This window comes from Artibeus jamaicensis, unplaced genomic scaffold, assembly GCF_021234435.1.
Source record: "Artibeus jamaicensis isolate MK-2021 breed Jamaican fruit bat unplaced genomic scaffold, CSHL_Jam_final scaffold_1964, whole genome shotgun sequence".
Taxonomy (NCBI): domain Eukaryota; kingdom Metazoa; phylum Chordata; class Mammalia; order Chiroptera; family Phyllostomidae; genus Artibeus; species Artibeus jamaicensis.
In genome coordinates, this window is record NW_026522030.1 from 454,992 (window position 1) to 677,233 (window position 222,242).

The window sequence follows — 222,242 nt, forward strand, 5'->3', positions numbered from 1 at the left end:
CGGGACAGTAAAGACAGCGTTGCATGGTCTGCCGTCCCCTCCGCCTCCCCTGTTTGACCCCACAGTTGGGGTCATTTTAGGTGACCCCTACTCCCACCTGTTCTGCAAATGTTCCTTGCCAGCTGCCTTTGCCTCCTTTTCCAATTTAATGAAGAAAAATAATAAGATTCTTAATTTATAAAACAGCTACAGCAACATCCTCCAGCCTGGTGTGTCCAACCTTTGGCATCTCTGGGCCACACTGGAAGAAGGGTTGTCTTGGGCCACACATTAAATACATTGCGACATGTAATCACAAAAATAAATCTCAGGTTTTAAGTAAATACACAGTTTTGTGCTGGGTTGCATTCGCAGCCATCCTGAGCCGCATGTGGCCTGCAGGCTGTGGGTTGGACACCCCTGCCAACCTTTTGCTGGCCAAGTGATTGAAAGTGACCTCTGATGGGGAAAATACGAACATGGCTGCAGGTTGGCATTGATGTGATACTTCAAGCTATGTGTTGCTTTCAAGGCTCCTTCTGCAATGGAAGCTGGGACTTCCATGGTGTGCCATGTGTGTGCCAGGTGCTTCACGTGAGTCACCTTTAGCGCTCAGAGCCTTCGGGAGAGATTCTGTTGTATGTCACGCCCATTTCACAGATGAAGGCATGAAAGCTTGGGAGAGGTTAGGAAGCCCCAGTCTTACATGGGAGGCCAGCAAAGATGGCCTGGTCCCAGTGGCCACACTCTTGTCCTTGGAAGGCATCCGTGCCTTTCAGACTTGGATGCACACTACAAGCTCCTGGAGACCTTTACTGATGTCTGGACCCCACCCCCAGAGATTGTGATTTAATATGTCTGCCACGAGGCTGGGGCATGGAGTGTTTTGAAAGCTCTCCAGGTTATTCTAAGGCGAAACCAAGGTATAGGGCCACCATGAAGCAGGTTCAGGAGGCGAAGTGGCAAAGATTTAAACCCAGGTGTATCTCACCCCACAGCACATACTTTTAATATCTACCACTGCTTATAAATTGCCTGGAGATCTCATGAACCTGAAGATTCCGGTTTGGCAGGTCCAGAGCAGGGCCTGCTGCTCGTTGGTGCTGCTGCTGCTGCTGGTCTGTGGCCCACACACCAGGTAACAAGGGCATAGACTACACATCCTGAGTGCAGGGTCTGTCTGTGTCTGACTCCTGCTTCACTGTCCAGCCCAGGGCGCTCCCTGAGTTAGTTCACCTCTGTAGAATCAGAATCAGAGTGACACGTCCTGAACTGGTAGAGTCTTCAAATTCAATTCTAGGATGTTTTAACTTTTGCCCAAGTTGGACAGCACTTCTCGCCTCCACCCCCCACCCCCCACCTTGCTTTGAATTCCTTGAACAAAGAAGCTAACTTTTGGCTTTCCTGTATTCTTGATAGACTTAATACCACATCATAGCCTTCTAGGACTGAAGATAAAATTCCTAAAATCTCTCACAACAAATGCATCTGGCGATTGCAAGTAGATGAAAGGTCACAGAACAATTTGGAAGCAGCTGGTGTGAAGGATCCCTGAGCGGGGCTCCAGATAATAGAAATATCTTCCTGCTTGAGAAGAATGAGGCTGATTCCTCACATTCCCGAAGGGGCGTTATCGGCCCCCTTCCTCGGCCGAGCCCGTTCCTGTCGTCCCTATCTGAGTTCATGGTGTCTCCATCCTTCCAGCGTCCACACGAGGTGCACCTTGGGCTCCTTCCGCTCACTGCCCGCGGCGTTCCAGTCCAGCACCAGGTCCTGGCGCGTTCCCTCTGCAACCTCTCACACTGGGACTTCCTCTGTTATCTCACTGTCACTGTCCCGGCCCGTTTCTGTCCTCTTGCCCGGATTCTGCTGCTACTTCCGATCCAGTCCCCTACCTCCCTCTCAGCCCTCAGTTTGTCCTCCGCTTGCTGCCGGTGCCTCTGCTGCTCAAACACCTTCCCTGGCTCCCGAGTGGCTATTCACGAAAGTCCAGGCCTTGCTGGCACTTGGACGCTCCGTGATCTGGCCTTTGCTGAGCCCACAATTCCCCAGCATTATCTTCCTTCTCCTTATCAGGTACCCTGTAGTCTCCCGAATGTCATTTCTCAAGAGTGTTTTTCGAATTCCAGATCTTCACTAATGCTGCCATCCACTTGCCGGGAAACATCCTTTTCCTATCTCTGCCTCTCCAAAGTCTGCTCATCTCTCAAAGCAAACACTAGGGCTGTCTCCCCGAGGAAGCACCCCCTTCCTACGGCCAGAAGCGGTCTTTCCTGCCCCTTTGGTCCCCTGACGGAACACGGCACGAGGGCTGAGCTCCAGGGCTCTGGAGTTGGGCCGTCTGGGTCTGAGTGAGGGCTCCGTCATTGAAGAGCTGTGTGAGCCTAGGCGAGTTACTTAACCTTTCTGTGCTGTATTTTCCTCATCTGTAGAGTGGGGAACAATAATACGCACCTCCCGGGATGGCTTCAAGGATTGAATGACTAGTACATGTGAAATGCTTAGTGCAGTGTTGATAAATGCTAGCAACTATTGTAGTTCCCTTGTTTGAGTAACTAGTCCGTGGCACTAGGTCTCCATCCTGAAAGATCTAGGCTTCTGCATTATTGATATGTCTGTGTTTTAATGCCCAGCACATGTCAGATGTCCAGGAAATGATCGACTGTACATCGGGCCTGTCTTTCCAAAGAACATCCAAACCCTCTCCTTGCCACAGACACAACATACTAATTCTGTAGAAATAGGAGGGCTCCTTCAAGGTTACACTGCCATCTTCGTAGGTCTCAAATCCTACCCGAAATTCTTTGGGCGTAATAAGAGATGTATTCTTATGCCCTGAAATGGATCGCTTGGGTTTTAAAAAGTACCAGTTGCTTCTGCAGCATAGGAAGTCTCAGTCTGGGGCTGTGACGTCTTCATGTATTGCATGTAATTTGTTTGAATGAGATATTGACATTCGCAAATTTACTTACTTTGAAAAGAATACATTAGAACAGGCTCAAGGGGATAGGGAAGAAGCCCCCTGCTTCGTATCTGAGAAGCGACCCACCCGGGAAACAGACAGAAGTCGTCTGCTTCCAACGGCCACGCCCATGGCCTTCGACGTCACTGAACCTCCGCCTCAGACGCACACTGGGATCACCTGACAGCTTTCGAATGCTGATGTCTGGTCCCGCCCCGGGCATTCTGGTTTGACTGGTCTGTGGTATGGCCTGGACATACAGCTCTTGTAATAAATAATATGACTACTCAAGTCGTCTTTCTACAGTGGGAGAAAAAGGGATATCGTTGCAGCTGGAACCCTGGAAATCCATTGGTTAACTCATTAATTCATTGGGCAGCCTTCTAGGTGCTAGTTAGTGTGTTAGGCACAGGTGACAAACAAGACAGGCAGGATCCTGTTCTTGTGGGGCTTCTGTGCCAGTGGTGGGGGCAATAACTAGGTAAATAACAAGGCAATAACTAGAAACTTCAGACTGTGATAGTCCCGTGAAGGAACCCAGCAGGGTTAGCATGACAGGGAGGAGCTGGGGGAGCGGGAGGCTGTGTTTAGGAAAAGAGCTGTGGACAGTCTCAGAGAAGCAGGGTTTGAGATTCCTCCTGACGGGTGGGGAGGAGTCGGCCACTGAAAGGAGACGTGACCCAGTCTGAGGGAACAGCAGGAGCAAGACCCTGAGGCAGGGTGGAGCTTGGACTTCAGCAGGTTTGGCTGGAGTGTGGTTTTGTGGGTAGAAGCCCTGTGTGGTTGCAGCCGGCTTACCCTTGTCTTTACTCTGATGGGGACAGGTGACTCCACAGTGCGGGGACAAAGAAGGTCTACACTGCCCATCCCCCACAGGTCCCTCCACACTCCACCCAAACTGAACTCTCCTCTGTGCCATCTCAGACGTCTGGCCTTTCCTTGTGCCGCGTGCTCTGCCCGAAAGGTCTCCCCGTGTCTTCCTGGTGGGCCCTTCTCTTGAGCTGCAGCTCATCATCCCTCGCCACCTGCAAGGTCAATGGCATCTTCCTCTGTGTTCACCAACTTCTTGTGCACTCCGACCTTTGGAATCATCGTGAGCACCATTTCTTTTTTTCTGTGGAATCTACCCCTTCGTGGAAGGGCAGCGGGGAGACAGTCAGTGCTTTGGTGATGATCTGTGGAGTGAATGCTGCTGAGCCATTGGTTTCTCCAAAACGGAGCAGCCTACTTAAGCATTAAAGGTGTATCCCTCTGTGCAGAGTAAACACGAGGGTGTTTTCCCTTCACAGAGAGGCTCGGGTTTGCCGGGTAGTGTTAGCACTGCTGGGGGGAAAGGGGAAACCTCAGGGCCTTTTTGTTTGTTTCCGTTTTTTCAAAAAGAGTCCCTTCATCTCCATCAGGGGCTCAGTGAAAATACCGTCTGTGAACTGAACGGAGGGTGCACAGAAGGTCAGATTTGGCTATGGTAATAAGAAATATAATTGCATGCTGGCATTCCTTTAATTTGAGGGTTGAATGCAAATTAAGCAGACATGCCTTTTCTGGAAGCCTCGTTTTAATCAGTTCTGCTCCTCTGTCGGAGAGTTGAAGCTGAAAAGAAAATGAGAGGAATGTTCCTTTCACTTGCCATCTGACACTAAGGTGTCATGTGACGGGACTGCGGTTCCACGTACAGGCTTCATTTATTTATTTATTTACTTACTTATTTACTGGGATTGTTGAACGTGCAGCACCTTTGGGTTGCTGGGGCTGTTTCCAAGCATCTGAGGTTCCCAGTGGCGAACTCAAACCAGAGAACTTTCCAGACAATTCTTGAGCAGCTTTTCTTCCATCTCAGTGTGATGGGCAGCAGGTGCCCCTGGAGGAGGAAGCAGGGGTCCTGTTTGTGGCCTTGGCAAAACACTTTCCCTACTGGGCCACTTGTCTGGGTACAAAACAAAGTGTTGGGCCAAGGTGGTTTCCAGACTCTTTTCCACGCCAAGAATTGTATGAAACATAGTTTCTCTGCTAGCCAACCTACTGGGAGAGTTTGGATGACCTTCTTGAGCTAAATCTGATCACCTGGGCAGTGCATTTTGGAAATCTCATTAAACTGAGAAGAGCATTTCGGGCTCCTGTGTTTTTAAAAAATCACCCACACTGACATTGAAAGACATGCTATGGAAGAGGTTCAGGGATTTGGTCATCCATTTCCCTCATTAGACCTTGTTTCATGGCACTGTCTTGTTATTTGAGCCTCAGTTTGTTCAGAGGATTATTATAAGGCTTTGATCTTAGAAGTCAAAGGAGAGAAACACTTTGGAGATCACCACTAACTGAACTGCCTTCTGATGGGGCCACGTCCAGTCTGGAGGCCTCAGCCCTTGTAGGTTCGGGCAGGCTGAGGCCACAGGCCGGTGCTGGGTGGGGGGTGGCGTGCAGGGTTCATTGGTGGGGTCAGACAGCAGCACTGGGAACACCGGACGGGGCTGAGTCAGAAGCCGAAAGAGCAGGAGTGAGCTAAACTGAGTCAGAGAGTGTGGCTGGGAGACAATCATCTTAACAGAGACCCCTGCAACGGCTGTGAACAGGCAGCGTGCAAAAGAGAATATCAGAATGGCCAACAAGTGTATGAAAAGGTGTCAACCTCACTAGCAGTCAGAACAGTGCAAACTCAAGCCACAACAAGGTGCCATTTTATTAGTTTGGCAAAAATGTAAAAGGTTGATCATACCAAGTTGTGACCCAGATGTAGGGACATGGGGACTCCCTGACCCTACTGGCAGGAGTGTAAATGGATACATTACGTTTGGAGGCCAATCTTCTGCATCTGTCAAATACGAGGTGTGTGTACCATTCCACACCGGTCAAAATTTACACCACAGAAGTGCTCATTCAAGTACTTTAAGATGTGTGCAAGGACTTTCAGTGCCCACGGCTTGTAAAAATGGACACAGGGGGAGTGTGGGTCGGCCCTGGCAGGGCGGCTGAGTGAACTGCAGCGGCCCGGCAATGCGGGCCTGGGCCGCCCGAGAGACGGTCGTGCTTCCTCCTGACGTGGACTTTTCTGTGAGGTGTGGCTCCCTGCTGCCAGACCGCGTGGGGATTATTCTCCACGGTCTACTGCTCTTTCTTGACTTGAGCGTCTCAAAGACGGGAACTGTGTGTTTTATCTCCAGCAGAAGCGGAATTAAAACTGAGACCCGATTACCTCCCAAACTCAGGGCCACTGTTTCACTCCAGGCTGAGCGGCCGGTTCGGAGTCGGTGAACTGGGCAGCCGGAAATGGAGGTAGGAAGACGGACAGGAGAGAAATGGAGAGAGAAGTGACTTGCCCAAGGCCACACAGCTCTCCACTTGCTCGGCAAAGAGGATCCAAGTGGCTGCTCTGCCTGGTGACTAATGAGGTGCTTTAGTTTCCTCCTCTGAAAAATGAGGGTAACAACAGTGTGGTTTTGTTGACTTGGTAACAAGGTGCCCATATAGCACCTGCCACCACATAGATGTGCAATAAATGTGACCCCCTCAAGATGACAGGTGCACCCAGCAGTGGGGTTGACTGACGAGCTGGACAGGCAGCGGAGCCCAGGTTGTTCGAGAAATGGGAGGGGGGTTGAGGGACACAATGCCCCAGTGTGGTGTTCCCTGAGTTAGCTCTGGGCTGACTGGCTGGCAAGGCAATGAGGCTACTGTGAAGGCCATGTTCCCCTACGAAAGCACCCAGCCAGCTCCCGCACCTGGAGACAGCCTGGACCGGTTTCTCTCATCTTTGCAGAGGACTCCAGCCTGCAGGTGGACTGGGGACGCAGAGCTCTCTTGTGCGGGATCTGACCTCTCGCTTTTCGGCAAACCTGGCACCAGGAATCTAGCAGGGGATTGGACTAACTCACAAGGAAGGCATCAGAATTGGGAAGACCTCAGGGACCAATCAATTCCTTTTACTTTACACAGAGGGTAATCGAGGCCCTCAGTGGGGTGGGCTCAGTGAGTAGCTAAACTAGGATTGAGCCTTGATTTCTGACTTCCTGTCCTGGGCTACGTATGGGGCTGCAACCGGATATTAAAAAGCCATGCAGAGCTGGACGTGTGGGCAATAGACAGAAGGGACCTGTCGGCAGGGGAAAAAGTGTGAGCAGAGATATGAAAGTGGGTGTCGGGGGGCCACTGTGGAAAAAGTAATAACCACCGTTGACATTTATTCGGTGCCTACCCTTTGCCAGCGTTGTGCCAAACGTTTGATCTATATTGGCCTATTTATTCCTTAAAACGATACCACAAAACAGGTGTTCTGGTTGTTTCTGTTTTGCTTTCTTTCAGAAGAAACTGGAGCTCAGAAGGGCTATGACATTGTCCCAGGTCACACAGCCCGAAAATGGCAGACCTGGGATTTAAACCCAGTGTCATCTGACTCCGAAACTGTGAGTCCTTTAAAAAATTTTAGTTAAATCTATTGAGGTAACACCGGTTAGTAACATTGTATTGTTTTCAGGTGTACCTCACTATAATATCGTGTACACTAATGTGTGCTCATCTCCCAGAGTGTGGCTTCCTTCCTTCACCCAGCATGTCCCCTTTCCGGCTGGTGACCGCTGTGCTGTGTCTGTTTCCATGAGTTTGTTTTGTTAGTTTGTTACCTTTTTGTTTCTATTCCACATGGGAGTGAAATCGCATGGTTTGTGTCCTTCTTCCGTCTTGCTTATTTCACTTAGCGTGACACTTTGAAGATCCATCCATGCTGCAGCGCGGGCAAGCGGTTCACCTTTTTCATGGCTGAGTAGTAGTCCATGTGTACACACTGCATCCTCTTTATCTCTCCATCTGTGGATGGACACACAGGTTGCGTCCATGTCTCAGCGGTTGTGAATAATGCTTCGGTGAACACAGGGGTGCATATACCTTTACCAATTAGTGTTTTCATATCCTTCAGGTAAATACCCAGAAGAGGAATCACTGGATCATATGTTGGTTCTAGTTTTACTTTTTAAAAAGACCTTCCATACTGTTTTCCGTAATGGCTGCACCGTAACTGTTAACCAGCCTTAACACCCCACATATAGATACGCATATGCAAATGCTAGGCACTTAGTAGGCTTGAAAAATGTGGAGTGACAATTTCCACGATTCAGTCAAATGACTGCCCCATGCCCAGCACTTCCACATGCGTGATCTACACACAGGGTGTTAACTACCACTACATTACTACTATTGTGGTTACCCCCTTTGGTCAACGCACCAGTTCTGCTAGGCAAGCATATAGTGCCCAAGTTTTAGTTGGGGAGCCGAGGGCCAGAGTACTTAGGTGGCCTGCTCACAGGAGCGCAGCCAGCTGGGGACAGAGAGAGGCATCCGACACAGAGAGATAAGCATAAAGGATGGCCTGGCCAAGTCTCCGGAGGTGGGGAGGGATGGGGCAGGACCAGGCACAGGGCAGCAGCCCCTTCCTGGCTTCCTGACAGCGCTATTGTTTGAAGCCCGTTCTTGGACATCCAGGAAATAGGCGACATCACTCCCAACAAAGGAGAGGAAGCTGCCTGAATGTTTCAGCTCCACCTCACGCGCTTGTCCTGGGGCTGGAGATGGGAGCCCAGCCAAGGCCGCCTGACCCCTCTGCTCAGCCCAGCCCCCCAGCCCCCACCCTCACGGCTGGCCCGCTCCCTCTCCTCGCTGCTGGTCCAAACCCAGAAAACCCTTTGGGCCCTGACCAGCAGACCTGTCTGCCCTAGAGGCCACCCCCAGAGCTCCATCGGGACCCCTCTTGGTGAGGGCCTGGAGCCCCTCAAGCCTTGTTTGGTGGGGCTCACCTTCCACCATGGCCCGTGGCAGGATGGGAGGCTGGACCTTTAATCCCGGCTCCGGCTCCAGCTCTGCCACACAGGACCGCAGTGCCCCCACCTGTGTGGAGGTGAGGCTGACCAGGGAGGGCTGTTCTGGGGCAACGGGGAGGGCTCTCGCACCTCTGGTGCTCTGGAATTCTGAGTCTCAGTGCCCTTCCCGCCTGGACGAGGGGGAAAAAGTGTCATGGGCAGCACTCCGGGCCCCAGAAGGAGGAGGAGGGGGAGTTCCGGGGAGCAGAGCTGTCACTGAGGGTGGGACAGGGCAGCTGGGCAAAGCAGAAATGGAGGATGGTCCTTCTCCTGGGCTATGGAATCAGATAGGCCTGGGTCCAATACCAGCTCTACCATTTACTGGCTGTGTGACCACAAACAAGTCACGCTACCTCTCTGAGCCTTTGTGTCCTCACCCATGAAATGCACATAGTAAGACTGACTTTGCAGAGAGGTTGTGGAACTAAAAGGGGTCGGGGCATAAACGGGGCACAAGGCACGTGCCAGGCACGTGGCGCCTTTCCCCTCACGTCAGTGGCTTTTCTGGCAGGAACTGGACTAAGATGGAGAAATAGACACTGTAACATCCTAATGAAGAAACTCAAGGCTCCAGTGGAACCTGGAACGTAGATACTGTTCGTTTCCTGACTCTCGGGAGCGTGTGTGGCCATGGCCCATTGGCCGGTGGGGGAGGCCTGTGCCTGGCAGTCAGCAAGACCTGTGGGTCACTGTGGCCCGGGGTTGCAGTGTCCCTGAGATTGTCCTACACAGGACAGAAAACACAGCCGGTAGGAGCCGGACAGCCCCTGAGGACTGTCTGGTTCATCTTCGAATCCAGAACGCAGCTAGGCAAGGCCCAGCGATAGCAGAAAACTCCCTCCGCCGAGGTCACAGAGCCAGTCAGGACTGGAGCGGGGCCTCCTGCCTCCCAGTCCCAGGGCCTTAGGATCTGAGGGGTGGCCCTTTGACTCCCCAGCTCCAGCCCAGACTCCTGTCCAGAAGTGGACGGGAGGCAGGCTCAGCTGCGCGCGTGGAGAACGGACCGTCCTGAGCCCCGTGCCTCCCAGAGAGCCTTCCTCCTGGGGCTCCCCAGCACCCGGAGCTGAGCCACCCAGTTGGGGTTGGTGACTGGCCCTTCTTTCCAGCTCTCTGACCTCGAGCTCCTCCTCTGTCAAGCTGAACCTTGAAACCCTATGAAGGCAAAGGGTTGTTTCAGACTTTTATTTCTGTAAAAGCATTAGCAGATTCCCTAATACGTGCGTGCCACATGACTGCATCTCACAGATGAAGACACAGAGGTGCAGAGAAAGAAAGAATCTACTCGAGGCCGCATAAGGTGCCAGAGGCTTATTCGAGGCCACAACTCCAGTCTCTACTTCCAGTCCAGGGGAACCCTCCCCCAAATACCGCACTATCCCAGCCAGGCAACTCTCCCATCCTGCGGGCGATGGAGAGGAAGACAGGGGAAGAGAGAGGGTTGGAGATGAGGAGCTCCGTCCCCACAAGCCAAACGTCCCATTGTAGGGAACAAATCTCCTGGAAGCCCAGCGGGTGGCCGGTCTGCCAGCTGATTGCAGGAGATGGCAAGGAGGCCCGCGGTTGCCATGGCGACTTCCTGAATCACAGCGCCTCTTCCCACTGAGGCTTTGGGAAGTCGAGACCTACCTGGGCAACCCCTGCGTCTGGCTGGGCCTCTGCGAGGAAGCGAGGGAACGAGGGCATGGGAACGCGGCGTGCCTGCCCCCATGGAATTCACACACGTGTGGGCGAGCCGTGGCAGCAGCAGGCGCGTGGCCGAAGCGCACGCTCAGGCACAGGGTACAGAGATCCATGCGTGACCCGCACAAACCCTGACCGTGACCTGAGCCTCTGGGGATGAGAACAAGCTAAGGAAAGAGGAATCAGGGAGGGTGTCCTTGGCTGAGGGTGTGGCAGGGGGCACTAGAGAGCAGGCCGGGGAGCCACTGGGCAGGAAGAGGCATGAAGATGGCAGGGCCAGGTCATGCGGCTCTTTGCCTGCCGGTCTAAGGACCTGGACCTTCACTGGGAGGCACTGCGGAGCCAGAGAGGACTTTCAGGCAGGGAGGTAGCGTGGTTGGGCCTGAGACCCCAGGGAGGATGAGTCAAAGCGGACAGAATAATGGCAAGGAGACTAGTGGGGGAGCTGGTTTTTCTGATCTGACTCTATTTTTAAATGAGCATTTATACATCTGAACACATAACCATTTACTTGTCTATAATGTTTGCTGTTTATCGTCTATCTTTTCCACTTGGATGTCGGTTCACAGGAGCAGGGGAGCCTGTCTGCTTCATTCACTGATGTATATACATCGAGCACCAAGAAGCGGGTCTGACACATAGGTGCTCAATAAATACTTGCCACGTGAATGAATGAACGAGTGAGTGAGTGAGCGAGGCCTGGGCCAGAGCTGTGGCAGAGCGGATGGAGGCAAGCGAAGGACAGAGAGACGTGCACAGTAAAACGGTTGCTCGGAGGAGGGCCGAGGTGGTCAGTTAGTGGAGGTGTGTGCCCGAGGCCCTCCTGGATTGGCGGGCGTGGCCCTGGCAGGTGCTGTTCTGGCTCTGGGTTGAGGCTGTGGGGTGATTCCAGGTGGGATGCAGGCTTCCGGGGCCACAAAGCACTGGAGGACCCGGTGGGGAAACTGAGGTAGGCCCCTCATGCTGTGTGTTGGGCCTGAGCGCACTGGGAGGGACCCCGAGGGTCACTGTCACCGGGTGTCCGGGGTCTTCCCCTGAGTCCCCTGGGGTTGGAGTCTTCAGCGTCTTCCAGACCCTGCTGTCCGACGGGAATGTGACACCGGCCACAGGCGAGAGCCGCACAAGTCATTTCAAATGGTCCTGTAACATAGTGCAGAAGTACAAAGAGACATGTGAATTTGGTTGAACAGTGTATTTTTATTGAACCCAATATGTCCATATTATTTTCATTTTAATGGGTTATTAATATATAGAGTAATGAATGAGATGTTGGACATTCCTTTTTTTGGCACAAAGTCTTTGAAAACTGGTACGTATTCCACACTAACAGGACACCTCAACTTGGACTGGCCACATGTCAAATACTCAATAGCCACATGTGGCCACTGGCTACCCGTTAGACATATCAGAAAGGGGTCCTGGGAGCACCAAGTCTGAGGAGGTGACTTGGGGACACCAGCCGGTCAGGGAGAGGGTGGGGAGACGGGGGTGATAGGGTCAATACCCTGACTTTTCCTGCTTACGTCTTTCGGCCCAACGCTTCTCACTTGATCGCTCACTCAGCAGAGTTTTAAGGAGCAATCGCTATGTGCAGGCCCGGTGCGAGGTGCTGGGGGGAGGACAGTGAATTGGGCACAGAGCAGTGATTCTTCTTATGATGCTGTTCCCGTCACCGAGATGAGGAAGCGAGACCCAGAGAAGTTGAGTGCCTTTCTGAGCTCTGCCCCCTGCTCCCTGGTGCGTGATCACCAAGATGCAAGAGAAGGCCCCAGGAAGGAGGAGGTTGGGGTGCAGGTGGGATCTACAGAGGGACTTCGCCAAGGAAATGCATGCCTCTAGGCTCCACTCCTCCCCCTCAACTCTTACCCCTAAACTGCCTCGCTTTCACGCCCAGGGCCTGGAGCCAGTATTTGCTGATGAACCCACATTCAGGCCATCTCCCTCCTGATCACACTCAGCCCAGCAACTAACTCCACAGGAGGGACAGTGACTGGTGACTTTTGCGGACCTGGTGATAGCTGCAGAGGCTGGACTGGAGCTGGCCTGGGTGTCCCCCAGACCGAGAGCACTGTTCTTAGTGCTCAAAGATGTGGGTCCAAGTCCTGGTGCCCTTTTTACCTGTTGGTGACCGTGAGGAAGAGACTGTTCCCCAGGCCTTGGGCCCATTTCCACCTGAGCAGGGAACCCTGCTCCACCCCCACATGAGGCCGCATGGTGGCCCCCACATCACAGTGTCCATCCACAAGAAGGGTCGCACAGGGCTGGGAAAGGGACCATTTTTCCTTCTTTCTCCTTACCAGAGGATTTTCATTACTGAGAGTGAACCAGAAAGAGAGAGAGAGAAACACCAATGTGAAAGAGAAACATGGATTGGTTGCCTTCTTGAAAGCTTCCTGACCAGGAATCAAACCTGCAACTTTTGGTCTACAGGATGACACTCCAACCAGCTGAGCCACACCAGCCAGGGCAAAAGAGAGCATTTTCCAAGAAACACAGACTCGTGTGAGTTTTGCTTAGAAACCCTGCCTCAGTGGCCTCCAGCAGCAGGGGGCCTGGGGGGCCAGTTCCTTAGGAATAAATGCTCCAAAACGTGTGCCTGGGGCCTGGGCTCTGGGGATAAATTTGGCCTCTTCTTTTCAATTCTCCTGCATCCTATCATTTACTAAGCCCCTGGTACCAAGTGGACACCAAGTGAATTAAATAGCTCTCCTCTACAGATGAGGAAACTGAGGCACAGAATAGTTTGGCAAGTTGCCCGAGGTCACCAGTCAGGAAGTAGCAGGGCTGGGCTTTGAGTCTCGGCCGGCCTCCTCCTCATCCAAAGTCATTGCCTCTGGCCTCCACCCAGCACACCGAGGTGCCAAAGCCTCTCCCCAGGAGTCCCTCCCAGCAGCTGCCTCACAGATAGCCAGGGTTCCTTGAGGGCTGGGGTCAGCCATGCAGCAGGACACTCGTGTGGGGCCGAGCGTGGCCGGATTCACAGGTTGAAGACTGTTCCTCCAGCTTCCGGCTTCGTGCCTTCCCCCACAGCCCCTTCCCCGGCCGCCTCCCTTCCTGGCCCGGTGCTGGGGTGACCGGCGGGTGGAGTGGCATCCGGGCTGGGGCTCGAGCTGTGAAGAGGGTGTCTGGGAAGAGACTGATGGGCTGTCACTTGGCTGCCAGCACATCCTCAAATTCTTTGTCTCTGCAGCCCAGGGACCGTGCAGGGCGGCGGGGGGTGGGATGTTGCAGGAGAGGGGGTGTGAAGTGGGCCAAGGGGGACACCTCCACGCCTGCTGCCTCTGCCCTCGGCTGGTCCTTAGGCTTGGTCTGCGGGGGGGGGGTGTGCATGTGCACACGTACCTGTTTGTGTTTGTGTTTGAGGAAGTCACCCCTGTCCCCTCTTTGGGGGCCAGGCAGGAGTTCAAACCCTGGCTCTGCTCCACGCTTGCTGGGGGACCTCAGGCAAGTCTCTTTCCCACTTCCTGTCCTGGGCCTCTGTTTCCCCATCCAGCTTTGACTTGCTGTCCTGGTCAGAACATTTGGCCCTGACATTCCTGGGGCTTGGGGTTCTCCCAGCAGAGGGCGCAGCAGGGGCCGAGTCCCCTGACCCCACGTGGCCTGCCAGGACGGCAAGAGCTCCTCTGCCCAGCTGGGTGTCCTGGCTAAACGTGCAGGAAAGTGGGGCGGCCAGGGAGGTGGGGTGGGGAGAACAGATTCTGTCATCTGTCCTGAAAGAAACAGCCCCTCAGCAGCATTTGGGCCACCCACATACATAGTCCTGCCAGGTCGCCTGACCCTAAAGGACCCCCTTCCTCGCCCACACACACAGAGTCACATCGCCCTGCTCACACGGCCACACTCAGTCCTGTCACCCAGCTGCAGCTGGGCAACCACGCCCAGCTCCACGGTCTCACAGGGCAGGGGCTGGAGAACCGCACGCCCCGCCACAGCCCACCCACAAACAGAAGGACTTAGACACACATACCAGAGCCACAGGGCCCACGGTCAGAACCCTGCAGGCACAAGCCCCTTCACTGGGCACATGCTGACTTGCAGAATCCTAGGTGCCCCGGGGATTCATGCCAGGGAGCATGAAGCGCGCCCATGCGTGGGTGCCCCTTTGTCCGGGAGCCCACCCCTGGGCCCAGCTCTCTGGAGAACTGCGGCGAAGCCTCACAGAAGCAGTGTCCAGGGGCCTGCTCGGGTTGGCGCCTGGAGCACTGAGGGGCCTCCTACGGGCCCCTTGGTCCCCTCGTTAATGAAAGGCACTAGATGTCCGCCTCCCCAGAACTCCCCACACGCCCTACCCCCGCCAGCATCCAAAGCACTAGGTAGGTATGTGGTCTTTCGGCTAGTTCTGCAGGACCAGGGCACTGAGAGACTCACGGAGGGGCAGGCACGCTGGGGAGCAGGAGGCAGGATTGCCCAAACACAGACAGATGTCAGACGTAGGATTTGAACCTGGTGTGGCGAGCCCCAGATCCAGCGCCCTCCCTGTCCCCACTTCCCATCTGCCCGGTTGGGGCCCTCGCCCGGTGCCCCTCCACCGCAGCACCCAAGGGCTCAGCACAAAGCCACTTGGCGGCGCTCAAGGGAGCGCGCGCCGGATCGTGCGCGGGACCCGCGCCTTCGGCCAAGATGTTCCCTCTCCGCGTGATTGACAGGCTCGAGTGCCGAGAAACAAAATTGTTTATGCGCTAATGAATAAGGCCCTGATTGCAAGATCCTGTTTGGAAAATTATAGTGCGGCGGTGGCGGCGGCGGCCGTGGCGGCCCAATTACAGCCCGCGCTGCATATTCATTTCATCTCTCCTTTGCATGGAGATGAACGGCGGCCCCGCGCCCTGCAAAGGCAACGCCAAATTTAGTCCCAGGTTCCGCACTCCTCCGCGCCATTGTACGCCCCGGGCCACCTGCCTCCTGCCGGCCTGATTGCCGGCCGCTGGCGCTGGCCGGAGGGCAAGGGCAAGGGCAAGGGCGCAGGGAGGGAGGCCCAGAAAGTTCGCGAGACCCCTTTCTCCTCGCACCTTCCCTCTCCGTCCTCTCTCTGCCTTCCTCCGACTCCCCCTCTCTCTTCCCGTCTCTAGGTCCTCGCCCGTGTCTTCTCCCGCTTCTCTCTCGTTTCTCCCCGTGTCTGACGCAGCCTCTCTACGTCTGTCTTAGGTCTGGAGCCGGAAACGCAGCGCCTCCTTCCAGCTCCTTCTCCCCTCCCCGGGTTCCTGGGTCCTTGGGTACAACAGGAGCAGTGATAGGGGCCTGTCTGTTCTGTGGAGGCCATGGAGATATGAGGTGGAGTCCACCTCCGCCTTGGCTTTGAGGACAGCAGGGCTTGGCCAGCCCCCAGGCCCGGCTGCCTGGGAGAAAGACGCCTCCCTGTCGCTGGTCTCCTGCCTCCCACACGCATCCCCGGAGCCAGGCCTGCAGCGCAGGCGCACACCCCGCTGCCCTCCCAGACCCATGCTAAGGGGCAACAGGACAGCGCCCTCCCTGGAGCGCCCCTGTTTCCAGGAGTGTCCTTCCATTATACAAAAACAGTGGGCAGGGCACACACATCCTGCTCCAGGGGCCTGACCCTGGAGGCTGGGGACTGGGGCCCAGTCACCCTGGTGCCTTGGTGCCAAGTTTAAGGCAGGCCACAGTAACACCTCCTCTGTGATATGGGGTCATGTTCACTCCATCCATGTCATAGGGTGTTTGTAGGCAGCCGCAGCTGTGAGGCAGGGAGGGGGGGCCTGGTGGCCCCCAGCCCACAGGGGCCCACAGGCCGGCCCGGGTCAGTCAGCTGTGCCTCCAAGCCTGGGGCCCGAGCCAGCAATGAGTGTGTCTGCCCCTTCTTACTGGGGTCATTGCCCTAGTCGACAGGTGCCTGTGGCCGGGTGTAGTCAGCATGTCCCCTGGTGACTGTGATGGTGGTGGGGGCCTTTCAGAGGGTAAGGACCTTGCACAGGGTGAAGGTGAGCTCCTCCCTGGGGCCCCTGGCATGACCAGACACTTCTTCCTGGGGTGGAATTGAGGAGCTCAGATGTGGACAAAAACCGACAACCACATATACCAACTGATCTAGACAAACACCTCTATCAGAGACACACAGAGTAACACACACAGCCACAACCAAAGACACAGTGCGCGCGCGCACACACACACACACACACACACACACACACACACTTGCCCCCAGAGACCAGCACCACTCAAAACACAAAGACAGACTGGTCCCCAGGCCGTGTATGGGGCAGCACTGCTCTCTGGTGGCCATTCTAATATTCTCTCTGTCAGGCCTGGGCTGGCTTCCTAGAGTCACAGCTAAGCCATGATGGGGACGCCCAGACCCAGGGAAGAAAAGGCACTGAAGTGTCCCTGAATATAAGGGCTTCTGGAGTTCCAGTTCCCTGGCCTCATTCCCATGTTATGCCAGGAGCATCATTTACTCACAGGAAGACTGCCCAGGGAGGGTGAGAAGGAGGGATCTCCCCATCCCAGGAGGTGTACAAGCTGAGCTGGAGCTACCTGCAAACTGGTGGTCTTTAGTGGCAGAGTGGACAACCTTGGAAGCCATCACTAGCTGAGGATGGTATGTCCAGCCTTATCCTGCCACCACCCAGTCTGAACATCCCCCTCCCCTCGCCATTCAGTTTATTCATTAACTGTCAAACTTGAGGACCTCCCAGCTCCCGGTGGTGGGAGATGGAGTTGCAGAGGGTGGCAAGGCCATATCTTGGGGACTTTATTTTGGGGGCAATAAGGATCTGGGGGCAGGCTCAGGCGGGGCAGTGACATGGTCAGCGGGGTGTGTAAGAACTAGCCAATGAGAAGAGACTGGGGACAGGAGGGCCAGCCAGGAGACACAGCAGTGGCTGGGCTGGGGCAGGACAGGAGTGGGTGGTGAGAAGGCAGATTCCAGAGCTGTTAGGGAGGTCCCCTGACCTGGCTTTGGTGAGGGACCAGCGTAGCGGGAGGGAGCGGGAAGAGGGGAGCGGGCTGGTGAAGTTACCTTGGGGGTGTCGGTGCTGGACGAGGGGTTAGCGGAGAGATGATGACAATGAGTTGGATGTGCTGAGCCCGAGAGCCAGGGGGACGCCATGGACAGGTATCCAAAAGGCAGGTGAAGTCAGGTCTGGTGGCCTCCATGTGGGAGTTGGAAGTTATTGACTGACAGCTAGTTCAGAGCAATAGGTGAGGTTACACAGGCAGGGCCCTTAGAACTTTTCCTGAGCACTGAAAAGTTGAGGGTGCTCACCCTACCTTTCTTAGTTTAAAAAAAAAAAAGCAGGTGCTAAATTGTAGCATGAATTCTTTCCATGTATTATAAAATGGCATTACCACCAAATGGATGGGTTCACAGAAACACACCTTTCCCTCCCTGTCTTCCTGTCGTGGTGCTCCGAGGCAGCTGCCTGCCTGGGAGGTGATCCAGCTCCAAATCCAGGCCGGAGCAGGGAGATCAGAGGCTCAGGAAACAACCGTCAGGGTCGGAGGGGAGCAAGAAGCTCAGAATCTGAAAGGTAACACTCAGGGAGTGTCCTTTGTTGGGGCCAAGGAGAGAGAATTTCAAGGGAAAGAGTGTGATCAGTCACATGGAAACCAGAGAGGCTGGGGACTGGGGACTGAGGATGGCCCCAGATCAGTAGCATGGAGCAGGTTGTCCCTCCAGGTAGGTGTTCTTGCCTAATGGGGCCAGCCTCGGATAGGGAAACCTGGGTTCACTTTGACTGAGAAACTGGAGGGGTTGGTATCCCAGGGCAGAGGTTGAGGGGAGCTGGCCCAGGGAAGGAGAAAAGCCCACCAACCAGTACATTTACTGCGGCAGAGCGGCTGGGCGGCTGGTGGCAGTGCTTTCTCTGACCACAAGAGGGCAGCATAAGAACAGGTCATGTCTTAGCTGAGCGTTCTCCCTTCTAAGGACTGCATTTCCAGATCCTGCTGCGTGATCTCGGATCCCCGGAGTCTCAGTTTCTTTTCCTGCAAAGTATGGCAACTGGACGTTAAAATCTCTTAGGACATGTTGGGGATCCCCTTTATTTCGTAGGGAGAAACACGGACTTGCAAATGTACACACAAGCGGAGGCACCCGCAGACAGAGCTTCACAACTGAGCTCACAGACACGCGCAGACAGGCAGGGGACCTGCCTTCTCCAAGCACACCTCACCCTTCCAGGCCTCCCGGGTGGCCGGAACAGACCCTGGCCTGGGGCAGGTGAGACATTTGCCCCACCCCTTAGCAGGTGGGGAGGAAACTTCACCTTTTTCTTGGAAGGGAAGATGGCCATGGGGGGTGTTTTGGGTTCCGTCTTGGGTAATGCAGCTAAATGTCTTTAGGTCCACGGACCGGTGGAGATTCTGCAGGAGGCTGAGGTGCAAGGCATGACCTGCACCTGCAGCCACCAGGCCCCAGGCACTTCCGGTATCTGGGGGCTGAGGCTGAGCTGAGGGGCCTACAGACCTGCAGACAGGGCCATTGCAGCATGAAGGTCAAGGCCTGATGTTTTGGTGGCTTTTGGCCTAGAGAGGGAGATGAGAAGGGCTAGGCCACGCCCTGTAAGGGTTGTGGGGTCCCAGCCACCCATACGGGAAATGGACAGACCCAGGCCCGGTGCAGTGGGATGTGAACTATTGAGGGGTGCCGGAGCTTGCCATGGGGCTGGCGTCTTCTAGGGACACCTGGGCAGCTGTGGCCTGCAGGGAAGCTATCCAGCCCTGCCCTGCAGACAGTCCTTGAGCAGAGCTGGGACTGGCTGTGGCGCTGGCCTGCAAAGGTGCAAGGGCTCCTGGCAGATCCTGGCTGCAGAGGGTGCTGGGAGGGAAGGAACCCAGGCAAAAGGCCAGAAGCTGCCCCAGTTCTTAGAAGGAAGCCACAGCGGCTGTTGCTGGGGTGCCTGGACTGTACCTTCCTGGGTGCCCGTTTTGGGCCTGGTGCTTTGCAGCCACTGCTCACTTGATCCTCATCAAACTCACAGCTGGTGGCACTGGCACGTCCTTCTTGCAATTAAAAAAATTAAGATATACCCTATTTTGCTGTGTATGATGTGTGCACATTTTGTGTGTATTATACATGGGATTATTATACCCATGGGATGGAATCATTATGCCCGTGTATAATACACATCCTTGTTTTCCCCTCAAAAATTTGAGCCATAAAGTGCATATTGCATTATACATGGCAAAATATGGTAATTCGCCCACCATAAAATTCACCATTTTAAAGTGTACTAGTCAGTATTTGTTCTTATATTCACAGGAGGGGCTATGGGGTCTGGTGGGCCCCTCTGCCCAGACACTGAACCCCCCTCTGCAGCCCCAGAAACTGGGAACTCAGGGGACACAGGCCAGGACACAAGCCAGAGGCACTGGGATTGTGCGGAGGGACGGCCGGAGGGTGGGGGCCCACCCCAGAGGGAGGCTGAGAACTGGCTGCTGCCGGGTCACTACCTGAGCTGAGACGTGGATCGCGCTCAGGCTGTTAACCCTGGGAGGCACGGGCCTTTGTACCGCAGTGTGTTGGGGTGGGGGTGGCGGAAGCTGCCTCTTCCCCTGGGTAGTGCTGAGCTCACTCCTGTCTCCCTGGACACCTGTCCCCCATCAGGACTCTCTGCTGTGGACGGCACCCCTGAGATTTAAAGATGGAGAGAGCCCTGACTTCAAGTCTCCTCCACTGCTACTTACTGAACACCTGCTATTTGCCAACCACTCTGCCAGCATTGCCTCCTAAAGCCCTCTCAGCAACCGCACCAGGAACTCGAGGCTCAGAGAGATTGTTAAGCTGCTCCCTGGCTGGAGGTCACACAGGAAGTGTGTACTGAGATGAAACTCAAATTCAGGTCTGTTTGTCCAGTGATCCAAGGATTTTTTCCATTGCCCCATTTACCCGTGGTTTTAAATGTCTCTGTTTCAGAATGTCTCGGTTTGTCTCAGTATTTTTAGGAATTTCCCCCTCCCCCACCTCAAAGGCAGGGAGCATGGAGGGGCAGAGGTTGCTGTCAGAGGGGTCTCCTCTGCTTCCCAAATTGCCTCCGGATTCTTCCACGGAAGCCTGGCAGCATCTCCGGGCACACCTCCCTCCCTCCCTGCAATCTCCTGGCCTTTTAAGAAGCTGGAGGAACAATCACTAATCAGCTTCCAAGAGAGACGGGGTGTGTGTGTGTGTGTGTGTGTGTGTGTGTGTGAATGGAGGAGCCAACCACTCGCCTCAATTGCTGGCAGCTGGTCCCCTTCCCCAGAGGCAGCCCCAGCACTGGCTCCCAGCTCCCCTTCTCAATTACAGTTTCCCCTCCTTCTGCCTGACTTCCTCAGTTCCCTCCAGCTTTCTTTCTGGACCCAGATGAAGCCACCAAGATTGAAGGACACCTCCCCCTGCCGGAAACACCCCTTCCTTCTCTTACCTTCCTGTGGTGAGGCCCCTGAAACACTGATGTATTTTCATCTCTGAGCCTTGGCATACCCTACTCCTTCTGCCGGGACAGCCCTCCTCTAGCTGATGAACTACTATTCATCTTCCAAGGTCCAGCTGACATGTCCGTCACCTCCTCTGTGAAGCCCTCCTAGACTTCTCCTGCTTCTCCAAGGCAAACGCCCTCCCCTGGGCTCCCAGAGCAGTGCCCACACTGTAATATTCATGACAAAGTCCTTTTGTCCAGTGCCCAGGGCAGGGCCCGGCCACAAGGACAGTCAGTATGGCAGCACGATGTGGTGGGGAGAGCGCTGGAAGGGGGGGCCCCAGGGCTCCCCTCATGGCTCTGACTTGTAGTTGGGCAGGTAACTGGCTTGAACTGGTTCTCTGAGTTGCCTTTATCTGGCTGCCTCCCACCCCTCTTCCAGGTCTCAGCTTCTCTGGGGCTTCTTTGAGGAGCTGCCTCTGACCCTCCCCTCCATCCACCCTCCTAGGGCACTCTCTGTGCCACCCTCTGTCCCACTAGAAATGACTCATTCAAGTGTCCCTGGGCTCCTGCAGGGCAGGGGACCCGACTGTGCAGTCCCCTCTGCGTCCCCATTGTGTGGGGAGTGATGAATGAATGGGGGAATGAATGAATGAATGAATGAATGAATGAATGACTAGAACTCCGAGTTCCTCATCCGGGACTGCGCCTGCTTCCTGCAGGGGCTCTTTCCCGGGGCTGTTCCAGCGGGCTGTCCACAGGCAGGGCCCCCGGGGGCTTCCTCAAGGGGCAGCCTGCGTGCTAATGGGAGGGGCCATGGAGGGCCTGGATGCTTTGTACTGCTAGACCCCCCCACACCCCGAAACTCCAGGCTGAGTCCCAGGTTACAGCTGCAAGGAGGAGGGCCTGCAGGGGGGTGGGGACGGTGGGGGGAGGGTGCTGTGGCCCATGTTGGGCCAGGACAAGGCTGGCCTGGGGCCCATCACACTGCTAGAGCCCTCGGGGCAGCCCCCCGCTAGCACAGCGAACCTGACCTGAGGTGGGTAGTCAGCAAAGGTTACTGAATGAAAGAGCGGCAGGGACCCGGACACCTGAGCCCTGGTGACAGCCGAACGCTGGGATGGGAGGGACGGATGTTTCTCTCCTTCTCTCTCCAGGATCAGTAAACATACCCTCGGGTGAGGATTAAAAATATATATGAATGTGCCAACCACTCACATTTGTGGGGCACCGCATAGCTCGTTTGCATGTCCTCCCTGCCCAAGACCTGTCCAAGGCGAACATGGTTGTCCCCACTCAGCAGATGGGGGACGTAGGCCAGCCCAGGGAGTCGGGCAGCGGAAGTGTCTTCTGATCCCCTCGCTTTGAATTTGAGACCCAGCCGAAGGTGGAGCCGTCCCATTGCCCACCCTGGGCTTGTGGGCGGGGCGTCGGGGAGACTCCCAGCCCCAGCCTTTGTGGGGCGCTCCCACTTTATCGCTGGAGGCTGGGTCCTTGAGAAGCGTCCCCTCCCACGGGACACCTGTAAGTGCAGACAGTGCAGCAAAGATACTCTGCTTCCTGCGAAGACTGAGGACGGCAGGGGGTCCTCTGGACGGTGGGCTTTGCTGGGAGATGACAGGCAAGAAGAATCTTCTCTGCCACGTCCGGACTCTGCATCTGTCCCTCCTTTATTCCCTTTCTCTTTTCCCACTTCTGACTCAGGGACTTGGACTAAATGACCTTTAAAATCCTATGTCCCTCGCTGATACTCTGTCATCATCCTTTGGGGGCCAAGTGACTCTGCTTATTGAGTACATGCCAGGCATGTGCTGGCACTGTCCCTCCCTCACCCTAGAAGCTGCCGGAAGCCATTAAGCTCCCTGAGGCGGACCTGCTGCGGTTGCAGTTTGGCCCCCAGGCCCGGCGTGGCCCTGGCCCTTGTCCAAGAGGCACTGTGGCTGCGTGGGGCAGTCCCCTCCCTCCCTGGGCTGTGCTCCCCCCACTCGGAAGTCATGCTTGCTCTGGTCAGGGCCCCAGGAGCACAGCCGTCACACGCCACCGTGAACGCAGCTTTGAAGCTGTGTGTGCTCCGAGGAGGTCCTTCCACCGTCCATGGTGGCCACGGAGGCAGGCGTTGGAAAGGAGCTCCTGTCAGCCAGTGACCTTGAGTGGCTACTCTGTGCGGAGCCCCGCCCCAGACACACACGGCGTGAGTGTGACTTCTTCGTCCAGCCGCTAAGATTTTAGGGTGTTTGTCATGGCGACACAACACAGCCCGTCTGGCCGATGCAGCCTTTGAGTTCAACAGACGGGGCCTCGGCACCACCTATCTGGAAAATGGCAAGAGGTTCTTCAACCTTTTTCAAAATCCGTTTGGTAAATTCCAGCAGAAGCCATGGGTCTTGGCGGACGACTGGTTACGAAGGGGAGGGGAAATGAAGGAGCCAGGTCCCCAAAGCAGAAGGAAAACACATCCCTAATTCACCCCAAGCCAATCTGGAAAAGCGTTTCTTTTTCGATTGGGCCGCTGGGAACATTGGACATCTAGCTCCCTCCCCATCCCACTCCATCCCTCTCCTCCTGTCCCTCCACTTCCCTCCCCTTCCCTTCCTTCCCCTTCTTTCTCCTCCTCCACTCTCTTCGTTGCTTTCCAAAGTTGCATTATGATCAAAATCTCAGTAGAGTTGTGGTTTTGTCCTAGTACAATTCCACTGATACAGCTCGACAGCCCCCACTTCTTGACTGGGGTGAGGCATCGCTCTCGATTACATACAGAGGATTGCTTTAGAAAATGCTTTTTGACACTGACAGTTCTCCAGGAGAGAAGCTCGCTGCCCGAAGAGTGCGGTGGCTTTTCATTTCTCCTGCTCTTTTAGGAAAAGTCATTTGAAGCCCGGCGCTGAATCCAGCCTCCATGGAGCACTTGGGGTGCAGGGTGGTATCATGTTGTCAGTTCTGTTACTTCCAGCTCGTGCCTCACAAGCAGATACCTCGTCATCTCCTCTCCCCCTGGGGGCTGGCGTGAGAATCCAGCAAGGTAGGAAATCCACCCCTAGGCTTAAAGTTCATGGCACGAGCCTGCCTGGAGCCTGGACCCCAGGACCCAGCATTTCCCAACATGCTCTTCACCGATTCGTAAACCGTCATACTTTCCGCTCTTTCAAGCTCTTGCAGAGCCCCCTGGCCTGCCTCCTCGCTGGGCTGACGGCAAAGGCCAGGGCCTCCCAGTGAGTTAGGACCCACCGGTGGGTGATAGAATGGCGGGACAGACGGGACGTGGACTCAGCGCTGGACAGACTGCGTTGAGCTTCAGTTCTGTCACTTACTCCCTGTGTGCCTGTGGGTAAGAGGCTTTTTTTCTCAGCCTCAGTTGCCTCATCTGTAAAATGGGAACTATAATAATCATCAATATCACTTATGTGCCTTACATATTTCAACTCACTTAGCTGTTTACAATGGCACTCTGAGATAGGAACTATTATTCTCACTCCACTTCTCAGATGAGGAAAGCAGAGGACAGAGAAAGTATAAAACTTGCCTGGGGTCATGAAGAACACAGATTCTGATCCAAGAAATCTGCCTACTCTATCTATACCAGGGGTCAGCAAACCATGGCTAACTGTATTCCATTGCTTGGATGCACCACAGTCTATTTATCCATCTGTCAGTTGCTGAAATTTTGGGGTTGTTGCCGTTTGGGGGCTGTGATGCACATTTGAGTCCATGTTTTTGTGTGGACATGTGTCTGCATTTGCCTTGGGGCCATACCTGGGAGTAACTGCATGCTAACTCTGGGCTTAACCAAACTGTTTTCAAACCAGTTGCCCCATTTTACATTTCAGCGAGCAGCGTACAAGGTTCCCATTTCTCCACATTCTTACCAACCTTTTTATTGCAGCCATCCAGGTGGGTGTGAAGTGGTATTTCATTGGAGGTTTGGCTCATGTGTCCCCGAAGGCTAATAATGTTGAGCGTCTTTCCTGCCTGGTTTTGTAAATAAAGTTTTATTGAACACAGTGGTGCTGGCTTGCTCATTTGTGGCTGTTTTCTCCAGGCAGAGCAGAGAGGAGAAGGTGGCTGCTACTTCCTAGAGAATCATGAAGTCAAGAGGGATGTAGGGGAGAGCAACTCCCTGTCATTTTCCTCTGAAACATAAGAGAAAGGAGCAGGTAACCTAATGAAAATAAGGCGGCAGTTAAGAGTTTGGGAGTAGGAGCTAGACACAGCTGCGTTAAAACCCTCCTGGCCGCTAGCTCTGTGATTTCAGGCAAAGGACGCCACTCTCCAAGCCTCAGCCTCCTCTCCACAAAAGTGTAATAATGGCTGATACGATATTTATCAAAGGATGGCGCGTGCTGTCTCTTTGTGCTCTAAATGCTTTCTATGTGGCAGCTTGTTTAATCCTCAAAACATTTTGGCCTTTTATAGTTAAGAAAAAAGTCACAGAAGGGCCTAGTAATCCATCTAAGGATGCTTAGCCAGGAAGTGGGAGGGCTGAGACTTGAACTTCAGAGCCCATGCTCAGCCTCCATGTCAAGCTGTCATGCGAGGCAGATATCGCTTCCCTCCCTGGAGGGCTGCGGGGAGGACTGTGGGGCTGCAACACACACAACGGGGCTTTATATAGTGGCGTGCTCAATGAACAACGCTGTTACTGTCACTCAGAAACAATTACCTATTGGAGAAAGAGTTAACCCAGAACCGCACATGAAGCCTAGTGCTCGTTCACGAAGATTGATGAGTCCCCTTCCGGAAACCCTGGTGCTCCCAGGTGCTCTATCACCCTTGTCTAGGAAGAGGAGATTTTGGATCCGAGCCTTGAGGATGAACAGCTCACTGAGCAGACAGGGGTCAGTGGGGTGTGGGGGAGGACGCACCAGGCAGAGCAAGCAACGCTGGCGAAAGCTTGGGGGTGCAGAAATGTGTGTTTGCAAATAGAGCCAGGCGAGAGCTTTTCGGTTTTACTCAGATGCTTGTTGCTATGGGAACTCCTGGGAGCCGCATCCTTCTTCAACCGCTTCAAAAAAACCGGACCTCAGGCGCCACCTGGTGGCAACCTCTGGTACTAATTGGGCAGAAAAAACCAGCTGGAGTTGAAAGGGGCCCACACTCCTCTCCTCTGAACTGTCTCTTTCCTTGGGTATGGACTTGCTGTAAAAGTGTTAGGGCAGCAATCAAGGACCATTTTTAATTAAAAAAATCATATTTTCCCAGTTATATAAACAAGGCATACTTGTTGTAGAAATTTTGGAAAATATAGAAGAAAATAAAGAGGAAAAAAGTCCCCCTTAATTCCATCACTCAGACTGACTATTTTATATTGGCACATTTGAATCCAGTGTTAACTGAGGGTTAGTGTGCATATATGTTATGTATGAATACATATGCATGGACATGGACTCAGTTATATTACAAGACATGTTACATATTTTCGTGGACAAAGTCCCAGTGTGGGGGTTAGTGTGGGTGTTGGGGGGGCAGGTGTTAGTGTCAGGCCACCCTGAGTTTGAATCCCATCTTGGCCGTTACTCGCTGAGTGACCTGGGCAAGTGACTTCTCCAAGCAGCCATTTCTGTCACCCTCTGTAAAACGTGCTTACTGAGGGGACTCAGCCCAGGGCTGCTGGGCGGATACGGACACAATGTATGCAAAATGCTTTGTACAGGTCCCGGGACAGAGCATTTTCTCACTGATAATAAGTTACCATAGAAAGCTTCATCCGCCTTCCTGATTCGTAGCAGAAATCTCTAGAAATGGGATGAGTTTCTGGGTTCAAGGATAGGTAGAGCCTCAAAGTTGATACAGTTTGCCAAAATTGAGAGGATGATTTCACTAGGATCTCATGTCCTCTGCACCACAGCTGTCCTCATTTGTTTCTGTGTTCTTCCAGGCCCCGTTCATGCAGAACGGTTTTTAAACATTGTAATTATAATGCTCGCACTGGTTTGCTTAGTGTTACATTGTCAGCATTTCCTGGGTGGCTAAAGCTGTGGTTGGTATTGGCCATAAGTTGCTTAACTATTTCCTTATTGTTGAATATTTGAACAGTTTGATCTTTCTTTCTTTCTTCCTCCCTTCCTTCCTTTCTTTCTTTCTTTCTTTCTTTCTTTCTTTCTTTCTTTCTTTCTTTCTTTCTTTCTTTCTTTCTTTCTTTCTTTCTTTCTTTCGTCATTGCATGCCTACTCTCTGCCAGGCACTGAATGAGGCATTGGGATATGGGGTCACCAAGAAGAGTCCACTCCTTACTCCTGGCACTTGGACTCTGTCTGGCAAGACAGACCGTTATAAGTGAATGAACACAAGACCCTAACTATCAGCAGTGGGGAGTGCTGTGAAGGAAAAGGAGAGACCTTCTGGTGAGACCTACTTTCGAAACACTGGTGTTTTGGAGGCAGTCCTGGCCCCTGATTCTGACCTGCTGTGGCTCCTCAGCAGCTGTCACGGGAGCTTCTCCTTGGGGAGTCCCACATAGGGTTGCATTTTCCACTAACACGTTTCAGAGTTTCCTGAGAAGTCAGAGCACACCATGGCACTCAAATGGGCCCTGTTTCCTGTATATTCTTCCTCTATGGCTTGTGTCTCAACCAGTTCAGCCTGCTCCCTGCCTCCGTGGAGAGGCTGACAATTATCTCCCTAACTCTACCTGCACTGAGCCTTTTCCCCCACCCCCTTCCATATAGAAGCCCCACCAGCTCTGAGGGCCTTGGAACCAATCAGCAGAGGTGCCTGCTTCTGGCAGACAAAGCCTTGATGGGCAAGGCTTGGTGGGCAGAGCGCAAGTTGGATGTTCGCCCCATGAGGCCTTGTGGTTTACCTGCTTGACTATATATGGCAGCCCGGCCCATGGCCCCTGGAATAACCACCTCACCTACCTTCTGGCTACCCGATTCTTACCCCATCTTGAAGAGTCAGTTTATATTCTATCTCTTACGTGAAGTCTTATCTATCTTTCTGGTTCACAGTCAATCTTTATCCCTTGAATCCCTAAATAATTTTTAACTCTCTGCTTTCTTTGGCATTTAATTGTACACTGCCTTATGATTCCTCTTGTCTTGCTCTCTTGTACCATTATTTCATCTGAAAAGGTCTCATTTAGGTGGAGAGACCAGAGGTATCTCTATAGATGTGTTATTTATCAGGCAGGGGAAAGGACATATGCAAAGGCCCTGAGGCATAAATGTTTTAGATGTAAGCCAAAATGAAGCAGAAGATTTGACAAATGAAGTGGAAAACAACCTACTAAGTTCTGCATTCACACTACTTTGTGAAAGCATCCTTGTTCTAAGCCCTGGAAGTGGGGATATGGAGATTAACCAAACCAGACATACTCATTCCCAGAAAAACGGAGGAGGATGTGATGGTTCTGTGGAGACAGGCCATGGTGAGGGGGTTATGACGCATGTCAGTCAAAGGGTAGAGAGAGTAACTATTTCAGCCTGCGAGCACTGAAGGGAGCCCGTCCAAGGACACATCTGAGTGGGGTCCGACACGGGAGTTTCCTAGACAGAGACAGAAAGGGAGAGAAAGTCCAGACCTAGTGTTAAAAGGAAGGGGGCAGGGAGAGAAGAGTGATGTCAGGGGAAAGCAATCAGGAAGCGCCTCTCAGGAAAATTAATGTGCTTGGACTTCATCTGTAGATAGTGGGAAACTGGGGAGGCTTCTAAGCCGGAGAGCGGCAGGTGTGGCTCCAGTGTGGAGAGTCAACAGGGCTGTGGTGGAGTCTGGAGTTGGGGAGACCCATGAGGGTTGGGGGCAGTTGCCCAGGATAAAGGCCTGAATTGGGACAATGATTAGAAGAATGGATAAGAGAGGAAAGAGAGGAGAGACTTTTCCATGTAAAACCTGTAAGACTTGGGAAAGGATTGATTTCAGAAGGCGAGGGAGAGGGTGAGTCAGGACTTTGAGACTTTCAGTCTTAAAAGAGGGGAAGACTGAATGCAGGTGGGTAAGACCAGAGATGCTAGCAGGAGAGACAGGATTGGGGAGCCGGCCGGCGGAGAGCGATTGGGGGGCTGTGAGCGCTTCCCGCTGGTACCATGGACAGCTCCGAGGATCTGCTGAGGCTTTGGAACAGACCGTGCAGAGCAATGGTTTTTGACTGCGGCTGCCTTAAAATCAGCGGAGGATCTAATTTAACATGCAGACTTCCTGCCCCACCAGAGTTCTTCATCTCTGGAGCCCCTGGGGTTCCAAAGCCTGCGTTCTTAATAAGCACCCCAGGAAACCCAGGTGCAGGTGGCCAGTTGACTAAAACACTGAAATAAATCCCTTGGCTCCAGGGCGGTAGGCAAGAGCTCCCTCTGCTGCTAGAAAGGTTTGGGCTGCTGGAGTTGGGGACCCGAGCACTTAAGGCAGTTTATTCACACAGTGAAACCCTGGGCCAAAACAAAGAGAGAGGAGACCTGGGGGATGCGTGAGGGAGACGGGCCACCCGACTTGGTGCCTTTAGTGTTCCTTTCACCCTGCAGTGCAGAGTGTGGCCCCGTTCACCTGTGTGTAGTTACAGTCACTGCTTTCAGTCTGTAATTCCTCCTCAAGCTCATTCCCTAAATACCCACAAGTGGGTCCTTCTAGTGCAAGGAAGAGCCCTCCCCTTGGATCAGCTTAAAAACATATGACAACCCCCCAAAATTGAAAGCAGGGACCTGAAAAGGTATTTGTGGGCTTGGATTCACAGACACTTTCTTCACAATAGCCAACAGGTGGAAGCAACCCAAATGTCCTCTGATGGATGGAAGGAGACAATATGGTGGATAGACCCAATGGACATTATCGAACCTTAAAAGGAAAAGAGGTTCTGAGACATGCTACCACATGGGTCATGCAGAGACATTATGCTGGGTGAACTAAGCTAGTCACAGAAGGACAGATACTGTCTGATTCCACTTATGCGAGGTACTTGGAGGGGTCAAACTCACAGAGAGAGAAAGCAGAGCTGGGGGAGGGATAATAGGAGTTAGTGTTTAATGGGTGCAGGGGTGTCCAACCCACGGCCCACGGGATGCATGCGACTCAGGATGGCTATGAATGTGACCCGACACAAAATCGTAAATTTACTTTATGATTAACATTATGAGATGTTTTGCCCTGGCTGGTGTAGCTCAGTGGATTGAGCGTCGGCCTGTGAACCAGAGGATTGTGGTTCGATTCCTAGTCAGAGCACATGCCTGGGTTGCAGCCAGTTCCCAGCAGGGGACGCAGGAGAGGCAACCTTACATTGATGTTTCTCTCCCTCTCTCCTTCCCTTCCCCTCTAAAGATAAATAAACAAAATCTTTTTTAAAATTATAAGATGTTTTTGTGGTTATGTGTCACAATGTATTTAATGTGTGGCCCAAGACAATGCTTCTTCTTCCAGTGTGGCCCAGCGATGCCAAAGGGTTGGGTGCCCCTGGAGAGTGTCAATTTGAGAAGATGAAGTTCTGGAAAGGTTTGCTGGGTGATGGTAGTTGCACAGCATCGTGAATGCACTCAATGCCATTGAACTGTGCACCTAAAAATCGTTCAAATGGTAACTTTCATGGTGTTTATTACACCAACCAAACTGACATCATAAGAAAAGTTGCGGGTCACGACATCAACCTGGGAGGGAATCTGCAGGGATTCTCCAAGGCTTCCCCATTGCAGAGGGCGGTCTCTGAGAACCGGAGTAGGTTCTCCCCTTCAGGAGCAACAGGTGTCCCTGCAAACGCTACTCCCTGAGGGCCTGGACCACCATCAGACGGAGTTGCTTCCAGATGGTGGAGTTCCTTGGGATGGGCGAGGTTGTGCCTCCTCCTTCAGACTGGCAGCTATCCCAGCGAGTGGGTATGCAGGTGGGGAAGCGGACCTCTTGTCGAGTTCAGACTTGCAGAATCTCCAGCTTCTGCAAGTTCTACTCCTGGGCAGGAGGGCTCGCTGGCCAAGGGGGTATTTTGCCCTCTTCCAAGATGGCCACCGCCGCCTCTGTGACAGGCCTGATCACGTGAGAACGGCCGCCTATGAGGTCGCTGGGGATTGGACGTTGATTGTCCCTACCGGGGCCCCGTCCTAAGGCTACGAGGGCCGTGTCAACCAGAGTCTGAGCGATCATGGCAACGGGCTCCGGCGGGGAGCGCGTGGCAGCGGTGGCAGCGGTGGCAGTTTGGTCACGGACTGGGACAGAGGGCCGGCGGCGGCGGCGGTGGCAGTGGCCCTGGCACCGGCCCTGAGCGCCATGCAGCCGGGCGGCTCCGAGAGGGAGTTGGCGGTGGGGTGGGAGGCAGAGGCGGTGGCCGTGGCCGAACCTCAGGCGGTGGCGGCGGAGCAGGTCCGCGTGGACGCGGGGGCGTCCGGGGAGCCAGAGCGCAAGGCGAGGGAGGAGCCGGCCAAGGACCCGGTCCCGACGCAGCCCCGCGCGACCGAGGAGGGGGACGCCCGCGTTCTCCCGCGGCCGCCGCCCGCGCCGCCCGTGTCCAGGCCGAAGCCGGCGCCCGCACCGGGTTTCTGGCCGCAGGGGAAGCCCAGGAGCAAGGGCCAAAGTTGCAAGCGGAGCTCGAGCCGCCGGTCGGGCGAGTACCACTGTCTGCGGCCTGTCACCGTGGACAGCTCCAAGGCCAGGACGTCCCTGGACGCCCTGAAGATCAGCATTCGTCAGCTCCAGTGGAAGGAGGTGAGAGGCCCGGCCCCGCCGCGGGGCGCAGGGGGGTGGATAGGACGATCTCATCCTTGAGGAAATTCAGGGCCTAAGCTGCTCATCCCTCAAGGCCTAACCCCTCCAGTCACTTCCTCCGCCAGGCTTTCAGCCCCTCCAGACCGAGTAGCCACTCCTTCCTCTGGCAGTCCTACTGCGCAGCGGTCTCTGGTGCTCAGCACCTGCCTCTCCACACTGGAGACATTTGTTTATATGTCTGTCTGGTCCAGTAGCTCCAGTGAGTCCCGGAGGCCTAGGACCCTCTCTCTTCCACTTCCTCATTTCAGTTATATTTGTTGAGCACTTACTGTGCTACTCTTGGGCAGTGTAACAGTTTGTATGTTGGAGGCAGACAGACCTCGGATCTCACTGCTACTTAGCCATTGTCACCTTGAGCAAGTTGCTTCACCTCTTAAGCTTGTTTCCTCCTCTGTAAATTGAGGCCAGTGATACCTGTCTCGCAGTGTGGAAGTATCGGAAGACTCACTGCTTACTGTGGCACGGTGCAAGTGTGCAATAAATACTGCCCTCCCCTCTCTCTCCCTGCAACACCATTACAGTCACCACCACCACCACCACCACCATCACCAACAGCGTAGGCACTGTATTTCTATTCCAGGATTTGGCACATAGCAAAGTGTCAGTAAGTGGTGGATGACACGGTGAATGAAGGGATGGGTTATTTGTGCCTGAGCCTGTTATAGACCTGATGGGGACTGGGATGAAGCCCCAGTGACATCCAGGCGTGTCTGTTGCAGTTGGTTTAGTGGATTAAGCCTTTTGACTTTATTTGCAGCATCTAAGTCTGTTTAACTTGGTTCAGGTGTGTGTGAGAATTGCGACTTAGGGTAGTTGAGTCTGGAGATTCAGACCCAGATGGTTTGCTGATGGGTCGGGATGTGCCACAGGCAACAGGAGGACTCAGGTACTTAGTGTGGGCCTCAGTGTGGTAGATGTCCAGGGACAGTTTTGTGAAGCTGGGACTTGCAGAGATGGCCACAGAAACGATTGATGAGGTCAGAGGGTGGATGACCCAGCAGGAAGGAGTCATGTGATTTGGAGGAATGGCGAGATTCAGACAGGGCAGGCTTCTACCAGGTGGGTAGGGGTTAGCCATTGGGGAAGTTTGACTCCAGATGTCAGGGTCCTCAGCCTTGGGGTTTGGGATTCAGGGCAGGAATTTCAAGCCTAGGACACCTGGAGGAGGTGAGGGAGGACTCTGGATTCTGGACAGGGTCCCAGGTCCAGGCCAGAGATGGGACGACCAGAACAAGATAAAATCAGAGAACTCGTCAGCGCCATAGTTCTAATGAAGAGACAACCAGGTACTGAAACCAGGCCACCACAGAGTCAGGCGAGGCTACTTGGCCTATGCAGGACCTGTGCTTAGCTTAGCTCCGTGGGAGAGAGAGACACGAAGCTGGCTAAGATTGTGAGAGGTGGTGCCAGATGCACTCAGAAATCAGCAGGCATGCTGGCCCAGGTCTGTCCACTCCCTCTGTACGGTTCATGGTGGATGCTGGGCCCCGAGGACCAAAGATGTTTAAGATGTAAGGTACCCTTTCCCTGCAGGACCTTCTAGTTCAGAAAGGGATAAAACACAAGTGAACAAACCGCGGCAGTGATTACAGGCCTTGGCTGCTGCTTCCTGAATGCCCCTCCCCCAGTTAGGTGTATGTCTGACTCTGTCACTTAAGATCTCTGACCAAGTGCCACTTCCTCAGACAGGCCTCCCTGTTGGTCCCTCTGTTGGCCTGTGCTCGTCTTTATTTTTTCCCCATGCCACTAAACTGCCTGATACTGTGTTATGTATTGTATTGTCTGGTTCCCTCATTAGAATGTAAGCTCCATGAGGGCAGGGGCTTTGTTTTGTTTACGTCTCTACCTTCAGGTGCTTAGCACATAGAAGGTGCTGAATAAATTGTTGTCAAATGAATGAATACATCATGTGATGAGTGTTTCTCTCTCTTTATGTAGAGCTGCGTGTGTTGTGGGAGGTGGAGGAGGGCCAGCTTGGGAGGGCTTCCTGGAGGAGAGAGACCTGAGCTGAGTTCTGAGTGCCAAAAAGAAGTAGGCATTATTTAAGGGCTGTTGACTTACGGTCCCTGGCAGAGGGAGTAATCTGGGCAAAGCAGAGGTGCATTCAGGGTTCGCTATGGCTGTACCATTGAGCAGGTGGTAGAGTGATGAGAGATGAGGCTGGAGAAATGGCAGGGGCCAGATCCGGTGCCGTGCTGTGGGATTTGCTCCGTTTGGGGAAGGCTGTTTGAGCCACTGCAGAATTGTAAGTTTCTTCCATTTATTGGCTGTGCTGTCTCGGCAAGTATGTGAAACTTTTGGGGCCTTGGTTTGCCTACCAGTGAAATGGGGTGGGTTGAGCAGTTTCAGTGGTTCCCAGCCTCTCTACTGCTGCAGCCTCATAATGGTGACGTTATTCTACATGAGACCCTTGCACTGGTGATCCCAGGGGGGTGGGCACTTTCCAGGGCACTATCTGTCACCACCCACCCCGACCCGAGCTCTGCCTTTTTCTCTGGCTCAGAAAGCATATTGGTGTAAGTAGAGATGCTCATTCTAGCGTATTTTACACTATAACTCACAGTGGGAAGACTTTACTACTAGATGTGTGATTATTAATGCCGCTCTCTCCTATCAGTCAGTGGGGTCCTATGGGTGGGGGTGGCGTCCACTTATGTCCCTGGCACACTGAACGAGTTCAGTAAATGCTCACCCAAGAATTGGATGAAATACTTGCAACAGAGCTCACATCTCATCCCAACACCCTAGAATGGCATTTGAGAAGTGCCAGACTAGGCAAATTTTAAAGTTCCCTCCAGCGTTAAACTAAGATCATGGAATTCTTAGTACCTGTGACAAAGTTAACTTCGTGACAAGTAAACTGGCTCCTAGCATAGCACAAACCACAGCCCCTTGGCTCCGTTCGGTGCAGGGGTGGTGCTGGACAAGTTCGTCTCCCGTGCGCAGCACCGGCATTCTGGGAGCAGGAACATCCGCCGGGCGCTGCGGTGCAAGGGACTCAGCCAGTGCCCCTTGCCTGTCACACTGTGCTCCTGTTGCAGGACTTGCAAGTGCCCAGCTGGCTAGCTTTGGCAGGGGTAGGTGGGTGGCCCAGGCAAGAAATAAGGGCATGAGTGTCAACCAGGGTGAAAGTCTGTGCCTGCTTTTCTGAGTGCACAGCGAGGGGCTGCATGACACTGTCCGCTTAGCGGGGCGGCACGCGGCCAGCACAGGGAGTCGGACATTTGCTTGACGACAGGGCAGTCTCCCTCCCTCCTTTCCTTTTCTTTATTCCCATACATTTGACAACAGCAGCTGTAATGAACCCTTCCACAGCTCTTACCCTGCGTCGGACACTCACTCTTCTGAGTGTTTTACATGCACGCCACCTCCCAGTACCGTAACCAGTGCCCGATTGTCTCCATTTTACAGAGGAGGACATCAAAGGGCACAGAGGTTAACTTAGCCAAGGTCGCCCAGCTGGCAAGTGGCAGAGCCAGCATCTGACACAGGTATTTCATTTGAAACCAGGTGTCAGTTCTGTCTCTTCCACTGCTCCCTGCGGGGTGTCTGCCTGCAGACCTGGCTCGGGGGTGGCAGGTGTCAAGGGACAGACATGCCCACAGACTGACAGTCTGGTCTGGGAGCTGGGTGGGAAGAGGGCACTGCATACGGAGTAGGAACAGAGGCAGGGAGTGTGGATTAGGTTTTATATGCAGGATGGGGTGAGGGCAGCTTAGGGACCCTGAGCGGGAGTGGACAGAGGGGGAGAAGGAGCCAGATCACAGAGGACAGTCAAGGCCATGCTAAGAAGCTTTCTCATCTGTCTGGATAGGACCACAGGTTCTCGCCACATGAGGCCCCAGCTCTCCTTCCCACTCTTGGTCAGTCCCAGGCGACCCACGCCAACCACCAACTCCCTGTTCAGTCGCACCCACTCTGTGCAGGTCTAATCCAACTGTGTCCACACTCTTAAAATTTGTTTCAAAGGGAAAAAGTCAAACATTAGCTTGGTAAACTTGCAATCAGAAGAGTTTATTCTAGAATAGGCAACCCATGTGCACAGGGCCACCGCTGCAGTTACAGCATGAAAGAGAGGGCTGGTTGCCGGCTCAGTAAATATTTGCAGGATTGTATTGTCTGCTTCCAATCACATGAGCCTCTCTCCTCCTCTCCCGTCTATTCTTCTGCAGTTTGACACTCTCATTAGAGAAGAGCTTAGGGAAAAGATGCCTTGGGGAGCAGAGGCCACTGTTGCTGCGAGCTGCCCTCCCTGGAGATGCACAGTGGCGCCATGGACACCAGCCGCCGCGGATGAGGCATTTGAGAGAGGGACCTTTGTTGGCGATAGTTTGCGTAAGCCCCTGGCCCGAGGTCTCTTACTGTGCGAGCTCTTTGTTTCAGAGACTGCAGATGATGAGAACAGGGGTCGTGGTTCTCTGTTGCAGCTGGACGGGCATCTCTCCTGCGTCACACCACGGGGCGCCTGGCCTTAACAGCGGCCTTGACTGCCATTTGTGCGACCAGTTGTTTGCCAGGGTGTGTTCGAACCATCGTCTAGTCTTTATAAATGCCTCATACGTCCTTCACAGGCCTTTCTGACGGTGCCTTCTCCTCACCCACCCGCTTCTGCGCCATCCCAGTGAAGCCTTCTCTTCCTCGATGGAGCTAGACTAGTAGGGCAGCTCGACTGCGGTGACGTCACCCTGGGCGTCGGGTTGCGGCTCCAGGAATTCGTTTACTCCCTCTGCCCCGCTCTCACGGAGGCCTGGCTTTTGAAGTTGCTCTTTGTGCTGGTCCGGACACTATTTCTCCTGGTGTCAGAACTGTGGCTTACTGGAATTTTAAAAAGCAACAGTGGAAAACATTCTAGACACCTTAGATTATTTACAAATGTCTTTGTTCAGTTTCTCAAAACCGTATGTGCACGTAGAAAGACAGTTCCCAAGAATAGGAAATAAAATCCCCAAGTCCCTGCTCCCCCGTCCCAGTCCCCTCCCTTCTTCCTCTCATTCTCCTTGGAGGCAGCAGCAGGCTTACAGTTTGGAGCGTTACTTTCCAGATGGTTTTTCCGACCCCTGTACGCATCAGGATGACTGAACTGGGCTATAGTAACAAACAGCCACAAAATGTCAGAGGTTTACAACAAAAGTTTATTGCTTGCTCACATTTAGGGGTCCATTGTGGGCTGGTGGGGGGTGGAATTCTCGTTTAGATGTTTGCTTTTTCTTTTTTGATAGTGAGCTCGAGTGCCTTGGAACTGTAATCTCAGACTGTTCTTTGAGGCTTGTGTTTACAGCGGGGTTTTCCTCTGGCGCAGATGCCTCGGAGGGCCCCACCGATCCGGTGTAGAATGCCTCCCACAACGCCTTTGGTCTTGGGCTTGCTAGGTCCTAGGCACAGTTGAAATCTGACTGCAGACTTGCATCAGTAGAGGGTCATGATTAGGCACCTGGGGGGTACACTCTCCCTTCTGTTTTTCCCTTCCTGAGCTAATGCCAAGACAAAGGAGGTTTTTGTTGTTGTTTGTTTGTTTTTGAGTTCACTCACTGAGAATATGGCCATAACTGACTTGATACGGGAGTTTCTAATCTGATGACCACATGCAGAAGCTGGACCATCGCCTATGTCCAGGGGAAAGATAATTACACTTGCTTTCAAAAAGATGCTCTGGCTGCTGAACAGAGAAACGGTGGGAGAGGGGTTCCAGGGTGGAGGCAGGGGCACCTTAGGGTGCTACTGGGGACCTCGGGAGAGATGGTGTCGTGTGGGATGGGATGGTGCCGGCTGGGGAAGGTCTCCGATTGAGATCGTCTCTTTCCCTAGACGCTGAGAGGCTCAGTAGCAGGGAGCTCGTCTTGCTCATCTTTGAGTCTTCCAGGGCCTGGCACAGAGAAGGCATTTAGCAAACATTCATTAAATTGAACCACGTGACCAGGAACGGCTCTAGTGCTGTTTTTCTGGACTGCCTTCAAAGTGACTATTTTCTCTAAAGGGAAGTGACCTAAGGGATTCCAGGCAGCAGACGCACCGTGTCTCCGGTGTCGTGGGGTTCCAGCCGGGAATGGAGAGGCAGCCGGCGGTAAGCCTTAGGTTCTGGCCGGTTTACTTACCGCAGTAACGTAGCTTTCTTTAGTCCGTGCACTTGTTTCTTTCGTCAGGACTTCGGGCTCTGTTTGAAACTCCCTACATAGGGCCTTATCATCATCCTGGATTTTGATGACATTTTCTCAGAAACGGCCAAACTTTATGACTCTCCAGGCAGGCGGCAGTGGTGTTCCGCTAGGGGTGTGTTGTGACGGTGGAAGCGCCTTCCTCCCGAAGCTTTTCCCCTTGGGAACGGTGCTGTGTCTAGGGAACAAGGGAGAGGCCGTCGGCCTCTCCTGGGTGACGATGAATAAGCTTCAGCTGGTCACCAAGGATGTTGTTTGAAGAGTTTTTGCAATACTATTCCGTTAGAATGTGCAGTAGTTCTGGAGAGTACGGTGACTAAAGCCTGTATGATTTTAAGTTCTGAGGCCTTGAAAGGTCTTCATCATTCATTTAACCAACATGCGTTGAATGTCCACTGCTCCTGAAGCCCTCTGCAAGGCACTAGTGATAAAGACACAATTAGACGCCATCCCTGACCTTGAACTAGGGCCACCACTGGCCCATACTGCCCTTTTGTGTGAATGAAAAAAAGGTGCCCCTACTCCTTAAAGAGAAAATATTAAATGAATTGATATATTATTTACACCTCAAACAGTTGCTACAGAAAATGGATTATTAGCGATAAATGAATATTAGTTACTACCTAATATCTGCATGGCATAATGAATTTCTTATCGGTGTAGAACTTGGAATTCAGAACTGCTCTGGCATAATAAATACCAGGTGGTTGGGCCCCACGTTGAAACTTCACATTTAACTAGTGCACTGATGTACCAATGAGAGTTTTTTTGAAGAGTGGAGAGCACTCGCCAATCACACACCAGATCTTACCTAGAAACACGGCCCACTGTGGAGGCACCGGAGACCGGAGAATGTCCCCGTCGACGAAGGGGAACAACGTGTCGTCGTTGAAACGAGGCACGGAGTGCCCCACGCCAGAAGCTTCTCGTTGTAAATAGAAAATGCCCCGGTCCATCCGGTGTTTGTTTACCAAGCCTGAGTATTTCTGAATTCCCAGCTTCAGTCAATAACTGCTTTATGAGAATATGATAATATGATTATGATCATGTGTAAAATCATATATTATTAATATTGGTTATGAGTAATCCATTTGTTGGTAGAGTGAAAAGTGTAATTATAAAATATGAAATGTGTTCAAAACATGAAAGACGCCTGTCTGTGGACATCACGACATCTCGAGTGTGACCTAAACAGCCTTGCGTGGCGGCCGGCAGGCCCTGCCCCTGGTGGTTCCAAGGCCAGCTGCAAAGAGCTCTGCCGGTGCTTGTACCAAGTGCAGTGGGGACCGCGGGTGGCCCGCAGGGTCGACCTGGATGCTTGGCCAAGGTTCGTGTGTGTGGGAATTGAGTAAGGAAATGGTCTTTTGGACACGTTTTTGGCTGTTAAGGGGCCTCTGACCCTTCCTTCCAGGCCCCGCTGCTCTCTGGGTGGGGGGGGCCGAGCTCCGGACTGGGGAGGTGTTTCCAGAGGGGCTGAGTTCACCTCTGCCGTCGCCCACACCGCCTTCTGGCTTCACGTCTCTGCTGTCATCGCGTGAGTCAGCCTCATTGTCGTGGCTTCATTTTCTTCCGTTCCCACCAGATTGAAATTCAGCTCGCGTGAGGGCCACATCTGTCTCGTTTATTATTATTATTGAATCCTCACGCTCCAGAGCACAGTGCCTGGCATAACTATATAATAAGCTTTTGATGGATATGGGCTGACGTGATTCTTTATTCACCCCCAAACACTTCCTGAGCCCTCATTTTATCCTGTGGACTCCCCTTCTCTCTGGGCAAACACAAAAGTGGCCTAAGAGTGAGTCAGGGGTTGCTGTCTGATTGTCACGCTCCACCGAGAGAACAGCAGTGTTAAAGGGAGGGGGGGACAGCTGACTCCCTCAGGGCTCAGCGAGGGCCTCCAACAGCATCTGTCCGTCTGCCTGCCTGCATGGAAGAGAGGGCTGAGCAAGGCTCTGGGGGTGAGCGGAGGTGGGACAAGTGTCCAGGCAGGGCGCCCCATGCACAGCAACCTGGGGGCAAGCTATAGTGTGGGGAACAGGGGCACCGCAAGCAGTTACTCCAGCTGGAATATGGATGGATGGATGGAGGGAGGAAATTTGAGGAGCAGAGAGTGATGAGTGATTGGACCGGAGGGGTAGGCCGGAGCCAGGCCTAAAAGGTCTGGGAGCCATTCAGAGGTTTTGAATAGCTGTGTGTTTGTGTGTGAGACACACTCACATTTGTGTGTTGGAAAGACCCCTCTGGCTGTGGTGTGGAAGGCATATTTAGGGGTTGGGTGGTGAACTGGGAGGCGGGAAAACCTTCCTAGGGGCAAGGACAGTGGCCTCCTGGTTAGTTTCCAGTATCTGGCAAACAAGCCACCACCAGCAGGTAGCTGGTGAGCAGAGCATCAATGCTCTGATGCAGGTAGTGTTTACATACCCTTAGCTCTGCCCCACAGATGAGTACCTGTCTGAAGGACTCCAACCCAGGTCTTTGCGGGTGCAGAGTCACGTGCAGTCTCCTCGCCCCTGCGGCAGGTCATGGTCAGGGGCGTTGCTCCTAGTGTCTCTCTTCCCCAGGGATCCACATCTTACTTTCCGACGAGGGAGGGGCCTCAGGCTTCCAGCCATGGAGGGTCATCTAATGTGTCCCTCCAGGCCATGGTGCCCCCTTTCCTGAGCCTCCTTCCAGGCAGAGAGAGATGGGGGCCCAGGGGACACCTGAAAGCCGTCCTCACAGTGGGGAGAGATTTGTGAGCCACTGGTGCTCTCATTGCCTGGGCTTCATGCTGGTATTTAATAAAGGCCTCGTGGGTGACGGGCCGTTAAGTAATCAGTGACATACTTCAACCTCGTTGAGGAGCAAGACTCAGAGTTAAATCAGATTTAGATGCTTTGGAAACAAAAGAATAAAGATGCCGTTCACAGGGCCTGGCCCCTTTCCAAGGGGGCAGGGGAGGGAGCAAACCTCCCCCGAGGGTCCCAACTGAGGAGGGCCCAGGTTAGGAGCGTTTAGGTGGGTTTTCTGACCTCCTGCTCGAAGGGTGGGGCTGTGCATTCTGTAGGTGAGGAAGCTGCACGCCCAGGACCCTGGCCGGAGGGGTGGAACTGGCATCTCGGCCCAGGTCCACCCTTGCAGTTCCTGCTCCTGCCCCGCGCTCCGCCGCCTGCCCTGTGCGCCCTGCTCTCCCCACGACACCCGCAGTGATGCGTTGTTGTGCCCAGGGAGGTCAGCACCTGTGCCAGCAAAGACTGAATGCTCCCTGAAGGCGGGAGGGAGCTCACCTGCCTGCCCTGGGCCTGCCGCTGGCCTCACCCGCAGGGAAGTGGGGGCCGGCACGTCCTGTCCTTCCCTTTCCTCTGCTTCTCTGCAGAGGAGACACTTGCGTGGCCCTCCTTGATGGTAGTAGCGAGCAAGTTGACGTGTGATTCCTTCTCGGTGTCACATTTAAGGAGACTTCGGAAGGTAGCCTCATCTGCAAGAGCCAGAGGGCTGAGGTGCCTCTGCTGGGCGACGTGCTTACGTTCAGCCCTGGCTCACATCCCAGCTAAGCGCTGAAGGGCCTGAGGACCTCCCCTGCTGCCCAGTCAGCCTCACCCCTGCCGGGCTTCCCCTCCCCTCCCCTCCCCTCCCCACCCCCAGTCATACTTCAGCTGAGTTAGCGGGGTACCTCCACCCTCTGCTCACACCCATCTCTTGGCCTGGAGTGGCTTTTGTTTCCCTGACTCCCCCCCCCACCCGCCGCTGAACTTGGGGCCCCACTTCACTGTCCAGTCAGTTACAGCTCCACTGTGCACCCTCGCCCTCCCTGCAGGAGCAGCTGCTGCTCCCTCTCTGTCCGTGGGGCACCCAGCACACCCCTGGGCAGACACCGCTTTCCATGGGGGGTAACGATGTGTTTGTGGGCATCGAACCCTGAGCAGTCTGGGGTTTCAGGCGTGTGTTTCCCTGTGTCTGGTCTAGAGCAGGTGCTCAGGGCGGGCTTGTGACCTGGAAGAATGGAGAATGTGAACCAGCGCTAGCTTCACCTGCAGCGGGGGGCTCTCACCTACCCTCACCTGGGAGAGTGACCTCCCCGGACACCCCATCCCCTGCCTCACCTGCCTCCTGTCCTGACACACTTGATGACCAATAGCGAACAAATGAAAACTTGCCCTGCCCCCTTTGCTTTGAACTGGGTCTGACCCGGCCTACAGAGGTGGGGCTCAGGCACCTGTGGGCAGTGTCCCCGCTGCGCGGGGAGGGCTCTCCTAGTCACTGCCGACTCCCAGCCCTGCCCCGGTGCCTGACTCGTGTGGGTCCCCCTGACCGTGTGGAACCCCAAGGCTTTCGCGCTTCTTGGGCCGTTGTTTCAGTCCACTGGGTGTGCTCCTTAGACTAGGCCGAGGCATCGCGACAAAGTGGCCTCGCGTGTAAGGGCTCCGCACAATGGCAGTCGATTTCTTGCCCTGGTGAGCTGCCTGGGGGGGGTTACTCAGGTTGGTGGCGGTTCGCCCGGGGACTCGGCTCTTTCCCTCTGTGACCCTGCCATCCCTTGGGGTCTTTGCATCGACAGCCAGGCGGCGGCAGAGGAAGGAGCGAGGAAGAGCACGTGCAGGAGGCTTCTCTGTGAGTCTTGCTCATGGCGCGTGTCACGTCTGCCCATGTTCCACTGTGTGGGACGCAGACACGTGGTTACACCTGCCTGTTGTCAGAGGAAACCAGGGCTAGACAGGGGTGGTGAGAACAGGTTTTATTCAGGAGCTACTGTAGCAGGACGGAGGAGACCTGGGCAGGGCATGGGCTCCACTCCCAACACCGCAGGCCGGGTGGGGGTTGAGAGCCCAGGAGGGGCGGGCAGCCAGTGGGCGGAAAACCCCTGGGAGGAAACATCAGGGCGACGGGGGGCCTGGGTAAGCCAACCCGGCGGGATTCCTGCTGGAGGCAGACCAGGGAGACGCGCGAAGGGCGGGGGTGGAGAGTTTGATTACCTGTCGAGAGGGACCAGGTACGGAGGGTGGGCGATTCTCGCTGAAATGGGGTAATGTGGAGACCGACACAGAAGCCAAAAGGTAGAGGCCGAGTTGGGGAGAGGGCTCAGAGGAGCCAGACTGATGCTGGGACGAGGAGACAGTCTTCGTCACCACACTAGCGCTGTGTCCAGGAGGAAGAGGAGGAGGGTTTCTGCGAACAGCCCGCAGTCCGCCACCGTGAAGTGTAGGAAAAGGATTTGGAGTTTGTCAACACCAGGTTCGAACCCAGGCTCTGCTCCTTGCTAGCTGTGTGGGTTTCCGTTAAATCGAGTACCTTGTCTGAACTTTGAGCCTCAGTCCCCTCAGTTGAATGATGGGGGACAGCGACCCCTCCGCAGAGGACGACTGAGAGACAAGTCGGGAGAGCCCCAGCGCCCCCGACACACAGGCATCCAGCACTTGGGGGCTGTTATCTCCCCAGCCAGTGTTGTCTTTACGATCACCACGCATCTCGATTTTACCTGACTAAAAATTTGATAACATGCACATGACAAAACACGTACACAACAAAAGCGCAAACACGGGCGAGTGCCTCTCGCTTGTCCCGCCTCCACTTCTGCTCCTCGAAGGCAACGGCGATGAGCGGCTTCTCAGCGCATCCCCAGAGACAGGTCTACACAGGCACGCTAGTGGGCGTGCGCACCCCCTTTTATTTGCCCGGTGCTTTCCCGGTATATGCTCTGCTCTGCCCCTTCGATTTCGTTTAGCGGTTGTTCCATATCAGTGTGTGGTGATTTGCTGCACCCTTTCTCATGGCCGCCGCACAGGCCGTAGCGAGAGCGTGACAGCACTCACTTCCCTGGTGTCCTGCTGGGGACACGCCTTCAGCTGTCTACAGGGCGTTGCCCCTCTGCAAAGCTGAGTGACCATGGCCTTGCACACACGTGTCTTTGTGCGCCTGTGTGAGGATATCCGTAGGACCAAAAACCTAGGGTTTGTGACATGCATTTGATTCTCTTCAAAATTAGGGTTTGGAATGTAGAACGCTTTGCTCTGCTAACTGTCGTGGAGAGAGAGGATTGGGATTCAGAGACCTGGCTTGTCAGAAGGGGAAGGATGACGTACCTCATTTCTTTACTTTTGAAGCCTTTACTAACACCCTTGTTGCCTCTTCCCGTGATGCCTTCATTCCAGATTCTGCGGCAGGACTGTTTGGCCAGTTTAGAAGCCAATGCAAATCAGCTTTTAGCTTCAGAGTTTATTTTCCCACACAAACAAATTGTCAACCAACTTTACGAATTCCATATCCAACAAAGAAGTTGGATTGGAACAGGACAGAAACAAAGTCCACTTTTCTGTTTGTTTTTGAGTGGCAGGGGGCCACGTGCTAAGTGTTTTTTGTTCATGATCTCATTTGATCCTTGCAAACCTTTGAGGTGAAAAATACCGTCCCCTGTTTTCCGGACAAAGAAAGGGACAGGTTCCCAGGGGACGGGTGACTTGCTCAAGGTCATGCAGAAGCAAGGTTTGAACTCAAACTTGATGCCTCTCCCACTCCTGTTCTTAATTAGGGGATTCAGTAGAACTTCCCCACACGTCGAATAAGTTTTGCCTCTTGCACAAACATCTGGTAATCAGCAGTGCCTCTTAAAGATTTGGGGGCCTTTCTGAGTTTAATAGAGGAGGCTCTGTCATGGCCGAAGGTGAGGTACTGCGCATGCTGAGACCTGACATCGTCAGTCTAGCTGATGTGACAAGTGCAGCCTGTACCCTGGGACGGCCTCTGCCCCTCCGTTCTGAGGCACGGTTGCCTCTGCAAGACCCTGAACTTGGGCTTAGACACTTGTGTCCTTTCCTGCTGTCCTCCCCAAACTCCTTATCAAACTTCTCTTCTGGTTTTCTTAGCAAAGGTCAGGCATTTAAAGCGCTTTCTAGATTGTATGGCATTATTGTTACGAATGACTCACCTCCCCAGACACTCTGCTCCCGGTTCTTCAGCCTCAGAGCCGGCATCGCCTCGACGTGCTGTCTGCTCTCTTTTCTGGAACTGGGGTTCAGTTCTTCTGGCTCTCCACAGATCTGTTGCCTCTGAACAAAAATTAGCACATTAAAGCTCCCTCCCTTTCCCACATTTTCAAACGTCGTGTCAAGAGAACCACATTATAATTGGATGCACTGCACCCCGGGAAGGGCCCGTTTTCCCAGGACACAGCTCAACGTCAGAGCTTCGTGCCCGGGGATCTTTTTTAAATTAATTTCATGTATCTTACGAGCTGTTGGCGCCCTGTGAGCATCGTGCTCGCACTGGGCTGTGAATTCACTCTTGTTTTATTATTTACTAACAGACATCTGTTAAGGGCCTGGTGGCATCAGGTCCGCACCTCCGTTACCTCACACACTTCTCAGAAATAACCTGCAGGGGGGAAGTTAGCCCCCTTTGCAGTTGGGGAAAGCGAGGCTCAGAGAGTCCACGAACTCGTCCACGTTTCCTCCAGTGAGTGGTGGGCCTGGGGCTTGAACCTGTTTGCATTCTAAATCTGTAACCTCTCCCAGATGAAAGCCACAGCTTGTCGTTTCTTATTACCCTGCTGCTTCAGTTACTCCACTCAGCTCCTTAATTAGTGGTGACTCCAAATCAGCAGCACGTTACTGAGCCTTCAGGTGTGGGAGTGGGTTTTGACAGCAGTCACATGATCCTTACTGAGAAGGCATTGCCTAACCCCGAAGGAGAGAAGGTAGACGTCCGTAGGCAACCTGGAAGGAAGGACGGGGCGTTTTTGTTTGGCTGGCTGCCTGGTTGACCTCTAGAGGATTTGAATTTTCTTCCCCATTCCTTTTCTTCTTGGAAGGCTGCATTACTTCAAGGAGTTCTGTCTGTTTCTTAAAAGTGTCCAGGAGATGGCAGTGAAGAGCAGGCTCCCAGTGCGCTGGATGTCAGGTTTTCTGAAGCCTCAACTCAGCGTATCCCAAACGTCCCTGATCACAAGAAACGCCTGGGGCATTTATTTTTTTAAAGATTTTATTTATTTATTTTTTAGAGAGCTGGGAAAGGGAGGGAGAAAGAGAGGGAGAGGAACATCAGTGTGTGGTCGCCTCTTGCACACCCCCTACTGGGGGCCTGGCCCGCAACCCAGGCATGAACCCTGACTGGGAATCAAACCCATGAAACTTTGGTTCACAGGCCCAGGCTCAAACCACTGAGGTATACCAGCCAGGGGACCTGGGGCATTTATTAAAAGTGGGACCCAGGGACTAGTTATTTCTTTATCTATCTAGCTATGTATTTATTTTTAACAAGCCCCTATAGGCAATTCTTATGATTGGATGAGCTTGGGAATATTGAGTACCATTGTGGGGAATCGGATGCTCTTTGTGGAGCATCCTCGTTCGATTCGAAGCTCAGCTGACCACTGTTACTGCAGAGGAGGGAACATGAATTCGCAGTCAGCAAGTTCAACCTCCCAACCCGACCACTGACAAACTGTTATCTCAGGCACATAACCGCGTGTTCTCATCACCACACCTCTGCTGCCGTCCGCTCCGCCCGGACACAGGCAGGGTCTTCCTTTCTCTCTCCGCCTCCTCTCGCCCCTCTGTGTTCTTGTTCTCCAGCTCTCGGGGGAGCATTCCCCAGGTCACCCTAAGTAGGGTCACTCACCGTTATTTTGGGGATGATTTTTGGAGCGTCTCTCATTCCCAGCTGGACTCTAAGCACCATGAAAGGAGGAACCATGATTCTCGTGTTTATTTTTTATCACTGTAATGTTCGGTGTTTCTCATTTTATTACTATGCCCCTCATTTCATCATTTCATGCCCAGCACCTAGCACAGTGCGGCAGGAAGGGACTCTGGACTTTGTTCCCTGCATCTGCGAAAATGAGCGGACAACGTCTATCCATGGGGATGTTGGGAGATCAAATGAAATAGCACGGACCAACTGACGCACAGCAGGCATCTGGTAAGAGCTAGTTTGGCCTTCCTTTGGAGAACCGCTTACGATTATTGTGCTGGACAGAACGGATTATAACTGAGGCTCTGACCCTGTTTGCTTGACACATCATTCTGCAAAGTTCCTAAGATTTTTAAAGTTTAGAGTTTAGTTCCCCCCCTCCCAAAGACTGTCTTCCATCTGCCTTTTAACTTTGTTCTGGTGACTCATTTTGAGGACGCCAATATTTTTGCCTCATTTCCTGTGGCTAGCATTTCTTTTTCTTTTTTGATTCAGTTTGGTGCTGGGAATGGACATGATGTGGTTGTAGATGGAACTTAATATTTTAGAAAGATCACGCGTGGTGAGTGGGCTGTAGAGGGAGCTCAATGGCATCTCTTTCCGGGGATTCTTTTGAAGAGATTAAGAACATTGACTTGTGATGATTTCTTTGAATCCTTTGACTGTCAAATCCAGGCTGACGTTAGGTGAACCAAATTCAGAATTTTATCTTGTTTTCCTACCCAGTTAGGAGCACCTTTTGGATGTAGGACTGCCATTCAGATTTAAAGTAAAGGACGAAGACTAAACAGGCCTTCCCTCCTGCACCCCGGCACATGGAGCTGCCCCGGGGCAGGTGACCGGCTGTCCTGCTCCCCCTGGGCCTGAGGTGGTGTCTGGGGCACCAGACTTTCCATTAAATCCAGGCCAGTCCTGGGAACGCTGGGGTGAACAGGGCGGCCCTTCCACTCGGGGTGCAGAGCAGCTCGGTGAAGGACCTGGAGGGCAGCAGGAGCACGTGTTTGGTTTGTTCCGCTTTTTGAGGAACACGGGAACCAGGAAGTTAAAACCACTTTTAAAAACTGACTGTGACAGCTTTTGCAGATTAATTTGATGTGGAAAAACCACTAAACAAAATGTGTCTTAAGCAAATGTAGCGGCTTTGGCACCACTTAGAAGCTCGGCGCCGGTCACGTGGAGATGCATGGCGCTGGACTGCGGGGCCCTCTCTTCTCTGCGCCCGAGTGGCTGCGACCGGCCGGTTTGCGTGACCTGTGTCCAGCACTTACTCATTTTCACTGACATGCTGCAAATACTTCGTCTCTGAAGTATTTTCTTCTAGTTAAGCATCAGTAATAGAATTGATATCATCATTGATGACTCTTGAAAATAGGCCAGTTTTGAAAGAAGGGTCTTAACTCACATAAATTGCCTATTATCACTTTAAGCCTCACAAGATAAAATTTAAAAGTTATTTTAACATGTATTTATGCCTGCATTATTCCCCAGAACTATGTAAAGTGGCTTTAAAAATATATACATTGTGCCTGGCCAGTGTGGCTCAGTTGGTTGGAGCATTATCCCATAACCGAAGGGTTGCAGGTTCGATCCTCAGTCTGGGTGCCTATGATGAGGCAACCAATCAGTGTTTCTTTCTTACATCAATGTCTGTCTGTCTGTCTGTCTCTCCCCCTTTCTCTCAAAGCCATGACAATGTCCTTGGGTAAGGATAAAAAACTAAGATTAAAATATGTGCATTGCTATACGTTTTTTAAAGTTCAGGTTAAAACAGCAGGGCACGGGAACTAAAAAAATAGCATGTAAGATGAAACCAGGGAGGAGTGGTATCTAGACAAACACGATGTAGGGATCTCGCAGCGTTCGCCACGGGACGCAGACGTGGTTCTGAGCGTTCGGTGGCTGTCGGGGAAAGCGGACATGTGCCGAGTAGGAAACCTTGGGGCTGTAAGGGGAGAGTCGGCACTGGGAGAGGTGCAGCTTTTTCTAGCACCGGGATCTGGGAGCGCTGTGCCCAGGGAACCTCCGCAGAGGAGCCCCCGGTGATCGGTGCCCCTCCAACACCCTCCGGTTAACACAGTATCACAGTTTCGTAGGAGCTGGTACCCCTCAGTGCGCTCTGACAGGTGAACAAGCAAGTGCCAGTGAGACCAGGTACTAACTTTCAATGCCACGGTCCTTCCCTTGGGCTATGGCTCAGTCTCCTGACAAGCTTTTTAGCATTCAGATTTCTAAGTCCAAGCCCACCTCCACCAAATTGGTATCTTTGAACTTTTGAAAAGCTCCTGAATAACCTCAAAGAGAACTACCTATTTAGAGTTAAAAAAAAAAAAAGATGTTCAGAGGAAACCCAAATATCCAATAAACATCAGAAAAAAATAATCCAGTCTCACTGATATAATCATGAATATGCAAATTAAAACAATGATGAGATACCATTTCATGTGGATTAGACTGGCAAAAATATTTCGCAGTAGCTAGCAGAGTTGGAAATGTGTATGTTCTATGACTTGAACCATTCCTCTTCCAGAGCAGTCCTTGTCCATGGGCACAGAGATGCAAAGAGGATGTCCACTGTAGCATTCTTTGTGATGAGGAGCTATTGGAAAGCGCCCTATTTCATCAATGGTGGGATGCGTAAATCAATTTATGATGTTCTCTGAGTTGGGTCTCCTCAAAAGATGTGCCCGAGTCCTAACTCACAGTGTCCATGAGTATGAGCTTCTTTGGAAATACAGTCTTTGCAGATGTGATGAAGTTAAGGGTCTTGAGATGAGATGATCTGGGATTAGGGGTGAGGCCTAAATTTAATGATGCAATGAGTGTCATTATAAGAAGCAGAAAAGGAGACGCAGAGGCGCCCAGAAGTGAGGGCTGCATGAAGCCAGAGGCAGGGACTGGAGTGATGCAGCTGCAAGCAGGGAACTCCAAGGACGGCCACAGCCACTGGAAGTGAAGGGGCCTGGGAAGGATTCTCCCTCCCTGCTGTCAGCAGGAGCCCACCGGGCCGTTGCCTTGATTCCAGATTTCTGGCCCCGGGACTGTGAAAGAATCAGTTTCTGCTGTTTGAAGCCAGCGAGTTTGGGGTTTCTGTTATGGCGGCCCTGGCAGTCTGATAAAACGCCCAGACCACAGGGATTCCTGGCAGAGGGTATAGTTATGGGGCTCTCCTCAACCAGAAGGATGGAATCAAGCTAACAACCTTCCACAGTGCAGCCGAAGCGGGTTTGTCCCGATCTGAGGAGGAAAGAGCCCTTGGAGACGACATAGTCCAGCTGCCCCCGTTTTCAAGATGAGGATGCCCAGACAGAAGTGACTTTGCCCCAGGCCCTATTGCTAAGAGGGGGCAAGTCTGGATTTGAACCCAGACCTGCAAAGGCTCTGTGCTTTCTGCTACAGCTGTGGCCACTGGCACTCGAATGTATCTGGTCTTCCCAGGTCGGTGCAGCAGCACGGGCTGGAGGAAGGAGCCCAGAGGCTGGAGTTGGGAGACTTGGTTAAGGCCCCTGCCCTGCACGTGCTCCCAGCATGGCAGGGAAGGGTTATAGCTCCTCCGACCCTTGCATTCCTCTTCCTTGCCGTGAGGCTGACCCTCGCTCCCAGAGCTCCAGGGTCTCTGGACTGTAGGGCTCCATTGAGGAAACACATGTGGAAAGGTGTTTATTAAACTGTAACCACTATACAAATAATAAGTGGTACCATTATCATGTAATCTAGCCTCAGAGCAGGAAAGTGAAAACTCAGAAAGTGTGGTAAGCAGAACCCTAAAATGACCCTAATGACCTTCACATGTGTATAATCCTCTCCTCTGAGTGTGGGCGGGACCTGTGGATATGATGAACTGTCACTCGATATGGCGAAAGGGAGACTTCCCTGGGGGGGCCTGACCTAATCAGGCGACCCTTTAAAGGCAGAGTTTCTCTGTCTGGTTGCAGAAAAGGAAGTCACAGAGATGTGCTCCAGCTAGTTGGGGAAGAAAGCAAATGCCCACATTATGGACTGCCTGCGGTGGGGGTGGGGTGGTCACTATGGGCATCACTGTGGGCAAAGAACTGTGGGCAGTCTCCAGTTGCTGAGTGTGGTCCCCGGCTGACAGCTGGAAGGCAAATGAGGACCTCAGCCCTACAGCTGAAAGGGGATGAATTCCCCCAAACACTGACCTTAGACGATGACCTTGAGCCAGAGGAGAACTGCAGCACCTTGATTTCAGCCATGTGACATCCTGAGCTGAGAACCCAGCTGAGCCATGGTGGACCCTCACCTAGGGGACGTGAGCTAATAAGTGGTCATTGCCTGAGCCTCTAGGTTTCTGCTAATTTTGGGTGCAGCAGTAGGAAACGAATACAGAGAGATTAGGTTTTTCCCTGGGTCACAGAGCCATGAAATGCGCATGTCTGATGTCCCTCCGAGAAACTCCGAGCTTTGTTGGGGCTGGAGCTACATCTTATTGATCTCTGGAGTCAGACTGGCTGGATTTCTGCCCTGGATCTGCCCCTTACAAGGGTGAAAATGGAGGTAAGTTAGTTTACTTCTCTGCCTCGGTTTCCTCATCTGGAAAATGGGTATGAGATTAGTGCTTACCCCTAAGGTTGTTAGCAGTTTTAAGTGACTTTATTACGTCCGTGAAGTGCTTAGAACCATGCCTGGCGCATAATAAATACTCAGCAAAGGTGGTGGTGGAGGTTTTGTTGCATCTCAGCACTTAGTTCAGCAACTAGCACATCATAGACACTCAGTGTTTCTTGAGCGGGTGAACTAATTAATTAGGACTAGAATCTTGGTCTCCTGATTTATTTATTCATTTTTTATTTATTGATTTTAGAGTTGGGGGGGAAGAGGGAGAGAGAGAAACATTGATTTGTTGTTCCACGTATTTATGCGTTCATTGATTGATTCTTGTGTGTGCCCTGACTGGGGATTGAACCTGCAGCCTTAGTGTATCAGGACAATGCTCTAACCAACTGAGCTACCAAGCCAGGGCCTTGGTCTGCTGATTTTTAATCCTATAATATTTGTACTTATTACTTGCAATAGGATACTGATTTTTCCAAAGCTAATTTTGCTGGTCCAGTGTCTTTGGGATACACCAGGAAAGCACCAGATTTACAACGCAATGAAAATGCACAGGTGTTTAAACTGGTACCAGAGTCTTAAAAACCCATGGGCTGTGGAAGCTGACTGCAGACCATGAGTGGGCTGGCTTTGCCTTAATAGACCACGTTAGCTGATCAGGGTGACATACACTTAATGCAATTGCCTAATTATGTGGTCATCAGGGAAATGCCAAGCTGTCATTGCCAACTGAGCCGGGCCATCAATCAGTTTGTTCTGAGGTCATTAAGTAAATTAAAAGGTATTGCTTAAATACTTAGTAGAGGAATAACAACCCCCATCACAAGCAGCCAGGGAGAGCAGTGGAGCTGGGGGGAGCGGTGGGGAGGAAGTGGTGGAGCTGGGGGAGCAGTGGTTTTTGCCACAGTTATCGGCCATGTTAAGCTATGAAAAATGAGAATTGGAACTTGACAATATAGTTCAGCATGGGAAACAAAAGGAGAGTCTAAAATTTGATAAATATGTCCATGTTCCCACACCCGCTGCATATTTGCTTGTTACTGCTTTTAAATTAGTTTATTTAAAAATTCTGACTAGAAGGAGGGTGGCTGTAGCTGTGAACCAGCCCTTCGCTCCTGGACTGGCCCATACTGACAGGTGTACCTTTCCTTTACAAGAGCTGCCTCACTCACCTGGAGAGTTCTTAAACCCTGGGCTAGAGAAATGGATGACCAGAGCCTGCACATGTCTGCTGTATGCCTGAGCAGTTTCACACTAAGATTTGTTTTGAGGCTGATAGATTCTGGTTCTATTCAGTTCCCTCTCTGTTGCAAGACCCCAGCCCTGGCTGGTGTGGCTCAGTGGATTGAGTGCTGACCTGTGAACCAGAGGGCTGCTGGTTCAATTCCCAGTCAGGGCACATGCCTGGGTTGCAGGCCAGGTCCCCAGTAGAGGGCGCATGAGAGGCAACCACACACTGATATTTCTCTCCCTCTCTTCCTCCCTCTGTCTAAAAATAATTAAATAAATAAAATCTTAAAGAAAGACCCCCACAGTTCTCTTATATTCCCTTCACATCAAACCATATTTTATTCATTCCTCCCATATCTATTACTTACCAACAACAGCCCTGCCCATGTCAGGCACTGGGCAGGGCACCTGGAGTACAGAGAGAATTAAGATGTTGTGCCTGCCCTGGAGAGACTTCTAACCATGCCCCCATGCCCTTGCACAGGGAGCTCCTTCAGCCGAGACTACCTTCCTGGCTTCTGGGTCTGGCAAATTCCAGCTCACCAGGTTTCTACCAAATCACATCTTTCCCCCCAGAAGAGTAACTCACATCCTGCTTAGTGCCCCCATTGCCCTTTGACCATCATCTATGGAATATTTGCTACTTCGCATTATGATTTATTTCCAACTTCACATCCTAAAGACAGGGACTGTGCCTTATTCTTCTCTGAGTCCCCAGTGCCTGACCTTGAGTTGATGCATAATAATGTTTATCTGAATGAAAGACTAAGTTAATAAAAGAATATAACTATTATATAAGGTGTGTAGGAGAGCAGAGGTGGGGATGGAGCCAGAGAATAAAGGTGCTATTCTAGTATCTCTGTTCCCAGCAGGGGGAAAGGTGTGTTCATAAACGTCCCATCATGTAAGCCTTAAGATTTTAGGTCTGAAAGGCCAAGGAGAGGCTCGGGGTTTCTCTGAGTGGCACCTCAAATGTATAAGGTTTATTTCAAGTGAGAGTGGGTATGACCTTGATCCGTGTGAAACTCGTCACCTGGCGGTAGGCTAATTTCTATTTTTTCCTTGATTACTTTGTCATTTCTTGTTCTTTTGGGGGGGGGCGTTGAGGAGTTGTAGTGGTTCTTTATTTGCAGGTTCAAAGTTACAGACAACAACATTCTGCCCCCTGTGGACACCTTTAGATGCAACATTGGCATTGGAGAGTTTGGTTATTGGTTCTTGGTGCCCAGGATCGCCAGGAAGGAGTCCCCTTCCCTCCCTGACCCCGGCTCTTTGGTTCTCTCTTGCAGTAACCACTCAAAAAACGCACCCACCCTTTTTGCAGTCCCCTCCCCCCCTGCGACCTGTGACTCTGCACTTCTTGCTTACGCTTCTCTTCACTCCCGTTCCGTATTTCTAATCCCGTAGTTCCAATTCGATGTCCTGTTGTCCCCCTGAGCTCAGTACTTGTAAAAGATAACTGTCTCTCCCAGATGTACTCCCATTTCTATTCACTCTGTTGTCGTAGTGGCTCTACTGGGCACCAAAACCAGGAGGAGAGGGTTAGGCCTGGCAGAGGAGCCAGGCAGGTGCAGGTGCGCTGAGTCAGAGTACTGCCGCGGATGTGGTTCAGCACTCTGGAGAGCTCCCAGCGGAGCCCTGTCCCCGCCCTTCCCCTTCCCCTTCCCCTGCCCCACAGGCGTCAGCACCTCCTTATCTCTGGTACTCTGTGGTGGTTCAAGGAACCTCATTCATTTCTCCTAGGCTTTGTTCTCTGGGGACTGAGGCTATAATGGGGCTGAGTTCTGTCCCTTGCTCTACCGCCTCCTGGATACAACACCCAGACTAAGTTATCCAATTGCTCTGAGCCTGTTTCTTCATCTGTAAAATGGGACGGCACATACCAGTCTGCGGGCAGTGCTGTTGGGAGGGCTGATTGAGTTAGCACATGTTAAGTATGGAGCGCATAATATAAACTGATGAATAGTGGCCACACTTTTTATTATTATAGGGTCACTGGTATGACTGTATTCTTAATAGTACACAATGGTATGATATAAGGCAGTGGTATGTCTCTGGAGGATTACAGGCTGGTTTTAGGGGTCAGGAGGCACAAAGGAATTTAGGGGGGGCAGAGTCCATCCTTCTCTGGGTAACCACTTCTTTGTCCCTGGGGTACATTATTAAGACAGCCCTGGGTGCTTTTGGGTGAGTGCAAATCATAATCAGTTGTTGGAAAAGAAGAGCAGACCTTCAGATTTATGCAGAAAGGGAAATTTCCTGTGTGTGGCCAAATGGGAAACAGGCCTGAAGACGCCCACTAATGCCCACGGCAGCTCGGGTGTCCGTGGCCGCAGACAGAGGAGGCCTGGGTCTTCGGGCTCTTGCTGGCTCATTGCTTGGTCTTTGCACACACTTCTGCTCCCTGCGGGGAACTCCTTTTCCCCGTTAGTTTGGGCAGCTTCTCTCGTCCTCATTGAGAGTCAGCTCAAATGTCACCTACCTCTCTGAGCCTTGTTTGCCTCTTCTGTGAAATGGGGACATGCTGACTAGTCATAAGGTTGTGTGGCAATTAAGGTGACAGTGTGGGAGGAGGGATTAGCTCCTGGCGGTGTGCAGATGCTTAGTCAGGTGGTGACGACAGGCAGAGCAGCAATCTGCTTACATGTCCAACTCAGCCGCTGCACACTTGGCTCCTCAGTGGATGTCAGGACTGTTCCATTCTTCCTCTGCAGCCTTGTCTCTCTGACCACGAGCCCTCTGCTCCCACATGTGGAGCCTCTGGGCATTCCCTGAGCACCGCCTGGTGCAAAGGAATGACCGGCTTGTGTGCTGAATGAACGGAGTGATGTTCTGGCCGAGCCAGGGTGCTTTCCACCGGCTTTCATCGGGAGTCACCGTTGTGGGAAGTACTGACATGACCTGGGTGTCTGGTCAGCAGGGCGGAGCCGCCCAAAGAGGTGTCAGGAGTGACTTCAGGAAGAGTTGTTTAGTATCCTGGGGGGGGGGGGGGGTGGGGAACTGCTGCCAAAATAGAAGCCTGATTTGCTTGGTTCCCATTTCAGTTAATAAACACATTTAAAGTTTTGATGTGGAAGAGACTGGGTAATTGGAGGCCTTGCGGTGAATTGATATACTTTGCCCACAGTGAGGGAGTGGAGAGCAAGGAGCTTACTGTTGATCAGTTTGCAGAGTGTAGTGGAGTTAATTTACAACTGATATTCAAGCGCGTTTCCATAAGCTGAATTATGGTGGAGGAAGAGCCGTTGAACGTGGTTATTTCCTTGTTTGCGTCACCGTTATGACTTGGAAAGTGGAAGAAGGACACAGTGCTAAGTCGGCATCGAATCTTTTCATAGCTATTTGCTAAATAAACTGGAATTTTAATTAAAATTGCAAGCCAAGAGGTAAATCACTTCAGAAGTTTGTGAAGTTTTTCTTTTTCTCTTGCCTAATACAATTACTACTAAGATAGTTTCTTTACGGGTGGGAGATTGGGCACCAGAGTAAATAACTGGAGAAAATCGCCGAGGGGCACCGACATTTCGAAAGGGGCGAGCTTACCTTCCTCAGCTTCCAACCTGGGCTTTTTCCCTCCCCTGTAGTTAAATTGTTTGGGGACAATTTTGGTCTCATTAAAAGTATTGAGATCAGAAGCAGAAGCAAGGCAGGCAACAGGCCTTGCCACAGCTCTTCCAGCTGAATTCATATGAGTCAATTATAACGAGTGGATTTAATAAAAGAAATGCAGCCCACTTTGGTGATTAGCTCCATGAAGAACGATGGCAAGCTTGCCCAGAGTATCATATTTGCAATAATGAAGAAGTAGTGAACAGGAAAGGGAAACTTCATAGATCACAAGAATTGGTACTTTTCAGCAAAAGGCTGTTAATTACGTATCCTCCTGCTGTATTTATTGGCTCTATTAGAGGCTGAGTAATTATTGTCTTCTTGGGAAACCCACTGGAGCCAGACGGCGCCTTTATTAACTTGGAAGGCTTCTCAGTGCTTCTTATCCCCATGGGGTCCTTTCAGTTGCCAACGACCAGGAACCTGGAGGAGGTGGGACAGGAATGGCAGCCCGGGGGCATAGGAGAAGGGGCTTCTTTAAAGGGCACAGGGCCAGAGGAGCAGTTCTTACGCACTGAGCTGGTGGTCGCTTTTACTCTGTATTTTCGCCACTCCTATTCCCCGTGTGTTCTTTCTTGCCTGGCCTCGTCACCACCCCACCCCACCCCGTCCCCTTTCTCCCAGCCTCACCCTGCTTGGGCACTTCTCTTGGCTTTCTTCCTGCTGTCGAAAGGAGTTCAAGCCCTTCGTGATCCTCCCTGCGGCTCTCTCCAGCCTGGGCCCCAGGCACACGGGACTTGCCTTGCTCTCCTGGACTCCCCGCCTGGCAGGCTGTCTCCCCTCTGCCTGATTTCCCTTTCTCTTCCTCCCTGCCTGGCACATACCTCCTTCACATCAGCTCAAATGGCCCCCCTCCTCCTTGGTGAAAAGTCCCTCACTTCCAGCAGAATTTTGCTCCTTCTGGGCTCTCACATGTCACTGTGTCACACAGAATCACTCTCTGTTAATCTGCCTCTGCCCCTAGGCTAGCTCCGGAATCCCTGGGGCTGAGACTCATCGCTGTTCAGAGGTGCATTGTTTGAGGGCCAGCCTGCTTTCTTTCCCATGGGGATACCTGGGGTCTCTGCCTCTCTGCCTGTCTCACCAGGGGACTCAATTAGGTGAGGAACAATCCAGGAGGCAGTTGGACTAATTTAGCCCCTGCAGTGTGCCAGGCCGTTCGTGAATGTTCTTTCTTTTGCATAGTCGGAAAGCCTTCCCGCACCCACTGTGAGGGAGGCTTTGCTAGTCCTCTTTCTCAGTGATGAGACCAGGGGCCATAATAGTTAGCAGGGCTGAGATTCGAGTCCAGGTTCTTGAGCTGAAGGAGCTTTCATGCGAGTACAGGATTTGCCTGGAGGTTAGGTGCCTGCCCAGGAGACCTGCAAATACCCTGAGGGGACCTCGAGAATGTTTTTCCCTGTGGCTGGTCCTGGAACACACTTCCCAAGCTCCTTTGGGTAATATCTTACCAGCCAATAGGCAAGGGGTGAAGGGCGATGGGAAAGAACAGAAGTGAAGGGCGATGGGAAAGAACAGCAGGTTTTGAACATGCCCTGCACGCCGGGTACTCTGTGGGCAGGTCAGAGGTATCATTCACCCATCTTCCAACCCAGTCATGGTGCCTTTTCTCATCAGCCCACTTTCCACGGGCATGAGGGAGCTGGGCTCTCCGCTGGGTGGTGGGCTCTTCTCATTTGCCTGGGAGCACGGTGAGGCCATCAGCAGAGATGTGAGCAGCAGAGAAGGGGAGGGGCGTGACGGGGCTCGGCTTCCTTTGATTTGCTCCCCTTTGGCTGGTAGAGCCTTGTGGCGTCTGGTCACACCCTGCAGGGCTGGATGGATTTCCTCCAGTATTTTCTTTGTCTGAAGAAAAGTGTTACATTGGTAGTCCATCCTTGAAGGGCAGTTGCTCAGCCCTTTCCCAGTCTCGACTGGCCCTCTCCGGCCTTTCCTGTGCCACATTTTTCTTTGAAGTGCTCACCACAACTCATTTTTTTCACAGACTTATTTGCTCATATTTTTGGTAGCAGATTAACCCCTCTTTCCACCTGTCTGTCTTGGTCCAGTCCAGTCCAAGGAGCAGTTCTGCAGACAGACAAACAGACCAGCGTGACTTCACGTTCTTGTTTGCCACAGAGGAGCAATGGGATTGTATTTTTTTTCCTATATGCAAAACAGAAGCATATATGTAAGATACCTAGCACATAATTAGCTCTCAATAAAGAGTAATTATTGTATTCATTTTGAAGCCATATCAGTCTTAAATTCCTTTGTTCTCAGACTACTTTCTTTCTTTCTGACCCTATTGTAGAACTGGAATGGCGTATTCAGCTTCTATTGCTGTGTGACAAATTTCCCCCAAACTTAGCAGCTTAACACAACACACATTTGTTAGCTCCGTGGGTCAGGGGTCTGAGCGTGGCTTGCTCAGAATCTCTCTCGAGGCTGCAGTGCAGGCCAGGGCCTCGGTCTCTGAAGACTGGAGCTGAAGGGTCCAGTTCCAATCTCACTCATGTGGTTGTGGGCAGGGGGCTTTGATTGCTTACTTCTCCCCAGGCTCCCTCAAAATATGTGATGATGATGTGAAGATGATGAGAGGGAAGGGAGGGGCTTCAGTCTTTTTATAAAGATATGCTAATATCAGAAGCATCTTAATACCTGAATGTCACTTCTGCTGTAGCAATTAGTCACATAAACCACGCCTGTGACAGTGTGGGTGGTCTCCACAGGGTGTGAGCTCCAGGAGGCAGGGATCTCTGGAGGCTGCCAATTCAGGCGGGGAGGCGGGGGAGAGGACAGCGTTCTGTCCGGTTGGGAGGGAGTCACGTAAACAGAGGCCCCCTGCAAGTCGGTGGCTGGACCGCAGAAATCTGCAGAGTACAGAGCGGGCCTTGGAGAGGAATGTCGTAACTCTGCCCCGGGGACATCACTGAAAGCTCCCCGAGTGCAGGGACACCATGATGTTCCTATTTAAGAGCTGTCCTAAAGATGCTGCATATTTTGGTGGCATCTTTTAAAATTGAAGTTACTTGTTGAGGTGATTTTCTTGGACATTAAAAATAACAGCCTACCCTGTATTGCAGCAATTGGCTGTTTACAAAATGCTTTCCCACGCATTGTCTCAGCCCACATAACAGCCCTAGGAGGTAGGTGGGTTTTCCTCCTTTGCAGATGAGCTGCTGAGGCTTAGAGGGGCAGGGTCCTCAGTCAAGGGCTCCTGTGGGGTGTGGTGGGGTGGGGCTTGAGCCAGCGCCTCACCAGGCCAAGCCTGGTGCTCTGGTGGCTACACCTTTCTTGTGTCCCCCCTGAGCACTTCCGGCGCCTCATTTTAAAGCAGCAGTTTGGGTCATTTCCCTCAGCGGATGTATCACACATATGCTCGCCATATCAAAGCTTATTTGCCACTTTAATGCCCAATCACTTGGAAGATCTTCTTTTCATAAAGAAGCTCTAAGACGAAAATCACTTACCGAGTACAGAAATGCGAATTGTGCTTTCATCAGCATGCACTGTGAAATTGCACTTCCCAAAAGCGCTCGGGGGGCGGGGGTTTGAACTTGTTCTTTGGGCCGTTAGAAGAGGGACCTAAACGTCAGCTCCTTAAGCACAAAGTCACTCAAAGGGCATGTAATGATTTCAGTTCTTGCGTGAGCCTGGCTGTTTTGCAAGTGTGTTTAGTCCTTCTGGGCAGGAGGGAAAGGGGTTTTGGGTCCCCTCAGGTGTGGACGCCTAGGGAGGAACTTCCTTTGTGGCCAGTTACCACAGTTCACGTGTGACTGATAAATACCACTGTGGACATCACACAGGATCAGCTAGTCGTATGTGGTGGCTGGGCGCGTGGGCCTGGTAATCAGGCAGACTGGATTTGATTCTGACTCTGCCCTAGCTAGCTCCTTGACCTTGGGAACCTTATTAATCTCTCAAAGCTTTGGTTTCTTCCTCTGTAAATAGGATTAGTCCAATAGTAGCACCTTCCTCCTGAGGTTGTTGTAGGATTAAACAAGATGAGTTGTTTAACACATAGACCCAGTAATAAGCATTACAGAAATGTCGACAGTAATGGCAATGGTGATGATGATGATGTATTTGAGCAGCTGCTACTCATAACTACACATGTTCATTCATGAAGCACGTAGAAGATGCTGCTGACATGGTGTCTCTTAACAGCTTGAGGGTTCAGGGAGTCTCTGAGTCTCCCTGAGTAAATGGCATGGTGCTGACCTTGAAAAAGATGGGGAGAGGGGAGTCTGGGAAGCCTTGGTCAATTGGCCATTGCCCTGAGAAAATCTATGCAGCACTGCAGGCTGCAAGGGGCTTGGAGTACAGCCTCAAAGGGCCCCTTAACATTGGGGTGCAAGCAGACAGTTTTGGCTGTTATTTTATTGTGGTAAAATACACATACCGTAAAGTTTACCACCCTAACCATCTTTAAGTATATAACTCAGTGGCATTAAACGCAGTCACATAGTTATGCAGGCGTCACCACCATCCGCCTCCAGAACTGTTTTCATCTTCCCACACCGAAACTCTGTGCCCGGCAACCAAATACCCCCCATTTCCCCTCCCCCCACTCCTGGCAGCCACCATCTACTTCCTGTCCCTAGGAATCCGGCTCCTTTAGCTACCTCACGTGAGTAGAGCCATATGACATTTGTCCCTGTGTGTCTGTTTTATTTCACTTGGCACAGTGTCCTCAGGGGTCACCCTCACTGCAGCAGGTGTCAGGACTTCCTTCCTCCCTGACGCTGGGTGGCCGTCGAGTGGGTGTGGGATGTGTGCACCGTGGCTCGTTCATCCACCGATGGACATCGGTGGGCATTTGGACTGTTTCCGCCTTTCGGCCACTGTGAATAATGCTGGGAGCGTTTGTGGACCCCCATTTATTCGAGTCTCTGTAAGTCTTTTGGGCGTGTACCTGGAGGAGGAAGTGCTGGATCTTGTGGAAATTTTGTTTCCCGGAGGCTTTTACATTGGGAAATGCACGAGGGTTTTACATTTTCCACATCTTCATCAACACTTATTTTAATTTTTTTAAATAATAACTATGCTAATGGCTATGAAATGGTATCTCACTGTGGTTTTGACTCACTTTTTCCTAATGATTAGTGCAGCTGAGCATCTCGTCATGTGCTTATCAGCCATCTGTATATCTTTTCTGGAGAAACGTCTATTCAGGTCCTTTGCCTGTTCTTAATGGGGTTCCTTTTTGTTGTTTCTGTTGAGTCGTAGGAGTTTTAAAATATATTCCAAATATTGTTTTTTGTCAGACATATAATTTTCAGATTTTTTTCCATTCCATGGGTTGCCTTCTGTTGACAGTGTTCTTTGATGCAAAAAGTTTTAATTTTGCTGAAGTTCCATTTATTTATTAGTTTCTTTCTCTGTGCTTTGGTGTGATACCCAAGAAATCATTGCCAAATCCAATGTCATGAAGCTTATCCCCTATATTTCCCCTGTATTTTCTTCCAAGAGTTCTATAGTTTTAGCTCTTACGATTAGGCCTTTGGCCTATTTTAAATTAAGTTTTGTATATGGTGTGAGGTAAGGGTCCAATGTCGTTCTCTTTTGCACGTGAATATCTGGTTTTCCCAACACCCGTCGTTGGAAAGACCGTCCTTCCCCACTGCACAGTCTCGTTCTCCTTGTTGAAAACCATTTGACCATAAACACAAGGGTTTATTTCTGGGTTCTCTAACCGACTCTACTGGTCTGTATGTCTGTCTTTGTGCCATTACCGTGACGTGTTGTAAACTTCATTTTTATCGTTTTTATTTAGAGTTATAATGGGTTCACGGCAAAACTGAGCAGAAGGAACAGGAATTTCCTGTTGGCAGGAAAATGAGGTGCGGTTAAGAAGTCCTGGGACTGATGGAAAATTATGTTTCTCTGTTCTCAGTGTCTAGTACAGTGTCTGGCACATAGTAATTATTAAGTGAATGAAAGAATGAATGAATTTTTTAAAAAGCAGTTTCTCAAAACGAAATGAGCTAGAGGCCCCTCTGAATGAAGGGTTGATTTGGAATTCACAAAGGTGGCAAGCATTGAAGGGTGACCATAAGGATGAAGGAGTCACCAGTTCTCCCCTGACACGGAGCAGGTGTTGGTCCCACATTTCAAGCAGCAGAGCCACCTGGATCGCAGAAAACTTTGCTGGGTCATATACGCTTTCGAGAGCCGGCTCCCTGGGTAAGCGTATGCCCCTTCCCCCAGCAGCCCGTGCATAGGAAGAACATAACGTGTGCCGTATCTCTGTGTGTTTCTGACTACTGAATCAGTAACTTCGGTCCATTGGATGCAAAGAAAATGGGTGCAGTGCTGTAAGTTCTAGATGGAACTTGTTCGTGTGGATCGAGTGCGTCATAACATGTGCTTTGGCACAGCTTCGAGATAACGGGAACGATTTAGAGTGCTTGAGTCTGTGTGCCTTCGTTCTGACTGGGGGTAGTTGGAGAGCTCCGAGTGGCCACCATTTTGTTAGTACTGCTGGGTTCTCCCACTGGAATCGAGCCCTCGAAACCTGGATTAGATAAAAATTCTGATCGACCGTAGTCTCAGAGTGGGAGGGCCAGATGATTTTATTTACTGTGTTGGCATTTCTCTTCACTGGGACTTTAAACAGGCAGGTTCTAAATATGAACTAACATGTTCCCCAGCATTTGGAAACTTTGATAATTCTGTAAATGCAGAACTAGATCAGATTTGATTAATTTGATAACCTAGGCTGTAGTGGAAAGGGCGGGCCCTTTGGTCTCAGTGAGGGAGACCCTTTGCTTGTGCAAAAAGTGGGTGTGCTCTAAGGCTGGCTCCTAGGAGCCAAGGACGGGGAGGACAGCGGGCTCAGGAGGGTCTGCGTCTAGGACCCAGGAGCCCTGGGAACTGAGGTCACTCGGGCTGTGTCTCCGGGGCCCCAGGGTCTCACCTCTACTTCTGCCCCTGCACCTGCTCCTTTCTTCTCTCTCAGCAGGTCCTCTGCCTTCATGTCTGTGTGACGCAGCCAAGCACAGCTGCCCGGCTCTGGCTTTTTATCACCTCCAGTCCACGGCCAGCCAGGGCCGCCTGGCATCTGGTTTCCAAATTCCTGGGGGAATCTGGTGATCTCATCTTGAGTCGGATGACTGCTCCTGGTTTGTTCACTTATTTATTCAAAATGTTTTACTGAGCACTGGCTCATGTTTCTCAGTTGATTGGCGTACCCTCCCATGACCGAGGGGTTGCAGGTTTGATCCCCGGTCAGGGCACACACCTAGGTTGTGGGCTCCATCCCTGGTCCAGGCGCGGGTGTGTGTGACCCCTGCCTGCACACATGCAATGCTTGGTCTGGGCCTGTATGGGAGGCAGCGATCAATGTGTCCCTCCCGCATCGATGTTTCCCTCTCCCTTCCCCCTCTCTAAAAGCAATGAAAAATTGTCCTTGGGTGAGGACTTAGAAAAAGTCTTTACTGAGTGCCAGAAAGTGTTTTAGGCACAGGAAAATGTATCCGGCATCCTGCCCTCCTGGACTCTGTGTATGTGTGATGTCTGTGTGTGTGTGTGTGTGTGAGAGAGAGAGAGAGAGAGAGGAAACTCATTCTTTGGGGACTGGGTTAAGAGTTACAATTTTCACAGAAAGAGAAGTATGGCTTAGGATCCAGAGAGATCTGGATTCAAATTCTGATTTTTCTCCTTACCAGCTCTGTGTGACCTTGGACGTATCGGATTACCCTTCCCAGCCCCAGTCTTCTCATCAATAAAATGGGAGTAATCCTTTCTGGGTAGTCATGTGTATTAAAATGGAAGGGTAAAGTCGTCAGTGTAGTGTCTGCCACACAGACTCAGAACCGCATCCCTCCCTGGTCGTGACCCTGAGCAAACTGCTTAACCCGATTCTTCTCCTGTGAAATAGGAAGGAGGGTCAGCTGCCTCACCCGCCCACTGCGAGGACCGAGGCGTGTGAGGTGTGCCAGGGCGCTGGGCACGTGTGCACAGCACACGTCAGTGTGGCTGCCGCTCCTCTTGCTCGTTATTAGTCACGTTTTTTCTCTTTCTTCTAGTTCCCTTTTGGCCGACGCTTGCCATGTGACATCTACTGGCACGGTGTTTCATTTCACGACAGTGACATATACTCCGGTCAAGTGAACAAGTTCCCAGGTATCCGCTGCTGCCGTTGGCGTGTACAGGTGTTTGCAGGGCTGAGTCTGGGGCGCACCTGTGTTCAGGAACAGGATGTGCTCTGAGATCAGACGCGGGCCTTTTAAATGGGACTGGCTGCCACACTGCCGCGGTGCCGCCACCGTGGCAGGGGTCTCAACTCAGAGGGGTCCCACCGAGGGTTTAGAGATCGGAGGCTCAAAAATGTAAAGAGACAGGCTCTTCCAGTCTAGTGCCCCTGCTGCAGGTGCGTGACTTCCACCTTGCTGGTAGAGATGCAGCACGGGGGTGTCGGGGATGCTTTTGCATTCTCCAAATGAAAAAACAGAAAAGGCCATGTTACTTAAATAATTCACTGAATAAAGTTCTAGGACTGTGTCACAGAAGCAGGGTCACAGTTTTCATTTTGTTCAAGCATCACACGTGGAGGTGCCACTTTAAACCACGTGCACCTGCCCGCCGGGGAGCCAGTCCCGGTGGCAGGGAACCTCCGCTGCTGCCCGGGCCGTTGCCCAGTCAGACTGACCGGCCGGAGGACTGCGGCCTGGAAGGGGGCACGGCTGACCCTCGACGATACCCGCTCACCCCGCTCCCAGCCTCCCCCTCCGCCTCTTCATTTTGTTTTAACCTCTGCCGCCCTCTTCTGCGGTGGTTGCTGCTCCTTCTTTTTAATGGCTAAGGGAAGAGGGGCGGTTCCGGTGAGCGGAAGTGCCGGGGGAAGGTGACCTTGGGTAAGCGGGGTCTGAGCACAGCCAGAGGGTCTTCCGCTAGTTTTCAGAAACTTTAACATGCTGTTCAAAGCATGTTATAATACAGTGATTTTTCCAAAGGTCATCGCCCCGAACCCCATCCCTCATTTAACAAAACCACGATGCAGATGTTTCCACGTGGCCTCCCAAATCTCAACCACGATTATGTATCATTTTTTCGTAGTTTCGCTCCCAGTGTACTTGCCTGATAGGAGGTGTTTTCTCTCAGCATTAAATTGTGTATGCTTGTTCTAAAAAGGGGAATCAATCAATTTTTTTTCTTCGGCAGTCCATGCTGCATCTGTAAGAGAACACCCCTCAGAACACCTGAGATCCATACACTGGCTGGTTGTGCCCCACCTGCCCGGGAGTTTTCTGCTGAGCGAGCAAGTTGCCCCCAGCCACACGTGGCTCAGACTGACTTAGAAGAACACAGGGCAGGAGACAGGGCTTGCCCACCGGCCAGCCTCGGGCCTTTCTGTCCAGTGGAGTCTTCACAAGGGTTCCGAGGACTAGTGTCTGTCCCCTCAGGTGTGAGCTCGGGGGCAAGGAGACAGGGCCCAGGTTGGTGCACGTCCGGCAGCCCGAAGGAGCCAATATCTGGTGGAGCCACTCCACAGCATAGCTTCCAGGGTCCCCCCCAGGGTCATGCTCAGTGAGTGACAAGCATCACTGCACTCAGGGAAAGCCCGGAGCTCTGGCTTCCTACCAGGTGTTTGTGCAGTTTGCCGATCAGGGGTCATTTTAACCATATGCTCTGTTTTCTAGTAGCACAGCTAACTTTCCTCTTTATTGGTTTCCCGGGAAACAGAGCTAGAAAATTAACCTGGGGTCGAGCCGGTCCTTAGAGAAGGAGAGGGTTTTGTTACGGGACGAGAGCGGTGTTCGCAGCCAGGGTTCATGTGCACAGCTTCATGGGATAGCTGTTATTTTCTCTCTCTTGCTCAGAAAAGGGGACTTTTTGATGCCACTAACGGACTCACTGGGACGTCAGGAGAACATAATTTGAAAGAGACCAGTGCTTTGAATGAGCACAGAGTCCCCAAGATGTGAATCATCCAGCGAGGCTTCACTTACATTTTCCCCTCGGCCCGAGCCGCATCTAACAGCCGAGAGAAGGGAGAGAGTCTGGCTGTGACTGTGCATTCAGAGCACAAATTAGAAGCCGGGAAAACGCCCCCGCAGGACAGGTTTCGTGAGAGGTGACAGAGGGACACTCACCTGAGAGCAGTGAGTCTGCGCCATCCCACGGTCCACGTGCCGGCCATTAGGACATATAATTTCCACTTGACTGGCAGCCGCTAATGAGCTCTAACGACACAGCAGGCCCTGGAACCTGCGGGCAGAGGAGCGGTGTGGCCGCGGCCTCTGCTGCGGGAGAGACGGCCGTCCTCAGCAGCGGGCGAGCGCAGGACAGCCTGTCCTCCGGCTCCAGTCTGGGCCCGGGCTTGTCTTCTCTCACGTGTCCCGTTATTTAAAACACGCGTTTCGTACGCACGGGATGGGACTTGCACTGAGTCCCGGTGTCCAGGCCAGGCCGGTGTAGACATCTCCTACGCCGAGCGAACGGAAGCTTTCGGATGTGCCCGTGGAAGTGACTTACTGAGTTTGTGCAGCACGTTAGCATTGAGCCGCTTTTCAATGGGCAGTTTCCTTCCAATGTTACTATATCTTAGCCAATGAATTAAGACTTTCTATAAAAATAATCTGATTGAGATGTGTCTCAGAGTCCAGAACTGTCCATTCTTAGCTTACAAACAACAGCCTTTTGGTGAATTTCAGGGTCTGAGATGTTGACAGCATGTGGTGGGTGGTGCCTGAGAGCCCACCCTGGGGAGGGGACTTTCTGTAAAGGGTGGGCGTGTCCAGGGAGGGACCCACGGGGCAGCCATCTGGCAGGCACCGGTTTGTGCCGAGGACACACAGACAAAGAGAAAAGCATGTAGGGAGGGAAGTGTAATACAAAATTTGTGCTGCGCCAGAGGAAGCTTGGGATGCCGTGGGAGTTTGGACCGAGGGCATGTGACCCCGCCCAGGTTTGCTTGGGGGACAGGCAGGGTGACAGATGCTTGGGAAGATCAACATCCAAAGGCCTGGAGCCTTCAGGGTTGGATGGGACTAAACCTAAATCCAAAACAAGGGGGCAGAGCTGGTGCCAAGACTAGACCGAGCACACAGCCCCCTCAGCTGAGGGCAAGTGGCCCATGGTGGTTAGAAAGGGTCAAGTGTAATAGGCAGGGACAAAAGGTCATGGGAAGCTGCTATGGAGTTTTTAAGCCAGAGAGCGACATGGGACAGCTTGGGTCTTGGAAAGGTCAGCCAGAGGGGGTGCACTGGAGGTGGGTAGAGAGCTAAGAGGCAGCCTCAGCGTCAAAGCAAAGGTGAACTTACTGGTGGTGATGGGATTGGAGAGAAGAGGCTGGATCAAAATGTATTGTTTGCTGCCTGAGGACTATAATGTGTTTTTGTTATAAACGATATTTGTGTTGAATAATGCTCCCAAAGCAGCTCAGATTTTATTTTGTTCTTGGGTATTTTTTTTGAGCCCGAGGATCAAGCTGTTACCTTCTTGGGTGGCTCCACACGGGATGAGACCCTGGAGGCCCGAGGCTTTGGTGGAGCAGAAACAAGCCAGGCCCAGAGGGAGGGGCAGGACGCTCCGGTGTGAGAAGCTCCAGCCTGAAGAGGGGGGTTTTCCCAGTCGATAGGGGACCTGCCCAGACAGGGGCATCTGGGGACAGGCCTTGATGAGGACCCCAAGCAGGCAGCCAGGCTCCAAAGAACCTGTTAGTGGGCGCCAAAGTCACAGGTGGGAGGAGCCCCGCTCTGGCAGGGTAGGTGTGGGGGAAGCAGGGAAGGAGCATTGGAGAGAACAAGGCAGAGGTGTTGCTAAGGCCGCCACTCAGGTACCAGGGACAAAAGACAGGTTGTTTCCAAAATTTGGGGACAAAGCAATGGAGCCTCAGAAAAACAGTTTAAATCCTCCATATTTAATTGGACTACAAAGTTGGGGTCAAAGATTGCTTTGCTCCCAGTCTTGAGAGGAGCTGGTGTTAGACTTAGAGCTTCCATCTCAGGTCAGATGGGTCCCAGAGCCCAGGGCAGGGGTCACAGGTGGGGTCAGGTGCTGCAGCTGCTTGGAGAAGAGAAGCAGAGTCTGGAGCCAGCATAGCCTGGCCATGACCTTCCTGTTCACATACTTACTTTGGGAACATGGGCTCTGGCTTAGCTAGAAGGCCAGGTGCTCTTGTCAGCATCTTACTGAGAGCAGGTGGCTCTCCCCACACCTGTCTCTGAGCCCCTGCCAGAGGTGGGGATGCCAGTAGCTTCCTTGTGGGGTCCGGTGAAGGGCGGGAGACATTCTCCTGGGCAGCAGTGGGTGGCAGCATGGCCAAGATGTGGTGGAGCAACAAGTCTTTGGTGGGCAGCGGGTTGGGGGAGGTCTACACAGGTGCCTTCTGCAGACAAGTGTTCAGGTGGCGTCAGAGCTGAGCTGCCTACAGCCGGCAGGCTGGAAGTGTCTGGGAAAAGCAGCCACCACCGGCTTCTAGGGCTGCTTCCGAAGTTGGCTGTTTTCAGTAGAGAGCAGCCTGGAGACAGACACAAAGGTAACCTTGGAAACGGATCTGTGAGCTCGTGTGGGGCCCACTGGTCCACACCTCGAAAGGATACATTGGGGATCAGTAATGAGTATTCAGTTAATTCGCTGGACCTTGATTTTCACGAAGCTTTTCTGGAACATTCACTGTGCTCCTGTTCTCACGGCACTTCTCTCTTGGGGCTGCGTGCGTCCCTCTGATCCGCTGCAGGGTCTTGGAAGCTTCCCCTGTCACAGCCCCGTTAAAGTACAGGAAATACCACAGCGCTCTGGTCGGGAGGCGGCATCTATTTGATGTGAGGTGTTTAAAACTATATGGCAAGTTTTTCATTTAAAACTAGAATTAAAATCCTCGCCAGACACAAGTAAAAAGTTTCCAAGAAAATTGAAAGTGTGTTTCTCATTCAGCTCCAGTGTTTATAACTCCAAATTTCTAATTTCATGGGGGAATAAAAAGGAATAGCTACAATTTTCCTAACCCATTCTGATTTCTGGGAAGCTCAGAATGGTGTCTTCAGTGAGTTTATTTATTTATTTATTTTTAGTTATATTGAAGAGTCCACATGAGAGCATAGCTTATTAGTACTTTTTAAGCTCCTTTACTTCTTACTTAATCTTTCTCTATATCCTTCTAAATAAGATCTAAGAACCAGGGCATTGACAATCTTGAAGCTCCAATCTTTAGATTTATTGCCCTTTTAAGTGTGCCGAGGGCAGCAAGAAGTAGGTTATTAAAACCTTCATCCTCACATGTTTGCCCTTTGCTTCCCGAGCAGGGGCGTTTAGAGAAACTTCGTCCACCCTCATTGTGCCCATCTGGGAGGTGTGATAATCCAGACCTACCGGGCTGACACGAAACTTTGTTCTTTCTGTTAAAAATACCTTCGCTAAGTAAACTTCCAGCGTTGGTGATGGGACTCTGTGGCTCTGTCAGGGTGAAAGCCTCGCTCAGTCCCGGTTTTTATTGGTGATATTTGCTTTAAAAAGAAACATGCTATAATGTAAAACAAATCACTTAAAATTTGCCAAGGTAAACACTCAGTTTCTTCTCTTGTCAGAGTTATTAAAGATATGACCAAAAAAAAAAGTCCCCCATTCTTTTCAAATGTTTTCCAAGTGAGGCATTTCAGTTCCCTCTGGATAAATTAATGAGATTTGATCCAAGTTGGCGCCGATACTTCCTACCGAAGGGCTCGTACGGATTCTGTTCCTGCGCCCGAGACTATCAACTGTGTCGTGATATCTTTTCCCTCCTGTCCTCACTTCAAAGAGACAGATTTTATGTGGAAAGGCATATATTTTTTCATTTTATACCTTTAATGCTCATAAAAGGTTAAAACAAAGCAACTTAATTAAGCTTCACATAATGTAAGCAGAGTCCACTAGATAATATTCTCTAGGGTGTAAGACAGAAGGAACCCCAGAAATATGTATGGTGGCCCCAAGTTTTAAAAAAAAGATATGAAATTTTAAGTATGAGATATAATGCTTCTCTTTATTCGTTGTCTAGGGGGCTGACAAAGAACGGAATAGTAAGCTAGGTGGAAACTTATTCCTTCAAATTGATGTCTCATTTTTATAGGAAAAAAATCACCTATTGCCTCCAGTTTTTTGTTGATTTGGTAGGTCTTTCTAAACCATGGGTCACCGCTGTGGGGAGCACCCCGTACCTTTTTTGAATCCTGCCTGAATAAGCGACTGTGTCGTTAGGTGCTTGTAGAAGTCCCAAGTAATGGCGTTTTACAGCGGGCGGCGTGTGTTGCGAAAGCCTCACGGCTCTCTCCTCCCCAGGCATGACGGAGATGGTGCGGAAAATCACCCTGAGCAGAGCTGTGAGAATCATGCAGAGCCTCTTCCCCGAGGAGTACAACTTCTACCCTCGCTCCTGGATTCTGCCCGACGAGTTCCAGCTCTTTGCCGCTCAGGTACACGCCACTCCATCACCGTGGCCCGGGAATTATACTGCAGTTTCAACCATGTCCTGGGCGCTGGGGCAAGGGGTCCCTGGGAAGCTGAGGCTGGTCCAGGGAGTGTTGGATGGGGCACAGTAGGTTTGGCAGCCATCACGGCAGATTGGGGAATTGAACAGGTAAGGCAACAGGTCGGTGAACTGAAGAAGTGGGTGTTGACACCAGGAGACAGTTCGGACGCTGACATTGGAGCTGTATCCCGGGGTCAGCGTTTGGGGACCCAGAGAGACAGAACTGGGACAAGTGGCTGAGCCCACAAGGGGACTGGGACTAAACAGGTGAATCTGAAGGTGTGGTCTCCCCAGCATCCAGTGGTGTAAAAGGGGGAGCTTGGGCTCTGTCTCAGGGCCAGGGGCTCAGTCTAACAGACCATGGACGGGGGACCCTTCCAAGTGTCCTGCTTTAAATTTGGTCCAGAGTCAATTTTCAAGCCACCCATTCCATGTCACAGCAATATATCTGAGCATGAAATACTTTGGAAATTTCACCATAATTGTGAAACAGAACCAGCGGGGAAGCTGAATTCAGAATTGTCATTGTGGTTAATGGTTGTAACTGGGATTGTTTCAAAGCCTCTGTCAGCGGGCTGCACGGCCCATCCCACGCCTCTGAGGGTGGTGACAGCAAGTACCCACCTAACCGCGATGTGGGTGACCCCACTGACCGGTCCTGCTGCCTGCATTGTGCTGCAAGAGTAACATTATTTCTTCTAGTCCTCACAGTAAAGTTGGTCGTATTGATATTATTATCCCCATTTATGGATGAGGAAACTGAGGTTTTGAAAAATTAAGTGACTTGCTTGAGGAGTGGGATTTAGACCTAGAGCTGATTTCAAGGCCTGTGTTTTTATCATCTGTTTCATTGCCTGCAGGTTGTTTTGGTTTTTAATAGCAAATCATGAAACTTGTAATAAAATTATAACTTGTAAGGCACCAAAAGAGCTTCAAGTGGTCATTTTTTAAAGGAAGCTCTCGATGGGATGAAGTCACGTGGGTCTCCCAAAGTTCATTAGAGCATTAACTTAAAATGAATGCACTTTATTATATGCAAATTATCTTTCAATTAGGTTAATTTTAAAAAATAAAGTGAACTGTTAGCTGCTCCCCATACTGACCCCTCAGTTTCCCACTTGTGTGGTTCTGCTCCCACCTTCCCTTCCCATTTCTACAAGTCTTTCTCTGACAATTTTGCAAGGCTGAATTTCAGTGGCATTCCAGCCGCGCCTTTGAAATCAGGTAAATGAGAAGGGTGTTTCCCTCCTTTCCCAAAAGTTCCTCTGGGCCTCTTTGCAGCCGTTCTGGGCCGCTGCTGGTCTGCATTCTCACCACAGGTTAGTTTGGCTTATTCGGGCAGTTCATGTGCACGGAATCCTCTAGTATGTATTTTTCCGAGTCTTCTTTTTTCTTTCAGAATTACGTTTTTTGAGATTCACCCATGTTCGTTGGGCGTGTCGGTAGTGGGTATGTTTTTGGTGAGGAGTGTCCTGTTGTGTGACTGTACCACAGTTTGTGTATCCACTCCCCAGTCGGGGGGGCACTAGGGTCGTCTCCGGTTTGGGGATTTCATCAGTAAAGCTGCCTGGACCAACTGTGTACGTAGGAACTGGGGCGGCAGGAAGAGTGTTGGGAGTGAGGCAGGTGTGTGTCTGGCTCCGTAAGAAGTGGCCGGGCCGTTCTCCGGAGCGGTCGAACACTTCACGCTGCCGAGGCTGCACACGGGAGCTCTGCCCGTCCCACACCGTGGCCAGTCCCTGGTTCTGTTGGTCTGTTGAATTTTAGACTTTCTGGGGGATGTGTACTCACAGCTCTTCATGGTTTTAATTTAAAACCTCCCCGATGTCTAGATGTCGAGCATCTTTCCCTGTGCTTGTTGTCTGTCCGAATATATATTTTTAAAGATTGTATTTATTTATCTTTAGAGGGGAAGGGAAGGAGAGAGGGAGAGAAATATCAATGTATGGTTGCCTCTCGTGCGTCCCCTGCTGGGACCTGGCCTGCAACCCAGGCATGTGCCCTGACTGGGAGCCGAACCCGATCCTCTGGTTCATAGCCCTGCGCTCAATCTCCTGAGCTACACCAGCCAGGGCCAAATATTTCTTATTAAACGTCTATTCAAAATGTTTGCTCATTTTTGTTAGTATTTTACTGTTAAGTTGTGAGTTCTTTGTATGCTCTGTGTACAAGACTTTTGTGTGTGTCGTGACGTATTTGTATATGTATTGTGATATTTCCCCCCACTTTTCAGTCTTAACCTTGATTTTCCATTCTTAACTGTCTTTGGAAGAGCAAGTTATTAATTTTGATGGTTTAATTTATCACCTCTTAATAGTTTGTGCTTTTGTGTGATATCCAAGACATCTTTGCCTAATTAAAGGTTATAAAGATTCGATGCTTTGTGGTTTTTTCCTAGAAGTTTTACATTGAGCTCTAAGATCCATTTCAAGTTGGTTTTTGTGTATTTTACAAGATTGGGGTTGAAATTTGCTATTTTTTATGTGGATATTCTGGTGTCAGCACCTTTTGTTGAAATGGTCATCATTCTTCCATTGAATTACCTCAGCATCTTTGTGGAAAACCAGTGGGTCATACATGTTTTGGCCTGTTTACAGACTCTGTTTCATTCCACTCTTCTGTGTGTTTACTCTTCCACTGGTAAAACCTCGGGCTTTACAGCTGGTCTTGAAATCAGTGATGCCAGTCTTTTTCTGCTTAGTTTATCCTCAGAACTGTCTGGCCACTGCAGGCCTTTTGTATTCCCAGGTCGATTTTCCAATCAGTCTGTTCCACCTCCACAAAGACGCCTGCTGGGATTCTGGCGTCGAGTTGGGTCTGCGGGTCGATCCAGAGACAGTGGGCATGCTAGTGGTGCTGAGTTACCGCTCCGATTTTCTCTCTGTTTATGTCTTCCTTATTTATCTCAGCAGTGTTTTTTAGTTTTCCCCTGCGTGTTTTCCTTTCTTATGCTACTGTAAATGATATTTTTGAATTTCATTTTTCTATCATTTGTTGCTAGTTCTAGACATCCAACTGACTAATTTTGAGCTTGTACCATAGGGTCTTGCTGGATTCCCTTATTAGTTCTGGAAGTTCTTTTTTGGTAGAGTTGTTAGGACTTTCTACATGTATGATTAATTCCCCTGTGAATCAATATGTCATTTCTTCCTTTGTAATCTATGCGCCTTTCATTTCTTTTCCTCGTTAAACTGCGCTGGGCCAGGACCCGTACACAGTGTGGGAGGGCAGTGACTAGAGTGGACGCCCTGGCCTCGTTCCCAGGCTCAGGAGAAAGCGGGCAGCCTTTCACTGTGGCACGTGATGTGAACCAGAGGTTGTGTGTAGGTGCCCTTCATTCTGTGGGTGAAGGTGCGTCTTCTATAGTTTGCAGAAAGTTTTTCACCATGAATGGGTGCTCAGTTCTGTCAGATGTCTTTCTGCATCTATTAAGATGTTATGAGTTTTTTCCTTTGTTTTGATAATATGATGAAGCAAGCACACTGATTAATTTTTTAAATGTTTAAGCTTGCATTCCTGACATAAACCCTGCTTGGTTCTAATGTATTAGTCTTTTATATGCTGCTAAACTCTACTTGCTGGTATTTTGTTAGGAATCGTGTCTTTGATCATGCGAGAGGTTGACATTTCATGGGTTGTTTGGTTTGGTATCAGGCAAACCTTATTAAAGGAGTTGGCCAATGCTGCTTCTACTTTTTGAAGATTTTATATAATATTGCTATTATTTATTTCTTAAATGTTTGATGGAATTTACTATTGAAGGTATCTGGGCATGGAGCTTCCTTTCTGAGAATACGCTAAATTTGATTTTTAAAAATATAGTTAATTTGTCTTTCAAGGAACTAGTCCATTTCATATAAATTGCCAAATCTGAAGTAATATTTTTTAAAACAGCATTTCCTTATTTTTTAACATCTGTAAGATATGTATCATTGCTGATATTGATAATTTGTGTTTACTTTTTTCATAATCAGTCTAGTAGAGGTTATTAATTTTTTGCTTTTTTTAAAGAACCAATTTATGATTTTTTTATTTTTCTCTTGTTTGTTCACTTCCTATATCATTGATTTCTAATTTTTATTATTTCTACTTCTTTTGGGTTTACTCTTCTTTCCCTTCTAAAATAAAAGGCTGTTCTAAAAAGGAACCTAAGTTCACTGATTTTAAACATGAAAGCAATACACTTCCCTCTAAGCACTCCTTGCTCTCTCTCATTGTAAGTGTGTAGAAATGCAATTGATTCTTATGTATTAATCTTATATCCTGCAACCTTGCTCACCTCTGCTAATAGTTCCAATAGCCTATTTTGTAGGTTCCATAGGATTTTCTATATAGACCATCATGTTCTCCGAGAATAGGATGGTTTTGTGTCTCACTTCCCAGCCAGCCCTTTATTTCTCTTCCTTGCTTTATTATACTGGCTAGAGCCATTGTGAAATGACCTCTGAGCAAAAGACAGGCTGAGGGTTGTGTCAGGACATTAAGACAGGAATCTCATGCAGATAGGGACATTTAGAAGGTGGAATCCAAGGCCAAGAGCATCCCCAGACCAGAGAGGAGGTACTTTCAGGAATCTGGTCGGGATGCTGTGGCCAAGATGGGAAGCCCCAGGGAGGGGGCAGGTTTAGTGGAAAAGGTGGAAACCTGAGCCAGTGCTCGTTGCTCTACTGTTAGGTTCCTGATTTTAGCTCTTCAGAGAGATTCTTTATCACCAGTAAAAGGGGCAAGGGGTTAGCAACCGCTCTGTCTCTTCCTGTTGTAGCATTCGAAGCTCTCAAGTGGCAAAGCCCATTTGACTGATGCTGAAGGTAGTTGAAACTGGATTGTTCCCTAATGTAAAGGATTTCTTTGTCTCTAAAATGACAGTAATTTAGAATCTGCTGATCCAGGGGCTGGGACAGGCAGAATGGGACCGTGAACACCCTGTCACCACCACTTAGTCCTCAGGGGATCCTGGGTAAGTCCCTTCTTCTCTCAGCCCCATTTCTCCATCTGTTAAATGGGGGGCTGCTTATAACCTCAGCGTGATTACGGGCATCCACTGAGTATTTGATGATGAAATGCTTCATTAGCTGCAACTTTGACTTTTTTTTAAAGTGGCTTTCTTATTTTTAATATCCCCTTTGTTTTAATGCAAAACAACACTTTCACATTAAGAATTCAAACATAGCAATGTGTAATGTAAAAAGTGAAAGAGCCCTGGCTGGTGTAGCTCAGTGGATTGAACGTGGGCTGTGAACCAGAGGGTTGCCAGTTCAATTCCCAGTCAGGGCACATGCCTGGGTTGCAGGCCGAATCCCCAGCGGGGGCCACATAAGAGGCAACTACACATGGATGTTTCTCTCCCTCTCTTTCTCCCTCCTTTCCCCTCTCTCTAAAAGTAAATAAATAAAAAATTTAAAAATATTGTTTAAAAATATGAAAGAAATGTCCCCATGCCTCAGAAATTACTGGACACTTCAGGGTTTATTCTTCCAGTTTTTTTGTGTATGTACACAAAGATGCACTGGAACACACACAGCTTTTTCTTTAAAAAAATGGGATTTTACTCAATAGTTTTTTACCCACTTTTCCCCACTACATATATTTTAGACATCATTCCACGTTAGCACGGTATAGTAGCAGTCCATCATATGAACCATGACTTTTAAAATCGCCTTACTGATGGGCATTTAAATAGGTAGTTCTCGTATTTCTTGGCTCCATGGAGAATGCTGCTGGGCGTACCCTGACTTAAGTATCTTCCTACGCTGTGCCAGCGTTCCCTTCCGAGAGACCCCTCCAGGTGGAATTCCTGTATTTACACTGCGAGGGGCAGGCCACACCCAGGGCTTCACGGAAACGCTGCACTTAAGTGGGTGGGAGAGCGGCCTCGCCGGGGCCAGGGCCGGGGCCAGGGCCGGGGGCACCGCGGTCTCAGCGCAGCCTGTGGGCCTTGCTGCCTGATTCCCGGTAACAGCAGCAGGAGGTCTGAGTAGCTGCAAAACACTCTAGAACCTGACATTCTGTGCGTATTTTATTTCTCCCGTTAATGAGGATTAAATTTACTTCGTTAAGAAAGGGGGAGGTGCACGCGCCCCCCTGCTATAAACCATTTGCAAAACCGGTACCCAGATCCGAACAGCAGGTGGCGCTAGGAGGAAGCCAGTGGGGTTCTCAGTGGAAATTTCTGTGACAACAGAGGAGGGTGCAGGCTTCCTTCCCAGTTTTAGCAGATGGCCAATAAAAAAAATTCCTTGGAGTTTATTTTGCATATGGTCTCCCATCTGGGTATTTGAGAAAAGTACAGTTTTGTTATCAAAACAGTATTTATTATGGTGAAGGAGTTTATATTTCATAGCAGAAGAACTTTTTAGTGAATAAAGCCAAAAAGCTGTTCAATAAGGTTTTGCAGCTTCTTGGAAGGAACCAGCAAACACGGGGTTCTTCCATTTTCCTCTCCAGTTACCCTTCTAACTTAGCTTTTATTGATTCAGCTCCTCAAGGCTGAATGCAATGCATTATGTGCAAAATCCCCAGAGAACAATGTTCTCCGCTGCCTGTAGGAACTAGGAAAATGTGGACTTATAAGTAGGTCAGAGTCGAAGCAGAAAGAAAACCTGCAAAACGACCCGTATGTTCCTCGTCCCAATCCCACGCTTATCCAACAGGCTTCTGGTGGGTTGACTGTCTGCATCATTTTCCTTCATCTAGACCATGTGCTGGTTTGGCTGACCTTGGGTTACCCCATGGTTGAAGTTCACCCAAAGGGTGCAGTTTAGGCTCCTGCACAGGCCTTGGCGAGCCCTTGCCGGCCTCTGCAGCCTCAGCACCCATCACGTGGCTGCAGCCTTTTCGTCTGGGACCCTTCCACATCAACTCTTTGGTCCTCAGCGCACCTCCGCCGCCGGTCTCCTTCAGCCTGCATGCTCCTCACCCGCATCCTGCGTGGCCCTCTCAACCTCCCAGGCTGCCTTCTGCCACCCGACCGGTTTTGCTGATTCTTCAGACCCCTGCTTATCCTTTACTTTCTCTGTAAAACGTATCCTGCCCCTCTCATATACATACTGGGGGGCACTTTGTTTTTCTCCCTTCACGGTACCCAAGTCTGTCACACTGTTTAGTGACTCATGTTTAGTTCTCTTTTTCTCCTGCTCTAAGATCTGCGAGGGCAGCGAGGGCAGCGAGGGCCCCTGACCAGCCATATTCATCATTGTATCCCCAGTGCTCATCCCAGTGCCTGGTGCACAGAGGGAGGTCCAGTGTATTTGCCAAATTGAATTGCAAATGAATATGCAGGTGCTGTGGTTGAAAATTTTGTCTCTTGTAAGTTTAACCATCAGAAGTTACTTGCTTCTTCAAGGCCACAGGTATTAGCCTGACCCAACCTGTCACTTTAAAAGGGCATGGGCCACACTGGGGCCTTGAGGAACTTAGCCAGAGTAATGCCATCTGATGAGGTGGGGGTTGAGCTGCTGGCCTTTCCCGAGATCCCAGACTCCACCCCACACAGAGCCCTTACATGCGCCGCAGCAGACTTGGGAGCTGTGGTGGAGACCAGATGCCTTCTGTGCCGCAGCACGGCTCCCCTGGAGGCCAGTGCCGTGGCCCAGGGTTCTGGTGCCTAACCAGTGGGAGACTGAAGACAGAGTGAGGGGACTCCAGCTGTCAGAAGGCAGCTGATTCAGAGCCGCTGGCAGAGACGCTGCAGGAGCCACGGTCTCACCTCCCCATCTGCTTCGAGTTCTATCGCCTTTGTTGCCAAAAATAGTACTTCACCTCCTGCTTAGATATATCATATTGTTCTTGTGTCCCACGCTTAATAGCTCAATTTGTTTACTGGAAAAATGGTATCATCCAAAAGTCAAGAAGCTGCTGCTCTCTAGAAAAGTGTACTTAGGTCTGTTCACTAGGAAGGCCTTTTAAATAGCCCGAGTGGCAACTGGCATCTGTGCAGGGCTTCGCAGTTCGCCTTGTGCTTCTTATGGGCGTGGCCTCTGCTCCCCTCCCTCCGTTGTCATTACCTCCAATGTACAGGTGAGAAGATGGGGTCCAGGGTCAAAGGTACTTGCTCGTGGTTCCAGGTTACCCATGACTGCACCGCAGCTAGTGCCCTCAGATCTTGGACTGGGTTTTGTTCAAACATTTCCTGAGACCTACGAAGTGCCAGGTGCTGAGGGTGCGAGACAAGTTCGAGGTATCCTTGCCCGGTGCAGCATTTAACATGAGTGGAACACTGGACCAGGGTCAGGAGACCTGCTGCAGCCCTGGCTCCGCCCCTTCCCCCAGCCCTCTTGAGATATAATTGAGATATAACGTGATATGTTTTTAAGGTTTACATCATGATGATTGGATACACATACATATATAGCAAAGGGATTGCCACAGGGAGGTCAGTGAGCATCCATCATTTTACATGATTCCAATTGTTTTTTTGTGCAGAGACCATTTAAGATCCCTTTTCTCAGCAACTTTCGAGTGTGTAAAGCAGCACCGTGAACTGTAGTTGCGCTGCACGTGAGACCCCCCAGAGGGTTCGCTGTGGTGGGAAGTCTGTACCCTTTGTCCGACGTCTCCCCTCATCCCTCAACCCCTGGCAACCACCATTCTGCTGTTTCTGTGAGTTTGGCTTCTTTTTTGATTCCACACATACATGGTGTCAGACTGCATTGGTCATTTTCTGGTACGTTTCACTTTGTACAGTGCCCTCGAGATCTATTCACGGGGTTGCAAGTGGCAGGATTTCCTTTTTGTGGCTGAGTAATATTCCGGTGGGTGCGAAACGTTTTCTTCTTCTGTTCCTCTATCGATGGACATGCAGATTGTTTCCACATGTTGGTTGTTGTGGAAAAACGCTGCAGTGAACGTGGGCTGCAGGTATTTCGTGGAGAGAGTGGTTTCATTTCCTTTGTGTAGAAAACCAAAGGTGGACTTGCTGGGTCAGATGGCAGCTCTATGCTCTTTACACAGTGACTGCGCCGATTTGCATCCACGCCCTTAGGCGGGACATGACATCTCACTGTGGTTTTGATCCATATTTCCCCGATGACCGGTGATAGTGAGCATCTTTTTACATGCACATTAGCCATTCGTATGTTTTCTCTGTTCAGATTCTCTGCTCCTTTAAAAATTACATTGTTATTGTTATCTGTTAGTGAGTTGGATGAGTTCCTTACACCATTTAATAGTAATCCCTTATCAGGTATATGGTTTGCAAATATCTTCTCTCATTTTGTGGGTTGCCTCTTCATTTTGTTGATTTTTTAATTTTTTTTTTTTTTTTTGCTGTGTGGAAGCTCTCCAGTTTGATGTGTTCCCGCCTGTTGATTTTTGCTTTGTTCCTCATGCTTTTGGTGCATGTTCTGCTGCCACTGCTTAGCAGGACGTGGTGCCCTGGCCAAGCTGTCCACCACCCCGACCCCCGCGCCCCAGGCTTCGGAGCTGCCTCTGCAGGATGAGGAGGTCGCACAGCACCACCAGGGCTCCTTCCTTTGGTGATGCCGTGAGTCTGGCTTTCCTGGACTCTGTAATACTCCCGGCTGGAGTCAAAATTCTGCACAAATTTCTGCCGCGGAGGTTTCAGTTGGAGCACAAAGGGCCCTATGTAGTCAATTATCTTCTTGCAAATCCTGGGTCAGTGCAGCCCTGGGCTCGGGGAAGCACTGGTAATGGAGGCGGTGCTACAGGTGCTTCTGGAAGCGCCCAGGAGAGGGGACGAGTGGGGCCTGGCCATCGCCCCACCTCCGTCTCACCCCTCCCGGGAGCTCCACAGAAGCTGTGTCTGCCCATTCTGTTCTGAGTAGCCCTGGCGGGTAGTGGCTGAGGCTCGCACATCCTACCCGAGACATCCTTCCCGTTGGTTCCCTCGAAAGCCCATCCAGAAAGATTCATTTCTGCCCAGGTTCTCACACCTTTGTTTCTCCTGCCGGGGACTCTCTTCCTGCACTTGTCCACCTGAAAAACTCTTCCTGAGCCTCCCTGTGCCAGAGTTGATGCCTCCAAATCTGGGAAGGCCTTTTCTAATACCCCCTCTCCCACTACCCACCCACTGTCCTGCCGCCCAGACCCACAGACAGTCCCTCTGGGCCCCCTTCTGTGCACTCCCTTAGTTACAGGACCCCCAGACACGGCATTTTGTGGCAGTGCTCTGGTCGACAGATAGTGAGGCGGGGGTTGGGGGGGTCATTGAAACCTAGGTTAAAATCCTTTCTTCACTGTTTTCTGTGTGTGCACTTAATTATTTCAAGCCTCACTTGCCTCACCTGTAGCACCACAGGGGTGCTATGAGAAGCATACTGCATCCCCTCAGTGAATGGACATGTATTTACCTTCTGTCCACCCTCACCTGGGGAGCTGGGAGATTCACATCCATCTTCCCAGTGCCCCACACAAGGGGGACACCCAGGCACATGTGTGCAATGGAGAAATACGGAAAGAGGGTTTGGGGTCTTTGATGGAAATTTAATCTGGAGCTAAGAATGCTCACACAAAGCATTCTGGGCGTTTCTGGCTTATTGGAAATGGACTTGTTTTAATTTTTAATAAAAATCTAATCTTGAGACAATCTCATTATTTGGTGATAGATCATTTAGGAGAGGAAAAGAGCTGAGACTTGTCTTCGACTGACTGGTCTCCCAGCTCAGCTTCAGCTTTTTCCCCATAGATTTCCGCCCACCCTCTGCCCCCCAAGGCAGCCTACTGCAGCAATACTTTTAAGAGTAGAAACTCTATTGTTTAATTTTCTGCACTTCAATTTGGCCCCAGTACACCTAGCGTTTTAAATCTCGCTGCTTTGCAGCACTGCCTTTGTGCGTGGACCTCTGAGATAAACGCGGTCCCCAGGGAGCCGCTGCTCCAGCGGCCCCGCCCCCTGCCCCCAGGGGCCAGCTTTCAGAAAGAAGACGGAAAGAGGTAAACATTTTTCTGGGGAACTTTCAAAGGTCAAGAAAGCCCTGCTTTCCAAAGTGAGGAAAAGGTCATCTCTCACCCTTCAATTTTTGTCCTTTCATTTCATTTTGCAAAAGTCCTTTGTGATGTCGCCTTCGTCACTTGAGTAGAGGCGCCTAATTTTCTGCGAGAAAATGGTGGGCCCAACCTCGAGCTCAGTGCCTATTTCAAAGGGAAATTATGAAAATTGCTCTGCCCGCACCTCCTCTCCTCCTCTCCAAAGAAATGAAGAAATCTCTCCCACTCCGAGTCTTGTTCGGCTTCTTTTCTGTGTAATTGCTCCGTGGAGGAGTCCTAATGCAAGGTGACAACGGGAAGGCGCAGTTTGGTCTCAGAAAGATGCTGTAACCCGATTCTCCGGCCTCCTTAAGGAAATGATTCTCTTGTCCTCGCCTGTCACCTAACCACGCGCCCCTCCCCCTCCCCCTGAAATTAACCCCGCGCTCTCTAGAAGACTTAGAGCGGAGGACAGATATCGTGACAGTGCTTTTCTGTTCTTTCAGAGCCGGTGGCTGTCTCCCATTTTCTCCTGACTTTGTATTTCAGACTTACTGAAAAGTTGTAAGAGTGACTTTACAATTTCTGCACGCCCTGCGCTCAGGTAAAGCGCTCTGAGCTTTTCTGCGCTCACCCCTTAATGTTTTCCCACGTTTACTCTCCTCTTTCTTTCTTTCTCCTTTTTGAGAGTAAGTTGCGTGCCCGATGCCTCTTCTGCCCTTAAACACTCTGTGTGTATTTTCTAAATAATAGTGTCTCTTATAGCCATAGTGTGACTGTCAAAATCATGAACTTAACATTGGTCGATACTGTTTTCTAACTTAATAGCGTTCAGAGCTTATTCAGTTCTTGACGGTGGTCCCAGTGATGCCTAATGGGAAAGCCCTGGCCGTGTCCTGCGCTGGTCGCTGTGTCTCTTCGGTCCCCTTTAATCCAGAAGAGCTTCTTTGTCTTCGTGTTTCACGCCATTGGTATTTCTGATGAGCACAGGCCATTTGGCAGACTGCCCCTCAGTGTAGGTTTCGGCAGGAAGAGCCTGGGAGCTGGGTTGTGTTTTTTGCAGGGGCATCATTTCTGGGGACACATGATGTTAATGTGTCTTATTACTGGTGATGGTAACTTTAATCATTTGGCGGTGTCTGCCAGATTTCCCCCGAAAAGTGACTGTTTCCCCCTTCGAGTCTTGAGGGAAGATACTTCAGGATGACATAACATCCTGTTACCCCTCAGACGTTCACCCTCCAGCTCTAACCTCGGTGAATGACTCTCGCCTGAATCCGTTACTATGATGGCTGCTAAATGATGAGCAATTCCACCGTTCCTTCTGCATTTGTGAGCTGAGTTTCTACTGCAAGGAAGAACTTGGCTTTTTCATTGTTTTTCTACAGCTGCACATTAGTGTGGACTTGTGGATTCCTGTTGTATTCAGTGGGTTATAATCCCTTACTATCATTACTTGTTTGAAGCCCAGATGACCCCAGACCTGGCCAGTGGAGCCTGGCATCCGCCCAGCGGTCCCCGCAGCTCTTTGAGCGCCCTGTGCTGCCGCAGCGAGGTGCCCTGGCTTTCCCGGTGCCCCCCGAACCTGCCTCGGTGTCAGCCAGCTTTACAGGAGGCCCTGGTGTCGTTCTGGTGGCTGTTAAGTGCGCTCACCGCTGTGGGGGTGTGTTCCAGTGCACTCCCCCTTTCACAAAAACATTTTGTGACGTTCTCTTTACCACCCTGGAATGAAATCGTGTCAAACTTCATAAATGGTTCTTTAAAAAAAATTAATGTTTTTTAAAGGAGAAAAATAAGGAACAATTCTTTTTTATTTATTTATTTTTAGACAGAGGGGCAGGGAGGGAGAAAGAGAGGGAGAGAAACATCAATGTGTGGTTGCCTCTCATGTGTCCCCTACTGGGGACCTGGCCTGCAACCCAGGCATGTGCCCTGACTGGGAATCGAACCAGTGACCCTTTGCTTCACAGGCCCATGCTCAATCCACCGAGCTACACCAGCCAGGGTCTAAATTTTAAAATATTCCCGAGTTGAGACCTTTCCCATCCTTCCTTCCCCGCCCCTGCTGGATGTGGTCGGCCCCAGGGCACTCATGTGTTCCCTGTGGACTCTGTGCCCACCCTTCAGAAACATCGAAATCGTATCTAGGTCTCCCGAGCTTTCTAGTTCTAGCCTCTGGCCTTGTCCTTGGCACTGAGATTACTAGGATGGACAAGCCTCATAGGTCCTGTCCCCATAGAGCTTTTGGTGCCGTGGGAAGGGAGAGACTCCACAAGAGAACCCACAGGCTGAGTCTCAGCATCCCGGCTTCCTTTTCCGAGGCGGCGTCATGGCAAGAGCTCGGGTTCCGGGCCGGCCACACCTGTGCCGACACTGCCCACTCCACACATGCGGCCTCGGCTGTTTCTGTCTCTCTCTGAGCCCTGTTTCCTCCTCTGTAACACTCAACAGTGACGCCGCCCCATCGGCTGTCAGCAGACGCTCACCAGGCAGAGCACTGGGTGAGAGCGCCGAGCCCACCCAGCGCCGCACCCGCTGCCCTCTTGCCCCTTCCCCGCCCCAGTGCGACGCCTCTAGACATTTAGAAAGGGCTTGGAGCTCCGGGCAGAAAGATTTTTCGGAGTAAAAGCACGCAGACTTATCTCTGCTGCTCTTGGATTTGCCCTTTGTTAGATAGCCAGGGATACTTTCAAAATTATCCAGGTGAACCCCCACCAAGGAGACTGTGCCTCTTTAAATTCAAGGTGAAGGCCAAAGAGTAAATGGTCCCTCAGCTTGATTGTTGTGTATTTAGTGTTATAATTCATATTGACTAATGTCACCATTGACTAATGCCATCGTATCTCCAAGTCTTATACGTTGCAATTACTTTCGGTCCCCATTACTCATCTACATGTAGGTGAGCTCCGACGGTGTCCTCCAGGTGCATTGTAATTTACAGGTGTTCTCGGTCAGGCAAGTCTGGGAACGCTGGGCCAGGGGCTTCATCACAAGCCACGTCATGCGGATGCAGAGAGGGATGCCGAGGTCACAGACACCCTTCTGGGCTGTGTACACATCTCTCCGTGGCTGTCAGTGTGTGGGCTCGGATCCTGAAATGCTGTCCTGTTGTGGCGATGGCACAGCTGTCCTGTCTTCGTGGGTCACAACAGGCCAGGTATCCCCCAGCCAGGGCGGACTCTCCGCCATCATCGTGTCAGGGGTCTCTCAGCCGAGACCCTGGGGGACCCGGATGTGCCCCTGGGGTGTGGGAAGACTCTCTCCTGCCATCCAAGGCCGCGCCGAAGACCTCTGGCATGCCGAGACGAGAGTGTCTGTGAACGACACGATCTAGTGGCCGTGGCTGCTCTGTGTTTGTTTCCTGCCTGCCCCCCTCGGGTCGTCAATAAACCTGCTTCGCGCTTGGTGGCATCGGGGTCGTGAAGAACTAATTAGGGAAAGAGCGGGGGCCTGTGCTCGGTTTGGAGCATCGGAGGGGATCCAGCTCCCCTCCTGTCCCAGGCCCACTGTGGTGGGGACAGTGCTAGTGAGATATCCCCAAGGGCAGTGGATTTGGGGGAACAGTCAGCAGAGTCTTCCCGCACGGAGAGGTGAGCTCCACTCCCCCGCTGATTTATCAAGGCAGCAGGGACGTTTTCTTACGGGTGACCGCCGAAGTTCAGTGATCGGCCAGGGGACGGGAAGGGAGTGCCGGGCTGACATTTCCGGTGAGCCCGTGGAGAGCTTCGCTGAAGGTCCTGTCCAGGGGCACCTGCTCCCGCTGAAGTAGAGGCACCTGCTTCCCTTATTTAAGGAACGGTGGCCTGCGGAGCTGGCCTTCCGTGGTGTGGCAAGAGCTCCTTCGTGAGGCCCGGCCCCGCGTGGCATCCAGCCAGCACGCTCATTGAGAACACACGAGCGTCATGGTGATCAAAGGCCTGCCGCAGTCATTCCCGACATGTCAACACCTGCGTGCTTCTCCTTGACATTTCCACCGGCGGCTGCCATCCGGCGCTTGCGGAGACCCTGTCCTCACTCTCCTGGTGCAAATGATTGGTCTCACGGCTGTCTGCTTCCGAGGCAGGCACTTGGCTGCCCGGCCTGGTTCTCAGAGTGGACTGGTTTCCTGGCTTGCGGTTTTCCATGTGGTATGAGGAAAACCTGTAGTTACAAAGTAGAAAAAAGAAAATGCCATTACTTACCTTGTAGGATTAGCTCTCCGGCACATAGTGACGCGCCAGGCCCCATACCTGGCACTCACCATTCCTGCCCAAGGCGGAAGGGCATCGGGAGGGAGGGCGCCTGGTGGGAGGGCTGCACACCAGGACACTCACGCATTCACTCACGGATGTTCACGTGTTTGTTTTTAAAGCGCAGTGTGTGAAGTATGGCAAGAATGCAAGAGACATACGAGGACCGTGGTGCTGGAAGGGGGAAGAGCTAGGGCTTTGAGTACAGTGGAGTTGTGTGCATTTGGAGGTGAGCTAAAGATTATTTTGCCAGTTCATTAGCAGGAAAGCCTCAGTATTAGAAAAACGATTTTAGCTGGAAGGGGAGCTTACTCAGCAATCGAGCGTTGTACTCGGATGGGACTGGCTGTGATGCCTTCTGGGACCTCAGTAGGAGACTGGGGGAGGAGAGGAAGGGCAGTGCGGCCTGTGAGGCTGGGGAGACCAACCAGGCCGTGGGCTGGACTCCACTGGGTGGCCCCAGGGGGTTCGGGAAATGTGAGGCTGCCATCCCAGGGGACCAGGAAACAGTGGGGCAGCGGGAGCCAGGCCCAGTAATCAAGGGGAGCACTGGGCAGGCCGCCAGACACCAGCCAAGTTGGTTTGGGAGGAGCCTCCGCAGGGAATCAGGAAACCGAGGCAGAATGATAAAGTAAAATGAAATAATAACAAAAAGAGCGATGTGTTACGTCCGAATGAAAGATAGTATTTCTCCCACAGCAGCCACAGGACCGGGCACTGTTCTTCCTCGATGGGGAGGATACTGAGCACAGGTTAGGTCGTCGGCCACGGCCCTGTGGCCAGGAGGTGGCTGAGCTGAGACTGGAACCCAGGCCTGCACTCTGCTGCCTGCCACAGACATGCAAATATGTGGGCCCAGTGGAGGTGAAGGGGAGCAGCAGCCCGGGGGCCCCCATGCTCAGGGACCCCCCACAGCCCTCGGGAAGTAGCTCCAGGCCCAGCCAGCCTGGTCAGAACCCACACGTGAGGGGAACTCGGGAGAGCGCGCGCGGTGGCTGACCGGCCTGGCTGGTGCTCCAGCTGTCCTTGGGTCCTCACTCCCGTCACGTGGCGTCCATCGGGTGTGGAGGGGCAACCTGGGAGGGCTCGTGTCAGGTTCCTTCCTGTTAAACACGATTTATTGTCCCAGGGATGTTTGTTCTAGAGCGGCTTTTTAATTGTTCACCAACGACGGGCAGATTATGGGGATATGAAGTTGCTGTTTACTGAAACTGGGGCCACTGAAGTGCCTCCGCAGTATCTGAATTCGGGGCAGAACATGTGCAGAGGCTCCGCTTTGCAGTTTGGGTGTCGTGATTGGAAGGGCTGGCTTCCCCGAGGGCCCCCCCTCAAGGCTGTGTCACCTGCCAGGGGAATCTGGGAGCATCTTCAGAGGAAGGGCACCGTGGGCCCAGGCCCGCCACTCCAGTTCCCCCTTCTGGCCCAGCGACTGCCTTCCTCTTCCTTTACTCTCTGGCCCTCAGTGGACATTTGGACAGGAAGGAAGGTGATAGCTTTGACAAGCAGTGTGATTCATTGTATCACCAAACAGATGTGATGCTGTTAATCAGAACGAGGAGAGGGTGCACATTCCCAAAGTTCTTCTGAAAGACTTCGATGCACCAGTCGACTGTGGTGGAAAGAACTTTGGGTTGGAAATCTGGAAATTTTATGCTTTAGTTCTGGCTCTGCCACTAGCTGTGTGGCCTTGGGCAAGTCTCTGGTTTCTTTGTAAGTGCATGTGTATGCATGTATGAGCGAGAGAGAGAGAGGGAGGGAGGGAGGGAGGGAGGGAGGGAGGGAGGGAGGGGAAGAGAGAGCATTCCTTCCTGGCCCCGTGGGCTGGGGGTGCAGAACTGGCAGCTGGCACTGGCCTGTGTGCAGCCTCTTCTCACCTCTCAGCTGCCGGCCCAGCTCAGGCAGGAGCAGCCCTGGTCGGCGTGGCTAAAGCTCTGCGTTCCCTCAGCGGTCTCCCTCCTTTCTCTGCCTGCTACACAGAAGTTCCTACACCTCAACTGCTTTGAGTTTTCCCGAAGGATGGAGCTGTCATGGAAAGATCATGGACTTTTGACTCTCTCATCTTGGTTTCCAACAATAACTGTCCTGCTCGTTGGCTCAGTCCCTGGACCCGGGGACTCTATCTCTCTGAGCCTCCCTGTCCTTGCAGGGCTGGTGTGCAGATGCGGCAGACCGAGGCCGGACGGCACACAGCACTGAAGACGTGTGTGCACACCTGCTTGTTTTCCCTTCCTCTTTGTTACCATGGAAACACTTCTGTTTCTCTAGAAGAAGATGGTTTTTCTGGCAGTCTGTCAACTATATGTATGTGAACTGACATTCTGGGTTCATAAATGCTGTGGTGATCAAGCTTTTTGTTGAGTACTCCCTCTGCTCCATGCTGGGAGTGGTGAGTAAGACAAGCCATGGTCTTCTCCCTAACTGAGCACATCATCAGATGGGAGAGCACTGCCACAATAAGTAATAGTAATAGCCCCTGCACTTCACATCCTTTACCTTTTATAACCCTCACAGCAAACCCAGAGCAGAGGCATTATTACTGCTCCCATGTTGCAGGTGAGCGCACTGAGGCCCAGAGAGGTAATGAAGTTGCTGAGGGTTACGTAGCTACTAAGTTGCAACAGTGCTGGGCTTCCTAGCTCTGGAGGCAGTCTAGCTTCAGTGTCCGTGCTCTTAGCTTCCATAATAGACTAAAATACATGGCTGTACTGCAGTAGAGCTCTCAACTTAAAGTCACGTCCATAGTTCTCTTATAGCGCTATAGAGGTGTGTGTAGAAGGATTAGATCCACCACTGTGGGAGCACAGAAGGCTGAGTGGCTGTCCGCCTGCGGGGCTGCAGGGCAGGAGAGAATTCTCAGAGGGAACCTCTGAGCTGACGTGTGGGAGTTCTGCAGGCAAAGAAGTGGGCAGAGGCCGGTGGAGGTGGAGGGGAAGCCCAAATGAAGGCGCAGAGGCATGAAAGAGGGCTGGCGGGGAAGAGACAGGAGAGGGGGCTGGGGAGAGAGAGCTGGCTGCCAGGAAGGAGGCCTTCTGAGCCGTGCCAAGGAGCGGCACAGGAGCGGTCCTTGGGAATGATTAACGTTAGTACCTTTAAACTGTTCATGTAAACCCAGGGCACGCGTCAGTGATGAAACAAGCGGGGCTTTTGTTTTGTTTTGCCACTTAGGGTTTTCTAACTGGGATTCTTGCAAGCCAACCAGTGCTGAGCATATTGACCGCACAGTGGCGGGTCTTGCAGCTTTCCCGGGGCGTGGCCGCTGGCACACAAATCCTGACTCTGCCTCCCGGCTAGTTACTTAATATCCTCTGGCCCACATTTTCTTACCTGTAAAATAGGGCTGTTGAGGGTTGAATGAGATAGTATGCCTGAGGTTCTTCAAACAGCACCTGACTGGTACTGAGCGCCTGATCGGGCGTGTGTGCTGATGTCGTGATTGTCGCTGTAGCCATCCCGCCCGTAGGTCTCCACAGTGAGATTTCCAGTGCGCTCCCCTCTTGCCCCACTCTGCTCTCCAGCCATCGGGACCGCTTGCAGTTCATCAAACCCACGCCACTCTCTTGCCTTCATAAAACCCACTGCTGCAGCATCTTACCTGCTCAGTTCTTCCTCTCGGCCTCACCTGTCTCCCTCGCATTCTGGCCCTGGGTCACCTACCTGCAGATGGCCTCCGTTTCAACTGACTCAGAAACTCTCTGGAATGTTGGGAGTGGGGCTTTGTCCTGGGTGTGAGGCTCGACCCACTGAGGCTGGAAGGGGAAGGGGCTGGTCCCCCCACCCTGTCCAGCATGTGCTTTGCGACATCTGTTTGTCCACCCAGAGGCTTGTTTTTGCTTAAGGTCTGCTGCCTGGGCCTGTGACACGAAGGGTCTTGGTTGCTAAGGTTGGATACAAATTCGCCTGAGTGATGGAGGCCAGCTCTAACTGGCTTTGACATTACGGGTATTGCAGACACGGTGTTTCCTCGGAAATTGTCCTCTTATCTGCCCCTCGCTGCTAATAATACTTTGTGGCTTGGCATTCCAGTTGCTGAATCCCTCTCAAAATATTTTAGCTCGCTTCTCCCAGGTGCCCAGCCGACTTCCTCAAGTGCATCATAAATCTCTCACCGGAGCTGCTGGTGTAGATCATCCCGATGCGCTGACCCCAGTGGCCCAGGACGGACTCCCCACCGGTGGCTGTCACTTGTGTGTTTGTGACACGGCCTTCAACTGTGGTGGAGTCAAGATAAATCAGCATTCAGAACCGGTTTAAGGGCGGAAGCCAGGGACTTTTGTGTGACCCCTTTATTTTGTAGGTGAGAGCAACACAGCCCAGGGGGCTAGGTGACTTTCCCAAGGTCACACAGTCAGAAATTCCCAGAGTAAATTGGGACTAGGCAGATTTGCCGTCTTTCACTTCACCAAAAGCTACTTTTTTTTTTTTTTTAGTTAAAACTTCAACTTTAAAAAAATGGTGGGAAAGTACACACAATATAAAACTTACCATCTTAACCATTTAAAAAAGATTTTATTTATTTTTAGAGAGAGGGGGAAGGGAGGGAGAAAGAGGGAAAGAAACATCAATGTGTGGTTGCCTCTCACAGGCCCCCAACTGAGGACCTGGCCCAGACATGTGCCTTGACTGGGAATTGAATTGGCAACCTTTTGGCTCACAGGCCGCCGCTCAATCCACTGAGCCGCCCCAGCCAGGGCCCACCTTAGCTGTTTTTAAGAGTCTGATTTGGTGGCACTAGGCACAGTCCCACTGTTGTTTAGCCACCTCCGCCATGGGTCATCTCCAGAGCCCTTTCAGCTCCCCACACTGAAACGCTGCCCGTCGGACTCGAACTCCCTCCTCGGTCTCTGGCGATCACCATCCTACTTGCCGTCTCTGTGAACCTGACTCCTCCAGGTGCCTCGTGGAAGTGGGACCGTGCAGCCAGCGTTTGTCCTTTTCGTCCGGCTTAGCTCACGTGGCAGGACGTCCTGCGGGTTCATCCACACTGTAGCGGGGGTCAGAATTCCCTTCCTGTTTATGGCTGAGTGATGCCCCTGCCCTTGGCTGCCGGGAGTGGTGCTGCCGTGAACAGGGATGCACAGGTGTCTGCTCGCCCATAGCGACTCCTGATGACAAACCTGCGGGTTCAGAGGCACTCAGTGCTGCCCGCCATTGCTGCTAATTTTTTTTCCTCATGGAAATTTCGGAAAATACAAAAAACACAATAAAGAATAGAAAAATCACTGATATTTATGGTATATATTTCCAGGATTTCATATTCAAGTTACCCCAAATTTGAAGAGTTTATACAAACTGAGGGAGAATTTAAACAGGTAGGGCACTCTGTGTAGCAGGGTGAGTACTTGCAATTATTTAAGACAGAGTGTATGAAAACCGAATGTGGCCTTGGCCAACAACCCTGGCACTTTAGAGATGAGTTCATCCAAAGCATGATCTAACCTTAACACTACCACAGCTTTGGAGCAGTGCCTAACACCATCTTATCTTAATAGAGTGTCCTGCTGCTAAGAAGAGTCGGGATGGTGAAGGTTGCCAGGGCCGGTCTGTCCCAGGTCTATTTCTTAAATATCCACTAGGCGGCAGTGGAAGACATAAATTTTTTAGTAGGCTTGCTGCCTGCCAAGTAATCAGCCCACCGCATCCTCTGTGTATCTCTCTCAGCCATCAGTGCATACAGTTACAAGATAATGGATTTCACGACCAATAGCGGGTTTGGGTGAAAATGGAGATGCCATCAGCTTCAGCCTAAGTGCAGGTCTTCCTCCTGTTCAGGCCAACATCGCTGCATGAAACTTCATTCAGTATGGTGGTCCCAGGTTGTATTTTTAAACTCACGTTAGTACAGGGGTGCTCAAACCCAGCGAGCGTTAGAATCACACCATCATGCTCTTTCCACACTACGCATGCCCAGGTCTCTTCCCAGGTCTGTGAAATCAGAATTTGGGGGGTTGGGGCAGAATTATAGACACTATATTTAGATTCTGGTCCATGACTTCTTGCTAAAAACCAATGTATTCGTTTTTAACTTTAATAACTGAGGGAAAAGGGTCACCCTTGAGCAAAACCTCAAAGGACAATTAACATGAAATTCTGGAAAATCTTTCTCTCTCTTTGTAAAATAGAAGCTGCTGAACGGTCTGGTGGCGGTGGGAGCCATGTCTGGCACAGTGCGCTGGCTGCCCCTCAGATGGCACCTGGGGCCCAGGCAGAAGACCTGGGGCTGGGGTGGTCCTGGCAAAGGCTGGGGGGGGGGGGGGGTTGGCGGCTACAGTTGCAAGAAGGCCGTGCTCAGGGCCCAGCTCTTTGGTGTGAGGACGGCTCAGAGACCAGTGCTGTCTGCTAAGTTAGGAGAATCTTTCCTGTAGCACTCAGGAAAAAGAGACCTTTAATTTTATTGTATCAGAGGTGAAAATGGCACAGAGAATGTGTGGTGAGGTCAGTTCTCATCCTGACCGACCCCCTAGCAGGTTGGGGGACCCAGGGCAACAAGTAACATGACCTCTCAGAGCCTCAGCGTCTGCATTTGAATGAGAGAGGGCTGGGCGCTGTGAGGATCATTCCAGTTCTAGGAATCCGGGGATTCCGATAGTGTTCATAATGCCGATTTGTGTGGTGCTACTCTGGCAAAGAAATAGTCAGTAATGCAATGAATGGCAGAGACTAGTGACCATGTAGTTTCATTTATTTAAGGCCTATACACTGGATTCAAAGGAGAAAATATCATTCTGATAATATATTAAACTGTTAGTATCTTCAGCATTGCAGAAGCTTTCCAGAGGGACAAATTGCCCATCAGTGCGAACGTGACATTTCTCACTTCCTGATCTATAACTGCCATTTCTGCAGCACATTTATATTTACTGTAAAGGGCCAAATGTACGAATGCTCTGGGTGAATATTAAACAACTACGCGTGAACGCCAAGGTCACGGTTACAAGTCAGGCTCCGTGGAAGGCCCGGAGAGGCTCCCATTGATCTCTGGTGAGGTTCCATTCTCGAATCCTGCTGACAAGGGGAAACAACTGATGTGGGCCATTATTAAGGCTTTAAGTGTTTCTCCATTGTTAAAGATCTTTTACAAGCCTGGAGTAACTGATAGTGCCCAAGGAATTGGCAAAAGCTTCACTTAGAAATATAGGCTGGTCAGAGAGATAAGTAAAACCCAAGTGCAGATGTCCTTCTGGGTCGGGCTGCACGGCAAAGGTGGAGCGAGAGTCAGCCCAGCTCGGCGGCAGGCTGCCTCCACCGAGTTCCTGGGTTCGAATGGAAGGACGGCCTGTTCTGGGCTCTTTCACGCTGCACAGAGAGTGATTCTCAAACCCGCTTTAAAACTTCCTCCAGCTCCCTCCCCCTGCGAAAACCTTCCCCCCAGCATTCAGGCCGTTCCCCATAGCTGCATGAAGGATATGACAGGGGCCCCGGGGAACTGGGTGAGTATGAATTATGCAGGCCCACAGCTCCAGACTGACTGTCTGGACCGGTCAAGCGTCCTGGATAATTGTGTGAGTGTCCTGCTGACCTGGAGCTGGGAGGAGAGCAAATATTATGGATGACAGAATCTGGTTTGAAGAAGATCTCAATCGAAGGCTTGGCCAGGTCCCCTGGATGGACCTAATGAGAGAGACAAATGATCAAACTCGCATTTCCCGTGCATGAGGTCTGTGTCGTGCTCCGCCCTCCGCACGGTTCAGTTTGTTTCTTCTTTACAATGGCCCCCGAGGGCTGGTTTCACCTTCCCCTTTGTAGGGTGAGCCTGAGCCAGGGCAGTGCTGAGTGAGCATCCCGCAGGAAGGTGCTCGCACGTTCGAGTCTGGGGTTCTCAGCTCCAACCCCAGTGCCGCCCCTCTGTTAGCTAGCAAGTTACTGCACCTTTGAAGGACAGCCCCTGCTGGGCGTGGTGGCTGCCCAGGTCAGGTCCCAGGGGCCTAGTCCTTTGCATGTATTGCCTCATTCATCCTCAGAACAGAACAGTCTTCCTCCTATTTTACAGATGAGGAAGGCACAGATAACTTAACTTGCCCAAGATCACACAGCGCGTAGCAGGGCCAGGATTCAAGGCCAGGCAGCCTGATACCACAGCCACACTCTTAACTGATGCACCGTCTCCTATTTTCTGTATCATAAAAGGAGAGCCACCGTATTTTCTTACGTGACATAATGTATGCGAAGTGCCTGCTATAGGACCTGGCACATAGTGGGCACTCATAAACAGTACTAGATCATCATCATCATCAGTTATGTGACTTGGTCATGGTCACAGCTAATAGCTGGCAAAGACCTGGGATTGGAGTCCAGTCCCGGGACCATAGACCTGCTGTGCTCTTGACCTCCCCGCTGCAGGACAAGATCGGGGGCAGCCCGAGGCCACTGTTTCAGTACCTAGTGCAGTGTCATCTCCCTGGTGGGTGCCCAGTGACTGTCACACAGGCAGGGCTCATCTTGTCACCCACTCATCAAGCCTTTGCCGACGTCCTGCTGTATCTTGGAGGTCCAGAGAGGAAAAAGACATCCCGCTAACCCTGCTCTTCTCCCCCCAGGTTCGGATGGTGAAAGACGGAAACCCCTCCTGGAAGCCCACTTTCATTGTGAAACCTGATGGTGGTTGCCAGGGTGACGGAATCTACCTCATCAAAGACCCCAGTGACATCCGCCTGGCCGGGACCCTGCAGCGCAGGCCGGCGGTGGTCCAGGAGTACATCTGCAAGCCTCTCCTCATCGACAAGCTCAAGTTCGACATTCGCCTGTATGTCTTACTGAAGTCCTTAGACCCCTTGGAGATCTACATAGCCAAAGACGGACTCTCGAGATTTTGCACGGAGCCGTATCAGGAGCCCACGCCCAAGAACCTGCACCACATCTTCATGCACTTAACCAACTACTCACTGAACATCCACAGCGGGAACTTCGTCCACTCGGACAGCACGAGCACGGGAAGCAAGAGGACCTTCTCCAGCATTCTGTGCCGGCTGTCTTCCAGAGGCGTGGACATCAAGAAGGTCTGGTCTGACATCATCTCCCTGGTGATCAAGACCGTCATCGCCCTGACTCCGGAGCTCAAAGTCTTCTACCAGTCGGACATCCCCGCAGGGAGGCCCGGGCCCACGTGCTTCCAGGTGAGCCGCCGGTCCCCAGCAGGAGCTCCCCACCTTGGCCTTGTGTGGGGGGAGGGGTGGGGAGGGGAGCTGCTGGTGTTAAACCAGGGTACAACTTGCTGCTTTCTGTTTGCCAGCTGTGTGATTTGGGGTAAGTTACTTCTCGTTTCTCATCTGTAAAATGAGACCAATAGGACCTCCCTTAAAGGATTCTTGGGAGAATTAAAGGAGACCACACATGTAATGCACAGTGCCATTCACTCATTCATTCATTCATTCATTCTGGCAGTTTTTACCATCAGCTGAGTAGGGGACCGGGCACTGTCTGCAGTCCCCGCGATACAGTGATCAGGTCTCTGCCAGCTGATGCCCACAGTCTACCATTGTGGGAGGCAAGCGATTTAAAAAGTAATGAGTATAAAGTGTCACAGTGCTAGAATGGCCCATCTAATTGTGGGACCATCTAACATTTTCTGGGTGGGAGTGAGGGTGGTCTGGGAAGGCTTCCTAGAAGAAGTGGCAGTTACCCTGGAACCTGAAGTAAGACTTAGATGTGGCAGGCAAGACGTCAGGGCTGGGGGAGACCAGGTGTTCCGGGGTGAGAGGGAAGCGGAAGCGTTTCTGGGTCTGAAAAGGTGCAGCGTGGCTGGAGGGTGGAGTCAGAGATGTGGAGGCAGATGAGGTGGGAGAGGTAGTGGGGGCGGAGTTGTGGAGAGCCGAGGGCAGTGGGGGCCACTGGGGGACGCTCACAGGGCACTGGTGCACTTGGATTTGCATGTTACCAACAGCGAACTGGCTGCAGGGTGGGCAGTGGTCTGGGGCAAAGTTGAGGTAGGGAGGCGACTAGTGAGCTGGTTGCTTTCTTACAAACGAGAAGATGCTGGCTTGGATTACCAAGGGCTTGGTGGAGGTGGAGACAGTAGATTTGAGAGGGATCAGGAGGTAGAATGGCTAGACGTGGTGATCGGATGGGCCCGGGGGGCAGCGGGGAGATGGTGGCAGTCGGGGAGGGTGGTGGGCGGCTTAGGCACTTGGATGGATGTATAGATGCTACTGGAAGGGGACCAGGCTGCGTGGTTGGGGGGCAAGGTGAGGAGTTGGACTTGAACATGCCTTTGAAGTGCCTGTGTGACATCCAGGTGGAAAGTTTGAGTAGACAATTGGACCTTTGAGCCTGGAGTTCAGGAGCGAAAAGTCTGGGCTGGAGAGAAAGGTGGAGACCTCATCAGTGCACAGATGGTGACTGAGCCATGAGAGACTGCAGAGTCAGATGAGGTCTGAGAAGACCCCCCAGGGGGTGCCACCAGTTAAGTCAGGGACAAAGGAGGGAGAACCCAACGAAGGAGACCAAGAAGATGTGGCTGGAGACACAGAAGGGGTACCAGGAGAGGGCACACCCTGAGCACCAGTGGGGGAGGGGTTGCGTGTGGAGAAGCAGCAGGCAGGGGTCAGCCTCAGCCAGTGCTGCCCGGCATGACCGAGACCGCGGGAACCGTGCCTTGTACTTACTGCTGACCTCGGCGAGGTCAGTGAGCGGCAGGATGGGGTCAGAGTGCTGGGGACCCAGTGTGGGAGGGACAGAAAGGGAATGACAGTAGAGCATCCTTTCAGGTCGTTCAGCTGCGGGGTTGGGGCGGGGAATGGGCAGGGCAGGCACCCAGCAGGCACCCACTTTCCTGCCACAGATACGCCAGAATGGGAAGGAGATGACAAGACGGGTACCCCTGGGACCCTCTCCATCTCATCTTTAAAATGATCTTGTAGCCGTTGTATCTAAAAAAGAATACATGAACACGTAGGTGAGCTGTGAGGCGGAACCGTGAAATAACCATCCCAAGCCCACCTCCCACCCTGAGGTCCCACTGCCATGCTGCTCCCCACCCTATTCTCTGCCCACCATGAAGCATGTTGCCCTCAATTTTATGTTTATCAATTCTTTGCTTTAAAAATACTTACAGTGTCCATGAATGTATTCCCTAAACAAGGTACTGCTTTGTTTCACTTGTTTTTGAGCTTTATAAAGACTCTGTTAGGAAGTATGCGGACTTCTACAGCTTTCTGTCCCCACATGTGCGTGTGGGTGGTTGGTACTGTTTCATTTGCATGCTGTTTATCCCATTGTGAACACGCACAGTTCATTTATCCATTTTCATGTCAGTGAACATGTGGGTTGTTCCTGGTCCTCTGAGACCGTGATAGGAAAGTAGCAGTTGGCGCAGGAGGGAGGGGAGAGGCAGCGGGCAGCCCCCACTCCAGGGCGGTCACCCCGGGGCGGGGCACCAGGCAGGTGGGCAGGAGCCCTTTGGGGGAGGATTCAGGCAGTGATCGGTTTCTGGGAGGGGTGATTGCCTTCCAGAGATGTGTCCTTGGGCACTCGGACCCCAGGCTTTGGTTCCCAGGCAGGATGTCCCGCTCAGCCATTAGGCACGTGGCTTAAGGTGTTAGAAGGTGTGAGTGGGCAGGACCGGGAGGCAGAACCAGAAAAAAACAGGTCCTGGCTCAAGCCACTGTAGGTTAGGGCAAAGGAGACATTTGCAATGTGGAGGCATCCAGGGGTCATCCTGGGGACTGTGCGGTTCCATCTGTTTGACAGAGACAGTTATTCCAGGCGTATCATGTGGGCCTGGCGTGCATGGCCAAGCCGCAGAGCCCTGGCAGAGTGAGCGTGCAGGGTGGGGGCCGGGTGGGTGCCTTGCAATGGACCGGTGGCCTGGGACAGCCGTCGGGGTGGAGCTGGGAGGGCTGGAGGGCAGACAGGCAGGGAGCCACTGGTTTGGACAGATCACGTCTAGCAGATGGAGCCGCAGCCCTGGGACCATTTTCCATTGCTTGACCGCGTTAAATGCTTCCAGGCCTGGGGTCAGGGGAGGAGCACAGCACTGGAAGTGAACTCCAGGGGGCACTCTTCCTCTTCCTCTTCCAGGCTGTGTGACCTCGGGCCTCAGTTGCTCTGAATCACCGGCACTCACTTCCCTACCTGCCTCCTTAGGATCATTGTGAAGTAATACAGGAAAAAGACTTTGACAAGCTAGAAAGTGTTAGGTGTTTGAAATGTGTTTTACCACACATTTCAGACCCACAGTGATTGAGAAAATACTACTCTTTTCTCCTCTTTTGCTTTCTTCATTCATATCACTTGTTAAAAACACCTGTTAGTTTGGGTCTTAAACCCCTGAACTAACTTGGAACTCAAAGATTTTAGGTTCTGCCGTTGACTTGCTGTGCGATGTTGTATAAGTCACTTGCCTTCTCTGTGCCTCAGTTTCCTCAACTACCTCGCAGGGCTTTTGTCCAGTTTTCATGGGATACAGATTGTGCAGGACTTTGCAAACTGCAACAATGTTCTGTGCAAATGCAGTATGATAAGTTCCTTCTTACTGCGAAGCCGCTTCTGCTTGTAGCTCGGGCCAGGCCCGGATCACACATTCCGGAACATAACCCTGTCCAACAACGGTGCATTTAACTTGAACATGTGACTGTGACCCTCTCCAACCAGAGCCACAATAACTACTTGGGGAAGGGCGATGGTCCGTAGCAGCTGCTGGCACAGCTCGGGCTGTGGGCAGGTTTCCTGTAATCCCCGGCCTGGGAATGTGGCTGCCCTGCCGTCCCGGCCTTTCCCCCGCCATCGCCCAGGCAGCCCCAGCAACACGTCCTCACGTCCGTCTTCTGGAGGGCAGCAGTGTGACCTTGGCTTTAACAGTAAGGTCCATCTGGGTGCAGGTGATTCATGTGGCAGAAAGGCACATGCAGAGGAAAGGCTTCCAGCCCAACTTTCAAGAACATTGTATCTCAATTCTATTGCTTGGTCTCTGTCTTCCTCTAGCTCCATGTCTGATTCTCTCCTTGGCCGTGACCTCTCCCCCAGATGTCGGGAGGAGACACCTTCTGTAGATCCTAAGGTGCTTCTCTTTCTTCATTGTTCTTGGAGCTTCCCCCGCCCCCTTCAGCCCCAGACACCCCACAGGAAGGAGTCAGCCTAGTAGTCATTCGTGCCAGGGCCTGGGTTTCCCAGCTCTTCCTTCCAGCACCACCAGCGGGCAAGCTTGGCACGTGAGCCTCTCTTTACCTCAGTTTCCTTATCTGCAAATAGTGGCAATATCTGTGTCTACCTCCCGGAACGGTTGTAAGATGGAATGAGAGAAAGCCCTGTGGAACATTTGGCACAGTACAAAGCACAAAGTACTCACTTAATCAATGGCAGTTTTTATTATTATATCATTTGTTATTTGTAACAACAGTTCTCACACTTGCCTGCCTTGGAGTTAAAGGAAACTGTGAAACTGTCACATTCTATAATCACAACGGAACACCAGCGTTGTTAGGGACAAGTCTGAGGACCGAGCCCGCAGCCTCGCGTGGATTGCCTCCCAGCCTGGCTCCAGCCTCACTTCCCTGTACCCTCCCCGGACCCCGCGGGCCCACCAAGCTGAGCCAGTTCCTGTCTCTTGGACATAATTTGTGCCTTCTTAGGTCTGGCTGCTTGTCCTCTTCTGTCTTGGCCTGCCATGCTCTCTTATTTTCTTACATTAAAAACAAATCCAATGTCTTCCAACACAGTGCTGCTCAAATGCCTTCTCTGCTGAACCCTCCTCAACTCCATCTGATATTTGGGCTTTTTTCTTCCTTTGGATTCCAACACAGTCGCTGGGCACCCACTGAGGCGAGCCCTGAGCCTAGTGGTGGGATGTGCGGTCCTGGATAGGACGCAGTCCCTGCCCCTAAGAGGCACAGAGTTGAGTGGGGAAGACCGACGTGGGAATTACCATTCCTGTAACAAGTGCTGCCAGAGGGCACGTGTGGGTGAACACACGCTGGGAGAACACAGACCGGGGAGTCACTGACTTCGCCTCACCTGGTCAGGGAAGGCTTCTCAGAGGAGGAGGTGCTTCAGTGGGAGCCTACAGCCCGAAGAACTCGCCAGGCAGAAAAAGGTGAGGGCACCCTCCTCCCCCGGTTTCCCTCCTACCTCACTGGCTGCTGCTTCCCAGCCCTTTCTTCTGGATCCGTCCCTGTCGGAGAGTCCCCGCCCTCAGTCCTTGGGAAGTTTCCCTCTTATCGAGAATCACTCCCCAAATGATCTCCTCCAGATCGTGACTCTTAAATATTGGTTATGTCCCACTGACTCCTAAACTCATATCTCCAGCCTTGACCTTTCCTTAAGCTCCAGACTGGCAGAACCAACTGCCCACTTAATCCTCCTACCGGGATTTCTAGCCGGCATCTCCCACTTGGCATGTCCAGAATTAAACCCTCGATTTTACTCCTGAACCTCCTCTTCCATTGTCTCTCCTGTTTCAGTAAATGAATAGCATTCAGTTAGTCACTCAGACCAAAAATCTGAGTCATCCGTAGTTATTATTTTTTCCTCCTTTCTATATCCAATCCACAAGCAGCTCTTGCAGACTTTAAAATGTATTCTGAATGTAACCACTGCAAACCAACTCCACTACCATCCCCTTGCACTTGTACCAGAGCAGTAGCCTCCTAACTGAGGTCCCTATTTCCACTCCTGCTGGCTCTCGCCTGTTTTTCTCACTGTAGCCAAAATGATCCTTTGAAAACATGTCAGGTCAAATTACTTCCTGGCACAGCCTCTCCAATGGCCTTCTTGTGCTTAAAACCCTGGCTCCGGACCACAGGCTGCAAGGCGCTGCGTGGTCTGTCCGTTGTCCTTCCCTCTGACCTCACCTCCTGCCCCGCTCCCTCTTGCTCACTCCTTGCTGTTCTTCTAAAGTGGCCTTTGTTCTTATTGCTCACTTAGCCTGAAGTGCGTTTAGTCAGCTCTGCAAATGACTTCTTAGCTCACTTCATTCAGCCCCTGTTTATGTGTTGCCTCTTGAGACTTTTGCTTCTGGTCGTGACGGAGTAACAGAGACGGGACCTGTACACCCCCCAAAAAATACATTAAAAAAAAAGAATGACTGGACTTAACCTCCTGCATACAAGCAGAGTACCAGACAAAATACATACAATAAAAGTTTTTAGACTTTGAACAGCAGACAGCTCAGCGCTGTGACCCCTGAGGAAGAGGGAACTATAACTGAAGGTGAGCCCTGCAGAGGCCGGGCCTTCTGTTCGGGGCGGTTTCTGAAGCGTGGGCACAGGGCGAGGGGGCCCGGACGCAGCCCTGTGACCTCAGTGAGTCCAGGAGCTGGAGGACGAAGTTTGGCAAGGCCAAGGTAGCTGGAATTCTATGGGCAGAATTCTAAAAATGAGAGAGCTGAGCTATAGAACTAGGTACAAAAATGTTAAAGAACATACGAGCTTAATGAAGAGAAAAGTGGAAGCTATTAAAAAGAACCCAGTGGAACGTCTAGCGAAGAAGATACAATATCTGAAATGAACATTTCACTGGATGGGATTAACAGCAGATTAGACCCTGAAGAAAAAAATGAGCAGTGACCTTGAAGACACAGCAATAGAATCTATCCAAAATGAAACAGGAAAACGACAGGAAAAATGAATGAGCAGACCCTCGGTGACCTATATACAGTGGCAGGGTGTCTAACACGTGTAATTGGGGTTCCCCGAGCAGGAAGGACAAGGAAAACACAGAAAAATGCTTCAAGAAATGGCCAAAATTTCCAAATTTGACCAAAAATAAGATAGAAACCCACAATTCAAGAAGCTTAAGAAACTCTCAAGCAGGGTAGACACACAGGCACGCACTAGCTCCCATCAAGGCTTCCCATTATCAAACTGTGGGAAGCCAGTGATGATAAGAAAATCTTAAAGGCAGCCAGAGAGAGAGAAAAAGACATTGTTTTCAGAGGAACTAAGAAGAACCAAAAAGTTCTCATCGGAAACTGTGCCAGCCAGAAGGCAGTGGGGTGACAAACGTCACCTCCTCAGAGGACTTCCCAAACCACCCTGTCCAAACCGCCGAACCCCGCTTTCACCACTGGGCCACACTCTCGGTTCTTACTTTGCTTTAGTTACTGACTCGCACGTGGCGTCTCTCCTCCACTGGAACGTAAGCTCCAAGAGGACGGATGTTCAAACACCCTTTGCCTCGTTCACTGCTTTATCCCCAGTGCCTAGACCAGTACCTAGATTCAGTAGGTGCTCATGAAATATTTGACAAGCAAAATTGTCTTTCAGGGAGAATAGGATAAAAGCAGAGAGCACTATAGCATTCTAGAACTACAAACCACTCGGCACAATTGGAGCCCAAGATGTGCAGTAGGGAGTGGGAGGAAGTGAAGCCGAGTGTGAGACAGATGGCAGGTCCCAGAGGCGTCTGCAGGACGTGCTGTGGAGCTGGGGCTTCATCCCGCAGGCAGGGGTTTCAGCCAGAGGAGTGTTGACACTCTTACTTGTATTGGGTCGGCCAAAAAGTCCCCATGGTTTTCTCTATAAAATAAAAGACACGTTTTCCACTTTCATTAATAACTTTATTGATTTGGATATTTTGAGTATGTCAGCTATCTCCCATGTAGTATAATGTTGATTGTCCTCAATTAATGTTTTAATTTGATCGCCATCAACTTCAACTGGTCTATGAGACTGTGGAGCATCGTCCAGCCAGAAATCTCCAGCAGGAAACTTCGCAGACCACTGTTGGCACATCGGAGCAACCACAGCACCTTCTCCACACACTGCACAATTTTTTTGTGTGTTTCAGTTGCATCTTAACCATTCTTGAAATAATAAAGCATACCATGCCGAAGATCTTGCATATTTTCTTCCATCTTCATTATTAAAATGGCTACACAAAAATTCACAATACAATCTAACAAAATAGTTCTGAGTGAAGTTAAAGACAACCGAGTGCTACCAGAGCCATCATATGGAAGAACCCAAGTGCACTTTATGGCCAACCCAATATTTTATAAAAATACTGACTACAGCAGCCCCCATGCCAGAGGAATTAGAGGGTGAATTTGCGAGCAGGGACGCAGCTGGGGAAGCTATTACAAGCAGCCCAGGTGCACGGTGGTGCAGACCTCATCCAGACCAGGAGCAGTGGGGACGGGCCAGCTCTAGAAAGTTCTTTGGAGGTAGAATGTACAAGAGTGGTTATGCAGGTAGAGATGTAAAGGGTAAGGAGAAAGTTCTGGCTTGTGTGATTGGGTGGATAAAAAATACTGTAGGCAAAGTAGACTTTAGAGAGAGGGCATGCTGATCATCTATTGCCATGTAATAAATTGCCCCCAAACTTAGTGGATTAAACCAACAAATGATTCTCTCATGGTCTCCGACTGCCTCTGGCTGCAGGCCTCTCACAGGCTGCGATGAACTTGCGGCCAGGACTGCAGTCCTCTCAAGGCTGTGCTGGGGCCAGAGCCCCTCCAAGGCCACTCACCGGCCATTGGCAGCCTCCAGGCTCCCCGGCTGTTGGCTGTTGTCTCGCCTGGGCCTCTCTGTTGGGCAGCTTGCTTCCTCAGTGAGGAAGCAAGAGAGGTAAGAGAATGCACACCAAGGCGGAAGTCACAAGCCTTTCATAACCTGCTATTGGAAGTGGCCTCCCCTCATGTCTGCCCTAGACCATTAGAGAGAAGGCACCAGGTTCAGCCCACACTCAGGGAGTTGGGGTTACACGAGGGCACGAATGCTAGGAGGTGGGGGTCAGTGAGACCGTTTCAGAGGCTGCCAACTGTGGATGGGGAGCCTGGGCGTGTTGGATTGGAGGGGTCCAGAGCCTCCCTGCTGGGAATGCCCTGATGCGGGCAGACGTGTAGTTCTGGAGCTCAGGAGAGAGTCCTCTTGTTGGAAGGGAGCCTGGAGCCTTTGCACGAGTTCTTTCCCCGACTTGCTTTGGGGACCGTCTGGACGTCTGAGACCGAGGACAGAGACCTGTGAATCCCCGGGGCCCCTCTGGTAGGAGGTGAACTACGGGTAATTGCAGATTGAATTACTTGGAGGAGGGCAGAGTGTCCCGTGACTGAAAACCTCTCCGCCTCTCTCTCTCCGTTTAACAAGTGCTGCTCTGCCACCCAACCAGAGAGAGGTTCCCCCTTTCTGAGCTGGTTTCTCATCTGCATGAAGTGGGTGGTGGGCTAATTAGCAGTTTTTTAAAATGGAGATTTTTTTTTCCCCTAGAAACCCCAGTATGCAAAATAGGTAAAAGTTGATCTGAACTGGACTCTCCAGTGTTTCCCCAGAAAAGGCCCTGATTTTGAAAAATACTGGACCAAGTAAAATCCCAATTTTCTGCCAACTCCATCATTCCAGGGTTTTGTGACAAGGCCCACTCTAAATTCCCCCAGTGCCGTGGTTCTGTTTATGGAGATCCATTGGTGCATCATATTTCATTAATTTTTAAAAAGAAAACAATTCATGTTTCTTTGAATTTGTGAAAAAATATGTGTAGTAAAGCTGACCTTCACTAAACACTCACTATGTGTCAGGCGCTGTGCAAAATACATCCTCTCCCAGCATCTGTATTTGGTCCTGTCCCCGGCTCCGTGAAGGCAGGGGCACCGTCCAGTCCACCACTGTATTTCCAGGAGCTAGAATAGTTCCAGGACATAGGAGGCATTTCAATACCTATTTTACAAATGAATGAACAAAGGAAAAGTCTGTTCTCATTCCCATTTTACAGATGAGGACACTGGAGCTCACAGCTGCCAAGTAACGTGCCCGTAGGTATCCAAGTTAAAGGCAGAACTGAGATTTGAAATTAGCTGCTCTGGGCTCCAAGCCACAGGCATCATTCTTTGTTGGTGAGACTGGCAGGAAACTGGAAAGGGGAGGCCGCAGTGGTGAGTGCCTCCCATGCGATGAACGCAGTCCCGGGAACTTTTTGCTTCCCTGATCAATTGCCCTGCAAGGTAGCCATCATCACCTCCTTTAGCAGACTCGGTACATGCAGCTCAGAGAGGCTGAGCACGTGCCTAGAGCTGTTTAGCTGGAACAAGAGACTGATCTGGGATTGCAGCCCAGGTCTTTTGACTCCTCAGCACTCTGTACAAGACCCAGTGTTTTCAACCACATGCACCAAAGTCTGGGCCCTGGAAAATATTCTGCCACCGGTGGGTGCAGGTCAGTTCGGCTGGTGAGGCTTTGCCGCCCCCGTGTCCTGCCTGTTTACTGTAGCTTCATGTTCACGGGACCACTGTGCCTTGAACTGCAGAGCCCGGCAGGCCGAGGAAGTGCAAGTGTAAACTTCCAAGATGTAGCAAACAGCAAGCGTCGGTGGCTAGGGATGGTGAACGTTGGCACCACAGCCCCGCCGTTCTCTGTAGCCTCATCGACATCCCATGTCTCAGGCCAGGTCTGAAGTTAGACTGATGATGTCACCAGAGTCTCTTAACGGCCCCATCACTCACATCCACTTGTCATATATTATTAAGCAGATCTGTAGTACATGTAACATTTTCTACTGAATGTCCATTCCTTTCTTTTCGTGACCAGGGAAAGAAAAATAGAGTGAGGATGGCTTTTTCCAGTGTCTCATCCTTCTTGCCCTTCTTTGAAGAATAACCTTTTCTGGAATTATACCCCCAAATGGCCATTTAGGCTCTGATTTCATTAATAAGGAGAGAGCCACAGTTTAATGATGATCATTTAACTAATGCATATTCTATAAAGACAAGGAAATGGATCCCCCTCATCTTTTCTTCTCAGCTCTGCAGCGGGGACACAGTTACATCTTCTTCTCGTCTCTCCTGTGTTCTCTGCACTATTTTTTGAAATTTTGGGATTGCATCAGTTATGTTAGGAGTGTTCCGCCTTATCACCTCCTATGGAGATAATGAAAGTTCTCTTAAGAATCCGACATCCTCGTAGTCTGAGTCTGAATCTAATTAAGACCCACAGTCTCAAGGATGAGGAGGAATTATCTGGGTGAAGGGTTGTGTCTGGCAGGGGGAACACAGGTGCGGTGGCTTAGGGCTTGTGAGCAACTGAAAGAGGCCGGGGAGGAGAAAGCCTAGCCAAGGCAGCGTGTGGGATCGAGAGCAGACGTCCAGCAAATGCTGAGCTTTCGGACTTAGCTCTGGGTGTGAGCCGGCTTCGTGGGGACGTGGTCTGTGCAGTAACCCAGCGCCCTGCGTGAAGAAGGGCCCCCTGCCTGGTTTGATGCTCTGTTCTCACTGTCATGACATGAATGAAACTTTCTGAACAAGGGGCTTTGCATTTGCATCTCGCACGGGGTCCCACAAACTATGTAACCTGCCCTGCTTGGGAGTGAAATCCAGTCCTGTTGCTTATTAGCGAGGTGGTCGCAGGAAAATCCATTGGCCTTTCTGAGACTTAGTTTCCGCTTTATAGAGAGTATAATCCCTGCTTCAAATGCACTGTCATGAGGATTAAATGAGATGACAGATAACTGGCGCACTGTGTGGGTATTGGTGCCCAGTAGGTACTTAGTATACTATTCCCTTCTTCTTAGCTAAGAGGCCATATCAGAGTCACCCGGGGGATTTGTTACTCAAAATACATTCGCCTGCGCCCCACTCTGAAAGGTTTCAACTCAGAGGTGAGGGCCGGGAGGGGCAGTGGTTGGACAGGTCCCAAAGCGATCAGTGCTGGTGTGCACCCAGGCTCATGAAGGCGAGCCTGGGGTTTTCACAGATCTAGCCAGGAGGCAGCCTCCTAACAGCGGAGAGCAAAAGGGGGAGGCGTTGATGGACCACTACTCCTTAACATAATAAAAAACCTGTTTAAGAAGAAAGGAGTTGTCACCTATAGCACTTCAAAGACAGTGACGGGGCCACTGAAGTGCATGGCGGGAACTCCTCCCGGTATCGAGGCTCCTGTGAAGTGCCCTGCTTGCTGTTCACTTGGCCTGACAAGTACACCCAGAGGGAGAGGGGCTGTGGACGAGAGAGGCCGGAGTAGGGACCGCGTCTGAATGTATGTCCACTTTACTGACCCTAACGCCACCCCCAATTCCTGCAAAGAAATCGTAGCTAGAGGGAGTAACTCTGAATTATGTTTGTCCTGCACAGATTTTAGGCTTTGACATCCTTCTAATGAAAAACCTGAAGCCTATCCTACTTGAAGTTAATGCGAATCCCAGCATGAGAATCGAACATGAGCAAGAAGTAAGTTTTTTAAGTCTCGCATTGAATGTATTTCCAGACAACTGGATGTTTCCATTCTCATGGTACTCACTTGGCTGAACAAAATTTAGCATTCCCAGATTTGCACAGCAAAGTTCTGTTTGAGTCTGAATAATTCCAGTTGTGTTGCACTCTGAATGCACTCTATTAATATGAGACCCATCTGACCTGTGGTAGTTTCCCAGCATGCCGTTCTTCCAGTTTCTAAGATCTGCAAATGCAGAAGCAGCTGAGCCCCTTCCATCAGCTTTGACATGAACTAATTAGCCTCAGGAGATGAACTAATTGAAATTCTATGAATATGATTTAGCCATGTCGACATGCTTGAATCACTAAGATAAATAGTATATTTAACAGTGATTCTATTTCCCCCCCTGAAAATAATGCGTCAAGAAGACTGGAAGGAAATACACCAAATACTAACAATGGGTTTTAGGGGGATTCTGTGGATTCTTTTAATTCCCTTAACCCCTCTCTATATTTCAAGTTGTCTACAATGAGCATGTACAATTTTAATAATCAGAAAAACAGAGTACTTCATGTATTCTGTTAATTTGCAAAAGGACGCTGACCTGTGTAAGGTAGTATGTACAGGGAGGCTTTAAAATCTTCTCACCCAGATGAACGTGAGCAAACGCTACCGGTAGCACCACTGCCTCCCGACAGTCACTTGGCACTGAACCCCTGAGTCTCCCCACGGTAACACGGAATTCTCATCCATTCAAGCTTTCTCCAGGGGTGTTTGAAAACGTCCCCAGCTTTGTCGACGAGGAAGTGAAGGTGGCCGTGATCAGAGACACCCTCCGCCTCATGGACCCCCTGAAGAAGAAAAGAGAGAGCCAGTGAGTATTTTCGGGTCGTCTATTTCTGTCAACTCTGCTTCCCAGACCCTACGCCGGTGAGTTCAGCTCTTGGAGCACATTAACAGCACGAGGGAGAGAGTTACGTATAAAACAGTCTAACGCAACATATTTTCATTTGTGAATATCAGCCTCCAAATACAGTGTGATTCAGCCGGGAAATGGAGGCTTACCTCTGAACCTCTGGCTTGCTGCTGTCTGCATCAGGGAAGTCCCTCTCAAAATCCACACTCCCCTAGTGACAGGGTGTCCTCCTGCCCCCCAACTGTTCTTGAGGTGCTTCTCTTTGAAACCCTCAAGCAGAGGGACAGAGCGAAGCAAACCAGAAGAGGGCCACAGGTAAGACGGACGTGGTGAGCGAGGATTGCTCCCTTTTTACTTTCTTCGTGCTGTTTACCCACCTGCAGTTTTGTTCCAGCACTGGCGGGGCCGCTCTCCCACCCTGCGGGGGCTGCTAGAATATTTACAGCAGTTACAGTTCCTCTCTGCTTCTCCCACCCAGTGGACATCATATTGGAATGTGTGTGGGGGATAGGCCCCCCTCCCTCAGTGAAATCACCCCTGAAATGAGTGACATTGCACTTGGGTATTTTGTTTTGTTTTTACTGAATTCCTGGTTCCCACAAAGTAAAGGATGAGTAAATATCACTGTGCTGGTTTTAGGCAGAAAAAAAAAATCAAAGACAGGCATTTTGAATAGTACTCCCCATAGCCCTGAAAAATCGGACGGGCCCAAATGTTCCCAGACAGGTAAAGCCCTTGTCAGCCATGGTTCAAGGCAGAGAGGAACACTGGCTTCCTGGAGCCAGTGGTGTTTGCAGGTTCTTTCACCGCGGCCCCTCACCCACTGGGCCGAAGCCCAGATATTGTTAGAACCACCCTCCAGGCCTGCCTGTCCCCTGGGTGGCAGTGTGGAGCCACCTGGAGAGCTTTCAAAGACACCGCTGCAAGGGCCCTCGCTTCTAGAGATGTGGGTTTTAATTAGCGTGGGCAGGAAACCTGGCCGCAGAAAATCATGAGGTTCCCTAGGTGACTGTCCTATGCAGCCAAGGCTGAGTGCCACTGTCCTGCAGGGCATGTCACTGTGATGGAGTATTTGTTGTTCTCGGGGTCAGGCAGGATGGTGCTCGCTCGGCTGAGCTCTCCTCCAGTGTGCTCTTCACCCTGTCAAGCACATGCCGTCCTCGTTGGCAGGACCCAGCTGAGAGCAGTCGCCCCTGGTTTGCAGGGGCCCAGCTGGCCAGACGTGGCTCCTTCCCGTGCATTAGAGCTGCCGAGTCCTCAGAGAGGCTCGAACAGCCAGCAGCCAGACGAGCGAGGTCTGTTTGTCGCGGTTCGCAGCTGTGTTCTGTTAGCCGTCTTTAAGGAAAAGCAGCGGATCAACACAGCTCAGTCGGATTCATTGCAGTACAGTGTTCTGTGTGGATCTAATGGTTATTGCGCTCACTAGGAGAGATGAGGTCCTGGGAGACGGCGTCACTGGGGGGAGGTTTCGATGGCCATCCATGCCTGTGTGCATGGTTGCTCGACTTTTTAAAGGTGACCTCGACACACCTGCACTGTGATTCCTGCAGTGAGAATGAGTTCAAGGGCCACCGTGTAGCCTGAGTCCTCTCAACCTCTGCCCCCAAAGGCATTTTCCCATGAAATGGCATTGGAAGAAGATCAGCTTCCCAGCTCTTGTCCTAAGTTGCTTTTCTTTACCTGCCGTGGCAGTCCGTGCACGCAACTCACTGGGCGGTGGATCTAACTTTTCATCACAGTGGGGCCCGTCATCAGGAAGGAGGGGAAGGGCGTGTGCCACTTGAGGCATAAGTCACAGCGCCTCCTCCTTAATTTAAAAAGCGTCGACTTTCCCTTCACCTGATAACCTGGCAGAGTTCGAGCTTCAGGAACCTGACTCCAGTTCTATAGTACGAAACCCTTTCATCTCACCCTTCTCTTACCTACCATATGAAGGGTGCATGTTAACAGCTAAATGTCACTACCGCTGTTTCCCATGAATTTCACCTTTAAAAAAAACAAACCGGCAATGACTGTCTATGAAAGCACTTTGTAATCCGTGAAGTGCCTTGATATGTAAGGCAGAATTATTATCATTTTGATAACTTTACCATGTAGAGACAAAGGTTGAAATTATCCTCAGCTCTTTGGTGTAGACGTGTTTTAGGGTAACATGGAAAGTCACTGTTCTCATGCCCGCAGAAAACACCTGAGTCATATGTGTCCTCTTCTGTGACCACGCCCCTCCCGCTGCAGAGAGTGATGTCATGTAGACTTCTGGGCTGCAAGGTACCTTTGGAACTCGAGTTTTTGTGTTTGCATGGGACTCGACCTACGGCTTCAAGTGGTAGGCTAGCTTTCCCCTCCGACTCTTTAGCAGAAGAGGGTCTGAGGACCCCCATTAGCTCTGAGTACTTTTTGTCAGCAAGACCATTGCAGGGGTCTCTGTTTTTACGCACGGACTGAAGAGAAAAGGCAGATAGACATGCTGGACTCCTCACAGCTCTCAGCTCCCCTGAGAAGATGCAAAGGGGGGTGCATCAGAAGGGCCCCATTCACATGTGTCCGTGCGTCATGCACCCCCACACCCTGAGGGGCCTGTAGGCCTGGGTCATCTCTGTAGTGGGACCGAAATCAGCCCTCCTGCCTTCTCTGGGGCAAGAACTTGAGACTCTGCTGATACCCATCTGGGCATAATTGAAAGAGCCTTTTCTTGAGTGGGAGAGACCAAGATCCTAACCCTGACCTTGGAGACATTGCAGAGCTATTTTGAGCCTCAGTGTCCTTTTCTACAAAGTGGGGGTAGTGACATTTAAATGAAGCAGCGAGCAAAACTTTCAATATACAATGGGCACTTAATAGTGTTTTGTTTACTACTCAACAATAAAATTCTCTACTAAAACATAAAAAACAAGCACAAAATAATGCTTACTTTCCATTATCTTTCCTGGTATTCTTCAAGTAGAATTTTGAGTTGAAAACCAATGACATCCTCAAACTGAAGCTGCTAGATCACTGTGGGCTAGAGCTGACATTGAAGCTGGTTGCCAATGGAAACTTGGTTTCCAAGTAGCAAGATGTCACGAACCCAGGCATATTTATTTGTTGGCCCCAGAAAGAATAGAATAGCTGTCATATGAAAACTATTTGGAGCTGTGGGAGCATTTTGTAATAGCTGGTGACTCTATTCTCTTTCATACCAGAGCTCTTCAGAGGCAGTACAGGAACATGGGAATGGTGGGGAGGGGTCTGGAGCCTTCATGCATGCACCCACGTATATGGAGGGGAAACTTACATAATGTGGAATCGGCCATTTCAAAGTATTCAGTTCAGCAGCACCCAGCACCTTCACAGTGCTGTGCAAGCATCATCCCATCTAGTTCCAAATGGTGTCACCCCAAAAGAAAACTCTGTACCCACTGGGCAGTCCCTTCCCCCTACCCCAGCCTACTCTCTGTCTCTGGGTTTACCCGTTCTGGACACTTCATATAAACAGAATCATACAATAGTCAGTCTTTCGTGATTGGCTTTTTTTCACTTAGCATGATGGTTTTGGGGTTCACCATGCTGGCGTGTGTCAGTACTGTATTCATTTTCACAGCCACGTAATATCCCATTGTATTGGAATATTATTCCAGTATACCACACTTTCTCATCCATTTGTCGCTGATGGACATCTGGGTGGAAGCCATCTTTTTTTAGCCACAGTGGAGCTATGATGATCAACTTTATATTTTGGCATCTGCAGGAGACTTCATTTGGAGGGAAGAAGCTTTTCTGGTACAGGACGTTCTTTAAAGGCCTCGGTTTAATCCAGCCCCCTCATTTTGATGATGCAGGCACAGACTATCTGAACTGGAGGGGAGTGTGGCAGCCCTCGTGCCTAGCAGCTCTCGGGCTCAGAGAGCGCTCACCAAGCCTCCCTGGCCGAGGAGCAGCAGTGTCCTGGCCTGGCCCTGGCAGTGGCACCACTCAGGCCTGGGGTGAGGTCCCCAGTCTCTGATCATTGCTCCATGAGCTTGGCCAAGTGGCTTTGTCCTCTGCTCTCATCTAGAAAATAGACATCAAGGTATCTCATTGGGTAGACTGTCACGGTCATCCTATGAAAGGACCCACGACAGAGAGCTTCGTGACATCTGAGAGCATTGGACAAGCGCTAGTTCTCAGGGTCACCAGGTGGTCAGTTGGGCTTTATGGCTTTGTTGTTGGGGCCACTGAGTTGCCAGCTTGTGAGGCAGCCTTAGCTGAGTTGTGCCTACATAACGATTCTGAATCACACACGACGGAACTCAGAAGAGGGCCAGTAACTTGCCCCAAATCACGAAGCTGGTTAGAGGCTGAGCAGGCATTGGACCGGGGTCTCCTGGCTCCCACCCCAGTGTTCTCTCCACTTGGCCACGGGGCCCCACTGACTTTCAGCCTCTACTTCAAGTCAAAGCTAAGCTTGTAAAGGAAGGGGAAAAAGATCAGGAAAATCAACAGGAAAATCTCCCCTTTTAACAAAAGATATTTGGGCAGCTTCAATCTTTCCTTTTAAAAAAGTCATCTCAGAAGCAGAAGTGAATAAATTCCCTTCCCTGATTACTTTAAAAACAATGATTTTTCCATCAGTTCACTAATTTGGGGGAGGTCAGTTTGCCCCCCAGAGGAGCCACGTGACTCACATTTTGCTCCTTTTCCGGAACGTAGATATTTCTGGAAACCAGATTCCTTTCTCAGGAATCATAATCGGTTAGGACCCCAGAGAAATAAAAATGAAGCCAGAGACCGGCTTGGAGAACTCGGAGGGAATTTTCTTGCTACCACGAATCCACGCAGTGCCTGGGGGCTGGGCCGTAACAGACTGCCTGCCTCTTGTTCCAAGTGTATTTTTGGAACAGGCCTTCTATAAGGCACAGAAGCCCCCTTTCTCCCTGTAACATTTCACCCCCCTCTCCCAGTTTCATTTACCTCCTGTTGCCATAACAACCAGGTTCATGATACAGGCAGGACTCAGCCTGCCAGAGCAGCTTTTGCCTGAAATTCAGAGAGGTTTGTCCTCTGAAGCCTTTGTTGGGAGCTCGGGCTACGCAGCTCACCTCAACTCCAGCGATAGCCCCTCTGCCAGGTTTAGCACCAACGTATGAGGTGCACCCCCAGACTGGGTCGGTTCCACGTAGACCCTGGGGGAGGTGAAACATTCTGAGAACAGAGATCACAGCGTCTCTCCATGGCTGAGTTGCACATCTGGGGGCTTGTTTTTTCACCAGGGGCATCCTTCCACCCACTGTCTTGTCTTAAATCCAGCTCATCCCGGGAGTGTAACTCTGCCCGGCCCTGGAGAGGAAGATTGAAAACACATCCATCAGAGGTCCAGCCAGCCCAGACCCCCGCCCCTTAAAGGGGCGGCACGTCCTGCTGAAACCCCCTCAGCACCAGGGAGGAGAGCCTCCTAAACTATCCAAACTAAGCAACTATGACCTTCATAAACGCAGAACGTCACCTTTCTTATCAGGGAGCGTACTTCTGGAACCAGACGCTCTTTCAGGAGAATCGTCAGAAGAAGCTTCCGAGTGTCCCGTCCACGCGTGCACAGCGGGCATTTTGTTGAAATGCTTGGGTTTTGTTGAGTCCTAAGGATTCCTTCGTGGCAGGACCCCTAAGCACCTTTGAACATGTACAAGAGTTCACAGAGAGATGAGTATTTGCACATTCATTTGCATGTCAGCGATATACCATGTGTAGATCAGAGAAGCAGATTTATGCATTTAGGGAGTTTATTGAGCATTTACTGTGTGCCAGGGAGAAGAGTTAGCTCACAGGCCAGGTGGGGAGGCAAGACCCACATGTTCAGATCTGCGAGGTGACTGCGTGAAGTGCCCTGAACTTGAAGACAAGAGTTAAAAATAAACCAACGAAGTGGAGGCAGCCTTTGAGCTGGGTTTAAAGGAGGGGTCGCACTGGAACACGAAAATGGGTGGAAGGCCTTCCCTGGCGGAGGGAACGAGGCACGGAGCTGTGCCAGGGGACACCTGGCAGTTCAGGCCAGCTGGAGGGAAGGTGTACGGAGTGGATGAGTAGAGAGGAGAGAGGGGGTTCTCCAGGGGAGAGAGTCGGGGGCGCAGAGGCCTCGAGTGTCTGACCGAGGAAGCTGTGCTTGTTTTCAGTCAGGAGTTCGTGAAGGCTTTGGGGGTGTCTGTGGGTCCAAACACTATACACAATTTTGTGTGTGTCTGTGCTTCTCTGGGGACCAGAAATGTCATCATAATTTCAAAAAGCTAAGAACCCAATGATCCTGTCCCCGTCGGAGTCTGTAGTGAACTGAAGCAGTTTGCCCGAGGTGGCGGAGTCTGGCTTCAGGATATGCCGTGCCCTCCTCCGAACCTTGAGAGTTCTCCCATTTGGGATGGCAGTCAGCAAAGTGGAAAAATGTGCATGCATTTTTAAGAAAGGACAGACAGGAAGTGACTAACGATAAGTGCACTGTACTATATACAAGACATAAAACCTGACAACTCTCTTTCATTTGAAGATGTTTAAGAATTAAGTCAGAAGTAACCAGTAAAAGCCTCTTTTGCATGAAGTTTGCCGAGCGGGAACCATTTCCGAGGCTTTACGGGAAAGGCGGAACGTCCTGAGTTGATGTGAGCTGGCATTTTGGAGACCATTAGACAGAAGCCCGGGCATCCCTGTCGCCAGAGCAGGGAGCAGACAGGGAGGCAGCTGAGCATGTGGCAGGCCTGTCACCATTATGGGGGAATGGCAGTCAGAGTCCTGCGGCAGGCCCTTTCCCAGTCACTCCAGGTGGGAAGGGGTAGCAAATGCATTTGGACATTTCCTTCCGCGTTGCTCCAATGAGCCTTAAATGTCAAATCAGGAGTTGTTGGCTTTCGGAAGGAGGCGGTGTGGCCTGGGCTCGGAGACTGCGGTTTTGGTGCCGATTCTACTTAGATTAGTCACTGCACTTTGCTGAGCTTGGCTTCCTCAGTAGTAAAGAAACGTGGGGGTGAGGTTGCTCGTCTGTGTCCTTCCTAAGGAACTGTTTCCTCAGTGCCTCCTGCTTCCGGGGCACAGCGCAGTCACCCCTGTGCTTACTCCCATCTTAGCCTCGTGATGGCCACCTGCTGGTTTTGTAGGTGAGGACACAGACTTGGAGGCTGGGAGACACACCCAGGACCACACCACTTACAAGCAGCAGATGAGATTTGAAGCAGGGTCTGTCTCGCTCTTGCCTCGAGGGAGAATGGGTGTGAAGGTACTCGGCCCACCAGAGAGAAGTGCGCTCTCCAGATGTTTTCATTACCTGGTTGGGTTCCCGCCTTCACTGTAAACTGTGGGGCAAGCACTCGTCTCTTTATCTGCAAGCGCTGAGCACGAGTGGGTGCCTGTGGGTGATCGATGAGGTCTTGTGAGGAAGCTCCATGGCCATTTCATTTTCAATAACCTTCAAAGCCAGAATGAATAAAATATAAGCCACTGTGCAGAGAACACCAACTTAAGGCAGGAGCCACACATGAGGTGAAAGAGAAGAGGAGCAGACGGAAAATCATTCCCGTGCCGTGTGCCTCCCAGGCTGGGAACCTTCTGGAAGTTCAAAAGAGGGCAGGCTGAGTCAAGAAGCAGGTCAGACCGTGTGATATCACCAATGTCAGACCTTTTTTTAGAGCTACGAGAAAATGGCAGTTTCATGGGACTCAGCCTACTAGCTGGCTTGGAGTGGTCAAGGCGGGCCTCTTAGAGGAGGTGGGGCTTGTACTTGCTTGGCCTTGGTTTGGGGAGAACGTGTAAGGAAGTTTGGGGGAGGGAGGATGGAGGCGGGAAACGAGGCCACAGACTTAGCAAGGTCGGAAGTTCACGGTGGGCCAGGAGCGCCGAGCACGCCTCCAGTCAGGCGCTTTGGGGCAGGAAGGACGAGTGTTTCTTCTCTGCTACACACTTCTTGCATTTTTTTCTCATGGAAAAGTCATGTGCTTATTGTAGGGAAAATTAGAAAACACCGAAAAGTGTAGCGCATGAAATAGAATCCTCCGACAAATCCCACCGTCACGATTGACCGTTAATAATGTTCTAGTTCGTAAAAATGGTTCCGTCTTCCTCTCTCTGTACTGTTTTATAGTGGAGGCCATGGTGTGTGATTTTTGTATGCTGTTTTTGTTTTTCTCTATTTTTTTTGTGACAGTAACTTCCCCTTTTTGTCAACAACTCTGTGGACATCCTTTCCATCGGTGGCAGAATCTGCATCTGTTGGTGAATGTTTAGTTTCGTTCCAGCATCTTGTGCTCAGAGCCCTGTGTGCAATGCAGATGTTGTCTTCGGGTGGAGGGGGCCCCTGAGGAAGCGGAACTGGAGACCCCTCATGTCTTGAATACAGGGGAGAGCAGAGTGGGTGAGAGCCCGCCGAGCCAGATGCCGCCGGCGAGTCCTGGCGCCACCGGCGAGTCCTGGCACCGCCACTGCAGCCGTAAATGGTACCATTCGTCCCTTCTCCAAACTTTGGTTTCTTCTTCTATAAAGGGGAGTTTGCAATTGAATGTTTTGAACCTGGAAAGCATTGAGGCATCTTAAATTAGAGGAAGGGAAATGTGGAGCTTATTCCTAAAGAGTCCTTGTCGTGGGAAATGTCCCATCTGAATGTATTCAAATAAATGAAAAACTGTATGTAACCCGGCAGGGTTTTTTTTGTTTAGTTTTGTTTTTTAAGGAGAAAGTGTGAAGGAAGAGCTGGTGAAGTACGTGGGAAGGGAACTCCAACAGTGACGGTTAATCTTTGGCTGTGGGGACGGGTTCGATTTCCCTCTAATTATCTGCAAGATTAAAAGAAAGGAAAGATCAAAATTAAAGCTAGTCTTAGTAATTGTTTGAAAGCTCCTGGTTATCACACCAAAGGGCGGGCAGTATTCTCCAGCTGCTTTCTTTCCTTTTCTTGTCACACAATTTCCTTTTTCTTTTCTTGTTCGCTTTAAGGAGCAGTAAGAGTCCTGGCATCTCGCCTCCCCAGGCTAAGTGAGGGGGTGGGAAGAGGGCGGAACCTGCACAGTTAGGAGTGGGAGGGCCTGCCCCAGCTTCTCCTCCCCCTGGGCGCTCGGAACAAGTGAGAATCGGCAGCAGTCCTTGCCTAGCTGTGCAGCGGGCTTCTCCACGTGCCCACTTCCTGTCGAGGCAGATGCCCTCCTCTGCTTACAGGGGATGGCTTTCTTGGTCCAGACTGCCCCTGCCTCTGTAGCACCAGGGGTCAGCCTGGAGAAGCTGCTGACACGCGTGTGCATGTGGGAGTGCACGCTGGAATGAGTATGCAATCCAACCGGGTGCTGGGGTTGGGGTCAGGACACAGCGGGAGCACCTGCCGCAAGGGGAGCAGGATGGAGGCAGCGAGAGGCGTGTAGGCAGAGAAGACAAGTGCCCAGGAGGGCTGCAAGGCAGGACAGAACATGGGACTCGCAAAGCACAGAAAGAACGCTAGCTCTGTGGCTCACAAAAGCTCCAAGCTGGGACCAGTCGAACTGTCCACCAACAGAGAGATGCACAGGGCATGGACAGTCACCCACTGGAATACCACGCGGCTAGGGCCACACACCACTACAGCGCCGTGTGCTGACGTTAGTGCCAGGCAAATGGGGCCAGTCATGGGAGTGCCATGTCCTCTTCTAACCATGTTGTCTGACAAGGTCCGGGCATGGAGGATTCGAGTTCAAGGAATTCGTCTCCCCAGAGGAGAACGTGGCTTCCAAAATGGGTTAACAATTGGCTGTTTTATTTTAATGATTTTACTCTTGCTACTGAATATAGATATTGAACTGTACTTGCTTATTCCTGTGAAAGTCACCCAAGAGGAGGGAACAGTTCAGGGGAAAACATTAGTATTCCCCACGGAACTGCCTGAAAGGATGGAAAAATCTCCACAGATTCCCCTCTCCCTTATACAGGGGAGTACGACAGCCAGGGTAATATAATTGCTAACCATAAGGGAAAACATATCAAGTTGTATAAATTACGCTGGTTTGAGCAACTTAAAGCGATCAGGACCGCCATGGTGTACCAGAAATAAGAAAAACAAGTTAGATCTCTTAAATCAACAGTTAAGGCCCGTTAATAAAGAACCAGGTTGTTGTTGCAAACACAGGTTGTGCTGCCAACAGTTGAGGGAAGAACAGATCAGAAAGACTTTCCCACGACTGTTCCTTACCCACAGATACAAAGGGTCTTCGAAGAAAACGAGTAAAAACTATGTAGACCCCGACCCACAGCCCAGGGGTACGGTCCGGATGGTTGAGATGCATCTTCAGGGCAGAGGCACCTGTGGCTGGATTTCCTTTCGATAATCAAAAGGTGGCGGGATTGTCAGACACTTATATTTTAGGTTCATTGATTCGCATAATTCCAATGAAGTTGTACAAAATAATTTCTTGACTAGAGAACAGTTCCCTCTAATGAAATAGTCCCTGAATGTTTAGAAGTTGTTGAAGTAACAGCCCCTCCTTTACCTTGAATAAGAATATATGTATCAAACAGGCATAGAAATTTTTAAAAAGCTGGCTAGTTATTACAAACTAAGTACATAGAAACAGTTACTAGGGAGTCAGTTCATAGTACACAGAGAAACATTTTAGACAGAAATGTTAGCTATCTAGCATTTTAGATAGCTAAGTTAGACATCACAAAGGCCTTATAATAAATTTCCTAACCTCTGCTCCGTCTAGCATACCTTTTGCCCCATGCCAAATTCTAAGACCTTTAATAAACAATAAGACATTCAAACTCTGTACATAGAGCTATTTCAGATTGTCTGATTAATGGCTCTCCTGGTCAAAACAACTTTTAACATAACTGAAACTATGGAAATTCTTGTATTTTTCCTGGTTACCTTTGTATTGATTTTTTTTTTTTTGCTTAACTGATTATGCTATGCTGCAAATGTTAATCACTACCTAAAATGAAAATATAAAAACCTGCCTGTACTTGTAATGAACAGAACAGAGCTTCACTGTCCTTCGAGGCGTGATGTCGTCTGTTACCCATCGCCGACTCCTTACCCACCTTCCGCATCTCTGGACCCTGCTGCGGCTGGACCACGGCATGGGAGAATATCTGCAGCATGGTTCTGATGAAATAAAATCCAACACGGGCAAAACTAAACTTTATTTTATAGAGACTGAACCCTAATGGCATAAACATGAAGGAAGGCAAAGCCTAATGAGCCATCCGAGTTTAAGAGGCTGACTTCTGGGAGGGGTGGGGGAGGAGGTGCATCCCGAGAGGCCACGGAGGCAGTGAGGTCCCGGCTGTGCTCAGTTTCTTAACCCAGGTGACAGCCGCATGAATATTCGAATTATTCTTTACATGTACATGTCTGTTTTCTACACTGTTCTGTATGTTCGATGTGTCCCGGTTTTATAGGTAAAAGAAAGCCCTCCAGCGTGGCAGGGTGATAGCGAGTAAGTAGGGAATTGTGTCAGATGCCTCGGGATCTAAAGGGTCAGGCCAAGCATTTGGCTTTTCATCTTCAAAGCAGTGGACAAGTTTTAAACAGCAGGGCAGCCTGGTGAGAGTTGTGTTGTAAAAAGATCACTTTGGCTGCAGCATGAACCCAAACTGGATGAGGCAAGGGTGGGTGTGGGTGCAGCAAGGAGCTTTGAGAGGTGGTTGCTGTGTGGATTAGTGGCAGGGATTAAGAGGTATTTAGGAGGATAAGTGGACAGGACTTGAAGATGAATTGGTCGTGAGAGATGAGGGTGGAGGCGGGTTGGGAAAGAGGCCGGCTCAGCAGCCGGGTGCTGTTGGCGCCAGGGAGCCCTGGGGAAAGCAGCAGCTCTGGGCGGGGCCTGGGGGAGGGCATGGTGCCAAGTCATGAGATTTCCAGGTGTGCTGTCTGCTAGGTACTTGGTTGGGTACGTGGGCCAGGGATACATGAGGGGTGGGGTCCATTATGGGAATAAACGTTCCCTTAAGCAGATGGAGGCATCCACATGGGCAGACCAGACACTGTATCATCACATGACTTAGGGGAAACTGTGGTGAGTGAGTGGGGTGAGCTGAGACAGGAGGTCTGGGTTGAGAGCCTGACCCTGCCCCTCTTTCTGGCACATTCTTCGGCTGTCCCCGGCGTTTACGCTGCAGCAGCATGCTCCCGGGGCTCGCCCTGCTCGCTGGCTCAGTTGCTGGGCACAGGACCATTTTGTCCTCAAGGTACCTTTTGCTTATCATCATGTTGTCTTAATTTACTCTTAGGCTTTGGGAGTTGTGCAGGTGCCTTGGTGTCCTTCACAGGCACCTGGCCCTGTGCCCTCGTAGGAGGAGTGACGGGGGAACTAAGCTCTTGGAGTGGGCAGGGAGGGTTCCCCTCCCACACCTGCTTCAGGGGCTTCCCCAGTCAGCCTCCTCTTCTGCTCATTATCATCACTGCCATCATCACCTCCACACCTGTGCAGGGCTCTTGTAGTTCAATGTCATTTCAAAGCCAGTGACCTGGAATAATACTCATTCAACCATGCAGAATAGGCAGGTGTGAGTCATTAGTCCCATTTTACAGGCAAGGACACGTGACATCCCACAGGCTTGGGTTTTAGGAGACGGGACTGCCAGTGATGAGAATGTCTACCTGGGTGTGCAGATCTGCCAGCTGAAGCCTCAGCAGGGTTGTACTCGGTTGACCAAAAAATTCGTTTGTTCTTTCTGAACGATGGCTCTAGTAGCACTTAGTTGTTTTTAACTTTTTAAAAAAATATTTTACCTATTTTAGAGAGAGGGGAAGGGAAAGAGAAAGAGAGGGATAGAAACATCATTCTGTGGTTGCCTCTCATGTGCCCCACACTGGAGACCTGGCCTGCAACCCAGGCATGTGCCCTAGACTGGGAATCGAACCAGCAACCCTCTGATTCACAGGCCTGTGCTCAATCCACTGAGCTACACCAGCCAGGGCAGTTGTTTTTAACTTTGGAAGAATTTCATTAGATTGTATTGTGACAGCTGTCATATCAGCATGTATTTAAAAAAAACTTATCGAAATCGGTGAATTTTGGGTAGCTATTTTAATATTGGAGATGGAAGAAAATGTGCAACATTTTTGGCATATTATGTTTTATTATTTCAAGAAAGGTAAAAACACAACTGAAATGCAAAGAAAAAAAAGATTTGTGCAGTGTATGGAGAAGGTGCTGTGGCTGATCAAATGTATCAAAGGTCAGGTTTGCAAAGTTTTGTGCTGGAGATTTCTTTCTGGACAGTGCTCCATGGTCTGGTAGACCGGTTAAAGTTGATAGCAATCAAATTGAGACATTAATTGAGAAGACACAGGAGATAGCTGACACACTCAGAATATCCAAATCAATAAAGTAATTGGTGAAAGTGAAAACTGTGTCTTTTATTTTACAGGAAAAAAAAAAAAAAAAAAACCTTTTGGCCGGCCCAGTATTTCTGCACACCATGACCTCTTTGAGGTGTTTTGGGGGGTAGTGACTGGAATCTGCCCTCAGAGGTCTGATTAGGAAGTGGGACCGGGCGTTCTGCTAGGAGGAGATGGTGAAGGAGAATCAGAGACCCCAAGGGATTTTCACCCTTTTTAGTTTGAAAGGTTGTGTGGGAGAGGGGCTCAGACTCTGTGCAGGCTCCAGTGGGCAGAACAAGGAAACGTGGATGAAATTTGCAGAGAGATTTAAGCTCAAGGAAAGAGGGGGGAAAAATCCACCTTACTTTGCCTGAAATACTCAGGGTTGTGTTGAAGAATTAGTGAGGTCCATGTAGCTGGAGGTTTCCAAGCCAAACCCACATGGCCACATGTAGGGAAGGAACAGACGTGGGGTCAGTTCCTGGTCCTGAGATCTTGGGCCAGTCAGCTAACCACTCCGAGTCCTGGTTTGCTCACCTGCACGATGGGATAATGGTACAGGTGGGCTGCAAGGATCCAATGGGGGCCAAAGCAGACCTCTGGGTACACTCTGGGGTCCTGCTAGGCCCCTGACATCTGTCATCTGGTTTAGTTGTCACCGGGTTGTATCAGGGCTGCCCCTACCATCTGTGGCACCTGCCAGGCCTCCTTTTCTCCCTACCCCGACTCTACCCACCACTGTGCAGGCCAAGGATAGTCCCCAGTTCCACCACCGCAGCCCAGTGTGCTCCATTCCTTGGGGCGGAGGTTGGGGGACACACCGGAAGCACCATTCACCTTTGGTAGGATGGACTCACCACCTGTTGAGGAAGGTACTTATTTACAGGGTCCCAGGGGCCCAGAGTGGGTGTCCAGAGGGCATGGGGTACTGGCCTCAGGTGGGCATGTCTCCTTGGCTTTTGGGACTCCTTGCCCCATGGGGAGGGGGCTTCTAGGCTTGGCTGAAACAGGACCCTGTTGAGTGCAGAGCCCAGGGCAGGGAAGGCCTGGTTGCCAAGTCTATGTGTGGTTTTTTCTGCAAGATTCTTCAGTGGTGCTCCTAGGTATCTTGGGTATGCTGGGCCCTGAGCCATGCTGGGGCCTCAGTGGCAGGCTGAGAGGAAGGGACAAGGCCAGGAAATGGGGAGAGAGCAGGGGGAGAGGGAAGGGGAGGGTGGAACCCAGCCAGCAGCCTGAACTATAATCTGGGTCGGGGATCTTATGTCCCCGGCAGTGGAGGGGCTCCAGGGGCAGGGCGCTGCCCTCCCGAGTCCCGGGCAGAGGAGTCTGCTGATTCTGGGCTATCCAGGCAGTCTGGGGGGACCTGAGAGCACAAGAGGGTCCCCTGAGGTGGGGCTGGGGCTGGAGTCCGGGACAGAGTGGCCAGGACCAGGCCTCAGCCGTCTAGCATGGACTGTCAGGTGGAACTGCAGCCTGTGAGCACTGCCAGCATCAGACTCTGGGTCTGAGTCAGCAAGCCCACCCCAGTCCGCCTCCGACTGGGCCTGCGGCACCTGCTAACGTACCCTGCTGAGGCTGGCATGGGCCCTGGGCTGGATGGAGGAAGAGCCCTTGGATATAGGATCTTAGAACCTGCAGCTGAGGAGATGAAGATGGGAGAGGCTCTGCAGGCTGTAGATGGGCGGCTCCCCAACTTTAGTGGGGAGTCAGAATCACAGGAGGCGGAGAAAGGGGTTGCTAAACCCAGGCTGCTGTGTACCACCCCCAGAGCTCTGATCGGTTTGCATTTCTAACAGGGTCCCAGGTGACAGGGATGCTGCTGGTCCAGGCACAACACAACCCGAGAACCACTTGTCCCAGCCCTTGTGTCTGTCCCCCACCACGTGAGGACTCAGCCTCTCAGGCCCTGTGGGGTTTGGCACTGAGCTCTCACTGGGGTTGTCAGGACTCGTCCTTGTGCAAAAGACATGGCTGACGCCCCTGCTGAAGGAGGCCACGAGAGACAGTTTGGCAATAGCACAGAGAACAGGACGACCCCGTTTTGCGGGAAACTACTCATAGGCGCTGCCTATGTTGCATATGATCACTGGACCGAAAAAGCCAACCAGGGCCACTTCATAACTTCATGTTTTTATTAATCTGTCTTTTCCCTGCCTTTCTATGCGGGCTTCTTAAGACCAGTGAAATATTAAATGATTGTAAAATCTAACCTTGCAGGCACAACCAAACCCTTATAAAACAATTCTTCTAATGAGGGAAAATGTTGCAGATATTTTCGTCTCCGCGTCCTCTGTCAGCTGGCTTGCAGGCAATGTCCTTGATGCATCCTTAATTTCGACTCAGCCTTTCTCTACAGCAGAGCAAGTGGTGGGGAAAATTTTTTTTCTCTAGGCAACAGCAACATTTCTGTCTCATTTGTTTGGTTTTCTGCTGTAATGTGACAGCTCGTGCGGCTGCTGGTTCGAGCCGAGGTCCTTGCAAGAATGTAGTGTTCACTATTGATAAACACATCATCAGGTTGCAGATTTTAGCCATTTAATTGCTGAAAATGGGAATGCTTCCTTGTTGCGTGAATATTTTAAAATGGAACTGTAGGCAAGTTGTATCTTACTCCCCAGTGGCACTGTGGTTCTGCAGCGCTCCGATTCAGCATCGTCTGATTACCCGATGCTGTGAGCAGCATGTTTCTTCAGAGACTTTGGTGGCAGAGTGGCTTTGTTCCAAACCATGTTCAGAAGTCCAAGTCCAAGACATTTTACAGGGAACAGGTCATCTTAGCACCATTTCATTTGTCCTCACATCCATGAACGTCTGGCTGGAAATAGAACTTGAACCAATACATTCTGTAAGCGAGGATGTAGCATTGTGTAACGGAAAAGACAAAAGTTTCTAGGATCTGGTCGTGGCCAGGTGGCTCAGTCAGTTGGAGTGTCGTCCCCTACACTGAAAGGTTGTGGGTTCGATCCCCATTCGGGGTACGTCCCAGAGGCAACAGATGGATGTTTGCCTTACAGGGATGTTTCTCTCACATCTCTCTCTGCCCCCCCCACCCCTTCCTTCCTCTCCCTGTAAATATGTTTTTGATTAAACATATCCTTGGGTGAAGATTTTTTTAAAAGGTTCTAGAACCCAGCATGTTTGAATATTTGACTTTTCCTCTTGCTCATGGTGATAGGTGGGGCAGATACTTAACTTTCCCAAGTCTCTGTTTCTTCATCTGTAAAATGTGAATCACAGTAATAACCACATAGGATTATTGTGATGATTAAGTGAGCTAAAGCACTGAAATACCTAGTGTAATGACTAGACATGATAAGTATTTAATAAGTAGTAGTTATTTTATAATTACCCTTCCTGTGATTTTACAAAGTGCCTCTCACAGTGCCAAGCACAGAGAAGTTCAATAAATGGTAATTATTATTATTATCATCAATAGCATGATTCTTACAGGTGAACACACATTAGAGATACAGTTTTCCACCAGGCAGACATGTTTTATTTTTAAAGATATTTGATCCAACAGGAATTTATAGGACTAGATGAACAGCTTTAGAAACTTTCTTTTGCAAGATTGAAGTAAATGAATGAAGCTCATATAAAGAGTGAAAATAATTCCTCATGTCAAATAGTTGCTAAAATTTGTGCCTCAAATTAAAAGTGGGCTCTGTAGAGTTTGAAGAACCTCCCCTTGCTGCACCACAGGTGCAGGGACCTCAGGGAATCACAGCCTTCCCACGAAAAGGGACCACAGATGGCCTGGGCGGGGCATCAGGGCCCGGGATGAGTGTCAGCCCTGCAGCTGCCTCTGAGCTTGACCTTGGACAAACTCCCACACTTCTCCGGGCTATGGTGGGAAAATGTGATTCCCTAAGTGCATGTGATTCATTCCCTTGAAAAAGAGAGACATTTAAAAAATTTTTAAAAACTTCTTTGTTCTTTGAAAGCCCTTAGCCTCTGCAGATTTTGCCAGTTGCTTTTACACCACCAGGTAGTTGGTGACAGATCTTTGCGGGTGGTTTAATTGGAAGTTGTGCTCATCAGCTGGAGTGTGTGCGTCGCGCTGAATGTGTTTGACGGTCGCTCACCATCCAGCCTCTTGCTTCCAGCCAGAACAATTTGCCTCTCTGTTGCATGCAGAACATTCCTGTCCCGGTCACAGACGCTAATTAGATTGAGGAAGAGAAACAGGATTGTGCTTCTAAAAATAGTTCTGTTCCAACAGGCCATTTTTTTGATGCTGTTATAATCTAGGTGCTTCATACAGGTGACATTATGAGGCTTTGCATTTATTCTCTGCCCAGGTTAGTCTCCAGCATCTTTGAAATTGGTGAACCAGTGCTTGTAATCGAGGAGTGGGACGGCGCCCATCTCTGGGCCCAGCTGTTGCACAGGCCGTCCGACCTTTCCCCTGGTCTGAACCCCAGCACTTGCTTGACCAGCTCTCTGTGGGAAATCTTTGCTCTGGTCTCCATTGGCTAGAGGCGGCCCTCAGAAGACGTGCTGGAGAGAGAAATGGGGGTGGGGTGAGGGTGGGGGTTTCCAGCTGCGTCCTCGTCCTCTCGGGCCTTCTCCGCCATCATCTGCAACATCGCACTCGTCAAATGTCACTGCTTTCTTGCTTGGTTTGAACCACAGCCCTAGGAGGTTTTCTTATCTGCATGTCACCTTTGCAGCATCTGCCTGCTGGCCGGGGCAGAGTCGGGGTTGGGCACAGGCGTGGGTCTGGTCTCCTCCGGTGCCCCGGTCTCTTCCTTGGGAGGAGCCCTGGTGACAAACTTCTCAAAGCCCAGAGGAGGCTCCTGTGTGTCAGTGCAGCTTCCGTGTCACCAACGTTTGGTGGGAGCCAGCAGAACGGCTCTTTCCTTGGCAAGTGGTGTCGCCGATATCTGGCTGGTATCTCAGCCACAGTTTCCACATCTGTGATGTGGGGGTGATGGCAGCTATCTCACAAGGCTCTCGAGGGGATTAAGTGAGGTAATGGACCTAAGGGTCTGGAATAGGGCTGGCCATGTAATAGTTGTCCTAGACAACTGTATGTGGAAGCGTGTAGCTCAGGGCCTGGTTGTAAAAACAGGCACCCAGCAAACAGCAGTTCCCTCTATTCCTTTTCACTTTACAATCTTCTTCCTTCCCTAAAAGCACCATGCCCACTTGCCTAGGCTTTAGTAGCTATGGGGCCGAGTGGCTGGAGGAGCCATTCTGCCGGGGAGGAGTGCGGCTCAGAGCTCCGCTGGTACCCCAAGATCACAGAGTGCGGGTCACTTCTCTTAGTCTCGCCCATCGTTCCTTAATAGGGGCCTCTGCTCCGGCATTTCAGTATTGGAACTCGACATTTCCAGGGGGCGAAGGCAGAAACGGCCACCCGGCGGCTGGGTCAGAGAACATTTTCTGTTACGCTCCGGATGGCGGAAACAGGGAGCCCCTCAAAGCGCCGTGTCCCGCGGCCCCACTGCCCGTTCCCACTGCTGCTAAGTGGCTCTGAGTCAGGCGCGTCCGGCAAACAGCGGCATGCAGAGTGCGCCTGCACCCGCGTGGCATCTTCATCACAAGTACAGATGTGTATTTTCTGCAGCTTGAGGTGTCTCTCTTCACACCCCAAAACTCCTTCCATTTTAACTGTTTGGGGTTGAAATGTTTCTAAATGCATTACACACCTGCTTCCTGAAATTGAAAAATGGAATTTGACCTTTTTTTCCCCTTTTTTCTTGGTGCCTTGGGGTTAAGAGGTGTGTTGGTAAACTGACTTTCAAAAACAAAACAAACAGCCTGGCTGGTGTGGCTCAGGGGGTTGAGCGCAGCCCTGTGAACTGAAAGGTCACTGGTTCGATTCCCAGTCAGGGCACATGCCTGGGTTGTGGTCCAGGTACCCAGCTGGGGGTGTATGAGAGGCAGCTGATGGATGTTTCTCTCACTCCTTCTTCTTCCCTCCCCTTTCGCTCTAGAAATGAATAAATAAAATATTAAAACAAACAAAACCCCAACCCCTGATTTGTAGAGTTTGCCTATATCCCTGGTATAAATATTTCTACAACAACCAATTTCAAGCTATGAGGAATTTTAACATCCAGTTGGAAAGATTCAATGGACAGCTGGAGCCCCTCCTGCGGGGGGCAGCAGAGTAGGGAGCACCCAGCCTGGCCCTCAGGCCTGAGCAGCCCTGGCATTAGTCCTCACTCCTTCCCACCCCCCGGAGAGCTGGGCTGCCTGGGTGGGGATGGTCACCCACGTGCCCTTATATATAAACTGAGGTGAGGTGATTACTCCAGGCGTGATGGTGAGGATTCAGTAAGGTGGCAGAGGTCAGGGGTCCCAAGCTCAAGTGCTGTAGGGGCCGAACAGGTGACCCCATGAAGGCAGCAAGCTGGGCGGGCCTTTTGGCAAACACCTGAGGCAGTGATTCCCGAGCTTGGCCAGGCAACTTCCCACGAACCTGGGCCCCACCTCAGATCAATTAAAGCAGGATTTCTGGGGAAGCTGATAAGTGGGAATGTTTGGTAGATTCCAGAAATTCCACAGGGAGAACAATTCCTATGATGGAACTTGTTCTTGGTGTTCATTCTGGAATACTTTCTTCAAAGGACTTTGACCTTGGCTTTCAAAGCACTTTTCTCTGATACTGTCCTAAATGGAAACACAAAGGTTGGGGGCGAGTTTGGGAAATCGTAAGTGGTTTCGCGTGGATGGAAGGTGGTGGATGTGGGGGGCAGCAGCGGTGAGGCGGGGGGTTTGGCAATGCTCAGATTGTAAGGGGGCTTAAATGCCAAGCCAAGGAGCCTTGGATCCGCCTGCAAGCAGAGGGAAGCACCCTGCCAACAGTTTAGGGGAGGAGAGCAGTGGCATGATCTCTGGTTGATCACATCCCGCAGGGCAGTCCTCCACCCCACCCTCGTGGTCCGTCTCTTCCATTTGCATAATTCACCTCCAGTCGTTGCTTTCACTGTTTTCACGACCTAAACTGGCAGGGATGGTCTGGTGCCAGGCAGCATGAGACCAGTGGGCCCTCAGAAGACCTCCTTTGTTCGTATTATTAACCTGAGTATTTCCCAGAGATTTTTTTTATCAGAAGAGGTCATCTGGGGTTTGTTTTCAGCTGTATTTTCCAGACGGAGCTGGCTGGCGACTGTCCTTGCCCGACTCCCCTCAGCGTGTGCGCTTGGAAGCAGGTGTCACTTGGAGTGTAGGGAGCTCCGGTTTCTAATGAGTTGCGTGTTGAACCGCAGGCCTCCAGACTGTGCTGCTAAAATTACTAGTTTATTCGATGAAGAAACCCTGATGGTAATTTTTTTCACCCTGAAAACAAGCACATCCGGTTTTTTGCTGCTGCCACATTTTTCAGAGGTGGTGGTTATTTCTGCTGTGTGTTACCATTATGATGTGTGGTGCCAGGGGCAGTGCTGGGTGCTGCGCAGATATCACTGTCTTGTTGAATTCTCACAGGATCTTTGCAAACCCTGGCTTTTAAAGAGGAAGAAATCTGGTCACTGCCCCAGGCCACACGGCAGTAGGGGTCAAGCCCAGGTCCAGGCTGGGCCCGTGGCCATGTTCTTTGCTACAATCTTTTCTCTGTAATGTGCTCATTTTATCCACTTGCCTCCAGTTAACTGACCATATTTTGTAACACAGAAATTTGTATTTTAGTTCAATAGCATCTGGAAAAGAATGAAAACAATTTTTAAATATAGCTTAAAAAACAGAGCTAGGATATAGATGAAATACCACCAATCCTTCCCCTGGACAATTGTCATCCCACCTGAGTTCACTTAAAGGAGCAAATTCAATATTTCCGATTTACTATAGCAGTAAAGTCCCAAATTCTAAAATTACAGCAGGGGTGAGAATTCTGGTCTTTGGTGATTATCGATGGTGTAACCAGCCTTCCTAGGCTGGACGTATCGCTTTGATAATTTGGTCATATTCGTTCCCCCTTTGGGGATAATGACAGTGGCATAGAACCACTTTTGATTGGGGATTTTTTAAAACATCACATTACCTTTTTTTTTTTTTAACTCTCTCACTGTTAGCTGTTTACCTTTTCATGAGGCTAGATTTTTAGTCTCTGATCAGACATGGAGAACAAGATGGGCCAGCTGTGGAATTGGTCACCCGTTTACTGCACAGACTCTTTCTGAGTGATTCCTGCGCGCCGGACGCTTCCCCAGGCGAGGGGACAGGCCCATGGAGCCTGCTCTCCTGGAGCTTGCGTTCCAAAGGAGGGGCAGACATGAATCCAGTGCGCCAGGGGAGAAAAGGTGGAGGAAAAGGGCTGTGGTGCCAGGGGGCAGCGATGGGGACAGTGAGGCCGGATCCCTCCTCTGAGACGCTCTCTGTATATTCAAGGGGGACAGGTGCTTCAACAAATCAATACAAACTCTGGCTTCCGGGCATTTGTAGGTTCAACACTTGCTATTTTCATTACTCTTTTTTTAAAATATTTTAATTTATTTTTTAGAGAGAGGGGACAGGAAGGAGAAAGAGTGGGAAAGAAACATCAATGTGTGGTTGCCTCTCATGTGTCCCCCACTGGGGACCTGGCCTGCAACCCAGGCATGTGCCCTGACTGGGAATCACACCGGCAACCCTTTGCTTCACAGGCCGGCGCTCAATCCACTGAGCTACACCAGCCAGGGCCATTACTTTTGAACAGTATGAAGATCTGTAAAATTTGTCATTTTGCTGAGGTGTACATTTTCTTCCATTGTAAAGGAAGAGACTTTTGCCTCCTGGTAAAATAATTTGCGCATAACAAATAGGTGAGTTAAGTGTTTGGGTGGGGCGTGGTGAGTCTTACCTGTGCCCATGGAATCAAACCACCTAGGACTTATTTCACTTATTAATTCAGCGAAGCCTCAACTGCGCGTCTGTTGTGATTTGTATTCCTCAGAGGAAAGCTGGGCTACTCAGCCCCACTGTTTGAGAAGGGAGAAGAAAGCACACAAATAATTCGAGTACCGTTGGCCCTGGACCGTCATGAGGGACCCTCATGAGAGGCCTTCGTGAATCCTTAAGTCGATCACCAGCTACTGTGCAGAAACGAACGAATCGTTCATTGATGAGCTAGACTCATTCAGCAGTTAAGTGACTTACTAATTCATCCCCGCCTAGTGAAAGGGGTGGATCAAGGTTATGCAAGGTGTTTTATATACGTCACCTCATTTCAACCTGGTGACAGTCTTGGGGTCAGGATTTTCATTTTCATTCGCCCTGCCGTATGCCATGACCTTCAGGCCAATGGTGTACTGTGCACCGCCCTAAGTTCTGTAATGCAGATATGAAAGGGAACAAGAACACGGAACAGCTCGTGTGCTCTCGGGGTACTTAGATGCACGTTCTTGAATGAGGGGACGGTAGACGGAGTCTTGCAGAATGAGAGAGGCCCATCAGGCAAACAAGAGAAGATACCAGAGGAACCGCACGTGCAAAGTTTGAGAGCATACACTCTACTCTGGCAAAAGAGAGGCCAGAAACTTGGGGCTTGGGGTCCCAAGGATGGACCGGAGCAGTGAGAACTGGCAGGCTGGTCGGCAGTAGGGAAATGGGTGCTCTGAACCGAGGCATCAGGCGGTGGGGCTGAGGAGAAGGGACCTCCTAGAGAGACCAGCCTTGGCTCGCTGCAGCGGGCCGGGCTTCAGAGGGTCTGCGGCATGAAGAAACTGGAGAGCTCACTCACTATGAGTCCGATTTAGGTCAGGAATGCAGCAGGGAGAAAAGATTTCAGGGGAAGAACGAGGTCCAGTTTGGGACAGGTCGGCTTTAAGTCCCCTGGGGGACTTCTGGGAGGAAGACGTCTAAAGGCTGTCATAAAGGTGAGACGAGGGACATGGTAATGGGCTGTGAAGCCAGACCACGCAGGTGCACACCCAGCTCTGCCACCCACCTGCGGAGTGACCAGGAAGGACAAGAAGATACTTATCCTCACTCAGCCTCGGTTTCCTCTGTGTTTAAAGCGAGGGCATTAGCACCTATACTAGAGACCGAGTTATATGAGAGACACACATATGAGAAATTAGCAGGGCACCTGGCATGTTGTCAGTGTTCAATAAATGTTTCCCATTGCCATCACTCTGTCATTGTCATTACTGGTTTTGCGATGGTCAGTACATCAGAGGTAGTTGAGGCCGTGATGTGACCCGCGAGGGAGAGTCTAGACGGAGCACAAGAAAAGGGCAGAGAGACACTGTATTTCAACCTCCCATTCTCTCAGAAGCCAGTGCAAGAGGCATGGGCCCATATTCAGGGCTCACTTAAGTGATGGATGTGGCTTGACTTGAAAGTTTCTTAAAATTAACCATAATTTTAGAAGGTAGGGAGTAAGCCAGTGTGTTTAGCAAGCATGCCGTCCCGCTTACACAAGCGCCCTGCCGAACACACCAGTAAGACGATGGCAGACTCAGCACAGCTACGATGTGTTAATGGGGAAGAGGATGCAAACGGCCGAATCTTCAGTGCATTGATTTTCCACATTGTGAAATTAATTGGCTCCCAAATATAGCCCGTTCCTGCCGCAGTCGGAGGGCCGAGGAGCTTCCGGTTTTCTGTTACCTTGCGCCCAGGTGGCTGGGCTCAGTGGTGAATAAAGACCTTTTTGTTTAATTAGAGTTGAATTATGTTCTAAGAAGTTAGTGTAATTAAAATTGTGTTTCCAGTTTCGGTGAAATCGGAAAAGAAAAAAGAGAGAGATCAGCAAATGTTTTATGGAGCCTTTTCTGAACTGTGCACTGACTCGGGGCGTCCAAAGAGTCTCCAGGTGATACATGGTGACAGCCCAAGGCGCTGTCAGAGCTCGGAGGAGAGCCGACTCCCTCGGCCTGTGGGTCAGGAAACGCTCTCCAGAGAAGGGGACGTTTGAGGTGGGCCCGAGGGAGGCCAGGGAGAAAAAGAGCAGCTGCCAATCGAACAGGAGGCCAGCCAGGAGAACGCCGCAGCGGTCCGGGCACATGTGAGGGGATCCGAACCAGCCCTGGTCCTGAGGACAGGCAGGCGAAGCATCTCGCATCACCTGTGGTGGGTGACGGGGGCGTGGGTGCATGAAGGGGAGGGATAGTCAAGAAAGAGAGGGAGGTCATAGGTCATATGGTGAGAACACCACAGCAGGGGGTGGGCGGTAGAGATGGAGAAATCGAAAGGGTGGGCAAGGGACTAGGCTGTAGGTTCCCATGAGCATATAATTTCATGTAATTTAGAAACAGGATTTATGACTGGCAGTCAGACACACACTCAAATAATCTTCCATGGCCATCCAAGCCCTGTGATGGAAAACTGTCATTTGAGAGACTGGATGAACTTGGATCTGTGCCGCTGTTGGAATATGTGGGAGTGAGCTGGTTTGCAGTCTCGTTCATGAAGGAAGATGAGCCTCTTGAGTTGCCCTCCAAAGATCTCTGGATTCTGCCGTTCTCCCCACCGTCACTGACACCGCCTTTGTCCAGGCCACCAGCATCCCCAGGTTGGGTGGCTCTAAGAGTCTCAGAGCTTCTTTGCTCCACAACTGCCCTTTTTTCCATCCATTTTATTTCCCTCCCATCAGCCAGACTGATCTTTTCAAAACTCAAATTGAACTGGTTAAGTTCCTGCTTGAAACACTTAATGGCTTTTTGCTTCCTCATAGGCTAAACGTAAAACCACGTCAAATGCCTAACAAGGCCCTGCACGATCTAGTCTAGACCAGCCGTTCTCAAAGTGAGGTCCTCGGACCCCCAGGCTCTCCAACATCCCAGGATACCGGAGAGTCAAAACTGTTGTCATCATAGTAATACTAAGATGTTATTTGCCTCTTCCCACTGATGGCGTAGTTGTGAGTACAGTTGCTGGCTCCAAACTGTGCTAGTAGTCACTCCTGTTCTTCACTGCCAGTTTAAAACAAACAAAACACCAGATTCGCTTAAGAAAGAGCTTGAAGAAACAATGCAAATTATTAACTCCATTAAGCCTCAGCCCTTGAGTGCACTTCTTCTGAATACTCCGCCTGACAAAATGGCAAGCACAAGCCGAAGCCTCCCTGCTGGCGTGAAGTTAATCACGCCCACTGAGGCGTGAAGCCCGCCCCAGGGACCCCCTGTTTGGCTGTTCAGGTCACAGGCCTCGATAGCAGCTCCTTTTACTTGTTCAGATGCGGGCATTTGGCGGACATTGTCTCCAAAGTGAGAAAAAGTGAGCTCCTTCCCAAGGAAAATAGCCAGTGATAAAACGAGAACTTTTAAGCAAAAATTTAAATTTGAAGAGAACTTATATCTATCACTGAAAGCTCTAACAGCTTTGCAATAAATATTTTTTTCTGAGCTCAGTGGTAATATTGATGAGTGTAATTTTCAGGTACTGTATAATGAATTGCACGACATTTGGAAGATTTGCATAGAGCAGGTTTTCCACAGGTCCCGTACACGATGCTTAATACTCTGCTTCTGCGTAGGTTAAAGATCTGCTCAAAGCAAAAGGTAGACCAACGTTTTTTTCCTAAGAGAGTGCAGAAAGTTTATTAATTCAGCTTCAGCATCCACACTGGGACTGACCTTTCAGAAAGCACCATTTGACAAGATTTGTTACACGTCAGGTTTTCCTCATACACTTCAACTCCAGACACATCACGGCAGACTGAATGTAGAAATGGCAGGAGACTCCAGCCATCTTTTATTAAGGCGGGGGTTAAAGCAATTTGCAAAAATATAAAACAGCACTACTCTTTTCACCATTTAATTTGTTGTCTTGGAAAAATACCCTCACAAAAGTGTTACTTACATTAACAAACAATGAATTAATTATTGGTATTTTAAGTGAATTTTTTTTAACAGCTGTCCACTTTAGTTTCTATTATAGTAAATCGGTAGATTCTAAAAAACATAAGGGACTCCCAGTACCAGAAAGTTTAACCACTGATCCAGACCCTTGATCTGTCTTCTGCCCCCCAGTAATCCCAAACTCCCCCCAAACTGCCTTCTTTCCATCTCTCCATCAGTCTGTGGATGAAAGGGGGTCACATGAGAAACCGGACAAGCCTAGGGGGACCTGCACAGTGGCCTTTCAAACCCAAAGGTCAAAGTAACCACCTAGGATGGTCCAAACAGAACAATTCCTAACCAGAGTGAGTCAGCAGTCACAACTTCTTCACCTTGCGTGAGCCTGTCTTACTGTCTTGTTGCATCTGAGGTAACACACCTTTGGAACGTCAGAACAATCTTCTTTTCCAGACCCCTCAGGGCACATCTCCCACCAGAGCAGGAGACCACCGGGCCCCTCATTCTTGTCTTGTTCCCTGCATACCGTCTCCATGTGCTGTACATGTTCTGTTAACTGTCCCATACCCACCCCTGTAAAATGGGTACGTGCCTCTCCATTTTGCTTTTTTAATCCAATTCCAGAGATTTCCCCACTTTGCTGTCTCCCGCTCCCTTATTCTACCACCCATGGATTTCCTGTCACCCTCCTTCTGTCTCCTCCTTTTATTCTAATATATAAAATAAGCTACAAAACTGCCATTCTCTGGATCATTTTCTCTACCCATTGAGGTTTTGCTTCCAAGCAATTGTCAACTTGGCTTAAATAAACTCACAAAAATTCTCTACAGGCTTGGACATTTTGTAACATTGGCAAGGCCCTCTAGCCTGTCCCCCTCCTGCCTCAGGGCCTTTGCACATGCAGTTTCTCCTTCCTGAAGTGCACATGCTTCCCACTCTCCACCATCTCTTACTAACCTCTGCTCACTCTTACCAGCACAGCTCAGGAAAGCCTTCTCTTCCCCTGTGTCCCTCGTGTCCATTCTTGTTCCCTCCCTTCCATGGGCTCCATCTCGAAATATAACTGTTCTTTCACTCCACCTTCAGACTTGAACTCCTGTTCTGTCCCTCCTTTGTCATTTCCCCTTTTTGCCTCTTTTACAAGCACCACCTCCTCTGCTATCTGTTGTATTGTATTAATCACCACCTGTCTGATGCAAGAGACAAGAAATTAACCGACATTTTCAATGCTAAGGGCGCCGGCTGATGAGTCTTTTCCTTGAGAGTTCATCCATTTTTTAGAGGGTCCTCGTGTACCACTTTACAGGCCGAGGTGTAATTTACCCTGTGGGGTTTTCTTCAGCTCAGGGAGAAAAGCATCTGCATTTTGTCATTCATGAAGCCGATTTTCCTCTCTCTCGTAGTCAGAAGTCCCTGCAGTGGATGCTTATTTTTTGTATCTGCCAAACTGCCCATTTTAATGGAACATCATCTTTTCTGTGAGCTCCATCCCCTTGAAGTATAAACTCAGTCTTCACTTATCCTCAGGATCAGTGGGAATTAGCCTTATTATTCAATTTTCCTTTGCAAAAAAAGTCGGTCATCTCATATCTATCAGTCTTCCATACTGCTATGAAAGGTTTGATGAGACTTTCTTTTTGAACTGTTGGAGAAAGCCTTTGTAATAGCTCAGGCGATCTGTGCTGCAGGTGGCAGGTCTGGGGGCGGAGCTTCCCCTGCCTGCTAATGATCCCAGACAGGCCTCTTGTCCCTGTTTGTGAATTGAAGGGTGTTCCCTAAAGCTCATCCTGCCCCAAGATTCTGTGATCCAAATGCATCCCGAGAGCCTGGTATGTGCCCAGGCTGTGCTCGCTACCGAGCTGGGCTGCAGCTGCAGGAGAATCAAGCTTGTGTTTCTGGAGAAGGGGACAGTGTCCTTGGAAACCAAATATTATGTCTGTGAAACATCAGTTGCAGTAGAGACTGATATGCACTTTGCAATATATACATATATGCACATGTGTGTCTCTGTGTTTATTTAGGTACCCATATGTGTGTGTGTGTGTTTATAGAGGATGCTCACCTTGCACCAGGGTCCTTGCTAGGCCCTGGGGCAGGGTGGAGGCAGATGAGGACAGCATATGAAGGTCAGCTCTCAAGAACTCGTAGGCTTGTAATGGAGACAATAGAACATACAGCCCGCTGGACCCCAAAGCTCAACAGGCAGGACGCGTACTGTAAGAAATGTAGAATGAGAGGCCCTCAGAGTGTGCTGACATCATTGAGAAAAGTCGTAAAGGAGGACGGCGCCAGAGGAGGCGGGGTTGGCGCCCAAATTTCTTTGCTGAGAGTGCAAGGGGGCCCATGCCACCCTCAGGAACACGAGGCAAGTGAGGTGTCTGGTTTGGTGGGAGGGTCCTCTGCAGTGTCTTGTGACATATTTCCAACAGTTACCCATTTGTTTCTAGATCCTGTCTCTGGAACGGGGGATTGAGTATTCCAGGCTGGAAAGACAGGGGCGAGGCGGTGGGGGAGGATGAAACTCAAGAACACATGACTCCCCCTCACAAAACTTGTCTAGTAATAGAGCAGCCGATTTTAACCTTTCACTTACTCAGCTTCCTCCAGTCTTCTATCTGGGAGAGGTTTGCATGCCCGCAAGGTGCGCTGAGGAAGCAGGGTGGCCCGTGGCCATTAGCATGAGCTCTCTGCCCTCCGTGCATTAGATCATTACCGAGAGCTCTCAGCGCTTGACGAATGCGACAGCTGCCACTCAGTCAATTTCCTGGCAAATGGCCGAGCCAGGTGGAGTGGGCAGATAGCTGGCCTCACGGAACAGGGAAGGCTAATAACTAATCATTAGGTTTCTGAACCTTGCCATGTTACCAATTAATGGGAGAATAAAGTGAAACGAGTAATTAGATAGGTTCCAGCCCACTGGCTGAGCTGCCCTGCCCGAGTGCTGTGCAAGGACTTTGCCTTTAAACATTTTTACTCAAAACTGCCCTTGGAGGTGCGGGCGGTGTCTCAGCTCCACCTTAGAGATGCGGAGGTCAGAGCCCAGGGAGGTGCAGTGACCTCCAGCACCACCGACTGTGCGGGGCAGAACCGGCGTCCAAACCCAGGTCTGCCGACCCTGGAGCCCACTCTGTGTGAGGCCGCCCTGTGGGCTGGGGAGTTGGTGTTCATTCCGAACTCACCCACAAGGGACCTGAGGCGGAAGAGCCAGAGGCAGAGCCCTGTTTCTGCACGACAGACATGTCCCCTCCGTCCTCTGGTGCTTCCGGGCTTTGTCCTCCCTGAGGTAGATGCCCTGGGGCCCTGGTGGCGGAGCCCTCGGCGTCTTGGTTCCCCTGCAGCCCACGAGGCCCCCGCGACAGCAGCAACCTGGGAATCGGCAACACCGGTGTTCCGGCCCTTGGCCCAGGATTCTGCCAATACCAGCTGACTGACTGGCTGGCTTTGGTCGAGTCATTTCCTCCCTCGTAGTGGGTGACCTCCGAGTCAGAGCCTTCTCAGTGCTGATTGATATGAGATTGACTTAATTCATCACCAGCCATAAACTTCATTATTGAGTGGCATGTCTTAAGACGTGGAACATGGTTTAAGTAATCGTGTAAATAGGAATATCTGTATTTCCCCCAGGTTATCACTCCTGGCTACGCTGGCTGGGAGGCCCTCAAACTCTCTGAGTAAAAGAATTCCTGGAGGCCAGGTGCCTCGAGGAGCTGAGCACCTTTCTCTCTCCACCTGACCCCAGTCACCACTGTTGGGTGTTTGGCCCCACAACACATAGGCCTCGCTCTACAAATGCTCCAAGGAGTAGAGTGGCCTGGGGAGGTCCCACAGCTTCAGAGGGGTGGAGTGCGGGTCCTCGGAGCCTGGCTCCTGCTTCCTGTCCAGGAGCTTCCTGTCCAGCAGCCCCTCTGCTTCCTTCTGCTCGTCTGCCGTGTTTTGCCCCGAAGGCCTTGCCTATGTTCCCAGTACTCAGCACACCGCTCAGCACAGCATGAGCACTAATTCCTGCTGAAGGGACAAATGAAGGAGATCATATCCGCATGCATGGCTCTGCTTTGTAGCACCGGTGTCTGTTTTGATGTTCTGTCTGCCCCTCCCCACCACATTCTCATATACGAGGTCTGTCCAGAAAAAGTCCAGCCATTATTAATATAATGAGAACAGTTTGCACACCATGAAGGTAACCTGGCCTCTAAGGAGAGTGGACTGAAATGCACACACATGAACAATGATGACTTCACTGTACTACTCAATGGGGGGCGGTAGACACCCTTGAGTGATCATGTGTACTGTGTGGCCATCACATGCAAAGTGACTGAACCAGTAGACCAACGAGCACCAGATTTTGCATTGAGCTTGAACATCCTCTGTGGAAACTATTTAGATGATTCAGGAGTCTGCGGCTATGGGCAACTGGTGATTGACAGCTTGCCTTCATCACGACAATGCACCCCCTCATGCATCACGTCTCATGCAGAGTTTTGGCGAAACATCAAATCACCCAGGTGACTCAATGTCCCTTACAGCCCAGATTCGGCACCCTGAGACTTCTGGCTTTTCCCAAAACAAACATCACCTTTGAAAGGGTAAAGATTTCAGACTGTCAATGAGAGTCAGAAAAATACAACGAGGCAGCTGATGGCGATCGGGAGAACTATGTGAGGTCCCGAGGTGCCTACCTTGAAGGGAACTGAGGCGCCATTGTCCTATGTGCAGTGTCTCCTGTATCCTGTATCTTCTTCAGTAAAGTGTCTCTATTTTTCACATCACATGGCTGGATACTTTCTGGACCGGCCTCGTGCACCCCTTGGCCCCTGGCTCTCCTGAAATAAAATGCGTGCGTTTTATGGAGCTGCTCTGTAGTTCTGGAGTCTGGGGGGCTTGCTTCATGTTTGTAGGCTGTGATTTGGTAGCTGAAATCCTCTGAAAGTGTATGTCCCTCTTAAAATCACAGAGGTTGTCTCGAGCAGGCTAAAGATTCTTTTATGTCCAAATGAAACAAAATAAGTCATTTTATCCCAGTGTGGAAAACATATACTGTGTATGTACATAAAACTGAATAAAAGTCTTCAAGATGCTCTATCATAACTATAAAGAAATAGCATCGAATTTTCTAGAAGTCAGCCTTTGCCAGGGAGGGGCTGACTGAGAGGTGGTTCTGAAACAGAATTCTCGATGTTTCTTTTTTTTTTTTGTTTGTTTCTTTGTTTCTTTCTGTTTTTAATTTTTTTATTGATTATGCTGTTACAGTTGTTCTATTCCCCCCTTCATTCCCCTCCACCCTACCCCCCCATCCCCACCATTACCCCCCCTTTAGTTTATGACCATGTGTCTCAAGTCCTTTAGATTCTATATTTCCCATGCTATTCTTGCCCCCCATCTATTTTCTATCTACTGTCTATGCTACTTATTTTCTGTACCTTCTCTCCCCTTCTCCTCCTCCCACTCCCCTGTTGCTAACCCTCCTTGAGATCTTCATTTCTATGTTTCCACTCCTGATCTAGCTGTCCTTTTAGTTTGCTTTTGTTTTAGGTATGGTTGTTAGTAACTGTGAGTTTGTTGTCCTTTCACTGTTCATGTTTTTTTTAACTTCTTTTTCTTAGATATATCCCTTTAACATTTCATATAATAAGGGCTTGGTGATGATGAACTCCTTGAATTTGATCTTATCTGAGAAGCACCTTATCTGTCCTTCCATTCTAAATGAAAGTTTTGCTGGATAGAGCAATCTTGGTTGTAGGTCTTTGGATTTCATGACTTGGAATACCTTGATGTTTCTAAATCACAGACGCCATGCGTCTCACCGCCCTCTCTGCCCCGTCTTTCCTGGCTCTCGACTGTCTGCGTAATACTTCAAGACAGAGGTTCCTGGAGCACCCCCATTGAAAACCCTTGGCTGGTGTATTCAGCAATACCAACGTCTCTGGGCTGGCAGCCAGAAACATGTATTTGAACAAGCTCTTTGGGTGATTTCTGAAGTACACCGAGGTTTGAGGGTTATTGGCCTCTCCAGTATAATCCAACCCCAATACCACGGGACATGCAAGACCCTCCAGGACCAGGGGTTGCCCCCTTGCCAGCTTAATCTTCCACCTTCCCTCGCCTCCAATAATCCTGGCAGTAACACCAAATAAATTATAACTACTGGCCCAGCCGACTCCTGGGCTGCCGCCAGTGTCTGGTTCAGGAGGGAATCTCCCAGAAGTCTCTTCCCTGACTTCTCTTAGCCTCAAAAGATACCCACCTTCTGTGCTCTTGTAATACTTACTTTTTTATTTTAAAATCATTAGACATCTTTTCATCCACAGACTGTGAACTTTCTGGGAGCAAGGAAGGGGCCTCCTATGTCTCCGGGTCCTCTTACCAGGCGGTGCCCAGCGCTTAGTAGGGAATCCATCCGTGATTTGTTTGGAGATTTACTGATCTAAAAAGCTGGATCAGAGTTCAAGGAGAGGCAGTTTATAGAGGATCATGGTGCTGACATTTGTTGAACAAAAATAGTAACCGTGAAGTTCAAATTCCAGGGGGAAGTATAAAGCCTGGAGACGGTAGTGATGATGCAGAAATCTCTCTCTGTCTCCGGCACGTGCTCCGTGTCAGACACTGCGCAGTCTCGTTTCCGTGAGCACGGTTTCATTTAATGTTTTTACAGCAGTGCTGTGGGGAGGGGGAGCCATTATTTTCTCCACTTGATGGATGAGGAGGCTGAGGCTTACAGACATGCAGTGGTGTGCTGAAATACAGCTAGGTCCGTAGGACCCAAAGCCGAGTCTGTCTGATGCCAAAGCCGCGGCTGCAGCCTTGAGGAAGAATGACTGAAGGGGAGCACAGCAGGGACACGGGAGAGAAGGGACAGTCTTTGCTGGCAGAGATCGGCCCTGCCCCCGGGCAGCTCTGAGACACGCCACTAGCTGCTCCCGTTCCCCCAGCGCAGGTTTCCGGGCTGTGCCACAGAGTGATAAGTGTGCCACCTCTAAGGGCTGTGGCAGGACCTCCTATATGTGACATCCTCAGTCCAGTGCCTGGCACCCAGCCAACACACAGTAGTGTTGGCCATTGTCCCCACTGTAGGGCAGTAGGGTCGTTCTGAGAATGAAAGGAATTAATGAATGTGAATACATCCTTAGTGGAAACTGTGGCGCGGAGCAAGGGGAAGGGGTTATTTTCAGATTCTGAACGAAGTGTGGGCCAGCAGGGCCCAGAGCCCCAGGCGGAGAGCACGTGGACAGCAGGGAGAGTTTTGCAGCGTCTGGAGCTCCGGGCGCCAAAAGTCTCATGTTAGGAATGTGAGTGTGGACAGCGATGGCCTACCCAGGGCTGGTCCTGGCCACGGCCCCCAGACTTGCCCCTCTGAAGCAGGGACTTTCACATCTGAAAAATTGTGCCTACTCCCTGGCAGGCACAAGTGAAGGGGAACTTCAAAGTGTGTGTCAGGAGCTGCTTGTGCCTCTAAAGATTAAAAACAAACCCTCAAAAGACGAAATAACCTCAGAGCCTTCATGTGGGTAACCTGGAGTCTTTTTGAGAGGAATACAGGACCTGGAAGAGATTGATATGACGGGATTTTCAGAGCTCCCGTGGTCCAAGAAAAGTGGGAAGAAAAGACGAATGCTTTATCTTCTAAAGAGCGGTCCCAGGCCTTTCATCCTGAGATGAAAGGCCCCGGATGCCAGTCTGTCCCCAAAAAGGGGGGATGCTCCTCAACACAGGGTGAAGTTGGAGGGGGGGGGCACCGCAGTCCGTTCATTCATCCCACAAACCCGCCTGGAGCAGGTATTGCCAGGCTCTGGACCAGGCTCTGTGCGCAGAGACACGAAAAGGCCACTGAGGCGCATGTGGTCCAGCGGCCGCGGCGTGGGAGCCCAGGGGAGGACGAGAGCAGCGGGCACTCAAGAAGGAAGCAGCTCGCTCTACTGCAGGGTTTCTGGAGGGCTTCCCTGAGGAGGAACCCCTGAATTTGAAGAATGAGTAGCTGTCTAAGAGAAGGCGAGAGAGGGCATCTCAGGCTCTCTCTCGCCTGAGATGGCCTGAGCAAAGGAAGGGCATGAGCAAAGGCCCAGAGTCATGAGCAGGCCTGGCGTGTCCAACACAGAGTGAGGAGGGTTGTCAGGGGAGGCGGTGGACGGTGAGGGGCTGGCAAGGCTGACGGAGCCAGGCAGCGGGGGGCCTCACCCACCCAGCCGACGAGCACTGAGGTGGATTCACTTTGTCTGGGTTTTGTCTGTTTTTTTTCTAAGCTTCAGCCTTAGCGGGGGAAAAACCCACACACCCTGTGTTTGCCCTGGTGTTTCATCCCCTGTTCAGAAATGTCACGGCAGGGGACTGGGGCTGTGGTTCCACTGGCGACGTCAGAGAGAGCTGTGCAAAGAGCCTTCGGAAGAGAGAGGAGCAGAGCACCCCGGCTGCGCCCGTTCTGCTTGCTGAGAGAAGACAAATGTCCTGTAATAAGATGATAGCATTGGATTAAAACGAGTTGAAAAGAAACGAAATCGATACTGTGCCATTTGTGTTGTTATGTAGAGCCCTGGACATGCTCGCAGACATCGTGGTTGGCCTCCAGCCCCTCGTGACCAATGAGAGTCGCGGGGAGAGAGAATACCGCTCACAAGCTGGATGAATCTCCGGAACGAATTTTCGATAATAAAAGTAGTTGGGCTTGACGAATTTGCTCAGGTGGGAAAAAAATGCTTGTTATCCCCACAGGTATTTCCGCAGGAGATTGCCTGGGCCTGTTTCTCCCCCTTCGTTCTGGAAGAGCCCAGGTTCGTGCTGACCCCTCTGCCCTCCACCAGGGCTCTCTGCCAAGCTGTCCCCCCACCTGTCGTCTTCTGTTTCATTTCTAAACTTCTCATCTTCATCTGCAGAGCCCTCGCCTGCCCTTCCCCCATGTCCTGCTCCGCTGAGTCTTTTCCATTTTCCTCTGAAAGGGTTCTTCTCGACATCTTCTCACTGCGAATTTGCACTACAGTTAAAGCTGACAGAGCAGCACAGAGACCTGGGGGGATGAGGGGGAGGAAGCAGTGTTGGGGCCCTTGCCCCCTCTCTCTGCCCTGCATTGTAAAGCAGCATCACAGTGGAGCTGGGAGGGGAGGGAACATTCTAGAGTTCCATATAATGGCGTCACTATGCGCTGAGCACCTACTGTGTGCCAGCCCTTGTGTTGAGTGCTGGGAGCCTGAGTGAGTTGGGGATGTCTAGGGAAACTTTGTGGAAAGCAAATGACTAGTGGGAAAGCAAATACCCTGGAGGGAGGAATTCTCTCACTTGAGGCAGGAAGGGAGGCAGCGGGACACTGGAAAGGGGCCTTGGCCGGGGCCAGACGGGTCTGGGTTGGTGCCCGAGTAGCTTTTGTGAGGAGGAAAGGCCGCTCACTCTCCCTGCACCCCAGTTTCTGTGCCTGTACAAGGAGCTGTCTGACATCTAGAGCCGTTGGGAGCATTGAAAGGCAACTACTCTCTTAAAACACCTAGGGCGATGCCTGGCCCGAAGGGTGTCTCATAAATGTTGGTGACACAGGTTTCCAAAAGGTTGACCTTTGCTGGTTTTGAACAAATGATAGTAAATAAAAACAAAAAATAATGATAATGCTGAAAACACAATTTGGGGGAAAAGTTTAAAGGAAAAACACAACTTCCAACCTTCTACCAACAAAGCGAATGCTTCTCTGTACCCCGTCTATGTGCAGATGCACCTTTAATAGTCTGTTGTAATTTGCAAGCAATTTGAACTCCACTGGTTTGCAAGGGATGGGATGGCGAAAACTTGCCCTGAGTGGCTCTCCGGTCCTCATGGTCAAGCTCAGGGAATGTCCCAGGGGGCAGCTGTACTACGGTTTACCCCACCCCTGGACATTCACGTGGTATTCAGGTTCGTTCCTTCACTCACACCCAGCTGTGGAGTTACGGAGTCAAAGGGAGCGCTTGCCTTTGACGGTCATGCTGCCACGTGCTGCCTTGTTTGTCCCGAGGACTGTCGCTGCCACGCCGGCTGCCAGCCCCGCCTGCGTGTGCCCATCCCGTGCAAAAGCACAAGGTGCCGCCTGTATGAAAATAGGTGCAGATTTAGGGCGTGTGAGGTGGTTTTTAAATATGCGTGCCTCTGGTTGTTAACGTGCTCGAACATGTTGCCGCAAAACCGTTTGTGTTTACTGTTTATATTTGCTTTTATGGGACTTGGAAATTCTCTGGCTATCCTCCTGGTCCACTTAGCCATTGGGATTTGGAGGTTTGGTGCACACCCACACACCCACACACCGTACAAGTATTGACTCTGTACCCTGAACTCCGAAATCCTTATTTGGATATGACCATCCGGAGCTGGCTGCAGTCCCCACTGACAAGCAGAGGGTAGTCAGGAGCCTGTTTGGCACTGATTTCAGGGCCTGGTTCCTTCCTAGCTGTTCCAAGAGAGGACCTTCCCCCGTCACCATCATAAGTGATGGCAGAGGCTGCCAGAGGGTTTCACTTCTAGGCTCGGCGAGTCTCAAGCCTGTGGTTAGTAAGCAAGGTCCTTCTGCTGACTCCAGGGAACCAGAATGTCGCCATGGGCACTCTGCCTCCTCTGGCCCAAGGTCAGTGTGCCCCCAAGGACGCTGCCAGTCCGACAGCTCTTCACGCACTGGAGGGTTTCCGGGCCCAGAAACAACTCAGGACTCGAGTGAGAAATGCCACATTAAACATTCAACAGTGACACTTGAGGAGGTGACTCGGTTCCAGAGCCACAGAAGATAAACATCAATGCACCGGAAGGTTCAGAAATCAGGGACAGCATATTCCATCTTCTAAAAAAGAGTACCTGTAAGATGCAAACAGAGCGGGGTCAAGTTCTCATGGTGTACTCAGGAATCTCGTGAGAAAGGCTGGCCTATTGCCTGAGGGTTGGTGGTACGTTCTTCAGCATAGATACACGTCTGTTCCACTGCCTCTGCTCAGCTGCTTCCGCCCAATGGGGTGGGTTTCAGAAACGTCCTCTGGAAGGAGTGGCGAAGGGGAAGAACAGCAGCACAGTGGTGGATGTTGGTCGAGAGAGGGCTGTTTGCCAGGCAGCGTGCTCAGCTCCTTAAAGGTGTGGTCTCATCACCCTGGGAACGCAGATGGGAACACGTCTGTGACTGCCATGTTCCCCAGGCTCCTCTGTGGGCTCGGAGATGGCTCTCCAGGGCAGACCATCAGCCCCTGATACATGGCTCAGCTCTTCTTTCTGCTAACTGAAGAGGCAGCCGTGAGCATCTAAAGTTTCGGATTATAGGACCCTCTGCCCCTCTCGGCTGTCTGCTGTGCTTCCTCCCTCTATCCTTAACAGTCCCACGCTCCCTCTTTGTCTAACCATCCCCAGTTGGAGTGCCTCCTAATTGCTGTGACTACAGCTGAAAGTCTCGAGGTGCTAAAAGAGTGCACAGAAGTAAATCAGCAGGTGCCAGAATTCCTCCTAAGGGGGGCTCAGCCTTGGGGAAGGATTACCGAGGTTTAATTTACACAACAGCTGTGCTTCTAAATGGGCGTGTAAATCAGTCCGGGGGTAATTGAAAGGCACTAGGGGGGAAAAATGTTACTTGGAGGAATCCTACAGTGAGCTCCTTTGTAAAACAAATCTCACGGATCCTTTGAGGTCCAGCTCTGTTGTCACCTCCTCCGTGAAGTTCTCTGTGATCACCACCTCTGCCCTAACCAGATTAATTCCTCCTTCATCTCAGTGCCCTGAAGATATCAGTTGGTGCCTCTGCCTAGCACCGAGATCCAACCTGCCTTGTGCTATAAATAGATCTTGGCGCAAAAAACGGGTGTGAAATGAATGTTTGCCGAGTGAAGAAAGAAGGAACCAGCAATTTAGACTCAACTCCCTGAAGGAAAGATGTCTGTCTGATTTAACTCTTTTTTGCACACCGCCAGCAAGAATCTTCCTCTCCCATCTCCCTCTTCCACACTGGTCAGCAGATACTTTTCATGAGTAACCAGCAGCAAACAAATTAGCCTCTCTTCACTTATCCTTTGTGTAAGCTCCCTCTCTTAACAACAGAGATGACTAATTTTAAGATGATTGGAAATTTGTTGGCAGGAGTCAGAGTAATGAAAAAGACAGAGGATGCCTTCCAGGCTCTTCACACATTGACTGTCCTGTCCCTCCTTACCTTTCCCAGGCAAAGCAGTCCAGGCAGAGGGGTCCTTGGCCCTCTGTGGCAGGTAGGGGTGCTCCTCCGCCTTTGAGAACGCCTATTCTCCTGCGATGGGGCCGCTGACATCATATCTTTCAGGAGACTGAAATGACCATGGCCACATAGGGCGCCATGAACTTCAGGGCTACACTCTTAGCTACTGGCCTTTGGGTCAGAGCAGACACACAACAGTTTTGAGAGGGAAATCTTGACCTTGGCCTTCGATCATCCCTTGGCCTACGCCTGTGGAGATGCGGCAGCCCTCTATTCAGGAACAGGTCTTGTTGGATCCATCAATTTAAGAAAAGTATTTCAACACTACCTTTGGTTTGATTGACTACCAGCGAAAATAGCTTGGGTCTAAATCTGCAAGATAGACTATCTGCTTCCCAGTGATTTGCTGCCTGGTGACCGTCCATAACAGTTTACTGGGAGGACGGGGGACCTGTGCGGGTTAGATGGCTGGGTCGAGCCAGACCACCAGAGCGCTCCGCTCTGTGTACCGTGTTCCCACTGCTTCTCCTGAGTCGGCTTCGGTGCCCGCTCTGTGGTGGGAGGTGCCACAGGAAACGGATTTTAAATTTACACTGTATGTGTGAAGAACTTAAAACGGTGCATGGCGCATGTTTGAATTGTATGCAAGTGTGAGCTGTTACCATCGACAGCACAGTTGGTGTCATCGTTGGGACGCTGCTGAGGCTGTCACGCCCTGCCTCGCTTTCTGTCCACCGCAGGGGAAATTCCTCTCCGGCATCAGCTCAAGGAGAAGCCGAGCTTCTCCTCCAGCAACCAGTGTGTCTTCTGTGTTGTAACAGCTTGTTGTCAAAGTGCGTCATTTAGTTTTTGTTTCCCTCTTCCCTTTGATTATCAGGAAGCTCAGAGCCAAATGTGTGACCCCTCCCCACCCCCGCCATCAACAACGCTGACCATTAAAGCGTGTTTCCCTGTGTTTAGTTCACCTTTAACCTTGTTTTTATCCCGCCCATGCCTTCCCTTGACCCTGTTTACATGTGGATCTGTTTTAAAACATCGTGTGTCTGCACATCCTTTTTTAAAAAAGAACATTTGTGTATTTTGGAAATCAATTTTTAAAGTATTTCAAAGGAAAAAGCAGCCTAAGTGTTCATCTCTAATGATTGGATGCCCAACATGTGGTACGTTCTTATGGAATATTACTCAGCCTTAAAAAGTAAGGTTTTGACAAGCGCTGCAACGTGGGTAAACCTTGAGGGCATGATGCTACATGAACTGAGTCGGTCCCAAAAGGACAAGCAGTGGGGCTCCACTCACGGGCGCTACTTGGGAGGAGTCAAGTTCAAAGAAACCGAGAAGAGTTACGGCGCGGGCGGCGGGGACGGCTGTGGAGGAACCACGTGCTGTGTTCAATGCCACTGACCTGTACACATGAAAGTGGTTAAGATAGTAAGTGTTATATGTATGTTAACACAGTAAATAAAAACACATTATTTTAAAATATTTCAAAAGGACAAAACTCTAAAGTTATGTTGCCATCTTTAAAGTAGCCTAAAATTGATTTTATTAAAAAGCACAGAAACGGAGACTTTAAATTTATAATTCATTGAGTCCCCATTTTCTCCATCATTTAGTCTAACTCCTAATCTCTGTACAACGTCCTTGTTAAGTTGACACTTACTTATTCATTGGCAAATACCATTCATGGAGAACAGCACATAATTTATACTGCAGTGTATACTGCTCAGCGCATCAGGTCCTGCCCTGTGAATCACCAAGTGAACACGCCAGGGTGACAAAGTCCCAGACTGAGCAAGGAACATCGCCAGCCTGAGCCCTCCCCGCAGACCCCTCCCACCGCCCCCACTGCTGCCGCCCCACAGGCAACCACGCTCCTGGTTTCTGACACCGAATGCTCTTTTTGCCTGGTTTTGAACTTTACGCATAAACACAGTTGGACATAATTTCTTTTTATCTGGCGATGCTGTGTCATCGTGCATGTAGAGGGGATTTATTAGTTTTTATTTTTGTGTGGGTTGTATTTTGACAATGTACCCCAACTTATTTTTTCTGTGTTCTATACTAGTTGAGTTGCTTCCACTGCTCAGCTATTATGTCCTTTCGGGGAACAAAATGGGTAATAGAAGAAGCTAAACTAAATGTGTGAATGAATGCATGAATGAATGCATTTTTTAACTTGTCACAGGTAACACTTCTTTGTTCCCTCTGGCTTGGCCGCAGGGCCTCCAGGGCCAAGTCCCTCCCCCTTCTGAAGTCTTTGGAGAGCCCCCGAATTGTCCTCCATGCCATCTGTGCCAGACCCAGCTCGAGTGGCAGTGTTCATTCATTCATTCATTCATTCAGCACGTAAGGATTAAACGTATACTGTGGGCATGTGTTGTTTTGAAATCTGGGGACACATCAGGCAGGAAGACAGACAGCAGCATGCTCTAATGTTGTGGAACTCCCCTGCCCGCACTGTAAGGTTTCCTGTCACTCTGTGACCCCTGGTCAGCACTCTTCCCTGCATTGGCCCCTCTCTGCTAAGCCTCACTGAGCCTGGCCCGCACATTCAGCCCTCAACCAAGGAAGTGAGGAGCGCCCTGCCCCGCCCCACACCTCAGCTCCCCAGTGCCAATGGCTGCTCCGGAGCTCAGACGGCTGTTGCTCCCCACACTCCGCGCAGTCTGTAAGGTGCCTTGAGCTCTCCTCAAGTGCCCCTTTGTGCAGGGGTCACAGGCCTGCACGGCCCATGGTCTGATGATGAAAACACTTCCTCAAGAAGCTTTCTTAGCATCATGGTTGTTCAAGGCAGGGGTGTAAATTTGCTATCTCGCTGTCACGGCCCGAAGCGGAAGCGTGTGCCTGTCTTTCTAATGGCCCCATATTACTCCATTGTATAGGCAGAACATAATTCTGGTGGGTTTTTTAAAGTGCAATTTATTTCCTGGAGTGCAATGAGAAATTTAAGACTTAGAGATTATACTCATTCCTGTCCCTGACTCACGCTCACATCGGCAGGTGCTGTGATTGCCTTTTCTCCTTTCTCTCTTTATTGTGATAAAATACACAGAACCTGAAATTTACCATTTTAGTGATTTTTAAAGTATACAATTCAATGTCATTAAGTATATTCACAGTGTTTTGCAATCATCAATTCTAGCAGATTTTAAAGGTAAGGGTATTTATTAAAGTTAAAATTGACTTCTGGCACACAACAGAAAGGATTAGACTAAATATGTGGTTTAATCCTGTCACTGGAGAGAGTGCTTTTTAATTTGTTGGAATGCTTTTGGTTATAGGTGGCTGAAAACCCAACTTAGTCTGGAATAACTCAGTGCAGGGACATGGATGGTCTCCCATGAAAAGATGCCAAAAGCTGGCGCAGCTCCAGATGGGGGTTCGTATGGTGGCTCTGAGACACCACTGAGCATTCCAGGTCCCTTCCGACCTTTGTTCTCCTAACGGCGTCATCCGAAGGACCCTGCTGCGCGTGGGCCAGTCTTTGACTTGCTCCTTTTACTTGTTGGGACAGTAAGGACGCACTTTCGTGCCCGCAGATCCGGCTGTAGACGTATTGTTTCTACCGCCTGAGTGTTGTTCCATTTGGGGGCCTTCTCACATTTTTTATAGCCCCCGGGATGGGGACTTGTCCTTCCCACTTTTCCACATTTCAAACAGTGCTACCCGGAACCCCGCCCCCGCTGCATGGTGTGTGCCTTTGTCTACACTTGCCAATATTTATGCAGGGTAGATTCCTAGAAATAAAACTGCAGGGTCCAAGAATAGGTGATTTAAATTTTTGATAGCTCCTGCCAGATTTTATGAGGGTATTTTGGGGCCAGCTGCTGCTGGTATAAGATAAGCAATTTCCAGACTTTCCAACTTTATAAACCAATAAAATTTAAAAACAAGCAGTAGAGATAACAAAGGAAGTGGCCAACATTTCATTGTTCCATGTAAGGGCATTGGAAAAAAACAAAACAACACCCAAGCACCAATCATTAGCCTGAACCTTGTGAAACTGACATTTCAGAAAATGTCAGAATAGTCTGGGTTTGTCTGAGTAAAGTAATAAAAATCCTAACTGGAGACCGAGTCTCCCCTGGTCTAACCGAATACTGCCAGCGCTATTTCATGGAAGAACGGGCCCACGCGCCGACCGTTCACACTTGCACACTTTCGTTTGCCTTCCTCGTTTCACCTGTCATGGCGGAGACACTTAATTTCATGTCCGGGAGTCACTTGTGTGGACTCGTCGACCTGCGCCCCTCCCACCACCGCCACCAGCCAAACATCTGCTCTGCAACCGGGAGGGAGGTTCTGGCCTCGTGCAGAGCAACATGGTAGGGGGTGGGAATGTGTTCCTGCCCTGGTTCTGCACACTGGGTGTAAGCCCCTGTGGAGATGGGGGGAGAGGACCTGTGACACTTGGCACAGGCAGGACCCTGGGAGCCACAAGAAGCACAGGCTCTCCCTGACCACCCAGTCCTGTCCCCATCTCGCTGTGGAATCTGGAGAGAGCAGAAGCTTCAGGGGTGTGAAGAGTGAGCCCCCTTGCTGTGGCCTGGGGCTCCCCTGCCCAACTAGCCCAGGAGCAAGGCCACTCCCAGCAGCCTGTGCGCAGTGGAAATGGACCCTTGGGAGCCTGCACAGGAGACGAAGAACAGGAGGGTGCTGCGTGATGCTGAGGGTTATGGCACTGGCGTGGGTGCTCCCGAGGTCTTTGTGGGGAACTCCTGGGAACACCCGAGCAATCTGCGAGGGAAAGTGAGAGCAGGGCGGGCCCCTGGCTCTGTCACTGCACAGGCTGAGGGCTACCGAGGCGATCAGCACTTGGGCTTACCTCTTTTCTGAAGCTCCAGCCTGTAGACTAAGTTTCTTGAAGCGGTGGACTGGGTCTTTTTCAACTTTGATCCCGTGTCCCCACCCTGAAGTCAGGCCTTGCAAGTCGTAGGTGCTCAGGAAATTTCCTCTCGATGGTGTAGCCCTATCCCAGGGGTCGGCAAACTTGTCCCATAAAGGACCTGGTAGAAAATATTCTAGGCTCTCCTGGCCATACTGTCTCTGTGGCAGCTACTCAATTCTGCCCTTGCTGTGTGAAATCAAATAGACATGGCTGTGTCCCAATAAAACTTTATTTACAAAAACAGGTGGCCAAGTAGGTTTTGGCCCACGGGCCGTAGAGTGTGAACTCCTGCCCTGTATTACAGGGGAGAGAACGTGAGCAGACTGCCTTAAGATCAAATACCACCTTTATCACTTGTAAGCAGGATGAACTCTTCCACCTTCTTGGGCCTTAGTTTCCCCAGTTGGAAGGTGAGGATAATCATCACTGCCTTCGGGACCGTTGTGACAGTTCAGTGAGGGTGAGTGTGGACCACTCGGCAGAGCACGGGTGGTAGGTGGTGGTGGGGCTTAAGAACCGACAGCCCACAGCCCAGCTTCCCTTTCCCCGAGCCGGTCCAGGGGCAACGCAAGAGCGAGAGGCAGGACTTTTAAGGGCTGACAGAGTGAGATGCTTGGGACGTCGATGTTATTTTAACACGAGCCCCGGGCAGGGATGTAACATCTCTGGTCCTCCTTACACATGGCTTTCACGTGTCAGTTCAGTAGCGTCCAGGTTTCATCACGTCCATCACAAGCAGCTAAAGGCCTCCAAAAATGCAGTCCCAGGCAGATGTTGAGCCTGACTGGGGATTAGAAATATCTTTTTTCAATTAGGCATAAATTAACTTAATCACCAGGTATAAAAGATAAGCAACATAAACAGCATTCCCTGAAACGTCCGTTAAAGTTAATATTCTATTTAAAATTTAGCTTGTATGTTCTAGAGCCCCTACAAAGAGGCAGCGTGTGCTGTAAATTCTTATGCTGGCCAAGCAGCTGAGACGGGTGGGCTGAGGACAGTGACGCACTGTGCAGTTAACTTTGTCTCCTGCACTTTTTTTCGCCAAAAAGACGGGTGGATCTGTACGTCCTAGAGAAACAATTAGCCTCATCTTTGACAACTTTGGGTTCATCAGACTGATCCAAAGAAGAGAAACTCCGAGTCGAGATGATGAAGAGCAAGGTGCTTCGAGTCTGTTGTTCGGACCATGTTGTGGGAAGCACTCTTAGGGCAAAACAAACAGGAAGAGGTGTTGACGCTGAGTCACCGGGACACCACTGTCTCTGTCTGGGGGGTGCAGCGGGTGGCGGAGAATGGGGACAGCGGTCAGGGCTCACTGCCTTCCTTATCAAACTTTACCTTGAGCGAAATTCAGCGGGGTCGGAGTGGTACTGTGGAAGGAGCATTGAAGTGGGACAGACCTGACCTTCGACCCTGATTCTTTTTTGCTGACCCTGACCTTGGGCAAGTCTCATAACTTTTCCAAGCCTCACATTGCTAATCTGTAAAATGCAGAAAATAATGTCCATCTCGTAGAATCGGTGGAAGGGTGGGAGACGATCTCAGTGCCCGGAGCTCAGCCCATTCCAGGCGCTCACCGAATGCTCCCGTTGTTTATTTGTGAAGAAGTCGCTGTCGAACGTCTGCTGCATGCCAGGTTCTAGGCTGAGTGTGGAGGAGGCAGGACGCCCTGAGATCCAGCCCCTTCTCTCAAGATGCTCACAGACCCGACTGAGGGCGAGCCTCGGAACCAGAGAACCACAACTTGGGGGTGACAAGTCCAGCAGGGGAAGCATGAGCAAGGTGCGGGGTGACAGAAGGGAGTGGCATCCTTTAGAGGAAGTGACATGTGCTAGGTTTTAATGCCACAGAGCGGCTCGCATGGCGTATGGGCAGAGAAGGACATTTGCAGCGGAAGAGTGCCTTGTGCAGAAGCAGAGAGACCTGTACTGGCATTTCGTATTCAGAGGACTGTGAACAGCGAGGTACGTTAGAGGGCAAGGAGAGACGGGGAGGTAGGATCGTAATGTGAGTGCAGCGCTGGGGACCCGGGTTTGAAGTGTTCCGGGTGATTCCTCTGCTTGGCCTTGGAGACCCATGGCTCCACTTGTGCCAGCCACCCCCCCAGGTGCTCAAGACGTTCATACCAGAAGGTGGATCACCTGAAAGGAAGTCCCACTGTTGACTTTAATAGAGTTTCAGGGCTGAGAGGAAGCAGGTAAGAGAATTGAAGAGGCACTGGCTGCAGAGACCCCCGTGGCTGAACCCCAGGCCCTGGTCTGTCTCCCCGCCATGGCCTGTGTGAGCTCCCCAGCTTGACGCTGCATTCAGCATGGAGCCCCCAGCCCAGGGCCCGCTGCCTAGTAGAAGCTTGTAAATGTTTGTTGAGTAAATGCTCACAGGGCCCACCAAGCCCCTCTACCCTGCCTCCCTCATGGTGCAGCTTCGAGGGACAGAGACATTAACCGGTGACCCCCGTGGCGAAGTCTCAGGGTTCAGTCAGGTCTGCAGCAGGCGTCTGATCAGCACCACTGTTGCTGGAAACAGCTGCGCACTGATTAGAACCAGGACGGGTGTGGGAGGACCAGCTTCCCCACCCGTGAAACATCTCTCTGTGATTACTACTGGCTGTCTCCTTCCACAAAACCCAGACTCTGCCCTTTAGGAAAGCGAAGAAATGCAAACCACATAGTTATATTTGGTGATTTGTCTTGTTAGCATTGCAAAGTTGACTTATTAGTCAAAACAATAATTATATTTGAGACTACCAAAGAGATCCAGGTTTCTTCTATGTGATCTAAAAAAAAAGTTAATTTACAGGGGGGGAAAAGGGAACAGTTCCTCACAAAGCAAGCATTATCTCAAAAAAAATATTTTTCCAAACATTTTCGGCTGTCTCGGCAGCTCGAAATACCACTTTCTCCCCAAACCCACAACCCTTTGTTTTAACAATAACTGCGTGGTGTGGGCGCCGCCGCTGCACAGGCCGGAACCCGCATGTGGTTTGAAGGTACACGAGTGCATCCCTGTTTCCCAGCCGTCAGACTCAGCCGATAAGGAAGCTGTGAGGGAATTGGCAGGTTTCTGACATGCACAAAATATGGGGACAAAATATAGGGACATTAGTTGTAGCCACAGCGTGTTAAAGGGATGAGGAGGAGGGTCTGAGGTCGAGCCAGCACCAGGTTTGGCAGAAGTGTGGGCAAAGCAGAAATGCATGGGTGCTGAGCGAGGCTCCGGACCGGCCCCCCCCCCCAACTGGCAGACATCAGCTTCAGGACGGGAATTTTGAAATCTTGACAAATTGCCAGTGTTGGCTGTACCCCTACTCTCGCCTCCCTCGATGTTCTTCCACGCACCTGAGGCTCCACCCCATCATTGAGTTGCAGACCTGCTCCTTTCCGCCCACGCCCCTAGTGTTTCTGCACGCACTGCAAGTTTGTGTGTGGAAGTCCTAACCATCAGTAACAAAGGATGATCTTATTTGGAAGAAGGGTCTTTACAGAGGTAATCAAGTTACAGTGAGGGTGTCAGGGTGGGCCCTATTCCAGCATGACCGCAATCCTCGTAAGGAGAGGAAATTTGGGCACAGGGAGAGGATGGCCATGTACAGGCCAAGGAGAGGGGCCTGGGACACCAGCTCCTGAGGACAGGCACCGTGTCCGCATGTGCATTCCTCTGAATAGATGCTCCAAGTAGTTGAAGAAATCTGACGGTGTGGACAAACAAATGAAGAGATAAGTAGAGAGCACTGCCGTTGAAATGAGAAATGCCTTTATTAGCACTTCAATATTTTATGAATTCCCAGAGCAGCACTGTCATCATGGGAGACGGATCTCTCTGCATAGTTCATGAAGCACCAGCCTGCGGCAGGGCCTTTCTCAAGCAAGTGCTAATTATTCTGCTCAGTGAGCTAGGCCGCCAGCTTCTAACCTGGGCCATGGAAGCCTGAATGAGCGCCGTTAGGAGGGCCGCGTTGACACCTGAGAGAAACAAGGGGCCTGATGAAACGTCAGACCCGGGAGGGCCACAGGGTCATGTTTCAGTCTGCTCATCATACAGATGGGGAAACTGAGGTTGTTCGAGGGGGCGGGATTTCCCTGGGTTGCATCCTGTTCAGGGTGAAATGGGGACTGGACGGAGTCACACAGGGCTCGGGCCCCTGCTCATTTTTCTACCCACCAGAAGCACGTTTCTTCTCCCTTCTCTTAAGCCATCCACATGCCCTCTGTTTGGGCACTAGATACTCATGTCTAACCTGCATAGAGAACCCTCTTCTTCATTCTCCTCCCCCTCCTTCTTCCTTCTTGAGGAGGTAGGTATCATCGTCTCTATTCTGTTGATGAGAATACCGATCGATGTCATGGGATTAACAACCAGCAGGAGGACTTTATCTCTGCCTGTCCTGCTGCTCCCTAACTTCCCGCCATTGCACACGGTGCACTCTCCCCGCCCGCCAGTCAGTTAGTAGTTGTCTCCATTACCAGACCGGCTGTCAGAGAGCACAAGACACCACCGTCATATCACTTTTACTGCAGTCGACTGTTACAGTTGTTTTGTTTTAGCATTAGTTGTTGCCAGCCACTCACTGTGCCGAATTTCGGAATCAGCCCTTGTCGTAGGGATGTGCACAGAGGGGGAACTCGGCACCCACAGGCCCGGTGCCGTCTGTGGGTCATGCAGCACACTTCCCGCAGAGCAGAGGGGGCTGCTGTACTCCTCTGTGGGTTCCATGGCTCAGCTCAGCGCTACCACCTGGAAGGTCCTCCTTAAGTAGCTGTAAAATAGCAAATGAATTTTTCTTTCCTTTTGGAGCCATGGAGGTTTCAGAAGAAATAGTCTCCTCTTCTGATCATTGCTGTATGGACGGCCTGTGGACCTCCCTCCGCATTCCCTTCTGGATGCATCCGTTGCACCAGATTCCTTGCAGGGCCCAGCCCACAGGCTTGCTGGCAAGTTGAAAATCAGCCCTCCCCGTGTTTAGGTGTGCTGTTATTTGCTGGTCTCCACGCTCAGACTCAGGGATCACACTCGGCGTGCCTTCTAGGAGCCCCCAGCCTCGTGGGGCAGCTTGAACAAATAACTCAGATCTGATGAAGACCAAAGTCAGTGTTAAAGGAGGCACTGGCAATGAGCTATGGGAGGAAAGGTGATTAATTCTGCCTGAGGGAACCAGGGGAAGGTTCACGGAGAAGACAGATATAAAAAAATCTTATTACAGAAACTCAAAAATAGAGTTCACTGTTTCCAATTCTGGCTGTTGAGGGTGCTGACTCAGATTCATAGCTTTGAGAAATGGATCTAAAGAATAATTTGAGGCACAAATCTTGATGACTACTTTCTATGATTAGGGAAGTGTCTGTGGGTCACTTGAAAATACTGCTTAGTTTCACTACTTTTAGTTTTACACACTCCTATGTGAAATATTTTTAACCCCCTGCTTGTGTTAAAAGTAATAGAAAAATATGTTACGCTATTCTATTGCAATGTCACGTAGTTAACTTTAGGGCAAACAAAAGGGTATAGACTTAAAAAAAGCTTTGAATTGGTGACTATGAATTTATTCCTTGGCAATTTATAAGGTCACAGACTGAAGCCAGATTATATACCAAGAGCCTTAAAAATGTTAATAACTTTTGACTCAGAAATTTCACAGAAGAGACTTTACACCAAAGATATAATAAAAAATTATGAGAAAGATTTATTGTGTAAAAATGTTCACCCATGTAGTAAAAAATCAGAAATAGTCTAACTATTCATTCGTTTGAAAGAGTCATTCAGTCATTAAAGATATTTATAAATAATTATGGTGATATGACAAAAGCCTTATAATAAAATGCTAAATATAAAAGCAGGCTCCAAAATTATATGTATAGTATGATTTCAACTACATCAAAAAATTATAGAAGAGGACTGGAAGGGAATTTATCCAACTATTAAAAGTGATCATTTCTGGATGGTGAGATTATGTAAGAGGGTTTTGTTCTCTTACCTACACAGTTCTTTATTTTTCATATCTTCTACAAAAAAAGTATGATATTTCAGTATGAACACCAGAGATATTAGAGAGAACCCCACAACTTGGACTTGGTAGGAATATACAGCACAGACCAGCACAGTCAGAGGTTTGAGGGCCTGGGCTGCAAGGGTCAGAGAGTCGGGAGAACTTCTCAGAGTGAAAGAGCATGACCAACCAAACTTGGCTTTGTCTCGGTCGCTCGCTGAGGGCGCTTGATGTCGGGAGGGGTGTGGAAGGCCAAGCACTGGTGCCCACTGGTAAGCCAGGCCTGGCAGCCTCATGGTGTCACAAGCTTGCCTAATTCAAGCTGGACCAAGACAGCATGCAGGAGGGTGGAGAACGGCACCTGCTTCCTTGGCGGAAGAAGGAGACAGGGAACCCAGTCAAGTGGGCAGGGACCTTGGTCCTTCTAGTGGGCGACTCCCGGAGGGGTGCCAGCCAGGCACTGAGGCAGAAGCTCTGCTGGGTGGCGTTGACCACTTCTGTGAGAATGGGCTTGGGAGCCACCAGAGTCAGATCCATCCCAGGGGTGAGGATCCCCAGCTTAGGCAAAAAGAACAGCTGTGGGGCTATTGGACTCTACCTGCTGGGCCAAGCCTGGCACAAGGCGTGGACAGGGCTGAGCCAGCTGGCAGAGGTCCGGGGGCCGACTCCGTGGGACTCCAGTGCGAAGGGCAGGCCGGGGTGCTCTAGGGGAGCAGTGCGTTCAAGGCGAAGTCCTGTGTAAAAGCCAGGCAAGCCGTAGATGTCCCTTTGATGACCATTATTAAACGTGGGAGCATTTTTAGGTGTTAGTGTTTTCTCCAGTGCTGTTTCCAGAGAGCTCTGTCATGAAAGTGGGAATTCAAGTAATTCATGTTTTATTTTCAGACTGAGTGTGTGGAGCGAGGCCGGCCTGTTTACCTAACCTGTATTGCTGCTGGTGTCCCTGAGCTGTGCTGGAACGGCCTGCAAAGTCCTGGCTGTAAAATGACAGGATGAATAGTATTCCGTTCAAAGCACAGAAGCAAATACACCTCAGCGTTTTCTCTAAATGCTTTCCATTTACCTAGTCCTTTTAATTCCATCGTTGTGTTTGTGCTCTCTGGTGGGTTTGTGGTGTGTGGACACGGCCAGCCGATGGAGGTTGCTCCATGCCAGCCACTGTTCACACCTGTGTGTGTGTGTGTGTGTGTGTGTGCAAAGTGAGTACCCTGACACATTTTATAAAAGTAACACGTAATTTTGTATTTTATGTATTATAGGTATGTATGTATATTAACAATCGCTTAGTCTTTATAACAACCTTGCAGAGGAGATATCTCCATTTTAAGGGAGAGAAAACAGAGGATCAGAAGTGCTAAGTGATTTTCCCAAAGCCACACAGCATCTAAGTGGCACAGCTGGGACCTGAACCCAATTTGCATGTTTCTTCCCCTCCCGAAGGGGTTTCCTGCTCCTCGGTGCTGGGGTCTGCACAGTGATCTTTGCGGGCCCTCCAGACCCCTCCCTGAAGCTCAGGCACCTACAGATTTCCTTCCACATACCCTTCTGTGCAACCATGAGCACGTCTGTTCCCACGTGTGAGAAGTGCGAGTCACTCCTGTTGGGAATAATGAGAAAATGGGGACCCAAGAGCTGGGGAGGGACGAGGAAGAGGAGAGAGGCAGCACAGAACCAGTTGGCCACTAACACAGGGAGTGAGATCAGGCAGATGAGGGTGTGGCTGCCACTGTAGAACTGACCTTGCACGGGTATCAAGAGGAGAGGAGTTACCTGGGGGGTGTGGGCCAACGGGGCAGCTCCTTGGCCTGGAGTTAGGAAATGGGGCCCAAGCCCTGCCCCCAGAGCTAGTGACAGGCATGCTGGGAAATTCCTCGGTGTCTGAGCGTCCACCGCAGGCGGTAGCGTCCCAGCATTTCACATTCACAGCTCCCTGTGACTCCAGTGGCGCCCAGAGGTGGCATTCAACGACTGGTGATTCCGTTAGAGGGAACTGAATTTTTAGTCAGTGGAACACACACTCACTCAGCCACTCACACACTCACCCACACACACAATAAACACACACAGAAACACAGACACACACAGAAGCGAGGCTCATTGGGAGGCCTTTCTGCAGCCAAGCAGAATATATTCCAGACATTTCATCCAGACGGAGAAGACCCTGAAAATGCCTGGGGAGGAGAGAAGGGCAACTTACTGCTCCTAAACTGAAGACATATGATGTAAGGATAAGACATATTATTCAGTCCCATATATTTATTGCTTCATTTCCACGAACACAAGACTTTGGGTAAAGGGCTTTCAGCAGTTTGCTCCTGCTCTGGGTACCCCCAGCCTCAAAAATCTTTGATTGTAAAGGAATCTGACCTCCGGGTTTTCGAACCGAACAGGTCTCTGTCCTGTGTCTGAGTCGCAGCCTCCTCACGGGGCGCTGTCCTCCTGGGCGTCTGCCTGGTTCAGCACCCGCCACGGGCCCCGCGCCTGGCACGTGGGAGGTGCCATGCGTTTATCTGCTGGGTGCCAACTTAGACACACCTGGCACCTACGGCTCCGTCAGACCATTGGAGAAAACGTGGAATGCAGGTGGTCCCACGCCCTCCCATGGGTGTGTCATGTCCTCAGTCTCTCACAGCTCGGCTGGTTGGGCTAGAGAGGCCCCGGGCCAGCCTGCAGACGCTCGGTGGAGGTCACTTGTGTTTGTCTGATGCAAAACAGCTCGCAGGAGCTAGTTCAGTATGCTTTCTGGTTTCAGCTTTCTGGGCATCTGTATGGAGGGAAAACTCAGATTACCCCCAGTTTCCGACAGAAAGTCTGCAGCGAAGCTTCACCTCTCGAGGCTCTCCATAGTCAGGTGCCGGCCTGAGAGTCCGCAGACCGGGAGCGCTCCGCCTCTCCTCTCCCGGGAGCCACGTCTTCCCCTAGGGCCTGTGGGTGCCGGCTGGGGGTGGGGCAGCGGAGGTAGAGGTGCGGTGAGGACTGTTCCCAGTGCTCCCACAGTGAGGGGGAAGCAGCCCAGCAGAGGGGAGAAAGACCGAGTTTGACAAAAGAACAACTTGACATGAGTCCCCGTTTGGCCATTTACCTGCTGTGTGACTTTGGACAAATTACTTACACTCTCTGAGCCTCAGAGTTCCTCCTCTGTCAAACGCAGATAGTAGTAATACCCAACCCCCAGGATCGCCGTGCGAGTTAGGAGTCATTTTTGTAAAAGTGTGGTCACGACTGTGTTAAATCTCACGCAGCGCACACACTGCTACACACTCGGAGGGGGCAGGGCAGCAGACGGCAGAGCCTTCTGGAAGGAAAACCCTGGCTTGTTAGCAGTGGCGAAGTGTGGGTGGTGAAACAGAGGCCGGGTTATTTTTTTCTTTTTTCTGCTTGTCGGTATCTTTAAACACTTTTTCCATGAACATCCATTGACTTTATAATTAGAAAAATAGAAAATAAACTAAGAAGCATAAAATAGGAAAAAAAAGAAGTAATATACTTTAAGCACCAAGCATACGTTGGCACTTGGTAAATGGTAGCTATTTTTACTAATTAGTCATTATGCATAATAATAATAATTAGAAGTAATGATTTCCTCTGGGACCAGAGGTTGTGAATTAGTCTGTTGGTGGTGGGGGATGACTCACGGCTCCCTTCCCAGTGAAAGGCAGTTCTGGGGTCACCTCTACTTGGGGGCCCCCTCGCTCCCTCCCTGGTCCTTGGCTGACACCCCGAGCTCCAGGCCCCACGTTGCTCCCACTGCTGCCTCCCTCCATCAGTGCAGCCCACGCGCGGAGCCCCTGTGCCCACAGCAAAGGGGGATGCGCTTCTGGCAGGTGGAGCTGTCTCCATGGAGGGGCTCGGCAAAGGAGACCGGCAATGGCAGACGTTGCCATCCCTCAGTTGGTGGCAGTCCATTATCTGGGGGCCAGTGGCAGTGAGAGAGAAGGTGGAGAGTCACATCTCTCTCTTCTGTGCGGTGCTGGTAGGAGGACGATTATGGAAGTTAGAAACGGTTCCTTCTGTCTGCAGTTATTGCGGTGGTAATGGTGTGGTCAGAACTGAGCCAAAGTGAGAGTTTCAGACTAAAAAGTCCAATAGGTTCAACCAGAGAGAATTAAAACTGTGCATTAAAAGAGGAGAAAGCGAAATCCCTAACTGGCTGTGAGCCTGTGAGCAGGTGGGTCAACCTCTCTGAACCCGTGTCCTCAGATGGAAGGCGAGGGACCCGCACAGTCGGTCCCCGAGGCCCCGGAAGTTTTCTATTCCATGACATGCTGATTATAAATACAGTCAGTTCTGAGAAGAAAGAGGACTTAGAGGTCTTCTCTGCTCAGCGGGCAAGCTGCCAAAATGTGATGGCTAAGACAGGGAATGACAGGAGTTCTCGCTGGGGCCGGCACATCAGTGTGGCCCCCAGAGGTGATGGATGGCGGCAGGACTTCAGCTGGTGGCTTCTAGAACAGTGCAAACAGCAGATCTGACACAAGTGCCTGCGATCCCTCCATTGCCCCCAAGTGTCGATGCTGAGCTGCTGGGTGTGCAGAGGCCGCCAGGAACGGCGGCAAATGCTGCCCGTTCTGTATGTCGTCTCCGGCCCTCGGGGTCCCTGTGGGAGCCGAGTGGCCACTGTTTCATGGGTGAAGCTGTGGAGACTCGGAGGCTGGCTCATGTTTTCCCTGAACGTTAACTGTGCAGCCACAGTGCGCTTCGTCCATGGCACCGAGCCTGGACGGGGGCGAGGTCACCCTGCCCCGTGGAGCTGGGAACTGAGAAACAGCCGCGGACAAGGACACGAGCAGTGACAGTCCAGTGGGAAGGGCTTTGAAGAGGTAAAACAGGGTGTCGGGGAGGGCAGAGGTGGGGCCGTCCACACGCAGAAGGGTGAGACGGGGTGGCACATGACGTTCTGGGCAAAGGCCCAGGGCCGGTGAGTCACGGAAGGACTTGGTGCACAGCGCGTTCTGGCCAGAGTTCCCGTGGGGGTGGGCGTGGCGTGGGGCTGGAGAGGACGCGGAGCCAGAGCATGGAAGGACTCGACTGGGCCAGAGAGTCCATCCTGCAGGCAGAGTGGGGCCAGCCACTCGTGCACTCACGCACTCAGCCCACGTTCCTGAGGCCCACATTCCTGAGCACCCACTGTACGCAGGTTCTGAGGAGTCCGTGGTTCAAAACCCCCTGCCTTTGTGAAACTGACGTTCTTTATTGGAGCTGAAGGGGGAGAGGGTGGGAGATAGGCAACAAAATATAAATGAGCAAAGTCTACGCTCTGATGAATGGTGGTAAGTGCCGCAGAGAGCTGGGGAGCAAGGAAGGGGTGCTGGAGGGCCGGCGGAGTGTGGGTTACCGTTGTCTGTAAGCAGAGTGGTCGGGGGCAGGGAGCTGTCTGCCTGAGAAGGAGAATCTTCATAAGGGCTTGAAGGAAGTGAGAGAGAAAGCCAGGAACAGGGTCAGGGCCACCAGGGACAGTCAGATCTGCAGTTGGGCTGTGACATGAAGGATGTGTTGAAAGGGGGGATTGGAAGCAAGGAGGCTGTGGCATTTCGGGGGACCCACCGATGAGGTGAGTGGTGAGGGCGTCCTGGACTATGAGGAACGGTGATCAGGGTCGGGGGGAGTGGGGGAGCTGAGGTGCCATAGAGGGACAAGACTTGGCTCCTGGTTGTGGTGAAGAGCGCCAATTACCCCCTCAGCCCTGGTCTCTGGTCCAGGCACTGGGTGGGCGGTGCGTCTGTGCTCTGGGTCAGGGCACAGAGTTGGTGGCTCAGGTTTGGGGCTCAGAAGATGATGAGCTTCAAAGTAACCCACCCATGTACATACACGTGCACAGCAGCACGATGCACAGCGGCCAGAGGGTGGAGCAACCCAGGTGCTCTCTGAGGGACGATAAACAAAACGCGGCGTGCGCATGGAGCGGCAGGTCCCCTGCCTTTGAGAGGAAGGATACGTGTTACCACACGGATGAGCCTTGAGGCCATTCTGTTGAGTGAGATGAGTGAGTCACAGAAGGACAAATGCCGTGTGCTTCCACCCACGTGAAGTACCTGGGGCAGTCAAGTTCGCGGAGACAGAAAGCAGAAGGCGGCCTGGGGGGGAGGGAGGTGTGGTGAGTAAGCGATGAGCCGATACAGATGTTCAGTTTCGGTAGAAGATGAGAAAGTTCTAGACAGGGATGGCGGCTACGGTTGCGCAACAATGCAAAGGGCCCTGAGCCATACCCTTAAAAATAGTTAAAATGGTAAAATTATGTTATATATGTTCTATGAGGATGTTTTTAAAAAATTTTACAGCCATTGGCCCACAGTCACTCCACCAGCAGGTCCGCCCAGCTCTGGCGGCCCTCTCGCCCCAGCCTCTTGCTCTGAGCTCTCGCTCTGCCAGGACCTGGTCCCCGTCTTCTGCACAGGCTGCGGTGTTACATGGTGACTCTGTCTCTATTTTTCCTTACCTACCCGGGGAGACAGCTTCATAGGACTGTTGCGTGAATTAGGTGCGTCCGTACATGCCCCACGCATGGCACAGAGGAAGCCCTCCTTACCTCTCACTACATATCACCACCATCCTCATGGCAGAACAGGACAGCCCGTCTTTGGTAAAGCGTTGCAGGCCTGGACTAGGATTCACACTCCAGCACCACTGAGCTGTGCAGCCTTGGGCAAACCTCTTCGCCCGCCTGGGCCTCCATCTCTCCCTACAAAGAGTGGCTGATAAACCCCACCGAGCAGGGATGAGGGCGGGGCTAAATGGGGCCTTTGGTCACGGTCCCCAGCGGTGCCTGGGTGTCACAGCCTCTGACGAATAGCCACTGCTATAGTGGGGACCCAAGATCACAGTTGTGCAAGCAGAAATTGACACAGTGACATGACAAGGAGATTTGGGCAGAAACAGCACCTCCGCCTGCAAGCGGAAGTGTTCTCAGAATCCTGAAATGCCACCTTTGCGTTGGCTTCAGTACCACCTCCATGTCTGACAAGGAGACCTACTTAGCCACGTTTGGGCAACAGTTCCTGAGCCCCTGCTCTGGGCCTGGCCCCGTGCTGCTCTGGGAGAGTTGGAAATGAGTCTGATGGGGGCCCTGCCTGCAAAGAGCTGACGCTGGTCCAAGGAAGAGCTAAGGACGTTCTCGCAGCAACTGTACTGGAGTTGGGAAGTGGGCTCTTCACCCACGTGCTGGGAAACGCTGGACAAGCCATGTCTAGTCTCCGGAGCTCAGTCCTCCTCTACACACAGAACGGGGTCCTGGACTTGCTGGTCTCTGTGACTTGAAGCTACTTCCTTCCTAAACACATCAATGCCTTTGGTGCTCCCCCTGGGAACAGTCTGTGAGGCTTGGGGTCCTTGGGGAAAGTTGGGCCGGAGTCACTGCCTTCTGTGCTGTACAAACCTGGCCTCAGTGGCTTGGAGGTCACCAGGATGCGCTTGCCCCTGAGGCATGCTGGGACGCCAGCAGCAGACTGGTGAAGAAGGAGACAGTGCTGGGATCCAGAGACCTGGAGTAGGGAGTGGAGGCCAAGGCTGTGAGCATTAGGAGTGGAGATCCCACAATGGGAAAGCTTGGGCATATTGGGAACTGGGCGTGGTTCACCCCGTGCCCTGCTGTCCCACCCCAGAGCCATGCAGGCCTGACTCTGAGGAGCGCACCAGCCAGCTGCCCTGGCCAGAGAGGAGGCTGTGAAGGCAGGCGTATCCTGGGCTTGATCTGCTCAGATCGCATCCCTCCCCTGGGGACAAAGGAGAAGTGTATTTGCTCCCAAAGAGTCTCTGCCTGGGAGATCTTGAGTTTTTTTACTTTGGCCCACGTTCCCCCTTCACCTGCCCCTGCCCAGCACTTTCCCAATTATTGACCTGCCTTCTGGTCCTCTCTCCATCTCATGCCAAGGCACGGTCCACTCACTGCACATGGGTTGTTACACAGGTGCTTCCTTATCGGAGTCAGAATTGAATCAAATCCAGCCAAGTTCAGGTCCCGGGGATCATTAGTATGTGCACAGGCAAAGCCGACTGCAGTCGATTAGCGCGGGGAGAGAAATTGCAATATCGCTCGACCACTACGGCCATCCATATGCATGAAGCCCGGGGATCTGACTGCCTTGCAGAATTAAGCATTACCTTTAGAGGGACCAATTTCAGAGCGCACGCTACTCCCTACCCCCACGCTGCCCCCGCCACCCGCCTCCCTGCCAGCCAGAGCAGACACCGCTTCAGGTCTGCAGGCACGAAAGAAGCCGTCCGCACTGCCCACACGCAGTCTATGTTCTGGGAGAATTTGATGGGCTTCTGCCAGTCCAGAAATTGGTCACATTTAGAAATACTCAGCTTCAGTGAACATGTCATGGCTGTATATAGGAAAAACATACTATTATCTCTAGAGCTTGCCTGAAACAACAGGCTTGTTCCTGAAACAGATGTTTTGTGAAACCCACTGTGACAGGCTCATCAGAGCTGGAGACAGGCCAGCACTTAGTCACCAGCCTCACAAGGACACAGCCGTCTCCGCCAGCTTCCCGTTCTGCCCCGCCCCCGGGCTCACAGGAGATACGCCCTGTGGCTCCTCTTCCTGGCTCTTGGGTTCTGAAGTTAAACATTTTACAAGCCCGATGATATAGGACAGAAGTAGTCAGCCAGGGGTGCCCTGGGGAGAGGTTTCTAAGACAATGTCTCAGAACATCTTCGTTGGGCTCAGCTAACACGTGTGGAGGGCAGTGCTGTGCAGCGGGTGTCGTTCTAGTGGCTTGCAGTGCCGTTATCTCAGGGAGGACACGGGGGCCTCAAATGTTGGCTCCCAGGGCTGATGTAAGAAGTCACCGCAAATTTGGTGGCTCAAAACCACAGAAATGCGTTCCCTCCTAATGCCGGAAGCTGGGAGTCGGAAATCAAGGTGCTGAACCCCTCCTAAGGGATTCTCCTGGGAGAGGGTCCGTCCTGGCCCCTTCCAGCGTTTGGTGACTCCCGGTGCTTCTTGGTCTGTGGCTGCACCCACTCAGTCCCCGCCTCAGTAGTCCCACTGCCTCTTCTGTGTGTGTGTGTCCATCACATCCCTCTGCCCTTCCATTCTAAGGGTCCCTGGCACTGGATTTGGGGCCCACGCTAAATCAGGGTCATCTCCTCTCTGAGATCCTTAGCTCGATGACATCTGCAGAGACCTGTCTCCAAATAAGGTTGCGTTGACAGATGTCGGGGGTCGGGGAGCTCTTCTGCCTGCTGCAGGCCCCTAGCTATCATCTGGTGGTTTTCCCTGAGATCATATAGTGAGAAAGGGTCACAGGGGCTAGGAAACTGCAGGCCGGCTGGCTCTGAGCCGAGACCCTCAATCAGCTCCTGGCTCCTCAGAGGCAGCGAGGCGGACCCTGTGGTCGGCGCTGAGACACGAACTCGGTGCCACAAGCCCCTCTCTTAGGAAACACGATGAGTCGGGAAGGAGCTTGGCTTGTCCTTGTGAGTGAGGGCTCTTGAGTCCAGCCCATCCAGAAGACCTCAGGCAAATGATGTCACTGCTCTTGTGCCTCCCGGGGAGAATGTCTCCCACAGAAAGTGGGGATCCTGGTTAGAATGACGACAGCCTCGAAGGGCTGTGGTGAGGATCAAATGAGGGAGCGCGCTGGGCGTGTGGGCGGGACACTGGCCAGAGCCCACGCGCCGTGGCCCCACAGCCTCTGCGGCAAACCACCAGGCTTGCTGTTTCCGCCGCTCAGGCTCCCCGCAGTATTGGAATCAGAGGCTCTGAATGGAGAGGGGACGGTGGAGGACTTCTGTACAGGTCCCCGGAAAGCAGGGTGAGGACGCGAGAAAAGCCAAAGCTCACTGCAGCATTTTGCTCTTGGCTCACTGGGACGGTGAAGTTGCTGGTAACTGCATGGAAACGGCCTGCAGTGGTTTGGGGGCGCGGGGGGAGGTTGGGGAGCAAGTTGAGTGCAACTTGGATGCCAGTGGGACATCTGGGTGGATTCGACTGGCAGGGGTTGGACTTTGAAGGTGACTTTTAAAAGCCAAACAGAGCTTAAGAGGGAAAGAACGGAACCCCTTTGGAAAAAAGTGCCACGAAGTGGAGCTTTTTAAGAAGCAGAGAGCAAACTGCAGGAGAAAATGGCAGTGCCAGTACTCACTAGTTCCTCCTAGTCACAGCACAAAGTCTTCTCCCCTGGGAAACAGGTGCACTGCCTTTTCTTCCCGAGCTGCTACTCAGGTTTTGTGAGCCCACTGAGGGGAAGCTGCCCCACAGACCAGGCGCTGGGCTGCAGCAGGAGCCGGGGCACGTGCCCACAGTCCCCCAGTGCCAACGGGACCCAGTGGCACGAGTGGTGCTATCCTCTGTTTTCAGAGGAATTAACATCCGCCCATTCGCCAGGTCTGAACGGGCCTTTCTGGTGGCCACTCAGTCCAGTTATAATCACTTTTAAAAGGCTTTTAAAAGGACTATATGGTAAAATGGGAATTTCTCCATTCCCCGGATAGGGGTGCACTTCTGCCAGCAGTTTTTGTAAAAACAGATGAGGTTACTTCTCTCATGAACCTTGTGGTTCATCACCCCCCATCACCTCCCAAAGGTTTCCAGGTTTTGTAGGACAGTCAACATTGCCCTGACAACCAAAGAAGAGGCCAGCTCTGACTTCAGCTTGCTCTTTGTCAGCGGGAGAACTGAATGATAGACTCTCCCTTGTTTTCTCTCTTGGGGAGGGGTTCTTGCCACCAGGCCTGTTGACCCGGAAACCTTTTGTCCCCACCAGGTGAGTTGGTCCAGTAGGGCTGTTACTGCACGTGTCCGAAGGGGTGTTTGGAAAGGCTGCCGTGAAGGAAGGAGGGGTCAGGACTGGGCAGTTCTGCCCACGGTGTCACAGTCGGCATGTTGCTCCAGAAGGCTGTCCCTTGAGCAGAGGGTGCTGAGTGTGGGCCACAGTCCCTGGACCCCAATCTGTGTGTCTCCAAATCTTGGGGACGTTTAGGCTGTCTTGTACTGAGCACCAGTGATATGTCTGGCATTCTTCAAATTCCTCACATTTCTTTACACTTGGCACTCCATTTAGAGCTCACTAAAACCCTGGGCACCTGGTGGTGGTGTCGCCACTTTCCAAAGGAGGAAACTGATGCTCAGAGAGGTTGAGTCCCTTCCTCAAGGTCACACAGCTGGTGAGTGGCAGTGTTGAAGCTAAAACCTAGGCATTTGATGCATAACTCCTACAATGCTGCCACCCTGCCTTAACCTTGTACTTGATTTAGGCAATCTCTTAAGAGTATCTAGCGCCATTGGGGAGACATCATCTAAAAAGTGTACCATGATAACTAAACGTTTAATACTTCCATGAGAAACAGCCCCGCGAACTGTCTGGATGTCTGCTCAGGGAATAGCGCAATGACAAGTGAAATTAAATACTGTAATGGATTTTGACAACAACTCTATGTTCGGGGAATTCAAACTGCACAAAGAAAAAAGTTAGACTTTCTCTCCGGACCTGATTGCTAATATGCATGCCTAATTTACTAGCTGCATTTTTTAAAACCTAATTTCATTAGGACCAAAGTTCTCGAAGGAAAAGAACATTGAGGATTGGAGGGCGCAGTTAAGTCTTCCCGGGGGAGACTGGGCTGGAGCTGACCCGTCATCCCTGGTTTTTGAGGGGCTATTCAGTACCTATGTGTCGAATGAGTGATAACAGCTACTGTTTCTTCAGCACTGCAGCCAGGATGCTAGCCGCTGGTCTTATGTCGTCCCAGTGTCGCTCGACCCTCAGTGAGGTGGGGCCCAGTGTTCAGTTCCATTTTCCAGAAGAGAGACCGGCCGAGCGACAGCAGGACTTCCCCAGGGCCGTACAGTTAGTGCGGAGTGGACCCGGGTGGCTCTCACTCTTATTATTACTGTAAGTTATCATCGGACTATTAACTAAGCAATGTCTTTATAGAACCTTCAGCTGGAACGACACCCAGAAGTAACCCTGCCTGTTTCCTTGCCTTTGGACAAAATTATACCAAATTCTTTATGTCATTTGTCTTAAAGAATACTTTTCTTACACAGTACTTTCTCAGCACTTTTTGTTTATTTGCATCACCTAGTAGATGTGGAGTACTATGAGGGGAGCAAAACGAGATTTTATTTTTGGCAAACTAGCAGTCTATGGGAGAGAGAAGCCACAGGCTTCGATGGCCCTAGTATAAGTTTAGAAAATGACAAATTCCACAAGAGAGTGCACAGGAAGTGCTGTGGGGAATCTAGAAGAGGAGATTGCTGGGTGGGAGGGGTCGGGGCCTGGCTGTGGGCGCAGGGGTGAGCGGGACGGGTGCCAAGCCCAGGGCCTGCTTAAGCTCCAAGGCAGGAGAGGATCTAGGAGTCGTTTCTGTGTGTAAATGACACGGCCCACGGAGGCTATGCAGGGCCAGGAGCAGGTCAAGGACCAAAGCTTAGGAGACCTCTACCACTAAGGGCCCTTAGAGGAAGAGAAGCGGAGGATGGAAAAACACTAGGAGAATGCATGGACACAAAATGAGAGTTTTAGGAAAAGTGGCCAGCTGCACTGGATGCTGTGAAGAAGCTGAGCTAGAGAAAGATCAAGGTCAATGGCAATTAGAAAGTCCAGTTAGAAAAGGAAGTCTCAAAGCAGAGTTTGAGAGAGTGGTGTGTTTGAAGCAGCAGAAGTGGAAGCCAGGGTGCTCATACCGAGGTCAGAAGGTTATGGGACACACAGAATGATGTCCTGAGGTCATGCTTCCAGGGTGACGACTGAGACTGTGATCTCCTACTGGGGGGCCGGCAGGGAGCCCTGTTGGTGTCCCCTAACCTTGCTGGAAGCCTAGAAAGAACAAGGTCACAAAAGTCAGTCAAACCCAGATGACCACCTGACACCATTTAGGGGATGTGTGACCCTGTGTACTTTATTTAACCTGGCTTTAGCTTTGCTTGATAAAGAGCAACAACTACCAGCTACCACCTACAGAGTGCTTGCCGCCTGCTAGGTATGGTTCTAAGTCATCTACTTAGATCTCACAAGTGCTTTTCTGACCAGTGCTGTGACGTAGGGAGAATGATTATCCCCAGGACACAGATAATGACACTAAGACACTGATAGGTGAAGACTCTTTTCCAATATCCCCAGCCTATTAAGATTCCAACCCCAGCATTCTGGCTCTGGAATACCCTCTTCAGGTCTCAGTGTGGCCGAACTGGAGTAACTAATGTGCTGAAGAGTTTCTGGCCCAGAAGAGGGGCTCAGTAACAGCAATTCTCCTTTCTTTCCCCTTGACCATATGCAAATGCATCAGGGTAGCATTGCCCAAGGACGGTCTGTGGGATCACAGGCCTCATGTGCCACAGTGAAAGTCTCACACAGAATGGCCCACAAAATCGGCCTAGGAAGCAGAGTGTAAATTCCAGGGGAGATGGCCTTGCATTCAGCACCCACAGCGCAGGATTGACCAGCCTGCCTTATGGGCACCCCTGCGTGGGGAGCACCCTCAGGGCAAAACAGTGACAAGTGAAATTCACAAAGCGAGCATTTCATCTGAAATCCGAGGGAGCAGGCTGTTCCAGGAGGGACACGCCTACTGGCTCCCTGGATAAGTGTCCGCTGGGCGCACAGTGTACAAAGGAGAATTAGGATGCCTGTAGGAAATGAACCGGGCTCGGAAGAAATTGAATGCCAGGAAGAATTACAGTCTTGACGAGAAATAACTTCCACTCATAGTTTTCTCCCTTACTGTCTGTGCTCACACAGCTCTTGACTTCGGTGCAGAACTGTGTTTAAACACGGAAATGCTTTGTTTTTGCAGATCAGCACTGAGTGTGTAATTAAAAAGATCCCTTCATTAGCAGAACTAGACAATGAAAGCTTAAGTTGGCCTTCCCTGCTAATTTGGGAGGTTATAAAACAGAGGCTGATACAACCACTGATTACAATTGTCACATAGACAGTGTGACAGGATCTGCCCAGTGATTAGGAGAGAAAAAGAGGAAGATTCCTTCTGGCCACCAGAAGCGGAGGGGTTAAAAACGTGACCTCTGCAGACAGACACTGGCTTCGGTCTCAGCCTTATCCCTTAGGCAGCTGGCTTAACCTCTCAGAGATTCAGCATCCTCACATGTAAATGTTAACCAACAATGTGTCTAAGGAGTTAGATTATCGTGAGCACTCGTGGGAACAATCACTGTATTTACTGCCAGATATTGGGAGCACCGACTGCGTGCCAGGCGTGTGTTGGGGAGACCAGCACAGTCATAACGAATGAGAGCACCCCCTGCCCTCTCAGGCGTCCAACCTGGTGGAAGAAGCAGGCATCAGACAGTTGCACTAATCACCTTCCCAGTTGTGATCATGACTATGAAGGAAACAGTGCAAAGCCTGGAATGTTATATACAAAGGGGTGGTCGACTCTATCTCCTAGAGCTCTGGAAAGCTTTTTGGGAAAGGTGACACGGAATCTAAGGTTTGAGGGATGCGTGTTTTTCAAGTGGATCATTTGGGAAAGATCATTTGGAACAGGAGAGGGCAGAGCTCAATGGGGGAGACAAGGCAGGAAAAGCAGGGGCCGGACAGAGTGGGACCGAGGGCCCGAGCTCTCCCCTCAAGAGCCTGCCACGGGCAGCCAGCGCAGGCAAGGCTGAGACTTTGAAAAATCGTTCTCTGGGTTTCAGTGAGAAGCTAGACAAGCCCGATCAACCACAGAAAGACAGCGGTCTTCAACTCACAGCGCTAAAGAGGGACTCTGCCTCCCTTTTGGGTGAAAAGAATCTACTCGTCACTTCTGCCCTGCCCACCAGAGTGACGGGTAGAATCTGAAGTGTCTCATTTAGCATCAGAATCGTGGCCGCTCCGGCATTTGCACTCAATGGTGGTATTGTTTTGTTCCTTTCTTCTCTTTCTTTTTTAAGGGCTCTGGACAGGGAGTCAGGAGAACTGGGCTCGTCTTTGCCACCCACCTCAAGCAAGTAACCTCGCCTCTCCTCCCCCATAAAGCAAAACGAGATCATTGCTGGGGCCCCTCCTAGGTCTGCAGTTTACCTCGTTCCGTACGTGGAAAGATGCGACAATTTTGTGGCATCGTTCTGTGACAGCAGTAATCCTCCACAGAGAACCAGGGTATCAGAAAAGGGGCAGGTCTGCGGTGAGGCCAGAGAAGATGAGACTCTCGGGGCGTTGGTTAGGTGGGGACAAGAGGCAGGCATGGTCCGAGCCCAGGCAGCCTGCAGTGACATTTCGGGGACTGCCTGGGAGGAGCACGGGCACCATCTGGTGTCTAGTTATGAGGGCCAGGGTGGCACGGAATGTCAGAAAGTGGTTAAAGAAACCCCGCAAGGTCCTGAGTTCCCAGAGCTGTGTGCCAGCCTCTCCCCTTGAGGTTGGTGACTAAGATAGCCTCCCAAGACAGTGGCACATGGAAGGTGAAGAAGTTGGTGATTCTAATCACAGTGTCTAACAGGTATTGAGGCTCTGTGCTAAGCACCCTGCATCCATTTTCTCTGTAATCACATCACTTCTAAAGGTTAAGTACCGTTATTATTCCCATTCTATACAAGAGGAAACAGAAACTTTGAGGTTATCAGACTTGTCCGAGGTCACCGGGCTTGGAGTGCAGGTCTGGGATTCCAGTGGAGCCCCAGGCGACCCCGGGGCCCCTGCTCAAGCACCAGGTGGCACCCCGTGGGGAGGGGCTGCTGACGTTGCCTCTCCCTGCCCGTGATGGTGAGGTGGAGAGCAAGAGGGTGGAGGCGAAGACACTCGCTCTGTGTGGAGGGGCCAGCAGACGGAGCCCTGTTAGAGAAGTGTACTGGGAGGTCGTTGTTAGAGAAGTGTAGTGGGAGGCCATTGTAAAGTGAGCTGTCAGTTCCTTCATCCAGAAAATTGGAGAGGCTGGGCCCGGTGACCCCGAAAGGCCCTTCCAGCTCTGCAGCGGTGCAGGCTCCGGTCCGTGGGAACGGGCCTTAGAGCAGGTCCTCGTGTCTGTCCTGTTGTTAGTTTGTAGCTCGGTCTGGCGGGAAGATGCTCCTGCAGAACCCCAGGCGGGCAGCTCTGGAAACTCATCCTGAACAAGGAACGAGATGTAGTCCGCTGCCTGCTGCTGCGGGGCCTTGGTTAATTCATGCGCGCCGCGGGTACCGTGCATCGGTAACATGCCAGAGCCCGTGGCTGCCAAATGGGGGTTGATTGGCTTGGCGATCACAATGGAACAACCTCACTCAGGTAGGTGCTGGTCCCTCCCAGGTCATCACCCTGAGTTTGGTTAAAGCTCTCCCAGCAGGTTCCCCCAGATGATTTCTAGAAAGGCTGTGTTTTTGATTCTAGAGCAACCATCTATGCTAGGGTTAGATAGACTAGGTGCCCTGCTGGCCACTCTCCCTCATGAGCCCCACACAACCTCTCGGTCAGAGTCGTCTCTCCATTGTAAGGGAGGGGAAGGGAGTTCAGAGAAATCGCGTGACCACAATGACTTGTAGTGGGACCGAGTGGAAAGTGCCTGGGCTTTGGACTCAGACAGATCCAGGTTTGAATCCTCATGCTCCTCTTGGCCACTTAATAGCGGAGTGATCTTTGGGAAGCAGTTTAACCTCTCTGAAGCTATGTTTTCTCATCACTAAAAGTGGGGCTGCTTATAGTACCTGACTGACAAAATCATTGCCAGGGCCAGAGGAGATGTGACACGTGACCCGCCTGACCCTCAGGTGCCCGGAGCCCCTTAGCCGCCGTGCATGGAAGCAGTGCCCTGCAGTGGCTAGAACCGAGGTCCCTGCTGGCCTGGCTCTCTGTCCCAGATTCACAGCCTATTAGTCTGTGTCTCTGTGCCTTGGTTTCCTCATCGGTAAAATGGGAGTGATAAGAACTCCAACTTTGTAGGATTTTATCAAGATTCAATTTTTTTACATTGCAGTTTCCAGCACATAGTAAGTCCTCCCAACGCCATCACCACTGTGTGTGGCGCTGCCGGCGTTACACCCTGCTACGGAAGCAGGTGACCGAGGGAGGTGGAAGTGGCCAGGTGGGCGTTGGAAGGCTGGCGGCAGGAAGGGAAGCTGGTGGGAACAGAGCCCCTGTGGGTCTGGGTCCTGCACGGACTTGAACGTCAGACAAAGGTCCCTCATCCAGTCCTTTTCCTCATCAGTTTGGAAACACATGCCTCACCCGTTTCGTTGTCTTGTCGCCTTCTCTTCAAATAGCAGAGCATCACCGTCAGGCAAAGGGAGCATCTGTGCCAGCAGACATTTGTCAAGTGACGGAGCTGGGCCGAGTGGTGGTTATGCTCATTTTTAGTGACTTCATCCTCCAACTCTTTAAATTAGCAGCTGGGCTAATTGGAGGGGCTTCTGCGGCCCACGTCTGGCCGTTTCTTCAGGAATGCCAATGCGCACTTGAAATCCCCAAGTGGCTGCGGGGACAGGTCTCAGCCGAACTGTGGGGAAGGAAACCTGCTCACCCTCCTTGGCCAGAACAGCACCGCTGCCCACTAGGCTCTCCTGCCGAACCATAGGATCCCCAGGAACCGGAGCCTGGGCTTTCTGTCCCCCATGGCCAAGCAGTTACCAAAGTCATCTCTCAGTGAGACTTGGGCCTGCATCAGTACCACTGCAGGGCTTCCCGGAACAGCGTGCCCGGCCCACTCACAGGCTCCCGGGCCATAGGTCCGGGTGGAGCCAAGGAAGTGCATCTCTAACAAGTTCCCAGGCCATGTTCATGTTGCTGGTCCAGGGACTGCACTTTCCGACCTCGTCCATCCCCCACCTGGATCAGGGTACATCCACACCGCTGACAGATGCCTTCATCTTCACGCACTTCTGATCCTGCCACTCCTCTCCCTGAAACTCATCACACTCTTCTCGCCTCCTGCACTACCAAACCCAAGCCCATTTGTCTGCCATTGCAGAGCCTGTCGGACCCAGACGCACGTGGGCATTCAGATCATATTCCCACCCATTTCCTCCCAAGGTCTGCCGCCAAGGCCAGGCAACCCTGCTCCTTCCAAGTGCTCCGGGCCCCACCTCTAGACACTCGCCTGGCCACTTCCACCTGCCTCAGAGACTATTTATGAATGGGGCTTGTCTTTCCCCCTTGAGCAAGTGCTTCTGGGGCGGGGACTGGGTAGGGGACTCACCCGTGTGTCCCAGGTCCTCGGGATGGCTAAGTGCTTGGAAAGTGGCTCATGAATAAATAAATAAATTATTGAAGGGATGCTTAACTAAGAATGAAAACTATTTCTCTGAGAGAATTTGAGCACCTTCTCTGAATCTGCAACCTGACCTTGCTTTGTCTGCCTTCCTCTGGTGTTCATTTCTGGGAGTATAGACAGCTTATACAGAAGTATAAATTCTGATTCCACCCTTGGTTTGTGTTATCGGGCATGTAATCAGGTTCTCTGGGCCTCAGCTTTCTACTCTGTAAAATGGAACCAGTTTCTACCTACCTCCCAGAATTGCTATGAGGGACAATTGAGGTGATACAGGCAAGTTGTTTGGCCTGATGCTTGAAATGTACGTAGTAGGTTCCCAGTAAACACTGGTGATTTTTGACAGTAGGCTTGCCAGGCAAAATAAAGATAGGTGTTTTTCTCACAAAAGGTTTGATAAAAAATAATTCTACTTTATTTGAAAAACGATGATAAATAGAACATTTGAGATTCTTTCCCCTGTTTTAATGAATTCATGGATACACCAAATTCAATTTTTAAAATTACCCCAGAGGACTAGTAAACTTGATTTATATTTTCTTTACTAGTCACTCTTATTTTTATAAGCCTGACATTTTCATTAAAATGCTATTAAGTAAAAACAGGATTTTGTAGTATTTGTGATAACCTGGATCTCAGTGCGATAGTTGAAATTATCTCCAGCAAAAGTACTATTTCTTGTTGTTTTACTTCCTCTTGTACATCAGCTATATCTTTACTGCCTTCTTCCAGTTGAGTAAACCCATTTCCCCCTGAATGTGTGGTTTTGAGTCCATGACAATGACAGCATATGGTTTGTAAGGCCCTTTGCATCTTGAGGTTATTAACTGGGGTCAGGAAGGGAGGGAAATAGGAGTCGTCCTATTGGACACACAGCAACCCTGGAAAGCAACGTGAAAGGCCATCATGTAGAAGAGAAAGCGGGCTCATTCTCTGTGGCTCTGGGGCAGGGTGGGGTGCAGGCTGCAGACGCTGGAGGGAGACCGCCTCTGACTGCCACCGGGAAAACCTGAGCGGGTCCCCATCACCAGGGCAGCCCAGGCTGAGGCCACCACCTGGGAGATGCTGCTGATTGAATGACCCATGGGCACTGATGTCCCCGTCTACGTAGGATTAAGGTGTCTCCTCTAAAATGACATCGTTATGGAAATGTTCTGGAACTGGAGAGGGTCCCACAACATCGCGGAGGTCATACTGCCGCTGAGTTGTACACTTTATAATAGTCAAAAATGGCGAATATCTGTAATGTGTGTTGGACATACTAAAAGAAAATAGAGGTGTCACTGGACAGAATGACCTCCAGCACTGCTCCCAGTGGTGCCACGGTGCCTCTGAGGGATCGGCCATCCCTCTGTTCGGGGCAAGCAGGCCTCACAGACACTCACTCTCGAACTGAGGGGGGTGGCTGATTAAGGGATGGCTCAGGCGTAATACGGAATATTACATGTCCATGAGAAATTACGCTCCTGGGAACATATCTAGTGCTGTGGGAAATACTTGTAATGTGTCAGAAGAAGGATTTTAACTGCATGTCGTGTGACCCTAACTTTACAGATAAATCAGAACGTTAATACTGTTCATCCCTGACGTGTGGGATTACAAACGGTTTTGATTCCTTTCTGCATTTCTCAAGTTGACTGCCGAAGGCATGAATCACTATTAGAATCTATAAAAACAATTTCAAGAAAACAGTAAATAGCAGTGCTGAGGGTTTTGTCGCGCCCAACGTGAAACATGATTTACTGTTGAGTAATGGTGGTAAAAGGGAGCGAGCACAGGTTAGAAGAATGGGTTTATAATTTGGGGTCAGCCAGGCATCGAGGTGCTTCACCTGCTGCGCCTCAGTTTCTCCATCTGAAACAGCAATATAGTAATAACAGTCTACTTCCCAGGGCCACGTGAAGAGCAGACGAGATAATACGGGCAAGATGGTTGTGTTGATGGAAGACACAACCCGAGTGCTTTTCCTGGCTGCCGAGTGTGTTCACACTGTACATTTCCAAATCTCCCGTGTAACAAAAACTTAACGAGCGCTTACAAAGTCGGTGATTGCCACTTACCCAGTGACTTAAAAGCTAATTTCCAGTAACAGTGCTGCTTTCTTTCACTCAGCTTTTCCCCTTATAACCTCAACAGGAGAACATTTCATTTCATCCGAGGAGGAGCCAGGGGGGCTGCAGGGAGCCTGTGCCCCACCCTGGGAACCCCGGCTCCTCCAGAGGAGTTGAGCTGCACCCCTTTGTGGGGGGAGCATTTGCTGCCCCAGAGCTTTGTGCACTGCCCTGGTCTGCCCCTCTGTCCTTTCTCTGAGACCAGGGCTAAGACCCACTTAGAAGGAACTATGAACAGAACTTACAGGACTTTGTAGTCACAGGCAGGGTTCTCTTCCTCAGAGGCTGGCTCCTTGGACTGGGCTTAAGAGAAGACCACTTCGGAGGGCTGTCAAGCACTCAAACATCCTTCCCATTTAAAAGAGCTTATGGGATACAAATGGTCATAACCTTGATTTTTTATTTGAGGCTTACCTTGCTATTAAAAGCAAACTCCCCCGACTCAACAAATTTGATGAAACGTTTCCCAAGGGCGCGTGGAATACGTGCCAGGTCCTACAGAAGTAGAGTTGAATGAGATGTGGTCCTTGCCTTCAAGGAGCTCACAAAATAGAGGTATTGGCGTGTAAACAAATTCAGCGCACCTAGACGAGGGAACAGAGAAGCAAGTCCAAGGGACAGGAGTGGGGCACGGGAGAGAGTCATCAGCGTGGTGAGCAGACATCCGAGCCGCTTCTGAAAGTGGTCCAGAAGTGTGTCCGGCATCCAGGGTCAGGGGAAGGCCTTAAACACCGAGAAATGCAGGTACCAAGAGACCAGGATGGTGCAACTTGGAGCTGATGGAGTCCTTGAAAGTGGGAGCACCAGGGACAAGGCCATTTGATAGAGAAAAGAGTAGAAAATATCCTTGACATTGCGCTCAGTACCATGAGATGTGCTTCTAGTTCTCCTGCATCAGTTAATCATTTAGGCAGTATTTACTGTCCATGTTCAATGGGCTCAGGATTCTGTCTCAGGAATGAGCATGGGTGCACACAGGTGGGAAAGGGTTGCACCTGGCCCCAGGTCAGCTCTGGGCAGGACAAGAGGCAGGGAAGTGAGATGAGGGCCAAGAGCAGAGAGAAACGCACTGAGTGGAGAAGGGAGCTGGTGTCCAGTGAGCACCAAGTGTCTGCTTCCAGGCCAGGCCGAGGGGCAGAAGGGAGGGCTCAGAGCCTTGACAGGTATAGGGTGTCTAGGGCAGTGATAGGAAATGAGAAAGGGTGGGGAAGACATCGGGAATGGCCTTGAATGCCACAATGAGGAGTGTGACTTCATTGTGTGGGCTCTCAAGGGTCACAAAAAGCTGCAGCAAGTGGGCGACCCAAGCAGGTTTGCTTTAAAGGGGCGCTGTGGCTGCCATGTGCAGGATGGAGCTGTGGTTGGCAAAGGCTGGAGGCAGGAGGCTCTGTTGCCACAGTTCAGGTGAGAGTCCAGGTAGGAGTGAGAGGAGCTGGTTTCAGGGGACACTAAGGAGCTGGGCTGGCTGCAGAGGTGGATGGGGAGGAGGTAGCATTTATTCTAATGCCTCCTGCTTGGGTAACTGGCAGATGTCACATTCAAGGAGACGGGGAATGAGGGTTCGGAGTGAAGGGCAGTGGTCACTCCAGGTGGAGGTTGGTGCCTGTAGGTAGTTGGATATGTGGATATGGAGGTGAGAAGAACATTCTAGGACAGAGGCGGATATGTGAGCGTTATTAGCTGTGAATTTTCTTGAATACCAGAATTTCAGAATAAAACACCCAGACTAAGGAATCACAACACTAGAATCATTTTTTGTTATTGTTGTTTGAGTTCCAAATAAGAAAATAGTTCAGCCAGAAATGTGACTGCGCCTGTTCCCAGAATTGGGTAGCTGGTGCATCCTTGCAAATTGTTTGTTGAACTGTGCTGATGGCTTCTTGCCAGCCCTCAAGGAGATATTTATATTTCTTAATAATTCAATTACTATCCATAAGTAGGAGTTTAAAATCAAACCCAGGCTGCGCCATGAGAGAGTGTTCTCTTGAATTATGAGTACAGTAAAGGAATTGTCCACACTGGGAAGCCCGGATTGCAGAATGGGGGAAGCATACGTTTCCTGTCCTCGCTTTGTCCTGAGTTTCAGTCCTGCCTTTTGCCATGAGTGTGGGCAGGTCCCTTCTCTGAGGTCAGTTTTCTGGTCTGTACGATAAAAACAGTGACAATACCCACCTCCCGAGGTTGCTGTAAATCTCAAGGAAAGGAGAATATGCAAGAGAAACTGCTCCCTGTCTGGGGCAGGGCTCACCCCAGTTGTCGGTCCGATCATTAATGCCTTGTGTGCTTCAGGTCTCAGCAGCTGGAGAAGCCGGAAGCTGGAAAGGAAGATCCTTCTGACAGTGATCTGGCCATCGCCTCAGACGCCAACCCCAATCCCGAAGCCCACCTGCCCTCCATCTGCCTCAAGCAGGTGTTCCCCAAGTACGCAAAGCAGTTCAACTACCTGCGCCTGGTGGACAGGATGGCCAATTTGTTCATCCGGTTCCTAGGAATCAAGGGGACAATGAAGTTGGGACCAACAGGCTTCCGTACCTTCATAAGGTCAGTGAGCCCAGCCCCTCCAGCTTGGGCTTTGGGCTTGGGTAGGGTCCAGCCCCACCTCTGGCTGGTTCAGTCTGTCTGACTGCTCCTGGCAGGGGTCTATCTGTCAGCGTCCCCTTTGGGGTGGGATCGGCCCAGTGTCTTATTTGTTGAATGAAGTAATGAATGTTTCAAGTGTGGCAGCAATCACAACCTTATGCTATGGTTAAAAACAATTCTGTGCTACCTTGAACTAGGTCCTTAAACCTCCTATAAAAAATAAGCCCGTGGGCTCAGACAGACCTGGGCTTCGTAAACCCAGCGAGTGTCCTCCCAGCGGCACGTGGCTGAGTGTGGAGCGTTCATGAAGCTGCCGCAGAGAAACAAGGCACATATTCCAAAGTGTCGACTTCAGGAGGAAAAAGTTAAATAATTCAGTGGATAAATAATTTAATACGTTTGTTCTACTATAAGAAATAACAAGCTTGTATTATAGAGTATAATACAAATTTTGCATGATTTTAAAGATAAAACATGAGATTTTTTTTCTTTGCTGAAGCCTACAAAATAAGCCATTGCCACTTGATCTCCTGAGATTATTTGCTCTTTGTCTCTGCCTTTGGGGCTCTTGGGGCGATCCGGCAGTGCTTATCAGCATTAGCTGCGTAACCCGTAGGCAAGTTAAGGACACCTCAGAACCTCAGTGGTCCTGTAAAATGGGGGGAAGCTGCCTGCACCCCAGGGTAGTGTGGTGTACACCTCAGAGAAACTGTCTGCCAACACTCAGTGTCATCGTTGTTTTTCTCATCGTTGGTTTTAATATTTCTACCATGCACCCAAAAGTCACGCTCTTCGTGGTTTGTTCACTAAAGCAAATAATTAGGAGTCTGGAATCAGAAAGCAGTTTTGTCACACTTTTCTCTAAGAGTGTTTTATAAACTCTACAGCCCTCAGATATTTCTGAGGTAGGATGGTAAACAAGAGTATGAGCGGAATTTTTGCCTTTGCAGTAACCCTGAAGTAGTACTTGCTTAGTGATTTTGAGGAGGACTTTATGTTCATTCCAGGGGCAACAGGAAAGCCCAGGGGAAGAGCACAGGATTTGGGGTCTGGCTGCAAAGCCAAGTGCATCACTGTGTGGCCTTGGGCAAGTCCCTTGTCTTCCCTGAGTCTCAGGCTTCCCTCATCTATGAAGTAGGCATAATGCCCCCTACCTTGCAGGGTTACGATGAGGTTGGGCTGTAACATATCACAGACCACAGGGCCCAGGGCCTGGTTCAGGGGAGCTGTTTGTTAAATGGGAGTTTGATGGTTATTATTCCCATCGGGCCAAGGAGATGTTCAAGAAAGACAACAGATATGTGTTATTTCCCCAAGAATACCACCTAACATGATGCCCTCTGACTCATTTAGGAATTGCATTTGTGTAGTAATAGATAACTACCTATAACTGGTTGAGATAGTGCAATTAGTTTTTGTCATACAACAGGAAGTTTGGCAATGGGGCTTCTAGGGCTGGCTAATGACTCCATAAAGTGATCAGCACCCCACTTTCTTTCTTTCTGCTCATCCCTCCTAAGCATGAGCTTCCAGCTTCAGAGTTGCCTTCTGGTCACAAGGTGGCTGCTCAAAATCCAGCCATTACAGTCAAGTTCCAGGCAGAAAGAGGAAGAAGGGAGGAAGAGCAAAAGCCCTCTGCTAAATTAATTAGACCCTTTTAAAAGCTTTCCAGAAGGTGTGTTCAATGACTTCCACTTCCGTCTGTCTCCTTGGCCTCCACCATCTGCATGGAAAGCTGGAAAGTAGAACTTGCTAACTGTGTATACCACTGTCCCAATATAATGAAGAGGGGGAGGAGAAAAATAAATAGATATTCTCTGTCCCTTTGTGACTACTGTGGCTTGGGACATAGGGGAACAGCTCTGTGACAGGGGCCACAAGTCATGAGGGCCCCTGTGGCACTGTGGAAGTGTGCAGAGTCCCAGGGGAATGGTGAGGGTGAGCTGTCTTCCCTCAGCATCACAGGTCCAGGGGCTGAGAGCTTCTGGAGCAAAAACAGGAGCTTCCTGGGCCCTTCCCACCGCCTGCACTGCTGCACAGAAGAGTCCATTCAAGGCACATGAGAGTGAGGGATGGCTTGGCTGCATGGGGACCACAGTCTGGGTGCTGCAGGGGACCTTGATCCTGGGACACCTGCTCGGTCTCAATCTTGTGTGGGAGAGGACCATGTCTGGTATGACCCAACAACTTCTCCTGAGTACCCAGTAGCCACTGAGCAATTAGAGGTCAATAATGGCACCCCACCTACCCTCAGGGGACTCTCAGCCTAACAGACAGCTCGTGGGGAACAAAAAATTAAATGCAGTCCTTTGGCAGAGTCATGGGGTAGCAGACAGAATAGGGGACCCTTTGTCTGCCGGGAGGAATCAAGGCAGCCCCCCGACGGAGGAGGCAGGGTTTGGACTGTTGTAAACGACGTTCACCTGGCATTGAAGGGGGGGGCCACCCATCGGGCGGCGGGAGAGCCCGGGGATGGCTTTCTGCAGCGTCCCACCTGTCCAGAAGCTAGAAAAGGTCTGTCATCCAGGCTAACTGGACGGTGGAAACTGAAATGCTTCCTTTTTATTTCTGATAAAATGCTACTAAAATGTGAGAGAGGGAAAGAGCTTAGAAAAACTAGTAAACCTGAAGAATCGCAGTCCCGGGAAGCCGACAGGGGTGCGGGGCGGGGTCTGCGTGGGCGGGGTCTGCGTGGCGGCGGTGCGCATGTGCTGGGGAAGGAGAGACCCCCCCGCGGTGCTAGTAGCCCCAGCGCTTTTGATTTTTCAAAAGAAACTGGAACTACCGACTTTTCTGTAAAACTTCAATACGTGTATATCAATGTTGGCCATTCAGGAGAAATTTTTAAACCCTTGGTGGGTTCAATCAAAGCGTGGCTGCCCACGGAGACCGCCAGTGTGAGAGAAGCCAAGGCGCAATGGAGAGGGCCGCTGTGTCCACACGCCGCCCTGAAAAGAACACTGAATCGGGAGCGTCCTAGGAGAAGATTCCTAAAATGCGCTCAGACTGGGCCTGGGCTGTGTCAAAAATACCGCTAACAAATCTGCCTCTACCGTGATCGACCTTAAGCTTTTCCATCCCTTTGTTCTCTATAATTAAGGGCATGTGCGCGAAACGCTGATTTTGTGATGTTAGAGACTATTAGCTCCTGCCGCCGTCATTCCCGATCTGTGTTAGCAGGAGTGACAGTGACCGTGAGAAGGGAGCACAATGGGGACCAGGCAGCAGAGCCTACGGACTCAGACGGCGAGCCCCTCCCCCGACGCCACCAGCAACTGTCCTGAGTAATTAAGATGCAGGAAGAAATGGAGAAAACGCCGCACAACCGTTAGCGGGTTTTTCCTTTTTAAAATGTATCAAGAGATCCCAAGAGCAACTTAACTGTAAAAGAAGGTACTCTGCTTTTAGATTTACCTGAGTCTGCTCAGCCTTGCCAGCTAAATTTAATAGCAGGTGTTTTCTCTTGCTAACAGCTCTTCTCTCTCCTTCGTGCTTTGTTTAAATTTTGCTTCATTATGAATTAATAATATTTATGCCATATGTTGAGTTGAACCAAGTGCCCTCCTCTGCAGCGCTGCGCAGGAGACAGACGCTGACTGTTCAGAGCCTCCTTTCAGGGCTGCCACTCACAAGGCAGAGGTCGAACTTGGCTTTCATCTCCACCACCCACTCTCTCTCCCAGTTCCTCCAAGAGAACTGGAAGGGACAAAACAGTAAACATTCCGGTTGAGTTTTTTTTCCAGTGGCCATCTCTCATAGCACGCGCTGCACAGATCAGCAATTTCAGGAGTGAATTATGCTAACACCAGCCTGGCCATATTCTGTTTTCCTCTTCCACCAAAAAATGAGAAATAATGAACTGTCGCTCTATCTAGACTGAACTCTGTCTAACCAGCTTTTTGCGTCATTTCTTCGGGAGGCACATAATAGTAGCACAAATTACCATGAATTAAGTGCCCCTTTTCCCTATCTCTTTATTATTATTATTTCACAGTAATTGCTGGGGTGTGGAGACTTCTCCGTCTCTGAGAAACAGAAATGATCTGATTCTTTAGTGCAACAGCTTTCTTGGAGGGAAGCGCATTTTGGTTCTTTTCCTGCCCCTGGATTACTAATGCGGAGGGGCGTCCTGTGGAATGCGCTAAGAACGTGGTCTCCAAGTGCATCCTACTCAGGATTTGACATCCGTGTACACGTGCTGCATTTTCCATCTCGAAGCCTGAAAACCAGGCCACTCCCCACAGCGAGCTGATTTCTGGGAAGCGGAGGCAGCCACTCCACACCCCGCACACTCTGGCTCCGTGTGGGGCGTTGCCTCTCGGAGACCCCTGCTCACCACCCCTTTTGTGGCCTCTGAGCCTGGTCTCCTTTTAAACTAAAGAACAGTTTCCTCTTTCTCCTTTTTACTCCCTTCTGCCTCCTTTTCTCATAAGGAGATGTCAATATGTTTTCTAATTGGTAGTTGTGGGGGGGGGTATTCTCTTAAGAGGCAACGTGGTGTGTAAGAATGTTCTGGAATGGAAGCTAAGGGGCCTTGCCTCTCCTCTGTCATTAACTCCTCTGTGACTGTGGAAATCCCCCTCTTCTGCGATGACCTCTTTTTGGCACCATTGTGAGTACTGGGAGATCAGTGACCTTTAAAATAATGTATACATTATAACCTGGAGTTTTCTTTTTCCCCTCCTTAGATATTTAAGTGGTAGTTTTTTTTGTATGTTTTTAAACAAATATTGGTCATCTGTTAGCTTTCACCTTATAGACACCTCTCCAGGAAAAATAGGCTCCTTGTCTGCACAGAGAAAGATGGACACACAAAAATTCTATAAATAGGATTTCATGGAGTGGAAAAAGTTGGTGTCTACATTTCCCATGAGATGCCAGTAGTTGTTGAAAGGAAATGGGGATGATAGTTTCAAATCTTTCTATACTTAGGGTCCTAGTGAACTTGAATGATTTGCGACTCTCTCCCCATCACACGTGACCAAATTCCTTTGATTACAAAAACAAAACAAAGCAAAAACTGGTTCTGCATCATGGAGGAAGGCTGGGAGCTGCTATTTGTCCTTTCCCCACAGGTACCAGCACTAAGCTCGTCCTTAAAATAGTTTCATACAGTGAGTAGCCTGATTCTTGTTGTAGGAATAAGGGAACTTAGATGCAGAGCGCTTCAGTGACCTGCTCAAAGTCACACAGCAAACTCAAGGTCCCAACTCAGGTGCATTGGACTTGAATTTCACAGTGCATTTCTTCTGTGTACATTTCTAGCCCGTTTTTTTTTTCCTTAGGAATGTTTCTGGCTTCTCATGTTACCATATTGCTTGGGCTTCTCTTCTACTGAAGAATTTATCCTTTAGTCATTTGAAGAACTGCATTCCAGGACACAAGGGGAAACTGTTTTCAGTGGTTAAGAGCTACCAAGACTTCACGTTTTTACCCCCAGGCTCTCAGATCACTTCCACTTCTGAGAGCGGTACCCAAGGCCCAGGATACTGCCTTGGTGTAGTGGACACAAAATAAATTCTGCATTTAGTGGATGGGTGGATGACAGTTCATTCCCTTTCGGAGTCTATCAGCATTGCCTGATGACCACAGGGACACATCTGGGAGAACCTGGATCCCAGTGACCCATCCTCTTCCCACAGGGCTCTCTGGAGGCTCCAGCTTTCCTGGGCCCCTCCTGAGACTTTGTGTCTTGAATCCCGGGTTCCTCCAGGGGCCCTGGGCCTGGCCACTTCCTGACTTCTCCTCAAAACTCCCAAGTCCACTCTCCTCCGGGGGAGAAGAGAATGTGAGTCCCAACTGTGAAATTTCAGGCAAATCATGTCCTTTCTCCTGAATCTCAGCTTCGCCATCACTGAAATGGAACTAAGAACGCCTCCCTCATAGAGTCGTAATAAAGATCCAGAGCACTAAATGGGCAGGAAAAGGCCTGGCTTGCAGATGGTGCCCCCCCCCAAGTGTCTACAGAATCAAAATCCTTTTGCAGCACTTCCTGTCTGCTGCAGCCAGCAGGATCCCTCCCGTCCCCGCAGCAGATGTTGCGATCGACGGTACTTGCGGGTGTCTCGAGGGAGGATGAGTTTCCTTGGAAAAGGGATAAATGGAGAATTCTTTCTGATAAATTACGGCTCCTGCTAACGGTTTGACACTTCCATTTTCTACCTGTCAGGGAAAAAATAACTATATACCAGCGGTCAGTTCGGTTTTGCTCTTTGTACTCTATTAACCTGCAGAGGCAGGCAGCGGAGCTCCTGTCCTGCGCAGGAGCAGGAGCCCAGAGGACCCTGAAATGATAATTAGAGAAAACCATGGCCGTTCCTGATGAAGCTTTGGAAATGAGCCGAGCAGGTTGTTCGAAGGCCTTGGGAGACACGGAAGCCCCACCCCGGCGGGACCCAATAGAGATAGCCATCTCAGTGACAGGGGACATGAAAAGCTCTGTGTCCACTGACATGTTGTTACTGGGGCTCAATAACTGTGTGCTGATGTACTTTGAAGTCTGCCATGGTGACTTGTGATTGAAATACGGAGCCGGCCCAGGAGGAAGCAGGATGTGAATGGATGGCTTCAGAAATATGTGTGGGGCGGGAAGAAAGGAAGGCGGGGCGGGAGCCAGCAAATGTGCCAGCATGCGAGGAGCCCCGGCCGCGTCCAGGCACCATGCTGGCACGCTCCCAACCGCCCTTGTTAGGGGCGTGCGTGGATTTGGAGAGGGGCCTCTGAGATGCCCAAACCCTGCTTGCCAATCAATCTCTGGCCTGCCGGGTTCCTCAGGGAGCTAGTCACACAAGGGAGGATGATAAATGGGAAACCAAAGAACCACTTTATCATTAGCTGCGGCAATGGATGTGCACACGTTTGGAAAGTTGAAAGCAGCATTGAATGCAGTTCAGTCAAATGGACAGCTGGCCCCGGGGTGCAGCTTTCAGGATTTTCAGGGCAGAGTCAGCCAGTGCTAGGGCTCACCTCACAGCACGATTCTGTCTGTGCGCTGCGCTGGGCAGAGCGCAAGCCCTGGCACGCAGACGTTGACCGGCGAGCAGCGTTTCTCCAGGACAGACAGGGCCACTCGCCTGGAGGGCCACTCGCCTGGAGGGCAGCCTCGGGCAGCCTCCGATGGGCCGAGATGGCGCCAGTTCTGGAAGAGGAGAAGAGGAGAAAAGGGGAGAGAGAGACCAAGAAGGCAACCAGCAGTTGCTGGGAACCAGCCAGGTGCCAGGCACCATGCTGGCTCCTCACCTCATTTTCACAACTGCCATGTAGGCGGCTATTATTATCTTCATTGAAGGATCAGCAAATAAAGGCTCAGCGGTTTAAGTAGACGGCTCGGAGTCGCAGGAGTTCAGTCCTGGTCTGGCGCATGCCCTCATCGTGCTCTTTTCAGTGTGCCAGACTGCCTCCCCACACTTCCAGACCTCGCCCCTCTGAAAAAATACAAGTGGGGAGAAGGAGGATTCTAAACATCCCACCGTGGCTTGGACAGGGCACACACCACTGCTGACATCAGACTAAAAGTTGGCCATTTCAGCCTCTCTGCTCCCAAACCAGGGCACACCTAAAACTCAGAAGCCTGCATCTCCCTCCTCCTGTCCTTTCCAGTGACTGCCCTAAAGCCGGGAAGGAGCACTGAGCCCCCCACCCGACCCCGAGCAGTGCTGCCTCAGCCCACGAGATGGGGCGTGGGGAGCCTGTGCCACTCTGCTCTGTGAGTCTTTGGCTTGCTGTGGCGGATTCGGGCCTCCATAAAACCTTCAGGTGACAGACAGATGGGCGAAGTACAGAGGCCCCAAGCCCCAGCCTGCAGATTTGGCCCCAGGATCCTCCTGGTGAGCATTTTCAGGGGGGAGTCACTCTGCACAGCAGTGACGCTGTCAGTGGGTCCCGGTAATGTGCTGCCATCACTGGGTCCTCTGAGCGTGCGACCGTCAGCTGCCTGGACACTGGCAGGGGAACACAGCACTGCAGGTCCAGCTCGTCTCCTCCAGAGACTGGTGGAGGTGAAGGTGCAGACGTTTTCCCTCTGAGCAGACAGAGCCTGAGTAGGCTGTGCAGGGACAGGCCAGCACACGTGACTGTAGGGAAGACCACCTGTTTTATAGGTGGGGAAACTGGTTAACCAGGGCCATCTGGCTTGCAAATAGAGGAGCCAGGTTTGACTCAAGACTTGCCCTCCGAAAGTCCTTGCCTTCTGCAGCCCATTAAAGCCCTAATTAGCCCAGCTGAAGGAGCCCACATGCTCTAACCTGAAGTCACGGTACATTTCCAGCCTTCTCTCCCACCATTCCCTGCCATGCACCCTTCATTAATTCCAGCTTTGGGAAGGGGGGGGCCTGTTGGGCAGGGAGTGCAGCCCGGGCAGAGGCATGGATGCAAGAGGGACCAGGACCAGTTTGGTGCTGTGGTGACATGTCCCCTCCTGTCTTCTGCAGGAATTGCAAGCTGAGCAGCAGCAGCCTGTCCATGGCCGCCGTGGACATACTGTACATCGACATCACAAGGAGGTGGAACTCCATGACCCTGGACCAGCGGGACTCAGGTACCCAGTGACTGACCTCCACCACGCCCTGAGTTCAGAGAGGGGTGGGCAGTACATTTTCTATTCCTTCTCTTTCAGGGTCAAGATGTGGGGAGGAGAAAGGTTATTCTCTCAGCTTGAGGGATTGAGCAGAATTTGAGTGCAGGGACCCTGTCTGCCACAAGGCTGTGACCACCCAAATTCTGACTCCCACATTGGAATCCCTCATTCTTGCTAAGGCTTTTGATTCCATTCACATGGGGAATACTCTGTTACCTGTTCATTTGCTCATCCCTCCACGCACACACACTGAGCACGTGCTGCGCCAGGGCCTGGACAGACTGCAGTGAAGAGCGCTTGTTCTCAGCTTGAAAAAACTCTCCGTCGATTGGGAGGCAGAGAGGAGCAGGTTCTGTGCTGGGAGGAGGGAAGTGCAGGGGCTCTCAGGGCACCAGAGGGGGCCCCACGGCAGTCATCCCGTAGGACGGGATGCGATAGCTCGTGAACAGGGTAGGATAGACCCCGCTCTGGCAGGGCTGCTGCCTGGTCTCGGCACCGACAGCTGTGAAAGGCTCTGGGAACCGCAAGCGGCTTAGGGGGGCTGGAGCAAGAAGGGAGGGCGAAGGGGCAGAGATGGGGTTGCAGGAGCTGCCAGGCCCTGAGGGCCACACGGAAGTTTGCTCCTGGTCCTCCAGGTTCCGTGGGGTTAAGGCTTCAGTTGGAAAGATCCACCGTTAGGTGGATGAATTTCTGATCTTTTTTCACACAAAGGGCATTTTTCTACAAAGTCACAATAATCGTACCTGACGTGTACAGCTAGCTCCTCACACAGGTGCCAGGCACTTTCATGCACATGCCCTCATTAGATGTCCCCGTGCTGCAGGCATTGCCAGCCTCACTTCACAGGTGAGTAAACTGCAGCTCAGGTCACCTGGCACCCAGCTTGCCCTCCCAAAGGGACTCAGGGGAGGGGGCACCCAGGGGAGCAACTTTCTCCCGAGATTTGGTGGAGAGGACATGAAATCGGAAGCTGGGAGATCCAGGTTAGAACCGATGGTGCCTTTTGTACGATGTAAACTCGAAAAGCCATCTCACCTTCTCCTCTCCATGCCCAGTTCCATAACTGGTGCCAACAACCCCTGCTCTGCAGGGTGCCCGAGGCCTCCTGTGTCCGTGCCTGCGGAAGCCTAAGGAGCCCTCAGTGCAGTTGCAGGCAGTGAATTGTATTAGCAGGCACCACCTGCACCGACGGCTCCCTAGGCCCGTCCGACCGACCGCTGACAGCAGAGCCTGCACGCACCTGCGGTCTGCCCTCTCCTGACTGCAGGGACCGGCAGGCTTCGTGCCCAGGCTTCCTTTGCTGACAGGCTGCACAGTGGTAACGATGCTCCCGGCTGCCCACTGTTGCGAGTCTCCCCCATGCCAAGCCCTCTGCCGGGCCCTTTATGTGCGCAGCGCTGGCTAGCATCCTTCTGGATGCAGGCACGATTATCTCCATTGTACAGAGGAGGAGACCGAGGCTCAGAGGCAGAGATGGTGGGTCAGGCTCTTGGTTGCTTTGTCCTATGAATTGGTCCCAGAGTCAGATGACCACCCAGCTCCCAGCCCTGGGGAACACCAGCACTCGATGAATACACAGGGTGTGTGTTCCGAGGTGTCTTTACAGCGGTCGCTCCCTCACAGCCTTCCCTGGCAACCGGGCGAGGCTGGAGATGGAGTGTCTTCAGGAGAGGCAGGCAGATTAGTTATCATCGCGAGGGCCAAGAGCGCTCGTGTGACAGTCGACAGTCGAGCAGAGAGCTTTCTGCTGACGCCTTCAGAAAGTGAAGAAGTGTGTGCTCTGTGAGCTGAGTGAGGGGAGCCATGGCGGGATCCTGTGGGGGGGGCCGATGAGGGGGCGGGGTGCCAGTGGAATTATTAAATATTGAAATTGATCAGGAGTAGCAGCAGGAAGCGATTTATCATGTTTTATTGCTTCAAACTAGCATTACCATCTGGCCCATTGTTAATTGCGAGTAGCTTTTCCTGTTTTGTTTGCCTCTTAAATTGCTCCCTTTAAGCGGAATCCATGGGGGCCGTCGGCAACACAGCCTTGGTGAGGTTTTCTGAGGTCTGCCAGCTTTCTGGGGTCTGCTGACCAAGCCAAGGAGATGAGGAAAAATACTTATTTTTAGCCCATTCTGACAAACAAATCCTGGGCTGGGACCTTCCAGGCCTTTCCCCGCCTCTGCCTGAGTGCGTGGAATAAGAACGGTGATCACTACAGTTTCGAGACCATCTCCTAGGTGCACAGTTGCGGCTGATTCTCACACTGACCTTCGAGAAGGGTGACTGTACCTCATTTTACAGATGAGGATCCTAAGGCTCCAAGAACCAAAGGGACTTGTCCCATAGCCACTGAGTAGCAGAAGTCACATTTGAACTCAGGCCTCCTGCCTTCTGGCCCTCCCGGCCCAGGACATGTCCCCAGTCCAGGGTCCACCCAGCAGTGCTCTTTTATTTGATTGACTGAGGAGGGGTGGGGCTTGTGAAGCAGGGAGTTGAAAAGTCAACTCCCAGAGCACAAGACCTGTGGAGGAAGGAACAGGAGTGGGAGGCGGTGTGGAGTCCAGATGCCTGTCTCCCCTTCCTGCCCCCTTGCGCTTACGCCCCTGTTTTCATTGCTCCTGAAAGGAGCCTCCAGGGCCTGGGGCAGAGCTAGTGCAGGCTGTGCTGGTGATCTCAGGACACTGCCATCTCACGCTGGTGCCAGCCAGGGCCCTGTCCTCGCCTTGGGATGCCCTGATTCTCAAAGAGAAGGAGCTTCCGAAGCCTTTCACATTCTTAGGACCATTCAGGAAGCTATTGGATGGCCAAAGAAGACATCTGTGGCTGATTGGTGGTTTTCCTTTTGGCAAGTGGCAGCAAGGAGACGAAAGGGCCCTTCCTTCCCCCCACGGTGCCGAACCCAGGGCTTCTCAGATAACTCCTGGCCAAAGGGGTAGGTACCGTGTCCCAGAGCCCCCGTGGGGCTGACAAGAAGGAAGTCAGAATGGTAGTAGGACATGGGATCTCATTCTCAAAGGGCACACACTCATTCATTCACAAAGAGTACTGAATGTTTGAAGGTGTTGGGCCCTATGGAAATATAAAGAGTGAATTTATATTTACAGATCCCACTTTCAGGAAAATAATAATAAGAGACCATTTACTGTGTGACATTTACTATATGTCAGAACTGAAAAATGCTTGTTCAGAATTATCTCCTTTAATCTCACACCACCCTGCGAGATAAGGGCTCTTATTCCCTGTTGACAGATGAGGAACCTGAGACTAAAAGAGGTGACTGTAAATTGATGTGGCAAGTGTTCCAATGAGGACACTGCATTAGAACCAAAAGCAGTCAGCCCATTGCCTTTCCATTATACCCGGAGTCTCTAGCCTTGCAAGTGCAAAGGATGCACAGTTGACACATGTAATCAGGCATGGGCAGAGCTCCATGGGGGAAACAAGGGAAAGTTCTGTGCAGGTTAGAGACAGAACAGGTATAAAGCACTGAGGCTCTCAGTTGCTTTGTCTCCTAACTGGTCCCGGAGTCAGATGACCACCCAGCTCCCAGATTTTGGGTAATGCCAACACTCCCCAAACACAGTGTGGCATGCGAACCAGAACAGGCACTGCGTGCCCTGTAGCCCTGAGGGCCCGGAGCATGCAAAGAGGAGCTCGCTCAGTGCCCAGTAAATGTCTGATGAGCAGATGAATGCCAAAATTTAAAAAGCCCCCAGCCCCAAAGCAGGCAGTTCTGAGTGTGAGAACCTTGGCTCAGGGTAGCGGTGGTCTGTTTGGCAGGGTCTCCCTTTCCTCTCCTCACTGTCCAGCGTGAAAGGCCAGCCTATCTGGATAAGGTCACCACCCAGCACCCTCAGCAGCTGTATCCAAGTGCCCACGCTCATACTTCGCCGTCCCCTTCCCAGGGGCCAGCTCAGATCAGTCCTGATGAGACTTAGGTGCCCGCTAAGGGGGTTGGTTAAGCAGATTCCTAAGGCTTGAGAGCTTTTAGAGCCTATTCTTGAAATGGAGAAGGAAAATGATGGTTAAAAAGAAGGGGGGAAAATAGTGAGGAGGAAAACTAATAAGAATAAGCATGCATGTTCTAAAATCTAAATCTCAGACCATCCTTTTGAATAAGCTTGTTTTCAATTGTCTTGTTTTGCTTTTTAAGATTGGGCCAGGTGCATAAAATTGGATTAATCATAATCCTTGGTTCATGAGACACTTTCATCCTGGCCCAAGCATAGCCTACTTTTACTGAGTTAGCTGTTTGAGAACTAGTTCTTTTTTTAAGTATATTTTATTGATCATGCTATTACATTTGTCCCATAAGGACTCTTATTCCATTAGAGTGTCCCCCTCCACCTTGCACCTTCCTTCCTCCCTCATCTCCTGCACCTTAGTTAATGTCCATGGGTCATACATATGTTCTTTGACTTCTCCATTTATCATACTATTCTTAACCTCCCCCTGTCTAGTTTGTATCTACCATTTATGCCTCTTATTCCCTGTACCTTTTCCCCCATCCTCCCTCTCCCCCTTCCCACTAATAACTCTCCATGTGATCTCTATTTCTGTGGTTCTCTTTCTATTCTAGTGGTTTACTTAGATGGGTTTTTTTTTCTGTTTAGGTTCAGTTGTTGATGGTTGTGAGTTTGTTGTCATTTTACTGTTCATATTTTTTATCATCTTTTTCTTAGATAAATCCCTTTAACATTATTTCATATAATAAGGGAGCTTGGTGATGATGAACTCCTTTAACTTTACCTTATCTGGGAAGCATTTTATCTGCCCTTCCATTCTAAAAGATAACTTTGCTGGGTAGAGTTATTTGGGATGTAGGTCCTTGCCTTTCATGACTTTGAATACTTCTTTCCAGCCCCTTCTTGCCTGCAAGGTTTCTTTGGATAAATGAGGTGATAGTCTTATGAGAACTGCTTTGTGGGTAACTATCCCCTTTTCTCTTGCTGCTTTTAAGATTCTCTCCTTATTTTTTATCTTGGGTAATGTAATTATGATGTGCCTTGGTGTGTTCTTCCTTGGGTCCAACTTGTTTGAGATTCTCTGAGCTTCCTAGTCTTGCATGTCTATTTCCTTCTCCAGATTGGGGAAGTTTTCCTTCATTACTTTTTCAAGTAAGTTTTCAATTTCCTGCTGTTCCTCTTCCCCTTCTGGTACCCTTATGATTTGGGTGTTAAAACATTTAAAATTGTTCCAGAGGTTGCTAAGCTTCTCCTAATTTTTTTTGAATTCTTGTTTTTTCATTCTCTTCCAGTTAAATGTTTATTTCTTCCTTCTGTTCCAAATTGTTGATTGGAATCCTGATTTCCTTCCCTTTACTATTGGTTTCTATACATTTTTCTGTATTTCACATTTCATAGCCTTCACTTTTTCCTCTATTTTGCTACCATACTCAACCATTTCTGCAAGCATCTTGGTTACCAGTGTTTTGAACTCTGCACATGATCGGTCAACTATCTCCTCATTGCTTAGTTCCTTTTTTAGAGTTTTGATATGTTCTTTCATTCAGGCCATATTTCTTTGTCTCGGCATGCCTGTTACTATTAAGGAGTGGAGCCTTAGGTGTTCACCAGGGCGGGGAAACCCACGTTGCTGCATTGTGGTGCTATATGTGGGGAGGGGTCAGAGAGGGAACAATGCCACTTGCTCGGCTCTTGCCCAGCTTTCAGTCCCTTCCCCGACTACCCACAAGTGAATTGGGCCCTTCTGGTGCAGATTCCTGGGTGGGTGGGTTTGTGTATTTTCTACGATCCTGTAGGTACCTCCCACAGACTCTCCTGTGGGACTGGGAATTTCTTCCACCACTGCGATACCCCTGATTTTGACAGCCAGTGGTTTGGAGGCTTCGTTTCCCGGTGCTGGAACCCTGGTTTTCAGGGTCTGTCTCGCTCCCCAATCGTCCCTCCTGGTTTATCTGCATGGGAATGTGGGACTGCCAGTCCAGAAGCTGCTGTCTCACCTGTCCTGGGCGGTCACCCGCCACCTTGCCTCTAGTCCTCTCCACCTGGACTTCCTGTGTTCACCCCTCCACGAGTCTGGGTGAATTTTTCTTCTTTAGCTGCTTAGTTGTTGGGCTTCCATACAGTTTGGTTTTATGACAGTTCTGGTTGTTTTTTGTTTTTAAATGTGTTGTTGTCCTTCTTTTGGTTATGCAAGGAGGCAAAGTGCATCTACCTATGCCTCTATCTTCCAAGTGTCTCTGGCTTAGTTGTTTTGAATAATGGCATAAGCATTCATTACCTCACCACCCAAGACAAAAACTCGGACTTGACAATAACCCACACGTAACACGTGGCTCTTCTCAACACCAGCCCACGCCCCACCTGTCCCCCCCTCCCCCAAGGAACTCTCCTCTGCGTCCTGTGCTCATCGGTCCCTAAATAGGCTCATCTTCTTCTCTGTTAGAATGCCAATGACTTTTCGAGAACTGGGTGGAATTTAGTAATATGCAATCTCAGTCTCCATCAGGCCAATGTAATTGTCATTGAAAAAAATGAAAGACTTCAGTTTCCAACGTTAGAATTTCTGGGAGAGCACAGGAATCCAAATGAGGGCGTTATCCGCAAAGTGGGGGTGTGGTAGCCCTCTTATTGCCCAGCGCCAGATGAAGAAACAAATTTGTCAGTGCAGGTGAAGTTATTTCATGTAAACTGCACTCACAAGCCCCTCCTCTTCCTCACTGAGAGACTGCTCTCAACTCTTCCTGGAACGGAATTTCATTTCTCTGTGGTGAGAGACCAGAGCGGAATCAAGAGTAGACCATATACTTTAAAGGACGTATTGCTGGTGTCATCCCGGAGAGGTAAACACCTCACTAGCCAAGGGGACACTGGAGCCCAGCACCTGGGCATCTCATCCATGCCTCACACAACGGGTGTCTCAGGGCTTCTGACCCTGAACAGCTCTGTCTACTTTGCAGCCAGACATGTTGCTGTTTTGAGATATCAGCTAACGGTCTCTCCCAGGGAGCAAGGGAAACGTGGTGGCCAAGCAAGAGAAAATGGACTGGAGAGTTTTTCCCACACCCCCTCCTACTCTACCAGTGTAAGCATGGGCATGCCACACAGGTGTGTGTGCAGCACACGTGAGCACACACACACCCCTTGTTTACAGAGAGAAGTCTAGGGGTGGCATGGGTTAATGTCTGATGTATGCTACAGACTCCTTGACCAAAGTAAGAAATATTTCTTCCACTGCTTGGAGACCACCTGAGCCATGCCGCCTCCTTCCCGGGGCTGCCTGGGTTTGATTGGCAATGTACCCAGAGCCCGTGGCTCTGGGAGCAGCCAAACCTGCCCCCGAATCTGGGCTCACTGACTCGTCAGCTGTGTAGCCTCTGCAAGTTACGTACCTGCCTCTGCGCCTCGTGCTCACACTCTGTCAAGTGGAGATAATGATGCCACGGACGAAGTGGGACAAGCCTGGGAGGCACTCTGAGTGCAGTCCGCTGGGGACACCCAGGAAGCGCGGCCACTACTGTTGTCATGTCACTCGAATGGTGCCCCTGTCTCAGGACAGGCGTCCTCACGCCTACTCATGCTGGGCGCTCGGAGGTGCTGGGGACAGAAAAGGAGTGCCTGCCTCAAGACACATCATGGGAGAGGGAGGGGGCCCCCGGACTGTGCCGGGCCTCCTCTCCTGTTTCCCGAGACCACCCTCGCCCGCCTCGGCCTGCACTGTTGCTGCGCACGGCCTGGCACCTGGCTGCCCCTCCGTCCTACACCACACTGTTGGGCTGGGAAAAGTAACCCCGGGGCCTGAGAGGGGCCCAAAGGCAGGGACGGCAGTAGGAAAGGCACCAGCACAGAGGCCTCGGGGCTGTGGGTCTGAACAGCCAGGACCAGTCTCCCTAGCACCTGCGCTGAGGTGGTCTCCGGGCGACTGGCCCTCACCATTCCTCTGTGTGTCTGCTCTCACACCGGTGAGCACAGGCTGGCTGCTCTGGAATGGCCATGGCTGCCCGCAGCCCTCCCTTGGCGTCACCTCTCAACTCACAGCAGCCTGCCAGTCACTGGTCTCACGACTCCAACTCAGGGAGAGCACCCGAATGAGTGGGGCCTTGCAGATGCCCCGCTATCACCATCCCCCAGCACACTCGCTGCAGCCAGGCAGCCGGCTTCTGTGGAGGTTCTCCACTGAGGTCGCTGGGCTGTGCAGAAAACCCCCTCCCTCTGCACACATTGCCCAGGCTGTCTCCTCCAGAAGCCTTCCTCAGCCCTCAGGCTGGGCTGGGTCTGCCTTCCTATGCGCCCCAACAGCACCCAGCCTTCCTCCTTGACCACACGGCAAGCATGTTCATTAGGTGCCGGAATGGGAGTATGGTGTCTCCCTGCTAAGCCGGACTCTGAGGCAGAGCTCTTCCCGCCTTACGGAAGCCTGGCACTGTGCTTGGCACACAGTAGGTATGCGGCGAACCCAAGGCCCTGATAACCAGCTGATCCTGTGGGTGTCTGAGTCACATTAGTGTCTCCCCCCAACTTTCCTCGGTGGACTCCAGATCCGACCCTGCCTCCTAAATTTCCATCAGCTGGAATGAGCCCCACCGAAATGTATTTGGTTAACAAGGTACTTATTTTTACTTGGAATGTTTAGCACAGCCTTGCTTATACATACACGTGGACGGCCCCCTCCCTCTGAAACTTGGGGGCCACAGATAACAAGGCAGGTTGCACACAGCGCCTCGCATGATGTGTTTGGCACAAGGGACATTCTCCAGCCCTGAAATCATCTTGGAGTCAGATAGGCCTCTCCGGATGCGTGCCTTACACGCTTACGAAACAGTCGGAGTCAGAATTATTTTTAATAAGAGCAAGCGAGCCAACAGAAACTCCAGTTCCCTCTCCCTCACACAGACACTTCTCTGGGGTGTCACAGGCAGGCAGTGCTTTCTGTGATTACACGTCCTCTTGCTGAGGGGCCGCCAGGAGCCCTTTGTTCCCACCCCAGCCCCTTCGTCAGGCCAGCGCCTGTCCTTCATCATCCTCTCCGTCAGCTCTGGGATGCAGGTACCAGGATCCCCGCCCATTGTCTGGCTGACAAAAGGAAAACAAGATGGTTGCTATGCAGCCGTCCCCTTTTCTCCCACTTGTTGCTCACCCTCCCCAGACCTCGCAGGAGAAGCAGCAGCAGCGGGGGAGCAAGTTATGGGGAGAACGTGAGCAGCAGGACAGACAGGCAGGTTCAAGACCCTGCACTTCCCTTGGGAGCCCTGAGAGGGGACACTTCAGCTCTGGGAGCTGCAGCTTCTCTTAGAGCAGGGCAGGAGACACCCACCTTGCCTCCTGAGGATTTAGTAAGGCAGTGAACAGGAGCTCTTTTCTTCTTTGCTTTACCCACCATCATCATTCCTGACGTGTGTGTGTGTGTGTGTGTGTGTGTGTGTGTGTGTGTGTGGTTTACAGGTTACACAACACTTTTTCAGTCCACTTGTTCATACCCTGGTGAGCTCGGTCTTATTCCCAGGACTCCGTGTCAGGAGGAGGAAACCAGGTCTCAGGGGGGGGGGGTAAAGAGGGAGTCGGGGGCAGAGCAGGAGCCCAGTCCTAAACCTCGGTCCTGTGCTGCCTTGGGAAGTGACAACGGTCACAAGCTTCTGAAAATGGAAGAACCATGCCAATCCCAAATGTCCCCTGGCCCAAGAGTCCAGTTCAGTGGTTGAGGCTTCCCTAAGGGTTGGGCAGGTACCTGGTGTCTCTGAACAGTCCTTTGGATGGACGTACCAGTTTGTTAATCCATTCACCTGCTGAAGGACACCTTGTTTGCTTCTGAATTTTGGCAAGTATGAATAGAGCTGCTGTTTGCAATAGTCTGCAGGGGTTTTGCGAACATAAATTTCCAACACAAGTTGGAATCAACACATGATTGCTGGGTTGTATGTAAAAACTGTTTCGCCCTGGCCAGGTGGCTCAGTTGGAGCGTCAACCCACACACCAAAAGGTTGCAGGTTTAATCCCCAGTTGGGTGTGTCTGGGAAGCAACTGATTGCTGTTTCTCTCTCTCTCCCCACCCACCCCTGCCCCACCCCCATGTCCCAGTCCCTAAAATCAATAAACATGTCCTCAGGTGAGGATTTTTTTAAAAACTGTGTTTAGATTTTTGAGAAATCGCTAGTCTTCAAAGCAGCCTCACCATAGCAGATTCCCATCAGCAGTCAGTGAGACTTCCTGTTGTTCCACACGCTGTCAGCACTTAGTATTGTCGGTGCTTTGATCTGGCCAGTCTAACAGGTGTGTGGTGTGTCGTGAACGTTCCTTATTGAGCAGAGGAGTGCCCTCTGTCCCTAGTTTGCTGGGAGGTAGTGGTGGTGGTGTGAGTGGGTGTTGGATTTTGTCAAATGCTTTTCCTGCATCTGTGGATGTGGTCATACGACTGTTCTTCTTCGGCCTGTTGTTAGGAAAGATTTCATTGTTTGATTTTTGGAGGTTGAAGCAGCCTTGCTATACTTACAGTAAATCCCCCTGGTCACAGCTCAGAACTCTACTTATACATCATGGGATTTGATTTGCTAACGTTTTGTTGAGTGTTTTCACATCTATGTTTATGAGAGATATTGGTCTGTAGTTTTCCTTTCTAGAAATGCCATGATCTGGCTTTGGAATTAGGCTAATGCTGACCTCATGAAACAAGGTAGGATGCTCCCCTCTGCTTTGTGTCTGGAAGAGGCTGTAAAGAATTTCTATCATTTCTTTCTTAAATGTTTGGTAGAATTTATCAGTGAAACCATCAGGGCCTAATGCTTTCTTTTTTAGAAGGTTATTAATTGTTAATTCAGTTTCTTTAATACATACATAAGCCTGTTCATATTATCTATTTCTCCTTGTGTGTTTCAGTAAATTGCATCTCTCAAAAAATTGGTCCATTTCATCTAAGTTACCAAATTTGTGGGCATAGAGCTATTCATAGTATTCCTTTAATATCCTTTTAATGTCCATAGGATCAGTAGTGATGATCTGTCTTTTATTTCTGCTATTATTAATTTTAAGTTACAAATTAGTAGTCTAGCACTCTTCTCTCTTTATTTCTTGGTTAGCCTGGCTAAGGGTTTACCAACTTTATTGACCTTTTCATAGACTTACCTTTTGGTTTAATTAATTTTCTCTGTTGAGTTCCTATTTTAATGTTATTGATTGGTGCTCTAATTTTTATTATTTCTTTTTTTTTGCATACTTTGGACTTAATTTGCTCTTCTTTGTCTAGTTTCCTAAGGTGGAAGCTCAGATGATTGATTTTAGATCCTCTATCTTGCCTAATATGGGCATTCAGTGCTAGAAATTTCCCTCTAAGCACAGCTTTCACCACATCCCACAAAGTTCACTAAGTTCTATTTTCAGATTTATTTAGTTAAAAGTATTTTAAAATTTCTCTTGAGACTTATTCTTTGGCCCGTATGTTGTTCAGACATGTGCTGTTTCATCTGCAGGTAGCTGGGGACTTCCTAGCCCTCCGTCAGTTATTAAGCTCTGGTCTAACTGCACTGTGGTCTGAGAACATGCTTTGCATGAACTGCATTCTATTACGTTGTTAAGGTGTGTTTTACGGCCCAGAAGGCAGTCTGTCTTGTGACGGTTCCATGTGGACTGAAAAGAACCTGTGTTCTGCTCTCTTTGGACGACGCATTTTACACATGTCAGTGAGATCCGGTTGATTGATGGTGCCATTCAGTCCGACTGTCCCCGTACCGATTTCCTGCCTGCCGGGTCTGTCAATTCCTGAGAGCAGGGAGTTGAACTCTCCCAGCGTGGATTTGTCTGCTTTCCCATGCACATATTCTGGCACTCTGTTTTCAGCTGTGTACCTGTTATAAAGACTGTTATGTCTTCGCAGAGAATCGACCCTTTGTTATTATGCAGTACCTGCTTTTATCTCTGATGATTTCCCTTGTTCCAAAGTCCGCTTTGCCTGCAATGAATGGAGCAATCCCAACTTTGTTTTTGGCTGAGGTTAGCATGGCCTTTCCCCATCTCTTTACTTTTTAATTCGATGTCTGTGTTTAAAGTAGGTTTCTTATAAACAACATAGAATTGGGCTTTGGTTTTTTAGCCACTCCAATGGGGAAAAAACAGTTTCTTTTTATCGATATATTTAAGCCGTTCACATATAAAGTACTTAATGATATAGTTGGGTTAATATCTACTGTGTGTACAACTGCTTTCCATTTGTTGTACTTGCCCATTGTTTTTTGTTTTTTTTTTCCCCATCCTCTCCTCTTTTCTGCTATCTCTGGGGGGAGGGGCTCAGATTTTATTTACTTACCTTTAGAAGTGAAGGGAAGGAGAGAGGGAGAGAAATATCAATGTATGGTTGCCTCTCATGCGTCCCCTGCTGGGAACTGGCCTGCAACCCAGGCATGTGCCCTGACTGGTAATCGAACCACAATCCTCTGGTTCGCAGGCCCACACTCAATCCACTGAGCTACACTAGCCAGGGCCCATCTCTGGTTTTAACTGAGCATTTTGTATGATTCCATTTTCTTGTCTTTTAACATATCAGTTATGCATATTTTTAAATGCAGCTGTTGTCCTAGAGTTTACAATGCACTTTTCCAGCTAATAAGTTCATTTTCAAATAAGACTGTGCCGTTTCACAGACGGCACAGGGACCTTGTGACAGAACCTTCCCATTCGTGCCTGGTCCCATTGCTGTCACCCACGTTCACTCATTCCTGAGACATCATCACCCAGTACATCGTTGCTGTCACCACTTTAAACAGTAACCTATTGAATCAACTAAGAATAAGGAAAATTAAAAGATTTTATTTTGCCTTCATTTATTCCTCCTTTGGGGTCTGTCATTAATTTGGAAACATCTCCTGTCTTCTCCTTCTGGTCTTCCCATTGCGTGTATATAACACCTTTTATAACTGTCCTGCTGCCCTGGGCATTCTCCCTTTTTTTGCATTCTTTTTTTCTCTTTGCAGTTTAGTTTGTGGTGCTTCTATTGGCGTAGCTTCAAGCCGACTGATTCTGTCTTTGGCCACGTCCAACCTACTGACAAGTCCTTTGAGGGCATTCTTCATTGTTGTTACGGGGTTTTTACTTCTAGCATTTGCTTTAGATTCTTTCTTAGCATTTCCATCTCTTACCTTACATTGCCCATCTGTTCTTGAATAGTGCCTACTTTCTCCATTACAGCCCTTATCATTTTAATTATCTTTATTTTGAATCCCCCACCAGATAATATTCCAACACTGGTGTCACATCTGAGCCCAATTCTGATTCTTCCTTTTTCTGTTCCGACCATGTTTATTCTTGCCTTTTAGCAGGCCTTGTGATTTTTTTGTTGAAAGCTGGACGTGATATATCTGGTACTAACTAGAAATCAAGGTAATCAGGCTTTTAATGCGAGGTTTTATGTGAACCAGGTTCAAGGCTGAACTCTACTTAATGTTTGCTGCAGCCGTAGGCACCAGAGCCTTTCGTTTCCCGGGTTTGCTTTCTTCCCCTATTGTCTTCGGGTTTTCCTGAAAACTCCTTAAATAGAGTCTTGTCCTGCAGCCCACTCGTCTGTCCGCCGCCGCCGTCATGTGGCAGCCCCGTTGGTGTGGTGCGAGGTGCCGGGCAGAGCGAGCGCACTGCAACCCTTCGGTCAGATCACAGGTTCTAGGTGCGCCTGTGCACCTGGGCCACGACTTCCGGAAGTGTTTCTGACCTGAAATTCTTAGTCTTCAAACTCCAATGGCCTCTGAGAAACTGCACCAATCACAGACATTCCAGAAATGTTTATTATGTAGGCACTTTCAGAGACTTTCCATGGGATTCCTGGTGAAATAGGGGCTTAGTCATTTAACCTGAGAAAAAACGGCCAAGCCCTGAGCGTGGGCTTGGTTGGTTGAAGCATCATCCTGTTCACCAAAAGGTTGCTGGTTTGATTCCCAGTCAGGGCCTAGGAACATGCAACATGCCTGGGTTGCAGGTTCGATCTCCAGTTGGGGTACCTATGGGAGGCAACCAACTGATACTTGTCTCTCACGTCAATGTTTCTCTTTCTCTCTCCCTTCATTTCTCTCTCAAATCAATAAGCATACCCTCAGTTGAGGATTCTAAAAAACTGGTCGATTTAGCTGAGACAGAGCCTCACACAGACCACAGTTCACCGTCTCTCACACGGGCCAACTCCAGGATTCACTGGCAGCGTTCTCCAGTGCGTGCTCATCTTATTGCCATGGAATCGCAGTGTTTAAAACCAGGAAGGCCTCAGGGATCATCTGTTCCAATGCCCGTGCTTTGCAGGTGAGGGACTCTGAGGCCCTGGCAACTTAAGGGGAGAACCACCTGCTGTCTGTCGGCTTTCTATCTTCCCACCCTGCTCTTTCTCCTAGATCTTCCTGGGGCGTACATCCCACACTTCTTTTTGACAGAGTCAGTAAACAAGTCTGTGATGAGACCTGCACTCTGCTCATCCTTGACCACTTGGAGAGGAGAGAAGGCAGGGTTATGCACTTGGGGTAGCCTACCTCCCACTGGAAGTCATGGAAGACTTCCAGTGGTCAAGAGTCCTTGACCTCCATGTATTCCCTGAGGTCTAGATAAACCAGTGATTCTCAGCTGGGGCTGATTTTGCCCCACCCCCACCCTCAGGAACATTTGGGGACAGCTGACATCCAAGACATCCTAGGTTGTCACAGCTGGGGCAGGAGGTTGCCATGGGGATCTGGTGAGTAGAGGCCTGTATGCCTGGGGCAGACCCCACAACAAGGAATTCTCTGGCCTCAAGTCTGAAAGGGAAACCCTGAGATAGAGCAAGCCCCCAGGACCTGCACAATAGCTCCGTGTGTACTTGAAAAAGCCATATTTCCCTTTTGCTTCCCTAAAAGACAGCTCCCAGGGCCGTGGGGGCAGCTCCCTGGGCCCTGCCGCAGTCACACGCTGCAGCCGCCTCCCAGCTCAGCTGGAAAGTGGCCTGTGGGGAAGGGGAGCGCCCCTGAACCGTTCTGTGAGACCTTAGGTGACTGAGGTGCTTTCTTCGTGGTAGCAGGTGGGTGTCTCTGCCCACACTTCCCCACTGATCGCGTCTGTGAAGGAAGCAGCGGGCCTTATGTAAGCACAGCCTCACACAACCTTCTGTCACTTTGGCACTCCAGGCCCTGGGACACCCCCTCCCTCCTGAAGTCTCCAGGGAATGTGGTTCTGTTCTGAACAGGCCCTGCAGGGTCTTCTTGCCGCCTGCACAATAAAATCTGAGCTCTTCAGCCTTCGAGATTGGCCTGGCCAGCCTCCTCTTCATCCTCTGCAACCCCAGGCCTTGCCCCATTCCCCCCCCAGTCTCCTCCCACTCACCCTGTGTAGCAGCCACAGGGCTCCCCTGGGCCAGGTCATCACGTTTCCATGGGTGCCTCTGGTCAGACATATCCCCTGCCACAGTGCCTTTCCCCATCCTGACTGCCTGGACGGTGCCCTCATGGGCGACCTCCTTCATGAAGCTTCCTGGCCCCTCTCCCTTCTTTCCTGACAGTCAGCCGTGCCCTCCTCTTGCTCTGTTGGTTCTTGGCACCCGGCAGTAGGCCCTGCCCTGCAGGTTCACAGTGTTTGCACAAGTCCAATCCCCTCCACACTTGTCCTCAGTGGATGCCGAGCATCCTGACGCTGATGCCGGTTGATGTCTGGGGCCCAGGCCCTCCCTGCACCGTGAAAGCTTTACTGACCGAATGCGCATTGCTCGAGTGAGGGGACGGAGAGAGGGAGGGGTGGGATCTTACTGGGCTTCTTATTCTCAGAGTGGCTATTTCCTGGACCCCTAACGGTTCCCTGTTGCTCACCTGGTTAACTGAGACACAGGTCACATGACCTCAGCTCTTCCTCTTCTTCTGCCGTTAATGCTGTGTGTTCTTGAACAAGTTATTTGCCCTCTACACTCAGTGCACCCACGGTAACCAGCTGTGACACCGTGGAGTGTTCCACACTCAGTCCCCAGAAGAGGAGGTAATAGAATCTCACCAAGCCCAGGGCTCTCCCTAATGCTGCGTCTAGGGTGGCCCCCACTGGCCCCCAGACAGCCCTGCTCCTGAATGTGAGTTCAGTGAAAGGAACATTTTCCTGCACTAATAAAATTACCTTCACTAAAGAAGGCAATTTGCATGTTAATGTTTTGGGTAATTCTGTGCAGCTCCAATGCCCTCAGGGCTGTAATTTCTCGCTGACAAAGTGACAAAAATAAACTCCGGCATAAAAGAGCATTTCTCCTCTCTCTCATTTGTACTCTAAAGTGACATTCTTAATGTAAGTCAAGTTGAAACCCACTTCTCTGTTTAATTTTTGACACTGATCTGCCTCCTGTCACCTCTCCAAGCTGCAGGCCGGTTCCTCAGAGCTCCTCAAAGGGATCTGTCCTTCAGGACAGGGCTCTGTCCTCTAGGGGCGTGGGCACTGCACCCCAGGCCCCTGACTCTGGTCCTCTGTAAACCCAGGAGGCCCAGCCAGTTCTCCGGAGAGCAAGCCAGGGGAGCAGGGCGGCTGCCTTTGGTGGGTGAGTCAGGGTGGTCTCGCTGCCCCTGGTTGACTGGGAAACAGAACAGCTACAGCGGATAGAGATTCTGAGCTGGGGACATCAGGCACTGAGGCCAGACCACCTGCCTTTCCTTCCTTAGATGCTCTGTAAGCCTTCCTGCCCCCGCAGGCCATTCTGGGCTTCTTCCTCTGCGTTCTAACACTCTCCACTCCGGGTTCCACAGCCCTCTCTGCCCCCCATCCCCCTCCCCTTCACATCCCTGCATCCATCTGCCTGGTGGTCTTCAAGTGTGTGTGTGGATTGGATCACCCTGGCAACTGCCTTACTAACCCCCCCAGAGGGAGGCCATTGTAGGGATGAAGAGTTAGATTTGTGATGCAGGAAAGCGGGGCCAGTGGGGAGGCTTTGCTCTTGTCGGCTTGAAGGCAGAGAGCACACAGTGAGAAGGGGCCTCCTGGGGAGGCGACGAGCACCACGCCCCTGGAGATGGCCTAGCGCGGGCTGGGTGGCTGTGGTCGCAGTGCCAGGGAGGGCAGCCTCTGCTCCGGACCGCACAGGGGAGCTGTAGGGAGCTGGACGAAGGTGCTAGGAACAGTTTGCTAACTCGTGACTCACAGTTTCTTCCCTGACTCTGAAGAAGCCTGATGCTGGGAAGGCAGACCCACAGAGTCTGGGCTCAGTTTCCACCACCACCTCCAGTCTAGGGTGCTCTGGGTGAATGTCTTTATCTCCCTGCACCCCAGACGCCTTCAGGGCCCAACAACCAACGAAAACCCAAGACAAAAGCAAAGTCTCACTGTGTCATTAAACAGTGTGTGGTGGGGTTGGGGGGTCATGAATGCACCTACCACCCGAGGTGTGCCTGAGAGTGCCCACAGTGTACCTGCCGCAGTGCCAGATATCCCGTAAGGGTCTGGGTTGCGTGATCTTCCGAGTCCTTCCCGAGCCAGAGATTTGACCACTTGCTGAGGAGTGGGTGTGGAGCCACAGAAGGTCCCGCTGGAGCCATTAATCCGTGAGAAATGTCTGGAATAGCACAAAGGAGTTGCGGGAAGTGGTGACCAGTCCTTCGCCTGTCTGCCCAGACCGTGGTTCAGGAACCTGTGTCTGTGCCGTGGCAGAACGAGGGGTGGCGCTAGATGGGACTGGAGTGCGGCCTCCGGGGTGTGACTCACGGAGTGATGGAGTCGCTGCCTCGTCTTCGACTACGTTTGTTAGTTGGGTGCCGCAGGCTTCTAGGGGTAATGACTTTCCTGCAGAGTCGACTATGGTTCTTTCTGACCCTTGGTGATTTTTCTATCTAGCCAAGGACAAAGGTGATGGCAACATGTCGCTGTGATGCTTAAAACACAATGGCAGCACGTGAGCGACTGTCATTTCTGAGCTCTCCCTTTCTCCCCCAAAAGGTGGGCCTTGAGGAGGAGGCATTCGCCTCATGTGAGGAGAGGCTGTGTGGAGCGGTGGGCGTCCCAGCACCACCACTCTCCAGCAGCGCGACCTTGGGCGAGGGATGTGTGACCTTGGGCCGGGCCTCCCCAGGTTGCCGTGGCATTAAATAAGCGTGCACAGGGAAAATGCGCCGTATGAGTTCCGGCGGGCAGAGCGTCTTTAACAAATGTGCTGTGTGACTTTAGTTATTACCATTTTTAAAACATTCAGCAGCTGCCATCACTCTCAACTCTTCTGGAATCCTGCGGACTGGCCCAGCCTGCCGCACATTTTATAGAGGGTGAGGCCAGGAGACAGGAGGTGACTGGCTCAAAGCCTCCCGGTGCCCAGGGCCAAAGACCTTCTGACCTCCCTGCACAGGGTTTCCTCCCGAGATCCCAGTCAGTGGGCTCACAAATCCCACAAGCCCTTGTGGGGGGCCTGCTCCGTGAGAGCTGGGGCGGGGGCAAAGGCCCCTGTCCTCACCAGGACAGCCTTGGGTGGGGGTGAGCAGTCAGCAATCTGCAACAGAAGAAGAAATGAAACTGATGTTAGGACAGCACTGTGACTCCAGGGAGGGGGAGTGCACAAGCAAAGTGGGGGACACGGGAGCTGTCACTGCTGCCACGCGCAGGCACGTATTGGGCAGTGCCTTGTGAAAGCCACGGGGGCAGATAGCGCGACTCCACTTCGCAGACGGAGAAACAGAGGCCCGGAGGGGCGGAGGACTGCGGAGGACTCGACAGCTGGCCGGCAGCAGGGCTGGGACTCGGCGTCTGACTCCCAGTCACCATCCCGCAGGCCCGAATGCCATCTCGTGGGAAGTGCCCAGGCTTGATGTCCCGGACCAGGGCCCTTCGAGACGCCAGCTGCTGGCCTGGAGGGACTACCGCACACTGGGGGGACCGTGGGGCGGCAGACACGGAGCCAGGCGGTGCGGCACCCGAGGGCTGGAGAGCGGGCTGGGACCCTGGTGATGAACCCCCAGGGCCGATGCGGACTCTGTAGGGAGCTCTCGTGGGGAGCACTCCGGTGCTCGGAGAGGAGCCGCTCAGCTAATTCCAGTCGAGATCATTCAACTTTATTTCCTACCAGTGATTCCACGCAGAGGCTTGTATCCTTACACATTTAGGGTTGTACTGTGAGGTAGGAACGTCTATTCTGTGTGAGTAATAAGAAAGAGATTGAAGGGCTGGCGAGAGAGAAGGAACTCGGAAGGGCTGTCCTAGCCCAGCACACCAGCACCTTGAACTAGAAGTGCTGGCAAGAAGCTCGGGTATATCCGAGAGGAAAAGAAATACTTCCCTTCAGTCTGGGGTAGTATCCCTGGCGGTCCACAATGATTTAATTGTGTCACATACGCAGACGTGCTCTGTTAGCTGTAAAATAACACATGGATGTCAGGTGTTAAGAAAGGGCGTGTGGTGGGGGGAAGGATGCGGGTCCGAGAGGCAGATGGGCGCGCGTTTAAACACCACCCCACCACTGAGGGGCGCCCAGTCGGGCCGCGAAGCCTCTCGGGGTCTGCACTCCTCACCCGTAACTGGGGAATAGCAGTGATAACCTCCTCTCTGAACGTTGCTCTGAGAACCAGAGCAGGAAACGGATTTTCTTTATAAATTGGCGAGGGCTGTGCACCCTCAGCTGTTATCTCTGTTTCCATCCTCCAGCCCCAAACAGACGATGGGAGTGTTGGAGGGCAGCCACCAGCTCTCCTGAGGTGCCACGTGCAGGGACCCCTCCCCGGGAGCGGAGAGGAGCCCGTGGGCCCAGCCTCCCCCGGATGATTGACAGAATGAGGCCGCCGTCTGTCAGGGGCCACATCCTGACGTCTGAGCAGCCGTCTTGGTGAGGGGCGTGCATCTGGCTACAACTGGAATGTTTCAAAGCCTGCTCTCTCCAGCGACATCCGTCAGCCCAAATGAAGTTTCAGAGAATACTCAGCAGCTTATCTTCAGGCTTAGGAGGCAGGTGGGGACAGCCTGCGGGCAGAGACCGCGGGTCCGACCACGCCGCGTTGCTGACAAGGCAGAGATGGATGAGGCCCATCCCTCACGCGCTGCCAGGCGGCTGTCGTTTCTTCCTCCTCCACGACTGGCATTGCCACGCCGGCGCATCAGCAGCAGCGGAGCGAAGAAGTTAGGACAACAGTCCTCGGGATCTGCCACCCGGCAGCTCCGAGACCTCGGCGAGTCTCTGCTGTGAAATGGGTTTAACACCCGCTGCATGAGGTTTCTGTGGAATTAAGTTAAACAGCCACACTCGGCCCAGGGCCTTGCACTTAACAAGGGCTCCGTAAATACTCCTGTTATTGTTTCCCTTCATCCCGTTTCCCGCTGACAGGTCACTGCAGCAGTGTTACCAAAGAGGCGTTTCCACTCTGGTCAGAGCCCTGAGGGGTCTTTCTGGGGGTGCTGGTGGGGAGCAGGGGAGAGAGGTGGGATTTCTGATATCTCTCCTGAATGGCTCCGGTAATCTCAGAGACTCGGTGAAGAGTAGACACGTGTCCCGGATGCAGGGTGCATCTCAGCAGAACCAGGCATGTGGGGGCCTGAATCATCTCCCCCCCAAATCCCTACGTCGAAGCCCTACCCGCAGTGTGACTGTGTTTGGAGACCCACCTCCGAGGAAGTAGCCAAGGTTAAACGAGGTCACAGGGCGGGGCCCTGATCCAGCGGGACTGGCGTCCACATAAGAAGAGGCACCAGGGAGCTGGCTCGCTGGCTTGCTCTCCCACATTAGGACACTGCGAGAAGGCGGCCAGTTGCAACCTAGGAAGAGAGTTCACACCAGCACCAAACTCCTCCGGCACCCTGACCTCAGGCATCCAGCCTCCAGGGTGGGAAAATAAAGGCCTGCTGTTCAAGCCACTCAGGCCCAAGCCAATGGAGATGGTGGGGAGGGGCGACAGTGGACTGCAGAGCAGAAGGCTTGCTCTGTGCACCCCAGAGGGTCTTGAGGCCCACAGCAGAGCTAGGCTAGTTCTGGGCTTCTCAAATACCATGCTCCCACCTCTTTACTCCACTGCCGCCTCCAGGGCCTGTGGATAGGTGCCCAAGTGGGAGTGTGTGCTGCAAAGCTTCCTGATCACCCACAGGTGCAGAGGCCCCAGCACTGTCATTACTGGCGCAGCTGCTGGGACCACTTCACCAACGGACAGAGTTCCTGAGCACAGGAATGGGAACCTGCATGTCTGGCGCGGTCCCCAGATCATTTTATGCATCAAATGTTTGAAAACCACGGACCCTGAAGGGAGGCCAGTGCCCTCAGCCAGTGTTAGAGACACTCCTTCCTAAGGACTCGCCCCCACACCACTTCCAACCCGTCGGCAGGTCACCAGTGGGTCCATGGCACTAGCTGCAGACTCCATCCAGAATCTCGTCGCCTTGAGCCGCCCACCACCACCACACTGGTCAAGCCGCTGTCGGCTCCTGCTGGACCAGTGCAGTGGCCCCTCTCGGACCCCTCTGCTTCCTTTCACGTGTGTTCTTGGCCAAGCCAGCCAGGCCGCCTCAGAGCTCCCCATGGCCTCCCGGCTTCCTCAACAGGAAATCCCAGCTCGGGCCTTGGGCCACAGGGCGCCCTGTGGCCTGGCCTGCTGGAACCTTCCCAGCGCACTCTTCCTCGGTACAGAGGAGGCTCACAGGGGACAGCAGAGTCCATCCCTCCTGGTGGTCAAGCAGTGACTCTGGGAGGAACCGAGGACATGCCGTTCCCTCCTCAGAAACCAAGAGGACTCGGTGCAAAGGCGGAACGATGCCATGGTTTCCAGCTCCATCGTTCATCTTTTAAAAATAACTGATTGCGCCCTGACTGCTGTGGCTCAATGGGTGGGGCGTCATCCCACAAAGCTAAAGGTCGCCAGTTCGATTCCTGGTCAAGGCACATGCCTGGGTTGCAGGTTGGGGCGCATACAAAGGCAGCCGATCGATCTTTCTTTCCCTTTCTCTCCCTCCCTTCTCCACCCTCTAAAATTAATAAATAAAATCTTTAAAAAACATAACAGGTTGAGTGCTCTCAGAGTGTCTTAAGCAGAAGACATTTTTAGCTTAAATCAGGTACCTTGCATTTTGAGGGCAGGTTTTCTAGCAAAACGGCAGCTGAGCTTTCAGAGGGGGCTCGGTACAGCCTGGGCTTGGCAGTGGGAGGAGGGAACAGAGCTCTCACAGCGGGGTCCCTGGGCTGGCAACCTCGTCGCCACCTGGGAAGGCGGTAGAAGCATAGGTTTGCAGCCCTTCAGAACTGGGGCCTCTGGGGCGCGCATGCGCTGTCCCTAGCCTTCCAGCGGAGCCTGGACCTTGAGAGCCTCTGGGTTGTACCCTCTTGGTCTGGGAGTCCGCACATCATCTAGGAGAAGAGTGTTCACAGGTGCCTTTCCCTCACCCGTGCTGCCAAGGGCAGTGTGGTAACAGCGTCACAAGCTGGTGTAAGGATCCCAGCCCCTGGAGCGGGTCATGTGGGCCTTTAGTGGTGTCTGCGCTCCGGGCTTATGCATGATCTTATTTGGAAAACAGAACAGTGGAAAGAAGATCTAAAAGTGAGCTCCGAGTCAGGTCCGGACCCGGCTGTAAGGAAGGTGGCCGTGAGCGCCAAGAGCACGTGTTGGGCTTTGGGAAGGACCATTCTGAAGCACACGAGTGGCTCTTAAAACTTTCACCAGCCCAATACATTAAAAAAAAAAAAAAAAGGGAGAAAAAGTGAAAAAAAAAAAACTTTTGCCAAATTGCTTTTTTTTTTAAGTCTATAGCAATTTCACCATGACCTCGCTATGATCGGATTTTACGGTTTTGTTGGTTTAGGGCTGAGCAGTAGTCTCTGTGGCCTCAACAGGGACAGGACGTGTGTTCTCTCTCACTTGCTCCCGTGTGGGGGCCGCCCAGCTGTGTGCCGTGTCCATTCGGGGACTCTGTAAGGCAGGGGTGTTGAACTCATTTTCACTGGGGCGGGGGGGCACATCAGCCTCCTGGTTGCCTTCCAAGGGCCGAAGTAATTTTAGGACCGTATACGTGTAACTACTCCTTAACTGTTAAGGAGTTGAAATGATGTTCAGCAGCTGAGGTTTCAGAGGGGGCTAGGTATAGTATAAGGTTTAAGTGTTTTTAACATGAGATTAATTACTAAACCAACCTTACAACTAAAAAAATAGGTTCCTAGGGTGTTATTGTACGAGAATAAATTAATCAGAAATAAAAACCAAGTGATATATCAAAAAGATGGAGGCATAGGTGGAGACGCCGTGCTTTCTCACACAACCAAGTTTAGAGACAACTAAATATTAGCAACAGAAAACACAGCCAGAACACAGAAAATTGAACTTTTCGGAAGTCTGTTAACAACAAATTCTTCAGCCTGACCGGTAAGGGGCGAAACCAGCAGCTGGTGGAGCGGGGTTGCACAGGTAAACTCGGTCAGACGGACTCAGGCTCACGGAATCCAGGCGCAGGGTTGGACCTAGTAAGCGACCAAGCGAGCGACCACGGGGGAAACAGCGAGGGAGCAGGGCTGCGGGTTGACTGTGGTCGCGCATTTGTGCGCGGATAGACAAGCGAGGGAGTGGGCGATTGGACCGGAGCCCAGCGGGTCCCCACAGCAAGCGGCAGGGAGGGCACCGCCATTTCCCTGCTCTGACCCCACCTCCACATACAGCGTCATAACCCAGCGACTCTGAGTGGCCTGGCCCAGGTGAACCACCTAAGGCGCTGATCCTCACCCAGCAGCGCAAAACAGCAGAGGGGGTCGCCATTTCCCTGCTCTGACCACGCCCCCACATACAGCGTCACAACTCAGCCACCTGGGAGTCCAAGGCTCCGCTCCTCACACTTAAAGAGCACGAACAGATCAAAAATGGCTCAAGAAGATCTCAAAGCCCCAGAGCCGATAAATCTAAGCGATGAAGAAATAGCAAAACTCTCAGACGCACAGTTTAAAACACTGGTGATCAGGATCCTCACAGAACTGGTTGATTATAGCCACAAATTAGACAAACATATGAAGGCGAAACTAATTGAAATGAAGGGAATTGCACAGGACACCAATAGCAATGAAAAGGGAACTGGGACTCAAATCAATGGAGTGGACCAGAAGAAAGCAAATAATGGCCAAACAGAAAAAAGTGAAGAAGCAAGAATTCAAAAAATGAGGAGAGTCTTAGGAACCTCCAGGACATCTTTAAATGCTCCAACATCCGAATGATAGGGGTACCAGAAGGGGTAAAGGCACAGCCACCAGTGGAAAACTTATTTGAACAAATAATAAAGGAGAATTTCCCCAACCTGGCAAAGGAAATAGACTTCCAGGAAATCGAAGCTCAGAGAGTCCCAAAGAAGTTGGACCCAAGAAGGAACACACCAAGGCACATCATCATTACATTAGCCAAGATTAAAATGAAGGAGAGAATCCTAGAAGCAGCAAGAGCTAAGGGGACAGTCACCTACAAAGGAGTCCCCATTAGACTGTCAGCGTATTTCTCAAAAGAGACCTTGCGGGCAAGAAGGGGCTGGAAAGAGGTATTCCAAGTCATGAAATCCAAAGACCTACAACCAAGATTGCTCTATCCAGCAAAACTTTCATTTAGAATGGAAGGACAGATAAAGTGCTTCTCAGATAAGATCAAATTCAAGGAGTTCATCATCACCAAGCCCTTATTATATGAAATGTTAAAGGGACTTATCTTAGAAAAAAGAAGTTAAAAAAACATGAACAGTGAAAGGACAGCAAACTCACAGTTATTAACAACCACACCTAAAACAAAAGCAAACTAAAAGGACAGCTAGATCAGGAGTGGAAACATAGAAATGAAGATCTCAAGGAGGGTTAGCAACAGGGGAGTGGGAGGAGGAGAAGGGGGGAGAAGGTACAGAAAATAAGTAGCATAGACAGTAGATAGAAAATAGATGGGGGGGGCAAGAATAGTATGGGAAATATAGAATCTAAAGAACTTGAGACACATGTTCATAAACTAAAGGGGGGGTAATGGTGGGGGCGGGGGGGTAGGGTGGAGGGGAATGAAGGGGGGAACAGAACAACTGTAATGGCATAATCAATAAAAAAATAAATTTATAAAAAAATAAAATAAAATGGTAAAAATCTGAAAAAAAAAACAAGTGATATATCAAGTGTTTATTATAAGATTGTCAGTAACAGTGAAAATAACGTAACTAGCCATGCACAGTGCTCGGCAGAGAAGTGAAATGATGCAGGAGGCAAGATTTGAAGGAATATTACGCAACCATTAAAATAATGTTATGAAGGTTGCATAGCAACATACAAAAATGTTTACAATTTTAGCAAAATAAGTACAAAGCCCTGTGCAGATTGTTATTACAACTAAGTGGCAACCTCACTGTGGGGGCCCAAGGCCCACGAGTGGGATGCAGTCTGGAGGGTCCCCTCCCCCAGCCCGCCTCGGCCTTCAGTGGTGCTCAGACACACTCTGCAGGACCGAGCAGAGGACACAGGGCTGTGGGTCACCAGCCCCTGGCTTGAGCATGTTCAGTTTGTTTTGTTTTTGGCGCTGGTGGTTGGGGTGCAGTTTGGGTGCAGACCTGAGGTCGAGTCATGATTCTGCTAGTTACTGGCCATGTGACTTGGAGCCTCCTTTCCTGCCCTGCCTTCTGTAAAATGAAGATTCTAGAGCATCAGGAGTGAGGATGGCTTTGCTGGTCACAAAGATCCAAGAGTCTGAGGGGTGAGGGAGCTCTGTGTGGGCAGAGCTCTGACCTTGCAAGATTCCATTGGAGGGTTAAAACAAAACAAACCCAACCTCTCTTCCCCCACAAAAAAATCCCACAAGATTTCTGGCAGTATAAGAAAAAAAAAAAAGACGATGAAATCCTTAGACCGGAAACGTACTCAGGCTGTTGTAGGTACGGGCACACAGCTCAGTCGCAGCTTTGCCCAACACCTTCGGTGGCCCCTCCAGAGTCCAGTCCCTGTCCCCTTGCCTTCTGCAGCCTGTCCTGCTGCAGACACCCGGGGTTGTACTGGGCCACACACACCTGCTTTGCACATCCCTGTTCTCAGCCCAGCCTACCGCCCCCAGCTCATCCCTGCCCACTGTTCACTCCGTGGGTTCCCCTCACTCCCCAGACTCCCCAGTCACTCTGGCTTTGCTGTCCCTGCAGTTTCTACTACATGGAAGCATGTCTGCCTTCCATCTTGGTGTTCATACCCCCAGAGCGTTCTTGGTAGGGAAGCTTAGGAGGACTTTTCAGGAATGCAGAATCAGCGGTGCTTGAGGACTGGGTTTGAATCCCAGCCCTGCCACTTACCAGTGTGAAACCTGAGGGCAAGTTAGCTCATCTCTCTGGGCCTCAGCTTCCTCATCTGCACAATGGGAGTACACAGTAGTAAGGATCGGAGCACCTAGCACAGAACACCTGCCTCATCCAAGAGTCGACAATGTCCATTCCCCTTTACTTCCTCTTCCACTCATATTTTCCACATACATATTAGTTAATATGTATTAAAGTAGAATATATATGCAGAAAGCTTACATTGTGTTTTTTTTCAAAGTAATACATGTACATAACCTTAAATAGTAGCAAAGGGTTTATAATTAAAAGCAGCTGCCCTTGCAGCCCCTCTTTCCACCCTGTAGGATTTACCATTGCTCATGTTTACGCTGCATATGTGTTCACTGTAGACCATCAGAAAGTGTAGACAAGCAGACCAAGTAGAACACATTAAATCCCACTTCTCATCTTTGGCTGGCTTCTTCCAGATCATTTAGCCATGTATTTTTTTCCAGAAAAGGTCCTCGGTGTATTTTTTCTGTGCATTATCGCTCTAATCACTGTCTGCCTTCAATTAAGGGAAGGAAACAAATATTTGTTGAGTAAAAGCTGCTCAGTCCTTCCTGCAGAGAGTGCACCCCAAGGACCAGCATCAGGGGCACCACCGGGAAGCTTGTTGAGAACGCAGAGCCTCGGGCACCAGCTCGGAATCTGCATCGTGACAAGATCTCGGTGACTGGCATGCGCATTAAAGCTGGGCACGCTTGTGTGGACCAGAGCTACTCAAAGTTGCAGTCAGCCCACGAGCCGCTCCTTCCAGTCCTGGAGGAGAGGCTTGAGCCAGAATGCAAACTGGTGCTGCTTCCCTTGTTAAGACAGACTTACTATAAAACCCTGCCAGCGGAACTAAACAATGTGATTGATGAGGAGGGTGATTTACATTCTGGACCGAGCTCCTTATCTTGTCAGGGACCAGGGACACACAGTTTCTGGATTTGGCACCCGGCTGCAGACCACACTTTGGGTAGTGCTGTTCGCCAGCAGAACTAAACAATGTGATTGATGAGGAGGGTGATTTACATTCTGGACCGAGCTCCTTATCTCGTCAGGGAGCAGGGACACACAGTTTCTGGACTTGGCACCCAGCTGCAGACCACATTTTGGGTGGTGCTATTTAGATCACAAGGTGGGAAGTCAGGGGCTGGGACCACACTGGGTTTCTCTGGCTCTGGATCCTGGCCGCTTGCACTCTGCACGTGTCTGACCCTCTCACCTCCTGTGATGCACGCTTAGGCATGCGCACATGCAGGCATGCACACGCATCCTAGGAGAGCCCTGACCCAAGAGTCGGTGAATAGGAAACATCTGTTTCTTGATTCAGACAGAGGCCCCGTCTCTTTGCCTCCCTGTCCCACAGGCCTCTGTTTACAGGACAGGGTTTTGCACCAGGGTTTTACTGCTCTCGTTAGACTAACCCCTCCTGTCAGGGCCAAACAGAGCAGGGCACTGGCAGAGCATCTGGAGCCAAGAGAAACTGAGCAGAAAAGCCCTGATGGACTTGGAAAGAGACAAAACAACTTTGCTTGCCTCGAGCTCCTAAGGCAGAAAGAGCGCTCAGATTCCAGGGCCCGTGTATAACCTGGCATTTACAAACTCCAGGCCTGGCTTCTACCCGTGGCGACAGAAGCTGGGGACTCATGTCTCTGAGCTGGGAAGCAAGGCCGCCGGGGACATGTGGACCGGCAGACTCAGAGCTGGCCTCATCTGAAATACCGGTGGCATGCAGTCCGGCCTTCACGTCACCTTCCCCAAGGAGCCCACGGAGCCTCGTGACGTGGATCTCGGGGCTCCTTTTTACCTGGACATTGAGAAAGACTCAGAACCTTTCACACAGCACAGTTCAGTGACTCCTGCTGGGAGTCAGAGTTTGGATCTCCAGGCCACTGTTCTCTGGCTGTGTGACCTCAGGGAAGTTACTCAGTGTTTCTGAGTTCCCCCATGGGGAACGTGGGGCATAACAACACTGACCTTGGAAAGGTGCTGTGAGGATTAGCGACGAGGTCCGTAAAGCACCTGGAACCCACTCATTCATTCGTTCTCTCAGTCGTGTGTCAGCCTGTCCCTACTGAACACCTTCTGGGCACCCCGCGGAGGGACACAGCCCCGAGCCGGAGCTGGCAGCCCAGCAGGGAAGACTGTGGCAAAGCCCCACTCAAGCGAGCACAGAACAAGCCGCAGGCTGCACCGCAGAGACAAGAGCAGCTGTGCCGGGGTGGTCTGAGCCAGGCGATAGCGGGGGTTTCATGGAGCGAGTGATTCTGAGCACAGATCCCAAAATGAGTAGGGGCTTATGATGCAAAGTGAGGAAAGGACATTCTGGGGGCATAGAGGGGACTGCTGTTGCTATGTTCCAGATGATCATTTTGGGTAGAGAGAAGGGGTCAGGTGTATTTTACCTTTTGAGTAAAATTTCCATGCAACCAAGTGCACAAATCCTAAGGTCCAATTGGATGATTTTTGGCAAACACACACACCCAGAAGCCAACACCTCTGTCCAAACATGGCACGTCACCAGCAGACTGGCCTCGCCTTGATAGTTCTTCCCCTCATTGTCCCAGTCAGGGGCTGGTTTCAACGGGAACATTTGACGGTGGCGCAGAGGGCTGAGGCTTTGGACTAGGCCTACACCACAACTCCACCCCTTTCTACCAACAGGACTTTGCCCAGGTCTCCCTGCCTCTCTGAGACTCGGTTTCCTCATCTGTAAACTAGGGCGAAGGAAGCCTCCTTCACAGGGCTGCTCAAGGGAGCGCATCTGCTCATGTTGCATGTGCCCAGCGGGGCTCAGGGTAGGTGGGCGCCCGATGAGTGAGCCCCGTTTTGTTTCCAGAATGGAAATCATGGCAGGAAAGTGCCTGGTGGTTGGAGTGAGGCCTCCCCAGGGCAGCACGCCCCTAACACTGGTCTCTCTGCCCACAGGGATGTGCCTGCAGGCCTTCGTGGAAGCTTTCTTCTACTTGGCTCAGAGGAAGTTCAAGTTGCTGCCCCTCCACAAGCAGGTGGCCTCGCTGATCGACCTGTGTGAATACCACCTGTCCCTGCTGGACGAGAAGCGCCTGGTGTGCGGCCGGGGCGGCAGGCCGGGGGGCCGGCCCCCTTACAGCAGCACACCCCAGGAGGCCACCCCGGCAGCCCCATCAGCAGAGGGCGACCTCCGGCCCTGCACAGCCAAGCTCTCTCACTCCAGACACACCCCAGCCTGACAGCTGCTCCGTCCTCCCAGAACAAGCCCTCCGGGGCCAGGGGGAGAGAGGCCCTGGGCGGCCTGCTGGAGGAGCGTAAAGCAACGTGGTCTGCTGAGACCTCCTGCCCGGGGCTCCGCTCATTGTCCCCTGCTGTGCTGACTTGTGCTTTGAGAGGCCGGTTGATTCTCTCTCGCCTTCCTCCCGGTGCCTCTTGGTGGTGATCCTGTTTTCCAGTCGTCAGTGGACATACGACATCCCGAAGGTGACAGGTGGCATCTTCTATCCTGAGCTCATGGGGCATGACAGCAGGGGTAGAACTGTTGGGTTCGGGGCGCCGAGGAAAGGACTTGTGGAAGCTGAGTCTTGGGTCTGCTGGGCCCGAGAGCGAGCCCTGGGGAACGCCGAGCACACCGTGTCTGCGCCTGCCACCGCTGTGAGGATGCAGGGGAAGTGCCCAGCCAATCATGTGCTACATGGGTGTAGTTAACAGATTAGCCTCATTGGTTTCATTAGCTCACCTGTTGCCGCAGTGGCTGGTTCATTATTAATTAAGAAATAATTAACTAAGAAGTCACTAAGGCTCCTAGAGTCTTAAAGCTGGCAGGAGCCACAGAGGTTATTTTGCCTGATTTTGTTTGACCTTGACCCCAAAGCAAGAGTCCCACTGTCGTAGGGCCTCCTATCAAAGCCCTCATGGGGTGGGGTGCTCACCATGCGGCCAGCACTGCCTCGGGCTCCTGTGTGACCACCGCGGGCTGGGTGCCCTGGGTGACGGGAGGGGGCTTCCGAGGGGAGGAAACAGGACCCGGGCGAGGGTCAGGGCGAGCAGAGCACAAGGCGCGGAGCCCAGGCCCCAGACGTGCGGGGAAAAGGAGGCCCACGCTCCCCTCGCACGAGAGCCTTCTCTTGTCTCCACCTGTGTCCCCAGAGAGCCCTGCTCACCGGCGGCCACAGTGTCACTGTGGGAAATAGCCATGGGCAAGGCAGGGTCAGGGCACACTGATGACAGGCGGCAGGAGACAGCCCTTGCCGTACCACACTCGTCCCAGCCCAGCCACCCTGCCCCTCACTGCTCCCCTGGCGGCTGGCCCTACAGCGTGGGTTCCACGAAAGGACAGCTCAGCCTGCCTCTGTTTGGGGAGCGTGCACCACAGGGCATGGGCATTGCAGCGCCAGGGCCTGGCCAGAAGCGGGCCAGCACGGGGTGCTCTTCAGGGCACCTTGAGCTCAGGGCCACTGTCAGCAGTGCTGGTCCCCGTGCGGAGACAGGAGCCTCCTCCTGCAGAACAAGCCTCGGCCGCTCTCCTGTCTCCCTGGGCCTCCGTCCACCTGCCCCAGCTCAGACCTCGTCATGCCCCACCTGGACCTCGGCCGTCTCCTGCCTCTCAACTCCCTCAACACACTCTCCACCCCTCTCAGGTGAAAGGAGAACCACAGCTGACGGCAGGAACCCCCTGCTTCCACCAACCCCCCATTTCTGCCCAGGCAAAGCCCAAACCCCTGGCACCGGCATTCAAGGCCCAAAGCAAATCCCTGTCTTCCTGAAAGAGCTGGGCCCACACACCTCATGCACCCTGCCCACGACCCCGTGCTCCCACAGCTCCTTGGGTCTGCCTTTCCCATGCCGAAGAGAGCATTCAGTGCTTACCCCAGTGGGAAGGCTGAAGGGCGCGGACCTGATCCGTGCTCTCCCGTCCTCGAGTTTGCCGTCCCCTCTTCCTCCATCCAGTGGAAACTTACTTACCTTTCAAAGTCAAGCTCAAGTGTCTGCTATGCAACGACCCCAAACAGAATGAGCTGCTCCTGCTTCTACCTGGGAGAACCTGGGAAGTTCTCTTGTGATCACACCTACCCTACGGCATTTGCTCCCACCAAACTGCGTTCTTTCAGGGCCAGGCAGGGGCGGGGTCCACACTGGCCCCTTCCCACACACAGCAGGGCCCAGCAGGTGCTGCTTGGAATAACCCGAATGGCCAGCGGGCCCCAGGTGAGGAGCGGTGGTGCAGTGCTCCTCCTCCCTGAGCCTGCAGGTGCCCCTAAGAATTGCGCTTTTCTAAACCTTGCCAAGATGACTCACTGAGCACCTTGTACCCACCGCAGGCTCCTTGGCTCCCAGGCACGGGGCCTGTTCTGTGAACCCAAGCAAACAGTGGCTGCTCTGACCCTGGGCAGAGCCTCCACGTCCCTTCGTCCCAGGTTCAGGGCTGGGCAGCATCCCCCAGGGGTACCAGCTATCATCCAGCCTTGAAGACTAAGGTCCCACCAGGCTGGGAAGGGTCCTCACTGTGGCTCCTCCATCGGCGCCCAGCTGTCTCTCCACCTCCACAGCCGCCTGCACTTGGGGAAGGGGGTTAGGTCAGATTCGATGATCCTGATGTGGATGCTGACAGTCAGGGTATGTGAGATCGGGGTGGGGCAGACCCCAGACCCTCGGAATGGCGCTCTGCCTTTCTAGAACCACCTCCCTTTCCGACACCAATTTAACATCTGTTCACTTCACAGTTTACAAAGCACTTTTACAGCTGTCCTCCCCACACCCCGGGAAGGATAAGGATTCTCACTGCCATCTCTTCACAGATGGGGACCGATGATGCCTGGGAGGTCAGCTGACTGGCCCAAGGCCTCGGGGCCGAGCCAGGACTCACAGCGAGGTCCCCTGGCCCCCAGTCCCTTGCTCCTCAGCACCACAACTGCTCTGGGCGGTGCCTCAATGTACCCACAGCCCAGTGGGGAGAGGGTTTGGCACCACTTCACAGAGGGAAACCCATGTCTTGGAGCGGCTGGGGCATCCTGGGGTTCTGGAGGCTCAATTTGGGGGTCTATCTGATCTGGTGGTCTCTTGCTGAGCAGCCAGAAGGGCTCAGTGACCCATGTACATTCTACAGGCTCCAGTCCCTTGGCCACACAAGGGGGTGACCAGGCCTCTCTCTCTCGCTCTCTGGGAACAAAGAATGAGAAAGGGAAAGGGCAGTTAGTACACGTGAGAAGCGTTTCGTAAAACCAAGCGCTGACCCAGTGCCCTGTTATCTTCAGACTGGTCCTGGTTTCCTGCAAGGTGTAAGGAGATGGAGGAGAAGGTTCTTCTGGAACGTTGTAATGCATCAGGACAAAGGAAGCCGCAGCAGTCGGCTCCGCTCCCTCTGCCCCTCCCGCCGTCCTCACGCCCAAGGGCTGGAGAGCCAGGTGTCCTCTGACACCTGGGAGCTGCCCTGTGATTGGCAGAGCATCGCTGCACCCAAATCACTTAATTTTTGAAAACATCTGGAGTAATGCCCTAAACTCCCTGGCCCTACAAGTGAGCACCGGGCCTGAGATGGTGGGCACCTGGGCCTCTCCCTCGACTCTCAGAGCGGGGACGCTGCCCCTGCAGGGCGGAGAGCTGGCCGCCTCTCAGCCCGGCGCGCAGCGGCCCAAGCCGTGCCTCACCTCGACTGACCCTTCTGCCAGTCTCCAGGTGGCATATGGGTTTCTCCCTCACGAAGTGAGTTCACATTTTCTTCTGTTCCCGGGGACCGCAGAGCTTTGCAGACGTCAACATGTTTAATTACTTCCATCTCTACCAATCAGAGGTCTTGATTTGTGTATCACTAGAAAAAACACGTGGCAGACTGCTTGTGTCTAAGGTGCCCACATACACACACAGAGTGAGCACCATCGAGCTTTGGTGCAAAACGGCGACATCTCCAATATTTTGCTCATTTTCCGGCAATTTGCCTGAGTCTCACACTGGGCCCACAGAGAGCTCCTGGGAAATATTTCCTCCCTCGTGGAGGCGCTTGCTAGATTCGGACCAGTGCCGTAGCCCCCAGGACAGCGCCAGCTCCCTGGCCCCTCCCAGGCCGCAGAGACCTTACAGAAATCACCTGGGAAGTTTTCCGGTTCCCAGACGAGGCCCTGGGTGGTGGCGGGAAGGTGGAGGGTCTGGATTTGGTTCTCTGTCCGCTCTCTCTTGGAGTGACCAGAGACTCCACCCCTTTGCTTGAGTCCTGGTGTGTACAGTGGAGACCTCGCCACCAGGAACATGAAGAGCCTGGCTTGGGACATGGCACCTGGGCCGTATGTTAAGTGTCTGCAGAGGAAAGGACCAGCCTCCACGTGCTGGAACCAGACAAAGGCCGGGACACCCCCGCGCACCATGAGGTCCCTGGCAGGAGGCCCCTCTAGGTCTGGCCAGGGCCCCTGAGCAGGAGCCCTCCTCCCTCGGAGCGGGGCTCTGCTGCTTGCTAGGCTGCTCCTGCTTCCTAAGAGCCTTTAAAAATTCTTTATTAAATTTTCATGGCGCATAAAGTCAAGGTTCCATCACTTGGCCTCAGTTGTCTTGGTAACTTCGTAAAATGCAATAATAAAATGAAGCTGAGTGTTGCTAACACGGGCTCATTGTATATCAATGGCTGCAGAGTGTTGACGGGGTTTTTTCTGCGTGATAATTTTTGACAGCAAATCTACTGGGTGGACAAAGCTTATTCGTTTTGGGTCAATTGGTGAGAAAAGGGCTCCTTTTAATTTTTTCTTCTGTAACGGCACGCATTAGCCTGCGAAGGTTAATATTGCCCCAAGGAAACTGAGATTCTGGGGGACCTGAAGGGAGGTGTTTGGAAACCCCCCCAACCCTTCATCTTCAAGGTACAGTCATCCTGAGGGAGGGGGAGACGTGTCCCTAGAGTTTGGCCAACTGTCAGAGACTCCATGGCAAGGACACCGGCCCCAGGACAGAGGGCAGGCCCTTCCCGGTTTGTGGGTGCCGTGCTCACCGCTGCAGCTCCCAGATGAGTAGGTGCATACTGCAGACTCTACCTGCATGGGGAAAGCTCCAGGCAGGGCACCTCCCCCGAGAACCGACCCAACCAAGCCGCACCAAAGGAGCCATTCCTGGGGGCCAGGCCCAGCTCCAGGAATGGCCGAGGATCCCAGGCAGAGCGTCTGCCCTTCGCAGGCTGCAGCAGAGCACTCGGTCCAAGCCCCGGGGCCCTTGGACGTAGAAACAGGTGACCCAGAGAAGCCAGTTCCAGTGGCCCCTGGGGAGAGAAGGACCCAGGCCCCTAAGGGAGCCTGCCCAGGAGGGTAGGCCCTGCCCAAAACAGCCTCGGGGCAGTGAATCGAGTGGCCTCCAGGCTCCTGCTGCAGCTGGTGGCCTTCGAGTCGCAGTTAACAGAGCAGTGAGTGTGAGAGGCTCTGGGGGAGGTGTCGAGGAGCCCCGGG

General features: G+C 51.2%; 1 protein-coding gene across 2 annotated transcripts; it reads left to right on the forward strand.

Annotated features, from left to right (window-relative positions):
* Window positions 1-30,827: 30,827 nt before the first annotated feature.
* TTLL11 (tubulin tyrosine ligase like 11) lies at window positions 30,828-221,410 on the forward strand. 2 transcript variants are annotated; one of them, XM_037142176.2, is made up of 9 exons: window positions 30,828-31,427; window positions 63,727-63,823; window positions 69,962-70,095; window positions 93,838-94,413; window positions 106,290-106,385; window positions 107,130-107,245; window positions 178,837-179,088; window positions 187,557-187,663; window positions 216,778-221,410. In XM_037142176.2, exons 1-9 carry the CDS (start codon window positions 30,993-30,995, stop codon window positions 217,059-217,061), a joined length of 2,097 nt encoding a protein of 698 aa, XP_036998071.2. In that variant the 5' UTR covers window positions 30,828-30,992; the 3' UTR covers window positions 217,062-221,410. The 2 variants fall into 2 exon arrangements, with proteins under 2 accessions (XP_036998071.2, XP_053512229.1); XM_053656254.1 differs by lacking the exon at window positions 178,837-179,088 and having other exon boundaries at window positions 30,829-31,427.
* The last annotated feature ends 832 nt before the right edge of the window (window positions 221,411-222,242 follow it).

Excerpts from the sequence above, each read along its gene's own strand:
- TTLL11 (XM_037142176.2), top strand. The coding sequence starts at position 30,993 with ATGCAGCCGGGCGGCTCCGAGAGGGAGTTGGCGGTGGGGTGGGAGGCA. Across the intron at positions 107,246-178,836 it reads AAGAAGAAAAGAGAGAGCCA|GTCTCAGCAGCTGGAGAAGC; the intron begins GTGAGTATTTTC and ends TGTGTGCTTCAG. Across the intron at positions 179,089-187,556 it reads GGCTTCCGTACCTTCATAAG|GAATTGCAAGCTGAGCAGCA; the intron begins GTCAGTGAGCCC and ends TGTCTTCTGCAG.